This window comes from Neovison vison, chromosome 5 (genome assembly GCF_020171115.1).
Source record: "Neovison vison isolate M4711 chromosome 5, ASM_NN_V1, whole genome shotgun sequence".
Taxonomy (NCBI): domain Eukaryota; kingdom Metazoa; phylum Chordata; class Mammalia; order Carnivora; family Mustelidae; genus Neogale; species Neogale vison.
Genome location: NC_058095.1, coordinates 18,395,687 through 18,677,756, shown reverse-complemented (window position 1 = coordinate 18,677,756; position 282,070 = coordinate 18,395,687). Strand labels below are relative to the sequence as shown.

Here is a 282,070-nt window from a genome sequence, read left to right as displayed (position 1 = left end):
AGGGAGAGTCCCAGAAGCAGGACCAGGCCTTGCCCAGTCACAATGAGCAGTGACAGGGCTGGGACTCCCCCTGACCCTACCTCCCCCTCCCCCAACACCACAAACTCCCCACGATGAGTCAGGAGGAGGTGTGGGCCTTGCCCCTATTCTTCCCTCCTCCCGTGTCTGTGGCAGCTGGTATTGGTCTGCTGCCTCCAAGGCGGCCCACGAGGCCAGGGGCAGGCCAAGTCCTGCTTCCAAGGCCTGAGGGGAGATGGTGTTGAAGGCACCCAGAGCGAACCCTTACAACATTAATGATATTCTAACAAATCGGTCCCTTGCATTTGGATTTCCTTCCAGATCCACTGAGTGGTATCTTGTAGTACCTCAGGTGCCCCGGCTACTATCCTTCACATGCCTTCCCCATTCTGAACCCCCTCCCATCACCTTCTCCCTGGCTCCTGGCTGGCAGACTCCTCCAGCCCTCCCCACTCCCCACTGGCTCTCCTCTGCCTTGGCTTCTCTTCCTTCTCCTCCACCGCTTTCCGTAAGGCTGGCCTCCTTTCCCACCATCAAGCAACTACCTCCCTGTCTTGTTCCTGCCTCTCCATTCCTCACTCTTCTTTCCTTTCCTTACCTACCTCCTGTCCCGGCTACCACTCAATGTCCAGGTCTCCTTTCTCCCTGAGTCACAAGAGTCAGCCTTGGAAGAGTCCAGGGGCTCACAGCAACCGAGCCCCAAACCCCGCCTCTCCCACAAGAGGCACCAGGCACAGGGACAGCCTCACTTTCCGCTGTGGCTCCTGCCGAACACAGGGAGCAGAGCCCAGCCCACTCTGCCCCAGTCTCAGCCCTCCTCACACAGAACAGTGGTTCTTGGAACAAGAAGTCATTCACACACAGGGCTGGGCTTACCCTCCGCACCTGAGACAAAGACCAGGTCCAGAGAAAAGGAACTTACCTTAGGTCACGCACAGAACAACTCAGGGGTAGTCAGATCATCAGGCCCAAGCCTTGGGTCCCCCAGGCCAGTACCCTGTCCACTCTACCACAGTGTCTTAGCCCTCCCCGGTCCTGGGACCCTGGGCCTCTGCCTCCCATGCCGAGTGTCTGGGTTATCATGTACAGTCTGCTCCACGACCTCCCCATCAGAGGGGCCAAGGAGAACTCTGCCACTTCCTACCCCCGCTGGGCCTGGGCAGCAGCAGCAGACAGCTGGCTGCACCCCGCCAAGTTGGCTCCTTTTTGAGTACAGAATTAAGGGGGGAGGGGAGCGTACAGCCACAGGGCACCAACAAGGAAGGTGGGAGGCTACATGCTGGCTGTGTGTATCCTGATCTCTTCTTCCCGAAGAGGTGCCTGCCTCTCCCTCCCCCTGCCCCTCCTCGACACCTCTCCCTGGCTTGCCTTGCGGCCCAGCACCCTTGCTGTTCATCCCACCCACCCCACCCCGGCCCCATCTCGCTCAGGGCCCAGTGGCAGGCCCCTCCACGGCCTGGCTGCCAGCCGCGGGGAGGGTCCACTTGACTTCAAAGTGCGGGATGGGGTCCAACCCTGCCAGGGAAACCGGGGAAACCTCTGCTTAAGGTCAACGATTTCCAACAGCCTGGGACAGTGGGAGGCCACAAGGGATGCTGGTGCATCCTTGGGCAAACACGCGCACAGAGGAAGGAAGCCCACTTCACATGTGCGTGGGGCAGTGAGAAGTGCGCCTGATCCCTGCTCTGCTGTCACTGGCTGCGGGACCAGGGACATGAGTCCCTCTGGAGCCTCAGCTCCGTGCCCACACAATTGGCAGAACCCCCTCTCCAGAGGTTCCCCGAATGGGGATACTGACTGCATGCATCAGATGAGACCAAAGTTGGGTGGCGGGGGTGGGGGGGGGTCGTCAGAGGGTGAACTGCTGGGCCGGCCTGACCGTGAGAACTGAGCCCAGAAGCTGTGCTGTATGAGAACACTGTGGACGGTCTAGGGCAGCGAAGGGTGGTCTGAGTGCCTGCTACAGTCCCGGTTATTATGCCTTCCACAGTGCCAGTGCCAGTACCTCTTCCCTGTACGGAAGAGGTCGAGTGTGGCTGCCCGAGGCCCTACGCTCTGCTCTGTGACCCACCCCACCCAATGTTGAGGCCCTCTGTCTAAGCCTCCCCGTCATGGCTGACCCACAATGCACCAGCTGCTCCCTGCCTCTTCCCGCCTCCCTGCCTCGCCCCCCTCCCCCCACCTTCTTCTTCTCCGGCAGCTCCTTATATTTCTTGGACAGAATCTTGGTCAGGTCCAGGTTGCTCATCTCAGGGTGGAGCTTCGCGTACTTGGCCCGCTTCTCCATGAAGAAGCGGAAATAAGGGGTCAGGGGCTTCTTTGGGAAGTCCGGGTGTTTCTGGAAGGAGGGTCAAGGACACAGTGAAGGTCAGACAGGATCCCTTCTCTGGCCCATTCCTCTCCTGCAGGTCACGCTCCGCCTCCTGGAAACTCACCTTGAGTTTTTTGCCTTTGTAAGGATTTTTAACGTGTTCCTGAGCATCAAGGATCAATTCTGTCAACGTTCGGAACTTCCTCACCTGGAGGCAGAAGGGCGGTGAGTGCAAGGGGAAGTTCAGAAAGGGAAACACCACCCCAGAGTGTACCCCCCCTTTGCCAGTGGGTCTCCTCTAATTTCCACTAGACTGAATTTATCGAAGGGGGAGGGGCAGAGGGCAAAAGCCACAGCTCAGCCCCTGACACCGAGACGCTGGTCCATGCCTCCGGCAGAGGACCAGGCAGTCCGTACACACCAAAGGACAGCAACAAGGTGACCATCTGACCTCGATGTGTTGTCCATGCCAGCACCTCATTCATTCCCCAGAACAGCTCAGGCGACAGAAGCTCCAAGACGGTAAGTATTCAAGGCCACACAGCTAGAAAGTGGCAGAACTGAGAACTCTAGGCCAGTGCTGTCAACCGTGCCGCCTCCCAAATGCACAAGGGCGACCACATGAGCACCTCGCCTGGTCTCTTTCCTTCCTGTTTATAGACTTCTGTTTCCTCTCCCCCACCAGGAAGGTTGAGGTAGGGGTTCACACAGATGTGTCAGGAAAGCGGTGGGGGGGGGTGTCAGTTACCTCATTAGAAATCTCCACCCATTTGAGCTTGCACATGTCTCCAGAAAAGTCTTTAAAGGCTACTTTTTCCCAGTCCATATGTGACTCGGTGGTTTTGAACTTGGAGCTATCATTGGATGGAAGGTTGTTCTTCATGCATTCCAGCAAAGTCAGCATGTCTTCCTGAGACCAGCGGTCTGGGGAGGGGTGAGAAAGGCAATCACGCCCAGCTCATGCTTTCCCCTCAACTGTTCCCCAATCCTTAAGTGCTCAACCCTTCTTTCCCAGAGCATCCCAAATCCCTGTTTACCTCCAATCTGAAGGTAAAGACAAGACATGACCTACTCATAAAGGAAAACTGTGACCATATGGATTAAAACAGGAGGTCCAGTCCAGACAGTATCATACCTAGAAAGCCAGACCTGAAGTCAAGTCTGGCTTCCTTCAAAACTATGATCGCACGCCAGGTTGCCACATGCTACCGTTTATTGTAGAGGAGAGAAAAGAATGAAGTTACAGCGATTTGGGGCTTGGTGGGCAAACAGCTAACTTACTAGAAGAGGGGAGAGAAGCAGGGAGGCACAACACATCTAAATGTGATGCCAAGTTTAAGTTCTAGGGGGATCCCACAGATGTGCAAGGACTGAGGATGGAGTGTGGGCACTGAAGAGAACCCATGCAGACATTCCTCTCCAGCACAGCTGGAAGCTAACATTAGAGACATGAATAATTTGGGGCAAGTAAGGAAAATGGAATGGAAATGAAAAAACCATACAGGGCTGGCAGGTGGGCAAGGCTCTCAGGGCCCTGGTTCCAGGGAGAAGAGAACCCCCAGAATTCTGGGCTGTCTTCTGGGTCCAACTCCCCATGGAGGCAAAAAAAAAAAGGCGGGGGGTGGGGGTGGGGGGGTTCTGAACCAGCTATTTCCAGCCATTGAAAACACACCTCTAGTAGGCCTCTCTGGAAGGTAAGCTGAGAGAACAGATAGCCAAGGGCTAGGAGTCAAAAGGGCTCTTCATTTGCATTCGCATCTGGTAACCTGGGTCAGGGTTTCCACTGGGTGGGTCACATGGGACAATAATCCTCTCTCCTCTCAGTGTCCCACGGTCAGGGCCAGTTGATCGGCTTCGTCCTACCCCCTGCCCCCAAGCACAGGGAGTCCCCACTGGAGGAGTAGGGTCTAGTTACGGACATCCTATGGCTGGGAGCCTCAGACCACCAAAATATCCTCTCCCTCCACCTGCCTCACCAAAAACCTTGTCCTCTGAATAACAATAAAACACCTGGAAAGCCTTTCTCCCCCTTCCCCCACATTCCTCATCCTTCCTCCCATTCCAGGACACAGGGTGAGAAAAGGGCACACTCTGGCCTGCACAGGCCGCCTTCTCCCTCTCTAAGCAGAAGAACGGAGTGTGAAAAATACAGTTTATAGCCTCGATGCCAAATAATTTGGGTTTGGCCAAACTTGACTCCTGAAACTGAATATACCTCCCTCATTTCAATTCAGAGAATGCAGACTGTCTAACCCCTTTCCAAGGGGAGTGGGCCCTGCAGACAACCATGTGGGAGAAGAGGACGTAAATTAAAGAGCTCCTACCTTGGCCTTTGGGGGCGGCCATTTCCAGGTCTGTGGGGCAGTCAGCTTCTCCGTTCATTCTTTAGCCGTCCAGCCACCTCCTCCAGCCACCTCGTTGGGTCGTGCTGGCCGGGCAACCCGCGGTCAAAACCACCTCACCCTTTAGGAGAGACACCAGTCCCCACTCAGGCGGGGATGCGAGGTGAGAGACTTTCTATTCCTCCCTCCCCCAAAGGGGAGGGGGGGCACAAGTCCACACTCTCGCGGAGACCCTGCCAAGACCCTAGCAGACCTAATGGGTCGGTGGGTGTACGCCCCCCACCCCGCGCGCCCCTGCAGTCTGGCTCCACCGCGTGCGCCCTCCCCTGCCCACGCGAGAGACTGCTCCCAGCTCCCGCGTGCAGCTAGCGCCCGCCCTCCGCCCTCCTTCCCCCACCCCGGCCAAAAAAAAAAAAAAAAAAAATCTCCTCCTCCTCTCTGCGCCCGCCCCGGGGAGGCCCCAGGCTGGAGGGCGGGGGAGGAGGAAGGGCGGGTAAAGGGCGCGCGCGGCCGAGGAAGCGGACACGCGCCGCAGTCTCCTCCTCCCGCCTCCCCCCGGCCGGTTCCCCCCGCCTCCGCAACCCGGCGGGGACCCGGACGCAGCGCAGCCGCCGCCGGGCCCGGAGCGCAGCGGCCGCACCGCCCCCGGGGACCGGATCCGGATTCCCGTCTTCCCCCCTTGCCGGGCTCCCGACGCCGTCCCCGCCCGCCCAGGCAGGCGAGCAGCCGGAGAGAAGCGGCCCAGCCTGCCCCCCGCCCCCGAGCCACCCACCCCGGCCAGAGGCGCCACCACCGCCCAGCCACCCCGACGCGCACGGAGGAGCCCGGCGCAGAGGCGCGACCACGGCGGGAACCGCCGCCTCCTCCCCCGAGCTTGCGGCCCAGCCCCGCCGGCGCCCCCGCCCCGGCCTCCGGGGAGCCGAGCCAAGGAGAGGGCGGGAGGACGGGAGGACGGCGGCCGGGAGGCGGGGGCACAGCGCTCACCGGCCCCGCCGCCCCCTCCGGCGGCCGGCGAGAACTGCGCCTGCCGGCTCGGAGAAGCGCGGGCTCCTCTGCCCGCGGCCAGGGCTCGGCTCGGGCCTCGCTTCCTGCCCTCCCCTCCCCCGGTTCTCGGCGTCCTCTCCAGTGCCCTGATAACTCTTTCGTCCAGCCCCCTGCCTGGAGGGCGCCCCGGGTGCCCCCCGGTGTCTACGGCACCCGCGGTTCGCTCCCCGCCGCCCGGCCCCGGCCCCGACCCCGGCGCGCGTCCTCAGCCGCCTCGGTTACCCGGCGCAGCGCGGCCTCCGGGCTTCCCGCTCCGGCGGCTCCCTCCCCGGCTCTGAGCGGCGGCGCCCTCCCCCGCTCGGCCGGGCACAGCCGCAGCTCCCTCCCGCGGCGGCAGCGGCTCCTCCTCCGGGCGCGGCGGCGGCGGCGGCGCTGGGGCGGCGGCTGCTGCTGTGGCGGCGGCGGCTGTGGCTGCTGCTGCCTGCTGCTCCTCGCGGCGAAAAGCACAAAGCACAGCGCCCTCCGCCTGCAGGCAGCCCGCCCGCCGCCCGCCCGCCGGCCCCGGCCTCAGCTCGCACACCCCCCGCCGCCGCCGCAGCCTCCGCCGCCGGAGCGGGGAGGAGGAGGGAGAAGGGAGGAGGAGGAGCGGGAGGGGGGGCGGGAGAAGCGGGGCAGCGAGCGCGTCCTTCCCCGTAGAGCGCACACCGACCCCCGGGGAGCGAGCGCCAGCCCGCCCGCCTCGCCGGCTCCGCTCCCTCCCACAGCCTGCCCGGGCGGGCTCCGCGGGGGGCAGCTGGGAGGAGGGGCGGGAGCTGGGGGGACCCGGGCGGCCGAGGCGGAGGGAAGGAAGGAGGGGAGGGGGGTGGTGGTGGTAGTGGTGGTGTTGGTGGCGGCGGCAGCGGCTGCTGCTGCTGCTGCTGCTGCCGCCGCCGCCGGGGAAAGGGGGGGGCCGGGGCTGGGAGACACGCAGCCGCCCGGATGGCGGCGGGGCTCGGAGCCCAGGCGGGCGGGCGGGCGCCGAGAGCGACCTCGCCAGACCCGCGAGGGAACTAGCAAGCTCGGCCCGCGCTGGAGGGAGGGCGCGAGGCGCGGCCGCAGAGAGGGTGCCCGGAGGGCCCCCCGGCGGCCGGGGAGGCTGAGGGGTGCCGCAGCCCTGCTTCGGAGCTCTCCCCCAAGTCCTCCCAGCTCAGATTCGGACTTCCACAGCAGTCCTCACTCGCTCTCCTCTCCCGCCTCCTGGAGCGGGCGCTCCGCGCCCACCCTCTTCCCCGGAGCGTGGCCACCGGCTTGGGGCGCACTCACGCCCATCGCGGCGCCAAGCTTCGGCGCCTACCTCGCGGTCCCCTGCTGCCGAACAGCACACACACGAAACTTAAAAAAAAAAAAAAAAAAATTTTTTTTTTACCCGTACAAAATGCCCTCCCTGCAAATTTAGGGAAAAAAAAAAATCAATCCCCTTTGCTCCTTACACCCCGGAAACAGCAAGGGGGCGATGGGCTTCGGCAGAGGAGCCGCGCTGGGAGCCGGTTCAATCCAGCCCGGCATGGCTCCCCAGGCCTGCCCGGGCGCATGGAGATCGGCGGCGATGCCACTCGCGCAACCCCTCTCCCCCGAAATCCGCGGAACCCGGGCTCACTTACCGAGCGTGTGAATGGGAGCGCAGGCCAGGAGCACCTAGGGGTGCGGCGGGCCGAAGAGCGGAGCCGCAGCTCCGCCGCAGCCGACGCCGGGGCCGCGAGTCGCCAGACAAAGCCCGAGATGGCGAAGCGGAGCGACGGCTAATGGCGAGCCCCACGCGCCGCGCTCCGCCCGCCCCGCTCCGCCCGCCCGCCCGCCCGCCTCGGCGCAGCGCAGCGCCGCTCCGAGCGCTCGCCCGTCAGAGCCGCCTCGGCGCCGCCGCCTCCCGGGCCACCCCGGCCTCGCCTGGCCCCTCCGCCTCCTCCGGGCCACTCAGCCTCACCCCCTTCCCTCCCACCAGCGATGGGGGCTGCACGAAAATAAAAAAAGAAAAAGAAAAAAAATGCTTTTCTTTCTTTTTTTGGGGGGGTGTGGGGGGGGCAGGGCGGGCGTGTTGAGACTTTTGGGGTTTTTTGCCCCCAGCTCGCACTCACCTGCGGAGCCGCCGGGAGGGCTGGGGGTGGGGGCGCGCGGGGCTGGAGCCGGCGAGCGCGGGTTGAAAGCTAGCCAAGCTCTGCAGCGCCCGACCCGGGCGTATACGCCGCCGCCAGTCCCCGCAGAGAAATCGTCCTCCTACCCCCGCCTCCATCGCTCTGCGTTTCTCTTCCAATCAGCCGGTCGCTTGGCGGCTCCTCCATTCTCCGGCCAAGCCCGCTGCCTAGAGCGAGCTCCACTCCTCCATCTGCTAGCCCGGCTCCTTGCTCCCCTGCCGGGGCCGGCGAAGCGACGTGGGGCCGGAGGGGGATTTGCGAGGGAACCTGCCTGCTTCCCGCTCCCATTGCTCCCTCCCCGCTGCCTCCTGCCTCCTGCTTCTCTCCTGCGTCTTTCCAACTCTCCCCTGTCGCCACTGGTGTGTGTCTGAGTGTGTGCGCGGGGTTTTTTTTTTTTTTTTTTTTTTTTTTTTTTTATTGCTCTTTGCTTTTGCAACCCTGAAGCCAAGGCGAGGGGGTGGGGGGATAAAGGGGGGTGTTACAAAAAAAAAAAAAAGGCAAGAAAGAAGCTCTTAGATTTGCAACACATTGAAAAACCCGGGGAGCACCCCGCCTCGCCGGATCTCGGCTCCCCGCGAGGGCCTTCCGGGTTTTAGAGCGAGCCTCTCGTCGTTCTCAAAGCCCCTCACCTCCGCCGGGTTTAGGATCCGAGGTGTCCGAGCAAAAAGTTCTCCCCCTGGGCCGCAGCAAGGGGTGTCAGGGTGGGAATTAGGGGGATTTCTCTAGAAGCAGCAGCCTTCCCCACCCCCACCCTGGTTTCGGTAGTTCGGCCGGGGCTGGGTTGGAGAGCCTGATGCCGGTGGGTCTGCGCGAAGGGGCTTCTGGGGCGAAGTGGGAGCCGGGAGACCGCGCTTCGCGCATCTCCCCCTCGGTCTCTGCCTCCTGTCCCCAGCCAGCTCCCCCTTTAATTTTTTTCTCCCCTCTCCTTTAATCTAATTTCTTCCAACTCCACCTTTGTTGTTACCGGCGTCACGCCCGGACCAGCCAATCCCCGCCATGCAATCAGCTTGTCAAAAAGGCTTGGCCAGCCCTGGGAAAGCAGGCCGCGGGCGCTGCTCCCCCCGCCCCCCGCTTCTCCCCCCTGCGGCGGCGGGGAGCCGCGAGGGGAGCCTGGCACCCGGTCTCGCCGCCCGAGCTGCCGCGGGGCAGCCTTCGCGTAGGCCTCCGGCACTCCACCGTCCTGCGGGCCGGGGATCGAAAAGGCCTGCGCGGGGACCACCATCCACTCTTCCACTGCCGTCGGCCGTGGTCGTCCGCCTCTGCCTCCGCTCCTCGGAGGAAGGGCTGTCAGGAACGCAGGGAGCCAGGAGACCGAAGAGCGGCGGCTTCCCACAGGCTCGCCCGCAGTCAGGGCCGTCGATCCTCGGGTAGCCCCACTGGTCCAGGCTCCGGGGGCTCCCCGGCGGCCAGTCTCCCACGCCGACGCTGCTGACTGCCCACGTCGCGGCCAGCTGGGTCACCAGCCCCTCTGGACTCTCCCCTGGCACGCAGCCTTTTCCATCCTCACTCAGCGGCCTCCCTGCCGCTGTAATTCCTCCTGTCTCCTGGGAGGAATGAGATTCCTTTCCCAGGGCTTCCACAGCCCACATCTGCCACGTTTTACAAACAGAGAGGAAACCCCTGTTAAGATCTGGTGTGACCGGATTTTTGAGTGGGCAGGGCGCCTAGGAGAGGCCGATTTACCTTGTTGCTAATGAACCTGGAGCTAATGGCCCCTCATCTGTGGGACCTGTGCAATGCCCCATCCTTAATTTTATTTCATCCTTTGGTATGATTTTTGTTAAAGACCCCCGTTCACTGTACAAGTTAAGTCTCCACAAATCCAGGTCTGCCTTTGGAACACACCCAGGGCGTTTTGTGTAGGCTCAATTCCTTCTCAGATTGTACTTGGAGAAGGCAGGAACTGCCTTTCTTGTTTTGACTGGTAAAGAGTAAAAGGTTTGGAGTCGAAAGTCACAGCTCCCACCTGAGCTTCCCCACCTTAAACAGTGCGTGTTTGATCAAGTCTTTTAACCTCATCTGATCCTGTTTCCTTGTCTGTAAAAGGAGAATAGCAATCCTGCGTTCTCTGTTTTCCTTCTCAGGGTTGGAGGGTCAACTGAAAGGACAGATACGTAAACTGTAGAATTCTCCACAATGTCACTTGCCACAATTGAGAATCTTAGATCCCAAGAAAGGCCCAAGTCTTCCACATAGAGATCTGGAGTCCAGGTGTCCTGGCTCCTGGCCCTAAGCTTCTTGGCTGGGCCAAGGGGCCTTTCGGTAAAGTGTTCTGGAATGAAACAGGATGAACATGAATCATAAAAATGATTATTATTGATTTTTCATTCCTTGGGCTGCAAAAATCATGGCTGGCACTCTTCCCACTTGGAAACCAACTGCCTTGTTTTACATCTATTGCGTCTCTGGTGAGGTCAGGAGTCTAGGACTTGGGCTATGGGCCAGAGCATGAGGGAATCTGCCGTTGGTCCTTTTTCTTTGCCCCCTCTCCCAATTTACCCTCCCTCCCTTATAGTTTTCTGCCCTGTACCTTGAAGCAGAGCCTAGGCATTCCACAAGCCCAGCCCAGGCTGGTAACAAGGCATAATCCTAGCTACGCCCGCTCCACTTGGCCCCAGCCCTTCCCCAGGTTGCCAATATCCCAGCACCGGCTTGCATCAAACCCCTAGTGTGCCTGGAATGCGTTAACCAAAGTGTGGTGCTTGAATTCCTGGGGAACATGGAGTGATTTTATTTATTTATTTATTTATTTATTTATTTGGTGATACGCAGATGAACTTTTTTTTAAAGATTTTATTTATTTATTTGACAGAGATTACAAGTAGGCAGAGAAGCAGGCAGAGAGGGGAAGGGAAGCAGGCCCCCTGCTGAGCAGAGAGCCCGATGTGGGACTCCATCCCAGGACCCTGAGATCATGACCTGAGCCAAAGGCAGCGGCTTAACCCACTGAGCCACCCAGGCACCCCACAGATGAACATTATTTTCAAATTAATGTATTTTAATATATATTGGAAATGTTTTGTTTTTTAATGTTTATTCAAGATGATGACATAAAGACTTCCCTTTTTTTTTTTCTAAGCTGCTGTCCCTGATTACTTTTTTCTTTTTCTCTTTAAGATTTTATTTATTTGCCAGAAGCAAGAGAGAGGGGGTGGGGCTCCTACACTAGCAAGGGGGCGGGGCATAAGGAGGGGGAGAAGCAGACTCCCCACTGAGCAGGGACCCTGACCAAGGGCTTGATCGGAGGACCTCAGGACCCAGGGATCATGACCTGAGCCAAAGGCAGATGCTTAACCAACTGACCCACCCAGGTGCCCCTGTTTTTCTTTTCTTTCTTTCTTTCTTTTTTTTTTTTTAAGTCTTTGGGTGTTCCTTTTATTTATTCTTTTTAAAGATTTTATTTATTTATTTGACAGACACAGCTAGAGAGGGAACACAAGTAGGGTGAGGGGGAGTGGAAGAGGGAGAAGCTGGCCTTCTGCTCAGCAAGAAGCCGGATGTGGGCTCGTCGTGACCTGAGGGAAGGCAGCAGCCTAATGACTGAGCCACCCAGATGCTCCTGTTTTTTTCTTTTTTTATGGATAAAAAAATTAAAATTGATAATTTTTTCCTTTTTTTTTTTTTACAGATAACAAAGTACCCACATTTTAAGTTTACTGTTTGCTTTTTATACATGTGTACGTATACATAATGTAACTGCCACCCAGATCAAGGTATGGAGTGTTTCTACTATCTAGGAAGCTTCCTTAGAGTCAGTATTCCCCTCCAGATGTTACCAGTTCTGAGCTCCATTGCCGTAGAGTCTGTTTCTGGAGTTCATATATGAAGAATCATACCTATGTAACTCCTTTACATGCAACCTGTTTCACTCAATGTTATGTCTGAGATTAATTTGTGATGTTGAATGTAGCCATGGTTCCTTAGTTTTCGTTGCTATGCAGTATTCCATCGTAGGAATACATCACGCTTTATCCTTTCTGCCTTCAGTTGTCATTTGGGTTGTATCTAGTTTTTTTTTTTTTTTTTTAAGATTTTATTTATTTATTTGACAGAGAGAGATCACAAGTAGGCAGAGAGGCAGGCAGAGAGAGAGAGGAGGAAGCAGGCTCCCTGCTGAGCAGAGAGCCCGATACGGGACTCGATCCCAGGACCCCGAGATCATGACCTGAGCCGAAGGCAGCGGCTTAACCCACTGAGCCACCCAGGCGCCCTGTATCTAGTTTTTGATTATTAAGAATAAAGTTGGTTCCGAGCACCTGGGTGGCTCAGTGGGTTAAGCATCTGCCTTCAGCTCAGGTCATGATCTCCGGATCCTGGGATCTAGCCCTGCATTGGGCTCTCTGCTCAGCAGGGAGCCTGCTTCACCCTGCCTCTCTGCCTACTTGTGATCTCTCTCTGTCAAATAAATAAATTAAATCTTAAAAAAAAAAAAAAGAACAAAGCAGCTTCAAACATTCTTGTGCATATCTTTTTGTGGATATATGGATTCATTCCTCCTGGGTATATTTCCAGGAGTGGAATTCCTGTATCATAGAATATAAATATATTGGACATATAATATTGCCAAACAGCGTTGTCAATGTTTTTGGATTTTAGCCATTCTAATAGATGCGTAGTGCTATCTCATTATTTTAATTTGCAATTCCTTAATGGCATATGATATCAAATATCTTCATATGCTTAGTTGTCCTCTGCAGATCTTTTTTGGTGATATCTCTTTTCAGATCTTTTGCCTATTTTTTCATCAGGTTGTTCATTTTCTTCTTGTCGACTTTTAAGTCTTCTTTGTGTATTTTCAATAATAGTCTGGTATCAGACATATCTTTTGCAAGTATTTTCTCCCAGTCTGTGGCTTGTCTTCTCATTCTCTCGACACTGTCTTTTGTAGAGCAGAACTTTTTTCTTATTTTAATAAAATCCAGTTTATCGATTTTGTCTTTCATGCCTTTGGTGTTGTGTCTAAAAAGTGATCACCACATCCAAGGTCATCTAGGTTTTCTCCCATGTTATCTTGGTTTTATAGGTTTGTAATTTTTTTTAACATTTTATTTATTCGACAGACAGAAATCACAAGTAGGCAGAGAGGCAGGCAGGGGTGGGAGGAGCTGAGGTGCGGAGGCAAGCTCCCTGCCGGGCAGAGAGCCCAATGTGGGGCTTGATCCCAGGACCCTGGGATCATGACCTGAGCAGAAGGCAGAGGCTTTAACCCACTGAACCACCCAGGTGCCCCTATAGGTTTGTAATTTATATTTAAGGCTATGATCCATTTTGCGTTAATTTTTTTGGTGACAGATATAAGGTCTGCTTAGATTAAATTTTTTTGCATGTGGATGTCTAGCATCATTTGTTGAAAAGACTACTTTCCTCTGTTGTATTGCTTTTGCTCCTTTGTCAGACGGTTGACTATATTTATGTGGGTCTATTTTTGAGCTCTCTATTATGTTCCATTGATCTGTCTATTCTTTTTTTTTTTTTAAAGATTTTATTTATTTATTTGACAGAGAGAGATCACAAGCAGGCAGAGAAGCAGGCAGAGAGAGAGAGGAGGAAGCAGGCTCCCTGCTGAGCAGAGAGCCAGATGCGGGGCTCGATCCCAGGACTCTGAGTTCATGACCTGAGCCAAAGGCAGCGGCTTAACCCACTGAGCCACCCAGGCGCCCCTGATCTGTTTATTCTTTGGCCAATACCACACTGTCTTGATTACTGTAGCTTTATGGTACGTCTTGAAGTCGAGTAGTATCAGTTCTCCAATTGTGTTCTTCTCCTTCAATATTGTATTGGCTATTCCAGGTCATTTTCGTCTCCATGTGAACCTTAGAAGAAGTTTGTCAATAGCCACAAAATAACTCGATGGAAGTTTTTTGTTTTTTTTTTTTTAAAGATTTTATTTATTTATTTGACAGAGAGAGATCACAAGTAGACAGAGAGGCAGGCAGAGAGAGAGAGGGAAGCAGGCTCCCTGCTGAGCAGAGAGCCCGATGCGGGACTCGATCCCAGGACCCCGAGATCATGACCTGAGCCGAAGGCAGCGGCTTAACCTACTGAGCCACCCAGGCGCCCCAACTCGATGGAAGTTTGGTTGGGACTGCTTTGAAACTATAGATCAAAATGGCAAGAATGACATCTTTTTTTTTTTTAAAGATTTTATTTATTCATTCATGAGAGACAGAGAGAGAGCGGCAGAGGGAGAAGCAGGCTCCCCACCAAGCAGGGAGCCCCATGTAGGACTTGATTCCAAGACCCAGGGATCATGACCTGAGCCGAAGGCAGATGCCCAAACATCTGAGCCACCCAGGCGCCTGGCAAGATTGCCATCTTAACTATATTGAGCTTTCTGGGGTGACTGCGTCACTCTGTGAGTTAAATATTTGACTTGAGCTCAAGCTGTGATGTTGGGGTCCTGGGATTGGACTCTGTGTTGTGTTCCTCAGTCAGTGGGGAGTCTGCTTGTCTGTCCCTCTTCTTCTGCCCCTTCCCTGACTCATGCTTGGTCTCTCTGCTTCTCTCTCAAATAAATAAATAAATAAAATATCTTTTTTAAAACCCCAAAACAATATTGAGGTTTCCTATCCATGGACATGGAAATCTCTCCATTTAGGTAGTTCTTTGATATCTTTTCTCAGAGTTTTGTAGTTTTCCTCATATAGTTCTTTTTTTTTTTTTTTAAAGATTTTATTTATTTATTTGAGAGAGAGACAGTGAGAGAGAGCACGAGCGAGGAGAAGGTCAGAGAGCGAAGCAGACTCCCCATGGAGCTGGGAGCCTGATGTGGGACTCGATCCCAGGACTCCAGGATCACGCCCTGAGCCGAAGGCAGTCGTCCAACCAACTGCGCCACCCAGGCGTCCCTAGTTCTTTTTTTTTTTAAAAGATTTTATTTATTTATTTGACAGAGAGAAATCACAAGTAGATGGAGAGGCAGGCAGAGAGAGACAGAGGGAAGCAGGCTCCCTGCTGAGCAGAGAGCCCGATGTGGGACTCGATCCCAGGACCCTGAGACCATGACCTGAGCCGAAGGCAGGGGCTTAACCCACTGAGCCACCCAGGCGCCCCCTCATATAGTTCTTATACATATTTTGTTAGATTTATATTTCAATATTTCACTTTGAGTGTTAATATAAATGATAATACATTTTTAATTTCTTTTTTTAAAGATTTTATTTATTTGACAGAAATAGATGCAGCAAGAGTGGGGAACACAAGCAGGGAGAGTAGGAGAGGGAGAAGCAGGCTTTTCACCCAGCAGGGAGCCCAATGCGGGGCTCAATCCCAGGATCCTGGGATCATGACCTGAACTGAAGGCAGATGCTTAACGACTGAGCCACCCAGGTACCCACATTTTCCATTTCTAATTCCTCTTGTTTATTGCTGGTAGGAAAGTGACTTTTGTACATATTTTTTAAAGGTTTTATTTATTTGACAGAGATCGCAAGTAGGCAGAGAGGCAGGCAGAGAGAGAAGAAGGGAAGCAGGCTCCCCACTGAGCAGAGAGCCCAATGAGGGGCTCCATCCCAGGACCCTGGGATCATGACCTGAGCTGAAGGCAGAGGCTTTAACCCACCTAGCCACCCAGGTGCCCCTGACTTTTGTATATTAACCTTGTACTACAACCTTGTTAGAATCATTTATTAGTTACAGGAAGTTTTTTATTGTTGTTATTGTTAATTCTTTCAGATTTTCTATATGGATGATCATGTCATCTGTAAATAAAGATGTTTATTTCTTCCTTCCCAATTTGTGTACCTTTTCCTTTGTTTCTCTTCTCTTACTATTTTAGCTAGGATTTCCAGTATGACGTTGAAAAGCAGTGGCAGGGGGCACCTGGGTGGCTCAGTGGGTTAAAGCCTCTGCCTTTGGCTCAGGTCGTGATCTCAGGGTCCTGGAATCAAGCCCCATATTGGGCTCTCTGCTCCGCAGGGAATCTGCTTCTTCCGCTCTCTCTGCCTGCTTCTCTGCCTACTTGTAATCTCTGTCTGTCAAATAAATAAATAAAATCTTTAAAAAAAAAAAAAAGAAAAGAAAAGCAGTGGCAGGGCACCTGGGTGGCCCAGTCGGTTGAGCATCTGACTCTTGGTTCCAGCTCAGGTCGTGATCTCAGGGTCCTGAGACGGAGCCCTGTGTGAAGGAAAAGAAAAGAAAGGAAGGAAGGAAGGGGGTGGGAGGGAGGAAGGAAGGAAACAGGGAAGAAAGAAGGAAAGAAAGAAAAACAGTGACAAGAGGGTACATCCTGCCTTATTCGGGATCTTGGTGAGAAAGTGAGTTTCTCATCATTTTTTTTTTCTCATCATTTTTTAAAAAGATTTTATTTGTTTGTTTATTTATTTATTTAAAGAGAGTGTGTGTATGGGGGCGGGGCGGGCAGAGGGAGAAGGGCAGAAAGAATCCCAAACAGGCTCCCCACTGAGCACGGAGCCTGGTAACAAGGGCTCAATCTCACAACGCTGAGATCACAACCTGAGCCTAAACCATGAGTTGGTCGCTGAACCAACTGAGCCACCGCATCCCCAAGTTTCTCACCATGAAGTATGACGTTGGCTGTATATTTGTTGTAGACGGTCTTTCTCAAACAGAGGGAATTCTTCTCTATTCCTAATATGCTGAGAGTTTTTATCATGAATGGGTATTAAATTTTGTCAAGTGATCCATCCCATTAATATGATCGTATAACTTTTCTTCTTTGGCTTATTGATGTGATGGATTATAGAAATTCATTTTTTATTGTTGAACCAGCCTTAGATGCCTAAAATAAATCCTATTGGTTGTGGTTCTGTTTATACATTGTGGAATTCAATTAGCTAGTAGTTTGTTGAGGATTTTTGCACTTATATTTATGAGAGATATTGATCTATGGTTTTCTTGTAATTTTTGATTTGGTTATTAGGGTGAGGCTGGCTTCACAGAATGTTTTAGGAAGTATCCCCTCTGTTTCTATCTTCTGGAAGAAATTGTAGAGAACTGGTTTAATTTCTTCCTTAAATATGTGGTAGAACACAAGCCCAGTGAAAACATCTGGGCCTGGTACTTCTCGTTTTGAAAGGTTATTAATTATTGATTCAGTTTTTTTAGTGGAGATAGACTTATTCAGGTTGTCCATTTCTTCTTGTGTAAATTTTGACAGATGGTATCCTTTCAAGGAATTGGTTCATTTCATCCATTTATCAAATTTGTGGAGTTGTTTATAACATTCCTGCATATCCTTTCAATACCTGTGAGATCTGTAGTGATGTACTCTCTTTCACTTCTGATATTAATAATCTGTGTCTTCACTGTTTTTTTTTCTTGTTGTTGTTGTTGTTGTTTTTTAAGTTGGCCTACCTAGAAATATACTGATTTAAAAACAAACAAACAAAAAAACACAGCTTTTGGTTTTGTTGATTTTCTCTATTGATTCCTTGTTTTCAATTTCATTGATTTCAGGTCCGATTTTTATTCTTATTTATTTATTTATTTTGGAGGTGGGAGTCGGGCAGAGGAAGAAAGAGAATCTCAAGCAGACTATCCCCTGAGCCCAAGGTGGGGCTCCACTTCAGGACCTGGAGACCATGACCTGAGCTGAAACCAAGAGTCAATCACTCAACTGACCACCCAGGCACCACTCAGCTCTGATTTTTTTTTTTTTAAGATTTTCATTAATTGGGTGCCTTGGTAGCTCAGTTGTTTAAGCCACTGTCTCCGGCTCAGGTCATGATCCTGGAGTCCCAGGATCAAGTCCGGAATTCGGCTCCCTGCTCAGCAGGGAGTCTGCTTTTCCAGATGATCTCTCTCCTCTCATGCTCTCTCTCTTTCATTCTCAATCTCTCTCTCAATAAATAACCATGGTTCTCTCTCAAATAAATTAAAAAAAATTTTTTTTAATTTATTGATTTATTTGAAAGAGAGAGAATGAGAGAGAGAGAGAGAGAGAGCATGAGAAAGAGAGGGTCAGAAGGAGAAGTAGACTCCCTACTGAGTATGGAGACCTCGATCTGGGGACTCCAGGATCATGACCTGAGCCGAAGGCAGTCGCTTAACCAACTGAGCCACCCAGGCATCCCCTCCTCAGCTCTGATTTTTATAATTTATTTTCTTCTGCTTAATTTGGATACAAATGGCTCTTCTCTTTCTTGTTTCCTAAGGTGGAAGCTTAGATTATGATTTTAGAGCTTTCTTCTTCTTCTTCTTCTTCTTCTTTTTTAACTAGGCTCCATGCCCAGCATGGGGCTTGCACTCACCACCCTGAGGTCAAAAGTCCGATGTTTAACCGATGGAGATACCCAGCTGCTGCAGACATTTCTTCTTTACAAATATTTGAATTTGATACTATAAAATTTTCTCTAAGCAATGCTTTTGCTGCATTCTACAAATTTTGATAAGTTGTATTTTCATTTTGTTCAAAATATTTAAAAATCTCACTTGAGGGTGCCTGGGTGGCTCAGCGGGTTAAAGCCTCTGCCTTCGGCTCAGGTCATGGTCCCGGGGTCCTGGGATCGAGCCCCACATCGGGCTCTCTGCTCAGCGGGAAGCCTGCTTCTCTTCCTCTCTCTCTCTGCCTGCTTGTGATCTCTGTCTGTCAAATAAATAAATAAAATCTTAAAAAAAAAAAAAGTACGCTGTTGGGGCACCTGGTGGCTCTGCCTTCAGCTCAGGTCATGGTCTCAGGGTCCTGGAATCGAGTCCCGCATCGGGCTCTCTGCTCAGCGGGGAGCCTGCTCCCCACACACCCCCCCACCTCTCTGACTACTTGTGATCTCTCTCTCTCTGTGTCAAATAAATAAATAAAATTCTTAAAAAAAAAAAATAAAAGTATGTTGCTTCATCTTGATAAGTTCCCCCCACCCCCAGCTATTTTTCTGTTGATTTCTAGTTCAGTTTCATCATGGTCTGAAGGCAGACACTGCAATGATTTCTATTCTTTTATATTTGCTAAAGTGTAGTTTATGGCCCAGAATATGATACACCTTGGCGAATATTCTACATGAATTTGATAAGAATGTGTTATCTGCTGTTGTTGGATGAATAACGTATGGATGTCAATTACATACAGTTTATTCCTTGTGTTGTTGAGTTCAATTATGTCCTTACCCATGTTCTGCCTGATGGACCTATTTCAGATAGAAGGATGTTAAAGTCTCCAAATATCATACTAGACTCCTTCTCTTTGCAGATTTATTTGTTTTTGCCTCATGTATTTTGATGCTCTGTTGTCAGGCTCGTATTGTTCTGTTTTCTTGTCTTTCTCCATCCTTGACAGCTTTCTTTGTTTCTGAAGTCAGCTCTGTCTGAAGTGCATTTCTCGTAGATAACGTAGAGTTGGATCTTGTTTTTTGATCCACTCTGACAATCTCTGGTGTTCAGTTGGTATATTTAGACCATTCACATTTAAGGTGATCATTGATATACTTGGATTAATATCTACCATATTTTTACCAGTTTCTATCTGTTCCTAATTTGTCTTCCACACTTTTTCTGCCTTTGTGATTTTAACTGAGTATTTTGTATGATTCCATTTTCGCTCCTTTTTTTTTTTTTTAAGATTTTATTTGTTTATTTGACAGACAGAGATCACAAGTAGACAGAGAGGCAGGCAGAGAGAGAGAGAGAGAAGCAGGCTCCCTGCTAAGCAGAAAGCCCGATGCGGGACTCGATCCCAGGACCCTGAGATCATGACCTGAGCCGAAGGCAGCGGCTTAACCCACTGAGCCACCCAGGTGCCCTCCTTTTTTTATCATGTTATTTTCCCCCCACTTTTTTTTAGTGGTTGCTCTGGAGTTTGCAATACCTATTTACAACTAATCCAAGTCTACTTTCAAATAACACTCTACCACTTCATGGGTACTGCAAATACCTTATTTTTCTTAAAAGATTTTATTTATTTACTTGACAGAGAAAGACACAGTGAGAAAGGGAACACAGCAGAGTGAGAAGCTGGCTCCCTGCAAAGCAGGGAGCCTAATGTGGGGCTCAATCCCAGGACCCTGGGATCATGACCTGAGCTGAAGGCAGATGCTTAACTTCTAAGCCACCCAGGCATCCCTGCAAATATGTGGTGTCCCTGCAAATATAACAAAATATTCCCAATTTCTCCCTCCTATCCCTTGTATTATTGCTGCCGTCCATTTCACTTATACATAGACATACGTAAGGGAACTTGACCGTGCTTCTTGCTTTTTTCCTCCCCTTAGGTGGGATAGGATGGCTACAAGGGGCTGGAGTTGGATATTACCCTTCCCGGATAGGTTACGCTCTGATAAAACCCCAATAGGTTAGGCTCTGGTAAAATGGTTTGTCCTGAGGGCAGACCTAGTAAAGAAGAACAAAATGCTCTGCCATATTTCAAAAGGGCTCCTTTTCCTCTCTCTCTGCAGAAGGGGATTTTTCTCTGAGATTCACTGTGAGGACTGGCGGAGTCCTTGGAGATAACTCACTGAGGCTTGGGGTCCCCATATGACTGGGTCCCCTGGAGTTTTTACCTCTCTGATATGTCTACATGAAGTCTCCAGAAATTTGTCGACTATAGTCCAGGTTTTCCTACCTGCTTCCTGTGGAAGTTTCTGGTCAGGTAAATTGTGATTCTCTGCATCTGTCTGTTTGTATTTCCAATTTGGGCAGGGACAGTTTGCCCTGTAACCTCACTTCTCTGACAGATCTAAGAATTGTTGATCTTTCAGTTTGTTTAGCTTGTTATTTGCTGTTAGGGTAGAGTGAAGATTTCCAGGCTTCTTATATGCTGGGTCAGAAATCAGAAGTCTATATCATTTTTTTGTTGTTGTTCCTTTTGTTTTGTTTCTGTTTTTTTCCCTTTTACTATACTACTTAATTTAATGTATTATTTTTCTTGTTTTTAAAAACTGTGGTAAAATAAAAGCGCCTGGGTGGCTCAGTTGTTAAGCCTCAGCCTTCGGCTCAGGTCATGATCTCAAGGTTCTGGGATCAAGTCCCAAGTCCGGCAGCCTGCTCAGCAGAGCTTCTCCATCAGCTCATGCTCTCTCTCTCTCATACTCTCTATCGTAAATAAATAAATAAAATCTTTGAAAAATTGTAGTAAAATACATTTAACATAAAATTTACCATCTTTAGGGCGCCTGGGTGGCTCAGTGGGTTGAGCTGCTGCCTTCGGCTCAGGTCATGATCTCAGGGTCCTGGGATCGAGTCCCGCATCGGGCTCTCTGCTCAGCAGGGAGCCTGCTTCCTCCTCTCTCTTTCTGTCTGCCTCTCTGCCTACTTGTGATCTCTCTCTGTCAAATAAATGAATAAAATCTTTAAAAAAAAATTTACCATCTTTAGTATTTTTAAGTCTACAGTGCAATGGTATGGACGAAGTACCTTCATAACATTGTCAACCATCATTCACCAACCATCTCCAGAATTCTTTTTATCTTGTAAAACTGAAACTATCCGCATTAAACAATAACTTCCCATACCCGCTACCCAGCCCCTAGCAATCACTGTTCCATTTTCTGTCTTTACGATTTTTGACTACTTTAAGTAACTCCTAGAAGTGGAATCATGCATCGTCTTTTTGTGCGCAGTTGGTTTCACTTAGTGTAATGCCCTTAAGGTTCATTCATATTGTAGCATGTGTTGCAATTTCCTTTCTTTTTAAAGCTAAATAATATTCTATTCTAGGTATAGACGACATTTTGCTTATCCATTTGTTCATCAAATGGATAAGTTTTAGATAAGCTTCCAAGTTTTAGCTATTATGAATGATGCTGCAATGAACATAGGTACATAAATATCCCTTTGAGACCCTCCTTTCAATTCTTTGGGGTATATACCCAGAAGTGGAATTGCTGGATTATATGATAATCCTGTTTTTAATTTTTTTTGAAGCACCAAACTGTTTTCCACAGGAGCAATACCCTATTTTCCATTCTTACCAACAGTGCACAGGGGGTTCAATTTCTCTACATCCTTGCCAACACTTGTCACTTTGTTTCATCTTCCTTTCTTCCTTTTTTTCTTCCTCCTTCCCTTCTGCCTCCCTCCTTCCTTCCTTCCTTCTTTCCTTCCTTCCTTCTGCCATCCTAATGGGTATGAGGTGGTATCTCATTGTAGTTTTGATGTGTATTTCCCTAATGAATAGTGATGTTGATCATGTTTTCACATGTTTATTGGCCATTTGTAGATCTTTTCTGGAGAAATGTCTATTCAAGTTCTTTACTTATTTTTGCATGGGGTTGTTTTGTTGTTATTGTTGTCTCTATTTCTTTTTGAATGAGCTTTGGCAGTGCATTTTTTCAAAGAATTTGTTAATTTCATCTGAGTTGTGAAAGTTATGAATATTTATGTTTGTAGTATTTTTTGCTATTTTTTTGATGTCTTAGGGTCTGTAGTGATGTCCTCTAATTTCTATTATTTAAAATTTACAGTTCTCCTTTTTTCTTGGTCAGTATGGCTAGAAGTTTATCAGTTTTATTGATTTTTTTCCCCAAAAGAACTGATTTTGGTTTCACTGATTTTCTCTATTGTTTGTTCTCAATTTCATTGATTTCTGGTCAATCTTGATTATTTTTCTCTTTCTGCTTATCTTGGTTCTAATTTGCTCTTCTTTTCTAGTTTTTTGTTTTTGTTTTAAGTAAACTTTGTGCCTAACATGGGGCTCGAACTCACAACCCTGAGGTCAAGAGTCACATGCTCTACTGACTGAGCCAGCGGGACACCCTTCTCCAGTTTTTAAAGGTAGAAGCTTAAATTACTGAGTTGAATCTTTCTTATCTTCTGACTTAAGCATTTAGTACCATTTCCCTCTAGACACTGCTTAATTGCATCCCACAAATTTTTATCTGTTTTCATCTGCATTCACTTTAAAATATTTTCTAATTTCCCTTAAGACTTTATCTTTGACCCATGGGTTATTTACAAGTGACTTGCTGGGTTTTCAAATATTTAGAGGCTTGTTGTTGTTGTTTTCCCCAGGTATCTTTCTGTTATTGATTTCTAATTTAATTCTGTTATGGGCATTAATCATACTTCCTATGATTTCAGTTCTTTTACATTTGTTAAGGTTTTTTTTTTAAAAAGTGGGGTTGAATGGGTGAGCAGCATTTAAAACTGCTTAGATTTTGAGGGAGTGTGTATGTATTGGGGAGTTGGAATGGGGCAGAAGGACAGCTCTTAGAGGAAATGTGGGGGAGGGGTGGAGAGAGTGGGTCCCTGCATCTGTTGAGGTGGGGGCAGGAAATGCAAGGGAAGGAAGGCCATTTGGATTGATTTCTGCAGCCTTCACACTTCCCTAATGCCTTCCTGGCTCAAGATGGCCAGTGGGGTTCTGGCAAGCCCCGAGGACAGACCAACTGCTGTGGGGACAGGAAGTTGCTGTGCATAGGAGTGGACAGCCGGGACTGCTCTCCTTGGGGCTGAGGTGGCTCTCTGGCCCTTGGGCGGCTGCCCTGGGCAGCCCAGGAGGGGTCAGCTGGGGATAGGCAGCAAGTAAATATAGATGCAGGGAAGGAAGCCAGACAGGCCAGCGTGGCACTGACCTCTTGCTGGAAGGCTTAGAAAGGTGGGGAGGGGTTCTGTTTTGGCAGCCTCCCCTTCAGGGGAGAGTGACTCCTGGCTCAGCAGCCCCCTAGAATGGCTGGAAGCAGCTGGTCCTCCATGGGGACATGAGTGAGGGCTCGTCGAGAGAGACACCGTTCCTGTGTAACTGAAGGCAAACCGCATTCCCTCCCTGGGAGTCCCCCTCAGAGGTGTTGCCCAGCGTGGTGAGGTGAGGAGTGTAGGCCAAGGCTCTGCCTGGCCCAAAGGGACGTGGGGCCCACAGGACAGGGGTCTTGCTTGTCCTGAAGAAGGATGTCCAGAGGGTCAGTGTGCCTTCCCTCAGCTCTCCCACGCTCTCACTGGCGGCTGGCCCTCTCCACCACAGGACTTCCGGCCACCAGTTCTGTCCTGGCCCCAGCACCGTTGCCAACCCCTCTGGCCTGGCTCTCCCTGCCCCCACCCAAGGTTATAACCCTGGCACCAGCTCCCCACCAAGCATGCCCTGCCCACTTGGTCCAACCAAGAGAAGACCCCTTGGCCCCCTGAGTCTGGGAGGGAAAGGCCAGCAAGGCAGTCACTCCACCACAGACGCATTTATTGGCAAAACCTATAACCAAGCATCAAGGGGAAGGGTACTAGCTGAGTGGGTGACTTTCTTTCCGCTTTCCTTAGGGGTGTTCAAGGAGCAGGAAGGAGGGGGCGGGGCCATCCCAGTGAGCGTCACCACACCAGCAGCTAAAGTCTATGCGCTTCCTCTGAGGCCTGATATCAGGCTATGCTAAGCATATGCACTTTACTGTCTCATTTAATCTTTATGACAATCCTACAAGGTAGGTACCATTATCATCCCCATTTTCCTGATGAGGAATCCGAGGCACAGCACAGAGAAGTGGTGAGAGGCGGCTGTCAGCCTTCAGGGCTGTCCCCCGCCCCTCAAAAGCCTCCCAGCAGCGGCCCCCAGCTCCTGACTCTCCGTTTCAACCATTTCTCACCACTTCCAGCTCTTTTTATATTTTTGTTTTGTAAAAAAAATAGATTATGCCCATATTCTGCAGAGCCCACTGGCCCTTCCCCCAGTTGATCAAATCTGGGTTCTCCCCTCACGATTCAGCTGGAGTAAGATTGTGGACACTGAGTCTCAAACTAGAGGCCTGGGTGTTTGGGGGAAACCAGAGTACAATGAGGGTTCTTAGAAAATACAATCAATAAATTACAAACCTCCCTCCCTTCCCCCCATTTCCTCCCACCCCCCATCCAAATCTAGAACAGATTTGTGCATTGCCCCCCCACTCCCTCCCACCCCACTGCAGGGTCTCGTCTCAGTTGCCTCTGTGTCTGTGGGGGTCCGGGGCCATCCATAAATGTTTGTGGAATGAATGGATGTGTGAATGAGTGTGAGAATGGGAGGAGGGAGTGAACCTTTGGAGTCCTGAGTCTCAGACCTGATTGTATCCTTACCGCCACCTTGCCCTCACCAGGACACCTCCCTCTGCCCCAGAGAAGAGGGTCCCCAGGATGGGGCTGGGAACAGAGTAGGAGAGGTGGGGAGTCAGCTGGGGCATCTCTAAGCATGGGAAGGTAGGTGACTGAGGTACAACACAGGGCTCTGGCCTCAGAGTCAGGAGACCTGGTTCAAATCCCAGCTATATGACTCAGGAGCTGCATGACCTTGGGCCAGCCTAGAGAAGAATGATAACTACTACGTGCTAGTCCTTTCAGAGCTGACAAGAACCCTTTTCCACATTTGTCTTTGGTCCTCAGTAACCATCCTGTAACGTAGGTATTATTCTAAATATACCCATTTTACAGAAGAAGAAGCAGAGGCTGGAGAAGTCAAGGGACTTGCCCAAGGTCGCACAGCATGCAGGAACTTGAACCCCACCCCCTCTACCCTCTACCTTGCTACTGCCCCTGTCTGTGCTATGAAGAGGCTGGTTCAGATCTAAGCCCTCCAGCTTAGGAGCCCCACATGGCAATGTGGCAGCAGGAGAGACCTCACAGCAAAATCCCTAGTGTGGACCCTACTGACCATCTCTAGACATAGAAGCTGGTTTACCCCTCATGGAAGGGTTTCTAGACACCCCTCCCATCCCCCACCCACAATCCTGGGGCTCCAGTAGCTACCCCAGGAGGGATACGAGTGTCCATGAGATACCCATGAACTTCTGCTTTTCCTGGGAGTGTGGCAAAGTGGGAGGGTGGAGGGAGCTTGGAAGCCCATGTCTTCCCTTCACACGGGCATGGTCACCTCGTTGTACTCATCCCGACCTTCCTCTTCATCAAAGGTCGGCTTGGCATCATCAGCATCCAGCTGGAGGGGAGAGTAGGAAGGACTGAGGGTGAGCTTCCGGGAGCGGCTGGGGCAGAGGAGCCCTCCCCCAGTGCCGAGGGCACTTCTAGAGCACGGAGAGGGACTGGCTCTCTCTGGACCGTGGACAAGTCATGTCCTACCCTCTCAGCCCCTAGCTTTGGTCTGGATGAGTTTTTTCCAAGGGGTGAGGGACCCCTGGGGATGGGGTGCCCCAGCAGGGGAGGGCCTACAGAGGGCCTTCATCAGGGCAGCCCCATGGCGACTGTCATGTTGTGGGAGAATTCTATCGTAGGAGCAACTCTGTCCAAAATGACTGGGAGGAACCTAGGACAAGGGTTCTAGGGTAGGACAGCTCACGTGGAGCACACCCACTCCCTGCCCCCCCAGCTCTAGGGTCCTGGCCTCCAGCCTCTGCCCTCTATTCACCCTCCCCCACCGTCCCAGGCCCGCAGGGTAGGGGCGGGGAGCAGCCACGCACACATTGGAGTTCCAGCTTCCTGAAGATGAGCGGCAGCAGGAGGCGGCGCAGAGGCACGGTGAGGATGAGTACGAAGGGCAAGGCCAGCGAGGTGGCAGGGAAGGTTTTCACCGTCCACAGCCCTGCCAGGCAGATGATCTGGATGACCGTGAACAGGTGCATGCGCCAGGTCTTCACCTGCAGGGGGAGGCGGTGGTTACTGCCTGCCCCGCCCTGGCGCCCAGCAACCCCCACCCCACTCTGGGCTGGGGAGCCACGAGGGCCCTGTACCCGCTTGACGTAGGGCACATCCGGGTGGTACTTGGACGGCTTCAACAGGAGCAAGACGCGGTCGAAGAGCTGGATGCCGCTGAGGGATGTGACCCCCATGTAGAGGAAGATGCCAAACAGCACAGCCAGGGGGATGCGGGACAGGATGGGCCCCATGAGGATGGACACACCTGCCAGGAGAACCAGGCACTCCTAGCCCCGGGGGGCCCCAGAGGGCCCACAGCATTGGGGGCTGGAGAATGAAGCCATGGGGACCATATGAAGCCCTTTCTGTGGATTCTCTTAAGAGGGAGTACCCAATTTTACAGATGAGGAAACAGAGAGGGGAAGCAATTTGCCTAAGGCCACACAGCTACAAGTGGCAGATCAGGGAGTCATACTCCTGCCTGCAGGACATCAAAGCCTATTCCTTTGGCCTCGGGGGTTCACAGAGGCCAGAGAAGCCCAAGTTTTCCATCACTCCAGCAGAGAATGCCTCCATTGTCTGCCACCTACCCAAACCCTAACCCTCCTCCAGCTAATACTAACTTCGCCTCCTTTAAGAAACTACCCTACGACTCCATCAGTAACGGTGGCGCTGCCCACACTGACCCCAGGTGTACTCTCACCTGCTCCAGAACTTAGATAAACCCCAGTGATCTTCTGTCTTCTCTCCCACCCCAAATGATGCTCCGAGCCCTGACTTGCCATCAGTCATAGAGCAGCCAAGCTAGAGAGAGGGCTGCAGAAGGCTCTGGATCCTAAGAGGCAGAGGCTGGGGGCTGGAAGCAAGGCCAAGGGTGGCAGAGAGTGTGGCCAGCCCTTACTCACCCACGAGTACAGCGACCAGGAGCCCACTGATCCGCTGCTCCTTGACCTCCTGAATCTGGGCTGCAGCCCCTGGGGCGCTGGCCTTGCCCATGACCGTGAGTGCGTTGGCGTGGGTAACAGAACGAACAGTGGTGGCACTGAGCCAGGGCATCCCAAAGAGGGCAGCCACGCCGCCCATGCCTATGACCAGCAGCAGGTCCAGGTGGAAGCCAGAGCCCTTGATCATCTTGCGCTCTGGTTTGCTGATAATCAGCCTGGGGAGTGTGGGAGGTCAGGGGTAAGCAGCATTCTCCCCCATCGCCACCCTCTTTGCCCCTTCTCTCCTTCTCCATGCTTGGGTCCCTCTGTGCCTTAGTTTATCCTGTTGTGCTCCTCTCCCTTGAGTTCCTTGCTCCCCTCCCTCCCACCCCCTCTTGATAATCCAGACTGAGTGGAAGGATCTCAAGACAGCCCCTAGAACGTCCACAGGCAGATTTACATTGAAGCTGATGAGGCTGATCTGGGAAAGGTCCATTCTGAAGTATGCCACTTCCTTTTGTAGTTCTCATTTTGTTTTCTTTTTCTTAAAAAGTCCTCCCCAAATGATACCATGTCAGGTCCCACAGAACCTGCCCCTGTCCCTATCCATCCATCACTCCTCTTCATCGGGGGTGGGGGGTGGCGCTGGGATTGACTAAGACTAGCTCTCAGTCCTTGCTGTCACACCTGCCTGGAGCCTGTCCCTTTCCCTGCCTCAGACACCACCCCCCAGGCCCAGCCCTGCCCCTGGCTCTTACGTGGTGATCTGGGACTCAAGGAAGATGAGGATGAAGACCAGCAGGGCCGGCAGGGCGGAGGCAAACATCATCCAGATGGGGAAAGACGCATACAAGCCCAATGGGTGGATGACCCAGCCCCGGGCTGAGGGGTTGGATACGGAGAGGCCTTCAGGCACGCTGAGTTTCTGTGGGAGGGGGATGCTGGTGAGAACACCAGGCAGGGGAATAGAGGAAAGGAGGCAAGGGGAGCCAGCATCCTGGGCACTTGGGAACTTATACTGGGTACTTGATTTGTACCCAGTCACTGCTCTAAGGTCTTTATATACATCTTCTCATTCCCCACTTTATAGATGAGGAAACAGGATCAGAGAGGTTGTGTAGTTTGCCTTGCATCACACAGCTCTTTGGTGGCAGACCTGAGATACATACTCAGATCGGCCTGGCTGCAGAACAGATTCTTTCCTATTGTCCTGGGTTAAGGAGTAAAAAGGCAATCTGACCCCGACCTTTGCTTCAATCAGAGGGGTCCTATAGGGCTGTGGGACGAACCTGGGGCTCTCGGGGGAGGCTGGGATGAGTAGAGGGTGTTCTAGCTGGCTTCAGGTTTGGGAAAGTTGTTCTTGGGAGGGGGCATACTGGGAGAATAAGCTGACAATAGTAAGACGTGTCACCTGGGTGTAAGTGTCCTCAATGAAGAAATCCACAATGACCATGATCAGAATGGAGATGGGGACTCCGAAGTCCCCAATGATCCGTCGCAGCTGAGGGAAGGTGGAAAAATCCAGTCAGTGCTCAGTTGTTTCCCCACCTCCTGCCTCCCTCTTGCCCCCACTCCTGCCCCTTCTTCATGCAGGGTCTTTGCTCTACCCAGGGGATCCATCGACATCTAACGTCCTGTCCTGCACCTCAATGTACCGGCCTTCTTTCTTCTTTCCCTGGCTCAGCCCCACCGTTGGCCCCACAGCTTCTCCCGCCCTCTCTAAGAACTATCCCTGGCTCCCCGCTGGGTTCCCAGCCTCGACAGGCTGAGAAAGGGAGATGGGCTTGCCTGAAGAGTGAAAGCCTAAATGAGGTGGGGGCCAGGGGGCCAGGAAGGCTTGGAATAGGGAATGGAAATCTAGGGTAAGAAGGAGAGTTAATAACATTGAGGAACTTGGAGGAGTGCTTTGGACTGGGACAGGGCAGCGTAGGGAAGAGTGGGGCCAGGGGGTGGGTACTGACCACGCCAGGGAAGTAGGAGCTGTTCTTGAACTTGCGCAGCATCATGGCGAGAAAGAAGGTGCCAGCCATGAGTACAAGGGAGAGGAGGGCTGTGTTGGGCAGGGGAGCCTGAGGTTTGGGCACCATTGTCACATTGTGGTCATAATGCTTCTGCAGCGGGTGGTCCTGGAAGATCTGGAGCAGAAAACCAAGGCATCCTATTTTCCTCATCCATCTATCCATCATCCATCTATCAATCTGCCCATCATCTATCCATCTATCTGTCCATCTGCCCATCATCTGTCTATCCATCCATCCATCCTGCATCCATCCATCCACTTCTCTTCTTCCTCAACTGACAGGGTAACAGAGGGACAATGGGATTCTACAGTTTGGTTTTCAGGAGTGAAGACCAGTCTCAGCTTGGGTGGGGCAGGTCATGGCGGCAATGAGTGTAGGTGTGCATGGGAGCACGGGGGGTCTCGGAGATATAAAGCTGGTGGGCAGGAAAGAAGTGCCAAGGAGGCTCCTAAAAAGGGCTTCAGAGACTTGGAAACAGAAAGCCCCACCAAGCAACAGAATCAGAGGCAGATACGCAGTGTCTATCCTGTCTCCGTAGATAATGCAGATGTACAGGTAACACAGTCGAAGGTGCGGGAGCTGAGGAGACAGGCTGCTCCACCCGCAGTCCCCGTGGTTCTTGACGGTGAGCGCCAGAAGGGACGTGGGGGACAGCAGAGCGCCTGGGACCCCTGCTGCCCCTCCAATAACGCAGTTTCCCCCATCCAGGCTCACGTACACACTGGCCCGTTTGTCACTCTGGGCGTGGTTACGAGCCGCACATGCGCACACGGGGAGCCCCCTCAGGCGCAGGCGCTCTGCGGTCACCACAGGACTACAGGCCCGGAGGCAGCAGGTGTCAACGTGACTGTGGTCACAGCCAGGCACGATGAAGGCACAGCGACACACAGGCCACAAGGACACGTGGACAATTTCACACATGGCCACATAGTTTGTGCCCAGAGTCGCACACGCACACACACATGTGTGTCCACACTGCCACTTCCCCCACCTTGATCAGCTTGACGAAGGTCTCGTAGATGAAGATGAGGGAGATCAGGAAGGAGAAGATCTCTTGGGTGTAGCGGGAGATGAAGCGGACCAGGAAACTGCCCTCGAAGGCCACTATGAGCACCACGAACAGGACAAGCCAGAAGCCGATCCACACGCGGCCCACGATGTACTCCAGGTTGTTGTTCGTGCAGAACTGCAAAGGGGTCAGGAAGGACTGGGTCAGGCAGGTGGGCCCAGGCACCCCGTGGTCAGGCAGGCGGGGGGCCAGGCAGCTACAGGGTCCGGGGGGGGGGCAGAGCAGAGCTACCGAGAAAAAGGCTTCTTCAAACACAAGCAGGGGTCCTGAGAAGCCAACCACAAGCAGGGGTTGAGCCCCGAGCAGGGAGAACAGAATGCCTTGCACCGCCGTGGAGATGAGCAGCTCGGACACCCCCATCATGTTCTGGGTCTTTTCTCCTGTGGGTAGAAGTTACAGTGTGGTCAAGGTCAAGAGGTCGTTTCTAGGGTCCAGTAGAGCATTTCACAGGCAGGCTGTAGTAGGGGTCCAGATTGTCTGATTGGGTCAAGAGGCAGGGCCAACACAGAGGCCAAAGGGTGAGAGGTGAAGGTTAGGAGATCATGCAGAGGCACTGACCCAGGAGGCCACCGAAAGTGATGGCAGGTGACAAGGCAGCAAAGTAGATGAAGATGACAGCGGCCAGGACCTGGGGGCTGAACGCGTCTGTGATGTCACTCAGGTAGTAGGGGTAGCGGCGCCGGATGTCACGCACCAGGCCCCCAAAAAGCAGGCCTGTCCTCTGCAGAGGGTCATCTGGCCCACCAGGGGCCCCTGGAGCCCCATACAAATCTGTAGTCAAGGACAGGGCCATGGTCACAGGGGGTCATGGTAGGAGGCATTGGGGGGAGAGGAATCGTGGGGAGAATCTTCTGATGGGAACAGGTGACCAAGGGGACAGGGAGGCATGAGGACAGAGAGAGGGGACACCAGGGTATTGGATGGGAGGAGGGGAGGCAGGGGATTGCAGGATTGCACTGGGGACCCTGAGGGTATGTGGGGGTCGCAGGGCAGGTACCTAGGCCCTTGTAGAAGCGGGGCTCGGGCTTGGCGGGGCTTTGTGAGTAGCGTCTCCGCAGCAGCTCCTTCTGCACCGGCACCAGACTGAGCAGTGCCTGCTCAGAGGGAGCCTCGCAGGGAGGCAGCACCAGGCTGCAGTCCAGGAAGCCCTCCAGGTTGCGGACCAGCTCCGCCTTGCTCTGGGCCATGTAGGCATCCACGCGGAAGACCTGGGGGCCGGAGAGAGGGTCAGGACTGCGGGGACTCGCTAGATGAAAGGACCCAAGAGTCTACATCCATGGCCTCCAGGAACCAGAACCCTCTCTCCCAGCTCCTTCTTGTCCTGCCCACCCTGCTCCCCCTTCCTTTCCCACCACAAAAAGGTTTGGGGGAGCCAGACAGGGCCTTGCGTGGGGAAAGGAGAATCCACTAAAGCAAATGGGGTAGCTTAGCACAGACCAGCCGGAACTACAGTAAGCCGGGGCCAGGCCAGACCTAACTGGGTGGAACCAGGTCTGGTCGTGCAGGGCTGGGCCAGACCACTTGCCCCTGGCCAGACAGGGTAGAAGCAGCAGGGAGAGACCGACTAGCAAAACTCAAGTACCCAGGCCCGTCCAGTGAGTGACCTCAGCTGCCCCCCAGCCCTCGGGCTCCCCCAGCCCTCCCCAAGCCTGCCTTACCCTCTCGGACATGAGGGTGGCCGCAGCCCGACCAAGTTGGGTATAATCAGTATTGGGGGCCTCAGGTCCCAGCAACACGAAGAGGAAGCGCACAGGCACCGGGAGCTGCACAGCCTCCAGCTCTGTGGCCACCTCCAGTCGCACGAAGCCCAGCACCGGCCGCTCCAGGAATTCCGCTCTGCCTGCCGGGGAGGGGGCGATGGGAGGTGGTCAGGTCAGGGAGGCCTGAGAGGGGCAGCGGCTGGGTCCATACTTCGGAAGAGGGAGACTGAGCAGGGATAGGAAGCATCGCCTCGGGGGTGTGGGGGCATCGGGGGTGCAGACCCTAGCTGCTTACCTACGAGCACCAGGGTGGCCTCTGAATCTGGGGGAATCTTCTCCAGAATTCCAGATGGTGAATGCCCTTCTGTGCCCTCCTGTCCCTGTTGGGTGGAGGGTGGTGAGGGGAGCCCTCTGGCCACATTGATCATCCAGCCCCCTCCTCCCCTAAACAGTCTCATTTCTAACCCTGTTCAGGTGGGTCTCCCCACAGCCTCACCTGTTGGCAGAAGAGCTGTGTCTCTAAAGAGGGGTGCTGCGGGAGCAGAGGCTCGGAGGGGTCCCCAGAACGCGTCAGAACCGCGGGCTTCACACCGCCCAGGGCCTCCAGGTCTCCGGCGTGACTGTGGGACGCACAGGGGACATGGGCTGAGTAAGCTATTTGGGCTGGGTTGTTAGTAACACCTAGACCGAGATGGAGACCGGTGGTCGGAGGAATTAAGCAACGCTTCCCAGTGACCAGAGGAGAGGGACCCTGGGGCCAAAGGACAGTCAGCCTCCTTTGGGAGGATATTGTGGATGCAAGCGGCCGGTCTCCGTCTGGAATGACCAGGTGGGGCCAGGATGGAGGGAGGGAGGGGCCGTGAGAGCCTGCCCTCCTGAGGACCAGTAGCCCCCACATCTGAACACAGAGATACGGCTGCCCCTCAAGAAGTCAGAGGTAGGAGCTGTCATGGAAGAAATGGGGGCCCTGGTCTGGTGGGGGGAGGGGCCCCCTGGGCTGCCAGGGAGCGCTCCGGGCCGGCGGGCCGGGGAAGTAGGCCGTTGGGCTGCGGAGTCTGCGTCCTGGCGGGCAGGGGCACCTGTGTTGGAGCAGCAGGACCCGGAGCAGCTGGTCTCGGGCCTCAGGCCGGATCTGCTCCTCGTAGATAAACCCATCCAGCAGCTGGTTGGCCACTCCTGCCAGGGAGGTCTCCGGCAGATCCAGGAGGACGGTACCTGCAAGGGATGGAGGGGTGAGCCGGATGGCCGGACGGTGGCCCTCCGGCCCGCCACCACGCCGCACACACATGCAGGTCTCGGGGAGGGGCCCCGCGGGGCTTACCCTTGGCAAAGGCTTTCTGCAGCTCCAGGAGGCTCCAGAAAGTGAGGTAGGACAGGTGCGGGCGGCCCCAGACCCCGTCCTCCCCGAGGTTCTCCTCCAGCCGCACCCAGTGTGCCGCCTCCATCCACCGCAACTCCTGGTTCTTCTCATCCATCACCAGTTCCTGAAGCTCCACGTACGCCTGCGGCCCCACAAATCTGAATCAGTGCCCGGGGCCCGGGACAGCACCCTGGGGAGACTGGCAGTCCAGGGCATGGTGGTCGCTCAGCAGGCTCTGAGAGGTGTTTGGAGGACGCCCAATGTCCTGAAGCACTCAGGGCAGACCCTGAGCTCAGAATGGATGGGTGTGAGCAGCAGCCTGGATGCGTTGAGTGAGATAAGAAGCGTGTGTGTGTGTGTGTGTGTGTGTGTGTGTGTGTGTGGTGGCGGGGTGGGAGTGGGGGGTATAACCCTCCACTCCAGCCCTATTCCCCAACTCCCTGACCAAGCCTTTATCCCATTTCAGAGGCATTTGGAGAACCTCTGGACCAAAAGGGTGCTAGAGGAGACCCTTGGGAGGAAAACAAAAAAGGAAGCCTTTGGGGTCATCGGGTAGGTCTCCTGTCTCCAAGACTGTTGAGTGCGCTCAGCATGCCCTTGGGTTTCCTTGGGGCCAGCTGGTCGCTCCCAGGGGCCTGGCTGAGGGCAGATGCAGTTTCCTAACCAGCTAGACAGTCTGATGTCCAGCAGGGGTCCAGCGGGCCTGGGCACAGGGGCACTTATTCAATTCTGTGCTTCCCCAAGGAGCACCTTCCGGCCCAGCCTGGGAGCACAGACCTTTGGCAGTCCCTTTATCTCTGCCCAGGGAGCTCCCTGCTCAGTGAGAGAGGGACCTATGTCTCCCCGCACCCCCGTTCCAGCAGGCGTGCTCTCCTCCTTTCTATTTCCCGCAATGCTCACTCCTTCTCTGCCTGTGTGTGGGGCTCCCCCCTGCTGAAGCTGTGCCCATCCGTCTTCACCTCCCTTCTCCTAGTGGAAGGGTCAGTGTCCCAGCAATCAGGTGATGCTGGGTGTCCTCACCTCGTGGGTGCCTGCGTGCGATGTGGCGTCTGGGTCTGTGGCTGTTTCGTAATCTGTGGCTGTTGGCTCAGCGAGGTCAGCTGAAAACCGGAGGTGGGTTAGTGCTGCCCTTCTCCCGGATAATCCCACCCTTAGGGTCCTCCTGCACTCCCCACAGTGAGCCCCTGAGAGAATCACGCCTCCCTTACTCCCTCCTGCAGCTGCTGGCTAGGACCCAGTGCCCGCCCCCCCACCCCACCCCACGCCCCCACTGCTGCTCAAGGGTCTCTGGCGCCCTGTGCCCATTCTTGGCCCAGCCTGGCTCTTTCACGCCTCATCCGAGCCTTGTGGAAGACCGCTGGGAGTCATCTTCAGTGGTGACAGAGAGGGTCACCTCCAAAGTGGAGAGTTCCGAATGGCAATTCCCGGGATTCTCCTAGGATCTCCTTCCTCTCTGCCACTTTCTGGAATCAGCTTCCCTTCCTTCTTCCCCCCCTGCCTCAGCAATCCCACCAGCCTGGCACTTCTCCCTGTCTCTGGGAACCCCAGGTGGGGTCTGCTTTATAATGTCCCCCACTCCACACCCCACTCGGCCCTCATTTCCCAGAGGGGCCTCTTATCTTCAATACCAATGGCCAGCACTTAAGGCCTATTGACAGTAAACAGGTCCCCACCTGGGGCTCCCCAACTGAGACCTTGGCAGGGCCAGGAAGGTTTCCTGTTGTCTCTCTGCCCTGGGGGTCCCTGTGGCCCCTGACTCCTCAGGACCTCTAGACCCCCCAAACAGAATGATGTTCCCAGAACAGGCCTGGTGCCTGGCCTAGAAGTTGGCATGGGATGGACACAGATGGCGTGTGGGCTCATGCCCTTGTCCCCGAGGGGCCTGGCTGTCCTGTCCCAAACGGAGGGCCTGGCCATGGGTGACTAGTCCTGCCCCCCCACCCCCCAGTCCCCTCCTGTGATCATTTCAAACAAAACTCTGTTTATCCTTCAATCAGCCAGGATTGTGGGGAGAACTGGCCCTGGGGCTGGTGGCGGAGGGGAGGGGGTGTGGAGAAGGGAGAGGGCAAGTTCCTTAACTGTCTCTGTTCAGGTCTCAGCAGCTCATCCCAGCAAGAGAGAGAGTTGGGGCTCACCTATTGGCTCCTCCACTTGAACCACAGGGACATCTGGGTCTTCATACTCCTCCTGTTCTAGAACGTCCTCCAGCCCCTCTTCATGATCCTCCTATAGGAAGTGGCCGTCAGGGCTGGGCTGGGAAGGGCTCCTTAAGCCACCGTGAAGGTAGGAGTCTGGGGAGTCCCAGAGGCCCCAGATTGGAGCCCCGCAGACACCAGGAAAGACCTACCTGCCAGTCCCCCATGGCGTTGTCTTACTTGTCCACTTATTCACAGCGATCCAAGCCCCCAGCATAACCCGCACTGCGGGTCCCTGCAGGGGGGAGCACAGGCTGAGTGAGGCGCAGGCATCCTCCCCCAGAGGAGGCTACATTAGAGTCAAGGGGGACCCCAGGTGTTGAGAGGCAGCAGTGGGGTCAGGGGCAGGAAGCTGGGGGGGAGGAGCTAGATTTGTAGGTGTGAGGACAGGTGTACAGGACGAGCTGGGAGAGCTGGGGCAGGAAGAGGTAGCTTGGCTGGCATCAATCAAAGGCAGTTTGAGAGAATGGGCTGTCCTTCAAATTCAACTCCCTCTTCCATCCACCAGTCCTCATCCTGTATTCTTTTCCTGTCCATTCCCTAGATTTAGCCAACTCCAGGGGCATCATGACCTGTTCCTTCTTCAAGGAAATTCGTTCCCCTGGGAATCTTCACAACGTACCCTCTTCTCCCAGAAACAGTTACTTTCTGCTAGGCATGGGGCTGTAGTATCCTTGGGAGCGGCTCACAGGTATTGAATGAAGTGTCACTGTTTCTCTCCTTCACCCCCTCATGAGCTTCCTTTCTCTTGTTTGCTCCCCATCTGTCTCATTGGCCTTACCAAGCCCTTCCTGCCCCAGGGCCTTTGCATACACAGTTGTTACATCCTCAGTGCCCCTCTGCCCCTCATCCCTTCCCATATCTCAGCTCTTCAGATTCCCTTCCCACCACCCTATCATTCACTAGCCCACTCTGTCATTTTCTGGTTTCTTGAGTCATTTGTGTATCTGCTGTTCAAGGATGCCGCTAGAAGGGATGCCATCTGAGTGCTAAGATCCGTGTCTCGGTCCCCACTGAATCCCTTACTCCTAGCAGAATGGGTGTCGCAGAGTAGGTGCTCAGTAAGTACATGCTGGGTGAAGGGAAGTGTGGCTGTCCCTTGCAGGCTTGGTTCTCTGGGACTGAGGAATCAGCATGACTGGGACCCAGCCAAGAGGAGACCAGACCCTGTGTCTCAGATTTGCTCAGTGTGCTTCTGGCAGAGAGGAAGGTATGCTCACCCCCAGGAAGGTGAGGCCCAGCCCGAGGGGAGCACAGAAGTTCCCTGGGGACTGGATGTGGAGGGGCTCTCTTCACTCTTACCCAGCAACAGGGATTGGGGTCGGGTGACGAACATGCTCGCCCTGTGCCCACATGGCACTGAGCAGTGGGAGCTGAGATGAACAAGACACTATCCCTTCTCGCGAGAAGCCCCCACCTAGACTGGGGAGGCAGCTGGGAAGGCAGGAGAGGCCAAGGGCTTCGGGAGACAATACGTGCCTCAGACCAACGAGAAATGAGCCGAAGGAGTTGGGTGCCAAGGACCATGTGGCAGGTTCAAAGGTAGGGCGGACTGCTGGGGTTGGGGGTCGGGTGTCTCTGAGCGGGGGGACCCCGGGGCTGGGCCGAGAAGCTCTGGTGGGATCTGAAGGACTGGCAGGTAGGGAAGTGCGGCCCAGGTATGGGCAAGAGCCGGCAGAGGGAGGCGTGAGCCAGGCGGGGCTGGCTGCTGCGTGAGGGAACAGGGCCAGGAGGACATACAGAGAGAATGGTCCAGAGACATTTCTTTCTGAGGGCTGAGGGGGTGGGTGTTGCCGTCCCAAGAGATAGAGAGAAGGAGAGGGCATGGCAGAGCCCCACTGAACTGACAAGGGCAGGGGTTCCTGTCTTGGTAGGGGACGTGATGACCAGGGGACAGTCCCAAGGACCGAGGACAGGGCCGTCCTGCATGGGCCTTTGCCCATGAAGACCCTAGTCAGGCACCCTTCTCTCTCCCTCTTTTGCCCCCCTCTTTCCTCTTCTCCCACTTCTATTTTCTTTCCTCCTTCTCTGACCTTGCCCTCTGCTCTGCCGGGGCCTCAAATCCTGAGCAGTCTCAAGCCTTAGGTGCTAAAGGGCTGGGCTGGGACTTTCCATTTCCTATCTGAGAGATGGACTGGGCAGAGGGGCCCTCCAGCCGGAGAACGCTGCCTGTCCACCACTGTCTGGTTGAATAGCCTCTGATGGCCCCCAGCTTCTCTCTAGGCCTCAGTCATCCTGTCTGTACAATGGGAGGGCCTTCCTGCCAGGGTTCTAAGACCTCAGTGAGAGACAGAAGAAAGGAGACTGGAGGTGCCTGGAGCTCAGCTGGGGCCTTAAAGAGTACCCCCCGTGACCCAGATTGCAGCCCCCACCGGGCCCGGCCCCCCACCGCCCAGTGCTCCGGCACTGATAAGAGCTTGGAATGGGATCGCCGCCCCGAGTCTGGAAGCTCTTCAAGCACCTGGCCATCCAGCCAGCCAGGGCTAGGCCAGATAAGGCTGAGCAGGGCATCTGGAGCCCTGGAGGTGGAGCACAGCTGGCAGAGGCGGGGCGGGGGGGCTACCAGATGATGGGGAGGGCTCCCTGGTGGCAGAGCACCGCCTTTGTGCGATCACCGCCCCCACCACACAGAGCCTTATCTCTTAGAACCCTCGAGACACTGTGCAAAATGGATAATGTCACTAGCCCCGTTTTACAGATGAGAAAGCTGAGGTTCGGAGAGCTTAACTTGGCAGGTAGGTGTCAGAGGCAGGACGAAAGAGGCCAGCCTGCCTGACTCCCACTACCTCTCTTGCCATCGCGCTGATTTGCCTCCCAGAAGAGAAGACAGCTCTAAGCTGGTCAAGTGCTAGTGGGTTGAAAGCATGGGCTCTCCAGTCGGCCTGCCTGGGTTCGGATCCCAGACCCGTGACTTACTGTGTGACCGCGGGCAAGTGACTCAACCTCCCTGTGTCTCGGTTTTCTCATCTGCGAAGTGGGGTAACAGGAATGAACCCTACCTTATGGGGCTGTTGTAGCGCTAAGTTAGTCGATATAGAGGCCTTAGAACACTGACTGACACAGAAGGAGCTCTGGGTCATGTTGGTCATCATTATCACTGTGGCGGGGGACCAAGGTCAGACTTGCTATCTTCCTCTCTCTCTGATCTTGTTGCTTTGTTCCCATGGAATTAGCCTAAGTGCTTTGAAATCCTTGGGTGATGGGGGACTCCTCCTTTCTCTTCAAACACCCCCTAGGCTGGGGACAGGGCCGGGTCTGCCCCGATGAGTCCCTGAAAGTGTCCCAAATGGGAAAGAGGGTCAGTGAACAACTGTCCTCACAGAGGGGGATAGGATGCCCTGTGGGTCTCCATGCATGGCTGGGGGCAAGACTTGGGTCTGTGGGATCCAAGGGGCTCGTAAATAGGAGCCTGACTGGGACCCACACCTGGAGGGGGATCCGACTTGCCCCCTCCAACACCAGTCACACAGACCTCTGCTGCCACGTGCCCGTGTCTTTCTCCCAACGCTGCACCCTCGCGCTCCCCAGCTGGAGGTGCCAACGGGCCCATGCCCTTAGGGGTAACAACACACATCCTACCGTTCTCACCCCACCCACCAGCACCCCCTTGGAGGTCTGGTGCCTTGGTCCCCTGGGCACGGATTCTGGCTGGGCACTGCAGAAACCCTCAAGACAAGTGCCGCAGGACCACGCCCTCACCCCCCAAGCCCTGCTCACCTGCTCACGAGCCTCGGGGTCCCTCGGCGAGCTCCTGCAGCTACAGGTGTCCTCTGCCACCAGCTGAGCTCACACCCGCTCTGACAGCACCCAAGTCCTGGCTCCCAAACCCCGGGGGCAGCTCCCAAACCCCTGACTCATGCCCCCGCCTCCTAATCTGCCCGCCCCACCGTCCCGGGGAGCCCCTTCCCACCTCCCGCCCTGCTCCTTCTGGGTGCCCAGTAAACAGACTTATCTCTCACACACATCTGGACAGCTGTGCGTCTGGCCCACCCCACCCCAGCCGGCCAGCCCCCAAGGCCTCCTGCTGCCCTCCTGGCTCCCAGGGATTCTCCCCGGTCTTCCTTCGCCGACTAAGGTGTGATGGCTGGGTTCTCGAGCTCTCCGCCTCCCGGCAGGTCTGCTCCAGCTCCTGGGGGTTCCTGTCCTGCCTCTGTCCGTCCTCACTCTGGCCAGGCTCCTCTGCTCTGGCCCTGAGAGACACAGGTGCCTTCCCTCTTCTCTCTCGGTGTCTTCCCCGAACTCACTCTTGCTGTACATCTCACCCACGGGGACCTGCTCAGTGCATACAGGCTCCGGGCAGCCCCGTCCCCTTCTTGCCCCAAACTAGGGCTCCCTAGCCACCTTCTCCCCAAGACCCTGGATGGCTCCAAAGAGCCGGTCCCAGGGTGCTAAGACGCTGCCACGCAGTCAACCTGAAACAATGTCAGGTCAACAAAAACAACCTTCCCCACACAGAGCTCAGAGCTCACAAAGCAGCAATGTTTGGGCACACTGGCTTCTCTGTTGGCAGCCCGGCCCAGGCCCCCAGGCCAGAGCAGCCCGCATTCTCGGCCCCCGCCGTGCCCCTGCCCACACCCCCCAGCAGGGCAGCTTCTGCTCCTGGGGGCGCTAGGCCAGTCACCTGTCCCTGGGCTCCGGTTGCTAGAGAAGCAGAGACTGAAAGGTGAGTTCAGATGGGCAAGAATGAAGAAAGGCTTGAAAGCAGACAGAGGAGGGGGTTTATGGATACGGCTCCAGGCACTGAGAGTAAAAACCATCTCAGGCCATCAAAACCCACTGGCTGTGGGACCCTGGGCAAGTGCCTGACCTCTCTGGGCTTTAGTGTCCTTACTATAAAGTGAGAGCCCCCGGTTCTGTGGCTTCCAGCTTGGGGAAGCCCCATTTCCAACTCAGACAGACAGGGTCAGATCGATGGCATATCCAGCAATTTCCCCACCATTTCCTGGGTCTCAACCACAAATTTACACTGTGCCGAGCCTGACAGAGAGGGAAAGAGGCCACCGATTCCTCCTGTGTCCAGACACTGGGCTGAGGGCTTCACCTACTCCTTGCTGTGTCCGCAGTTCCCACAAAAGGCAGCTGGAGGGATAGAGGATTCCAGCGCTTTCCCAGTGAAGAGAGGAACCGATGGCCTGACACAGGCTGTATGCAGACCCTGGGCCCAGCCCTTCAGACGCGCTACCCCTCTGCACTCTCTGAGCCCCTCTGAGGAAGGTTCTGCTCCTTGTTGTTCTCTGACAGTTGAGGAAGCCAGGGCAGGGAGGTAGGCTACCAGCCCCAGGCCTCTTGGCTGGGGGAACGGGAGCTGGGCCTTAGGCCCATTCCCTGCCTGATGCTAAACCCTGTGCTCCCTCCTGCTGCCCTTGGCCGTCATGTTAGTCGCTAACAGAGGTCCCAGCTGAAGGCAGCTGGGAGATGCCTCCTCCTGCTCCAGGACTGGAGCTCACACTGGGCTGGGAGGATCTTTCTCAAGCCCTGGCGAGCCTGGGTTGTAACTGCGGTAGCAGCAGATGCTAAATGAAGCCCCTGCCCTCACATCGCAACCCAGAGGCCCCGGGCACCTTGCCCTTCCGCTGGACCCAGGAGTGAGAGACAGCAGGAGGCAGAAGGCAGCACGGGAGCCCCCCTCCCTGGCTCAGAAAGGACAGGCAGCTGTGGGGTGGTGGTGGGCACATCTGGCTTAGGAGGACGGTTAGCCCAGCTGTTGGGCTATTCTGCAGATACCATCCCCTGACAGCTCACCAGACACCCAAGCAGCAACAGAGCAGATTGGCTTCTGATTCTTTCTACTCATACCACCTGTTCTGGGTCATTCTTACTGCCCTGAGTGAATGCTGATGTTTCCCCAAATCTGCCCAATGTCGCACTTTGATTGTTTATGCTTTTCCAGGAAGAAAGGATGGCTCCCATCACTCACTATAGTCCAACTTGGACTTCAGTTCATCTGAAGGCTCCACGAACCTAGCACTGGGTGAGGCGCTGGGCAAATAAGAGAGGGGCTGACCTTCCTTTAGCCATGACCCTGGGCTGGACAGAGATGGTCAGAAAGCCTGGCAAGTGGGGGAGTGAAGTAGGGCCCCGGGGTGCCTAGAGTGTGTATCCTGACTCCTTCTTCCCATGGACTACTTCTTGCCACCTCTTCCTGTCCCCCCACCCCCTCCCATTTCCTAGTTCTAAGGGAAGAGCCTACCTCCCCCAGGTTCACGGGTGTCATTGTCCAAGTCTGTGCCCATGGAAGGTTGGGAGCTAAGGTCAAGTGTCTGCAGGAACAAGGGAAGCTAAGGGTGGACCCCCGGACTGAGTCTGAGGAGCCCCACGCCACTGAGCAGTGACTTGGTGCTCTCCCTGTATGATGTTATTGCAGACCACACAGCCCAGACCACGGACTGGGACAGGTTGCCCCAGAGGGAGAACTTCTGGGCAGGGAGTTCAGTTCTCCTGAAGGGATGAGACTTTCTCATTTTCCATCATCCTGGGATGTAGTCAGTCCTCAGTGAAAGGCGAGGACTTGATGGTGGGCCTTCGAAAGGAGATTGCCTTCTCTCTCCAGGCCTGAGGGTGGAGAGGCTGAGATTCCATGTGAGGAAGTGGGGCGGGGAGGGGGGCGGTTTCCATGGCAATTCCGTGAGCTTTCCCTTGCAATGGACTTGGCAATGAGGTTGGGAGCAGCTTGGGCCAATGACCACTGAAGGCAGACATGGCTCATAATCTCACAGCTGCTCTTGGGTACACATTGGGTGAGTTTGGCAGCTCCCCGCAAGCCCCCAGCAAAACCTCGCTGGACAGTTCCCAGGTAGGCACAGGAGGGAAAATCTGGGCCCACGATCATGACAACAAGGGCCATGGTTTGCAGTGGCCGCTGAGGGGAGGGGATGTCCAGATGACAAGGCATAACCCACTGAAGGGAGCCAGGAGGTGGCCAGATGGGAGAGGGTCTGGCCAGGTGACCTGGAGGGGCCCATGGGTATTTCCTGGTTAAGATATGACTTCCTCGGGGCACCTGGGTGGCTCAGTGGGTTAAAACCTCTGCCTTTGGCTCAGGTCATGATCTTGGGGTCCTGGGATCGAGCCCCGCATCGGGCTCTCTGCTCAGTGGGGAGCCTGCTTCCTCCTCTCTCTCTGCCTGTCTCTCTGCCTACTTGTGATCTCTGTCAATCAAATAAATAAATAAAATCTTAAAAAAAAAAAAAGATATGACTTCTTCTGCCCTCATGGACTGGGGACTCAAACAGTGAGAAAATGTCCCATGACTGGGACGTCTGGATTCCGTACAACTCCTGGGGCAGGAGGCTTTGTGACCTAGATGGATATGTGACTTTGAGCTGGACATATCCCCTCTCTACTCTTAGGTTTCTTCTCTGGGCTATCATGAAGACCAGACAACATGAAAATGGGAACTAGCTTGACAATGTCACCTGCTCCAGACACATGTAAAGTACCCTAGGAGCTATGGGTACTGAATCACAGCACCTGCCCTCAAGGAGTTTATGTCCAGCGTGGAGAGCAGCACATAATCGCAGAGTGCAATGTCAGGGGTATGAACAAAGGAAGGGCAGGCCTGAGGGACAAGCAATTTGGGAATTGTAGATGTCCCCAGGGAGTCTTCTGAGCTGAGTCTTAGAAAAGTGCATCAGAAGAGGGAGCAGGGCTTCCCACCTGGAAGAACCAGAGATGTAAGGTACAGCGTGAGCCAGCCAGGGGTTAATGGAAATGGGGCAGTAATCCCTGCACATTATGAACAGGACCAGTCATCATTAGGGCAAATGAGGGGAGTGGGGGGGAGGAGAACAGGGGAGGCGGGACATGGGAGTGGAGTTGGAAAGATGCTTAAGGATGAACCAGCCCAGCCTTTCTCCCTGGGAATCCTGTATCTCACCCACTTCTCAGCCACCCCCAGGAGCCTCCCAACTTCACCTGGGCCCCCTAGGAGCCCTCCGACACTCAGAGTGACCTTTTATGTCTATTATTTATTTATTTATATTTTAAAAAGGTTTGTTTATCTATCTGAGAGAGAGCGAGAGTGTAGGGAGGAGGGGCAGAGAGAGAGGGAGAGAGAATCTCAAGCAGATTCTGTGCTAAGCACAGAGCTGATGCAGGGCTCCATCCCACAATGCTGAGAGGGGGACCTGAGCTGGAACCAAGGGTCGGATGCTTTGACTGCACCACTCAGTCACCCTGCAGAGTGATCGTTTAGAAACAGGTCAAAAGACCTCACTCCCCTGTGTAAAATCCTTCATGACTCCCCGCCATGTGGGGTGACACCCACTCCCCACAGCAGGTGACACCCATTCCCCATGCCCTTTGCCCATCCCCCTGTTCCTCCTCCATTAAGGCACTGCATCATTCTTTTCCCTTATAAGATTTTATTTATTTATTTGACAGAGAGAGAGAGAGAACACAAGCAGGGGGAGGGGCAGGCAGAAGCAGAGAGAGAAGCAGACTCCCTACTGAGCAGAGAGCCCAATGCAGGGCTCCACCCCAGGACCCTGGGATCATGACCTGGGCCAAAGGCAGATGCTTAACCGACTGAGCCACCCAGGCCCCCTAAGCACCTGCATCATTCCTGCCTGTCTCTCCTCTCCCTGCCTGGATACTCTCCCTAGTCCCTCCCTGGCTGCTCCTTCTCATCAGGCCTCAGATCAATGTCACCCCTGAAAAAAACCTTCTCCAACCAACCATTTAGAGATAACCCCCACCTCTTCATCACTGTGTCAAGGAAAATCAGGGTGGACTGTGTGTGAGAGAAAACCCAAAATCTCAGTGGTTTAAACCAAACAGAAGTTTATTTCTCTGTGAAGTAAAATCTGGAGGTAGGAGGTCCCTGGTGGCCTGGTGCTCTGCAGTGTCAGAAACTTCACCCGGGTACCTTCTATTTTGTGGCATCTTTGGCAAGTGGCTTTCTCTTCGTGGTCCAATATGGCGGCTTGAGCTTCAGCCATCACTTCTGCATTCCAAGCAATAGGAAGGAGGAAAAGGTCAAGGAAGAGCTGCCATTTCCTGGAGGCTGTTTCTGCTTACATCCCATTAGTCAGGACTTAGTCACATGGCTATAGTCAGTTTCAAGGGAGCCTGGGAAATGTAGTCTTTATTTTGGGAAGTCTTGTGTCCAGAGTTCTAGTACACGGGAAGAAAAGGAGAATGAAATTAGAGGACGCCCTGTCATCTCTGCCAGAATCATATCACCTGCTAAATCATCTTCTTTTTCCTACCAGCTGATAGTTTCCTGCTTAATTATATCTTTCCAGTAGAACAGAAATTCCACAATGGCAAGTTTTTTTGCTAGACTTGTCCATCAATGTATCTCCAGAGCCTAGCACAGTGTCTGGCACAGGTAGGCTCTGAATTTTTACTGAATGAATGAATGACTCCCCACAATAACTATTTAATCATAAGTATTCTCATTCCCATCTTACAGATGGGGAAAATGAGGCTCAGAGAGATCAAGTAACTTGCCCGAGGTGACACAGCAGGTGACAGGGCCAAAATGTGAACCTTGCTCTCTGCGGCCACAGCGTTGTCGTTTCAACTCTTTCTACCTATCCTGTGGCTCCTCTGATCACTCAGCTCCGTGCTGGATCAAGGTAGAAGCCAAGAAGCAATCACGTAGAGTCTATTAGTGCTGTGTCCCTGGGAAATTCTACCGTGAGTTCTCACCACCGCCTGCCTTTAGCTTCTAATGGGACCAACACAAGAGCTGGTTGTTTGGACAGGTTTCTGTAACTCTTCTGCAAATCCCTGGGTGAGAGGACTTTACATAGAAGCCATGAGTTAGTTCTTCCTGGAACCCAGTGCTAGTAAGAGATAGGTTTCTTTGTTTCCCTTTGTTTCAGTGGAAGGAGAACTACCAACCCATCTTATAAGATCTTCCTACCCTCCCCACCCCCTAGGCTGTTAGGAAATTTGGAATTTAAATTACGGGCCTAGAGGCAAACCCACCCTCAGGAGAAATGCTGGAGTGGGTAGACCGTGTGTGACTTGGAATGAGGAGGCCACAACTTGGGTCTCCGCTGATGTTCGGTGAGCAAGACATTCACACTTCCCTGAACCTTAGGCCTGAGGTTGTAAACATATCATCCTTCCCTCCTAGGGCCCTTGGGAGGATTAAATGAGTTAGTACAGGGATGCCTGGGTAGCTCAGTTGGTTGGGTAACTGCCTTCGGCTCTGGTTTTGATCTCCGGGTTTTGGGATCAAGTCCTGCATCAGGCTCCCTGCTCAGTGGGGAACCTGCTTCTCCCTTTTCCATTCTCCCTGCTTGTGCTCTCTCTCTCTCTCTGTCAAATAAATAAATGAAAAAAAAAATTTTTTAATGAGCTAATACATAGGAAAGCTCTCTAGAAATGCCTCAGTGATGCCTAGATGGTTGGCCCTTATCGCATGCAGTGACAGGGCACCCTGCTCACCAAGGCTCAGCTGCAACTGCTCAGTCCCCAGGAATTCTATGATAAAATCTCAGAGTGGCCAGGGAAGGCTTCAAGGAGGAGGCTTCTTTCCAGACAAGTGGGACCGTCTGGTGCAGAACCTTGACAATGCTCTTTCCCCTGTAGCACTAGCCCCTTCCATTTCCCAACCCAGCACGTCCTGGTCCAAATCATCCTTTTTGGTTCTTTCTCATCCAACACTGACCCCGTGGTCTAGCCTCTGTCCCCAAGGGTAGCACAGCCCACGGACAGCACGCAAATCCCCTGAGACTAAAGGGCTTTGGAATGAGGAAGAGTTTAGACTTGGGACAAACTTTTTCCCATTAGCCAGCAACCTCTGACCCTCTGCTTCCTCAGCCATACAGAAACACTTGGTTACAGGGGCGCCTGAGTGGCTCAGTCGTTAAGCATCTGCCTTTGGCTCAGGTCATGGTCTTTGGGTGCTGGGATGGAGCCCCGCATCAGCTCCCTGCTCAGCGGGGAGCCTGCTTCCCCTCTCCCACTCCCCCTGCTCCGTTCCCTCTCCCGCTGTGTCTCTCTCTCTGTCAATTAAATAAATAAAATCTTAAAAAGAAAAAGAAAAAGAAAAAAAGACTTGATTGCAGGGCATAAAGACCCCCTTCAAAAAGGTGAGCTGTCTTACAGGCTGTTCTTTGTTCATCCTCCCAATATTTGAATGAAATGGGCCACAGAGAGGTCAAATAGCTTCCCAGAGGTCACCCTGCTCATAAGCGTGGAAGTGGAATGGGATTCCCACGCAGGCAGCCAGGGATGGTGACAAGAAGGGAAAACCCTCAAGGAAATGGCTCTTCTCAGTCAGTGAGAGTTCCGGGGCTGCCGAGTGGAGCCGGCAGGTGGGCTGGACAGATGGGCCAGCCCCTTCATTACCCCTTTCTTTGGGCTGAACCCACATTGGGGCCTGAATTCTGCCACCCCCCACCTAGGGCCTAGACAGTGGTGGGGGTGGGGGGAGGACAGGATGCAGGCCTGTTTGTTGGGGGAGCTCCACACCTGGGGGACCTTGGGGGTAGGGCAGAGAACCCACCGGTGAGTGGGCTGGAGAGAGGCCCCACACCTGGACACCCCATGTGTGGCAGCCACGCATGTACGGAGGAAGCGAGGAGAGCAGTCCCCTCTTCCTCCCTGCGGGGCTAGGGGGCTAAGGCACACAGGGACCCACGCACAGGCTCCAGGGGCCGCCTGAGCCTGGCCTCCCTCCCTCCTCCCAGCAGCTCCTGGCAACCTCAGGATAAAGTCCAAATTCTTCCTTCTGACTCGGTTTCTGTTGACCTCCTGGCCTGGCCTCCTGTGAACTTGCTCTTGATCCCAGGTCCTGCCGGACTAGTCCTGGTCTCTGCACTCTCCCTTCCTCTGGTTAAGTGTTTAAAATTGAGCTCCGGTCCCTCTGGCCACCTCCCCTTTGGTTGACTTGCCACTGTGCTCCCCTTTGTGGCTGCTCCTCTCTGTGTCTCTTGAGGGGACCTCCACAGTGCTCTTCCTCCACTTCCCGAGGGCCCCCAGTGACTCAGGCCGGCACCCAGTAGGAGCTCGGAACTAGGTGGGGTGGAGGCCGCCTACGCCTTATCCGGGCTATTGAGGATCATTAATCTCCACTGGGAAGCTGCCTGCCCTCCCCTCTCCTTTCCAGGCCTACTCGGAAGTGTGGAGGAGCCTCCTTCGCTGCGGGGCTGGGGGCGGGGTGTGGGGTGTGGGGTGGGGGTGGGGAGAGTAGGGGGTCAGCCCCAGGCTGATATATCCCTCTGGATTCAGAGGATACTTGATGCCAGGAGTCAAGGTAAGCAGGGTGCCACGTGCAGATGGCCAAAAATTGTGCGAGGAACCCCAGCATTAAGGAGGGGACTCCCCCAGTCACCTTCTCCGCGCCCTTTATTTTAAAGGAAAGTGCTGATAGAATGCATAAGGCTGCAGCTGTGACTCCACAAGAGACCACAGTAAGCGAGGGACGCAGCTCCACACCTGCTGGGCCGGGGCTTGGGGAGCGGGGGTTGGGGTGGGGGTGGGGGAGAGAGGCAAGAGCGGGGAGCGGGGAGAAGGCGCAGGAATTCGCTCCTATTCAGCCGCCTGTCTGGGAAGGCAGCCGCTGGCACGCCGGAGCAGGAGGAGGACTGAGGGCCCTCCTCTTCCATCTTCCCTGTCTTGCCCCGACTTGTCTCTTATATGCGTCCCCTGGGGTCTCTCTGTGTGGCTGCCCCACGTCTGGGCAGGTAGTGCTCCCTGTCTGGGCCTCCCCTTCCAGCAGGGAGAGGGGGGTTTCTCTCACAATCTCTCCTGGAGGAGACGGATGGCTCCTCCCGCCAAGGGCCAGGCCTGACGTAAGGGACAGCTCCTCCCTCCTCCAACAGTTCCATCCCTTCTCTGTTCCTCCTATCTGCTCAGCCAGATGTTTGGTGCCTCTGGCTGACAGCTGATGATGGCAGGGTCGGTCCCAGGGCTGGGACTATGGGTGTGTCCCCTCGTGTGTGTGTGTGTGTGTGTGTGTGTGTGTGTTTTGCAGGGGAGTTGTGGTTAAGCCAATGGCTTTGGAGTCAAACCAACTGCATCTGGGCTCTTACTAGCTATGTGCCCTTGAGTGAGTTCCCAGATATTATTAAAGTCTCAGATCCTTCATCCATAACATTCAGCCTCCCAGAGAGGTTATGAGGTAGTATGAGATTTTGTACCGGAAGCCCTGTAGAAAACTCCAGGCTCACAGTTGTGTTTGATAATTAGTAGCTATTGCTACATTTAGGAGAAAACCCCAAGTCAGCACGGGGGTCTCTTGAGGGAGGCCTCCAGATGCTGGGCCCTGGGGGCGTGATATTTCCAGCAGGTGGGGGTAGATGCCCAAAGCCCAGGCTGCTGGGGCAGGAGAAGTACAAGGTCTCTGGGTTCAAAAACCCCAGACCCTAGCTTCTCCTCCTTTGGCAACTCTCTACATCAGGGGACCTTGAGCTGCACCCCAATCCCAACAGGATGACTGAGCTCTGGGGAGAGTTTGTGGGGGAAACTTCAGAAACCTCTATTCTTCCATGTGCCTCTGTGTCCCTGGGTGGGGAGGCCACCATGCTCCAACAGACTCATTTCAATAGCGGCTCCTCCCACAGCCTGGAGGAGGGCAGGGAGCCCCCAAGTCCAAGCTCACCAACACCCACCCCGCTTCCTTATTTCTTTTTGAATATGCATTGGAACAACCAATCAGGACCCAGAGCCTCAGTCCTGCCCCATCCCTGGTTAATTTCAACTTGGGCCTGACCCAGGGTGCAGAAGGGGCCCTGGGTGGGGTAGGGTAGGGTCGGGTGGGGTTGGGTGGGGAGTAGGGAGCAGTGTCTGCAGGGCCCAGACCCCTATCTCAGGAGCCAGTGCTGTCAGCTGGGAGACTTCGGAGGGGACATTAATTCATCTTGCCTTGGAGAAAAAATACTGGGTCTGATAGGGGCGGGAAGGGGAGGATGGGGGAAGTGTTTCCAGTCCGTGCCTCAGTTTGTCTTCCGGAGAGCTGGAAGACAGGAGGTTTGCTAAGCCTCGACTCTGACAAGGCCGAGACTTAGTTCATTTATTCACACAAGGAGTAGGTCCGTAACATTTATTTTGCCCTATAATGTGTCAGGCACCATACTAGGTATTTGGAGATATAAAAGCTTTAAACCCATGCTGTGGGGCCTGGGGCCTCAAGTCTGGGAGAGTAAACCCCACAGTCCTGGGGCTGTGCAGGGAAGGGCAGCAGCCAAGAACCCGTGGGAGCCTCCTAGGCAACAAGTCATACCTCATTTGGGCCTATAAACCTCAGGATGAGCAGGAATTCCTGTGCCACCCCCCCAACTGTGATGTAGCAGAGAGGTATACAGATGAGCTCAAAGCCTTTAGGTGTTGCATAGGACCCACTTGGTGGGTCCTACCATCCCTTCTCAATCTCAAATGCTAGGATGGCCAGCGCCCTCCTCCATTGGCTCCTCTGCCCAGCAGCCCCGGAAACCCTGCACGATCCCACCACAGGAATGTCCTCTTACATCCAGGACTCGGCTGTTGGAGGTCCTCGCTCAGACCACATGTGGCCCAACACCCAGGTTGCTCTCTCTAAGCTCCCTCTCCTCATTTTGTACTTTAAAGGCAGAGTCTAGATCCCTGGAAAAAACCCATTACTTGGGGCGCCTGGGTGGTTCAGTGGGTTAAGCCTCTGCCTTCAGCTCTGGTCATGATCTCAGGGTCCTGGGATCGAGCTCCACATTGGTCTCTGCTCAGCAGAGAGCCTGCTTCCCCCTCTCTCTCTGCCTGCTTCTCTGCCTACTTGTGATCTCTGTCTGTCAAATAAATAAATAAAATTTTTAAAAAAGAAGAAAGAAAGTAAGAAAATACCCATTACAAAGAAGCCTCAGTTGGCCTGGTAACCAGACATATTACGTTTGGAAATAACTTTATTTGTGTATGTTTTGCTGATTGTTCAAGGTGTGTAAAGTGTCCCCCCCACATCAGCCTTGTTTTCATTATGGTGCCCCACTGTGTAGAGTCATGATGGCCCAAGTGACTTAGCTCATATTCCAGCTCTAGCATTTTCCAGCTGTGCGACCTTGGGCAATTTACTTCACTTCTCTGGGCTTTAGTCCGCTCAGATGCCAGAATGAAAGCAGGTGATGTCTAGAACCTTCTTCCTGGGGTTGTGAGGATCCATGAAATACAGCATATAATGCATATCAGACAGTGCCTGGTACATAGTAAATGCACTAGTCAGCGTTTCCTAGTTTAATTGTCATTGCCAAAAGGCAATTCATGCTTCTGTTTAGAGAAAGAAAATGTTGAGAGAAATTTAATTTGTCAAATTCCTGATTTGGGTGAATTTGTTGTGTGAGTATTAGAGAGATGTTGATTGCTTAAAGCACTAGCAATTCCTCAGTAGATTCAGAAGGTTAATAAATGGGACATGAAACCAAGTTTACTACTAATGAGGATTTCTCTCCACTAGTGAAGGCCCTTGGACTTTAATGAATTTCATAAATAACCTCTTCCACCCCCAGCTCCTGTAAACCTATCTGTAGTAACACTGCCTGCCCTCCAGGGGGCTCAGGCTGTTCCTTGGGACTCCCTACCCCTCCTGAGCACACTGTCACACTATGACCACTTCTGGTCTTCCTCAATGTCACCCCTCCCCCCCACACCGTCTTGTCTACAGCCCTAAATGAACTTAAGCCTATCCCATTAAAATAACGGATCTTCTGTTGACCCTACAACGATTGCCTTGTTGCACTCCCGTTCACAGCTCAACTCCTCTTCCTCACCTCTCGTTCCCTCCTCTGCCCAAAACTGTCCAGTGTCTTCCCATCTCCCCTTTCCACTAATAACCAACTAGTTGCTAAATCTAAAGGACATTGCCCAGCTCCCCAGCTGGATTTCTCTGTAGCATTTGACAGGTGCAGCCTTTCCCTTCTTGGAAATGTCTGCTTTTAGTTCCCTATCTCTTTCATGGTTTCTTCTCTATCTTCTAGGCTGACTCATCTTCCTCCTATCACCTCCCCACATGTCAGTGCTCCCCAAAGTTTGTCTTTCCTGAGCTATCTTTTCCTTACACTCTGCACACTTTTGTAACTTGGTGCTCTTCCAAGTTGCCCTATCTCAGCCGATGACATCCCCATCCACCCATTGCTTAAGCCAGAAACCCAGGAGTAATTGCAAAACTTGACCTTATCTGGCCAGTCATCAAGGAGCTATCCATTGGCTTCCCTATAACTGATGACCTTTCTACAACCCAAATCAGAGCCTGTCATTTCTTGCTAATGTTCAAATCTCATAGCTCTAACTTGTAGTTTCCTTCTTCCTCTCCATTCCCTCCACTTATGCGGTAAACTACATGAAGGTCGTGGATGATTATCACAGGGCATGGCACACATTAGATGCTCAATAAATGTTTGTTGAATATGCCTGCCGATGCCGAAAGGTATAGGGAAGAAGATGCGAAAATACATACCACGCAGTTCCCAGTAGTCCAACCTAGAACAATTTGAGGAAAAAAGTAAAGTAGTATTGGATTATAACCCAAAGTATAAAATAAATATCTATGAGTCTATATTGATATATTTAAATGATTGAGTAAATTAATAAAAGGAGGGGAAGAGATAAATCTCCCAAGCAGAAGAATTCTAGATACTATATATTGATATTCGGGGCGCCTAGGTGGCGCAGTGATTTAAAGCCTCTGCCTTCAGCTTGGGTCGTGATCCCAGGGTCCTGGGATCAAGCCCTGCATCTGGCTCTCTGCTCAGCAGGGAGCCTGCTTCCTCCTCTCTCTCTGCCTACTTGTGATTTCCATCTGTCAAATAAATAAATAAAATCTTAATATATATATATATAGATAGATAGATAGATACTCCATTCTTCAGGTGTAGGCAGTGCATAGTGACTCCCTTCAAAAAGACCACAGTTTGGGAAGTGTGTGTGGGGGCGTGGGGGAGGCACATAACTTTACAGGGGAGTAACCTGACAGATGCTACCTCAGCTGTGAGGTAGGTCAACATCACCAGCCATTAATTATGTTGATAGTATGTATACTTGATGGTATGAATATGGGACTCCATGATCTTCCTTCCTAAAACTTATAACCTCTAATCTTGAGAGAAGCATTAGACCTATTCCAACCTAGCAGCAGCATGATGGGTTCGTTCTACATGTCAATTTGACTAGTCTCTAGTACTCCATCATTCTGTCGAACCCTAATCTGGGTGTTGCTGTGAAGGTGTTTTGTATATGGGATTAACACCTATAATCTGTTGACTTTAAGTAAAGCATAATATGGCTGGTCCTCTCCAATCAGTTGGAAGGCCTTTAGAACAGAAGTAAAGGCTCCATGATGGAAAAGAACTTCTGCGTGGGGACTGCAGTGTCAGCCCCTGCCCTACAGACTTTGGACTTGCCTAACCAGCCCCCGAACTGAGTAAGTGAATTTCTTCACGATAAAGCAGTAAATCAAATGTACCAAATATAAATATTTATATGTATTATGTATAAATATCTATATGTATTTATTAATACATAAACATCTATCTATAAATATCTAAAATATATTTATAAATATATAAACAGGGGCACCTGGATGGCTCAGTGTGTTAAAGCCTCTGCTTTTGGCTCAGGTCATGTGTCACAGAGTCCTGGGATCGAGCCCTGCATCAGGCTCTCTGCTCAGCGGGGAGCCTGCTTCCTCCTCTCTCTTTGACTGCTTGTGATCTCTGTCTGTCAAATAATAAATAAAATCTTTAAAAAAAATAAATATAGAGAAAAGATAAATATATATAGATAAATATAGAGAAAAGATTCTGTCTCCTCACAGAAAGAGGAGACATGCTTATATATCTCTATCTGTACATCTCTGTCTGTCATACTGGTTCCCATGGGTTAAAAGAAGAAACTAAAATGGAAATTATAAAATGTTTTGAACTGAGTGAAAAAGTATTTGTGGGATATGGCTAAAGCAATACTCAGAAATTATGGCCTTGGGCACCTGGGTGGCTCAGTGGGTTAAAGCCTCTGCCTTCGGCTCAGGTCATGATCTCAGGGTCCTGGGATCGAGCCCCACATCAGGCTTTCTGCTCAGCAGGGAGCCTGCTTCCCTCTCTCTGCCTGCCTCTCTGCCTACTTGTGATTTCTCTCTCTGTCAAATAAATAAATAAAATCTTTTAAAAAGGGCGCCTGGGTGGCTCAGTGGGTTAAGCCGCTGCCTTCGGCTCAGATCATGATCCCAGAGTCCTGGGATCGAGTCCCGCATCGGGCTCTCTGCTCAGCAGGGAGCCTGCTTCCTCCTCTCTCTCTCTGCCTGCCTCTCTGCCTGCTTGTGATTTCTTTCTCTGTCAAATAAATAAATAAAATCTTTTTTAAAAAATCTTAAAAAAAATTATGGCCTTAAATGTACATGTTGGAAAATAAGTTTATAATAAACAACTTAAGTACAGTTTCTATAATTTACCAGAACAAGATGAGTCCCTTAAAAGTAGAAAAAAATAACTAAGAGTAAAAATACATAAAACCCAAAATAAAATATCATAGACAAAATCAGTAACAACAAAGTTCGTTCTTTTAAAAGATCAATAGGGGGGCACCTGGGTGGCTCAGTGGGTTAAAGCCTCTGCCTTCGGTTCAGGTCATGGTCCCAGGGTCCTGGAATCGAGACCCACATCTGGCTCTCTGCTCAGCAGGGAGCCTGTTTCCCCTTTTCTCTCTGCTTGCCTCTCTGCCTACTTGTGATCTCTGTCTGTCAAATGAATAAATAAAATCTTTTTAAAAAAATAAATAAATAGGGCTCCTGGGTGGCTCAGTGGGTTAAAGCCTCTGCCTTCAGCTCGGGTCATGGTCCCAGGGTCCTGGGATCGAGCCCCACATCGGGCTCTCTGCTCGGCAGGGAGCCTGCTTCCTCCTCTCTCTCTGCCTGCCTCCCTGCTTACTTGTGATCTCTGCCTCTCAAATAAATAAATAAAATATTTAAAAATAAATAAATAAATAAATAAAAGATCAATAGAGGGGCACTAGTGTGACTCATTCGTTGGGCATCTGCCTTCAGCTAGGGTCAGGGTCCCAGGGTCTGGGGGAAGCCTGCTTCTCCCTCTCCCTCTCCCCCTGCTTGTATTCCCTCTCTCGCTGTCTCTCTGTCAAATAAATAAAATCTTTAAAAATAAATAAATAAAATAGAAGATCAATAAGATTTATAAATTTCCAGTGCAATTTATCATGAAAACAAAGATCTCACATTGCAAATATCAGAAATGAAAAGGTGATGGGGTGCCTGGCTGGCTCTTTTAGAAGAGCATTCAACTCTTGATCTTGGGGTTGTAAGTTCAAGCTCCATGTTGGGTGTAGACATTACTCAAAATAAATAAATTAATAAATTTTTAAAAAGATTTTATTCATTCATTTGACAGAGATCACAAGTAGGCAGAGAGGCAGGCAGAGAGAGAGGAAGGGAAGCAGGCTCCCTGCTGAGCAGAGAGCCAGACTGGGGAGGGGTGGGGTGCACCTCTATCCCAGGACCCTGAGATCATGACCTGAGCCGAAGGCAGAGGCTTCCCACTGAGCCATCCAGGCACCCCAATAAATAAATTAAAAAAAAAAAAGAAATGAGGGCACCTGGGTGGCTCAGTGGGTTAAAGCCTCTGCCTTCAGCTCAGGTCATAATCTCAGGGTCCTGGGATTGAGCCCCGCATCCGGCTTTCTGCTCAGCATGGAGCCTGCTTCCTCCTCTCTCTGCCTGCCTCTCTGCCTACTTGTGATCTCTGTCTGTCAAATAAATAAAATCTTTAAAAAAAAAAAGAAAAGAAAAGAAATGAGGGGCACTTGGGTGACTCAGTGGGTTGAAGCCTCTGCCTTCCGCCCGGGTCATGATCTCAGGGTCCTGGGATCTAGCCCCACATCGGGCTCTCTGCTCAGCTTGCTTCCCTTCCTCTCTCTCTCTGCCTGCCTCTCTGCCTACTTGTGATTTTCTGTCTGTCAAATGAATAAAAAAAATCTTAAAAAATAAATAAATAAAATAAAAAAAGAAATGAAAAGGTAAACTTCACTACCAAATTTAAGGACATTAAAAACAAGAGGATATTATGAATAAATTTATGCCAAAATTTTTAAATTTTCAATAAAACGAACAAAGTCTTAGAAAATTATGACTTACGGGGTGCCTGGGTGGCTCAGTGGGTTAAGCCGCTGCCTTCGGCTCAGGTCATGATCTCAGGGTCCTGGGATCGAGTCCCGCATCGGGCTCTCTGCTCAGCAGGGAGCCTGCTTCCTCCTCTCTCTCTCTGCCTGCCTCTCTGCCTACTTGTAATCTCTCTCTGTCAAGTGAATAAATAAATAAAATCTTTAAAAAAAAAAGAAAAAGAAAATTATGACTTAAAGAAAAGAAAATTGGGGCATCTGGGTGGCTCAGTGGGTTGAGCTTCTGACTTTGGCTCGGGTCATAATCTCAGGGTCCTGGGATCGAGCTGAGTGTCTGGCTCTCTGCTTGGCGGGGAGCCTGCTTTCCCCCCACCCCCTGCCTACTTGTGATTTTTGTCAAATAAATAAATGGAATCTTTAAAAAAAAATAAAAAGAAAAATAAAAGAAAATTATGACTTCAACCAACTCAAGAATAAAAAAGGGAATTCTATCTCATCCTGATGGAGTTAGAAGGATTAGGCTTCCTGTCTTGCTGTAAATAACTAGAAAACTAGAAAAGATATATGAGGCAACAGTTTTAGAGACTGATGATATGCAGAGCAGGGCCGAGATCTCTAAAAGAAGGGGGAAAAACAAATAAGCCCTATGATTGTCCCTGTTTCTGCCTGGGGGCACGGTCGAGACCACAGTGCTGGGACGTTGTCCTAAAGTTGAGATGAGAGATCAGAGCTTGGGGAAGCTGTAACAGCTGGAATTTGCAGAATGGAATGCTAAAGAAAAAGGAGCTATCCATGGAAAGAGCTCCAGAAATATGCATCAGATTATCCTAGAGACTGCTGTTGAATACTAAGCCATGAATATGAGGGTAAAATTCCTTACATCTGAGACAGTGAGTGGCCAACTGTAAGCTAAGACTTCAGAGATTACAGAAGACCAGGATATAGTTAAGTTCTGGCCACCCAGAGTGGAGAATCCTTGTTAAAACACTCAAAACACTCAGTAGAAACTCCAGAAAGGTAGCAAACACTTTTGTAGTAGGGGCATTTTAACCTTAGAGTAAAGGCAAATTTAGACCTTCCCTAACATCTTAAAAATACGCTTCAAAAGAATTAAGTTTATCATGAATAAGTTAATTAATTGCCTATTAGAACCAAGTCCAGCATTTTGGAAAACAACAAAATCCAGCACCTTGAGAAACGCATTAAGTCATGGTCTGAGAGAAAATGTTTGCAACATAGGGATCTGACAAAAGGCTTGTATATAGACTATGTAAAGAGCTCCTGCAACTCAATAATGAAAAAGGCAAACAACTCAGTAAAAAACATTGGCAAAAGACTTGAACAGACATATCATACATGCATAGAAATAAATGGCTAATAAGCTCATGAAAAAAACTCAACATCATTAGTCATCAGAGAAATGCAAATTAAGTCCACAATGAGATATCACTACATACTCACTTAAATGGCTAAAACATGAAGAGATCAACAGCACCAAGTGTTGGAAAGGAGGTGGAGTATTGGAAATATTACACTTTTTTTTTAAAGATTTTATTTATTTATTTGACAGAGATCGCAAGTAGGCAGAGAGGCAGGCAGAGAGAGAGGGGAGCAGGCTCCCTGCTGAGCAGAGAGCCAGACACGGGGCTCGATCCCAGGACCCTGGATCATGACCTGAGCTGAAAGGAGGCTTTAACCGACTGAGCCACTCAGGCGCCCTGGAAATCTTACACTTTTTTACATTGTACAAACTGTACAACCACTCTGGAAAACAGTTTGGCAGTTTCTTTAAAAGTTAATCATATATTTATCTTATGATTCATTTATTCACTCCTAGTTATTTATCCAAGAAGATACGAAATACATGTTCACAAGAACCTTGAATGAGAACATTCATCGAAGATTCGTTCATAACAACTGGAAAACTGAAACAGTTCAAACGTCTATCAACAGGAGAATGACTAGACAAACTGGTATACTTCTCATCAATAAAAATAAACAACTACTTACCCATGCTTCGACATCAGTGAATAGCAAAAGCATCACACTGAATGAAAACAACCAAAGTCAAAGAGTATTTATTTATTGTATGATTCCATTGATAAAAGGTTCTAGAATAGGCAGAATTAATCTATGGTTCTAGAAATCAGTAGTTGCTTCGGTGGTAGTGGGGATTAACTGGGATAAAGCACAGGAGAATGTTCTTGGGGTTATGGAAATGTTCTGGGTTCTTTTTTTTTTTTTTTAATAAGATGGGGATGTTACTTTTTTTTTTTTTAAGATGTATTTATTTATTTATTTATTTGACAGAGATCACAAGTAGGCAGAGAAGCAGGCAGGGAATCAGGCTTCCCGCCCAGCAGAGAGCCCAACATGGGGCTTGATCCCAGGACCCTGGGATCATGACCCAAGTTGAAGACCGAGGCTTTAACCCACTGAGCCATCCAGGCGCCCCGGAAATGTTCTGGGTTCTTAACTGGTATGTGAGATACTTGACTGTGTCTACCTATTAAATTAGTGAATGGCGTGTTCAAAATCGAAACATGTTGCTATCTATAAATTACACCTCAATAAAGGAGAACCATGGTGGGGTACCACCGCCCACTTACCAGACTGGCTAAAATGAAAAAGAATATAAATACTAAATCTTGGCAACTATATGAAGCAAGTGGACCTCTCACACATTGATGATGGGGATGTAAAAAATGGTACAACCACTTCGGAAATTTCTTATAAAGTTAAGCACATACTTCCCCTATGACCTAGCAATTCCATTCCTAGGTTATACCCAAGAGAAACAAAAAATTTAATTACAAGTATTGAAAATTTATACAATACTATTTGTAGTAGTGTTAGCCAAAATAGTAAAAAAGAATAAAAATAATCCCAATGTCCCAATCCCAAGTGAGCAGACAAATAAATTGTGTTACAGCCTTATAGTGGAATAATACACATCACCCACTGTATTTATCCACTGATCTCCACCAGCAATAATGAGGGCTGAATTAATGATACTTGCAACAACATGAATGAATTTCCAAAATGTTACACTAAGTGAGAGAAGCTAGACACAAAATCTTGTCTCCTATATGATTCCACTTAAATGAAATTCTAAAAAAAAAAAAAACAAACACTAGTCTACAGTGACAGAAAGTAGATAAATGGCTGCCTGAGGTGAGGTGTGATGCAGAGAATTGACAGGGAAAAGGCACAAAGAAATCTTTTTGGTTAAAAATAAAAAAACTTGGGGCACCTGGGTGGCTCAGTGGGTTAAGCCGCTGCCTTCGGCTCAGGTCATGATCTCAGGGTCCTGGGATCGAGTCCCACGTCGGGCTCTCTGCTCAGCAGGGAGCCTGCTTCCTCCTCTCTCTGCCTGCCTCTCTGCCTACTTGTGATCTCTCTCTGTCAAATAAATAAAAATAAAAATCTTAAAAAAAATAAATAAAATTAAAAAAAAATAAAATAAAAAAACTTTCTGGTGATGGAAATATTCTGTATTTTTGCTGTGGGTGTATATATCTGACTTGTAAAATTAACATGGGCACATTTATTGTGTGTAAATTATTCTTCGGTAATGTTGATTTTTAAAAATGGAGACACCAAGTGACAAAGTCAAAATAAAACACTCAAGAGAATAGACAGAGTACCCAAATAATCCACAACAATTAAAGAAATTGGATCAGCAGTCAAAGACAGTTCCATGACCAGACAGTTTCATCACCAAATTCAGCCACATATTCAAGAAGCAAATATTTCCGAAGATTCACAAATTATCCCACAAAGCATAAAGAATAAGAGGGTATGTCTTAACTCATTTAACAGCATAATCTTAATACCTAAACCTGGCATGGATAGCACAAAGAAGGAAAATAACAGGTCAATCTTACACATTAACATAAATTTTTATGGAATATATATTATATATATATGTAATATATAAAATATATATATAAAAGATAATACACCGTGACCAAATTGACTTATACTATAAATGGAATTTATAACATTAGAAAAATCAGTTAATGTAAACTGCCACATGAATATGAAAGTGTAAAAAGCATATAGTCATCTCAGAAACAAAACGAATTTGATAAAATTTGCCATCCATTAATGATTAACACTTTGAGCAAACTAAGAATAAAAGGGAACTTCTGTAACCTGATAAGGAATATCTATAAAAAAACCTATAACAGGGATGCCTGGGTGGCTCTGTTGGTTGAGCCTTCTGCTTAGGTCATGATCCTGGAGTCGTGGGATCGAGTCCCACATAGGGCTTCCTGTTCGGCGGGGAGTCTGCTTTTCCCACCCACCTCTCTCCTTCATGCTTTCTCTCTCTCTCTCAAATAAATAAGTAAAATCTTAAAAAAAAAAAAACTATAGCAAACATTACTCTTTTTTTTTTTTTTTTTTAAAGATTATTTATTTATTTATTTGAGAGAGAGAGACAGTGAGACAGAGCATGAGCGAGGAGAAGGTCAGAGAGCAAAGCAGACTTCGCGAAGCAGACTTCCCATGGAGCTGGGAGCCCGATGTGGGACTCAATCCCGGGACTCCAGGATCACGCCCTGAGCCGAAGGCAGTCGTCCAACCAACTGCGCCACCCAGGCGTCCCGCAAACATTACTCTTAATAACAAAATCTTTCCTTCTGAGGTCGGAAACAGGGCAAGGATGCTTGTTACTTGGTGAGGAAAAAACAAACCTGTTTTTGCAAATGACCTACTTGTGTCTAGACAATCCAAAAGAAGCTACAGGTCAATTATTTCAGCTTATAGAATTTTTAAGTAAATTAGCAGCATCAGCTTAAAAATGAATTGCACAAAGACAACTCAATTAAAAAATTGTCAAAGGACTTGAATAGTGAAGATCTACAAATGGCCAATAAACATATGAAAAAATATTCAACATCATTAGTCATTAGGAAAATGCAAATCAGAACCACTATGAGATACCACTTCATACCTGCTAGGATGACTATTATAAAAAATGGAAAGTAGCAAGTGCGAGTGGAGAAATTGGAACCCTCATATATGACTGGTGGGGATATAAAATGGTTCAGCCACTGTGGAAATGGTTTGGCTGTTCCTCAAAAAGTTAAACATAGAATAACCATATGACACTGCAATGCAAGAGAATTGAAAATAGGGACTCACAAGAGATCCCAGATGGCCGTTTTGGTCTTTCTGTCCATTGCAGTAATTATGTCCACCTTGACTCTGGTGGTTAAGGGCCATCACTTGGCCTCTGTTCTGGGCTCCTGTTGTACCTGTTGACTCTCGGAAGCCCACTTCCACAGCAGTTTCCACTACCACCAACTTTCGCCTGGATAGCAGAGCCACTACTGAGCTACACATGGTGCCAGTGCCCTCCAATAACTAGCCCATTTCTTATCATTCTACTGAAGGAAGTATCTCTGAACCTTCATGAGGAGCACAGGAGGCTGGAGGGTTCTCTGGTCACATACAATAAGAATTTCATTCTGGTGTGCCCACCTCTCTGCGCCTTTGAACCCCTCCCCCAGTACTCTGCCAAAGAAGTTCCAGCATCTCCTACTCATTTGCTGTAGTGCATAGATTTCCTAAACTTTGAAGATCTATGCCAGTAGCATATTGCAACTGGCTTTGGATGTCTTTGGCAAGCCTTTAAAATGCTGAAGTCTCAGTCACGGTAGCATATCCCAGATCAATAAACTCTCCATTATCCAGACTTATTTATATTCCACCCCCTGGCCCCAGTCCAGCACTCTCAAGGTCCATTCCCAAGCATGTTCTCTCAATTTCTGCTGCTACAGGTTAGCCAGATCCTATAGTCTTCCCATTGCTGGGACAGTACTTCCCCACATGGTTCCACACTTCTCCACTTGGTTCCCTACTTCCCCACTTGGTTCATGGTGATGCTTGACCACAGTTATTGGTTTAGAATCACAGAGGGGGTCAGGGTCCAATCTTGAAGAGGGCATGTATCATCTTGCGAGGCATTTACCTCAGGGGAGAACTTTGCATGGTATCCAAGCAAGAAGAGACTGCTCTCTTCCACAAACAAGAAGAGGCCATTTCTGTTGGCCCCAAGGGTTCAGGAAAGCCTGGGGCTTCCTAGACAGATGATCCCATACCAGGTCTGAGGGTCCTACTCTTTCTCTACTAGGGTCATGTCTTGCTGCATCTTTAAACATATCATTCTGCTGTTCTCACATTCAAAGATTATGGGATTGATTCTCAGCACAGTCTGACCAGCACAAGCTGCAGATGAGAGCTCCCTTAAATGCTGCCATAAAGGCTTTCTGGCTCTTACACTGTACCCTGAGTTGATAGTTGGCTGAAGTGAGTCTCTCATTGTTGTCTTTTAGCACTTTGATGGCATTTAACAAATGCATTAACTGGTCAATCCCACAATCCTTGTAATCATCATTTCCCTCTTATATCTCAAATACTAGTAGCGCATCCCTACATTCACCATGGTGGCAGTGATGTGTGGTACTCTAGAGGATGTCAGGGCTCTGCTTACCTCAGCAATAGAATCCTTATTGCCATCTGGAAGGTGAGTGGTCCAATTCCAGAATCCTGTTCTGGAGATCTGCTTCCTAGGACCACCTCAGACACCAGCTCTATTTTGGGGGGTTGCCCTAGAAGTAGAACCTAAGTCAAGGATTCAAAAGCACGTATTTGAGAAACAATGCTAAGAACCACCAGGACACAGGTGGGAAAGTAACACCGGGAAGGAGAGGAGGTCAATAAAGGGTATACTGTCAAGCAAGATAAGCATGTGAACCACAAGAGCTTAAAATCCTGTTGGGAAGCTCAAGGAACCAGTAATCATTGAGCCTCAGGACCTTCCCACGTGAAGGCTGAGAGAGGTGAGGTATTTATTCACTGATCCCCATCCAGTATTCCCTGAAGTTTGCTCTGGATGGGAGACCATCCCCCAGGACTTTCAACATGCCCAGTGTTAGTAAGGCAGGCTTCAGTGGCCAGAGAAAATCCCTCAGGGAAAGAACTGCAGTTTTTCTGGCAGTTGGAGTTTCTTCCAGTGTACCCAAGGGCCTGGGGAATGGGGAAGGAGAAGGGGAGAAGGAGAAGGGGAATGGAGAACACTGACTACACCAAGGGAAGAATCCTTTTAAGAGATGCAACAATGGTTCCACTCAGCTGGAGATTAAGGCTTGCTTGGAGCTCAAGGCACAGAAGGAGGTTACCTTCTGGGGTGACTATCCTAAATACCAAGGGTTATTGAGTTGCCGCTACACAATGATGGTAGGGAGGACTATGTCTAGAACTCATGTGATTCTCTAGCATGGCTCTTTCTTCTTCCAAGTCCAATACCGAAAGTTAAAGAGAAAACAAACAAACATAGGAATTCAATTCTGAGGACTTAGATTCATGAAGAAGGAAGGTTTGGTCACTTGATCTGGTAAAAACAGTAATAGCAAACTGAGGTTTTGGCTAAGGGCAAAGTGAAAATGAAATGAGTAATGAGGGAAGAGAAGAGTTATAAAGATCAACTTATGACAAGTTACGGAAATAAGGATTGTAGAAGCTACTGGTATTTTCTTTTCCTTTTAAGATTTATTTGAGAGGAGAACCTGGGTGGCTCAGTCGGTTAAGCATCTGCCTTTGGCTCAGGTTATGATCTCACGGTCCTGGGATCAAGACCCCCCATCAGGCTCCCTGCTCAGCGGGGGGTCTGCCAGTCTCCCTCTCCCTCTGGTTGCTCTCTGTCTCTCTCAAATAATCTTTTTTTAATAGGAGACACTAGAGAGAGATGGAACGTATAAAGAAGGCAGAAGAAACTATCTCCCCATTTTTCTGGTTTTGTTCAAAGTTGCTCTCTCTCTCTTTTTTTTTTTAAGATTTTATTTATTTATTTGACACACAGAGAGATCACAAGTAGGCAGAGAGGCAGGCAGAGAAAGAGGAAGGGAAGCAGACTCCCCACTGAGCAGAGAGCCCAATGCGGGGCTCGATCCCAGGACCCTGGGATCATGACCTGAGCTGAAGGCAGAGGCTTTAACCCACTGAGCCACCCAGGCGCCCCTCAAAGTTGCTCTCTTGTTGGAAGTAGGCTCCAGTCTTTGGCTTCTTCCTGCATGCCAAGAATCAGCTTTGTAGATGGCTCCTTTGAGGACTAAGCAGCAGACCACTGATGACACTGCCTGAGTAGAGTCCTACCTGTGGGTTTCTTGGGTGTAGTAAGCCCACCTCTTCTCTTTTGTTCCCTCAGCCCTTGTTGCTTCATCTAGTTACTAGTTCTATGGTGTCTCAGCGTTCTCTTTCTCTTTTTGCTTTTAGTCTTCTAACTCCTGTATAACTGATTCCCTGTATTAAATCTCCTCTATCTGAAATACATGATACAGTTTCTATTTTTCTTACTAGGCTCCAGCTGATACACAAAGTTACCCTCAATGGTAGAATAGATAAACTGTAGTATTGACATGCATTGGAATAGTATACAAGGAAAAAATAATATGGAAAGAATAGAAAGAATAAAAAGAGAGCAATTTCTTTTAATAAAGAAACATTAAACTATATTTTTATTGATGGACACATAGGTGATAACACTATTAAGAAAAGCAAGGAAATGATTATCACAAAGGTAAGGGTCATGGTTATCTCTTGGGAGTATGGATGAAGACAAGATCTGGGAGAAGTACATGGGAAATCCTGAGTTCTTGACAACTTTCTACTTCTTGATCTTTAAGATGATGACACAGATGTTTGTTATGTAAATTTAAACTTTAAATTTTAAATCTTTAAACTGAACCTATGTATTTTATGTGCTTTTACGTGCATATAACATATCCTGCACTTAAAAAACAAAAGACCATCATGATTGGCGTTGGCTCTGTATCTGGAGGCAGGAAGATGATAAGAGGGGCTTCTAGAAGTGAAGTAAGAAGGGAAAGGCAAAGGGGGAATGGAAAAGACCAAGTCTAAGGTCCCAGAAGCCAAAAATTGAGGCTGAGGTTGAGTGGGCATGAGATTTGTGCCGGAAGCCAGGACTTTTTGCCCTACCCCCAGGGAATCAGACCACGGTTGTGAACTTGTACAGGCCTTTTATCTCTTCCTCTTCTGATCGTGCCAACAGAGGTTCCCTGCCTGCTGATCATATTCAGATGTTGGTGCACATCTGAATCAATGTGGAGACATAAGAAAATATGCTAGGAAAGTGGAGTAAATCTAGCATATGGGTAGAGTTGGTGATTAGGTATCAGCTGAGCCCTAGGATGGACATTCCTAAAGCCAGGTGGGGAAACTGGGTGGACCCCCTCTTAAACAACACAGAAAGATTTCTGTAGGAGCTGGGGATTTCAGTGTATGAAAGAGAACAGGTTGAGTAGAGGAATGGAGCAGGTGAGACCAGGGAAGAGAGAGCAACCGGGGACAAGAAAGCCAAACCATGCATCCATCTCCTTCACCTCCCCCTAAAAGATGCAATCAGCTTTGGGGGCCCTCCTAGCCTTGCAGAGATTCAATGCAGCAATGCTGGCAGCCATGGGGTTACACCTCAAGCCAGCTGCCCTGGGGTGATGTGAGGGGGTAGGACTCTGAGAGAAAGCAGTGCCTTGGCACCACTATGGGTATGAGCCCTACTGCTGGGAACCGCCACAGCACCCAGGCCCGTAGCTGCCAGTCTGGTCTCCTTGTCCTGAGTGGTTCCAGGCCCTGGGCTCCTACAGCTTGTTCTGGATTCCCATCCCCCACCCCAGGAGCAGTTGAATCCATCCGTTGGTGCTGACAAGTCAAACACCAGATATGCAGTCTCTCCGACTACCCCTTGGCCTCCTAGGTTAGCGCACAGGGGCTACCTGCGCTCTCTGGACATAGACCTGGCCCCGGCCTCGCTGAGATACACATACAGAACAGTTGGAGAGGCAGGGCTGGGATGAAGGTGAGGACCTCCTTTCTCCGGCCGCAGGAGGAAATCTGAGACACCACGGATCACAGGTCAGAAACAAGAGAGTTTCGTCGTCGGAACTCAGAGACGTGAGGCGAGGGGTCCCCCGCCCTAAGTGTGGGAGTGGAGAACAGGCCAGATGCCCCCTCTTTCTTCTTCCAATCACTGCCTCTTCCGGGGACCCCTTCCGCCCTCCCTCGGGCCCCAGCCCCCACCCCCAAATTCTGCATCCTCTGCGGATTGGTGCCCGACCTGCCAGGGGCGGGGCCCGAGGGCCCTGACGTCACCGGCTGAGGGGGGCGGGCAGTTAAGGGAGGGGGTGACGGGCCCCGGCTCAGCACCTCGGAGAGCTCCCTCCCCGGCCTTGTTTTGCTCTGGAATCGCCGCCGGGGGAGGGTGCCAGGGGGCCGGGCAGCTGGAGCAGCGGCAGGGGGATGGCCGTGCAGGGATCGAGGGGCCCCGGCGGGCAGAGGGCCCAGCTGTGATCCGGCGGGGGAGGGGGCCGGGGCGCCAGGCGGGGTGGGGGGGGCAGCTGGTGGCGGCAGCAGTGGCCGCACATCTGGATGGAAGCGAGCTTTGTCCAGACCACCATGGCTCTGGGGCTGTCCTCCAAGAAAGCGTCTTCCCGCAATGTGGCCGTGGAACGTAGGAACCTGATCACCGTGTGCAGGTGGGCGCCGCTGGCGGGGGGTGGTCAGGGAGAGGCGTCGGGGCGGGCTGCGGAGATAGGGACTGAGCCTGCCGGCGGGCGTCCACACGGCAGCCGCGGATAAAAGGGAGGAAGCACAGAGTTAAGATAAGCGCGTCCACTGCCCCTCAGGCCCAGACCAGGAGGGGCTTTGGAGGTCTGGTCCCTACCCTTCTAGGCCAAGTCAAGGCCTATGCCCAGCCCGCGGCCTGGGGGGTGAGGGGGTTTAATTGGCACTGCAGCTTCCTGTGAAAACCAGGAAGTGACATTGTGTGTGAGGGGGAGGGGTGGGATGGCTGGTTCCCTAGTTGGGGGCGGGGGCCGGGTGGGCAGGGAAGCACTGAGGAGTAGCAGCGTGAGCGCCCTCGCCCTCCAAGCGTACCCTGACTCCCATCCGTGTCAGACTGGCCTCTCTGGGGTGGGGCTTCCTGAGAGATTTTCCCATGCTCCAATCCGGGAGCAGAGATCAGTGCCCTCCTCCATCTCTGGGCAGCTGCAGCCTGTGGCAGGGTCAACTGGGGATGTGGGCAAAGCCCCCGAATCCAGGGAGTGAGTGAGGAGCATTGGGCCTGCTATGGGAAGGACTGAGGGTCTGACTGCAGAAGCCTGAGTCTCCTGGGTTCAAGGGAGGAGACTGGGAGGGCAAGGCCATTGGTCCCTGAGGGTGGGGCTGTCGCAGTGTTGGGAAAGATTCATCTGCTTTTTTGGGGGCCCAGAAGTGAACCTTCACACCTCAGCCCTGCAGTGACTCACCCTCACTGCCCTGCCCTTAGCCACCAGTGGCCAGCTGCTCAGCCCCTGTCCCTCAGCTTCACCTGCCCTCCTCTCTCCCTCTAGGACCACTCCCCCCACCCCCATCCCCCTACCAGCTGCCTTCCACCCCCTGACATGCCACCTCTGAGGGCAGGGTGCTCCAAGTGCAGGGCTCAGCTGTCCTGCTTTGCCACCCCACCTGCCTACACACAGGCCTGGGCCCTGCTGCTTCCCCCAGGAATCAGCGCTCACCTGATGCCCTGGCTCCTGCCTCCCATAGCTCCTTCCCAGGTTCCTGAGCACACGCCCAGCCATCCTGCCTCTATCTCACACCATTATATCCTAGTCCCTAGAACAGTGCTATGCACATCAGACCTCTATAAAAACGCCTGGAATTAATAGAAGGAATGAGTGCAGCAATGGCCCACCCAGACCAAAGTAGAGGCCAACGCTTCCATCCTCACCTCTCAAACCCTGCCAGTGTGGCATAAAACAAAGCTTTCTGCCTTTGGGGCCAGAGGATCCTAAGGTCAAGCTCTTACTTCATCCATTATTAGCTGTGCAACCATGGGGAAGTTTCCTAACCACTCTGGGCCTTGGGTGCCTCATCTTCCCCACAGTAGAAGTAACAGCCATGCTGGAATAGTAACGGCACAATTCCGGTAGGAGCCTAGCCCAGTGCCTGGCATATGGAAATAGCCCGGCCCCGATGATGTCCTTTCTGTCCCTGAGAAGAAGATTCTTCTTTCTCTTGCCTGCCTTCCCCAGTGTTGGGGAAGTGGGGATCTCCCTTTGGCATACCTAAGAGCACCAGAGGTTCTGGTGGATTGGAAGTGGGCTTAGAGCTGCCGTGGGAGGGATAGTTTAGGAGGTGATTGGGGGCATGGTAAAGGCTCAGAAACCCCTTGGGCCTCTGCCACCTCATCACCATCATGTGGTTCGCCTCCAGCTCCCAGAACATTTCCCTTTAGCAGGCCAAGGGCTCCCCTGGGCCCTGGCCTCCCTGTCTCCATGGTAACCTGCAGCAGCCGCTGCACCTCCTAACAGGGAACACACCATGGGGCTCCCGGGGGCGATGGCCAGTTCTACAGCACCCCTGATGAGGGATGGCAGATGGCTGCCGTGCTGAAACCAGCCCCAGGCCCCCACTGAGGGCTGACCCAGATGACCAGGAAATACCATGATAGGGGGGTGGTGTGTGCTACACAATGAGGCCCAGCTAATGTCCCAAACACAGCCTCCTTCTGGCTGGGCCAACCTTCCCATGAATGGCCCTGCTCCTCGACACCCCTGCCCAATGGGCTATACACACGCTCCTTCTCCCAGTCCTTCCTGGGGTCTGGGGCAGGTACTATTATTCCCGTTTGGGTCTCGGAGAGGTTAAATGACTTGTCCAAGGCCGCAAGGGTATCACAAGGGAACAGGATCTGAACCCAGCAGTCTGCCTCCCCCCTACTACAACCCCACACTTGATCTGGCTCTGATTTCAGGCCGGACCAGCTCTAAGCCCAAAGAGAAGGGAGGGAGGTCCACTGCCTCAAGTCTGCCATTGGCCTGAGAGCCTTAGAGGCCAGTGCTAAGGGCTGGAGCCTGCAGAGTGGAAGGCAGAGGAGGCAGGGGCTTCTCCCAGACCTCGGTGATTGTGACAGCCAGCAGGAGGCCCCAGGATGTAGCAGAAGGAGCAAGGGCTTTGGGGTCAGACATCCATACTTGACTCCTCACAAGCCCTGTGACTCTGAGCAGATCAGTCAACCTCTTGAACCCTCAGTCACCTTATCTGTAACATGGGGAGGAAGCTAAGAGGACCTACCCCAGAGCTGTTGTAAGGCTGGGTGAGGAGTACATGCTGTGCTTGGCACGTCATAGGGCTTGATAAGTTTCCGGGGGAAAGGGCAGTTCCAAGTAGCCCCCGTATCCCTGGGTACCCCACTTCAGCTCTGCCGCCCACAATAGGGCAATAATGGGAGGTTGGGAGCCTCGTCCTCATTCCAGCCCCACCCACTGCAGGGATGGCAGGTGGAGATCGCAGAGGGAGGGACTGCAGAGGTAGCTGAGGCTCCAAGCAGGACTGCAGAGAGGGATAAGGGGTGCTGGTCTCCATTGCCTTCCTTTGTTCCCCTCCTCTCTGAGAAGCCAGGTGTCTGGGCCCCTATAACCCCTCCCAGAGATTTGCTGCCAATGCCCCCTCCCACCCAGTGTGTGTGTCAGACCTACACCCTGCACACACACATGCACACACACACACACACCCCGCCCCAGCCCAGCTCTGCACTGCCTGGTTCTGGGCAGCTGGTGTGTGGGCGACCAAGCTGGGAAGGAGAAGGGGGAAGGGGGGCATCCGTGTGCTAAGAGCCCACCTGGCCACCCCTGCAGGCCCACGCTCCATGTGCTCAGCTTCAACTCACATGCCCTGGCCCAAGTGACCCCCCCCTCCGCAGGGAGGGACGGAAATTTGTTCCAGCAATAGCAGAAAATAGCTCCGGGCAGGGGTACAAGCCCACTTTCTAACTCCTAGCTGACCCCCAACACACACCCATCAAAAACACAACCCCAAAGCAAGGGCAGGAAAGAAGGGGCTCTGGGACAGTCCCCTGACTCCAAGGGCCTCCTCTGCCTACCTACTATTCTTTCCTCTCTTGTACCTTATTCCTGAAGCTTCCTTTCTCTGGCTGTCAGCTCTCCTGTCACCTGTTTGTCCATCAGTCTCCCGCCTGCCACTCTATCACTCCCATGTCATAGCACCTCTGTGGTCACTGTGTACCTCCCCTGCCTCTCGCCTCCCTTCCCTGTGCCTCCCCACATGACCTCCCTCTTCATGACCTCTCCTCTGCCCTTCTCTCCCTCTCTCCGCCTAACACCCCTCCTCTAAAAATCCATTAGTCTGTCTTCTCACTGGACACGCCGCTGTCCCCTTTCCCGACCTCCTGCCAGGTTCTCTGTGAAAACGCTGCTGGAGAAATACACAGCGGAGCCCATCGATGACTCATCCGAGGAGTTTGTGAATTTTGCAGCCATCTTAGAGCAGATCCTCAGCCACCGCTTCAAAGGTGGGCCCAGCTCCCTGTCTCCCGTTGTCCAGCCCTCCCATCTCTCAGGCTTTAGCTTCCAGCCACCCACTCTGATCTTTCCTGTGGTTTTCCCATCCTGGCCCCAGTTCTGGCTGAGCCATGCACACTGCTGGGAAGAGGGGAGGGGGTCTTCTGGCCACATAGGTGGGTGCACACAAGCCCCATCAGTGGGCATGTTGGTACATGCTAGCGTGCCTTCTGTGTACAGGTATGTGGGCGCATGTGTTTGGGATAGGAGCTTTGTGCAGGTGGGGCTGTTAATACTTAGCATGTGTGTACCCCATTACACGAACCCTCTACAAACTCCCTGGTTTTGCTGAGCCCCCTCCCTGCCCTGGCTCAGCCTGTGCCCCAGCAGGTCCGGTGAGCTGGTTCAGCTCAGACGGGCAACGGGGCTTCTGGGACTATATCCGGCTGGCCTGCAGCAAAGTGCCCAACAATTGCGTAAGCAGCATCGAGAACATGGAGAACATCAGCACAGCCCGAGCCAAGGTGAGGGGCCTTGATGGGCGGGGCCGGGCCAGCTGTTGCTTGCAGGGGATACAGGTGGGAACTGCCTGCTCCTTGTTCCTCAACTCTGCCTACAGTCACTGGGTGGAAGAGCCACAGGAGATCTAGACCCAATGGCGCACTCCTGGGTCCCTTCAGGGCAACAAGTAAAGTTGAATGTGCTTTCCAGGGCCGGGCGTGGATCCGGGTAGCACTGATGGAGAAACGAATGTCAGAATATATCACCACAGCTCTGCGGGACACCCGGACCACCAGGTCAGACCCTCTCCATCAGCTCAGACCACAGGTCCCAGTGTGCGAGCTCACGGCCTAAACATACTTGATCCTTAAGTTTCTGGAGCAAACTTCAGTCCCTGAACTACAACTCCCAGCATGCCCTGCTAGCCTCCCTCTCCCAGACTATCCTCTGGCTGAGGAGCTTGCAGTCCCAGACAGCCTTTAGCATCACCACCATTTCTTCCAAGTCACATTCATTCTTCTCTAACACTCCACAGTACTGATCTCATGCACAGCTCTAACCTCGGCATGCCTCTGAACAAGCCTCCACTATGCATCATTTTAAATATATATTTTTTAAAATTTATTTGACAGAGATCACAAATAGGCAGAGAGGCAGGCAGAGAGAGAGAGGAGGAAGCAGGCTCCCTGCTGAGCAGAGAGCCCAATGCGGGACTCGATCCCAGGACCCTGAGATCATGACCTGAGCCGAAGGCAGCGGCTTAACCCACTGAGCCACCCAGGCGCCCACTATGCATCATTTTATCTGTTGGCCTCGTTCCATGACCTGTGACACAGAGCCCTGCCTACTTCCCAAACAGTGGCAGCAGTCTGTACTTGCCACCCGTGGACTAAAGTCCTGGTGTGCAGAGCCCGAGTCCCTGCACTGTGGGTTTGCAGAGAGATTGGGTCTCAGGGGCAGGGGTCACAGGCAAGATGGGTGCCGACAGAGTACAGTCGGCAGTATGTGTCTCCCCGGCCCGCCCCGCAACCCAGCGGTCACATACAACCTGATGGTTTTATTCCGTTCTATCTCTAGTCTGACCTCACATTTCAGAGTTCACATCAACATGTTTTTGAGCACCTTCTGTATGTCAAGCACTAACGATGAGAACTTGTTTCCTGACTATATGGATCTGAATGGTCCCATAATTGGTGGGTAAGGGGGTAGTTCAAAGGATCGAGGAGAGTATTCTCGGGGAACACACGTTCTAGTACACAGGAGACACAGTGGGCGCCACTCTGAGGGAGAGCCAAGATCCACACTGAAGGGTGAGCAGGAGAAGACATACCTCCTTCCTCTAGGAAAGGTTTGTAGTGAGCCAACAGAAGTCCTGAGGGCTGGGGCCTCCCTGGGCGGATGAGGCTGCGGCACCGTCAGTCCCTCGGTACCCAGCCTCCCCCCAACCCCCAACCCTCTACCCCGCAGACGTTTCTATGACTCTGGAGCCATCATGCTGCGGGAGGAAGCCACCGTCCTCACCGGGATGCTGATCGGACTGAGCGCCATAGACTTCAGGTGGGGTCTCGGGGGCGGGGGCGGAGGGAGTTGAACCGAGGATGTCCACACTCCCATCCCGTCAAGCCCGCCCCCCACCCTGTGGTTCTCCCGCCCCCAGCTTCTGTCTCAAGGGCGAAGTGCTGGACGGGAAGACCCCCGTGGTGATCGATTACACACCCTACCTAAAGTTCACCCAGAGGTGAGCCGCGCGTGGGTGCGGGGCTGGGGGAGGGCGGGCAGGGGCAGGCAGGGCGGGCCGTGCCCACTGCGCCTTCCGCCCAAGCTACGACTACCTGACGGACGAGGAGGAGCGGCACAGCGCCGAGAGCAGTACGAGCGAGGACAACTCGCCCGAGCACCCGTACCTGCCGCTCGTCACCGACGAGGACAGCTGGTACAGCAAATGGCACAAGATGGAACAGAAGTTCCGCATCGTCTACGCGCAGAAGGTGCGTGCCGCGCGCCGGGGAAGCAGGGGCGGGCGGCGTCCGCGGGGACACCCGCGTCCAGCCGCCGGCGCTGAACCCGCATCCCGCAGGGTTACCTGGAGGAGCTGGTGCGCCTGCGCGAGTCGCAACTGAAGGACCTGGAGGCGGAGAACCGGCGGCTGCAGCTGCAGCTGGAGGAGGCGGCGGCGCAGAACCAGCGCGAGAAGCGGGAGCTGGAAGGCGTGATCCTGGAGCTGCAGGAGCAGCTGTGAGCGCCGCCGCCGCCCAACCCCTGTCCTCCCCGCCCGCTCCCCACCCTCGCCGCGTCCCGGCCACCCCGACCACCTCGCCCCCGCTTTCTTGATAACAGCAGCCAGCGCCACCCACCGCCAGCATCAAATCCCTGATTTGATCAAACCCTCTCCTCCACCCCAAGACCCCCTCCCCGGTGAACTAAATTGCCCTCAAAATAAGATCCAGCGACCCGACCCCCAAAAAACCGGCTCCCCACTTCCTCCATCAGCTAGCATGGCTACAGAACGTTACTCAGAAAGACCTCATTTGTTACTCAGAAACTGTGGACATACTGGCTTTCCCTCTTCAGCACCCCTTCAGCCCCTCTTTCCCCACTTCTGTGCCCTCTCCTAGTCAGGCCTGACCCCTCTTCCCCATCCCAGGACAGGTCTGATCCCCGGTGACCACGTTCCCCTGGCCCAGGGTTCCAAAGACCTCACCACGCCCCTGGTCAACCAATGGCCATCCCTGGGAACGCTCAGTGGGGCAGAGGGCAGCAACAACCCCAAGTTGTACCGGAGGTAAGCCTCAGCGGGGCTCAGCTTGGGCCTCAGTGCAGGTCCTTACTGGGGAAGTGGGGCTGGTAGGGGGGCTGGGGGGCGGGCTGCAGGCCTCTGCCTGCACATCAGCCCTCTGCTCTGCTCCAGACACAGTTTCATGAGCACGGAGCCACTGTCAGCTGAAGCCAGCCTGAGCTCGGACTCCCAGCGCCTGGGAGAGGGCAAACGGGACGAGGAGCCCTGGGGTCCCATCGGTGAGCCCCCCAATCCAGCACCCAAAATTATTTCAAGAAGGGCTGAGGCCAGGCCATGGGGCCTGCGGTGACCCTGGCTGAGTCCCTCCTTCACTGAGCCCTTCCAGGGAGCTTAGCATCGCATTTAAGAGCTTGCTTTGGGGTGTCGGGCAGACCCTGCTGCAAACCCCAGGCAGCACCTCTTCCAGTTGTTCGAGCTCGGTCCCTGGTCCAGCACTTCACCTTGCCAAGCCCTGCTCATCAGTAACACGGGGCTGCTGGTTAATCCCCAGTGTAGCATTGTTGGGGGCTCCGTGGCTCACAGGTTCTTGGGGAATTATTTGCCTAACTAATTTGTTCTTATCTCATGTGCTCTGTGAACCGCTTGCCTGACCCTTGTTTCCCCCTTTTCTTTGGCTGCCAGGAAGCTCAGAGCCAAATTAGTGGCTCCCTTCAAGCGAATGTCCGGGACTTCAACGCATGCATTTTGTGTTGCCCTCCCCTGGCTTCACCTTGGTTCCCTACCCTAGTTTTCCTGGGGCCTGGACTCCTGCCTTTTCTTTCCCAACACCACACTGTTCTGGATGACTTTAGATCTTCTTTGAGACAAGGCAGGCTGTGGACGTGGAACCCCGCCACACTGTGTTTGTGATTGTCTGTGTGTCTGTCTCCCCCACCAGACTGTGAGCTCCGTGAGGGCAGGGACCGTGTCTCGTCCGTTCTCTGTATCCCCAGTGCTTGGAACGGAACAAGTGCTCACCGCGTGTTTAATAAACAGACAGAGAGGATGAACCTCAGGGGGAGACAGAGACATAAACTGACGATTACAATACAGTGTCCCGGCACTGGGCATGGCATGGCCAGCTGCTTACCCCGGTTTACTTGAAAATACCAAATGCTCCAGAAATGAGGAAAATCTCCAGGGGGAGTTGGAGGGGTGCTGACCTGAGGGCTACCCTTCCCTCACCTTCGCCTGCACCCCCCTTCCCCAGCTCACACACAGGCAGACCGGTTGGCTCGGCCTCACCCGCCCTCTCTCCTCAGGGAAGGACCCCACGCCCTCCATGCTGGGCCTCTGCGGCTCCCTGGCCTCCATCCCCAGCTGCAAGTCCCTGGCGAGCTTCAAATCCAACGAGTGCCTGGTGAGCGACAGTCCAGAGGGCAGCCCGGCACTGAGCCCCAGCTGAGGAGCGGCGTGGGCAGTGCTGGCCCCCCTGCCAGGGGTACAGGCACAGAGTCCCCCAATCCAGGCCACTCTTCCAGAGAACTTTGGCCACCCAGCCATGGGTCTCTTGCCAAAGGCACCCTTTGCTTCTTGCCTGTTTTAACTTTCTGCCTAAGGGAGCAGGAGCTGCAAAGGGAAGCTGCCTGGGCCGGGACGCAGGGGCACCACAGGCTACGGGGTGCACGGGGAAACCTTGTACCATTCTTCTGGGGACCCTGGCACCTGACTGGCTTCCTACCGGACTCTTCTTCGCTCATCCCCACCGCCCTCCTCAGGAGCTGATGGCCCAGCCTCAGCACCCCACCCCCCTGCCTCTCCAGTCCGACCCTGTGTATGCCCCAGAGTCACTCCATCCTCGGCCCCAGGGCAGGGGCTCTGAGGGGATCCGGCAAATAAAAACCAGAAGACTGAGGGCAACTTTGTCTGTGGGGGGCCGGGACTGGGAGCTGTCCTAAGGTGGCACAATTCAGTAGAGCCCGTGCTGGGTCCGTAACCGGGGTGATGGTAGACCAGACACCACGGGAGTGCACCCCACGGGAGCAAACCGGTCAGAACGATTGAGGAAGTTGGGGTACTTTTGTCCTGTCCAGGGAAAGACCACGATGTGTGTCGGTGCCCCATTCAACCTGAAGCTCTTAGTAACTTGATTAGCCCCCAGCAGGGAAGACACTGAACAGCCCGAGGGCGGGACAGAGGCGGCCAGCCCTGGCAGGATCCTTTCTCTGAGACTTTCCTCATCCTGAGGGATTCAGCTTTGGCCCCAAGTTTCACCCCTAGTGAAGCATCCGCCCTCTGTTGTCACTTGGAGGGTATCCGCGGGGAGAGGTCTTGCCACCCTCCCGCGTGGTTCTAACACTACCCGTCACCCCCTCAACTCTGGGTCCTCACCCTGACCCAGCTCTAAGTTGGCAGGGTGTCCTCTCTATGGACACCTGGGCCTTCAGAGCCAACCCCCAGGTCCCTTCCAGGCCTCCTCTGTGCAAGCCACTCACCAAGTCCTTCTCCCCACCCCTCCCCACCCCGCAGTCACAGGCGCTAGTGAGAGGTTCATCGTCTTTAGATTCAAGGAATTCACAAGGACAGGGGCAGACTACACCAGGCCCAGGGTTTGGTGGCTCCCAGGAGCAGACCCAGCTACAGCAAACACACAGGGAAACGGTGGCAAGGGAGGGGACAGATAGCAGATTTGGTCTTAAACTTGGGGTAGGGGTGGTGGTGGTGGAAAAGTGATTATCCTTGGGGCTTGGGAACGAGAAACAGCAGGAATAAAGCTGTTTTTGGGAAGGGGCGTGGGCAGGCCTCGTGGGGCAAGCCCCTACCCCTAGGACTTGTAGTTGAGGGGGATGGGAAATGAGGCCCCTCCCCTCAGTGCTGAGGACAAGGCACTTGGCTCAGTCTCCTTCGGCAACCCCAGTCACGGAAGAGATGGGGTCCTTGTCCCCTGGCTCCTTCTAAGAGCCCAGAGGCTGTTCTCTGTTGAGTCTCTGGAAGAAGCCTTTGCCAAACTCGTAGGTGCTGATCATGATGGCACAGGAGGGAGCAGCCTTGATGATCCTTGGGAGAAAGCCTGCAATGGGAGTGGGGGTTAGGGTCAGAGGTCAGGACCCCAGGGGGCCCCAATCCTTCCTGAGCTTGGACACATACACACACACACTCACCTGCAAAGAGGCCCCTAGTGCCCGACTCAGCCCGGATCCTCCGCAGCAACAGCCACGTGGAGTCGGCACGTGGGGGCGTCACTGCAAACATGAGGCACAGCCAGGTCAGGACCCCGGCTGGGTCCCCACCCACACGGCCCCGCACCAGCCAGAACCTTCACCTCTCACAGCCTCCACTGCTCCCAGCGCGACCTGGCGCTGAGTCTTCACCACGTCAAAGGGTAGAGTCAGGATGGCCGCCACCTGGTGGGGTGGGGAGAGGGCTGGTCTCCGGTCCCAGGACCCCCTCCCTCGTGTCCAGCCGAGCTCTGCCAGCCTTAGCTAGGGCTTCACTAGGCAGGGTGAGCTTGCTCCTCAAGAGGGAGCTACCCGAGCCCGTCTCCCTGGAGCACCTCCCACAACTCTCGGGCCTCCCAAGGCCACACGCTCTGGCCTTGTCTGGGCCCAATCAACTCACCGTCCCTGAGATGCCGCCAGCCACAAAGCTGATGCCCACAGACGGCTGGTCTTTTGGTCTGAGCCCACTCAACCAGTTCTTCACCAACTCATAGTTGAACCAGTACAGGGCTTGGGGATGTTGGGGAACACTCATTAGAGTCAGGAAGGGCAGCAAGGTGGCCTCAAACCTCCCATTTTTCACCCCCGCACAATGCAACAAGCCCTTCCTCTGGAGAATGAGGTCTGTGGCGGGCCAGTTTCTGTGACAGATCCTCCGTGAGAATTTTCTCCTGGAAACCTCGGTGACTACCCCACCCGCTGAACCCATTTCACAGATGAGATATTCAAGGTCCAGAAAAGCAACTTCAAAGTCACCACACTGTAGACCACCTGTATGTCATCCAGAGGCTCCCTTACCCCACCCCCCGCACCCGACTCCTACCTGAAAAGGGCACATCCCGAAGGGCAGTGGGGCCCCAGCCTAGCCACAGTGAGCGCCAGCCACCCTGGGCCATGGCAGCTCGGACACAGGATCCCAGCTCCCGGTAGGACACGTGCTGAGCCTGCAGCTTTGTCCGCACCAGCTCCAAGGGGCTGATCACAGTCACGGTGCCCACTGTGGGGGAATAGTAGGGAGGGGTCAGCTCACAGTGCCCAATAGACACCGCCTCTCCCGGGATCTAGGGGCCCAAGAGATCCCTCCACCCCTAAGCTGCCAGACACTAGAGCTGGAAGCCCGCACCGGGCTCCGGCAGAGCTGGGGGTCAGAGAGAGATCAAGGGCCCCGGGCTGTGCTCACAGCGGGCTAGTGCGCCAGCCACCATGGGGGCGTAGAGATCAGAAGTCAGGGCTCGACCACAAAGGAAGGTCTTGAGTTGGTCATACACGGTGAAGTAGATGGCAGTGGCCGGCACAGTCATAACCCTGGGAGCGTGAACAGACGTTAGCCGAGACTCCCAAAGGCTCCCAACCTCCCAGGCGCCCCCACCCCAGCCACCATGACAGGAGAGTAAAGGATCAGAGCAGGAGAGCAGGGAAAAGCAATGGGCGGGACTGGGAGACTCACAAGGTGGCTGGGAGGCCGCTCCACAGGGTCCTGGTGCCCTCGTGTCTCACGATCTTCACAAAGGCGTCCTGGCCACACAGACACCAGCCCACAAGGAGGGAGGAGGAATGCGAATGAGCCCTGTGATGGGGCCCACCTGGACTGGGCCCCAGCCTGCTGCCCTCACCTCCGCCCGCAGCCCTGGGTCCTGCTGGGAGGCAAGAGCCCCTCAGGCCAGCACACGTGCAATCGCCCATTTAGCTCCCAACGGACTCCCGCTCACCCTTCAAACCGCAGAGAGGTACCACCTCCACCGGAGAGCCCTTCCCAAGCCGCCCCGGCTACTGCTACTTGCTTTTCACCACCCACTCCTCCTTGGGTCTCCCACCCGACCGATGTGAATCCCTCCAGAGCACCCAGATTCAAGGCGGGGGCCCAGCCGCTCCTCACCACGGTGCCAGTGAAGCGGGTGGGGTCCTGAAACCAGGTGGCACAGCGGGCGCCGTTCGGGCACAGATAGAGGGGCTCCAAGACCCCGTTGCAGTACAGGAGGCACTTCCCTGTGGATCGGAGAGAGGAGGGCACTGGGGAAGGGAAGAGGGTATTAGGAGGACACTGCCCTGGGACCCCGCAGGGATGGGGGTGAGTCCCATCCCTTGGAGGCCAGCACAGGCCATGGTCCCCAGGTGGACATTCTTGTTCAGGACACAGGGCTCGCTGGTAGGACCTGGATGTGCGTGGTAGGGCTGTGGGCACTCAGGTCCCCTGGGGAGACTGGACCACTCTATCCCCTGGACTTTCACAAGCTCCCTGTGGTTTGGGGAACTCACATTTCACGTAGGGGAGGCTCCAGAGTCTGGAGGGAGGCATCAGCTCTAAAACACAAGACAGTCCCTTAAGTCAGAAGGGCCCCCCCCCCGACCTGTCCCGGGGACCCCATCTCTGGGAGATCTTGGTTTTGCCCAGGCCCCTTCTGGGCTCCAGGTCTAGGCACTCACCACTGGCCATCGAGGGGCGCTGAGACTGCAGGCGAACTTTCACCACGTCCAGGGGCGTCACTGGAGAAGGAGGGCAGGTCTGAAGGCTCCTTTCAGGACCCCACCCTTGACCCCTACCCCAGGACCAAGTCGCCTCCAATCTCTGGCCTGTCCCAGTCCCCAGCTGTCCCCTCCCCACCTCCCCAGATCTTACTGAAAAGGGAGGTGACCACAGCCCCAGTGCCCGAGGCCACCATTTGCTGGAGGGGGCTAATGCCCCCAGGGTCCTGGTCAGCCATCTTGTAGCTTCAGTTCTGAAAAACAAACAAGTCCATTGGAACCGCCACTCACAAAACAAAAACCAGTGGGGAGGGGAGACATGAGGCAGAGGCACTTTGGGATCTGACCCAGCCCTTTACCTGAATTCACCCACTAAATATGAACTCAGACAGTCCTCACAATTACCTCTATTTTTATTTTTGAAGACTTTATTTATTTGAGAGAAAGAGACAGCACCAGCGGGGAGGAAAGTGAGAACCAGGATCAGGGAGCCCAATCGGGGCAGGATCCCAGGACCCTAGAATCATGACCTGAGCAGAAGGCAGAAGTTTAACAGACTTAGCCACCCAGATCCCCTCACAATTACATTTTAAAGCAATTTAGACAGCTCTACTTTGCCAGTGGAGAAACAGATTCAGAGAGGTGAAACGACCTGAACAAGGTCACTCTGGGAGTAGACAGGAAGGCAACTTGGGTAGTTACTCATTGGTTAAGAAACAACAACGGTCCACTGTCATTCCCCCTTGTGAGTAACACGGAATTACTGTGCCCCCTCACTGGGGAAGGCGCCCCGTCTGGCCCTGAGAACCCAAAGATCGATCAAACGCCTGAGCCCCTCCTAAGCCCCCCCTCCCGAGGCGGGCACTTCTGTGCCCCGTCACCGGGAGTGGAAGGTGGGGCCGAGCGATGGGGGAAACGTGTAAACAAATCTGATGGCCGCGAAAAGACCGTCCGCTCTCGGAACTGAAGGCTGGGTTCCCGGCCCTCCCTCCCGTACCCTCCCGAGGCCGGAAGGGCCAGTCCCTCAGGCCTGGATGGGAAGGGCAATCTCTCTCTGCTCTCCCCAAGACAGAGGCCGGAGGTTCGACCAAGAGAGCGGGAAGAAGGTGTGCGAAGACAGGATCTCCCCTTGCTCCTCGGAGCAACCCCGGCCCCGCGCGCAGCGGACGCCGGATGGCACGACCAGTTCTGCCTGACGTCTCGAGAGTCCGGGACCCCAGCGCAACCCCGGCTCAGGTTCTCCGGGATCTCCGGAGGCCCATCTCCGCCCCTGCCCCACTGCCAGGCCCTCAAACCCGGTCCAGCTCCGCCCACCTGACTCCAGGCCAGTGCTCGCGCTGCACGGCGCCCGGGGCCCAGCGGGCCCATGGCGGCTCCGCGGCCGGTGTGCGGTCCGCGCGCGCTCGCTCCGCACCAAGGCCGTGGCTGAAAGCACCCAAGCCCGCCCCGCCCCCCGGACCGCGCCGCGAGGCTCCGCCCTCCATCGGCCGACCAGCTACTTGCCCGGAGTTCCATCGGCCCCGCCCACCAGCCGCAGCTCCCCGACCCGCCGCGCCCCCCTCCCAGTTCTGCCGCTGCGCCGCGGGTACCCGGCTGGGCCAGCGCTCCAAGCAAGGTCGTGGGTCTCCACTTTACGCGTGACCGGCGGTAGTACCGCAGTTAACTGTGTATTCTCACAAACTTCATCCCACCAGTGCCCTGGCCGAGCGTTGCCCCGGGAGTCCCGGCGCTCCCCTTATCTTGCCGGGCCAGCGTGGGTAACGCGCTCTCCGCCTCTTCCTCGGCGTCCTCATCTGCGAGAAGGCAGGGATTTGAATCAGTTCTTCCAAGGCCACGGGGATATCAAATAGTGATGACAAATAGTTACCCGCCAGGCTCCTTGCTGAGGCTTTACAACATAATGGCGACCTACCAAACAGGAATTAGCATTATCCCCATTTTACACGTGATCCACTGAGGCGCATCCAAAACCAATCGACAGGCCGCTGGGTCCCGTGCGCCCGTGGGCGCTGGGATTAGACGAGCTGCGACTCGGGCCATCCAGGCTGGGGCAGGGAGAAGGTTGGCCCTGGCGCCAGGAAGCCAGGAAGCCCGGGGTCAGCCGGACTCAACTTAGTCCCACCACCGCGTGACCTTGGGCAAGTGACACCACCACTCTGGTCCTCGGGTTCCTCCTTCGCACAGTGAGAGGACTGAGTACGGAAGAAGGGGTCTGACATTTTTTCCGTTGGTTATTCTCACAACATTACTTCTAAGCCCCCAAACTTTTAGAAATTTATTATTTGGTTCATTTTTACAGAAAATGAAACTGAGGCTCGAAGTTTTAGTGCCTGGAGTTCGAACCTTCCAGGTGTAAGGGTCTGCCCCTCCCAGAGGAACTTGCTTGTAGACCCTGAATGTAAGGGTGGGGCAGACTGCGTGGAGACATCCAATCAGTAAGCCGTATGTATATCCACTGGGAAGGTTGAAATTCAATTGGCCACCTGTGTAGGGGCGGGGCTCAACCACCCCCATAAAGGTTGCTCTGCCAGGCTGCAAAGGGGGGCTCCTGCAGGAGAGCCGCGGGCTCCTGCAGGAGAGCCGGGGGGCTCCTGCAGGAGAGCCGGGGCTCCTGCAGGAGGGCTGGGGGGCTGCTGCAGGAGAGCAGCGGCTGCTACAGGAGAGCGGTGAAGTCGGCGGAGAGCGGTGAAGTCGGCGGAGAGCGGTGAAGTCGGCGGAGAGCGGTGAAGTCGGCGGAGAGCGGTGAAGTCGGCGGAGAGCGGTGAAGTCGGCGGAGAGCGGAGAAGTCGGCGGAGAGCGGTGAAGTGGAGCGGAGAGCGGTGGAAGTCGCAGAAGAGCAGGGGAGTCAACGGTGTATAGAAGAGCTGTAACAGCTCTTGTAAGAGCTATAACCGCGTTTGGCGGTCCAGCCCCCACCCTCCGGCGGCGGCCCCGAGCGCCGCCGCCTGCACCCTCCGGCGGCGGCCCCGAGCGCCGCCGCCTGCAGCCTCCGGCGGCGGCCCCGAGCGCCGCCGCCTGCAGCCTCCGGCGGCGGCCCCGAGCGCCGCCGCCTGCACCCTCCGGCGGCGGCCCCGAGCGCCGCCGCCTGCACCCTCCGGCGGCGGCCCCGAGCGCCGCCGCCTGCACCCTCCGGCGGCGGCCCCGAGCGCCGCCGCCTGCAGCCTCCGGCGGCGGCCCCGAGCGCCGCCGCCTGCAGCCTCCGGCGGCGGCCCCGAGCGCCGCCGCCTGCACCCTCCGGCGGCGGCCCGGAGCGCCGCCGCCTGCACCCTCCGGCGGCGGCCCCGAGCGCCGCCGCCTGCAGCCTCCGGCGGCGGCCCCGAGCGCCGCCGCCTGCAGCCTCCGGCGGCGGCCCCGAGCGCCGCCGCCTGCAGCCTCCGGCGGCGAGCACCGCCGCCTGCAGCTTCCAGCCTCCAGCCCCGAGCCATCGCCTGCAGCCTCCGGCGGCGGCCCCGAGCGCCGCCGCCTGCGCCCTCCGGCGGCGGCCCCGAGCGCCGCCGCCTGCAGCCTCCGGCGGCGGCCCCGAGCGCCGCCGCCTGCGCCCTCCGGCGGCGGCCCCGAGCGCCGCCGCCTGCGCCCTCCGGCGGCGGCCCCGAGCGCCGCCGCCTGCGCCCTCCGGCGGCGGCCCCGAGCGCCGCCGCCTGCAGCCTCCGGCGGCGGCCCCGAGCGCCGCCGCCTGCGCCCTCCGGCGGCGGCCCCGAGCGCCGCCGCCTGCGCCCTCCGGCGGCGGCCCCGAGCGCCGCCGCCTGCGCCCTCCGGCGGCGGCCCCGAGCGCCGCCGCCTGCGCCCTCCGGCGGCGGCCCCGAGCGCCGCCGCCTGCAGCCTCCGGCGGCGGCCCCGAGCGCCGCCGCCTGCAGCCTCCGGCGGCGGCCCCGAGCGCCGCCGCCTGCAGCTTCCAGCCTCCGGCCCCGAGCGCCGCCGCCTGCACCCTCCGGCGGCGGCCCCGAGCGCCGCCGCCTGCAGCCTCCGGCGGCGGCCCCGAGCGCCGCCGCCTGCACCCTCCGGCGGCGGCCCCGAGCGCCGCCGCCTGCACCCTCCGGCGGCGGCCCCGAGCACCGTCGCCTGCAGCTTCCAGCCTCCGGCCCCGAGCACCGTCGCCTGCAGCTTCCAGCCTCCGGCCCCGAGCGCCGTCGCCTGCAGCTTCCAGCCTCCGGCCTCGAGCGCCGCCGCCTGCAGCTTCCAGCCTCCGGCGGCGGCCCCGAGCACCGCCGCCTGCAGCTTCTAGCCTCCGGCGGCGGCCCCGAGCCATCGCCTGCAGCCTGCAGCCTCCGGCGGCCCAGCAGTCCAGTCGTCTGTGGTCCAGTTGTCAGCGGTCCCTCGACGCCTGCGGTCCTGAGACATCTGCGGTCCAGTTGTCAGCGGTCCCTCGACGCCTGCGGTCCTGAGACATCTGCGGTCCAGTTGTCAGCGGTCCCTCGACGCCTGCGGTCCTGAGACATCTGCGGTCCAGTTGTCAGCGGTCCCTCGACGCCTGCGGTCCTGAGACGTCTGCGGTCCAGTTGTCAGCGTTCCCTCGACGCCTGCGGTCCTGAGACGTCTGCGGTCCAGTTGTCAGCGGTCCCTCGACGCCTGCGGTCCTGAGACATCTGCGGTCCAGTTGTCAGCGGTCCCTCGATGTCTGCGGTCCAGTTGTCAGCGGTCCCTCGATGTCTGCGGTCCAGTTGTCAGCGGTCCCTCGACGCCTGCGGTCCTGAGACATCTGCGGTCCAGTTGTCAGCGGTCCCTCGACGCCTGCGGTCCTGAGACATCTGCGGTCCAGTTGTCAGCGGTCCCTCGACGCCTGCGGTGCCAGCGGCCCTGCCCCGCACTCCAGGACCCTCAGCAGTGACACAGTGAGAAACGACCTAGATGTCAGCAACCTCATTGGGAGTAGGCTCGCCGGGGTCAAAGTTGTCATCTTTTATAAAAGAAAGCCCTGACCGGTCAGTGCGATTCATGATGCTTGGCGCGAAATAAAGCTTTGCTTGACCTTCGCTTTGTATCAGTCTCGTTCCTTTGATCACGGACCCTAACATTTGGGGGCTCGTCCGGGATCAAACGACGAGAACTGAGCCAGCATCAGAATTTTTAGGGAAAGCCTCTGGAGGTATTGGGTTTCGAAGTATTGGGTTTCGAAGTATTGGGTTTCGAGGTATTGGGTTTCGAGGTATTGGGTTTCGAGGTATTGGGTTTCGAGGTATTGGGTTTCGAGGTATTGGGTTTCGAGGTATTGGGTTTCGAGGCATTGGGTTTCGAAGTATTGGGTTCCGAGGTATTGGGATCCTTTCCGTCTGTCTGGTTGGAGCTCCAGGGTATAGCCCACCGGGGAGAAGCTGGACGCAGCCATGCTCCCCAGGGCTGGAGTGGATGCGGGGACGCCCCATCCCTCTGCTGATAGATCGACAGGGGGTTCTAGTCCCCCTGGGCGGTCGGGGGGGTTCGAGTCCCCCTGCGTGGTCGGGGGTTCGAGTCCCCCTGGGCGGTCGGGGGGTTCGAGTCCCCCTGCGCCGTCGTGGGGGTTCAAGTCCCCCTGGGCGGTCGGGGGTTCGAGTCCCCTGCCTTCCCTTTGACAGTTGAGGGGTTCAAGTCCCCTTAGACGGTTGGGGATAAAGATAGCCCCCACCAGTGGCAAGCTCTGGGTAAATTAAAAGTGCATAGAAATCAATGCACTCCATAAATTTGGTCAGGAGGACAAAGAGAAAAATCCGATTAGGAAATCCATTGAGCTATACAAAAACAAAAACAACACACCAAAGCTTATGGAATGCCATTAAAACAGTACTTAAAGGGAAATTATAGCAGTAAGCACCTGTTTTAAAGGATGAAGTTAAACTTCTACCTCATACAATATACAAAATTTTAAAAGGATCAGAAACCTATATTGTACTCTATAAGGCAACTGATATATGCTATAATATTGATGACCCTTGAAAACATTAGGCCAAATTTAAGAAGTCAGTGATAAAAGACTACATGTATGATCCTGTTTATATGTGAAATGTCCAGAAAACTCAGATCTATAGGAAAAGAAAGTAAATTAATAATTACTTAAGATAGGTTGCCAAGAGATGGGAGTGACCAATGTTTGAATGGGGTTTCATTTAGGATGGTGAAAATGTCCAGAACTTGATTGGACACAATTCATACTTTTAAAGTATACATTTCAATAAACCATTTAAAGGTTATAGGAACTCTAAAGGAACAACAAATAGAAAGGTAAATAACAAGATAATAGGGGAATATGAAAAAGCTCATGGAGCTCAGGAAAGGAAGTCCCCCCCCCCCCCTTCCAGCAGCAGGCTCTGGACGAGGGCCACTGGGGTTGTGGTTATTTGTTTGTTTTTGTCTTTTTGTTGTCTATTGTGTTTTGTTATGGTTGAAGGAATGTGGCAAGCAGAGAGTAAGGGGACGCTAGCTTTCATCTCTCTGTTCCTCATAATAGATGTGGGGCTTCTCCCTCACTCATTTTGTGTGTTAAGGGCTATAACGAGCTACCTAGAGTTAGTCGAATGCCGGGTTAAGGTGTCCAATGCTGATGCTCATTAGAGCCGGGCATGGAAAATAAGTGCCTAGTGGGCCACTTTTGGTAAGCAGAACTGGTACTGTGGGATGAACCAACCTCGAGACAGAGACTTTAAGGAATATTCCCAAGCAGCTGCCGAAACTTCTTTTGTTTCGGGGAATTCCTTGCCTTCTCTGGCCCGACGTGGACTGCCTGGCCCCTCCCCCTTGCTGGCAGGGAAAGCATGGCATCTGAAGTGGAATGGGCCCAGGTGGAACATGAGGTCTGTTGGCGAAGGGATGGCTGGGCTGATGGTTAACTGTCTGTTTCAAGGGTTTAATGAGTAATTGTTAAAGTGGCTTCCGAAGTCTTTGATAACCTGAAACTGTGAAGGGTTGCTTGAATGACAAATGGAGTTAAATTTGTTGGACATCTAGATCCTAACCAAATGGGATGAAATGCTAGGGCGCTGTTTGCTGGTACTGGGTTTGTACTTTTGAAATCTGCTGGTGAACACATTCTGTGCTTAACTGATTGATAAATTTGCCATCTAAAGAATTCTGTTGTAACAACTCACCATTGGTTTATATTTAGTCTTAAGTAGAGGTTAAGGTATTTCTAAGAGTACAAAATTCTGTTAAGTGTAATTAAGACTGATGGAAATGAGAAAAGCAACTCTGTATGTAAAAAGTAGGAGATATGTAAAAGAGAGATAAACAGCCCTAAGGCCACTGTCAGAGCTAAATCCATTCGTAAAAGAATGGAAGGGGAGACTGATCACCTCCCATTAGCCAGGGATACCAAAAGGGGAGGATGTCCAACCTGTTTGAATCTGGAAAATGCCTGACTGTGTGAATGTATCTCTATGGCTCCACTGCTTCCACTATGGAGTCTGAATGGACTGCACCCTAAATCTTGCAGGGCTTCATATGGCATAACGGTCATCTACTCCATGGAGTAGCCCAGTCCAGGGTTTATACAGACAGACCTTAAATAAGACGCTCCTAAGTTCCCACGAGGGACACGAGCAGGACAGCATCCAGGGACAGCCCTGCTCCAATGGCAGAGCAGATCACAGCTGTTCTCTCTGGGCTCCTCCACCCAGAATCTGAGAGATGGAACAGGGGAAATTCTGTGCAATGAATTTGGACTCTGCTTAGCACCTCTGTGTTGGCTCTCAGCCCTAGAAAAACGAGAGCCTGAGGGTCCACTTTGAGTCTAGGAAGCCATCTTCCAAGAGGAAGAAAACTCTCTGAAACTCCGTGAGCTGCTCGTCCCTCTTCTCTGATGTCTGGACTCAATGGGTCACACAAGGGCCTATGGGAGGAGCTCGGGAGTCAAGGCTTCAAATCTTGGCCATCGGAGGCTGCCAGGGACCTGACCCGATTGATACACATGCAGCTGCTGGCACGTTTCTGAATATGCTGGCTCTCTGCAGCCTCTGCATCTTTGAACAACATGTCCATCTGTCTGAAACATCATTCTGTTCCAAGCACTTAGAAACCCTCCACTACCTCCTCCTTTGTACAGAATGGGTATGACCACAAGGCATCAGTAGCCCAAGAAGGCCAGGGGCCAATGTAACTATGAACGAGAGAGATATGGTAGCTAACCAAGCCTGGACAAATTAAGGTGACAGTAGGGTATGAGAAAGTTCAGCTTCCTCCAGCAAGGGGAGGATGGTTCCATGTTATATAGGGTGTCACGTACACTCATCTGAGAATATCGGGTAAGAACCTTATGATTGTCTACGGCCATACCACCCTGAACGCGCCCGATCTCGTCTGATCTCGGAAGCTAAGCAGGGTCGGGCCTGGTTAGTACTTGGATGGAAGACTGCCAGGGAATACCGGTTGCTTTTGCTTTGATCTCCAAGAGGGAATTTCTTGGGACGGTGGGCTACTGCAGGCTGTGGATGCTACCTTCACGGAGATGGCACAACCTCTCTACGAACTGGCTAAGGGAGGACTCACTATGGTAGAGTGTGGACAGCTGAGGCAGAAGGAGCATTTCGGGAATTACAAAGAGCCTTACTGTGTGCCCCAGCATTGGTCATCCCAGATGTTACCAAGCCCTTCCACTTGTATGTGAAGGCAGGGCTGACTAAAGAAGTTTTGACTCAGACTCTAGGGTATGGTGAAGGCCAGTGGTCTATCTTAGCAAGAAACTAGATCCAGTAGCAGCTGGGTTCCCCCTTTGCTTCTGCATAATTGCTGCCATGGCCCTCCTAGTCAAGGATGCATGCAAATTGACTCTGGGTCAAAATCTCATATTGACCACCACCCACGTTATCAAGGGCCTTCTCCGGACTCCACCAGACCGATGGATGACGAACGCCCAAGTAACGGGGTAGCAGGCCCTTCTCCTCAATGGACCAAAAGTGGCCTTCCGACCCCCAGCAGTGCTAAATCCAGCCACACTGCTGCCAGAAGAGCTAGCTGACCATCCACATGATTGTGGGGAGGTCTTAACCCAAGTCACAGGAATAAGGCCGGATCTCAGAGACATTCCCCTCCCAGATGCCGAGATGACTCTGTTCACAGATGGGAGCAGCTACATAGTCAATGGAAAGAGGTATGCAGGGGCCGCGGTGGTTTCTCCTGAGCAGAGACTCTGGACAGCAGCCCTGCCACATGGAACTTCGGCACAGAGAGCAGAACTAATTGCACTCACGAAGGCACTGCAGATGGCCAAAGGAAAAACCACCAACATCTATACGGACAGCAGGTATGCCTTTGCTACACTGCAGGCATTACAGTCTGTCTTAAAAAGAAGGGATCCAAACTGCCTATACTGGAACAGAGACGGTGGAACCACATCCTTACCAACCCGGGGACTTGGTTTGGATACGTCGCTATCAAGTGGGGAATTTGGAGCCTCGTTGGAAGGGACCATTTACTGTTATCCTAACCACCCCCACAGCAGTAAAAGTGGAAGGCATCAGGGCCTGGGTTCATGCGGGTCATGTCAAACGAGCTGAGAGTAAGGATGCCCTCCAGAAATGGGAAATGCAGCCAAAAGACCCTGCTGACCATAGACTAAGACTAAAGAAACTGTGAGTGTATTGTTGCTATACTAAAGAAAATTGGGGCGATAAAATGTTAGTCTTATATGTTCAATATAAGGTAGAACCATCTGAAAAGTCAAGGATTTGACTAATCTCCAAAGAAAAGGGGGGAATGTAAGGGTCTGCCCCTCCCAGAGGAACTTGCTTGTAGACCCTGAATGTAAGGGTGGGGCAGACTGCGTGGAGACATCCAATCAGTAAGCCGTATGTATATCCACTGGGAAGGTTGAAATTCAATTGGCCACCTGTGTAGGGGCGGGGCTCAACCACCCCCATAAAGGTTGCTCTGCCAGGCTGCAAAGGGGGGCTCCTGCAGGAGAGCCGCGGGCTCCTGCAGGAGAGCCGGGGGGCTCCTGCAGGAGAGCCGGGGCTCCTGCAGGAGGGCTGGGGGGCTGCTGCAGGAGAGCAGCGGCTGCTACAGGAGAGCGGTGAAGTCGGCGGAGAGCGGTGAAGTCGGCGGAGAGCGGTGAAGTCGGCGGAGAGCGGTGAAGTCGGCGGAGAGCGGTGAAGTCGGCGGAGAGCGGTGAAGTCGGCGGAGAGCGGAGAAGTCGGCGGAGAGCGGTGAAGTGGAGCGGAGAGCGGTGGAAGTCGCAGAAGAGCAGGGGAGTCAACGGTGTATAGAAGAGCTGTAACAGCTCTTGTAAGAGCTATAACCGCGTTTGGCGGTCCAGCCTCCACCCTCCGGCGGCGGCCCCGAGCGCCGCCGCCTGCACCCTCCGGCGGCGGCCCCGAGCGCCGCCGCCTGCAGCCTCCGGCGGCGGCCCCGAGCGCCGCCGCCTGCAGCCTCCGGCGGCGGCCCCGAGCGCCGCCGCCTGCACCCTCCGGCGGCGGCCCCGAGCGCCGCCGCCTGCACCCTCCGGCGGCGGCCCCGAGCGCCGCCGCCTGCACCCTCCGGCGGCGGCCCCGAGCGCCGCCGCCTGCAGCCTCCGGCGGCGGCCCCGAGCGCCGCCGCCTGCAGCCTCCGGCGGCGGCCCCGAGCGCCGCCGCCTGCACCCTCCGGCGGCGGCCCGGAGCGCCGCCGCCTGCACCCTCCGGCGGCGGCCCCGAGCGCCGCCGCCTGCAGCCTCCGGCGGCGGCCCCGAGCGCCGCCGCCTGCAGCCTCCGGCGGCGGCCCCGAGCGCCGCCGCCTGCAGCCTCCGGCGGCGAGCACCGCCGCCTGCAGCTTCCAGCCTCCAGCCCCGAGCCATCGCCTGCAGCCTCCGGCGGCGGCCCCGAGCGCCGCCGCCTGCGCCCTCCGGCGGCGGCCCCGAGCGCCGCCGCCTGCAGCCTCCGGCGGCGGCCCCGAGCGCCGCCGCCTGCGCCCTCCGGCGGCGGCCCCGAGCGCCGCCGCCTGCGCCCTCCGGCGGCGGCCCCGAGCGCCGCCGCCTGCGCCCTCCGGCGGCGGCCCCGAGCGCCGCCGCCTGCAGCCTCCGGCGGCGGCCCCGAGCGCCGCCGCCTGCGCCCTCCGGCGGCGGCCCCGAGCGCCGCCGCCTGCGCCCTCCGGCGGCGGCCCCGAGCGCCGCCGCCTGCGCCCTCCGGCGGCGGCCCCGAGCGCCGCCGCCTGCGCCCTCCGGCGGCGGCCCCGAGCGCCGCCGCCTGCAGCCTCCGGCGGCGGCCCCGAGCGCCGCCGCCTGCAGCCTCCGGCGGCGGCCCCGAGCGCCGCCGCCTGCAGCTTCCAGCCTCCGGCCCCGAGCGCCGCCGCCTGCACCCTCCGGCGGCGGCCCCGAGCGCCGCCGCCTGCAGCCTCCGGCGGCGGCCCCGAGCGCCGCCGCCTGCACCCTCCGGCGGCGGCCCCGAGCGCCGCCGCCTGCACCCTCCGGCGGCGGCCCCGAGCACCGTCGCCTGCAGCTTCCAGCCTCCGGCCCCGAGCACCGTCGCCTGCAGCTTCCAGCCTCCGGCCCCGAGCGCCGTCGCCTGCAGCTTCCAGCCTCCGGCCTCGAGCGCCGCCGCCTGCAGCTTCCAGCCTCCGGCGGCGGCCCCGAGCACCGCCGCCTGCAGCTTCTAGCCTCCGGCGGCGGCCCCGAGCCATCGCCTGCAGCCTGCAGCCTCCGGCGGCCCAGCAGTCCAGTCGTCTGTGGTCCAGTTGTCAGCGGTCCCTCGACGCCTGCGGTCCTGAGACATCTGCGGTCCAGTTGTCAGCGGTCCCTCGACGCCTGCGGTCCTGAGACATCTGCGGTCCAGTTGTCAGCGGTCCCTCGACGCCTGCGGTCCTGAGACATCTGCGGTCCAGTTGTCAGCGGTCCCTCGACGCCTGCGGTCCTGAGACGTCTGCGGTCCAGTTGTCAGCGTTCCCTCGACGCCTGCGGTCCTGAGACGTCTGCGGTCCAGTTGTCAGCGGTCCCTCGACGCCTGCGGTCCTGAGACATCTGCGGTCCAGTTGTCAGCGGTCCCTCGATGTCTGCGGTCCAGTTGTCAGCGGTCCCTCGATGTCTGCGGTCCAGTTGTCAGCGGTCCCTCGACGCCTGCGGTCCTGAGACATCTGCGGTCCAGTTGTCAGCGGTCCCTCGACGCCTGCGGTCCTGAGACATCTGCGGTCCAGTTGTCAGCGGTCCCTCGACGCCTGCGGTGCCAGCGGCCCTGCCCCGCACTCCAGGACCCTCAGCAGTGACACAGTGAGAAACGACCTAGATGTCAGCAACCTCATTGGGAGTAGGCTCGCCGGGGTCAAAGTTGTCATCTTTTATAAAAGAAAGCCCTGACCGGTCAGTGCGATTCATGATGCTTGGCGCGAAATAAAGCTTTGCTTGACCTTCGCTTTGTATCAGTCTCGTTCCTTTGATCACGGACCCTAACACCAGGTACTTTACCCTGCACCAGGCTGCCTCCCTGGGCGACAGGTGGGCTTAAATCCTGCGCTGGCGTCTCTGATCGCGCTTCTCAGGGAGCCAAATCTGTCTCCCATGCAAGCCCCGCACCAGAAGCCCGCCACGTGCCTCGCCTTTAAAACTTTTGTGCGGTCCTCATTATTTGTCCGAACACAGAAAAACGAACACGGGGTGCGAGCCTACACCTTTAAGAAGGGCAGAGCGTGACTTTGACGTCACCAGGTTCTCGGGCTTAAGCCGCCCAGCCATTCAGCGCCCGCGAGGTTTGCACATGGATTCTAAGGGGCCAACCATCAGCTTTCCCTGAAACTGGCTTTCCGGCTCTGAGAGGCTTGGCCGCCCAAGTTCGGGGGCGGGAGAGTGCAAACAGTAACGGGTGAAGGGGCTGCTGGTCGAAAGGGCAGGACAGAAGGTGCCCTTTGCATTCCCTTTCCCCCATCCAGTGGAGGTCTGAAATTACACAAAATCATTTTATCAACTGTATGTTAAGGCCATAACCCAGTTCTATTTCGGTCTTTCACAGCCTCAAAGTTATGGCTTACCTGAACAGTTCCCAGCCCACAGCCACTCTCCCCATTTTACAGAGGAGGAAACTAAGGGTCACGGGCATAGTGACTCCTAGTGTGTAACGGAACCAAGACTTCTCCTGCGCAATCTCCGTTTTATCAATGAGAAAATGGAGGCCTAAGAGATCAATCACACCAAGGTCACTGAAATGAAAGAGCCAGAATTCAAACCCAGAATTGCCTGAGTCCGGAGGAGCTGCCACCCACCCCATGCTCAGCCTGGGTTCTCTGCTCGCCTGTGAGGTTTTTATCGAGCCGAGCCGCAGGCTTCAAGAACTCCAAGAATACAGCCCATAGGGCGACAGCCCTTGTCTGCCTCAAGGTCAGAGCCGCTGGAAGGCAGGGACCTGGCTGTTTCCTGCAGGAGCTGAGCGACCTTTAGCAAATGTCTTACCTCCTCGGAGCTCGAGTTTCCCCCTTTATAAAATGAGCTGATGGGGATAATAATGCACCCACCTAACAGGAATTATTTGAGAATTCAATTAGTTAGTAGCTGTAATGTGTTTGGACCCTTGTCTATCATGTGGCAAACACTCAATGACTATTATTATTATTGCTGTCATCATTATTATTGATTCCCCCCCAACACCAGCACCAGCACCAACACCAACACCAACACCAACACTTGAACTGTATCACAGAAAGTTCTGGAAAGGCCCTTTAGAGAACCAGGTTCTGGTCCTACCTCTGACTCCAAAACAGGCACAGAGAGTAATCATTCCCTTCACCCCTTCCTGCCCTGTAAAGTAGTGTTCAGGAACCAGGTCTGGTGATCTCTGAGCCTTAGTTTCCCCCCCCTCTCCACAGCAGAATAAGGGGCTTGCATTCCATTTCTGGTTTTCTTCTTGTGATAGGATGCTTTTGAGATTTGTTGCTACACCTCAGTTTCCTTATCTGCAAATAATCCCGCCCAATTTACAAACTCCTAACTAAACTCTGGTCTGTGAAAGCCCTGTCAAGAGTCAACAAATGAGGGGCATCTGGGTGGCTCAGTAGGTTAAAGCCTCTGCCTTCAGCTCAGGTCATGATTCCAGAGTTCTTCGATCAAGTCCCGCATTGGGCTCTCTGCTCCGTGGGGAGCTTGCTTCCCCCTCTCTCTCTGCCTGCCTCTCTGCCTACTTGTGATCTCTGTCTGTCAAATAAATAAATAAAATCTTGAAAAAAAAAAAAAGAGTTGACAAATGGTTCTGTGGCCCCATCAGGACCCCAGAGATGATCAGATCACAGTCCCTGCTTCTGCCACAGAGGAATGCCTTGAGGCATCCCTGGTTCAACCAAAGCCCATCATGGCAGCCATCTGGGCAGGTAGGAGAGGTGATCTTTGGGCAATGAGGCACCGCTGGAGCCGGGGCTGTCTCTCCCAAGGATGGTCATGGTGGCTGCAGGCGGGAGCAGGAGCCTTGAGATGCCCAAGCCTGGACACCTGAGGAGGAAACAGCCACTGTCTTGGCTCACTTGGCCATGGTTCATCCTGTGGCCATCACTGGCCTCCTCATCAGATGGAAAAACAGAAACGCCTTTCAATCGTAAAAGGGGAGAAAACAGTACCAGCCCCAGGAGCTGTTGTGGGGATGGATGGACAAGTCCTTGCCTGACACTGAAGGAGGGACAGAAACGGAAGGTAATTTATTGTGAGACTGAATTCTTCCCCAGCAACCCAGCGGCAGGACAGTGTCCTCCCCAACCCCACTCCCAGCTTGCACTCCCGGGGCCTAGAAAGACATGTGTGGGGTTCAAGTAGGGCTTAGGTTCCTCTCGTGGACCCAGCCTGCACCTGTGAGTTCACGGCCAGCGCTGTTCCCACCTGGAGCTGCCTTCCTGGAGGCCGGCCCCACAGCAGCAGGCCCACTGAGCTGCAGAGGAGAAATCCAAACTCCTGGCCTAGAGCTAAATGCCAAGTCAGATTTTTTTTTTTAAGATATTTATTTATTTATTTGTCAGGGAGAGAGAGAGCACACAAGGAGGCAGAGTGGCAGGCAGAGGGGTAGATAGAGGTGGAGAGAGAAGCAGGCTCCCTGCCGAGCAAGGGAGCAAGGAGTCCAATAGAGGACTTATCCCAGGACCCTGGGATCATGACCTCAGCAGAAGGCAGTGGCTTAACCGACTGAGCCACCCTGGCCTCCCTCAAGTCAGATTTTTGATGGGACCTTGAGGGCCAGGAGGCATGGGTGAGTTACAGAAAACTTTATTGAGTCAACTGGAGAAAACATAATAATGCCTGTACAGTAAATTTTACGTCATCACGGCTAACTTTTTTTTTTTTTTAATTAATTTATTTGACAGATAGAGATCACAAGTAGGCAGAGAGGCAGGCAGAGAGAGAGAGGAGGAAGCAGGCTCCCTGCCGAGCAGAGAGCCCGATGCAGGACTCAATCCCAGGACCCTGAGATCATGACCTGAGCCGAAGGCAGTGGCTTAACCCACTGAGCCACCCAGGCGCCCACAGTTAACTTTCTTGAGTGTGATAACCAGATTGTGGTTTTGTCAGAAAATGTCCTTGTTCTTAGGAAATGCACACTAAGGTGTTTAGGGCTGAGTGGCTGCAACTTAGTCTCAAACGGCTGGGCAAAATAGAGAGAGATACAGCCAATGTAGCAAAATGTGAACAATGCGTGAATCAAGGTGAAGGGTATATGGGTGCTCATTGTACCATTCTTGCAATTTGTCTGAAGTTTTTAGTTTTCAAAACAAAAAGTTGGAAAAAAAAAAGTTGAGGGGAAAGAAATTTTTCCCTCTGAAATACTTAAAGAACCAGAAAGCAACAAAGATGTCTTTTTTTTTTGAAGGTTAAAAAGATACCCATAATAGCTAGGATCAAACCACTCGGGGACATCTCTACTCACCAACCCTCCCCCCACCACCCCACCTCCCCACCCCAAGCCTGAGAGGGTGGGTTGAAGAGTTTCTTTTTTTTTTTCCCCTCAAAGATTTTATTTATTTATTTGACAGAGATCACAAGTAGGCAGAGAGGCAGGTGGGGAGGGGTGGGGGGGAAAGCAGGTCCCCGCTGAGCAGAGAGCCCCATGCGGGACTCGATCCCATCACGACCCTGCCGAAGGCAGAGGCCCAACCACTGAGCCACCCAGGCTGGGGAATTTCTGAACACCGAAGGCTTCATTGAGGGAACCCTGGATGTGGTCTGAGGAGGCGGCCCCCAGAAAGGAAGGGTCCTGACTAAGACCTTCCAGAATTGTCTCCCTCCACTCCCACCCCCAGCCTGACTCCCAGAGCTCTGCGCAGGGCTCATTCCTGCTCTGCTTGGGCAATGTAGGTTCGTCTACTTCCGTGGAAGGCAGATTTGGCTGTAACTATGAAAATTCCACATGCCCAAACCCTGTGAGCCAGCCAGGCCACTTCTAAGAATTCCTCTGTGCCGGGCTTCCGCAGGTGTGAAATGACACCCCAACTCTGCAGTCCTTGTAGCCTTGTTTGTAACGGCGGAATGCCATCCAGAGGGACCTGAGTGACAGTACGTCTACACGACAATCACCACCCAGTCTGGAAAGAGATGCAGAGTTCCACATTATGATATAAAACAGTCTCAAAGACAGAGTTAAATCAAAAAGCCGGGAGCTGGTGCCAGCTCGTTGTTTTCGACCAGAGCGCTATCGCCCCCTAGAGGACGTCTTGTAAATGTAGGAGGCCAGTCTGTAGTTGTCACAAGGCTGGGGCCCCTGGCGTTTGACAGATGGCAGGCCAGGGATGCTAAATGTCCTTTAAAGTATAGGACACCCTGACAAAACAAAAAATAGTCTCGCACGCCACTCAGTTTTCCTTTGTCTTTCTAGCCAGCCACATACATTAGAAACACGTTCATAATTATCTGACCCGGAGGCTAGCTCTCTATCCCACCCACAGCTTTTTTTAAAAAAAATTGTGGGTTTTTTTTTTTTTTAGGATTTTATTTTATTTTATTTATTTATTTTTTTTAAAGAGATAGCTTTTTTAAAAAATTTTATTTATTTATTTGTCAGAGAGAGAGGGAGAGAGAGCGAGCACAGGCGGACAGAATGGCAGGCAGAGGGAGAAGCAGGCTCCCTGCCAAGCAAGGAGCCCGATGTGGGACTCGATCCCTGGACGCTGGGATCATGACCTGAGCTGAAGGCAGCTGCTTAACCAACTGAGCCACCCAGGCGTCCCTAGGATTTTATTTATTTATTTGACAGAGAGAGAGAGAGAGAGAGATCACAAGTAGGCAGAGAGTCAGGCAGAGAGAGGGGAAGAGAAGCAGGCTCCCCACCAAGCAGAGAGCCCAATGTGGGGCTCGATCCCAGGAGCCCGGGATCATGACCCGAGCTGAAGGCAGAGGCTTTAACCCACTGAGCCACCCAGGTGCCCCTAAAAAAATTGTTTTAAAATAATTGAATTTCTCAGAAATAAAACTACCATGCAATCCTACAGAAGATTTGACTTTGTCTCCGTTCGAACTTCATCAAAGATAATTCACCGTTTTGGAAAATCTTTTCTCAGTGGCCTCCTGGCCCATGTGAGCTGAATTGCTAACAGGACACTCCAGCACTGAGCCGAGATGGTGACATTCATGGTTCTCCAGTGTCAGTGAGTCGTGGGCACTTGCAAGCTCCTATTCTCTCATGGGGTCAAGCCTGAGCTTTCACATACAGAAATGCATATTATTTTATTATAAATTCCTTTCTTTTTACTTTTCCTCTATTCCCACTCTGAATTGTCTATAAATGTCTAAAAACACTGCGCATAGGAAAATTATATTATCTTTGAATTTCTTTTCTTAAGATTTGTTAGACTACAACACATATGTGACCAAAAGCAGACTTTGGATCAGATTGAGATCCAACTGAGAACCTCAGAAAGGAACATGAACTCACCAGGCACAGCCCAGTCCCTTTTAGTAACATGGCCTTGGGCGGGGGGGGCGGGGGGGGCTTCTGCTTCTCAGAGGCACCAGTGCTATCTGGAGAATGTTGGCCACAGGACCAGCGAGGCCCCGTCAGAGCTGAGTGCCAGTCACTGGGGTCCAAAAGGAGGAGGAGCTGGTCCAGCGGGGCTTGGACCAAAGGGCTGGCTGGCGTGAATCTCCACCCCCCCTTTTTTTTTAATTTACTGAGTCTTTCTCTCTCTCTTTTTTTCTTTTTAGCAATTTTTGAGTGTTTTGTGCCAAATAGTGCTGTAGGCATTAGGAGACAGGGAATGAGTCACATAAGGTCCCTGCTGCAAGAGACACAAACAAATGAGTACATAAGACAGTGGCAGACAGGAAGAACATCCCTGCAAGCAAGACAACAGGTCACGTGACAGAGGGGGCCTGAACTTGGCCCAGAGACCACCTGGGAGAACTAGGGGGTCGGGAGCACCCATTGGGAGGAGCTGAGGGAGGCTGGAGCGGGTTGGGACGAAAGGAAGTGCCCAGGTGGGGGCCAGGGATGTCCTAGTGACTTCCAGGGGAAGAATATTGTGATGGGCACAAACACAGGCTCCAGGTCCAACTGGATTCAAATTGTGGCTTCACCCCTTCCCAGCTCCATGGCCTTAAATATTTGCTGAACCTCTATGGGTCTGTCTTCCTTCACTGTAAGGCAGGGATCAAACTGTAGCTACTTGGGGCAGTTACGTTAAAGATTAAAGGGGAACCTCGTACAAAACCTGGCACAATGGAAACTTTTGAGAAAACATTAGCAGGACCCAGTTCTTAATGTTTTTTAAAGATTTTATCTATTTATTTGAGGGGCACCTGGGTGGCTCAGTGGGTTCAGCCTCTGCCTTTGGCTCAGGTCATGATCTCAGGGTCCTGGGATTGAGTCCCGCATTGGGCTCTTTGCTCAGCGGGGAGCCTGCTTCTTCCTCTCTCTCTCTCTGCCTGCCTCTCTGCCTACTTGTGATCTCTCTGTGTGTCAAATAAATAAATTAAAAATCTTAAAAAAGCAAGATTTTATCTATTCATTTGAGAGAGAGAGAGAGAGAGCGATCAAGCAAGTGCACAGCCAGAGGGAGGGGTGAAGGGAGACGGACAAGCTGACTCCTCTAACCCAGGACCTGAGATCAAGACCTAAACTGAAGGCAGATGCTTAACCAACTCAGCCACCAGGCGCCCCAGGACCCACCTCTTTAAAACGCTGAAATCAAGTACACCACCAACCATCCTGGCATTAATGATTAAGTCAAAGTCCCCGGAAGCGCGCATGCGTACAGATTTCTCTGCTCACTAGTTGGAGGACTTTGTCTCCTTTCCGAGCATCTGTTTCTTCTTCTTTATGGTAGAATAACATTCCTGGTCCTGCTTCCCTCTTGGGACTCCTGAGTGGTGAAGACACATGAGAGGTGTAAAAGGGACTTTTGACCTGGAAAGGGTGATGGGGGGAAGCAGTTCCCTCCACCCCTCCCACCTTCCCTGCCACTGCCTCCTCTGCTCCCCCTCAGCTCCTGAAGGAGGTGACTGTGACTTCACCTCTCTGAGCTGTCTGGGGAGAGCCATTTTCTCACCTAGGCCCCCTGGCCTGGCACTTCAGGGATAGATCATCAGATGAACAAGAGGAACCCCTTTGATGTCCTAAAAAGGCTTCCTCCCAGTTCTAATGTGCTAGTTTACAAGGCCTCTTGGCATCCATCATTCCGTTTGAACCTCGCATACCTGTGGAAAGGGCACACGGAGGTTACTGTGTACCCATTTTACAGATGAGGAAACTGAATCTTGGAGGAGTCAAGTGACCTGTCCCAGCACCTTGAAGTGGGTATTTCTTTTTTGGTTTTTTATTTTATTTTATTTATTTTTTTGTCAGAGAGAGAGAGAGGAGTGAGAGCGAGCACAGGCAGACAGAGTGGCAGGCAGAGGCAGAGGGGGAAGCAGGCTCCCTGCCGAGCAAGGAGCCCGATGTGGGACTTGATCCCAGGACACTGGGATCATGAACTGAGCCGAAGGCAGTTGCTTAACCAACTGAGCCACCCAGGTGTCCTGAAGTGGGTATTTCTTGGCCGCTGTGGGGTCTGCCTGGAGAAGGGACAGGGGCACTCAGTAGGCTGGAAGGGCTCGGAAGGCCGACCGAACTGAGCTGGTGTCAGCTTCTAGTGGAGCCTGGTGCTTTGGGCAAAAGCTCTGGGATCTGCATGACTTGGACTCAGCCCTGACTCGCCTGCTTTGGAGCCGAGCAGTCCTGGACAAGACCTCATAACTACCACTACCCTGCAGGGTGGTTACAAGAACTCAGTGAGCTGGCACAGGGTAGGCATCCAAAATACTGTCCTAATTCTTCTTGTCTCCATTCTGCTCCCAGGTCTCTAAGCTCATTATCCTCCCAGCTCTAATGGTCGATGAGTCAACAACCCAAGCTGTCCTTCCCTTTCCACCACCCAGCCTGTCCACTTACCGCCCTTGACAAGAGCGGGACTCCAACTCCTGAACTCCATCAGCTGTGCACCAGCCACTCGGCATGGCTGTCCCTGGGGGGGGTGTCTCAAGTTCAGAAGAAGGCACAGGGTGGGAAGGGTACTCCACATACCTACAGCGAGGCAGGACACTGGCCAGACCACAGACACGGCCCAGCTCTTCTCAAACCTCCCAGCTCAGGGACCCCTGCCTCCCAGGGCTGGAGCAGGGTGTCCTTACCTGTGGGCCCAGGACCTGCCCCCTAGAGGAGCTTGGGAAGGGTTTGGAGGACCTGAGCCCCTGTCTTGGTTTGGCTGGCTTCCTATTTTTCCCCCCTCCAGCAAGGCCAGATTTTTGTATCATGGATTTTGTAAATTAAAATAGGAAAATGAATTCCTTGGTCCTGAATAAATGCAGTTTGGTTGTAAAAATTCTTTTTTAAAACATCTTATGTATATATGTATTTGAGAGAAAGGGAGAGCATGAAGGATGGTATATGTGGAAGGAACCCAAGGGAGTGGGAGAGCAGACTCCCTGCTGAGCCGGAGGGAGCCCAGTGAGGGGCTCGATCCTGGGATGTCCAGATCACGATCTGAGCTGAAGACAGACGCTTAACCAACTGAGCCACCCAGGTGCCCCAAACTTCTTTCAAACATAGGTGTGATGGAGAAGGAAGCGAGGGTTTATTAAAGAACGGCTGCGCGCGCACGTTTGTGTGTGTGTGTGTGTGTGTGTGTGTGACTTTCCACAGGGCCGTCAGCACATTCGGTCCTCCTGAACTCCCCACTCCCCAGGTGGTGATTACAGTCTCTCTATCACATTTAGGGTCCAAGAAATAAGCCCAAGTCACCCAGCAGGTCGGAGGCAGAGCTGGAATTGAAGGTCAGCAGGCAATGACAAGGTCCCGAGGCTGCTCAGTTCCCAGCCCATTGTCCAGGTTTCCAGGAAAGACCTGGCTCCTATACCCTCCTACCTGCCACCTGCCGGTCCCAAAGGCTGCTCTGGCTTCCTGGAGATTTGCTGGCATCAGTCCTTGCCCTCACCCGGAAGTTCATCTCCAGATCATCCTACCAGTCTCAGAATGGGAGAAGCTGTTACTTTAACCCAGGAATGTGCCCCCTTCTCCTGCAGGAGGCAGAACGCCTGGATGGGAGGAGTGAATCAGCACGGGGATCAGGACCCGGTGCGGTGCGTGTGGCCCCAGGGGGACAGAGCTCTGGCAGGACCAGCTGGGATTGGGGGCAGCCCCAGCGAGGATCCGGAGGTTTCTGGGAGGAGATTGTGAGGTGGGCTTGAGGGGCAGGGGGACAGTCTCCCAACCTATAGTTGGGGGCTGCATTGGGAGGGCCCGAGGGCAAGAATTACCACCATGAGGCAGCTCCGTGGGTGGGACTCTGTGCCCAGCGCCCTAAAGGCATTCATTCCCTCCGTGGGGGGAACTGCCTCAAACTCAAAGTCCATAATGTACAGACAGACCGGGCTGCTGCGGCATCGGGTCACGCAGCCCAGCTCGTAAGAGGAAGAGGAACTGGAGAATGGTTTCCTCCCTGAGAACCAGGTTCCTCATTCCATAGAGGGAGGCTGGAGCAAGGTGAGGGGTTCTCAGACCTCAGCACTTTGGGGCTGCAAAAGCTCGCCAGGCCCTGGGCGCAGCCAAAGAATCCGCTTTCTCCACCCGCCTTCCCCTCCCCCATTCATCTGTCTCCTCCCCTCCTCCTCCCTCCAGAGCGCAGGCACCGCACAGCTGGTTTTTAGGGTACTACCCAGCCTCCCTCTCTCCAGCACTAGGGGGTCGCCGCTGCTCACTGTAGACTCAGAATTTCCCCTCAGACAGGGAGCAGGGCAGCGCTCACTCACTGCTTAGGTGAGTACACCCAGCCCAGAGGCAAAGCGAGAATTCCCAAACCCACACTGATGTAGAAATGCAAGTTTCACAGAAGTTTAGAAATGTTAAGTTTCACAGAAGAAAACTTACAGGATTTGACAGTGGATCTCTGGGGTAGGAAAACAGAGAGGGCGAGAGGGCGGCTTTGTGTTATAATTTGAATAGCATTTACTTGTTACTTTCGGTTAAAAATAATGATTGATATGGAGCTCCTGACTGGCTAAGTCCGTGGAGCATGCGCCTCTGGACCTCAGGGTTGTGAGTTTGAGCCCCACATGGGGCACAGAGATTACTTGGGGGAGAAAAAAAAAATCAGTAATTGATTAAAACACAACAACAACAAGGAAAGTGGCGTGACCACCAGCACTGGGCAAATTCGCAGCCTATGGTGGGACAGGAACCGAGGTCTCTCCTGATTTCATCCAGTACTTCTGTTGCCAAATATCCTCCCACAGCCTCTGGCCAGGTCACTGGCCCAGTCCCAGATCCCTTCCCCCACACCACCCAGACAGCCTGGAGGACCTAGCAGAGCCCTGCAGGCTCACCAGTCAGGTGCCCGATGATGAGGGCAGGCGCTAACAATTGCTCACCCAAGGTGACTCAGGCAGGAAGGGGAAGGAGTAGGTGTGAGCCAGGAGAGGCTGTTTCTATGCCCTCACTCTTTAGGGCTGCCAGATTTAGCAAATAAAAATGCAAGGTGCTCAGCTAAATGTGAATTTCAGATACATAATGAAGGCTTTTTGTGTGTAAGTATGTCTCACATAATGCACGAGACATACTTACACTAAAAAAAATTCATCTCCAGTCTGAAATTCAAATTTAACTGGACATTCCATGTTTTGTCTGGCAACTCAGGATCTTGGGAGGAAAGGCCCCAGCCCTGGGGTCCCTGTGACTCTTCCAGAATAGTAACTCTGAATGAAGAAAACCCTGAGGGACAATTGGAGGAATCAAGGAGAGGCTAGGAAAAGTGGGAGGAAGGAGATAGAAGGAACCTGCCGAACCTTTGCCCAGACCACCACCTCGGAAAGTAGCCTTGGGGCTAACCTGGAGGAACCCCTTGGCCAGGGAGACACATCCAGAGGCCTCTCCATGCCAGGTTTCTCAGTGAAACCTCCTGTTATTACTTCTGGTGCCACTGAGGTCATGCAGCTGGGGGTGTAAGAGGAATAGAAACAGACCACATTGGGGCACCCGGGTGGCTCAGTTAGTTAAGTGTCTGCCTTTTGCTCCGGTCATGATCTCGGGGTTCTGGGATGGAGCCTTGAGTCTGACTCTCTGCTCAGTGGCGGGGGAGGGGGGCTGCTTCTCCTCCCTCTACCCCTTCTCCCCAGCTTGTTCTCTGTCTCTCTGTCTCGCAAATAAATAAATAAAATCTTTCTTAAAAAAAGAAACAGACCCTATTTCTTTATGTTATAAATATATGTTCTAGCAGAACATATTTATATATTTTAAAAAATTTATTTATTTATCTTTTTTATTAAGATTTTGTTTATTTATTTGACAGCCAGAGATCAAAAGTAGGCAGAGAGGCAGACAGAGAGAGAGGGGGAAGCAGGCTCCCCGCTGAGCAGAGAGCCCCACGTGGGGCTCGATTCCAGGACCCTGGAATCATGACCTGAGCCAAAGGCAGAGGCTTTAACCCACTGACCCACCCAGATGCCCCTATTTATAATTTCTTAAGCAAGAGGTGGGGGAAAGGCAGAAACCATAAAGGAAAAGATTGATTACTAGATTTCAGATGGCACAACAACGACACAACATCTGACCTCAAAAGAAACCGTAAGCAATGCCGAAAGACAAAATGACCCATGGGGAGAAAATATTTGCAATATAGATAATATCCAGAATATACAAAGAGTTCCCACAGTTGAACAAGAAAAAGACAAACACTAAAGAAAAATAATCAAGAATAACGTAATGGTTAGTTTTATCTGTCAACTTGGTGGATGTTTTTGGGTGAGATTAACATTTAAATGGAGAATTTTGGCCAAAGCAAATTGCCCTCCATAATGTGGCGGGGCCTCATCCAGTCCATGGAAGACCTGAATAGAACACAAAAAACCTGGCCTTTCCAAACAAGGAGACATTCTCCAGTGACTGCCTTTGGACTTCCTCTACACCTTTGGCTCTTCTGAGTCTCCAGCCTGCTGGCCCACACTTCAGCTGTTGGACTTGTCAGCTTCCATAATCACATGAGTCAATTACTTTCAGTAAATGTCTTCCTACGTACACAGCAATTGGTTCTGTCTCTCTGGAGAACCCCAATACAAACAGGCAATTCACAGAAGAAACACATACGCAGAATAAGCATTTGAAAAAATGCTCAGCTTCCCTAGAATCAAGGAAATACGCATAAAACAACCACAGACTATCTTTTGTCATTAGATTGGCAAAATTTCTTTTGTTATTTATTTACTTGTTTACTTACTTACTTAAAGTTTATTTAATTAAATAATCTCTACACCCAATGTGGGGCTCAAACTCACCACCCTAAAATCAAGAGCTGCACGCATTCTTCTGACTGAGCCAGCCAGGTGGCCCTGGTAAGACATCTTTTGAACTGGTGTATTCAGGATGCCTGAGTGGCTCAGTCGTTTAGGCATCCAGCTGCTGATTTTGGCTCATGATCTCAGGGTGATGAGATGGAATCCCACATTAGGCTCCGCCCTTAGTGAGGAGTCTGCTTGATATTCTCTCTCCCTCTCCCTCTGCCCTTCCCCCTGCTTGAGCACTCTTGCTGTCTCTTTTAAATAAATAAATATCTTTAAAAAATAAACTGGCTTATTCAATGTTGATGAGTGTATGGGAAATAAGTTCCTCCAAATACTGTGGCTGGGAGTGTAAACTGGAAAAATTTTAAAGCAGTTTGGCATTAGCATTTCAAAATACTTTTACTTTTATTTATTTATTTGACACAGAGAGAGACAGAGACAGAGAGAGAGAGAGAGAGGGAGAGAGATCAGAAGTAGGCAGAGAGGCAGGCAGAGAGAAAGGGGGAAGCAGGCTCCAAGCAAAGAGCCCGATGCCGGGCTTGATCCCAGGACCCCGAGACCATGACCTGAACCGAAGGCAGAGGCTTAACCCACTGAGCCTCCTAGGTGCCCCTTGGCATTAGTGTTTCAAATGTGCATACTCTCTACCCAACAATATTACTTTTAGGGGTTTAACCCCTATATGTGCACTCAGAGACATGTTCACACGCACTTATTGCATAATTATTTGTAACTGCAAAGAAAATGGAAACACACAAAAATGTTAAATGAGACTGGTTAAGTAAACTATGTAACATCTATAGCATAGAATACTTGGCAAATGTCAAACTAATAAATAAATGTAAAGACATCCCATGTTCATGGATGGGGAGATTTAAACCGTTATGCTGGCAACACACCCCAAATTGACCTGTAAATTCAGTGCATTCCCTACCAAAATTTCAGCTGTCACCTTTGGAGAAACTGATCCTAAAATTCATATAGAAATTTGAGGGACCCAAAATAGCCAAAACAATTTTGAAAAAAGAAATCGAAGGACCCCTCTTCTTCCAGTTTCAAAACTTTCTACAAAACTATAGTAATCAAGACAATGTCATACTGGCATAAGGACAGACATATGGATCAATGGAATAGAACTGAGAGTCCAGAAATAAACCCTCACATTTACAGTCAATTGATTTCATCAAAACTTAAAAACACAAGGCCTGGCCAAAGGGGGCTGGGAGGGCTCAGGGAATGGGGCAAATGGGGATGGGGGTGGACCCTTTGATGTCATATTTTTTTGTGACTCTTAAGTTTGCTTCTTTTTAGTCCTATTTTAAAAAGTGATGCAAACTCCTTAAAAGCAAAAAGCAGAGGGAGAGAGATTCCTAAACTGGAGAGTTTGAGGACACTGGAGTGTTTCTTGAGGAATGTGAGAGATGTTCTGTAGTCCTCGGGGAACTGTACCCTCTCCACTAAAGTGGAATTTCACTGTATTCATTTGACAAGGAAATAAATTTTGCTTAATAAATACATTTAATATTCCTTTGCCATAGTAATCAGAGTAACTGCATATGATTCAGATTTTTCTAAAGCTTGGGCTCACACCTAGACTATTACCTTGTCCCTTGAGAGTGAAGCCTACAAGGCCTATGGTTTCATCCAGGACTGTTTGCCCCTACCCTATGTACCCAGGATGTTGCACTTCTAGGTTCTTCAGTCTGCCTTTTGCATTTTTTTCCCGTTAAATACTTTTAATCCTTGCTAAACTCTAAGTGACTGCTTCTAGAAACTTCAATGCACACATCCCCTGATCTTTCTTTAACCTATTGTTGCTTGGAAATCAGATAACATTAATTAAAAATAGCTGAAGTACCTGAGGCCCCTGGCTGGCTCAGTTGGTTGAGCACACAGCTCTTTTTTTTTTTTTTTTAAGATTTTATTTTATTTATTTGAGAGAGAGAGACAGTGAGAGAGAGCACGAGCGAGAAGGTCAGAGAGCGAAGCAGACTCCCCTATGGAGCTGGGAGCCTGATGTGGGACTCGATCCCGGGACTCCAGGATCACGCCCTGAGCTGAAGTCAGTCGTCCAACCAACTGCGCCACCCAGGCGTCCCGAGCACACAGCTCTTGATCTTAGGGTCGTGAGTTCGAGCCCCATGTTGGGTGCAGAGTTCTATATATATATATATTTACATATGAAATAAGAGAAAAGAAGCTGTGTGAAGGAAACATTGAGCTCTCACAGAGACAGGACAACTCATATTTTGTCGTGGGGGCGCTCTTTGTATATGTGCTGCCGAAGCGAGCACGGGGGGCGCTCTTTGTGTTGTGGGATATAGCAGCCTCCCTAGCCTGTGCCCACTGGAGGCGGGTAGCGCCTCGCCCTAGTTGGACAACCCAGGCTATCTCTGCTCACTGCCGAATGTCCCTGGTGGACAAATCACTCCTTTAAGGATACTTTCCGTGATACTTGTCTTAGTCACTCCAGTTTTATCTCCCGCATTTATTTTATTTATTATTTGGTTCTGTGTAGTTGTGATGAATAGACTTATTTACTAATTACCCTAACATTTCATGATAAGTATGAGTGCACGTGCTCTGGTAAAGGAGGCATAGGCTGGACCCCCTTGTGTCAGGATACACAGGAGGGAAACTGCACAAATGTCCCCCAGCAGGAGCCTCACGCATTGTCCATGCCCTCCCTAGCCCAACGCTGAGCACCGCTGCCAAACACAGAGTGCCTTCACCCCTGAATTAGGCTGTTTGTCTCCTCCCCCAGGTTTCCCCTCAGCTCCAGCTCTTTGTTGAGCCGGCAATACTCTCCAGCCGCTCAGTATAACCAAACACTGCCTGTCCTCCCAGGGCTGGCACCAGGCTTTCTCTGGGGCTCTCCTCCCTCCTGGTGCATCTATCATTTTGGCCAGAGCAGGGCCCTTTGGCACCAAGCAGCCTGGCTCTTGTTCCTGGCCAATCCGGTCTGTGCCCCACGTTTCTCTCCTTACCGGTCATGTCTATTCCTGGAAGGCAGGGCTGACTCAAAGGTGGAAGCCACTTCCACTATACACCTACTCCCCAGCACAGCCTTGTGTCAGGCACCCAACAGCTCCTTAAGCCCACTATGTTGAACATGGCATTTAATCCCTGCCCAAGGCTGCTCTTCCCATCTGGTTTCCGAATACTCTTCCCAACACCCCCTGTCCGGGCATTTCTCCAACCCTTCTCCACCTGCCAGTTAATATCCTCCCAGATTCTGCTCAAAAAGGTGACCTTAAGGGGCGCCTGGGTGGCTCAGTCGGTTGAGCATCTGCCTTTGGCTCAGGTCATGATCTCGGGGTCCTGGGATCAAGCCCCGAGTGGGGCTCCCTGCTCAGCGGGGAGTCTGTTTCTCCCTCTGCCTCTCCCCTCCTGCCGCTCATGCTCCTTCTCAAATAAATATATAAAATCTTGAAGAAAAAAGGTGCCCTTAAGGTGGAATTAAATATTTTCCTCCCTGCCCAGAGCCAACCTATCACTTCTGACCTACACACACACACACGTCCGTAACACCTGGCACACGACCTTGCACCTTAAATTAGATTTAATGTGAGCTTGTCTCATCTCTCCACCCACTCACACCCCGCTATGAGCACCCTGAGGAACGCGCCCGAGTGCTATCCTTGCCCTCACAACCCTCCTTCAATCCGTACGGGGTCTGGCTGCCCAGCCTGTATTCTGAGTTTGTTGAACGAGTAGAAACAGGATGCACGAATGTCCCTAATCCAGAAGCAGAATTCCCGTGAACGCCCTGGAAGGGGCAGCTGCCTTGTCCGTCACGGTCCTTGGAGGCGATGCCCCATCTCGGGCAAACTCTATCCCGCGCCCGCAGCCGGGCTGAGCCGGGCCAGGACGTCACATGATTCTCCAATCACATGATCCCGTAAAAAAAAGAGGGGGGAGGGTGGGAAGGGAGACGAAGGGAGGGAGGAAAGAGAATTGAGTAAGAAAAAAAGCACGGCTTTCCAGGCTGGCCCCGCCTCTACGTCGACCAGTAGCCAGTAGGAGCGCCACAGCCCGGACACCTGGCCAATGGAAACGGAGGTGGGCGGGCCATCGCGCTGCCAGGCCCTAGTCCGTGAGCTTCCCCGGCCGCGGCTGCCCAGCGAGCGCGGACCCGGTCGCAGGTAAGGAGGGCGACCGCGCAGACCTCTCGCTTCTTCCAGGGGTCCGGCCGGGCGGACTTGAGGGCTTGAGGTTCTTCCGGAGTTCCAGCCGGGAGGCAAGAGAAGGCTGGCTTAGGGAAGCTCCTTTGGGGGTGTCCGATGGCACTGGAGGCAGTTTTACGGGGTGGAGTGGGGGGGAGTAAGCAGTGATTGCAGTGACCCCCAATAGAAGGCGGCTGTCTCCCTATCCGGCGTCCCCGGAAGCTGCAACCCCTTCCGCCAAAGCAGGGACCTCTCCATTCTTGAGCCGGCTTCGCGCCGGCCCAGGTGCTGCTGCGGGTGGTGGTGGTGGGTGGTCCCCGGGATGTCTGGGAGCGAGAGAGGCGCCCGCCCTGCTCCTGGAGCTCAGACGGCTGCGAGTGCGCTGGAAACCCTGCCCTCCTCCAAGGCAGCAGGGGCTTGGGAGTAGTGACCGAACGCCTGGGTTGTGTCTGGCTCTCCCTTACTTCTTCTCGTGGTGGGTGGGACCAGCCAACTTCCGCCTCTCCCTGCCACTTTTCCTGCTCACTCGCAGTTGAGTTCGTTCACCTTTTGGGAATCTCTCTCCTGACACTCGGAGTTGGGGGCTGCCACCTAGTGGGAGATGGCAGAGCTGGGGGCTTGAGGCTTCTGTCCCTCTCTCTACTGTGGCATTGTGGGGCGAGAGTGAGAGAGGCCGCCGCTCAGAACCCCACTGAGAGGAATTGGGTCCCTTCTTCCTTGGTCCCAAGTGGATGTGCGTCTGTACTTAGTTATTTACTAGAAGCACACGCTATACTCCCTAGCCTTAGGACACCAATGATATGACACCAATGATAGGAAAGTATGCATAAATGTTACTAGGGTGCCCTGTGGACCCAGATTTGTGCAGATAGGCACCCCTTCTGGGCCAACCCAGGACAGTGGGACAGCCTCTGGAGGGTTGAGGTTTGACTCCCAAGTAGCAGGTGGGACCAGCCTTGCCTGGGAGCTGTGGGTGTAAAGGGGAGGGTGAAAGGGGCCAAGGTCCAGTACCAGTCAGTCGGGGGCCTCCTCGTAATGGTCTGAGCTGAGAATGGGGCACTGAAGAGAGCCAGGTGAGGGAGAGAAGGATGCTAATGACTGGGTGGGTGTAAGTCCTCACCACACCTAGTGTCAGTGTCCACACAGAGACTCATGGAGGAACTGAGCCCCAGAGACAGCAATTTCTGAGGCTCTCACCATCAGTGGTGGTGATTTGAGGACTAGCACCCAAGTGCAGTATCCCGGCAGCCCCCGAGCTTCTCGTTTCTGTCCTCCCTTGTCTACCTGCTCAGAAAATGGTTCTGTATCCCACCTCTGCTTGGACCCCAGGCCTCTACTCTCCCCCCGGGTCTGGGGTCCGTTTCCGGGCACAGTCCATGGTGCCACTTTGTCACATGAACCCAGGTCCAGTATGCTTTGCAGCCCTCAAAGCCTGTCATCTCCATGACTGGATATATGACATGCGATGTTCCTTCTCTGAGCCTCAGTTTCCTCCTTTGAAAAGTAAATGTATTACGACTACTTTGGATGATTGTTGCAAGGAAGGAAGAAAATAGGATTGTAATTGGGCCAGGAGAAGCTCCACAAACATTACCAGGCAGGGTAACATCTCCTGGGCCCTTCCCATTGAACTAGTGAGTCTGTGTGAGTTGGGGAAGAGTCATTTAAGAAGTGAAAGACTACTCCCCACAGAGCTTCATAATCGGTTCCTTCTGCTGGTGTGGCGGGGTGGGCTTATATCGTCCTCTCCCCGTACTGCTGAGTTTTGGCTTCCAGGTAGGGGGAGAGGCAGAGTTTGGGCAGGGGTTGGGGTGGTATGTCTGGGGAATCTGAAAGGGTCTGGTGGTATTGGGGGGCCCTGAGAACACAGGTGTCTCAAAGGCTGTCCCAGCCTGTGCACCCCTTCCCTGGGTGGTTTGGGGACGGTTGGGGGGCAGGTGTGGCTCGCCTCTGGGGACGGCAGCCCAGATTCCACTGGCTACCACACTTCCCTTTTCACAACTTTCTCAACCCCATGATTTCCCATGTCATCATGTGACACCCCTTCCCCCCAACAGGCCTTGGCAGGTGTGAACACAGCATCAGCTGGGGAGGGAAGTGCAACCCTGTGTTTTCTTCAAGGGGGACTCCCCCTTTGCTCCCCACCGCAGTCCTGCCATGGCTCCTGAGGCCTCACCCACTCCATGGAGGTGACCCATATCCCTACAGACCAGACCCACAAGACCCGCAAATTCTCCTTTCACACACCTGTGTCTTTACACACTCACCCGCAGAGACTGAGGCATGTGGCCACATTTTGAGGACGCAGACTGACACCCATCCTTGTGTCCATGCTCATCACTGTCCACACGTGGGTGCACAAGTCAACACACACACAGGAAACTGAATCTCGGGCCCCACATCTCTCTTCCTGCCTGGATCAGGAGGCTCGGGTGGTATCTGGCCTGCACCTGGGGGAGTGACTGGCCCCCGAATCCAGGGTTGCATGGGCTTCAGCTCGTTGCCAGATGCCTCTTGGTATTTTGCAGGCAGACCATGTGGACCGTGGTGAGCTGGGTGGCCTTAGTGGCAGGGCTGGTGGCTGGAACACAGTGCCCAGATGGTCAGTTCTGCCCTGGGGCCTGCTGCCTGGACCCAGGAGGAGCGAGCTACAGTTGCTGCCATCCTGTTCCGGTGAGCGCCCTGCGGCCCAGGCAAGAGCTGGCTGGGATCTCCCGAAGGGGCATCTTGGCGCGGCCAGAGGAAGAGGCCGGGCTTGGGTCCTTCATTCTGTCATCTCTCACTTTCCAGGGCCAGTGGCCCACAGTGCTGAGCAGGCAGCTGGGGCGCCCCTGCCGGGTAGATGCCCACTGCTCTCCTGGCTACTCCTGCCTCCTCACCGTCTCTGGGACCTCCAGCTGCTGCCCGTTCCCAGAGGTGAGGGTGCCATGGGCTCAACGGAGGGGCTCAGGTCTGTGTTTGGACTCTCCCCCGACTCACCCCGGGTAAAAGCTGAGCCAGCGTGGGTGTCTCTGTGTCCCACAGGCCGTGTCCTGCGCTGATGGCCACCACTGCTGCCCTCGGGGCTACCACTGCAGCGCCGACGGGCGGTCCTGCTTCCAGAGATCAGGTGTGGTAGGGGTGGAGGTGGAGGGCAGGCAGATGGGCCGCTGGTGGAGGCTGGTCAGCCCAGGAATCCAGCCAGCTGGGTGACCTGGTTCCTGCCCTTGTGCCCTCATTCCTGTGGCATCTGTACTAAGCAACCCCTTTGCTCGGGACGGAGGAAGAGCGCGAGGCCAGGAAGGAGCAGGAGAGAGAATGCCAGACTCCAGGCCCCAGGCCAAGCTTTGGGAGGGTGGAGAGAGGCCAAGCTGGGCTGGTTTAAGGGCAGCCGAGTCGGGCCTCGGGCCATACTGCTGAGGCAAGGACTGGCTGGTGGGGAGAGTGGGTTAGGGGTGCCTGGGAGAGCGCTGAGCCCTAGTGTGGGACCACCAGCCCCCTTCAGCTGGGCCTGCAGGCCGGGGTGTCAGCAGGTAATGGGGATGATGGCCTTCGCTAACTGGGTTGACGGGATCCTGGGTCGTCCTATCCATAGATACCAACCCCTTGGGTGCCATCCAGTGCCCTGACAGCCGGTTCGAATGCCCCAACTCCTCCACGTGCTGCACTATGCGAGATGGCTCCTGGGGCTGCTGCCCCATGCCCCAGGTACCGGTCTGGGAAGATAGGGGGTGGGGGGAGCAGTCGGGGTAGAGCAGCGGGCTGGAGGGGGCAAAGACAGAGTTGGAAGCTTCTCTCGGCAGGCTTCTTGCTGCGAAGACAAGGTGCACTGCTGTCCCCATGGGACATCCTGCGACCTGGCTCATGCCCGCTGCCTCACGGCCACAGGCTCCCACCCCCTAGCAAAGAAGATCCCCGCACAGAGGAGTAATGGGGCAGGTAAGGAAGTGGGAGAGCATCTAGGGTGCAGGTTGGAAAGGAGGTAAGGCCTCTCGCAGCTCCCAGCCTGGGGAAGAGTTCCTCACCGCCCACCTCTCTCCCCTTGCAGTGATCTTATGCCCAGATGGGCAGTCCCAGTGTCCTGATGGTTCTACCTGCTGCCAGCTGCCCAGTGGGAAGTATGGCTGCTGCCCGATGCCTAATGTGAGTGAGGGGCTGTGTGCCCACAGCCACCTGGTGGGTCCCCTACTTCCAAAGGACTCCCCCCTGGGGTGGGGCGGGCTGGCAGGCGGGTTAGAGCCTGGCTGCTGAGGACTCATGCCGCCCCCTACTGGGGGATTGGGGCAGCGTCCACTGTCACTGGGCTGCTCCCTGAGCCCTGGAGGAGATTGGACCGCCCTCCTACCCCGCAGGCCATCTGTTGCTCGGACCACCTGCACTGTTGCCCCCAGGACACTGTGTGCGACCTAGTCCAGAGTAAGTGCCTCTCCAAGGAGAACGCTACGGACCTCCTCACCAAGCTGCCCGCAAATGCAGGTACCAGACACCAGGCTGCTGACCCCATCACAGCGGCTCCGTGTGCAGGAACTCTCCACCGAATTGTTCCAGGAACACAGGCAGGGGTGGGGGGTGGAGGGCCGCATGGAGGGGACAGGGCATGTACAACCCCTTTTCCTCCACACTCGTCATTGCCTTCGTGTCACTGCTTGGGGTGGGTGGTCTCAGTATACTGTCCATCCTTAGCGTTCGTTCTGGCTGTGGAGCCGGCCAAGGGTGGGGTTTCTCAGGGCCCCCCCGCGCCACTGCTGACCTGTCCCCTGTGGCTTTCTCACAGTGCAGGAGGTGAAATGTGACATGGAGGTGAGCTGCCCAGATGGCTACACCTGCTGCCGCCTGCAGTCGGGGGCCTGGGGCTGCTGCCCTTTCGCCCAGGTACGCAGGAGTGCTGGGTGGGCTGGGCTGAGCAGGAAGCGGCAGCCAGCAAGGCCCCTGTGCCCACTGTCCCCTGTCCACCCACCCTAGGCTGTGTGCTGTGAAGACCACGTACACTGCTGCCCAGCTGGGTTTAAATGTGACACAGCGAAGGGCACCTGTGAACAGAAGGCTCGCCAGATGCCCTGGGTGGTGCGGACCCCAGCCCGCCTTCGCCTGCCAATCCCCCAGGCGGTGGAGAACGATGTCCCCTGTGATAACATCACCAGCTGTCCCTCCTCCAGTACCTGCTGTCGACTGGCATCTGGGGAGTGGGGCTGCTGTCCTGCCCCAGAGGTGTGTGGGAGGGGGGAGAGTATGGAGCGGGTGGCGGAGAGGGGAAACAACGGTGTCTTGGCCTGGGCAGGTGGTCAGACTCCTGTTGCTTTGCTCTTCAGTCCTCTGCCTGGTCTGCAGCTGGCCCACTGGCTCGGTCAGGTTCATTCCCAGCTGGAGGAGCTGTGAGCAGGAGAGGGCGTCGGGGTAGGCAAGGGCTCAGCTTCTGTCCCACAAAGCAGCTTCCCAGGCCATCGTATGCTGCCCCCCGCCCCCCCAGGCTGTCTGCTGCTCAGACCACAAGCATTGCTGCCCCCATGGCTACACGTGCTTGGCCGAGGGCCATTGTCAGAAGGGAAGCAAGACGGTGACTGGATTGGAGAAGATGCCTGCCCGCCAGGCCTCCCTGTCTCACCGCAGAGACATGGGCTGTGACCAGCACACCAGCTGCCCCGTGGGGCAGACCTGCTGCCCCAGCCTGAGTGGGGGCTGGGCCTGCTGCCAGTTGCCTCACGTGAGTGCCCACCTGCCTGCCCTGGACAGGGGAACCGAGTCCTCCGTGGGGGCTGGGAGGTGGGTGGGGGTGGAGAGACGTGAAGGCCACCCTGTCCCTCGCAGGCTGTGTGCTGTGAGGACCGCCAGCACTGCTGCCCAGCTGGGTACACGTGCAACGTGAAGGCCCGATCCTGCGAGAAGGAGGCGGACTCGGCCCACCTGGCTGCCCGCCTGGCCCATGGCTCTCGCGTGGCTGTGGGAAACGTGGAGTGTGGGGCAGGGCACTTTTGCCACGATAACCAGACCTGCTGTAGAGACAGCCGAGGGGGCTGGGCCTGTTGTCCCTATCGCCAGGTGAGTGCCACCCCCCCTCCCCCGGCCGGGGACTGGCTATCTGTGGAAGCCAGGGTCGTTTGTGGGAGCTAGGTCTCACTATATCCGACTCTGACTCCCTGCCCTCCCCCTGGCTGTCAGGGTGTCTGCTGTGCAGATCAGCGTCACTGCTGCCCCGCAGGCTTCCGTTGTGGGGCCAAGGGCACCAAGTGTCTGCGAAGGGAGAGCCTGCGCTGGGACATGCCACTGAGGGACCCAGCCCCGAGACAGCTGTTGTGAGGCAACACTAAGGACTGAAGACAGTCTGCAGCCCTCGGGACCCTGCTCAGAGGGCCCCCACTGCTCAGGCCTCCCCAGCACCTCTCCCCCACCAAATTCTCCTGGAGTCCCCCATAATGATGCCCCACCCCCATCATGGGAGGCGGGGCCTCAATCTAAGGCCTTCCCTGTCTCAAGGGGGGCTATGGCGAAAGCCGTGTAACAAGCTGCCATCCCCTCCCCCAATTTCCGTGGACCCTGTGGCCAGGTGCTCTTCCCTATCCACAGGCGTGCGTGTGTGTATGTGCTGCAGTAAAGTCTGTTCACTTTCTTAACTGTGTCTGATTTGACCACCCTGCCCGCCCCCCTCTGAGCAAGAGCCCCCAGCCCCACAGAAAGATACACACGCAGTTCATCTCACCAGTTTTATATTTGCTGTTACCCACAGCAATCCCATCACATCCCCTAATCCCCAGAGCCGCCCCAGCCACCAGCCCTGTGACATCCTAGCCCAAAGGTGGGCTAGTCAGCAGGCAGCACCCCCTCCCCTCCCGGAGGGTCCCCAGAGAAGGCCCCTTCCCAGCCCTCACACGAGCAGCTGAGGCCCGGTCGCCCCTCCTGCTTTCCCACAATAGATCTTTCTATGTACAGCCACGTTTATACAGGCACTGCTTCCCCACCCCCCAGCCCTCCTTCCCCAGCAACTCCCAATGGGGGTCTGGACCCCTCCCACCTCCCTCTCGGAGGCCAACATGGGTCCCTCCCGAGACATTACCCAGCACATACCACTGGACAGCTCCGCAGCCCCCTGGGCCCCTCTCCAGGCAGGGGAAGGGGTGGTCTGGGGGGCTAAGAGCGAGGGCCCCCGCCGCTCCCCTGGGCGCGGGCCCGGGTGGAGGGGGTGGAGGCCGACGTGGGGGAGGCGGTGCCAGGCCGGGCGGGGGCGCTACTTGACGTTGAACACCATGAGCGGCCGCTCCTCCCGCCGCTGCCACGGGCTCTTCTTGTCGCCCGCCTCGTCGCCCACCTCCGCCCCCAGCTCGTCCTCCGGGCTGGTGAGCGAGTCGCGCCGCAGCTCGCTCGCGCTGCTGCGGGAACTGTCCCCGCGGCTGCGGCCCCGACCTCGGGGTACAGTGGCCGCCCGGCCCTCGGGCGCCGCCACTTCGTCCAGCAGCGGCGTCAGCGAGTTGTCCTCGGGTGAGCAGAGGCCCGTGCGGCTCTCGCTGCTGCTCGGCTCCGTGTCCTCGCTGAGCGCCAGGCGCGGGGGCGCGGGCGGCGGGGGCGGGGGCGGCGCGGCCGGGGGCGCGCGCTCCCGCTCCTCACGCAGGGGCCGCCGGCGCGCGGGCCGCGCCTCGTGCACGTCGACGCCCGAGTCCAGGCTGGCGTCGGTGCTGCGGCCGCCCCCGCCCGCCTGCAGGTCGATGTAGGAGTGGCGCACCTGCGAGTTGGAGCGCCCGTCCAGGGACACGAACCAGGCGCGCGGGTGAGGCTTCACGCCCAGTTCGAGCAGCTTCTTCTCGGTCAGCGCCTGCAGCTCCCCGTTGAGCTGCGCCATGGTGGACTCGTTGAACAGCACCGGAATGGTGACCGAGCCGCTGACCGGCGCCGATCGCCCGCCCCCCCAGGCCTCGCCGCCGCCGCCGCCGCTGCCACCACCACCACCGCCGCCGCCGCCCTCGCCGCCCGCGCCCGAGTGGCCCTGCAGCAGCGGGCGCTGGGGGTCGGCCGGGGGGAAAGGGCGCGCGGGGCCGGAGCCGGTGCCCTCCGGCGGGGCTGGCTCGTCGCCCGCCCCCGCGGCGCCAGCCTCGCCGCTGAGGCGCACGTAGTGCGCGGGGATCACCAGGGTGGGCATCACGTTGCGGTAGACACTGTCCTTGAGATGGTCGATGGAGCCGCAGAAGATGAGCTGCCCCGCCTGGCTGAGCGACGGCGGCCGCGCCAGCTGGTCCACCGACTGCGACAGCAGGAAGTCGGGGGGCTTGCTTTCGGCCGCCCCCTTGTGGCCCAGGTAGTGCTCGAAGGGCGGCGGCGGCGAGGGCGGCTCCTGCAGGAAGGCCGGGGTCGCCGAGGCTCCCCGCCGGTACTCCTCCAGGCCTGGCTCCAACCCGCCGGGACCCTCGACGGAGCGGGCGCCCTTGAGCCCCGCGCCCTCGCCCCCGCGGGAGCCCCCAGGCTCGGCTGCCGGACGGCTGGCAGAGCGCGGCTTGGCGCGGAAGAAGTCGTCCCGGGAGGCGGCCAAGTCTCGGGAGCTGGAGAAGGCTGAGTGCAGGGGGCCTGGGGGCGGGGCCTCAGGGTCCCCCGACGGGGTGGGCTCCAGGGGTCCCCCACATATGAGATGGAGCTGGGACATCGAGGTGGCCTGGTCTCGTTTGTTACCGTCGGAGGGCCCGGACAGCTGCAGCTTGCGATGCTGTTGCCTCGGCTTCAGGCATCGCCTCCTGGAAGGTGTTTGGGGTGGGGGGAGCGACCCAGGACTTCAGGAAAGGGTAGGGAGGCCTGAGCAGCTTCCTAACTCCGCAGTGGCAAGATGAGGGATGGACAGTGTTGGAGGGATGAGAAGAATGGCTGGGACCCAGGGAGAAATGTTGGGGCAGCTGGATAGGGCTTGGGAGAGGTTTGTGGAAAGAGCCTTGAGTGTCTGTGGGAGGGCCAGCCCCCCTGAAGGGAGCTGCACTCCTTCACATGCAGGAGGTGCAGTGAGAGCCTGGGAGGAGCATGTCCAGCCAGGGGTCCCCTGGAGGGGCCTGGCTTGTAGTCCTGCCTCCTCTCCCCCTATTTCGGCCCCCAGTCTCTCGGGTGCCTTGAAAACTGGAATTGTACTTTATGCCTCTTTGGGCCTAGCACCCAGCCCCACCCCAGGCAGAAGGTAGGCCTCAGCGTGCAGGGGATGAGCAGAGGCTAGGGGTGGGGGTGGGGGTGAGGGAGCGCAGGGGCGAGGCACTCACCGGCAGTAGTAGATGAGCAGACACAACAGAATGAGCACCAGCAGGGCCAGGGCTGCCAGGATGGTGAGCAGGAAGATGGTGTGATAGGTGCCAATGTCCTGGATGCCTGATGTGATGGTGACCAGTCCTGTGCCAGGCAAGGGGTTAGCTCTCTGTGACTGCCCTTCCTTCAGGAGTCCACACTCCCAGCCTCCCTTTCCCCCACAGCTCCTGGTCCCAGCCATCCCCCTGTCTCTCACCAGCGGTGGGGGAAGCCATGGCAGCTGCCCAGTACCCCAGCTGAGGGGAGACGAAGGTCCAGTAGAGCTGCCGGCCTTCCTTCCGGATCACACCAGTGCCGTTGCGTACCCACAGCCCTGGAAGAGGCAGGAGTTTCATAAAACCCAATGTCCCCCTCCGCCAATCTAAGTCTCACTTGCTTTCCCCAAACTCCAGCAGCCACAGCCCCTTGAGGCACTCACCACTCTTGGGGTCAAACCTCCAGGCTGGAATGCTGGTTCCAGCGGTCAGGGCGCGAGGCTCGGAGGGCACAGGCAGGGACAGGTGAATGGGGCCCGAGAGCGGCACTTCTGTTCCATTGCCCGTCAGCAGATGCACACTCACAGCAGCCAGTGGCATCAGCTCTAGCCAGGAACCATTGCCTGGGGGAAAGGAGACACAGGGGCTGAGAGCTAAATCCTGGGGGTGGGATGGGGGGAAACGTCCCTTCCGTGCTGGACACCCAGCCTACCTGAACTGGAGGCCTCAGTGCCCAGGAAGGTAGGAAAAGCGCGCATTTCCTGCTGGGTGCTGGCAGGTGTGAGGGAGGCCCAGAGCTGGCTGTAGGTGGAGCTGACAGGCAGGCGGGCAGCCCGGCGCTGGAACTGCACCCAGGGCTGGGAGCGGGCACCTGGACGGAGAAGGGGGCTGCTGTGGCTTGCCCAGGGACCAGAGCAGAAAGCAAGTATTTGAGGAGAACGGGGTCACTGGGTCAGGCCACTTGGGAAGGTCAGGGAGCTTGGTGACTCGGGGAGAGAACTGCATTCATAGAATGTTAACATGGAAAAAGGACTTGGACCTGAAATCTAGTCCTGGCTATGTGACCCTGAGCAAGTTACTTGCTTTCTCTGAAACACCATTTCCTCAACAATCTATAAAATGGAGGTTCGGGTCCTCAAACAATGACTGTTGCCAGCTGTGTGGCGGGCACTGTGTTAGGTGCTGGAGATACAAAGATGAATAAGACATAGTCCTCAGTTCCCTGCTTTCAAGTTCAGTCTTGTGCAGGGCTGTCCCTTCTGGGACATCAGAACTTCCTGCTGTGTTGCATGGAAATGTTCTCTCTCTGTGCTGCCTATTTAAGTACCCACTAGACACCCATGGCTATTAAGCACTTGAAAGGTGGCGAGTGCGACTCAGACACTGGATTTATTTTTAATTTTTCAAAATTTAATGAATTTGGGTGCCTAGGTGGCTCAGTCATTAAGCGTCTGCCTTCGGCTCAGGTCATGATCCCAGGGTCCTGGGATCAAGCCCCATGTCAGGTTCCTTGTTCAGCAGGGAACCTGCTTCTCCCTCCCTCACTCCTCCTGCTCGTCTCTCTCTCGCTCTGTCAAATAAATAAAATCTTTAAAAAACTAATGTTACTTTTAATTTATTTAAATAGCCACATGTTGCTAGTGGCTCCTGTATTACACAGCTTAGGTTTTGTGTGTGAGTGTGTGTGTCTGTCTGTCTGTCTTGGAGTGGAGGGGGCGTATAAACAGAATTCTAATACAATATGGTCGTAGCTAACATGTATTAAGCTTTGAGATACGCTGGACACCATCTAAGTCTTTCTGTGTTAATCCCTGTAATTAGTACAAAGGCCCTGAAGTAGGTGCTTTCATTATCGACCTTGTTGTATATACGAAGAAATGGAGGCCAGAGTTGAGCGACTTGCCCAAGGTCACAGTCCTGGAGCCCGACGGAAACCCAGGAAGTGTGCTGGCCCATCTTCTCAGCACCTTTCCATCCTAACTTGTTATTAAAATGGTGGGGTGCCAAGTGCACTTGGCCCACCCAGCTGGGGAAGGCCCAATGGAGTCTTTTTTTTAAAGATTATTTACTTATTTGACAGAGCGAGAGATCACAAGGAGGCAGAGAGGCTGTCAGAGAGAGGAAGGGTCGCAGGCTCCCCACCGAGCAGAGAGCCCCATGCAGGGCTCGATCCCAAGACCCTGGGATCACGACCTAAGCCACCTTGGGATCACGACCTAAGCCAAAGGCAGAGGCTTTAACCCACTGAGCCACCCAGGTGGTACCCAATGGAGTCTTGCAGGATGAGAATGAGTAAGACTCCCACAGGAAGGTGCAAAGGGACCTCCAAGAGAACGGAGGAGAGAAAGGCCCAAAGGCACAGGGCAGTGGGCTGGTCCACGGACACGGGTGACTGAGTGGCAGACCCCACAGGGTGTGGTCAGCTTTGTGAAGGACTCGAAGCTCTACTCTGAAAGCCATGGGAGCCATGGGACGGTCGTAAGCCAGGGGCCACAAAAGGATTATTTGGCCTTTTATTTTATTATTTATTTACTATTACTTTTGAAAGTAGGCTCCATGCCCCAAAGTGGCGCTTGAACTCACGAGATCAAGAGTTGCACACTCTACTGACTGAGCCAGCCCCGCACCCCTCACTTGGCATTGTAGAAACCTCCAAGGACAGTTTAGAAGCCTCTGGTTCAGGACCAGGGAGATGAAGACAGGCAAACGAGCACCTTGGAGACAAGGACTCAAGCTAAGAATATAAATTGGGGAGGCAGGTTCTCTCTCTCCCAAGCCCACCATGACTCCCTAGTACTAGCCAGATCAACCAGCCTGCACCAGGCACCCCTCCTGCAGAGCCAGTCAGGCGCCCCCCTGCACTCTGGCTGTCCCCTTCTCCCCCTGCATCTTGATTCCTCTCCAGTGCAGGTGTCTGTGCCCCCCTTTAATTCTTCAGCCCACAAGGTCCCGTAGCTTCCTTCCCCAAATTCTCTTGCCCTGCTACACTCACAGGTCAGGCTTGTCTCCGTGCTGAAGCCCGCTGCCCTCTACTCCACTGTTCCGCCTGCCTTATAATTAGTTCCGGGTTGGTAGCGACGTGTTTGTCTGTCGTCCTACTTGTCCATGAACTCCACAAGACAGGGAGTGGGTCTGTTCTTCCTTCCCATTGTTCCCCAGCACCAGACACAATGCCTGGCGCAGTTAAGGATTGGTTTGGTGAGACCGGAGCCGTGAGCATATACTGTGGTGTTGGTCTAGGCCTTGCCCTTGAGAATTGCTCAGTTCCTATGGAATGACCCTCCCGTGGTCTTCTAACATTGCCAGGCACCCAGTAGGTGCACAAGTAGTATGTGTAGATCCACTGATGAAACAGGCGGCAGGGAACAGGAATGCTAATGGTAGGAGTAGAGGGAGAATAGAAACCACGAGAAGCCCCAATAACAAAAACATTTATTGACCACCTTCCGTGCTGTTTTTTCATACTTGATATTTAATCCTTACTTCAATTTGATGATATAGCTCCAATTGATGATATTATAGATAATATCCATATCTTACAGATGAACAAACTAAGGCTCAGAGAGGTTAGGTGACTTGCTCAAGGGCACCCAGTACTCATATGTAGAAGAGTGGAGCTCTCTATACCCAGGTCAGAGGGAAGGAAGAGGGGTGGGCATGATTTGGGGGGTTAAAGAGGAGCCTTACCAGGAGAGCCCAAAAGGATGTGCACCAGGTCCTCATACAGGATGAGGGTGGCCGGCCGCTCCGGGAGCAGGTAGAGGCTGACTGAAGCATACACTGTGGGAGGGGTGGCCCATCAGCTCCAGAAAAAGGCCTCCCACCCCCCCAACCCCAGGGCCGGGCACTCCCTCCATCTGAATCCCAGTGACTTCATCCTCCTTCAGCCCTCTCTGCGTACCCCAGTCCGGGCAGCAGCTGCTGGAGAGCCTGCCCCCTCCACCCCCAAGGGCTATTTTGGGAAGGGGCTGATGGGGTCAGCTGCTGCCCGCCCCCCCTCCGCCTGCCCCTGCACTCACAGGGCAGCTTGTCAACACGCCAGGGCACAGAGTTGGTGAGGAAGCCAGGGCGGGCAGCAGTGACCAGCACCCAGGTGCCCAAGCGGTAACTGAGGGGCAGTATGGCCACGCCCTCCGAGTCCGTGGTGCCAGCGGCCAGCAGCATCCGGTTCCCAAACACATCCACGGAGGCCCGGGCCAAGGGCACCAGCTCCCCGCTCACATATACCTGCACCTTGATCAGGATCTCTGTGGACAAGATGGGGTGAGGAGAGTGAGGAGGGACGGGGGTGGGAAAGAGAACTGGGGGGAGTCCCGAGATCGGAGGAGGAGGAGGCTGTGGGTTGGGAGCGGCTTTGGGGCCCAGGCTAGACAAGACTCTGGAAGAGTCAGCACGGCTAGCGCCCTCTTTTAAACCCCACATCAGCCTGTGAGACAGGTGGTTCCACTACCATATTTCAAGTCTCACTCACGCACTTTCCCACATTTTTACATTTTTGAACTCAGAATATGCTTCTCACTGAGGATATCATCATCAGGATTGGCAGTATTTTTTTTTTCTTTTCTTCCTGGCACATGAAATAATGGTGCGTCTTACAGTCAATGATGCATTAGACCCCATAAAATATGTTCTGAAGCCCATTTTGCAGATAAAGCAGCTGAGGCTCAGAGTTTAGATATTCGCCCTGCCGCTGTCCGTGGGTGGCAGGGGAGGGGGGGATGGGATCCAGACCTGGCAGTCTGCCTCTAGACCCAAATTATTATTATTTTTTAAAGATTTTATTTATTTGGCAGATAGAGAGAGAGAGAGCGCTTGCATAAGCAGTGGAAACCACAGGCAGAGAGAGAAGGGGAAGCAGGCTCCCCACCGAGCAGGGAGCCCGATACGGGGCTCAATCCCAGGACCCCAGGATCATGACCTGAGCCGAAGGCAAATGCCCAAACGACTGAGCCACCCAGGTGCTCCTAGACCCAAATTCTTAACCACTGGACCCCATAGGGCTGGTGTCAGGGAGGGGAGAGAGAAGAGAGAAGAGGGCTGAGAAACGAGGAATAAGCGGAGGACCAAGGGTCTACGGATGGAGAGGAGAGAGGTCAGAATTCATCCAATGAGAAGGGTTGCAAGGGGGGCTGGGTCAGAGCTTTGGTTTTGAAGAAAAAGCTGAGAAGGGGACACTAGGAAGCTGGTCTTTCCCCTTATTCATCCTTTTCCCAGAATCCTTTGCTCAAGCCTGATTCCTTTCAGATTTAGGGACTCACCCCAACCCCTAAGCCCTCCCCCTCACAGGGACTGCCTGCCCCCTCCCAGCTGGTCAGCTACAAGTCAGTCACCATGGCAACGCCCTCATTCCTCCCAGGAGATGGGCAGAGAGCTGGGGCCCCGGCAAGGGGAAGGAGATCTGGGGGGGCCGACCCAGGCCCAAGGGAAACTGGTGTGGAGAGGCCTGGGAAGGGAAGTCCAGCTGTCTCTGCTCCCAGCCCCAGGAGAGCTTGGCCAGGATGGGTGTGCAGGTGTCCTGAGCTCAGATGGGGTGACCAGGCAGGGATCAGGCCTAGAATTGTTCTCACGGGTTTCCCCAGGCAGCCTCTCTGATCCACAGCATCATCTACTTCTTCCCACTCAGCATGGCCCCTCCCTCAAGAACCTGGCTCACCCCTACCTTGCTGCTCATGATGGGAGTAGGTGTCCATGCCTAGAAAGGTACAGAGGCCTCAGTGCAGGGCCCGGAGGCAGGTGGAGACACAAACCTGGGGGAGTCCAGGTACAGAAAGAAGAGCCTGGGGCAGCAGGGCATCGGGTGGTCACTGCGTGGGGTGGGGGGCCTCATGTGTGAGCCTGACACTCAATGGAGACAGGTGTTTCATCTCAAGCTTCCAGCCCTGAGGCCAGCGCCACGCCTGGCCCTGGCATCCCATCCAGCTGTTCGCCTGAACCCACCTCCCTCACCCCTCCCAGGCCAAAGCCCAACTTGGCAGGGTGGGTGCACACACTTGATTCTTTCCTACTCTCTGGTTTTCCCAGGAGCTGGCAATCTTCCTGCCCCTCCTCCCCCACTACCCAGGAGGAATTCTGAGAAGCTAGAGAGGCCTGGCTACTCCCCACCCCTACCCCAGCAAGGAGCAGCTGGATGGAGCAGCTGGAAAGAGGGGACCCAGGAGTCTGGAATACGGTCATTTGAAGGAATGCTTGGGGTTCAAGGGCCAGAGCCTCAAAAGAGGGGAGGGTGCCTAAGGAACAACACGGGGTGGGCAGGTAGGCCCGAAGGACATGTCAGTGGGAAGGGGTAGGCAGGTGCCCCTCAGATTCTTGTCCCCTTCCCCTCGACCTGGGCTCTCAGCCAGGGGCCTGGGAGAGCCCTGTCTCCTGGCTCCATTTCAGCTAATTCTCTGGACCCTCTCCCCTGGAGAACAGGACTTGAAGGAAAAGCTTTTTGAGAAACCAGGGCCCCTTTCTACCCATCAAAGCCTCCTCTCCTCCTGCAGAGAGCAGGGAAGACTAGGGCCGGAGGTGAGCCTTCCCCATTTCTCAAGCCTGACATTCCACACTGTATCCGCCTCTCCAGGCTTCAGCTCTGCCTCATTCCAGGAGGAAATCCGACCCCCTCCCTTCATCCGGACCCCACTTCCCTCAACCAGACACCCCCCACCCTGGTTTTCCTGTCAGCTCCTTGGTGGAGAGGAGTGGAGAGCACGGTTTCAGGCAGGGATGGGGCCCAGAGGCGACAGAGGGAGCGGTAGCTGGGGTGGTGGGCGCAGGGCTGGAGTGGGCGGAGGCCCCCGCGAGAACCCAGGAGTCAGAGTCTAGCTCTCCCACCCTCTCCCGCTGCAGGAGCCTCCCCCGCCCCCACCTCACACACCCACCTGGGCCCGTGAGGCGCCCGGAGGCTCTGCTTCACGGCTACCCAAAGGTTAGATGAGGAGGGGGTGACCGGGGATGGGCTGGGGATAGGAGCAGCCGGAGGTCTGCTGGACGGGGACCCAGGCACCTGCCCTCCCAGCCGGCACAGCCCACAGCCAGCTAGGCAGCTCAGCATGGCTCCACCACCACAGCCCTGCCATGCGCTTTGGCTGGGAATCACCACGTACCCCTTTTTCCAGAACCCCCCAAACTGCAGCCCCTCCCCCCTCAAGGGCCGACAGCGTTTCTTCGGTACACCCCCAATTCTGAACCCGGGGGGCCGGCCGGGGGCTGTCAAGCTCCAGGGCTAAGAACCTCATTCGAGCAGTCAATCCGCCCACCGCCTCACCCACTCCCCCTCCCCCCTTCCAGCCCAGCTCAAGGCGCCCAGCCCCCGTCCGGGTCCAAGGTGGCAGCCGGTGCTGGCGCCCCCACCCAGCCCGGGTCGGGAGCGAGGAACCCGCAGGGGGCTGCGGAGCGGGCGCCCGCCCCAGCCCGCCCCTGGGCGGGTGTCTTCGGTAGACAATGGCTCAGGCAGCAGCGCCTCGCGGACCCGGAGAGAGAAAAACAAGGCGAGAGGGGGCGGCGGCGCGGAGCCCGGGGACCCCCGCTCTCCCCATTGTGTCTCCCCAAGACCTCCGCCCCGGCAGTCGCCCTCTCCCTCCCTCCTCTCCCCCGTAAGCGCCGACCCGAAGTCGCCGGGCTCCCCCCACCCAAACCCAGGGAACAGAGTACCCCCAATTCACGAGCGCCGCGAAGAGGGGGCTGGCGGGCGGGGGCCCGATCGAGGGGGCGCAGGCCCGCGATCGCTGCCCCTCCTGGCCGAGACTCACCCTGCGGGCTGGGGGGCTCCGGCGGCGACTTGCCGGGAGCCCGGGAGGCGCCGCCGAGCAGCAGCCCCAGCAGCGGCAGCAGCCGCGCGAGGACGCTGGGGCCACTCGGCGGCGGCATCGCGGGGCTCGGCCGGGCCCTAGCGGCCCATGGCTCCCGCCCGGCCCCGCTCGGCCGGCCCCGCTCAGCCCCAGCTCTGCGCCGCGCCGCGCCGCTCGGGCTCCCGCTCTGGCTGCGGCGGCAGCTCGGCGCGATTGTCTCCGCCCGGAGCCTCCGCCAGCGCCCCCTGCAGGCGGCGCCCCACCCCGCGGACCTCCGGGCACCGCCCCCTCACCGCCTCGCTCCGCGCACCGCGCGCCGTCCCTGCCCGCCCTCCGCCTACCCTGCAGACCCCACCCCGCGCTCGCGGACCCGAGCTGCAAGGGAGTGCGACGGCCCTGGTCTACTCACCCGGGTTCTTGGAGGTCCGGAGCCCTCGAAATTTGGTGGAAAATTTGGGAAGGAGGAGAGGCTACTGCTTACAAAACATTCAAAGAGGTAGTACGGTCGGTCAGGAGCGTCTCCAAACAGTGTAGGAACTGCCCTGTTCTATCCGCACAAACACCTACGCAGTGGGAATCGCTCAGTCCCAGACTAGCTTCTGCCTCTTGAGCCGTGAGCAAGTTACTTCGCCTTCTGGTCCTCGCCTTCCTTTCAAGTGAGAACTGTAATAATCTCTACCTCGTGGGGCTGTTGTAACAACGGTTAAATGTGATGATGATATAAAGGATTTGTCATATGCCTGACAGGAGCAGGGGCGCAATCAATGGTGTTCCTGTCCACCCAGGTTGACATGGAGGCTCACCTCTGCTCAGGTAATGAAATCATTCATTGTTGGACGGTTTGGGAATTTCTTCTAGAATTTCTTCTAGAGATGCAAGCGCCCTTTTCCTTTCCCGGAGAATCACCCGTCGGTCCCACTGGTTATGGTTCATGAGCGACAGTCTTTTCCTTCTTCCTCCACCACTGAACCCCCCATTTTGAACCCCACATTTGAAGCCTGACCTAGGCCCAGCCAAGCTCACTTTCTTTCCAGTTTCTGGTTGTCATCCTCATTCAGCTTCTGGGCTGCCAAATCCTCATCTAATTTGATATCATGCTCTTGCTTTTCCCTGGCTTTCACCTGCTTCTCACGATGTGGTGCCCAAAGGGAACTGGATACCTAGAGCAAGGATCTTGTCCCCCAGAAGACAGCAGGCCCTTCTCTTGGTTGGGTCCCCTGGTTGGCTCTTCTGACTTAAGGGGACCTTGTTGTAAATTTGTGATACCAGATTCTTTTTCTCTTCCTCTCCCTTTTTCCTTCCCTCCTTTCCTTTGTACTTTCCTTCCCTCCTCCCTCCCTCTCTTTCTTGTCTTTCCCTCTCCCCTTCCCTCCCTCTTTCTCTCTTTCTTTCTCATAAATTTCCATCTAACCAGATTTTCCCAGCCCTCTTCTTATGTAACCAAATTTTCACAATCTCAGCACAGGATTTAGCACTCATCCCTGGTGAATTTCATCTTGTTGGTTTCAACCCAACTTCACAATCTGTCCAGGCTGCCTTGAATCGGCTGCAGTCACCCATTGTGTTGGAGTTCCCTCACAGCCAGCAGCCATCTGTAGGGTGGGAGAGCGGCTTCCCTGCCTCCATGGAGGGGACTCAGGACAGTGCTAGGCAGCTCAGGGCTGGGACAGAGATTTGGAACAACCTCATAGGCATCTACTTCAGCTTTATCAAAATTGCTCAGTTTTAAATGCAGCTCATGTTTCTGTCTTGTCTATAAGGGCAAATGCCAAATGCTTTGCCGGATCAAGGTCGACTGTCTGGCATTATCCAGTCGCGATGGTGGGGTGGAGAGGGAGTCTGGCTGGTGTGTAAGGATCACAGCAGCTTAATCTTTTCCTAGGAAAAGTCACCCAACTAAAAACCTGTTCTGGAACTTGCCATGCATGGATATAAAATTGTTTTCTTTGCAAAATTTACCTTTTATCCCTTTGGGTAAAATCAAATACCAGCCGCGCTTGTGAGGTAAGTCTGCTCCTCAGTGGCCTCCCCCAACACCTGGCATCTAGTCCCAAGTCCTACGAATGGCCAAAAGGTGCTGCCCTCCTGCCCCCACCCCTGACCTCATCTGGACCGTGCTGGCCTCCGGTCCACGGCTCTCCTTGCTTTCACGTCAACACCTCAAGCCTGCTCTCACCTCAGCGCCTTCTCAGCTGTTTCTCTTTCCATCCAGATCACGCTCTTATTCCTGAGCAGCCACTAGGCTCATTCATTCCTCTCTCTGCTCCCCTCATCAGAGATGCCTTCCCTGATGGCTCTACCTAAGATGGCAGCTCTCTTCCACATAGTTCCACCAGAATCTCCTTCCCTTGGTTCTGACTCCCAGTACTGACCACCACTGACCGCACATGTACCTGCTCATTTATTCTTTACCCCTGGTTGAATGTGAGTCTCACAAGGGGCCAGAACTTGGCTCTCTTCACTGCTCCATCTCAGCACTGGGAGAGTCCCGGGCACATGGGAGGGGCTCAATCAATATTTACTGAACCCATCAATCAACACATTTCTCAGGACTCCAGGTGGACGCCCTCCCCCTTCCCAACTATCCTGGGACTCCAGTCTTGGCGGGCAGAGGAGGGAGAGTTGCATTCTGCTCCTAGCACCCCTGCCTGGGGCCCTCTTTCCTAACTGAACAGCTTCTCCTTGATGGGGAGGAAGGGGAGCTGGACAGCAGAGCCTGCTCTCCTCTCCCTGGTGTGCTTCTCTCCCTGGACAGCAAAGCCTTTTCTCCTCTCCCTTCTTCAGGCTGAGGGCTTAGTCAGCTTCCCTCTGCCCCCTCCTCACTCTGAAGCTGGCTTTAAAGGCGTTTTGTTTGTTTGTTTCAATGGGAGTGAGGAGTGCAGTAACCTATTCCCAAACCCCAGGTCCACTTGAGAATTATCTCTCCAAAATCATGAAAAAAATAAATTACTGTTTAAAGCTGTCCACCAGAAAAATAAATAAATATAAATAAAGCTGTCCACCAGGGACCAGCCTGCCTTCTCTGATGCTCCCAGCCTCCATATGCACCCAGCTACCCTCGGATACCCCATCCCCCTCCAGTCTTTCTTGGAGGCTCTGCCACCTTTTCTCCTCTGTTTTGCCTCCACTCTTTGCTCCCAGAAACTCCCAAAGACAGTAATGGACAACTTTTGTCTGTAACGGGCAACTCTCTGCTCACACTTCTGCCAGCCCCAACCCCTCTCTCCAAGCATCACCTGTCCCCGGTCCCCTTCTCTTCACTGACCCGAGAAGAGACAGCATGCTGGGGATTGGAGCTCTTTATTTGGCAGCAGGGAAAGGAGTGGTCAGCAGACACAGCTCCCAGCCTTCCTCATAGGACAGGGCATGGGCCACCCCCTCACTCGTCCTCCTCATCTTCTTCTAGTGGCGGCCGGTTGCGCTTGAAGAAGCCAACCTGGGGGTGCACAGGGGCCGGGGACAGGATGTAAAGATCATCAGTGGGCCCCCCGAGCAGCAGTTGAAGAAGCAGGCTAGAAAGCAGCCAGTCACAAGGTCCTCTCCCCGGACCAGCACACTTAGATCCCCCTATGTGCACAAATGGAGGCCTTCCTCATTCTGAGATAACACATGTCACAAGTTACTTGTTTTTAATTTTTTCCCCCTGAATTTTTTAAAAAGATTACTTTTTTGAGAGACAGAGAAAGTATGAGCAGGGAGGAAGGGCAGAGGGAGAGGGAGAAGCAGACTCCTTGCTGAACAGGGAGCCCCATGCAGGGGTCAGTCCTAGAACCCCAAGATCATGACCTGAGCTGAAGGCAGACGCTTAACCGACTGAGCCACCCAGGCGCCCTTCCCCTGAATTTTTCTTAAATATTGGCCGCTAGGTCTCTATGTGACTCAAGCTCACAGTGACATGTATTTGATGACTGTAAGTCTAATGCATGATTTTCCCTAAAAGCACCACGACTTCCCAGGGCTTGAGCACTTAAGCGAGTTTGAGAACAGCCCTCCTGGCACAGAGGAGGGAGTGACCCCACAGGGCCTCCCCAGAGGGTCTGCATCAGACTCAGAGGAGGAGTCTGGAGGTGAGCCTGTCCTCCTCAGCAGCCAAGGAATTCCTGAAGGCAGGGTTTGCTTCCTGGGTCTCTTCCTCTCAGCGGGAAACAGGCTGCAAGGCCCTAGGGATTTTAGGTGCCCCTCTCCCAGGGGTCTGTGGCTTGGGAGAGGTTCTCTGAAGAACGGCACTTACTAGTGGGGATGCGGACAGACCCTGGGTCACCATCTCTCTCCCTCCCTGTGAGGTCGGGCAGGGTCAAGCCTGTGCCCACCCAGGGACCCCAAAGTCCCTTCATGCCTCACCTTCCACATGGCCAGGACCAGGAGAGTGAGCAACACCAGGCCGCCGAGCACCCCTACCAGTACCCACCAGATGGGAATGTCCCGCTCCAGGGCGCGAAGCAGCTGCGTCTGCACCTGAGGGCAAACCCACGTTTTCTCAGTCACCCTGACACCTGCCTCTCCCAAAGACTCAGACTTGTGGGCTGAGGACCCCCAACCAAGCCACCCACCTGTGCCACCCCTCAGACCCAGGGATGCCCCGCCCCCATCCTGTGGGGCACGGACGCTTGGGAAGACAGTGGGTCCTGCAGGCTTGTACTCACCAGAGCTTCCCCACTGGGCAGGCTGAGGGCGGGCACAGCATAGGGAAGGGAGGAGACATTGAACCAAGCTTGCGACTGCAGCACGAACTGATCCAGGGGCCTCTGAACGGGGTGCGGTGAAAGCCATTTACATGGGCCTGCTGGTCGCAGGAGTCCTGGTCCAGGCCTAATCCCATCCCCTCAAAAGTAAGCCCTGCGCTCACTCCCTCTTTACCCCTTGAGGCCCCATCTGGTCCAGAGCAGGCATGGTCCCTGCCCCCATAAAGCCCCGCCCAGCAGACCCCCATAAAGCCCCGCCCCTGGCATTCTCTCTGCCCCCCCCCGCCCCGCCCCCACCTGTTGGAGGCTGGACAGCTGCAGGAAGGCCAGCACCCTGACCATGGCCCGCTGGCCTCGCGCCATCTCCGGCAGCTCACACTGCACCACCGTATGCGGCCCCGAGTCGCAGCTCTAAGGGGATGTGTCATCAGTTCCCAGCCCTTCGGACCCCTCAGCCCTCACCACCCCAAGGACCCAATCGTAGAAAGGGGCAGGGAGGACAGGAAGCTCCGGCCACCCTCCTAGGAAGGGCTTCAGAATCAAGCTTCTGCCGTTATCTCTAAACGGGGCTGCTCACAGGGTTGCAGAGATGCAGGGAAAGGGCGGGAAGAAGGGGGTCATCATACAGCATTCAACACCCAGAATTTTTGTAACTCTGCTTTGGCATGTCTTCATTTTCTTTAACGTACTGGGAACCTTTAAAGATTCAAGGACCTACAGCCGGCCCCAGACACAAGCCCCACCCTTCATATTCACCTGCAGTCCACCCAAGGCCTGCATCACACCGTGGGCCCCTCGCCCTGCCTCCCAGAGCCTCTGCCCTTGTGCCCCAGGGAGGCCCCGGCTGGAGACCACGGAGCCTGCTCACCAGGAGAACTGGATCCTGAGGCCTGGCGGGCTGGTCGGACCCTGGCAGGGACGCCTGTCTGCGCTCCCGCTTGTGACGCCCAGGGGAGGTAGGGGAAGGGCTGGGGGTAGGCTGTCTCCAGTTCAGCTGGGGAGGCAAGCAGTTGGTCTGAGCTCCACTCATCCCGCCCCCCCAACTCCCAGAGGGGCTCTGTTTGATGGGCTGGGGCCCCACCCACAAGTCTTTCTTTCACCCAGGCTCTCACCTTGTAGGGGTTAGGTGTGGGCTGGGGGGAGCACTGAAGCCCCCCCTGGGGCTGTATGTCCAGGATGTAGAGCAGGTCAGAAGGCTGGGACTGGCCAGGGAGGCAGAGGCTGAGCCGGAGGCCACTCGCAGCGCCAGGGCCGTTGTTGTGGAGCTGGTGGGTGGTGATGGTCCGATGTCAGGTGGCTCAGCGCCCACCACGGCGTGGCTCCTGGGCCCCGCCCACCCCAGCCTGGGTCCCGGAAGGCCCTTCATACCTCGTAGGTGTGCTCCACTTTGGGGCCCCAGATGTTGGAGCTGTTCTCCTTGCTGTCCTCTTCGGCTATTACCACCAGGGAGGCTGGAAAGGAGTTCCTGCGGGCCCCGAATCCCTCCAGGTGAGCTTGATCAGCTGAGTCACCTGTAGGGGTTCCCCCAAGGCCCTGTGAAGCAAGGGTTCTGCCCACCATCTCCCTGGTCTGTCCCTGATCTCACCCTCGAAGCTCCACGTGGGCCTCTGCCCGGACCGGGACATCCAGCAGCACAGCCTCGCTATTCGGATTCTGGCTGTTCTTGCTGGAGGAAAAGGGATAAGGAGAAGCAGGTCAGGGACACAGCCCAGCGGACATCACAACTCTCTGGGGCAGGGCCAGAATTTCAGGCATTTGGGGAGGCGCTAACCGCACAGTCAGCACGCCACACTAAAGTTAGACCTTCAAAAGAGCTTCTAGGGCTCCAAGACTCAGAAACAAGTCTCTGGGGGAAGAAAGGGAATGGGGAAGTCTACAGAGCAGACGTTCCAAAAGATCCTTCTGAAAGGAGGGCCTCTGAGAGTGTCTGCATCAGGATCAACCAGGGGAAGGGTGGTGGGCAGGAATGTTCCCCAGCCCAGTACCTTCTGATCTGCAGCCAGAATGACACATGCTCGCCGGCCTCTTCCAGGTTCTCCACACTCACCAACATTGTGATTCCTATCTGAGAGACGGGGAGGGCCAAAGTCACAGCCCAGATGCCCACTCTGGGCAGCCTTGTCGCATTATCTCAGAAACCCACTGAGAGAGGGAAAGCCACTAGGCCAAGAACACAGAGAGTGTGAGGACCAGGATTCCCACCCAGAGCTATAGGACTCCAACCCCAGCCCCTAAAACTCGGCTGTGTCTGAGCCCTGGTGGCGAGGACCCAGCACCCATGCCTTGGGGCCTCACCCGGGCATTCCTCTTCATGGGGTTGCCCAGCTCACACAACACCATCTTGGTCTCATTCTCCTTCTTCTGGTTACAGATGAGTCTCTCAAAGCCCTTCAGGGAGGGAGTTTCAAGAAAGAAGATGGTTGGGGTATCTTATGTATATGTAAGCGCTCTCAGAAAGTCCGGAGGGGGCTTGTGTGCCGGGGTGGAGAGGTGGAGAGTTCCTGCTAACACCTAGTTCCTGTGCCATTTTCCTTTTGGGTTTTAGAAGAGCCCTCGGATTTTATGTTATTAGCAAATGCTCCTTTTCCCAATTAGAATTACAATCATGCCTAAGAGAAGTGGGGCCTCTCAGCTGCGAAAGGAGAGGCAAGGCTCTTGCACCCCGCAGGTCCCTGGGAATGCCCCCGAGGTGGGGCCTCACCTTGATGTCGCTGATGGCCCGCATGTAGTGGGCACCTGTGGGCAGGTGGACGGCCAGCTGGGCTTCGTAGGCCCCCTCGCCCTCATTGGCTGCAACCATCTGCAGCTCCAGCACGTTATTGGCTCCAATGAGGAGTGGGGACCCCATCCTACGGGGAGAAAGGAGTAAAGTGGAGGAGGCCTGGCCGCGGGCCCAGGGTCTGGGTGGGGTGAGGGGGGTGGCCCCAGGTGGTGAAGGGGCATCATGGGGCCCACGGCCTCCTCACACGCTGGCGGAGAGCTGGAGCTGGGGCACACACACGTCATCTTCCCCACAATCCAGGATGATGCGGGTCTAGAAGAGGCATGGTGAGGGGTGCAGGTGAGTTGGGGACATGTGAAGTTTGGGGGTCACAGCAGGGCCAAGGGAATTAGAAGGTCCGAGGATGAAAAGGATTTTGGAGCTGACACCATGGCTTCAGGATCTTCATTAGCATTTTGGACAATGTCAGGACAGTGACATCGGGGTTTACGGGTTTGTTGGAGTTGACAGGTGACATAAACCACACGGGGCTTGGAACAGGGTTTAAGGAATTTTGAGACTTGGGGGTTTTCATTAAGGTTTAGAGAAGACATTGGAGATGAGTAGTCACATCAAGGTTTTGGGGATCCTGTTAGGAATTGGACACTAACCCTAACCCTGATTTTCTGGTAGAGGTCCCGCCCTTCCATTGCCCATTTCCCCCCAGACCTGCTCCTGGACATGGGTGTCTCCATGAAGCACGACAGCAGGGGCTACTCCATCCTTCCTGGGCTGCAAGGATACATTGAAGCTCAGCACGATGGGGCTCAGCTTGTCCCGGAAATCGGCCTCGTCCTAGGGAGGGGACAAGAGTCAGAGCAGGCACCCTGCCAGACATGTCCCATTAACCACTCCCTTACCCCCAGCCCCAGGCCCACAACCCAGGGCTGGAGGAACAGGCTTGCACACCCAACCCTTCCCATCCCCCGCCCGGGTGTACTCGGAGGAAGGCCATGGTGGTGTGACAGATGGGGCTCTGTCTCCCGCCCAGGTCCAGACGCAGCATGGTGTCCACCAGTAGAGAATTCAGCAGAAGCACCCGCCGGCCCTGGCGGGGCTTCTGCCGGTCCAGCTGCAGCTCGGCGTTTATGGCTGGCAAGGCAGAGGGGAGGGTCAGGGTCTCCCAGGCCAGCCTCCAGCGGAGCCCAGGACACCCCTCCCTTCTGTTCCCATGACGACACTCACGCAGCTGCTGAGGAATGTTGTGCCCAGTAGCTCCTACACACATCTGTATGTTAAAGCTGCAAAGATAGGATTTGAGCTCAGGAGCTAGGGCCCCTTAAGGTTCCAGACCTCACCGACCCATCCATGCCCTCTGCCTCCTACCAGGTAACGTGCTTCTGGGTCTGGGGCAGGACACAATTCTTCACAGCAGGATTCAGTGAATCTTGTACCAACAGCTGGACACTGGCCATCACCACTGGCTGAGCTCTGGCAGAAAGGGGAGAGGCTTGCTATTGTGGACCCTCCTGGCCCAGGAGCCTTTGATGGTGTGGACCCTCCTCCACGGTCCCCCTGGGGCCAGTGCTCACCTGTACACAGCCACCTTGTTGGCCCCGTAAGCTCCCACCAGTAGGTCTACAGATGGTGGAGGGATCAGAATCACCAGTTAGAGTAGGCTCGGGGTCCTCAGGGGTTCCCACACCATTTCCCCCAGTAGGGTTTTGACCTACCCCTCACCCCCAGCTTCCCAGCCTCCCAGACGGGTCAGAAAACTCAGTGAGGCCTAGGCCCCTGACTGTGTCTTTCAGCATCTCCGGCTAATACCCAAGAGCCCTTCTGGGCTACTGGAGGCATTCCAGGGGCACCTGGGAATCCATTGTCATCGATGTCTGTGGCACCTCGAAGGGAGAAGCCGAAGCCAGAGCCTGCTGGGAAGGGGCTGTCCAGGATCTGGGAGGGGCGTGAGCTCAGCCCCTCACTCCCACCCAGGAACACCAGCACTTGGCCCCGACCACTGGGACCTCCGTAGGGGGCGGCCACTGCAACATCTGGAAGGAGCAACAGAAGGGCAATGGCTGTTTGCTACCATTTTCTGTTTTGTTATCCAGGTGGCCCCAAGCTCCCTCTCCCACAGACTCCAGGAGACCAGCAGAGGGATGCAAAATTCAGTGTCAAGGAGGCAGCTGCCCTTCCCTCCAGGAGTTTACAACTCAGAACAAAAGAGACCCACCAAGTAGGATGATTATAAAAACAGTAGCAGCCCTTGGTATCCACTGAGGAAAATATATTGACATGATTTCATTTAATCCTGAAAATTAGGCACTATTATTCCCATTTTAGATGAAAAGAAACTGAGTCCCAGAAGATTAAATAACCAAGACCTATTAAGTAGTGGCCCCTTTTCCCCTAAGGAACTTCATCCATTTCTTTCCCTCCCTCCCTTCCTTCCTTTCTTCCTTCCAAATTATTTGTTTAGAGAAAGAGAGGATGCTCGTGTGCGCTAGTAGGAGGGGTAGAGGGAGAGAAAGAATCCCAAGCAGGCTCCACGCCCAGCACAGAGCGCAACTCGGGGCTCTATCCTGTGACCCTGAGGTCATGACTTGAGCCAAAATCAAGAGTCAGATGCTTAACCAACTGAGCCAACGAAGGCTCCCCCTTCACCCCATTTCAATTCCACCATGCGCACTCAGAGCCACACTAGGGGCTTGTTATCACTAATAACTTTTAAGATCACTCTTGAAAATGTATTTGTTAATCATCATAATCTTATTAATTTGTAAGAATTCTTTACATGTGACAGGAATAAGAACTTTTATGTATATGTTGTAACTGTCTTTCCTTGTCTTCCGACTTTGTTTTCTATGGACCTTTTTTCCTTTAAAAAAAAATCTATTGATTTTTCTGATTGAGTTACAAAGAATTCATCCAAATAAGACCACCCTGACCAGTCTCATCCCCAGGTTCTGGGCCTCCCCTCTCTCCTGATCATTAGCATTTTTTTTTTTTAAAGATTTTTTTTATTTACTTGACAGGCAGAGATCACAAGTAGGCACAGAGGCAGGCAGAGAGAGAGGGGGAAGTAGGCTCCCCGCTGAGCAGGCAGCCCGATGTGGGACTCCATCCCAGGACCCTGGGATCATGACCTGAGCCGAAGTCAGAGGCTTAACCCGCTGAGCCACCCAGGTGCCGTAGCATCTTTTTTTTTTTTTTAAATATTTTATTTATGGGGGCGCCTGGGTGGCTCAGTGGGTTAAAGCCTCTGACTTCGGTTCAGGTCATGATCCCAGGGTCCTGGGATGGAGCCCCACATGGGGTTGCCTGCTCAGCGGGGAGCCTACTTCCCCCTCTCTCTCTGCCTGCCTCTGTGCCTACTTGTGATCTCTCTCTCTCTGTCAAATAAATAAATAAGTCTTTTTAAAAAAAATTTTATTTATGTATTTGACAGAGAGAGACAGCAAGAGAGGGAACACAAGCAGGGGGAGTGGGAGAGGGAGAAGCAGGCTTCCTGCCAAGCAGGCAGCCCAACGCAGGGCTCGATCCCAGGATTCTGGTATCATGACCTGAGCTGAAGGCAGACACTTAATTACTGAGCCACCCAGGTGCCCCTGACCTTTAACATCTTCATCTCTTCCTTATTTCTGACCATTCAACCACCCCGGTCATATCCTCCGCCACCTTACCCCATTGCCAGTCCTCAGCAAGTCTGGCCAGACCTCGGCAGATGGGGCCCCAGGGATTCCTCGCCGACCATGGAAACTAGGGATCAAGATGCTGCCCAGCTGTCCTGAGGGGGTCTGCTCAGCCCCCTCTCCCACTCTGCTCACACCTATTTCAAACTTTCTTCAAGCTCCCAGTCCCCTACCTCCTTCACAGAGACAAGCAGTCCCACTGTTGTGGTGTAAATGCAAACCCACTTTCCCCAACTCCTGTGCCCTGTCACTAGGCTAAACAACCCCAGCCCAGCCTCGCCCACCGAGCATCACGGGGACCCTCCTGCTCACTTCCCTCACCACCTTGTTTCCCCACCAGATCATGTCCTCCACATTCAACCTACTTCATCTGCTTTGAAATAGAATAACCTTCTCTTGAGCCTCCTCTCCTTTCAGGAATCATTTCTTTCTTTCTTCCTTCCTTCCTTCCCTCCCCCTCTCCCTTACCCCCTCCCCTCCCCCCCATTCCTCCTCCTCCCCCTCCTCCTCTTCCTCCTCCTTCTTTTTGTCCTTTCACAAACTGAGAGCTGTCTACACTGGCTACCTCCAGTTCTTCACTTCCATTCCTGACTCTACCCCATGGCATTCCGACTTCTGTGCCTACCCAGTCCTGAAACCGCTTCCTCTCATTGTCACCAATGACTTTCTTCTTGCTAAAGCCCACAGAGACTTCTCCAACTCCATAATGATGTCTTTTAGAAGCATCGGGAGCCGCTGACCCCCTTCCTCCTGCTCAGAGCACTCTCTTCCTTCAGTTCAGGGCCAAGAGATCTCCTGGTTTCTCTCCTACTTCTCTGGACACTCCTGTCTCCTTTCTAGACTCACTTCCTCTAGGAGTCCCCTAAGCGCTCTTGCTCCCCAGGGCTTTGTCCGATGCCTTTTTTTACTTCACAGGTGCTGGGGACCTCATTCACCCTCCTGAAGCCTCTGTCTCTCACTTGGAACTCTCTGGTGCCAGTGGGGAAGGCACATGTGGTTTTTCTCTGGAAGTCTGCCTAATGCTCCCAAGTCCTTCGAGGTCAAACATGCCCAGGGCTGACCTGCTGACCTCCACCCCCCTGCCCTCCCCTTCCCAGTCCCGCTACTTGGCCTGAGTTCCAGGCAGTGAAGGCACCACACCCCCTCAACTCCTGGCTCTCTCTTTGCTCCACATCCAGTCACCCATCAAGTCTTAATAGTCCAGGTACTAAATACCTGTGAAATCAACCCATCTCTAACTCCACCGCCAAAATCCACAGCCAGGTGGTCACCTTCTCTTGCCTGGATGGATGCAAACAAATCCTAAGTGGTCCCTTTCAACTCTTCTCCCCAAAAGCCCGGTTCCCGGCTCTGGCAGCCCTCTGGTCAAACCCATGATCTTTGTTATGATTGTTAACCATTTCGCAGCAAGTGGGGCTCCTCTCTTCCCTTACCATTGTAGCCATCCCGGTCGAGGTCACCCAGGGGTGCGATGGCTGAGCCAAATCGCCCGTAGAGCTGAGTGCCGGTCAACAGGAGGCTGGGGGTGCCCAGCACGTGATGACCTCGAGGCTGCAGGAACAAGTACACGCGCCCCACCTCGGCCAGTTTGTGGTCAGCGCGGCTCTCCATGTACAGTGGTGCGCCCACCAGCAGGTCGTGCCTCCTGCAGGCCAGACGGGCAGCGTAGTGGGGTGGGTTAGGGGGATGATGCAGGCCTGAGCCAAATCTTGCCCATTCCATTCTCGCCCTCCCTCTCCCCTCCTTGGTTGTCATGTGGGAGTAGGCAAGGAAAGGAGGAGACCGAAAGCAGTCAACCCCTCTGATGACTGGGTATCCAAAACGGGTAGGGATGGGGCGCCCCTCACCCGTCTCCATTTACATCAGTGACGGCCACCGAGTGTCCAAAATACGAAGCCATCTGCAGGAAGAGGAGGCATACTTAATTCCTGCCCCTAGACCGGCACCCTCTCTTACACATTGCCCCTCCCATCCCTGGAATATTCTAGGGTTCTATCTAATTCCCCAGCTTCGGCCACCCCCATCGTGGCGGGCCTCCACCTGCTCTCCATGCAGCTTGTGCAGCGTCTGGTGGTACGAGTTCAAAATTTCCACCTGCACAGAGAATGCAAGGAGCGCCTCATTCTTGCTCCCCAGGAGAGCCTCCCATTGAGAAAAGGCAGGAGGTTTAGAGGGCTTGTGAGGCTGAGGAGTAGGGTCGGGGGTTTTGGGATGCCCTGTGGCGGGACAGGGGGCACTCACCGCTCCCAGGGTCCAGCTCCAGGTGGGGGCACCGAGGACATACTCTGGGGAGAGCCGGACCCCAGTGAATGAAGTCCTTTGAACCTACCCACCCCACCTCCCACCCGCCATTCTGCAACCCAGGGGAGACTTCGGTGCGGGGCTTGTAAGTGCTCCTCCCCGGGGTTGGGGTTCCCAACCTTTGCCCCTAAATGGATTTCTTGCCTGTGGTGTTGAGATCCCCGTCGAACTCTCCCACGGCCACCGAGTACCCTGAAGACACAGCACGAATTACTCTTTCTGAGAGGGCGAAGCAGGGAGAGGGCCAAGGGCCAGGAAGAAAGGGTCTCAGGGACCACCCAGGCCAAACCCTGCGTTGTATTGATGGGAAAACTGAGGCCAAGCCCCGCCCTAGGCCACGCTGCGAATCCAGGGTGGGAAAGGTAAGCAGGGGTATATGGGACTTGCGCCGTGGCGAGGAAGCTGTGGGCGCAGAGGGTGAAGACGCCTTAGGTGCGGGGTTGGCCAGCCGAGTTGGCCTGAGGGCGCTCCCGCAGGGGCAGGACCCAGCCTGCGGAGTGCGCGGTGATGCTTAGAGGGCGCGGGGAGGCCTAGAAGGGAGGGGCCGGGATTACCCCGGTAGCCGTCCTCGTACTCCGGCTCGTAGGAGTCCAAGGAGAAGCTCTGAGAGGCCACGTGCCACAAGAGGGTGCCTGGGCGGTAACTCGAGACGATAGTGGCAATGGGAGCCCGCGCCAGCAGACCTAGGGCGCGAGAGACAGCGGGTGTGGGGACCCAGACTCCTGGAGTCTCCCCAGGCCCAGAGAAAGGAGGGAGGTGTACAGATGGTCAGGTACCTAAGAAAAAATAGCCGCCAGGGGCCCCAAGCACCAGCTCTCCAGCCTGAAAGGGAAGCCCAGGAAGTGAGAAGGAACCCTGCTTGGGAGCCGCCCCCACGCCGCTCGGGCTCCCTTCTCGCCTGAGTAACCACGGAGCTGAAGCCCGCTTCGCAGCAGCGCCGGTCGTCTATTGGGGGACGGAAGGAGGAGGAGTTAGCGAAGGGGCGGATCCGGGAGTGTGCGCGGGCGTCGGGGCCGGGGCGGGGCCGGGGTGGGGCGTAGGAGTTGGGGGCGGAGCTTAGGGGGCCGTGAGTGGGCGGAGGCCAAATGGAGAGCAGAACTCACTAAAACCGTTTTTCTGGTAAACCTGGCTCATGGTGTTAGCCCGGCAGGGCGAGTACTCCGCGCGGGCGCCGTTCTGGAGCTGAGCCAGGAAGCAGCCACCTACGGGCGTCTTCTCAGCCTCTTCGGTCTTTTCTAGGGCGTTCCAGTGCTGCCAGGGGGCGCAGGCCTGGAGCAGGGCCACAGGAGAGTGGGGAACCAGCGGGAGTCGGGTCCCCTCCTCCCCCGTACGTGTCCCTGCCCCCGACTGCTCTCGGTGCCCCGTGCCGCAGCGCCCACCACAATGTTGTCCTTCCAGCTGACCACCGACGCCCCCAGTCCTTGCCGGGACTTGAAGGTTTGGAAGGTGTAGGAGCCTACTTGTCGGGTCTCATCATCTGGAGGGCACAATCAGGGTGCGGCGCTTAAGCACGGCTGTCCACGCCCCCTGTAGCCCCTCCTTTTCCCTCCTTGCGCTGGACTCACTGAGGTCGAAGGGCAGCAAGGTGCACTGGCTGCCCTCGGCCTTCCAGGGGCACAGGAACACGCCGCCTGTCTCCTCCTGGCTGGGGCCTAGGATCCGTGGGGCGCCCACCACGATGGCCACTCTGCGTAGGAAAGCTGGGTGAGCGCGGGGCGAATCCCGAGGTACCACATGCCCTGGCGCCTGCGCTGAGAGCACTACATCTTCCCTCAACCGGGCATCACAGACCATGGAGGTCAGCCTGTTGATGTTATGGCCAGGGAAACTGTCTCCCAGCAGGGAAATCACGTGCGTAAAGTAATTTAGTAAGTTAAGGGTAAAGCTGGTACTATAACTGTTTAGTTTGGTTTGAATATGAAGAGTTTGTCTTCCTTGCTGAAAAAGATCTCCTAAGATCTGCACACCACCCACACTTCACATCCCACACCCTTGTGCCCTTGTTTACATGCTCCCTGGATTTTTTTTTTTTAAGATTTTATTTATTTATTTGACAGAGATCACAAGTAGGCAGAGAGGCAAGCAGAGAGAGAGAGAGAGAGAGAGAGAGAGGAGGAAGCAGGCTCCCCGCTGAGCAGAGAGCCCAATGCGGGACTCAATCCCAGGACCCTGAGATCATGACCTGAGCTGAAGGCAGAGGCTTTAACCCGCTGAGCCACCCAGGCACCCCTGCTTCCTAGTATTTAAGACTGTTACCAGATACCTTCCTGAGAGCTAGGTTTAATGGTGATTAGGGAAGCTACTGAGCCCTTCTAAAGTGGGGTACTGATATAACTGAGGATCTTAGTAGATGTAAGTTCAAGTCCTAGTTCTACGATATGTAAATTGGGGACAATAATGCCATGTTTTATTTTCGTTGTTTTTTGTTTGTTTTTGAGCTCACAGGATGTTTAAGTAATGCCTATGAGGTCAATATCTGCAGAAAAAAAGGGAACGGAATGCCTGTGTGGCTCAGTCAGTTGTGTCTGCCTTCGGCTCAGGTCAGGATCCCAGGGTCCTGGGATCGAGTTCCATATCCAGCTGCTTATTCAGCAGGGAGCCTGCTTTTCCCTCTGCCTGCTGCTCCCCCTGCTTGTGTGCTCTCTCTCTCTCTCCCTCTCTCTGACAAATAAATAAAATCGTAAAAAAAAAAAAAAATCTTAAAAAAAAAAGAAAGAAAGGGAAAGGAACAGGAGTGGGTAGGGAAAGGAGTATGATGCAGATTCAGGCCCCATGACAGGTGTGGCTCAACATCTTAGGAGCTCTGGAACTAGAAAGACCTTTCAGAACCATCCCAAGTTGAGGTGAGAACATCAGACCCTTCCACATCTCTCCTCCCTCCACACTCCTCATTGATCAGCCACTGGTTGTAGGCCACCTTGGAAAGGGAACTTTGGGGGAGGTGACTCTTCAGCAGAGGAAATCCCCCAAGAAGCAGGTACTTGAAGACTGTCTGCCATCCCCAGGGGTGGGCATCCCTGCGGCTACCACAATAAGTCATCATGCAGAGTAGTTACTCTAAAGAGAAGGAACCAGGACTCTATTCTTGGAAGTCTGATTTTGCAGCTGACTAATTCTGGCCGTGAATGCTCCATTGTTTCTTTTCAAATATTTGTAATTTTGATGGGAATGAGGGACATGGAGTAGAAAAGCAAGATGGGAGTGGGGCAAGTCATTTTAAGATAAGTGCTTCTCTCTGTATTTTGAGGAGACCAAGGTGGCATAGGTCATACAACTGAGCCTTGAGGGAAAAATAAGCCATCAACTTTTATCTTCCCTTTGTTCTGCCTGTAGCGTTGGTGCCCACCTCTGCATGTGTGCCCCTCCCTGACACTCTAACCTGAGCTAGTTCCTGCCAGTATTCCTAAAAAGAGCTCACTCTGAAATAGAGCCTAAAAGTCTCTTTGCTCAACCTCTAGGTAACAAATGGGGAGCTTGAGGCTCCCAGAAGTGGTGATGGTCTCTCCCAACACCCAGACTTCAACCCAGGCTCACCTCCCATGGTTGTCCTTGTAGAAGTCCAGTGAAAACCCAAAGTGGCTGCCATTGGGGCCTGTGTACAAGGTGAGTTGCCTTGGGTCCAGGTTCAAGGCCCAGGCTGGAGGGATGGCCCCAGGTCCCAAGAGCAGCTGCACCCACTCCAGAAGCCAGAGGGCATAAAGTGGATACACAGCTCTGGCCATCTTCCTTCTCCCACAACCTCCTTGGCAGGAATGGACTAGCTCCTTCCTCTTCCTTTTGGTCTCCACCGCAGGAAGGCTTTTCTTATCAAACTGGAACCCATTTGCTGAGCAGTAGGCAGAGGAAGGGGCTACAGGCCCTGGAACCATATGATTTCTTGGATTGCCAGGAAGGGGGTGAGGCCACCCTGGGGGTGGATGCTAATGGCTGAAAGGCATGACTCGTCCCTTTTCCTGAGAGTAGTTTATCACCGATTCCTGTTGGTTCTGCTTCTTAACTATGTCTCTTGAATCCTCACATTTCCACCACCACCATGCTAGTGGAAGCCACCATTTCTTTCTGCTTGGGGTGGCATGACCGTGAACTGGTCCATACACCTCCACTCCAGCTGCTTTACAGCTCTTTGTCCCGCCTCACAGCTGCCTGCAGTGCTGTGGCCCACTGTGACGTGGTCAGCGGTGGAGGAAGGAGGAAGCTGTTGTCCCTTGATAAGACTTGAGGCTGCTGTATCCTTTTGGATAAGGCACTTACCCACTTCCTCCTTCCAGGGTCTTGGTCAGCCGTATAGGTACAGTAAGCTGCTTTACTCTCCCTCCATCTCAGGCCAGATCTTAGTGCCGCCACCACAGTGCAGCCGGTGCTGGCGAAGGGGAAAGGAGATGCGGTTAGAGCGCAGTCCAGGCTATTCTGGCTCACAGGCTCTGGGACCAGACGCCAGCTGTTTAGCTGAAGGCAGACCCTCCACGGTTTCTTGGGAGACAGAGCTCTTGTCCAGTCAAGACTTGATTCTTGTGGGGTCATTGCCGAGGGGAATCCTCCCTCGATTTCCCCAGGCTGGCACTCTGCAGTTGACACATGTGGGCACAGCCTGATCACGCTGTTTAGTCACGGTCCATTCATGGACTTGCTTGTGTCCGTGACTCACTCCCTCGAGAGTAAGGTTCTTTTCTGCGGCCGCAGGGCCTGGCCGGGAGTCCTGCACCTAGTAGGCATTGCTGACAGACGGACTGAAGGGGAGTGCACACTGAGGGTAGGCGATACAAACGTCGAGTCACACAGTGGAAAGAGAATGAACGGTTCTGAGCAGAAAGGCAAGGTAATTTTCTCTGGATTACAGAAGAGGAGTGCCGAATCTTACTGGCACTGCAGGTCTTCCCCCAGAAAGCAGGTTCTCAGGAGGGAAATTCAAGAGATCTGCTCCCGGTCAAGGAAGACTGCTGCATCCTCCTTTTGCTATTTTGTAACCAAACTTAACCACCATCTTTATCCCGCCCAAGGATCCTTCCCCCCACCCCCCTAAGATTTTATTTGAGAGAGCGAGCATGAGCGAGGAGAGGCAAAAGGAGAAGCAGACTCCTGGTTGAGCAGGGAGCCCAACATGGGGCTCGATCCCGGGAGCCGGGGATCATGACCTAAGCTGAAGGCACACGCCTAACCGATTGAGCCACCCAGGTGCCCCCTGCCCAGCTATCCTGTGCCATCCTGGAATCCTTTCAGCTCCTCTGTTCCCCTCATAATTCACCGCCTCAGCACCCAGCTCAAAATCCTATCCCTTACTCGATTCGTAACTGGATGTGGTAGGGAGGTGCCCAAGTTAATTCAAACCTTTTGTGCCTGGCTGGCTGGTAGGACAGTGGTACCATCAGCTGAAGTTGGAAATAGGCAAAGGCTCTGATTTGGGAAGGGAGAGAAGTTTGGTATTTGAGAATTTGGTTTCTAACAGGTGTCCCTTCCGAGCCAGGGCTGGGTTGATCTCCCTTCTGAGACAGTAGCCGTGGAGTGTTGATCTGTGCTCCCACTTTCCCATCCCATCAACCCTGAGTCCTAGAATTCCTCAATGAATTCAAAGTTTTGTTAAGGCTTCATTAAGTTGGTAATTATTGAATTTCTGGAGCCCCTGGTGGCTCAGTTGAATAAGCATCTGCCTTCAGCTCAGGTCATGATCCCAGGGCCTTGGGTTCAAGCCCTGCCACTGAGCTCCCTGCTCAGCAGGAGGCCTGCTTCTTCCTCTTCCTCTGCTGCTCTCCCTGCTTGTGCTTGCTCCCTCCCTCCTTGTCAAATAAATAAAATCTTAAAAAAAAAATTATTGCATTTCTATGTGCCTGGCACTGAGCTAGGTGATGTGGATACATAAAAATCCTTTATCATCTTTGATGCTTCCTTGCTAAACCCTTGCATAGTCCGCAGTTAATATTCTTTGTTCATATTTAAAAAGATAGTCAAAATGTTTACTATGTGTTTGGCTTTATGTAAAAAACACTCTAAAGGACTTAGAAAGAACAAAAGAATAAATAAAATTTAAAAAATTTAAATAAATAAAAAAAGAATAAAAGAAGTGTAAGAATCAGTTCTTTTCCTCTCTGAGCTTACAATTCTACTGGGAAGCAGGAAATATAAAATGAATCACACCCACATTCTTGAAAGCCAGTAAGTTCACATGGAATGGGGAGTCAGATCCTGGTGAGTCCAGCCAGGAAAATGCTGCAGTAATTCTGATAAAGGGGACAAGAGCTGATAAAAGGGAGGTGAAGGTATTTCTGGCAAATAATGGAAATGGTTGACAAGGCCCAATTTAGTATCAAGGGTGCAGGAGAGGGAGTACGTCCGTGTTCCTGCTCAGGTGGCTGAGGCAGGGAGCTGAAAGAATCTTACTAGAATTACAGTCACACACACATCTCCCCCTACCAGCATTCTCTGTAGGCCAGTCTGCCCCTTTCACCGCTCCCTGCCTGCTCAGAAAGTCACTTTTATTTCCTAACATGCCTTCTTTCTGGGCAGGGATTTTGGTATTTTAGGAAAATAGGCAGATCTCAGCGTCCAACCCAAGGTTCAAATTGAACAGCTTCTCTCCGGTCAAGGGGAGCTGTATGAGAGAACAGGAAAGAAATACAGACACTGTACTACTCCTTCCTGAAAGGCTGAAGGAGAGAGGAAAGCTTCTCACTATAAATCTATGGTTAGCTTTTGATGCTTAAGTTTTTCTGCTTTTTGTGATTTTTTTTTTAAACATCAGAGTAGATAGAGGCTCTTATCTGCTCCAACAATTACAGCACATTTCCTTTTATCAGCTAGCTTTCAAGCACTGCAGTGTACTACTAAAAGGTTAAGGAGAACAGAAGGCTGGTAGTGTATACAAACTCCACTTGGAAGGCAAAGGCCCGGCAGGGGACTTGTAATCCCATCATCCTGAAGTTTATCCCAAATTCCAAAAATCCAAGCCAGAAATCCCAAACCCATTTAGTGAGCACCTACATGCCCTACGTTCTACCGCACATAGATTATAGACCTAAACTGAGGAAAAAAGGAGACACGGAAGAGAATTCTTGTGGGAGAGTGGAAAGGAGGTGCACATTCCAAGACACCCACCTAAGACCGAAAGAAAATTAACCGCGGTTATTTCCTTCTATAGCAGTTTTCCCCCTTTACTCGGGCAGCCTGTCGGGAGCAGCTAAATCCCGAACATCATAAGCAACTCATTCACAAGGATCGATTTCCTGATCGTTTCACAAAACGTTACTGGTGACCCGTAACGCCTTCCCTTCCCAACTTGAGCGGATGGGACAACAATCACCACAGACTCTGCCACGTTTCCACAAATCATTGGTTTATTAGAAAGTTCCTTTCCCTAATTTTACAGCATATATATCTCTATCATATGTGATAAAGTTAAATACAATCTGTAATGCTTGTAAGTAAGGATAGGTTATTTTTTCTTTTTTTTTTAAATTTTAAAATCACTGTTCTCAAAGTTACAGAAAACTGCCCCCTGGAAGGGAGAGAGGCAGCCAGAGTATGGCTCCATCTACAAGCTAATGGGAAGCAGCACGAAAGTGTTAATACTGTAGTATTTAAATATTTACATGGGCTGAAAGCAAAGAAAAATTAGTCCCTTCACTTCGAACAGGTGATTTCATCTTTCCAGTGCTAGTTATCAAGAGTGAGGCTTCTGATCGGATGAGGAGCCTGAATAGGCAGGAGGCTCAGTCATGAGCCTTGTTTGCCCAGCACTTGCTTCTCATAAACTCAAAAACTTTTTTCTTTTGGGAATCTGAGAAGAAAGGCAGAACACAGAGCCTCGGGCCAAGTAAGCAGGGTTTGCTTCTTCCTGTCCAGTGACCACCCAACTAATTCTAGCCACAGGAATACGGAGGGAACTGCTAACTGCGTCGAAGATGAGACCTGCAATATAAACGGGTCGGTGTGTTAAGTCTGAGAGCCCAGGTGAAAGGCAAGAGGAGGAAGAGGAACTGAGGTGGTACTTCCTCTGGTAGGTGTCATGGAAGGAAAAAAAAAATCTTCACTGCTTCAGCTAGGCTGGGCAGAAGGCATGGAAACTGTGAAGCAAAAGAATCTGCAGTATCTATAAATGTGCTCGCCTCCCCACATGAGAAGGAAGAAACTGTCCCAACTCTATTGTCCTTAAGTCTACTTCTACTTCAGTTTCTAGCCAACCCAAAAGGCACATTAAAAAAAAAAAAAAATTGTCAGAGGGGGCTAAGTACTAGGAAGGCAAACAGACTGCCTGGAGCAAGGCACCCAGGAAACCCAGGAAACCGCCCCCTGGACAATCACTCTGAATCTCACTGCTTCCGGATAATAAAGCCCTCAAAACTGCAAAGCACGAGGGAGATGTCCTAACTGAGGATCCCTCTGACACCCCCAGCTGGCTGCTGCCCATTAGTTCAAAAATCCCAGTGCTGGGGGCACCACTTACTGCAAATTAAACGTTTCGTCCCAGCAAAAGATGTTAAACAATGTTCTTTTTGTTTTAACATTTTTATAGTTCATAACTTCAAAAAATACATGAGCTTGATAAAATATACATGCTTAGTCATTTTTGCATCTAGCAGAAAACAGATACTTTATTTTTTGTTTTCATTTTATAACCTTTAAAGTTTCTTAATTCAACTAGGGCAAACATATTTACACAAAGCCACCAGAACAAGGATCACTTAAAGAGCTGGATGTAAAAAATATTATTGCAGTATACTACAAATATGGAACCTTTTTTAATATGAGCTACAAAAAGCAGCATTTACGTTTATAGAGTTCAGTGCAATTTTTTACATTAAAAAAAAAATCCTATAAATTAAGAAGGAAACATCAACATGACAGAAGAAAATACACCCTTCAGACACATGAGCTCCTCTCTGGGGAAGCACACGGGCGACTTTGTTTCGCACAGCTTCTATTCATGATAGGATCTTCTTTTTCTGGGATATGCAGGTATCTCTTCTGGGATGAGGGACATGAGGACAACAGGGCCAAAAGTGTGGCTCTCTGTGTGGGAAGTGGATTGAATAACAGCCTGAGTAGCATCTGGTTCCAGGTCAGACTCCCTTTCCACCTCACCCGGGATAGCACAAGGTCACCAAGGGATGGTCAAAGACACTGAGTGGGCAGGACCAGATGGACAAACTGCCGGCCAGAGAGGAAGAGAATGTTTAAAAATTTATAGAAGGGAAGAGCAGAGGATAAAAAGTAGAGGGAAGAGTATCCAAACTTGACAGTTTGGAGATGTTGCCGCAGAGGGGTTAGGAGCACTTACTGGTGTTCCCTAGCTTGGAAACACAGGAGAGGAAGGGACAAACAGAAAGGGGGAAGGGGGGAAAAATCCCTGATAGTAAAACCCAAAGCAAACCTCAAATCTAAAACCACCCCTGCAAGCCAAAACTTGATTCTTTGGCTGTCAGATACTGCCCATCCCAGCTGGTACTTGCTGGTATTAATGGCTCAACACCCCCGAGGGAAGATACGTGGGTCACCTTCCCTGGCCCTACCTGGGCTCCCATCCCACAACTCATGTGCCATGGCTAGGTGGGTGCTGCAGGTCCTGACCTGAGAAGATGGGGTGAAGTAGTGGGTGAAGGTGGAGGGCGGTGGCAGCTGCTGCAGCAGGCCGTGGAGCAAGCAGGGTAGGGTAGAGGGCGGCATGCGGGACAGGATGGAAGGTGAAGGGCCCAGGATGAATGGCTGAGGCGGGAATGATATGGATGGGATGGCTAGCGAGAAAGGTGGCAGGGTGACCAGGGATGATTGAGTGAGTGAGGTGGGACAAGGAAATGGGGGTTAGGTGGGGCTGGGGAATATGATGTACTTGGGCAAGTGGCTGGGGGTGCGGGTGGGGGTGGATTCCAATGGCGGCAGCAGCTGCCGCCGCGTGATGCTGCAGGATGGCATGCTGGACAGTCGTGATGGAGGTGGCAGAGGCTGTGGCTGGCTGCTGGATGTGGATGGGCTGCAGGGCCGGAGTGGCTGGGGCCAGGGCAGCCGAGGCGGGGAAGGCCTTCACTTGCTTAGCCAGAAGCTGCTGCTGGATGTGCTGCTGTGCGGCCTGCTGGAGTTTGCTGTACTTCTCCATCTCCTCGGGGGTGAAAGTGATGGGCTGGCTCTCCAGCGGGGCCAGGGAAGCATCCTCAGCCCCATCAGCCGACTCAATACTAGGATCCCCACTGGGAGGTGCGTAACTGGGGAAGTGCTCAAGGTCTGGCGCTATAGGCAGCAAGCTGGATTCCACAGGGCCTGGCTGACTGCCACTATCCAAGGACTCTAGAGTGTCCCCGTCGCTGGGGTCAGGGAGGTAGTTATGGGAGATGGTGGGGTCCCCGGAATAGCAGTCCGAGTGCACTGGGGTGCCTAGTGGAGCCACAGGGTGATCAGCAGTAGCTTCCTCAGACTTTGGCTCTTCTGGAGGTGGGTCTGATAAGGGGCCAGCTGTTTCCTCTGAAGGGAACTGATGTCCAAATGGGGCATCGCTACCCCCTGGAGGCCCTTCTTCTGTCTCTGACTGTTCTTGCTCTTCCCCTCTTTCTAAGCCCGACTCTTCACATTTCTTGGTGTTGGGCTTTCGGGTAGCTGGGAGCTTCCCTATCAGTGGAAGGACAGGCTTATTGCCAAGAGACGGGGGGAGCTTGGGCCCAAAGTAACCTTGAGGGGGGTCCTTGAGTTTGAGCCCGGCTTTATTAGGGGTGGCCAGCACCTCCTCGCTCACACTGGGTTTCCTCTCTACTTTTCTTGACTGGATCTTCTCCAGCAGCAGCTTGGCAGTGACAGAGTTCTTGTCTTCGGGGCTACAGTCACCTTCTAACCCCCTTCCTGCACCAACACTGCTGTTCTGGGATGGTGGGCCTGTCCCTTTGCCATCGTCTCCTCTGCCATCTTCTTTCTTCCCGGGACCTTCTCCCCGGCCTGATCGGAAATAGTGGGGAGACTGGGAGCGGTAGATTTTAGAGCGGATGAAGTCTCGACGACCAGAACGTCTTTCCTCGGGGCTTTCGTGACCCCATGACCCCTTCCTGGAACCAGATCTCTGGGAAGGGCTCCTGGTGCTGCGGCTGCGGTCTCGGCTGTAGCTTCGGCTCCGCTGCCAGCTGTGGGCCGTGGTGCTGCGGCTTCTCCGCTTGCTCCGGCTGCGGCTACAGCTGCTGCTGCGGCTGCGGCCCCGGGACCGCGAGCGCTCCCTGGTGTGACTCCGAGAGCGGCTCCGGGACGGGCTGCAACTGAGGCTATAGTCATCATCGGAAGAGGAGTATTTGTGCCGTTTGGACCGGTGCTTGGAGCTGGCATAGTCGGAGTCGTCAGAGTCATGGGAGCGCTTGGAGTGCCTTCGAGATCGGTCACTATAGTCGCTGTAGCTGTCATCAGAGTAGCTGCGCTGTCTACTGTAGCAGCTCTGGTCTGAAGAAGCATCTGAGCTACTTGAGTAAGAACGCCGGGAAGAACGGTGTGAGGAATGGTGTCGGCCCGACCGGGAGCGGCTACGGGAATGCTCACTGCCTGAGTCTTCCTCCTCTTCCTCCTCCTCGCTGTACTGGGATGGAGACTTTTGGTGTAGCCGGTGCGATGAAGCGTCATCACTGTCCTCATCTCCACTACTGGGGCGACTCCGGTGGCCAGACCGGCTGCTCCGTTTGGCGCTAGCTCTTCGCTGGCAGGATGCAGTCAGAGGCTCACCTCTGTGTTTCCGGCCACCGTGATCCTGGGAGTCGCCACCACCCCCACCTTCATCCTTCTTGCCACTGCCCCCCTCTTCAGCCGGGAGGGGCCTCCGCTGGGAAGCGTCTTGAGCTCGCCGCCGTCGTCTGGGCGGTGCAGGGCTACCACTCCCAGGGGGTTCTGGTTTGGGTCCCCGTTCAGAATCTGCCGGAGCTGATGACTTATTCTTCTTTCGTTTTCGTTTCTTGCGCTTCTTAGACTTTTCCCCAGACTCTGTCTTAGAGCTTTTCTCTTCTGGGTCAGGCTTGTGTTTCCGTTTGTGTTTGCTTGACTTTTTGTGCTTCTTTTTCTTTTTGTGTCGGTGGGATTTCCCAGACCGTTCTTTCTTGCTAGGAAGGCTCCTCCCTGTGTCCTCTGTCTCTGACCCATGGCTTCCCCCAGGTTCCTGCTTATTCAAACTGCTACAGCCAGACCCTGAAGCAGGTGCATCCATTCTGCCTCCCGAGGAATGTTCTACATTCTCTCCCCCCTCCTTGGTTTTATTTGGCTCACCAGCATCAAGGCCTTGGAGATGGTCCTTTGAGGAGCCTCCTGCATCCTTTGGTTTTTCTGTCCCTTTAGCTCTGGCATCTTTGTTCCTTGAAAGTTTAAAGTCAAAGTATAAAGGGTTACAACTGTATGAAATGGAGGGTTCTGCCTTGGTAAAAATTAAGAGTTCTGATGGCCACTGGAGGGCAGTGCTTTCATCTTTGCTCAAAACCGGAAAGAAGGGACCAGTAGGATGTTTGGGTCCCTCCTGACTTTCTTTCCCTGCTGCGATGATCTGACAGGTTTCTTTAGAAGGGTTCGACTCGCATATTTGGTTCTCTGAACCCTTCTGACTTGGACTCTCTACATTCTTCTCACTTACATCCCCTCCTGAGGCCTTCTTTGTCTCAGCTTTGCTTCCAGGCTCTGAGGGCTCTGTGACGCTGGTTGCCGTCTGTTGCTCGGGGACTTCATCAACTGTCTTCTCTGCTCCTTGGCTTGCTGCCACCTTGATACAGCCCTTAGGCTTGGGAGAACTGCTTTTTTTGCTCTCTAGGGAATTCTTTGGGTGTATACTATTATCACCTTCCATTTGTTCACTGGCTCTCATAAAGAGTAGGAAGGGGAAATTTGGTTTTACTTTGCAGTGTGCTGGGGGAATGTAGTGGTAATACTCTGGCTCTGCAGCCCCAGCTCCTTCTTCTCGCTTCATTCTTTTTAACTTAGATAACGTTGAGGCAAGGGACCCTCCATCCTGAGGGTCTTCATCTTCTTTTTTACCATCAAGATTACTGTTACCGTCAGAGTCTCCCATCTTCTGCAGTCCTTGGTCAGAACCCTTCTCATCAGCTTTTGTTCCATCTTCAGAAGTCCCTTCCTCTGCATGGTCCTTGAAAACTGATGCTATTGATTCGAGTTTGACAGGAGCCTTCTTGGCAAAGGAAAATGACACTCCCAATTTTTGTAGTGGAGTCCCTAAATTATTCTTAATGCCAAAGCTGATGCCTTGGGAGGCTAACCCAGGGGCCTGTGCCAGTCCAGTGGTATTAGTGATTTGTACTGCAGTGAAAGGGCCTCCTTTATCTGTGGAGAATTCAGATCCCAGGCCACAAGTGGCAGCAGCACTTGTGCCACTGTTTGTAGCTGATTCATCTTTATCATCCTCTCCACCTTCTTCATCTACAGCCACCGTGGTTGGTCTGAACATGGGACCACTTCCAGGTGCACTACACAATGGTTTAGAAAAATGAAAAAAAAAAAAAAAAGTTTAGAGGTACATTTCATACTTCTTATAGAACACTTATCTCTGGGGCACCTGGGTGGCTCAGTGGGTTAAGCCTCTGCCTTTGGCTCAGGTTAAGATCCCAGACCTCTGGGATCGAGTCCCACATCGGGCTCTCTGCTCAGCAGGGAGTCTGCTTCCCTCTCTCTGCCTGCCTCTCTGCCTGCCTCTCTGCCTATTTGTGATCTCTGTCAAATAAATAAATGAAATCTTAAAAAAAAAAAAACACAAAACATAAAAACAACCCACTTATTTCTTACGTTCCACCATTTGTAATAGGTACGCCTCAAAGACACTAAGTGGTGGTTGTTTCCTAGCCCTGTGCTAAAAAGAGGACTTGCTCTGTGAGTTTAGGCAAAGTCTCATTCTCTTTTTCTACTAACTAGGTATATTCCCAGCACCAGTCACTATTATTTCTTCTAATCAGTCTAAAATTTAAAAAAGTGAAGCTGTATCACACAGCTCAAATACTCTGTTGTCACCACCTAGTAATGGTGACCTGCCCTGTATCTGTTTTTTAAGTTTGTTTGTTTGTTTTTACATTTTTAAAAAAGATTTTATTTATTTATTTGACAGACAGAGATCACAAGTAGGCAGAGCAGCAGTCAGAGAGAGAGGGGGAAGCAGGCTCCCTGCTGAGCAGAGAGCCCGATGTGGGGCTCAATCCCAGGACCCTGAGATCATGATCTGAGCCGAAGGCAGAGGCTTAACCCACTGAGCCACCCAGGTACCCCTGTTTGTTTATTTTTAAGTAATCTCTATACCTAACATAGGGCTTGAACTCATGACCCTGAGGATCAAGTATTGTGTGCTCTTCCAACTCAGCTAGCCAGGCACTCTTGTTCTTCTTCCTTACTGAAACATCCTACCCTTCAGTGTGCCATCAAACATATGGCTGAACATCTACTCACAAAGGTTGTATTTCACTCAGTTAAAAACCCCCTAATTTCCTCTGTATTTTTAAAAATGTGGATATGGGGGGCCTGGGTGGCTCAGTGGGTTAAAGCCTTGGTCTTCGGCTCAGGTCATGATCTCAGGGTCCTGGGATTGAGCCCTGCATAGGGCTCTCTGCACAGCAGGGAGTCTGCCTCCCTCCCCCCTCTGTTAGATAAATAAATAAAATCTTTAAAAAAATGAAAAATAAAAAAATAAAAATACGGATACTTTGAGTTTAACATAGTCAGAAACCCCCACCATGCTACTCCATGGTGGTCCATGGTTAGTTTATCTGTTTCAGAAACTAAGAGTCTGTGTCTATTTCTCGGGTACCACACTAAAGCGTTCACTTTGGTTTTGTTGTAATTTCTGGGCATTCTGTACAAGGATCATGATGCTATAAACGCTTTCCCAGCTTTGAAAACAGGAACACGGAGGAGCCTCAAAGCCAGTGTTTTAAACTCAAGCCGTGCCTGAAATTTTTACAGTGTGTGAACTATTCATCTGAGGTATTTTTAAGCCAAATTCAAGAAGTGAGGAGAATTACATATCTGTTTGGATGAAGTCTTTTTATTTGATCCCTAGCTACTCGCTATCCTAAACTCAGAGACTAAATATATTTGGATAATGTGGTATCCCTTGCTATCTAGACTATGGCTAATGGAAGATAGGATCCCAAACATTTAAATAGCAAGAGACACTTACACTGTGTCATAAAACCTACCCCACGGCAAAGAGACCCTCAAGTTGAATAAAAACAGATCTTATTTTGTTCTTTTGCTTAGTCTTTGCCATGTTAACTTCTTAAACAACACTTACTATGGGGTCATGAATTAATTCTGGGACAATGAAATACCTGGTGATGGGTCAAAACCTTCTTTTACTTTCTCAAGAGATTACTTGGTCATCTTTAAACTGCTTACTTATAAAACTGAGAACTACAAGTCACCTCTGAAGAAAAACATATATTAAAATATGCCCCAAATTAGAAAGTGACCTGGTATATACTTTTTATAGAGGTACACTTGCCCTCGCAATATGCCCAAGAGGAATGCGTTATGATATTAAAAAGCTGCCAAAGAAGGAATGAGAACCAGTTTATAGACAGCTTAACTCAACATTAGAGCTCACTGGTGAATTCTGTATCAAAACTCTGTTTCAAAACTATGTGTTCTCTCCTCCAAAATGCTAGAGAAGTAAATAAGTTAAAAAAACAAACAAACAAAAAAAAGGGATCTTGAGACAAAAATGAATTTAGTAACTTAGTAAGTGCAGGAACTTGGCTGTGAACTTTTGAAGGACACAATCATAGTTTCTCTTTCCCCTACAGCCAGTTCCTTCCTTTGGTCCTGGGCAGCCATTAAAAACAAATATGGGGGCTAAGTCTTTCTGATTGAGGCACATACCTCATGAATCCTCAGATGCTCAAAGACTGGGTCCCCCAAGGCTAGTTGCTTAGAAATTCAGCCTTAGGTGGAGTAAATTCCACCAAAGACTAAATACCAGCCCCCAAATTGATAATCATCAAGAATCATGAAGGAAGATTAAAAAGAAAACTCAAGAATGCAGGAAGCTGCAGAGAAATAAACTGATAGAATTCCCTAGGTTTCAGTGATTAGCACAGACTGTACAGTACTTAAAAGGAAGTTGACTTGAGTCTCTGCCCCATACTGTTTAGTTATAAAAAAGAATACTGGGATATATGTCCTTTTCTATAAAACATAGGTTGGAGAATGGGAACAATAATATTTGTATAATTTATTGATTCACTGAACATCCTCTACAAGGCACTTCTGATGTAAAGATAATCACTCTCCAAAACGACTGCAACAAGTAAACTGTTATTATCATCTCCCATCTTATAGATAGGGACACCGAGGCATAAAGCTTAGATAGCTAAAGTCACACAGACAGGATCCGGCCTCAGAAGTGTATATTCATTAAAAAAAAAAAAAAAAAAGTGTATATTCATAAAATCAGTATATTATACTGTAATAATAGATAGGCTTTCAGTATGAAAGATTTACTAATAAGGATTATAATTCTTAATTCTTAAGGATTAAAACTATCTGTAGAACCCTCTGAGAGAAAATATCCTCACCATTCAGCTTGTTTCCTTTGTTCTGCCAATTCATGGAGCCGCCGAAGGGCTTTTTCCTGTTTCTTCTCATCTTTACGGGATCTTGAAGAGACATTTCGAGCAAACTCTCTCTGCTTAAGATCTTTTAATCTCTGGGGTAACAAAAAAAAAAAAGAAATAGAGGGTGGGTGATTTAGAATAATTTGGGGGTCCTGAAAACAAGGCCTTTAGGATATTTACCTCAATCAGTGGTTACAGTGCTAGCGTAGAATACACTGTTATATTCTGATAGTAATTGAAAACACAATGGCTGATTACTTTGGATAAGACACTTGGAATACCTGCATTTCTAATTAGGACAGCATACCATTTGCTTTATGGGGCAAAATTAAATGATTTCGGAAGCAACAAGCAAATTTTAGAACACTAGGAGGAAAGAAAAGGGACTATTTAATCACCTGCTCCTCCAGGATGCAAAACTAGACAAACAGAACATGAGATAAACTGTAATAACACAAGCCAAAGAGAACAGAAAGGGGTTAGGCTAGTACAGAAAATTACCCAGGTGTAAGATCTTAAAAAGCAATGTACAGCTTACATGGGGAGCTGATTTGCATCAAAATAGCAAATAGAAAGCATATTTTTATTTCACCATAAAAAGGTGCTGTTATTTCTTTTCAGCATGAACAGTTTTCCTTTGACTATGAAACCAACCATCTTCCAATGCTCGCATGTTCAGAGCTCAGCAGTCTGACCACTTGCATCTGGTCAGTCTGCTGAAATGAGAGAGTAATGTGTATTGCTCTTTCATTCCGTCATGGCCCTGAGAGGAACATCCAGGGGATGAGGAGGGAAAATAGAGATAAGTCAGAGAATTTATTGCTTAAAATCCTGATAAAGAATGGTTTTTCATTCTCAGAAACTTCTATATAATTTTCCTTAAAAACAGAACAAAACAAAACAACAACAACCAAAAAAAGAACAGTGCTATGACACACTGGTGACAAAGTCCAGACATATCTGCAATGAAGACAGAACTAAAATTATTTCCAACGCACTAGATAATATAGAAAAGAAACCAAAACAAAACACATACATTAGCCTATGCTTTTATAATAGCATTAGGAAAAGGAATTTGACCCAATATAAAGTGGACATTGCTTTGTGGAAGGGCATGATGTTCAACAGACAAAGGATTTTTTCTTATCTAATATTTATGAAATGTGTTTTGAAATCTTTTGAATTGGGAGGGGGAAAAGGGTGAAAAGACACACACAAAAAAAGATATACAGCTAAAGACACTAGTAGAAAAACTCACTCTTGTGATCTGGGCTCCCAAATTAGAAGGATTTGCTTTCAATACATCAGCTGAAAATGTCACATCACAAAGAAAAAAAAGTAAAAATAAAACAAGAGTGAAAGAGAAAAAAAAAATAAAGCAAGCATTACTACACAGGCTCTCTTAGTGAATCTGCAAACTATTATACTGAACAATCAGGGACAAAGCCATCAACTCTAAAAGGGTCGGGGAGAAGGGAAGCACCTGTACAACACATATATGTGTACATACACACAGACTGACACAGTAATAATCTCTCCTAGGTAAACAGACCTATCTGAATTCAGGAAAAACAGTTAAGAAAACCTCAGGAAAGACCACTGCTACCTAAAAACAGTCAATCTTATTTTCATTTACCTTTATTTTGGGAATGTTCAAGTAACCAACAGCCGGCAAACTATGTTACTGAAACTGGCTATCCAGAATTAAGACTTCTTAAAAACCTCTTTAAGATGGCGAATCAATTATTTTGAATAAGTATGAATTTCAATTTCCTCCTTTCAAGGGGAATGAGGCAGAAAGAGCCTGTCAGGACTATTATATGATTATTTTAGGCTACAAACCTAGTTTTTCTCTGCGCCAAACATTTACCAAGTTTTCTAGCCGAAATTTAAATAGAACATGTTTTTCTCATATCTGCCATCTTCTCTCTAGCCACCCCCCCGGCCTGCAAAATCTCCCTGAGCCTCATTGTTTCCTTTCTTCTTACAAATATTTCATTACTTTTAGTTAGGAGTTATTTCCCAAACTAAAGGACATTGTTTATTATTATTATTATTATTATTATTATTATTTTGGTAGGTAGCAAACCAAGGTTTATTGAGTTATTACAAAGTGACAGTACAAAGTTCCTGAGAAGGGAGGGGACCCGAGAGGGTTACCCCTAAAGGACACTGTGTAAAAGAATGAGCATTTTATCAAAGCCTGGAGTTTCCAGGCTGAGTCAGACAGAGGTTAGGTTTTCCAGTCATTCAGCAACCACTTGATGCAACCTTGAAGTTGAAGGGATAAAACTATGTCCACATCTTCCTGAAGATGCCCTATCTCAAATTCCTACCACAACATAATTGTAGGGAGGGAAGAAAATGCGGTATCAGTAAAACAAATCCGAGTTATAGCCCCATTCTAGGCAAAGATATACACCTATATGGGGTGTAGCAAACATTCCTAAATCACCTTTGCAAACTTTATTATTATCTTTTTAAAAAGATTTAAGTAATCTCTACACCCAGTGCAGGATTCAAATTCACAACCACAAGATCAAGAGCCACATGCTCTACCAACTGCCAGCCAGGTGCCCCTACCTTTACAAACTTTAAAGTCTGGTGTCTCAATGTAAAACTAGGAACTCCAGAATTCTAAAAGCCAAACCTTAAACATGGGGCTTGGCAACTCCCCCAAACTCAAATGTGTATTGAGGTCTCCCAGATGAGGGCATTTTGATGATAAAAATGGATTCCTAATTCCAAGTCTTTCCTTCCTTCCTTAGTTTAGGTCAAACTAAATTCCCCTCACAAAGTCTCTACTCGTACCTTATAAAATTTTCTTCTTTCTAAACTGTCTTAGTACTCATCTAGCAACCAACATACTTGGCACTAACTATACTGTGTGTAGTTTCAGAGTCAGAAAGACTTGTGTTCAAATTCATTCATCACCAGCCATGTGATTTCATCTCTCTGAGGCTCCAGTTCCCCCATTAGAAAAACAGAGCCATTCTGGCAACAGATTTATGAGGTTAAGTGTCAAAATAAAAAGCACGCTGCATGTCTAAAGTGTTTAATACTGTCTCTTCCTTTTTATCTGGGGCAGAGACTATAGCTGATTTTTTTACATTTTATTTATTTATTTTTTTATTAAAGGTTTTTTTTTTTGTTTTTTTTTTTTTTTAATTTGACAGAGAGAGAGAGACAGAGAGACAGAGATCACAAGCAGGCAGAAGCAGAGAGAGAAGCAGGCTCCCCGCTGAGCAAGGAGCCCGATGCGGGGGCTCGATCCCAGGACCCCGAGATCATGACCTGAGCCGAAGGCAGCGGCTTAACCCACTGAGCCACCCAGGCGCCCCTACATTTTATTTTTAAAGTAATCTCTACACCCAACGTGGGGTTCGAACTCACAACCCCGAGATCAAGAGTCCCATGCTCTACCAATAGAGCTGAGCCCCCACTTTTTTAAATTGAAAAAAAAAAAAATTTTTTTTTGGGGGGGAAGATTTTATTTATTTATTTGACAGAGATCACAAGTAGGCAGAGAGGCAGGCAGAGAGAGAAGAGGAAGCAGGCTCTCTGCAGAGCAGAGAGCCCGACGCGGGGCTCGATCCCAGGACTCTGGGATCATGACCTGAGCCGAAGGCAGAGGCTTTAACCCACTAAGCAACCCAGGTGCCCCTAAATTTAAAAATTTTTAAAAAGATTTTATTTGTTTGAAAGACAGAGATCACAAGTAGACAAGAGACAGGCAGAGAGGGTGGAACGCAGGCTTTAACCCACTGAGCCACCCAGGCGCCCCTTAAATTTAAATTTTTTTTAAAGATTTTATTTATTTATTTGACAGACAGAGATCACAAGTAGGCAGAGAGAGAGAGAGAGAGAGAGGAGGAAGCAGGCTCCCCGCTGAGCAGAGAGCCCGATGCGGGGCTTGATTCCAGGACCCTGGGATCATGACCTGAGCCGAAGGCAGAGGCTTTAATCCACTGAGCCACCCAGGCGCCCCTAAATTTAAATTTTTTAAAGTAATCTCTACACTCAACATGAGGCTCAGATAGCTGACATTTATAATCAACCCTAAAGTGTATAGAACAGTAGTAAGTCTACAGAAAGTGGTAAATGCCTGGTGAATAATTTGGCTTAAACACTGGACCCTTAATTTTTTCCCCCAAATAACTTTTTGACCATTTGTAGAAAAGTTTGACATGAAAAAAAAATTTTTTTTTTTTTTTAAAAGAGAGGGAGAAAACAGAGAGAGGGGCAGAAATATTTTCTTTTCTTTTTTTCTAAGAGAGGGAGGGAGAATCTTAAGGAGGTACCACATCCACCGCATAGCTGGAGGTGGGGCGTGATCTGAAAACCCTGAGATCATGACCTGAGCTGAAATCAAGAGTCAGATGCTTAACCAACTGAACCACCCAGGCACCCCTGATAATTTTCATGACTCTACTAGGGACAATGTCAAGTTAATATAACATATATCGTTTACCTAGCTATTACTCTCATCCAATAAATAAGTCTCATTCTTTAGAGAATCAAAAAACCTAAAATGTTAAGCCCCTCACTTCTGGACAAAATTAGCCCAGGGGTGCTTAGCTGGCTCAGTTGGTAGAGCAAGCCACTCTTGATCTGGGGGTCATGGGGTCATGCACCCATGATGGGTGCAGAGATTACTTTATTATTATTATTTTTATTAGAGAGAGAAATAGAGAGGGGTAGAGGGAGAGAAAAATCTTAAGCTGGCTAGCACGCTATGCGTGGAGCCTGACTCGGGCTCAATTTCACAACCCTGAGATCAAGACCTGAGCCAAAATCAAGAGTCAGATGCTTAACTGACTGAGCCACCCAGGTGCCCCTAGAGATTTCTTAAAATAAATAAATAAATAAATAAGAATTAGGCCAAATGGAGGGGGGAGGATATGAATCAAAGTTCTCAATTCCTATATAAAAAGTAATTTTGGGGGCGCCTGGGTGGCTCAGTCAGTTAAGCCTCTGCTTTTGGCTCAGGTCATGATCTCGGGGTTCTGGGATCGAGTCCCGCATCGGGCTCTGTGCTCAGCAGGGAGCCTGCTTCCCCCCACCTGCCTGTCTCTCTGCCTAATTGTGATCTCTCTCTGTCAAATAAATAAATAAAATCTTAAAAAAAAAAGTAATTTTTGTAAAGATAAAAAGTCGCTAATTCAGAATTGGATTTTCCAAAGTTGGCTAGTGTATTCCAAAAGCCTGGCTCATTTGCAACTGAATGTTCATATGAAATTCTCTCTGGGTCCTATACTTTTACTTTCTTCTTGAATTCTAAAGAGGAACACAACTTCAGGTAACATCTTCAAGGTAAGAATAGAGGGGAACAGCGAATACCTGCCTGTCAGAGACAGAGTTCACATAAGGAGACCAAATATTATCCATGTGCCATCAATCCAAAATGTTTTGAAAGCTGAGCAAATTTCACTCCATGCATAGAAAAAAATTCAAGTTAGAATCCAAACTGGGACACAGACTGATCTGAGGGGACATAATTAATCACCAAAGCTAACTTCAACTATGTCCTCATCTCTGAAAATTATAAAGTACGGTTTCTGAAGTGTTGCTAATTAACATTGCTTCTTCACTGAACTATACTAGTAAAAATTTAAGCCATGTAATACATTTTTAGCTGGACAATATTTCATTCAAAGAAAAGGGAGACTGAATACCATTCAAAATGAAAGAATTTGAAGATCCTGCTCTGAAAAACCAATAGCATGTTTCAAAAAAAGTATACATTTGCAGCACAGAACAAAATGGCCACTTCTCACTGATTCTCAATACATGCTAGCCAGGGTTTTCATTAAATTTCCCAAAAGACCAACATGGGGGAGACACACCTTAAATAATCTAGCTCTTGAAATACCCATCAATGTAACCATGGCTCTTTGAGCTAAAGACCACTTCAATGTAAATGACATTCCAGTTCTTAAACACCGCCTACATAGCACTGTGCTGGCAGCAAAATGTCCACTACAGACAAACTCCGGCTCCAATGCCCAACTCTGAACAAATTAAACCAGAGAAATGAGAATCTGGTAAATCTTACCAGGTTTTTAATGTGGGTGATAAATTTGCTTACATTATCAACAATGTGCAGTGTAATAGCAAGGGGTGATACTGTTTGACCCAGGAATGAATGACACAGATACATCTGCACATAATTTCCCCCAGCAACAAAATATGGGTCTGAATTAATAAAATATTTTTTGCATCTTTTGTTGCTATTTTTTTCTAACAAAAATTGATGCTGTAAGTTTTTTTTTTTTAAATATCTGGGTATAATCTACTAGAAATAAATCTATTGTCTTTCTCAAGTATTTTATTTATTTTTTTAAAAAAGATCGTATTGTTTTATTTGACAGAGAGAGAGAGCACAAGCAGGCAGAGCAGCAGGGAGAGGGAAAAGCAGGCTCTCCACTGAGCAGGAAGCCTGATATGGGGCTCAATCCCAAGACCTTGAGATCCTGACCTGAGCTGAAGGCAGCCACTTAACCGATTGAGCCGCCTAGGCACCCCTCTCAAGTATTTTAAATCTATTACCTCAATTTAAAGAAAAACAGGCTACTGTTTTCAGATTAAGGGAATTTCAGACATCAGAAAACAGAGAGTATTTCCTATTGCCACTAAAAATCCCAGGTTCTAATATTTACTCAACTCTAAAGAGAAAACCTGATTTTTTCTTGTTAGGGTCAAAAGATTATCCAGTTTCTTCCTCTTACCAAACAACCCCACTCTCCCAGAACAGGGACCCAAGCTTAGTCTTCCTTTGTACTAACCCTGCAATCACATACTGTTGTCCATGGCACAAAAGAAATAATCAATAAACATTTACCAAACTGGTTTCAGTTTTAAAATGAGTTGTTGAGAAAGGGAATACAAATACTTTATGTATTATTTGTTGGTTATGAACAGAAACAGGAAAGAGCAAAGAAATTGTTCCCACCTCAATCTCTTTTCCTGGCTAAGTATAATCCAGTTGTTTTTTGTTGTTGTTGTTGTTGTTTAAAGTAATCTCTACTGAGATCAAGAGTCATACGCTCCACCCACTGAGCCCAATTCAGCTTTTTCTGAACCTCAACCACTCCCTTTCCCCTATGTCATCAATCCTGCATACCCCAAATCCATGCCCTCTTTTCCCCAGTTTCCTCCCTCTTTCTCATGATACAACATCAATCTCTTCTCCCTTCCCAAAGGGGAGTAATCATGCTAGCTATTACTTGTCCAGGTTTCCTGAATGCAAAGTCTTTGGTGTTTGATACTTCTGAATGAGACCATCCAGAACATCACTATGTGGTGAGGAAAGAAAAAGACCAGGAAAGAACACAGAAAGCCCAAGTATAAACTACTCAGGGAAGGAAGACTGTAGCTGAATAATTAAGGAAATCCAAGTTACTGGACATTAGATGTAAATTCTTTCTTTTAGCACATGTTCATCAGTAAGCTATGACAATAAATGTTAAGTAACAGAGAAAACCGAATGTTTGGTAACAGAGAAAACTAAACATTAATGCTGATCGTAGATACTGAAAACATCAGAGGAAAGCAGAGTAGCACACATTCTTTCTTGCTGGCTAAGAGTAGTCCTAGTTAGTCAGTTATGAAATACTTACCATTTATGCCCAATTATTTTGCAACACAATCACTATTAATATAATCTGGTGAATAACAAATTAATATGTCATAAAGCTATTATTAAATATTCATTTCAATATGTTCAGGAATTTAGCAAAATGCCTTAAAACATGGTATATTTCTGCAGAAGCAGGGTGCTTCCTTTACCGTTTTTTCACACACCTATGTATATGTACATACAGTCACCATCACCACCACCAAATTTTAAACTGCACGAAGTTTAAAAAATAATTTTTATTTATTTATTTATTTATTTGACAGAGATCACAAGTAGGCAGAGAGGCAGGCAGAGAGAGAGGAGGAAGCAGGCTCCCTGCTGAGCAGAGAGCCTGATGCGGGACTTGATCCCAGGACCCTGAGATCATGACCTGAGCCGAAGGCAGCGGCTTAACCCACTGAGCCACCCAGGCGCCCCTAAAAATAATTTTGAGATACAATTCACACAGCATAAAATTCACCCATTTAAAACTCTGAGAAACCATTAACACTATCTAATTCTAGAACATGTCCATTACTCCCAAAGGAAGCTCCATGCTCATTAGCAGTCACTCACCATTACCCCTTTCTACCCAGTTCCTGGAAACCTAATATATGCTCTCTACAGACATGCTTATTCTAAACTCTTTATATAAATAAAATCATACAACATGGGGGGGTTGTGACTGGTTTCTTTGATTCAGCATAACACTTTCGAGGTTCGTGCCTGCTACATGTATCAGTAAGTCATTCTTTCTTACTGCTGAATAATATTCTATTGTACAGATGTACCACATTTTGTTCATCCATTCATCAACTGTTACGTATATGGGCTGTTTCCACTTTTTGGATACTATAACAATCTAATACACATTTAAAAAAATGAAGATTTTATTTATTTTTTGACAGAGAGACAGCGAGAGCGGGGACACAAGCAGATGGAATGAGAGGGGGAGAAAGCAAGCTTTCTGCTGAGTGGGGAGCCCAATGCTGAGCTCAATCCCAGGACCCTGGGAGAACAACTCTGCCACCCAGGCGCCCCTCTTACGCACATTTATTTGTGCACATGTATTTTCATTTCTTATGCATGTATATTTTCATTTCTCTTGAGTATATGCTGGTCATATGGTAAACTCTATATTTAACACATTTTGACAAACTGCCGAACTGTCTCCCAGAGGGGCTAGACCATTTTACAACTCCACTAGCAATGTAGGAGTGTTCCAGTTTTTTCATATCCTCTCCAACATATGTTACTGTGTCTTTTAATTCTGGCTATCCTAATGGGTGTGAAATGGTATGCCATTGTGGTTTTGCGGATAATGAGTTTTAAATATTACTATATATGGGGTGTCTGGGTGGCTCAGTAGGTTGGATGTCCAACTCTTGATTTTGGCTCAGGTCATGATCTCAAGGTCATGGGACTAAGCCCCATGTCAGACTCTGTGCTCAGTGTGGAGTCTCCTTGAGGTTCTCTCTCTTACTCTCCTTCTGCCCCCACCCCCCACCCCATGCGCATGGTCTCTCAAGTAGATAAAAAAAAAAACTTTAAAAAATGTATCTATATATAGATATATATTATATATATACATATACATCTACATATCCTTCCAGATCATAACTGGAGGCAAAGGTATGCTTTCACTGTAGAATTTAAAGGAGCATAATTCCTAAGAACAGCTTAGGCTTATAGCAAACAGAACAGCAGCATCTCAGTTCAGAGCTCTTTTCAGCACTGTCACTCACAGACGATATTATCATTGTTTCTTAGGCTGCTTTACCTTTTCAGACTACAATAGAACATACAGCCCTCATGCAAGAATCTCCACCACACTGCACAACTGATAAATATAAACGTACAGGGGCAGAAAACAGGCTGAAAAGTATAGAACATAAATAGGGTAGAATCATTTTTATTCATACTGGGAAAGTGTGCCAAGATAAAGAATGGAGTTAGAGGGGTGCCTGGGTGGCTCAGTGGGTTAAAGCCTCTGCCTTCGGCTCAGGTCATGATCTCAGGGTCCTGGGATGGAGCCCCACATAGTGCTCTCTGCTCAGCAGGGAGCCTGCTTCCCCCCCTCTCTCTGCCTGCCTCTGCCTACTTATGATCTCTCTATGTCAAATAAATAAGTAGAATCTTAAAAAAAAAAAAGAACGGAGTTAGAAATTCCTAAGAAAATATAAGGTTTACCAGCAAACTAAGTTCCCAAAGGGTCTGTTTAGGGTCATCCCTGTCTGCTCACAAAAGCAGACAGTTTCCCTAAAGAGAAACAGTTTTCCAAGGTTAACTAGATTGTGATAGCTGGATGTAAGAAGTCTACCACCAAGAAAAGCTGTGGTAGTGAGCATGTAAGATTCAACAAGTGAAAAGGCTCAGAACATGCCCAGGTTTTGGAAGACTAGCCAAATGATGTCAATTCTCTTACACTAAGCAAAATAGTCCTGAAGAAAAATAACACACACAGTGGTACAAACTTTCATCTCCCTGCTACAGGTTAATAAAATAAAACTATAATATGCTCAGATTCTTAGATGCATTCCTCTTTTCACACTTGCTTTGCTTCTGTAAGCATAATCTCTTCAGAAGTGACATATGCTATTTAAGTCAACATTTATGAAGCGTTAGGATTCATAATACTTCATGGTTTTCCTAATCTATTTCATGACTTTACAATTATCAATTTATGGTTTTCTAAGGATAAACATTTCATAAACACATGAAATACAGGTATGTGTAGAATATCTTCATTGGTATCTAGTCTTGATGGTTTCACTTCTTAAGTTATTTTAAAAATAAGCTCGATGCCCAATGTGAAGCTCAAATTCACAACCCCAAGATCAAGAGTCGTATGCTCCACCACTGATCTAGCCAGGGGCCCCTGTGGTTTCACTTCTTTTAGAAGGATTCATTTTCTTTTTAATTTTAGCCCCAGAATTATTTTTCAATTTTACTTTTTTTAAAATTGCCTTTTAAAAATTTACTTTCATGTATCCCTTGCCCTGAATATCAAAGTAGCACCAAAAAAAGAGAACTCAGTCTGAATTTCCTCAAATCTACAGTGGTTTGCCAGAGGTCCAATTGGTTTTGATATGCTTACTGTCCTGATGCCCTATGTACCAAGCATACAAAGGATCAAATGCAGTAAAGATCTTGAGAGGCAAAATGCAACCAATAAACAGTGAATCTTCAAGTGGAAAGTGACTCCAAACTTGAATGAAGGCCATGTGAAGTCCAAAAATGATTATTCCTTCCATCACCAAGGAATTTCTCAGACCTTATTTCAATTGAGAACCTATTTCATTTTTGAATAATGAGGAAAACTCTAAAATCTCTGTTCCTTAGTAATACATATTACTTGATATTGTCACAGTCAACTAGAAGTAAGCAATGCTGTCAAAAAGTAATTGTAACAGTTTAGACAAAGTTAACTAAATTATGCAGTAGTAGATTCCATTTTGTAGAGAAGTCACTGATGGCTGCTACAGGCTTACTCTGTTTTAGTTCAGCTATTTAAAGCTCATAAAACAGCTACTTATACAGTTGAAACAGACACAGTACTAAATGAGATTTCAGTGTTTTCAAAAAAACGTAAAAGAAGTCTCATACTGAACCGATTTTAGCAGAAAGAAGAGGCAGGCTGAAAGGATTCTCTCCTCTGACCAAGACACTGGTTTTTTTATACAAGCAAAAAGAATTTCTCAAAGCTGCTTTACTGTACCAGATTTTGATAATTGGATCAGACTACCTCAGGTAGTTCTCAAACTGCAAAGTTGGCCCCTTAAAGAGGAAGAAGGAGGCAGCTTTTCAAAGTGCTACTTCCCCAGTGTCAATTAGAATGCTGTGGGTAGAAGCCTGTGTGGAGAGAAAAGGAAGGTACGGGCCTGGGTCACAAACCCAAATGTCTAGAGGGATGTGACAGTTAATATAATGAGTCATACAACTTGACATAAGAGCAAAGATTATGTGGAACCACAGATAACAGAACGTTAGCATGTGCCTGTCTGAAGAGATAACAACTATTCAGCTTTAACCAATTGTTGTATTAAAACGTAGGCCCAGTGTTCTTAGATTATTTCAATTTTTCAAGGTAAGTTTGAATTATGTAAAATCTCATCTTAAAAGCTGGGAACCAACCAAAATTAAAGGGAAAAAATCTAATACTTCAAAGGCCAGACAAGATACATCTATGGCACAATTGTGATCTCTGGCTTATGTACTGGAAGCCGGTGAGGAGGACCCTTAGTGCCACAAATAAAAGAGAGTAAGACTGGGAGAATCCTGACTAGGTAACAAGGTACCAAAGAAAGCAAAACAAAAATAACAACAAAAAACAGTGTTAGAAATAAGGCACTATTACTGTGTTGCTACAAATGCCACTTTCAAGAAAGAGAATGTTCTTTACAGTTTGAAATTTAGGCCCTATGAAAACTCAAGAAAATGGTTTCCATGGTCATATCCACTAGGAGACATGTTTTTAGATATACAAAATAATGAAAGAGGCGAGGAGGTAGAGAAAGAAAAATGTTTAGTTTCAGAGTAATTTTGACTGTACCATAATTAAGCCAAGAGGGACAGAAGATAGATACTAATATTCATTAAGCACCAAGGCATATCAGGACTGAGTTATATAAAAAGGAATCACAAACTGGGCTATCTCTAGAGGAATGGAAGGGCCTTCCCTTTAAAATGTATTGAAATTATTACCTTAAAATGAGGGTTAAACAGCTGACAAGAGCCAAAATGTCTCATGAGCTTTTTCATCTTTGCAGATCCAGCTGGGTCTTAAAATTTGTGGGTTAATGACTTTCTTCATAAAAATCTTAGAAAATTTGAGAAAAACTAGAGTAGTGAGCAGCATATAACCACCCCCCTCCTCCCAAATCACCACAAATGAGGGTGACCGTGTAGCCTTCTTCTGAGAGATTATTTGTGCTTCATGAAGATAAGGGTATGTTCAGGAGCCTGTCTATACTAGTAGTTTACCACTAACATGATAGATGATTTCTCTGGAAATTTTTAATGGTGAAAATCTGGCGGAAGATACAAACTAGGTATTACTCATATAGGGTTGAATGTACTTACCCATTATCTCAGATTCATAATAATCCTGTGTGCCTTCCTGGAAGACAAGACAGGGCGTCTTTATGATTTTAGAGCATGAATGCGGAAAATGGTAGGTCCATTTGTATGGTAAGTTCATGTCCATCAAAGAGGAATGAAAAAGAGGATGCACCTCCTCTTAGGGATTATTTGGCTGTGTTGTACCAAGGGGATTAAAGGCTCCTTAGAAATTCTAAGTACAGGGAAGAGTAGAACTATAAAAAATATAGTACTGTGCATTTTCTGCTTTATATATCTATAGCACTGTTTCAAGATTCTACTATTTGCACTAAGAAAGCAGTATAAAGAAAGATGAAAAAGCTTTCAACCAAATAAAGAACACTCCAAGAGCAAACAGAATAATAAACTCATACTATTGCTGTTCTTTTTTTAATACCTAGGAAGGGGCTTTTGATCATGGTGAAGAAATAAGCTCACATACATTCATTAATCATACCAGCTAAAGACTTCTTCCTAGACCAAAGATCACAGACATATTTCTATATTCATGGAAAGATAATCCATGAGTTCCCTATAAGATATCCTCACTTTTGTGTTTTCATCATTTTGATGATAATCTAAAAAAACCACCACCAACAAAAACAAACAAACCCAGAGTAATAAATATTCGGGATCATCTAGATGAGTATTTTATAAAAGTTTAGAATACAACTGGGGACTTAAAATGATAGTTATCTGTTTGTACCAAGCAAAGGCCAAATGACAGCACAATACCATATGTATTTGATAGTTTTTCAGTAATCCTAACAGAACAGGGTTTCTCAACCTCAGCATTTATTGATATTCTGGGCAAGGTAATTCTTTGTTGCAAGGAACTTTCTAGTGTGTTGTAGGATGTTCAGAAGCACCCCTGGCCTCTACCTACTACATGCCTGTAGCACCACCCTCCTAACTGTGGTAATCAAAAATGTCTCCAGGCAGTGTTAAGTGTTCCTTGGAGGACAACATCTCCCCATGTGGAAAAACACTATAAAAGAGAAAAGCAGAGAGAGAAGTGGGTCATCCCAAAGTGCAGAGGAGAATAACATGCCGAATTCAAAAGAACCAGAGGTGCCACAATTACAACTACTCTCAAAAGTTGAAAGCAACATCACTAAAACACGGTCGTCCACCACATTAATGTTGTCAATATGAATTTCACTAGTTCTGTACTTCTGCTCAGATTTAACTTATAAATCTGCTGCTTTGATAGAATTTTTTCCCTTTAAAGAGCAATATAAACACTGTTCAAGTCTGAATGACAATCTTCCTGATTTATTTTTTCCTAACAGAAACTTTCCTCAAGAGACTTCTCTTTAACTGCAAATGTAGCCTTTTAAAATTCCTTTTGGTGCCTAAAGTTTCTTCTGGAGTCTTCTAATTTGTCCCAGACAATTTTTTTTTTTAAATTTTAAGTAATGTCTACATCCAGTATGGGGCTGGAACTCATGGCCATTACGTCGAATCACATACTTGACCAACTGAGCCAGACAGGATCCTATCACAGTTAATTCTTTTTTTAACAGATTTTATTTATTTATTTGACAGACAGAAAGATCACAAGTAGGCAGAGAGGCAGGCTCCCCGCTGAGCAGAGAGCCCGATGTGGGGCTTGATCCCAGAACCCTGAGATCATGGCCTGAGCCGAAGGCAGAGGCTTAACCTGCTAAGCCACCCAGATGTCCCCATCACATGATCGAAGAAATTCTCAAGAGCCCGAAAAGGCATTTATGTGTTTAGATGTTAAATGTCCTTCTTAATTCCATAAAAAATAACCCCCCAAATTTGAATTATATATACACTGAAAAGGTTGAGAAGTTACTGGATAAGCAGTATTTGCTGTTATAACTCTTTCTTTCTTGACACATGATTCTTTGAAAAAATAAGATAACTGCCAAAATAATTTGGCCATATATATCGTAATTTTTAATTCTTCAAATTAAGCAGAACTGACAGTATAACAATGTCCAAAGGTGTATAAAAAGTTCAAAGATGTGTTGAATACAACTCTACTAGTAGAAGAATCTTAAATTGGTTAGGTGTGGTTAAATGTGGAAGACTATTGCAAAAAGTATAAGAGTTTACAAACTATCCTTGTGCTGGTAAAACTTAATCAAAACTTGTCCTTTACCTGTGCACTGAAACCTTATGGTTGGTTGAAAGACAAAGCAAAGGTCAAAAAAAAACATTGGTTCAAAAGATCCACTTACGAGAGCATTCCAGCAATGCTCATAAATTTTACAAGTTTAACAAATACAACTACCAAACATCCAAAGACTTAGCAAGTTCTACTAAAATCATCCCAAATCAAATGGCTCAAAATTCTTTAATAAGCCAGAACTGTACTATAAGAAATTAAAGATTTGTAAAAAAAAAAAAAAAAAGAAGAAATTAAAGATTTGTTTCTTCCTTCCAAAATCCCCCCTGGGAAATTACTGCTACCTTCTTTATGTGTGTAACTAGTTAGGTACAATTTTATTTTCTAAACCAATGAAAGAAAAAAAAAGAAAGAAAGAAAAGAAAAGACTGCAAAGAAAGTATAAACCACTTTTTAGCAAGCTCTTCATCATGCAGCATCAGAGGGCTTTTTTTTGTTGTTGTTCAAGTTAAGATAGCATCTAATTCTGTTTTTCTTTTCAAGATTTATCTATCTTCCAAGGCATACCAAATAACAAAACTGACTACCAACAGGAAACAGTAGCCAATAAAGCATGAATATATATAGAGAGAGGATGAAGTGACCAGAGTCTGGGATAATTGTTCAAAGATTAATACGTTCGGAAAGAGGGAGAAAGGGAAACAAAGCTCCTAGTGATGCTCAGTTGAACTACCAAATTAAACACAAATACAGACACCATTCAAAGCCAAAAAATTTATGAAGATTTATAAAGCTCACAATTCTTCACTCTACATAAATTCTCAGAAGGTCTGTCGGGGCTTCTGTCACTGAAAAAAAAATCAGGTAAGCCAGATGGACCTCAGATAAAGACTAGAGATATAAGAAACCATAGTCACAAAGTTTTTTGGGTTCATTTATAAAATTCAATAGTTGTAACAACAAAGTTTTTTTCTTTTTTGTTAGCAAGCATTTCCTCACCTGCTTGTGTGCATGATCATAGGAGTTGATATGGTTGTCAAATTCCTGATGTTTCTGATACTGCTTATCACAGAGTTCACAGTAGAAGTTGGCTCTGAGGTCTTCCAATGCTTTGGCAATTGCCTTCTCTTTGTCAACATAATCCTATAAAAACCACAAAACACAAACAAAAAATTAAGTTGGTAGAATTTAAATGAATGTTATAAAGAGGCAGTCTTACCTAAAAGAGAAAAGGGGGCTTATTTAGCGGTACCAATAAAAGGTGGAACAAAGTGGCAATGTGGCAGGGTGATTTGTGTGCGGTTGTACTGATATTTCTTTTTTTGTAGACATTGTATTTTATCTAGTAAACTTATACTATTAATTAATCCATATGCTTATCATGTATGGGATGCCATTAATGATAAAGGATTTCAGGAAACTTACTGTATTATCTAAATTAATAGCTGTCTTTAGGGACATCTGGGTGGCTCAGTCCATTAAGCATCTGCCTTCAGATCAGGTCATGATCTCAGGGTCCGGAGATCAAGCCCTGCATCTTGCTCCCTATTTGCTTCTCCCTCTCTTCTGCCCCTTCCTCTACTCATGTTCTCTTTCTCACCTCCCCTTCTCTCTCAAATAAATAAACTCTTAAAAAAATTAGTTGTCTTCAATTAGTCTTTTAAAGATATATTTAAGAGAGCATGCATGTACACACACACACACACACACACACACACAAGCAAGGGGAGGGGCAGAGGGAGAGAAGCAGACTTCCTGCTGAGTGAGGAGCCCAAAGACTCAGGGCTGGATCCCAGGACCCTGAGATCATGACCAGAGCAGAAACCAAGAATGAGATGCTTAAGCAACTGAGTCACCCAGATGCCCCCAAAAAGAATTTAATTTTTACTTTGCTTTTTGGCATTATGGTGTCATCCCTTACTTCTACTCCTGGCAAACAAACAAACAAACAAACCAGAAATAAACATCACAATTTTTTTTGAAAGTAGGATCCATGCCCAGTACCAGTAACATCCAATGCTGGGCTTGAACTCACAACCCTGAAATCAACAACTGAGCTGAGATCACAGTCAGACATTTAACTGACTGAACCACCCAGGTACCCTAAAAAACACAATTTTTATTGCATTGTAGAAACCACAGAAGTAAGTATAATCCCCAAAAGAAGCACTACAAAACAAAACAGAGCAACTTATCATCTGAAACGGAAATCAGGGCTGTGATGCACAAGGGCTTTTCTTAGGACATGTGGGTGACACTGGAGTCTGGTGTTTCAGCAAGATAGGGGTGCTAGATTAGAGAAGCCTCATTAATAAATAAAAGAACCTATAACTGGGCTGGAGAGTAGCCAAGGACCTCTGCATTTTGGCAGAGGAAATAAAAAGCACTCTCAGAAGGCATCCTCCAGTTTAACATCCTCCCTTTAACATTTTCCTAGATTGAGATCAACAAAACAGGGGTTACAATCAAAGATTACTAGACACACAGAAGAGAAAATAAATCTATCCACAGGGACCCTGGGTGGCTCAGATGGTTAAGCATCTGCCTTTGGCTCAGGTCATGATCCTAGGGTCCTGGGATCGAGTACTGCATCAGGCTACCTGCTCCTCGGGGAGCCTGGTTCTCCTGCTTCTGTCTCTCTGTCTCTCATGAATAAATAAATAAATTCTTTAAAAAGAAAGAAAGAGGGGCGCCTGGGTGGCTCAGTGGGTTAAGCCGCTGCCTTCGGCTCAGGTCATGATCTCAGGGTCCTGGGATCGAGTCCCACATCGGGCTCTCTGCTCAGCAGGGAGCCTGCTTCCTCCTCCTTCTCTCTCTGCCTGCCTCTCCATCTACTTGTGATCTCTCTCTGTCAAATAAATAAATAAAATCTTTAAAAAAAAAAAAAGAAAGAAAGAAAGAAAGAAATTTAATCTGTCCATAAGTGAAAGTCATTGGAAACAAGCAAAATATTTAGACACCCCAAATCTCAGATATTGGAATAGTCTGTTACATAATACAACGCAATGATAAAATGTTTAAAATATAAAATGGAATTAAAACAATGAGCAAACATTAAACATATTTTAAAAACTAGGCAAACTACAGGGGCACCTGGCTGGGTCATTTGGTAAGAGCACATGACTCTCATAGCTTGGGCTTGTGAATTCAAGCCCTGTGTTGGGTGTACAGATTGCTTAATTTCTTAAAATATAATCCTTAAACAAAAAACTAGGGGTGCCTGGGTGGCTCAGTTGGTAGAGCGCATGACTCGATCTCAGGATCACGAATTGAAGCCCTATGTCGGGTGTGGAGCCCGCTTAAAAACAAAACAAAACAGAAAACAACAACAAAAACCTAGGCAGACTATAGAAAGACCAAAATGAGACTTTTATAATTGAGAAAGCTAACTGTAAAAAATAAACAAAAAAATTCGGGGCGCCTGGGTGGCTCAGTGAGTTAGGCCGCTGCCTTCGGCTCAGGTCATGATCTCAGCGTCCTGGGATCGAGTCCCGCATCGGGCTCTCTGCTAGGCAGGGAGCCTGCTTCCCTCTCTCTCTCTCTGCCTGCCTCTCCATCTACTTGTGATTTCTCTCTGTCAAATAAATAAAATCTTAAAAAAAAAAAATAAAATAAAATTCATCAGCTACTTAGAGGATGGATTAAAAAAAGCAAACCAGATACAGCTCAAAAAAGAAATTGGGGGTGGGAGGGTGGGGTGGAATGCACAGGGAGGTGCCTGGATGGCTCAGTTGGTTAAGCATCTGTCCAACTTTTTGATCTCGGCTCAGGTCTTGATCTCAGGGTCATGAGTTCAAGCCCCGCACTAGGGTCTGTGCTGGGCTTACTTAATAAAAATAAATAAATAAATAAATAAAATTTAAAAAACACAGTAGGGAGGTGAAAATGTTCTGGAATTAGATGGTAGCAATGGTTGCACAAACTTACAAAATATATTAAAAACCAATGAATACTTTAAAAAGGTGAGTGTTGTTTTTTTTTTAAAAGATTTTATTTATTTATTTGACAGACAGAGATCACAAGTAGGCAGAGAGGCAGGCAGAGAGAGAGGAGGAAGCAGACTCCCCGCTGAGCAGAGAGCCCGATGCAGGGCTCGATTCCAGAACCCTGGGATCATGACCTGAGCCGAAGGCAGAGGCTTTTAACCCACTGAGTCACCCAGGCGCCCCAAAAAGGTGAGTTTTATAGTAAGGAAATTATATATCAATTTTAAAAAGATGTAGTAAACAAAAAGAGGTAAAGACTAAAATTATTAGAATGTGGCACAGAGACAAGCAAACAGATAATGTGAAAAAGAGGTCTGAGGTCTAGGAGTCATGAAGAATATAATAAGAATATTAACACGTATATAACTGGAATCCCAGAAAAAGAGGACAGCATAGATGAGAAAAATATCTGAAGATAGGAAGGATTTTTTCAAATTAGTAAGACAACTCCAGATACAGGAGGCACAAAGTACACCACACAGGCTACATAAACAATATGCACCTAGACACGCTGAGTGAGACTACAAAGGGAAAAAAGACCATCAAATCATAAAATATCCAGGAAAAAAAAAAGATCACCCGTAATCAGTTTGACAACAGTTTCAAAAGCAACAGAAGGTAAGACAGTGTGCTTCAGCAGGCTGAGAGAAAATATATGACATTTGTTTAACAAATGACCTATTTTTCACAAAAAAGAGTTTTACCACCAACAGATTCATTAAAAAGAACCTTTCTAAAGCAGTATTTCTGAAATCACAGACTGTGACTCACCAATGGATCACAGCATTAATTTAGTAGATTGAAACAGGCATGAAAAGGGGGAAAAATAGCAAAATACACAGTGTATTTCACATAAGGCTAAATACTATCTTGTAAAACTTTTGTTTCAGTTTTAAGTGGTGGCAATAGTAAACATTATTTCTTACTGTGGGCCTGAAAGTCCCGGATTCCTGAAGCATATGCTTTAGGGAAGAAGGAAAATTATGCCAGTAAAAAGATCTGAAATCTGAAAGTAAATGTTAAGCAATAAAAAATTTATATACAACAACAAAAACACCTAGTTTGCAGGACTAAAAAAGGATAAAAGCCAAATGCTAGCTATAATGGCCAAGTATAACAGAAGAGGGGCATTCAAAGTTCAAGTGTTCTAGAGTCTTTCTACTAATCAAGATATAGTTAACTTTGGACTTTGTTAAATTAAGCATATTTACATTAAAATTCCAAGGGTAATTATTAGAAGGCTAGAAATAGTAAAGGGGGTAAAAGTAAGAAAACTTCAATTTTATCAAGGGAAACAGGTCAGAAAAATCAGGAAAACAGAAGTTAAAAAGACAGATTGATAAGTAATCACAAGAAACGTAAATGTAGGGGTGCATGGGTGGCTCAGTGGGTTAAAGCCTCTGCCTTCGGCTCAGGTCATGATCTCAGGGTCCTGGGATCGAGCCCCACATCGGGCTCTCTGCTCAGCGGGGAGCCTGCTTCCCCCTGCCTCTCTGCCTACTTGTGTTCTCTCTCTCTCTCTATCTCTCTGTCAAATAAATAAATAAATAAAATCTTAAAAAAGAAAAAAAAAGAAAGGAACGTAAATGTACTAAGAAGCTTCCAGAAAAACAGAATCCAACTATAGGCTGATTACAAGCGATACCCCTAAAACACAAGGACTTAGAAAGTTGGAAGTTAAGGGATAGAAAAAGATACGCCAGGCAAATCCTAACCAAAATAAAGCTGGGGCAACTATATCAATACTCAACCTTTTAACTTGGAAAACATTTTTTTTTCCTTTAAGTAATCTCTACACGCAATGTGGGGCTCAGACTCATGATCCAGAGATCAAGAATCGCATGCTCTGCTCACTGAGCCAGCCATGTGCCCCATCTTTTTTAGACTTTATGGCAAAAAGCATTACTTGAGACTGCAGCCAGTTAGAAGCTATTCTCCAAATAAGCTACATAGTTAATCTGAAAAGCCAACATAGATATATTGCTTATCCGTTGGTCTTTATGAGGTTTTGGCTAAAAACTACAAGACTGACCCAAAAAGGTGGTCCAATTTGCCTTACCCGTTCCATTTAAAAACTAAACATCAAATGACATTTCAAAACAAAGTGAGTACAGCTGAATTTTGAACAACGTGGTTTTGAACTGCACAGGTCCACTTATATGATTTTTTCCCAATACAAAGTTTGGGAGATTTGCAATAATTTAAAAAAACAGATAGGGCGCCTGGGTGGCTCAGTGGGTTAAGCCGCTGCCTTCGGCTCGGGTCATGATCTCAGGGTTTTGGGATCGAGTCTCTGCTTAGCAGGGAGCCTGCTTCCTCCTCTCTCTCTCTGCCTGCCTCTCTGCCTATTTGTGATCTCTCTCTGTCAAATAAATAAAAATAAAAATCTTTAAAAAAAAAACAACAACAACAGATAAACCACATAGACTAGGAAAAAAAAAGAACATTTGTTAATGAATAAAATACATGTAGATACTAGTTTATCATTTACTACCATAAAAGACATACAAATCTACTATAAAAAGTTAAAATTTAGGGGTGCCTGGATAGCTCAGTCAGTTAAGCCATCTGAATCTTGATCTCAGGGTCGTGAGTTGAAGCCCTGCGTTGGCTCCACACTGGGCTTGGAGCCTACTTGAAAAGAAAGAGTTATAATTTATCAAAACGTAGGTGCACACTTACAGACCTTCCATGGCACCACTAGCAGAGAAGAAACGTAAACAAACGTAAAGACAATGTATTAAGTCATAACTGCATACAATTAAATGTAGTACATGCTGTAATACTATGATTTCATAGCCATCTCTTGTTGCAACTGGGGCGAGCTCAAGTGTTACAAGTATCCACTTACAGCTGTGTGTGATGCTAATCATCTCTGCATGAGCAGTTTGGCTCTCTGGCAAGCTGGGTATTGCAGTAAAAAGTGGTATCTCCCAGATCTTGTATATTTTTCATTATGTTTAGTGCAATATTGTAAACCTTGGATTACACCACAGGACCCATACAAAGTGCCACTAGTGATGATGAAAGTGCTCACAAGCAGAGAAAAGTCATGATATTCTAAGGAAAATTTAAACTGCTTGATACAGACCACAGATTCACATCCTCAACAGTGGCAGCTTGCCATGTCAAGATTAATGAATCTCAAAATGTAAGTGTAAGGATCATTGTAAAAATAAAATAAAAGGAAATCCATGAAGCTGTCACTATAGCTATATTAGCAGGTATGAAATGGTTTTTATTTTTATTAATTAATTAATTAATTAATTAAGAGTTAGCTGGAGTAGGAGAGGATTTTTTTTTTTTTTTTAATGTCAGGAGCGAGCCTGTGTGCGGGAGCAAGCATACACACACATAAGCAGGAGGAGTGGCAATCAGAGGTAGAGGCAGGTTCCCAGCTGAGCAAGGAACCTGCTATGGAATTTGATCTCAGGACCCTGAAGTCATGACCTGAGCCGATGGCAGATGCTTAACTGGTTGAGCCACCCAGGAGTCCAGCAGAGACAGAATCTTAAACAGGCTCCATGCCTAGCGCAGAGATGGATGTGGGGCTCAATCTCTGAGCCAAAACCAAGAACGGGACGCTTAACCATCTGAGATACCCAGGTGCTCCATTCTGTGCAAAACCTTTTAATCTCACATTGAAAATGCAGTTTTTGGGGTGGGTGGGTGGCTCAGTAGAAGCGTCTGCCATTGGGCTCAGGTCATGATCAGACTCCCTGGTTGGCGGGAAGCCTGCTTCTTTCTCTACCACACCCCCTGCTTGTATCCCTTCTCTCTCGTGGTCTCTCTCTGTGTCAAATAAGTAAAATCTTAAAAAAAAAAAAAAAAGGAAGAAAGAAAGAAAAGAAAAGAAAAGAAAAGAAAATGCAGTTTTTGTGTGGGTTTAGGATTGCTGTAAGAAAGGAATACGTACAGACTTAACAGTCTGTTTAAAAAAAGCCAAAGGGGGAAAAAAAAAAAGCCAAAGGGATTATATGACAACTTAAAGCAAAAGGTGAAGGATCTAGGGGCGCCTGGGTGGCTCAGTGGGTTAAAGCCTCTGCCTTCGACTCAGGTCAAGATCCCAGGGTCCTGGGATCGAGCCCCACATCAGGCTGTCTGCTCCACGGGAAGCCTGCTTTCTCTTTCTCTCTCTGCCTACTTGTGATCTCTGTCAAATAAATAAATAAAATCTTAAAAAAAAAAAAAAGTGAAGGATCTAAAGCTGCAGAATTAAAAGCCAGCAGAAGATGATTTGGTAATTTTTAGAGGTCTGGCTAAAAAATGTCAAGATAACAGGAAAAGTGGCTTCTGCCAACCAAAAGGAGCAGATAGTGCCTAGACACCATCAAGAAAAACACTGAAGAGGACGGTTATCTGCCTGAACAAGTTTTGTTTTTGTTTTTGTTTTGTTTTGTTTTAAAGATTTTATTTATTTGACAGAGATCACAACTAGGCAGAGAGGCAGGCAGAGAGAGAGGAGGAAGCAGGCTCCCCGCCGAGCAGAGAGCCCGACGTGGGGCTCGATCCCAAGACCCTGAGATCATGACCTGAGCCGAAGGCAGAGGCTTAACCCTCTGAGCCACCCAGGCACCCCTGTTTTTTGTTTTTTTTTAAGATTTTTATTTATTTGACAGAGAGAAAGAGATCACAAGTAGGCAGAGAGGCAGGAAAAGGGGGGGGGAGTGGGCTCCCTGCTGAGCAGAGAGCCCCGATGCTGGCTTGATCCCAGGACCCTGAGATCATGACCTGAGCCAAAGGCAGAGGCCCAATCCACTGAGCCACTCAGGCGCCCCCTGAACAAGTTTTTTTTTTTTTTTTTTTTTTTTTTTTTTAAAAGTACCCTATTCTGGGGAGGGGGAAATGTCAAAAGGACATTTATTAGAAAGGAAGAGAAGCAACAAACACCAGGATTAAGGTAGGAAGGGATAAACTAACACTACAGTTTTATGCAAACGCAGTTGGGTTTATGATTAGGATTGCCGTTATCTATAAACCTAACCCCCAAGCCTTGAAGGGAAAAGATAAGCATTAGCTGACAGTCTTTCCACTGTACAAAAAGAAGGCCGGGACAAAAAGAATGCTTTTTCTTGATTGGTACCATTGATGACTTCAGGGGAAATCAGGAAGTACCTTGCAAGTAATGGACTGCTTTTCAAAGTTCTTTTGATATTTACTTGACAATGCCTTTGGCCACCTAGAACTGGATGAGTTCAACAGCAAAGGCACTGAAATGATCTATTTGTCCCCAAATACAATGTCTCTAATTCAGCCTCTGGATCAGGGGGTCATTATACACAGTACACTATAGAAAGGACTGTCAACACTATGGAGGAGACCTCAAAAGGAGAACCTCAAAAACGAGGATTATTCCACTGAAGATGCCACTGTTGTTACAGAAAAAAACATGGAAGCCATAAAAGTCCCAAAGAGTAAATTCCTGCTGGAGAAAATGGTGTCAAGTTGTGCATGACTTCACAGAACTTAAAACACAGCCAATCAAGAAAATCACAAAAGAGATTATAGATACGGAGGGGGAAAAAAAAAAAGATAGTGGTGGGGAAGGGTTTCAAGATATGAATTTTAAAGAAATTCAAGAGGGGCGCCTGTGTGGCTCAGTGGGTTAAGCCTCTGCCTTTGGCTCAGGTCATGATCTCAGGTTCCTGGGATAGAGCCCGGCATCAGGCTCTCTGCTTAGCAGGGAGCCTGCTTCCCCCACCCTCTCTGCCTGCCTCTCTGCCTACTTGTGATCTCTCTCTCTCTCTCTCTCTCTTTCTCTCTGTCAAATAAATAAATAAAATCTTTAAAAAAAAAAAAAAGAAAGAAAGAAATTCAAGAGATGACAGACACCACACCAGAGGAATTAATGGATGATGAGTGCTTCTAAAACCAGTGCCAGATAATACGGAAGGAAATGTAGAAGAAGCAGTGCCAGAAAACAAACTGATGTTACACTATCTGGAAGAAGGGTTGGGATAATTCAAGACTGCTTCTGACTTCTTTTACCATATGGACCCATCTATGATATGGGCATTGAAATTAAAGCAAAGGACAGAAGATGATGTATAGAGACTTTTTTTTTTAAGATTTTTTATTTATTTATATGAGAGAGAGAAAGCATGAGCACAAAGAGGGAGGAGCCAACTCCCTGACAAGCAGGGAGGTCAACCCCGGGCCAGACCCCAGGAACTTGAGATCACAACACCAGGACCCCAAGGTGCCCTAGAAACATTTTCTTAAAAAATGAAAAAGCAAGAAGTCAGACAGAAATAATGACATTCTTTCTTTCCTTTTTTTTTTTTTTTTAAAGATTTTATTTATTTACTTGACAGACAGAGATCACAAGTAGGCAGAGAGACAGGCAGGGGGCGGGGGGGCAGGGAGCAGGCTCCCTGCTGAGCAGAGAGCCCAATGCGGGGCTTGATCCCAGGACCCTGGGATCATGACCTGAGCTGAAGGCAGAGGCTTTAACCCACTGAGCCACCCAGGTGCCCCAATGACGTTGTTTCTGTAAAGTTACACTAAGTAACTTCTATTTCCCCTTCTACATCTTCCACCCCTTATAAGCAAAACCAATCTCTCCTCTTCCTTCTCAATGTGAAGACAGTAAGGATGAAGACCTTTATGATAATCCACTTCCACTTAATGAACAGTATATAATCATTATGCCATATAGTTAATAAACTTATCTCTTGTGTGTGTATGTCTTTGTGTGAAAACGTAGTAACTATATGAAAAGACTTGCATGAGACGTTTTTGTGTCATCATCATTGTCTAAGCATTCATTATGAAGGACATCATGTATAAGACTAGTATGGCAAGTGGGTGGACTATCCTTACATAGGAATAAGGTAAGTGACATCTGATAGGAAATTAATAATGTAATGTATTGGTTTATCTGCGATGGAACTAGAGGGTATTATGCTTAGCGAAATAAGTCAATCAGAGAAAGACAATTATCATATGATCTCCCTGATAAGAGGAAGTTAGGAGGCAATGTGGGGGGTCTGGTGGGTAAGAAAGGAATAAATGAAACAAGATGGGATCGGGAGGGAGACAAACCATAAGAGACTCTTAATCTCACAAAACAAACTGAAGATTGGCAGGGGGAAGGGGGTAGGGAGAAGGTGGTTAGGTTATGGACATTGGGGAAGGTATGTGCTATGGTGAGTGCTGTGAAGTGTAAACCTGGCAATTCACAGACCTGTACCCCTGGGGCTAATAACACATTATATGTTAATTAAAAAAAAATTTTTAATAATGTATTGGCTTTCTTACTATCTTACTTTCAAAGAACTATATTATGGTAGGGTATGGCTTTCTCCCTTGCAACTGGAGAAGCCGAGTATAACCTCAGATAAAAATATATGTATTAAATATAACAATGTTTCTACTACTTTATTATGAATATGACTGCTGTATGTCATAAGAACTTTATAACCATTCATTAGTGTATAGGCTAGACTACTGTGAAACAACTGTATTGATTAACTAGGCTAAAATGAAGCAATCATACCACTGCTTCTTCATTATCAATGCATTAACTGTTATACTTATAAACTGTTTCCCATATTATCTTTTCATTTTTGATGGCTAGTATTAGTAATAAGTATAACATCTACAGTGTTTTGTATCATATAAGACAATACTGATGTAGGTACTGACAGATGGTTCATCTTATGAACAGAGGACAGGGGACGCCTGGGTGGCTCAGTAAGTTAAGCCTCTGCCTTTGGCTCAGGTCATGATCCCAGAGTCCCGGAACTAAGTCCTATTAGCAGGGAGGCTGTTTATCTCTTTGCCTGATGCTCCCCCTGCTTGCGCTCTCTCTCTGTCAAATAAATAGATAAAATCTTTTTAAAAATAAAATAAATAATAAAAAATTTTAAATAAATTATTAAAAAAATAAGAGGACATAACAGTATCAGTAAATACAGTACAGTACTGTAAATATATCTTCTCTTACTTTAATATTTGCTTTTTGCTAGCATACTTTATCAGAAGAAACTATGTAACACATATACAAATATATGTTAAGCAACTGTTTCTGTTATTGGTAAGGCTTTTGGTCAACAGTGGGCTCTTACTAGATAGTTATATGCATTTTTGACCACCTGGGAACCCCTGCGTTGTTCAAGGGTCAACTGTATATACATTTGCTGTAAGGGACTACAGAGGAATGAGAAGAGGAAAGAAATGATAAATGACGACTTGTGAGCCATTTACAGCAGGGGTACATAAATCAGTCTCACTGTTAGTAGATATTTCCAGTTAATGGGTCTGAAGATAAGTCTCATTTCCAAGGCTTTTTTTCTATTCAGTTTTGTATCTTCAAAACTAAGGGTAGATCTACCCTTTCAGGGTAGTTCTACCATCTACCATTTCTCACATAAGCTATTTAAACAGTAAACAAGAAAAGGTTGCTGTATTTTGTGGAATGCCAGGATGATCCAGTTTGGATAAATTTATTAAAACTAAAAAGTGAATATACAGTACATTATAACTCTTTTTTTTTTTTTAAGATTTTTATTTATTTAGGGGCACCTGGGTGGCTCAGTGGGTTAAGCCGCTGCCTTTGGCTCAGGTCATGATCTCAGGATCCTGGGATCGAGTCCCGCATCGGGCTCTCTGCTCAGCAGGGAGCCTGCTTCCTCCTCTCTCTCTCTGCCTGCCTCTCTGCCTACTTGTAATCTCTCTCTGTCAAATAAATAAATAAAATCTTTAAAAAAAAAAAAGATTTTTATTTATTTATTTTGAGAGAGAGAGAGAGAGACAAAGTGAGAGAGAGCATGAGAGGGGAGGTCAGAGGGTGAAGCAGACTCCCCATGGAGCTGGAAGCCCAATGTGGGACCTGATCCCAACCAACTGAGCCACCCAGGTGTCCCATAACTTTTGCCATATTCAGTCATTCACCTAATTTTTAAAAAGATTTTATTTATTTATTTTAGAGCTAGGGCGAGCACAAGCAGGAGGAGGATCAGAGGAAGGGGACAAGCAGACTGCTCTGAGTGCAGAACCCTGAGATCATGACCTGAGCCAAAAATCAAGAGTGAGACACGTAGGAGCCATTCAGGTGTCTCTCATTCACGGTAATTTTTGCTAAGCACCCTGGGCAGTTCCATTTTTGTCTGGCTATTAAGTAACTTGTGGATATTCTTCCTTATCAGTGCTGGTTTTCTCAAGCTAGATAGAAGTCAGAAAACTCACTTTCTCAACTTCCCTTAAAACCAGGGTTCAGACATGTGATCTTCCCATCAAATGTATCTGCATAAGACTTCGATTTAAAAGTGAGCAGTATATTGGGGTGCTGGGTGGCTCAGAGGGTTAAGCCTCTGCCATCAGCTCAGGTCATGGTCTCAGGGTCCTGGGATCAAGTCCAGCATCAGGCTCTCTACTCAGCGGGGAGCCTGCTCCCTCCCCCACACCCCACCGCCTGCCTCTCTGTCTACTTGTGATCTGTCAAATAAATAAAATCTTAAAAACAAACAAACAAACTTCTCTTATCTTAAAAAAAAATAAAAAGAACTGAGGTTCAAAGAAGCAGAGCTACTAGCATGTCAGATCACAAGATACATCCTATATCCCCTCACAAAACAGAAATGATAGTATATTAACTGCTACAGGACAGGGTAGGTAGAGACGGCAAATGGGAATTAGAGCTCTGCCTATTACTGCATCTGTAATTAAAGTAACAAGAATTTTATTCAAAACTGAAAATCAGGGGCGCCTGGGTGGCTCAGTGGGTTAAAGCCTCTGCCTTCAGCTCAGGTCATGATCTCAGGGTCCGGGGATCGAGTCCCGCATCGGGCTCTCTGCTCAGCAGGGAGCCTGATTCCTCCTCTCTCTCTCTGCCTGCCTCTCGGCCTACTTGTGATCTCTGTCTGTCAAATAAATAAATAAAATCTTTAAAAAAAAAAAACCTGAAAATCAAGTAATATAAATACTATACAACTATATTTAATTGTATGCTACATACTAAGTATATTTACTAATATTAGGTGGTAGAAGAAATGAAAGGGAGTAAGATGACAAAAGCAGGTTAACCTGCCATTTCTAAAGTAAATAATGGACACTAAAAGACAAAGAGAACAACGGGTTATTTTATTAAGTTAAAGGGAACTACAACAAAAATACAGTCCCTCTATATCTATCTCTATCCCTATATTAAAAAAAAAAAAACACCTCATATAAAATAAACCAAACCTATCTGTCACATAAAACATAAAAAATTGGGGCACTGGCTGGTTTGGTCAAGTAAGCATGTGACTTTTGATCATGGGGATGTGAATTTGAGGTTACTTAAAAATATATGTAATTAAATCATTAAAAAATTTTTTCATATTGTAATGCAAAGCTAAACCCAACTCCATGAAAATTATAAGATGCACGTCCAAAACAAAGTAATTCAGAAGGATTGAACATAAAAAACAAAGATGGGGCACCTGAGTGGCTCAGCTGGATACCCAACCGAGTCTTTTTTTTTTTTATTTGAGGGGGGAAGAGAGAGAGAGAGAGAACAAGCAGCAGGGGAGGGAGAAGCAGACTTCTCACTGAGCAGGGAGCCCAATGTGGGACTTGATCCCAGGACCCTTGGATCATGACCTGAGCCAAAGGCAGATGCTTAAACAACTGAACCTCCGAGGCACCCCTCAACTGACTCTTAAGTTAGATTCAGGTCATGATCTCAGCATCACTGGATGAAGCCCCAAGATGTGTCCAGCTTTAAACACAGCAGGGAGTCTGCTGGAGATTCTTTCTCTCCCCACCCACCCCACCCCCTGCCATTCTCTCTCTTTCTCAAATAAATAAATAGATCTTAAAAAACAAAAAACAAAAAACACAGGGGCACGTGTGTCACTCAGTTGGTTGAGCATCTGCCTTTGGCTCTGGTCATAATCCCAGGGTCCTGGTATCAAGTTCTGGGTCCGACTCCCTGCTTAAGCGGGGAGTCTGCTTCTCCCTCTGTCCCCAACCCCACTTGTGCTCGCTCTTTATCTTTGTCTCCCTTTCTCACAAAAATAAATAAATAAAAACCTTAAAGAAAAATTAAAACAAAACAACAACACACCCCAAACCCAAAAATATACAAGACAATACACACAAAATGAAAGCAGAATCAAGTCTTACTTTCAAATGAGGTACAGATTACACGATAAAGCTTTAAAGAAGATAAAGAAAAGCACTTAATAATGTCAATGAGGGCAACTCATGGTATCTAAAAATTTTAATATCTACCATAATCTAGCAGCAACATTCATGATGCATAAATCAGAGATTTATTAAAATAAGGAGACTTGATAAATCATCTCCTATTTAATGACAGATCAAAGAGATAAAAATTAACTAAGACACTGAACACCTCAGTAATATATATATATATTTTTTATTTATTTATTTTAAAGATTTTATTTATTTATTTGACAGAGAGAGATCACAAGTAGGCAGAGAGTCAGTCGGAGAGAGAGGGGCAAGCAGGCTCCCTGCTGAACAGAGTCTGATGTGGGGATCGATCCCAGGACCCTGATATCATGACCTCAACCAAAGGCAGAGGCTTAACCCACTGAGCCACCCAGGTGCCCCATGAACATCTTAGTAATATATTAAGGTATGTGGCCTAAAAATAGGAAACACACCTTTTAAAGTACTCGTAGAATGTTCATCAAAAAAGGCTGTATTAGGCTATAGAGAAAACCATAATAAACTGCAAAAAGAGATAATTTAAGTAACATATATAAACACAGTAAAATAAAACTAGGAATTAACATTTTTTAAAAGATTTTATTTATTTATTTGACCGAGAGAAATCACAAGTAAGCAGAGAGGCAGGCAGAGAGAGGAGGAAGCAGGCTCCCTGTGGAGCAGAGAGCCTGATGTAGGGCTCGATCCCAGGACCCTGGGATCATGACCTGAGCCGAAGGCAGAGGCTTTAACCCACTGAGCCACTCAGGCGCCCCAAGGAATTAACATTTTTAAAGGCTTTTCTATAAATCCGAAACCTTAGAATTTCTAGGGGAAAAATGATAATGACATTATTTATCAATATATACAGGTCAGGAAAAATATATAGGTGTAACTACTTAAAGTAACAGAATAATAAGAACAAAGGCCAAACTCTGGATAAACTCTCATACACGTATACCAGGAAATATGTTTCCATTTACATAAAGTTCAAAATCATGTAAAATTGGGGCACCTGGATGGCTCAGTTGGTTAAGCAACTGTCTGCCTTCCTCTCAGGTCATGATCCAAGGGTCCTTGAAGGGAGTCCCACATTGAGCTCTCTGCTTGGTAGGAAGTCTGTTTTTAACCTCTGCCCCTTACCCTGCTCATGCTCTCTCTCAAGTGCACTCTCTAATAAATAAATAAAATCTTAACAAAAAATAAAAATAAAATAGTCAAAACCATGTAAAATTAAACAATACATGTTTAGGGATACAAAACACATTGTAAAACCATTTTTAAATCTAAGGGACAATCTAAAACCATTTAAAATCTGGGTGGCTCCAGTCAGGCATCTGACTGGTGATTTCAGCTCAGGTCATATTCTCAGGATTCTGGGATTGAGCCCCACTTCAGACTCGGTGCTCAGTACAGAGTTCCCTCGGGATTCTCTCTCTCCCTCTGCCCCCTTGAGGTCTCTATAATAAATAAAATCTTGGGGAAAAGGAGGGCTGTCAATAAAAGAGGAGATAATATTTCTTGAGTCACTCTATGAAACCAGTATTACTCTTATATAAACATTTCACAAAAAAAAAACCCTACAAACTAGTACCTCTTATGAATTCAGATAAAAAAATCCTCAAAAAAAAAAAAAATCCTCAACAAAATGCTAGCAAACTGAACTCAGCAGCATATTAAAGGGGTCATACACCATGACCAAGTAAGACTATCTAAGGAATGCAAAGTTGATTCAATACATAAAATAAATTGATATAATATGCCGTATTAAATAAAGGGGGGAATCCCTATTTGTTCAACAGATAAAAAAAGTAACAAAAGCATTCAACAAAATCTAACACCTTTTCATGACTGGAAAAAAAAAAAAATCAACAAACGTACAAATTGAAGGAACTTCCTCAATCTAATATGGGCATCAGTGAAAAAGCCCTAGCTAACATCATCCTTAAAGGTTAAAGACCAAAACCCTGCCCTATACAAAGATCAGAAAAAAGATGTCTGCTCTTGCCACTTCTACTTGACAATATACTGGGAGTTCTAGGTAGGGCAATTAGATACAGGGGAAAAACAGGCATCTAGATTGGAAAGAAACAAATAAAATTATCTTTATTCATAGATGATATGACATGTAATAAATCCTAAAGAATTCACATAAAAAACTGTAAGAGCTAATAAATAAGTTTAGGGGCGCCTGGGTGGCTCAGTGGGTTAAGCCTCTGCCTTCGGCTCAGGTCATGGTCTCAGGGTCCTGGGATCGAGCCCCACATCGGGCTCTCTGCTCAGCAGGGAGCCTGCTTCCCCCTCTCTCTCTCTGCCTGCCTCTCTGCCTACTTGTGATCTCTGTCAAATAAATAAATAAAATCCTTAAAAAAAGGAAGATCTAAAGAGGGATGCCTGGGTGGCTCAGATGGTTAAGCCGCTGCCCTCAGCTCAGGTCATGATCCCGGGGTCCTGAGATCAAGTACTGCACTGGGCTCCTTGCTCAGGAGGGAGCCTACTTCTCCCTCTGACTGTCGCTCCCTTTGCTGTCCTTTCTCTCCCTCTTATTCTGAGAAGTAAATGAATAAAATCTACAAAAAAAGATCTGAAGAAATGGAAAAACATCCTGTATTCATGGATTGAAAGATTTAACATTGTTAAAATGACAACACTCCCAAAACTGACCTACAGATTCAACATAATCCTTATCAGAATCACAGCTGATTTCTTTGTAGAAATTGATCAACTGATTCTAAGAATTGGGAGAGATCAAGACTAGCCAAAACAATCCTAGAAAGTAATAAGGTAGGAAGGCTCACACTTCCCAATAGCAAAACTTACTACAAAGCAACAATAAGCAAGATAGTGATTTTCTTTCTTTCTTTCTTTCTTTTTTTTTTTTTGAGATTTGCTTATTTGAGAGAGAGAGAGAGAGAGAGAATCCAAAGCAGATTCCCTGCCAAGCAGGGAAGAGAGACAGATGCAGGGCTCAATCTCAGGACCCTAAGCTGAAACTAACAGTTGGATGCTTAAACTGCTACACCACCCAGGTGCCCAAGACCATGATTTTCAACAAGATTCTAAGATCGTGTGGTGAAGAACAATCTTTTCAAAAAATGGCACTTGGACAACTGGGTAGCCATACACAGAAGAATGAACTGAAACACCTACCAAACATGACATACAAAATTAAACTTTAAAAATCTATTTCAAAAAATAGATCAAAAACTTAAATAAAAGAGCTAAAACTTGAACTTCTTAGAAGGAAAAACAGGTATAAATTTTCATGGCCATGGATTGGGCAATGGGTTCTTAAATATGACACCAAAAACACAAACAACGAAAGAAAAAGATAATGGACTTCATCAATTTTTAAAATTTGTGCATGAAAGGACATTTTCAAATGAAAAGACAATCACAAAATGGGAGAAAATATTTGCAAATCATGTATCTGACAAGGGTCTCATTTCCAGAATTAACAGAGAGTTCCTATAACAATAAAAGAACAGCCCAATTTAAAAACAGGCAAAAGATCTGAATAGATATTTCTCCAAAATAATAATAAATGGCCAGTAAATGCAAGAAAAGATACTCAACATCATTAGTCAGGAAATTGCAAATAAAAATCATGATCAGATACTATTTCATACCCACTAGGATGGCTATAAAAAAATGTAAGTGAGGATGTAGAGAAATAAACTCTCAAACACTGCTTGTGGGAATGTAAAATGGTACAACCACTTTGGAACAGTCTGGCACTTCCTCAAAGAGTTAAACATAGGAGTTACCATATGCCCAGCAATTCTATTCCTATGTAGATATCCAAGAGAACCAGAAAATATATTTACACAAAAACTTGTACAAGACGGTCACAGCAGCACTATTTATAGTAGCCAAAGAGTAGAAAAAACCCAAATGTCCATTAATTGGTGAATAATTAAACAGACTATAATATATTCTTCAATGTAATATTTAGCCATAAAAAGGAAATGAAGTACTTACACATGCTATTAACATGAATGACCCTTGAAAACATGCTTAGTGGGGCGCCTGGGTGGCTCAGTGGGTTAAGCCGCTGCCTTCAGCTCAGGTCATGATCTCGGGGTCCTGGGATTGAGTCCCCCATCGGGCTCTCTGCTCAGCAGGGAGCCTGCTTCCTCCTCTCTCTCTCTCTGCCTGACTCTCTGCCTACTTGTGATCTCTGTCTGTCAAATAAATAAATAAAATCTTAAAAAAAAAATTTAAAAGAAAACATGCTTAGTAAAGAAGTCAGATATGAAAAGCCACATAATGAATGATTCAACTTATATGAAATGTACAGAACAGGCAAACCTAGAGACAAAACGTGGCTTTCAGGAAGAGAAGGTGGGGTGAGGAATGACTGCTGAAGAGTGTGGGGTTTCTTTCTGGAGTTGATAATGTTCTGGAATTAGTACTGATGGTTGTACAACATTGTGAATATGCTAGGGTCTTTAAATTGTGTATTATAAAATGGTAAATGGTAAATTTTATCTCAGCCAAAAAAAATATATCTGAAAAAGGGAAGGGAATGACAAAACACAAAAATGTAGTGCTTACCCCTGAATGAGGAAGAAATGGAATGCAATCACAGAAATCACTGATTAAGTTCTTTTTCTTAAAGTGAGAAGACACACAAGTGTCTGTAGTTATTCTTTCTTTATTAAAGATTTTATTTATTTATTGACAGAGGGGGAGAGAGAGACAGAGAAAGAGGGAACACAAGCAAGGGGAGAGGGAGAAGCAGGATTCCTGCTGAGCAGGGAGCCCACCCTAGGTGGGGCTTGATTGTAGGACCCTGGGATCACAACCTGAGCCGAAGGCAGATACCCAATGACTGGGCTACCCAGGCACCCCGGTAGTTATTCTTTATATCTTCACATTTTTAAAAAAGATTTTATTTATTTGAGAGCCAGAGAGAAAGAGAGCATGTGCAAGCGGGAAGGGGAATGGGGAGGAACAGAAGGAGAGGAACAAGCCGACTCTGCGCTGAGTGTGGATTCCAATGCAGGGCTTGATCTCAGGATCACGACCTGAGCCAAAATCAAGATATGGATGCTTAACGACTGAGCCACCCAGGCATCCCTTATCTTACACATATTTTTAAAATATCTTATTGGTATTTAATAAAATACTTAAGGTGTCAAAAATGGGACTGTATTTCTTCCCCGTTAAAATTTAAACCTATTTAAATTTAGAGCCACACAGCTCTACAACCAGCAAATAGAATGGAAGGTGACATAAATGAGGCAGTGAATGTAGAGACTACTCTTTAAGAAGTTTAGTTCTAAAGACATGTAAAAAGAGAAGACAGTAGACACAGAGAGTGGGAGTCAACAGAGGTTTTTTGTTTGTTTGTTTTTTCCTTCAGTTAGTGGTTCTCTCCCCCACAAATGTGTGATGTTTACTGGTTAAAGGAAAATAATGAATAATGAGAGAGGCTGCCAACGTTACACCTTTTTTTTTTTTAAAAAAGATTTTATTTATTTATTTGACAGGAAGAGAGAGAGAGTCCAAGCAGTAGGAGAGGGAAAAGCAGGCTCCCCGCTGATCAGGGAGCCTGATGTGGGGCTTGATCCACGGACCCTGGGATCATGACATGAAATGAAGGCAGACCTTAACTGATTGAGCCACCCAGATGCCCCAAAGGTTACACCTTTACAAAGATGTAAAGTTCTTTTATAAGACAGAGAGAGGTCTAAGATCCAGAATTCATAGGTAGGAATTATCCTTTAACGGACAGTGAAAAGGGGAGAAAAATTTAAGGACAGGAATATCTGGGTCCAAGTTTGACAGTGGATATTACAGGCATAAATGCACTCTGACCTGACGGTCCACATTTTGTTAAATTTTCTATTAGGAGTAAGAAAAGATGGAGGAAAGATGAGGGCCCAAGAACCAATGCTTAAGAATGAGAGCTGAGGAGACTAAGCAGGAAATGACATATGGAAGATTACTTGGCAGTTCTGAGCCCAGTGAATCAGAACCACTCTCATACTGCACTACAAGTGCAGTAGAAATCCAAGTATTTGTATTGACTGGAGACAGGCTTTGGTTAAATAAGTAGTTATAAAGGGGTGCCTGGATGGCTCAGTGGGTTAAGCCTCTGCCTCTGGCTCAGGTCATGATCCCAGGGCCCTGGGATTGAGCCCCACATCGGGCTCTCTGCTCAGCAGGGACCCTGCTTCCCCCACTCTCTCTGCCTGCCTCTGCCTATTTGTGATCTCTCTGTCAAATAAATAAATAAAAATATTTTTTTAAAGAAGAAGTAGCCATGACACAAGAATCAGGAAGAAAAAAGAGTTGGGGTCAAAATGTTGAGGGAAGTAAAAATCTGTGGTGCTTGACAGGTACAAATTAAGGAGGGGCTAAATTACTAAAGCCAAAGTTCCAAGGTCATGGGAAGGTGAAGAACAAATACAGTGAAATAAATGAGTGACAAGCAGGAAGGGGAAAGAGTTTCACAAATAGTAAAGATCTAACAAGATTTCTGTGCATCTGATCAATAAAAGGGAGATAAGTAATTCTTGCTTAACCCAATATGAAGAGTTCAAATGAGAAATAATTTCTTGGGCTGGGGGACAAAAAGAGCCTTAAAATAGAATGCATAATATTAAGAGGCTGTGAATTACTTGGCTATTTAATTTATTTATTTATTTATTCATTTTTAAAAGATTTATTTATTGGACAGAGAGAGAGGATCACAAGTAGGCAGAGAGGCAGGCAGAGAGAGAGAGAGAGGGAAGCAGGCTCCCTGCTGAGCAGAGAGCCTGATGTGGGACTCAATCCCAGGACCCTGAGATCATGACCTGAGCCGAAGGCAGCGGCTTAACCCACTGAGCCACCCAGGTGCCCCAGCTATTTCATTTATTATTCACTTGATAGTGTAACTTTTATTTGAAAACAATAAAATGTACTCTTCAGAGTATTTTTTCTTTAAGATTTCATTTATTTACTTGAGAGAGACAGACCACAAGCAGGTTGAGGGTCAGAGGGAGAGGGAGAAGCAGACCCCCCACTGGGCAGGGAGCCCAACATGGGGATCAATCCCCAGACTCTGGGATTATGACCTGAGCCAAAGGCAGATGCTTAACCGACTGAGCCACCCAGGTGTCCCACTTTAGAATATTTCTGACAGTATAACCAAATAAATCTGGTTTTTCCCCTTATTTCAAAGAATATGTTTGTTCAATTCATATTTATTGAGCAATTATGTGCCAGGCATTATGCTGTAGTATTATTACCAGCAGACAAATAGACAGTCTCTCTTCTCAATGCCATTTCTGCCCAAACAGCAGTCAGACTATAAACAAGTGAAGAAACAAAAATTTATAATTATAAATGATAAAAGACAGTGTTGCAAGAGAATAAGGCAGAGTGGAGGACTTATTTAAACTAGGTGATGACAGAAGGTTTCAAAGCTAAGTTCTAAAGGATAAAAAAGAACTATGTGAAAGATGATGAAACATAGTATTATAATCATTCAGGGCCTAAGGACAGTGTTTAGACAGAAAAAGAAGGTCTAGGTCTGAACATGAAGAACTCCAACATCTGAAGTTTAGGCCAAAAAGAAGGGACCAATGAAGGAACCTATACAGAAGCAGCAAGGAAGACAGGAACAACCTAGAGAAGTATGAAATCTTCAAAAGCAAGAGAAAAGAAAATGTTTTAAAGAAAAAAGAATGGTCAATTGTATTCAACGATGCCAAGAAACAGAATATGGAATAAGTTTTGAAAGAGCTACTGGATTTAGCAAACAGAGGTATTTTGTGGCCTTAAATAAAGTGGTTCAGTGAAAAGTGCTAAAAAGCCAGCCTAACGGGTTATAACAGTGCATAAAGAAAAGGGCAAGGAGAAAAGAACAGGAAAAGAAAAAAGGAACAGAAGGAAGAGGAAGATTTCACATAATAATTCTGAACAAAGTGAAATTAAAAGGGGCACCTATCTTGGACTCCTGGGATCAAGCCCAGAGTCAGGCTCCTCAGCAGGGAGTTGGCTTGTCCCTCACCCTCCACCTCTCTCCCTCGCTTGTGTTCTCTCTTATTCTCTCTCAAATAAATAAAATCTTTAAAACACACACACCTTAATATATAGTTGAACTCAACAAGACAGGGCAATCCCCAGATGCCTGAAGGTGAGCCTTCAGGACCCTAACGACAGAAAGCTAGTAAGCACTCCCTGTGAAAAGTTCAGAGTCAGGAAGAGTTGTCTCCATGGAGTCCCTGGCTGGCTCAGTTGGTAGAGCTTGCAACTTCTGATCTCAGGGTTGTGCGCTCCAGCCCCATGTTGGGTGTAGAGTTTACTCCTCCCACCCCACCCCCCCAAAAAAGAGTTGTCTCCACCCTTGAAACAGAAACTAGAAAAACTGATCTACCTCATTACCTTCTGTCCATGAAGACACCAAGAAACTCACCATGTATCAGTGTGTAAATGGAAAGAGTTATGTATAAGATGTTGGAACTTCAGACCCGTCACTGGTGGACGTAAAGGATTTACACTTTCCACTCACACCAGGAATCCTTAGTTTAGGTATTAACATTTTAAAAAGCCAGTCCATTAGCAGTTAAAGACCCTATATCTTAGTAAGGGCACATATGAAACTATCTCATAAGCACTCCCTCCAAAATCGAGGTTGCAAGAAATTTCCACAGAATGATGAGATGACAATCAAAACTGCAAGCCACCCAAGGAGACAAACCACCGTGAAAAAGTCAGGAGATGCAACAAACTATAAAAACACATATCATGTACTACAGTTAATAGAAGATTTGAAAGAAATTACAAAATAAAAACATTAAAGTGTTTAAAAAGAAAAAAGGCACAAACAGCACCCCAAATACAAAACCTAGACATTACTAAAAAACCAAAAACAAATTAGAAATAGAATAAAAGAGGTGTTTCAAGAATTTAGGAAGTCACTGAGGCTGTTTTTTAAAAAGTCAGACATCTGGGGCACCTCGGTGGCTCAATCAGTAACTGGGTCTTAAGCATTCAACTCTTGGGTTTCAGCTCAGGTCATGAACTTAAAGGTTTGGGATAGAGCCCCACGTCCTCTGCACTCAGTGGAGAGTCTGCTTCAAGATTCTCGCTTTCTGAGCCCCCTCCCCAAACAAATATATCTTTTTAAGATTTTATTTATTTATTTGGCAGAGAGAGAAAGAGCACAAACAGGAGGAGAAGCTGACAGAAGCAGTCTCCCCACTGAGCAACCCTGGGATCATGACCTGAGCCGAAGCCAGACATCTAAAAAACTGAGCCACCCAGGCATCTCTCAAATAAATAAATCGTTAAAAAAAAGCTAGACATGTAATAAAACATATTTACAAACATTAATTATGGAGCATAAGTGGTTGGTATATGGGTATTAACTATATAGTTCTTTCCATTTTTCTGTATGCTCAGTTTTCATAATAAAACATCAAAGAAAGTACCGCTGAAATGAAAAACAAGTACTTATCTAAGTTAAACACAGCTAGAAGAACCTTCTATACTATCTTTTATAAGCTCTATGTTTTTTCCTTTTACACAGATTATTTATGGTATGATTATTGTTATTGTATGGTATGGCATGGTATATATGGTCAAATACATAAGAGTCTGCCTTCTAATTCCTAGGTGTTTCATAAATTTTTTGCTATTACAAATGCTGAAATTTTTGTAATGTCCATTTTCTCTTTGTTGATATACAGATATCTAATTTTAGTTTATGATTTTGAAACTAGCATCCAGCTAAACTTACTAATTTATATAATTTATCTGTAAATTCTTCCAGACATCTGTGTACGTAATCACACCTGCAAACAAAAACAGTTGTCTCTTCATCTCTTATATATTTGTTTGTTTGTTTCTGCCTATCTATCTTACTGTGTTGCTTAGGACCTCCAGCACAACACTTAATAGAAACAATGAGAGCAGTCATCCTTGCTATTTCCACATCCCAAAAGGAGAGTCCTCAACCTTAAATATGGTATCTTGTATATGGTTTTTGTAGGCTTTCTATCAGAAGATTCTTTATCAATATAGACAAGAATTTCATCATGCATGAATGCAGAACTTTATATAATGCTTTTTTGGCATTTATTGAGATAGTCAAATAGAATTTTTCCCTTTTTTTTTTTTTTAAAGATTTTATTCATTTATTTGAGAGGAGAGTGAGAGAGAGCATGAGGGGGGAGAAGGTCAGAGGGAGAAGCAGACTCCCCATGGAGCCAGGAGCCCGATGCAGGACTCGATCCCAGAACTCTGGGATCATGACCTGAGCCGAAGGCAGTCACCCAACCAACTGAGCCACCCACGTACCCATAGGTTTTTTCCTTTAATCTCTTAATGTGGTTCACTATATGCATTTGTAACATTAAATCAATCTTGCATTCTTTGCATAACATGGTCATGATATATCCTGAATTGGTTCTGGTATTTGCTAGTGGTTTAAGATTTGCATCTGTGTTTTAAACCAGAGTGTCATTAAGTATCCTTCTTGTCAGTATTTAGAATCAAGGTGGTACTATCTCTCATGAAATAAGCTGGGAGTTTTTCTTTTCAATTCTCTGGAAGATTAGACATTGCTGGTTAAGACTGAACTTATTGGCACGCCTGGGTGGCTCAGTGGGTTAAGCCTCTGCCTTCAGCTCAAGTCATAATCTCAGGGTCCTGGGATCAAGGCCTGCATTGGGCTCCCTGCTCAAGGGGAGCCTGCTTCCTCCTCTGTCTGCCTCTCTGCCTACTTGTGATCTCTTTCTCTCTGTGTCAAATAAATAAATACTTAAAAAAAAAAAAAAAAAGACTGGGGGCGCCTGGGTGGCTCAGTGGGTTAAAGCCTCTGCCTTCGGCTCAGGTCATGGTCCCAGGGTCCTGGGATCGAGCCCCGCATCGGGCTCTCTGCTCAGCGGGGAGCCTGCTTCCTCCTCTCTCTCTGCCTGCCTCTCTGCCTGCTTGTGATCTCGGTCTATCAGGTAAATAAAATCTTTAAAAAAAAAAAAAAAAAAGACTGAAGTTATTTATTTTATGAATTTTGACAGAACTCACTAGTGAAGTTATTTGGGATTTATGGAAAGACTTTTTACCATAGATTCAATTTATATAATAGGTACAGAATTCATGAAGTTTTCTTTTCTCTTTTTTTCTTTTTTAAGTATACTCTAGCAAGTTCTATTTCTTAGGAATTTGTCCATTTAAACCTAATTTTTGCATTTGGCGGCATGAGGTTAATCGTAAGATTTTTATTTTTTAGTGCTGCCTACTGTACCTACAATGTTATCTTCTCACTACTGACACTAGTTTTCTAAGTTCTTTTCTTCCTTAATATCACCAGAAGTACCTAACTTTTGGCTTTGTTTTTTGTTTCATTTCTGTTAACCTTAATTATCTTTTTATTACTTCTTTTCTTTTGCATTCTTTGATTTACTTTGCTGTTCTTTTCCTAACTTCCTGAGAGAAATGTTTACTTCATATTCTGCTTTCTCTAAATAGCATTCAAGGCTATATATTTGCTAACACATATGATACTGCTTTAGGTTATCCTACAAGTTTTGATACGTAGTATTTGTATCTTTCAGTCCAAAATATTTTCCAATTAGCATTGTGATTTCTTCTTTCACTTACTGGAAACAAATAATTTTCTCATAACTTGCAGGGGATTTTTCTATCTTTAATTTAAAAAACTGACTGCTGGGGGCCCTGGGTGGTTGAGTCGTTAAACGTCTGCCTTCAGCTCAAGTCATGATCCCAGGGTCCTGGGATTGAGCCCCGCATCTGGCTCCCTGCTCAGCCAGAAGCCTATTTCTCCCTCTCTCATTTCCTGTGCTTGTGTTCCCTCTCTCAAGGTCTCTCTGTCAAATAAATAAATAAAATCTTTAAAAATAAATAAATTTTTAAAAACTGCTTTGTGGCTTGATTTCAGTTCTTTGAGATTTGCTGATACTTTATGACGTGGGTTATTATGGCAGAAAATTTTGTTTAAATTAATGTTCCATATATTTTCAAGATTTCTGATTTTCAGGCACCTGGGTGGCTCAATTGGTTAAGTAAGCAACTGCCTCTGGCTCAGGTCATGATCCTGGCGCCCCAGAACTGAGTCCCACATTGGGCTCCCAGCTCAGGGGGGAGTCTGCTTCTCCCTCTGACCCTCTCCCCTCTTGTGCTCTTTCTCACTCTTTCTCAAATAAATAAATAAAATCTTAAAAAAAAAAAAAAGTTTTCTGATTTTCAAAGTGATTGGATTCACGATTCTATATAACCAGCAGGTGAAATCTGTTAATGTGTTAGTCAAATCTTCCAAAAGTCTTTGCTGAATGTCTCTTCCATTTTTTTTTTTTTAGATTTTATTTATTTATTTGACAGAGAGAGATCACAAGTAGAAAGAGAGGCAGGCAGAGAGAGGCAAGCATGCTCCCTGCTGAGCAGAGAGCCCGATGCGGGACTCGATCCCAGGACCCTGAGATCATGACCTGAGCCAAAGGCATCGGCTTAACCCACTGAGCCACCCAGGCGCCCTGTCTCTTCCATTTTTTAAATCAATTATTGAAAGACATATATTAAAATCTCCCACTATTGTGATAGATGTAACATTTCTCTATATAGTTCTGTCAGTTTTTATATTAGTTTTTTTTTTTTACAGTAGAACAGATTTTTAAAAATAAATCCCTCTTCCATCTTCCCACTCCAAGGTTCATGATGAAAATCAGTTTCTACATGATAATCTTAACTAAGCCTATTTGATACCTTCAAATTTACCTATTTTATAGTAGAGACTGGGCATAATACATCTTGAAAGGCATGTTCCTGGTCAGTCTATTTGAAAGCTATCTTATAACATGGTCTAAAACTGCAATTTAAACTAATCCCTTAAAAAGGAAAATAGTGATGTTCTCTCTCTCTCTCTTTATTTTTTTTTAAAAAGAGAGAGAGCAAGGAGGAAAGGGAGAGGAAGAAAATTTTGAGGAAGCTCCATACCCAAGAGAGCCCAAAATAGGGTTCAATCATATGATCTGAGCCAAAATCAAGAGTTGGCTGCTTAACTGAGTCACCGAGGTGACCCTCAGTTTGTTACTCTTAAAATACCCCACCCACTGAAAACAAAAGTCCTGTCAATAGGTTCAAGTTCCCAAAGGACTCTTAAATAGCAATTTTTATTGCTACTACTCCTTACTATGTACAGGCACTGTGTTTCCAAAGACGAATGCGATCATTCCAACAGACTTATGAAGCATTAGCTCTCCAGTTTTTACAACAGCAATACAGGAAACTAACAGAAACCTGAGGCCTACTAATAATCATCACTGAAGGTTAAACAAATCCTGTCATAAATAGAGATTCCTTTCACCAAAATGAGTATCACTTTCAGTGTGAGCACCCAACACCAAAGAATGGCTTCATTCAGTACCTTGTACTTCTGTCTTAATTCTTCTGTGTCTTCTTTCTCTACTTCTAGGACACGGCGCCGTTCGGTAGCATCTTCAGCATAATCGAGCTTAACAAAAATAAATATAATTAGTCATAATTCCTAAAGTACCCCAACTAGCTATTAAAAAATTATTTACACAACTACAGTATTACATGAAATTAAAAACTTTGTATTATACTCAGCTACCTCTTACTTCATTCTCACCCCACAGAGAAAAATGTGTGCAAAATAGCTAATTAATCCTATCTTGGTGGTGGTTCCGAACAGGCACATTTTTTTTTAATGATAACAGACTTTACTTCAATGTTCAATGCCAAGAATTAGGAGTAAATAAAGAAAATATTTTAGGCAATGAAAAGAAGGTATCACAGCTGACAGCTGTACACAGGTGCAAGGCTTCTACCACAGCAAATATTTTCAGAGTTGAACAACAATTCCTAATGAAATAAGCACCAGAATCTGGGTTTTAAGTCTGATCTTGCCTTGTGGCATAACCCTGGGCAAAACATTCAACTTCCTTAGGGGCATTGTCTGTCACCTACCTGCCTCAAAGCCAGCACTAAATGAGAATGTAAAATATATTTTTTAATTTCCTAAGAAAAATATTAAAACTATATTCTATCTGATAAGTGTATTTTTGTACTGGCATCTGAATTTGAATTAATACCAATTTTAAATACACCATTTAAAAAAAAATTAGCTAACAAGATCAATTTACCTCCATTTCCATGCGACCCATGCCCATGACATCATACTTGACAACAATCGGAATGGGATCTGTTCTCCCTGTAACAGGAACACATAATCAAGGTAAGAGGCAAAGCTAAGCCAACAGTTCACTTTATACATTGGGTTTGGGTGGTTAGAGATCTTGCCTTGGAGTGCAGAGACCAGAAAGCTACAGTGAACCAAACACAAGCCATTCTCACAGCTTACAACCAAACCTACCTCTCCCAGTTTAAGCCCAACTAACCACCTTAGCTAACATTCCAGTTGGGGAAAATTCCAGATTACTATGACAAAATTAAATAAGCAATGCAAAGCACTTCTAAGCAATGGCACCAGGAGATTTAAAATAAAAAACTTTAGAAACTGCTTTTTAAAATGATCCCCAAATAACTTTCCATCAAGAATCACTATTACTGTCCACGGACACCCTCCCATACACACTTTTAAAACCAGTAATAAATCTCAACTGATATGGTTAAATTTTAAAAAATGCATGGTTTCAAACATGATACAAGAAAACTCTGTAATTGCAATTCAGCATGTCTAATATATTTTTGTTTTCAAAATTAACTGGGGCTGTGACAACATTTAAATTAAAAGCAATGGTTAGTTGCCCTTAGGAACAAAAACTCATTTTACTTTTAAAACTGGTGCTCTGAGGTCTCATTTTCCAGAGCAGATTTAACACTGGCTACGGCAATCGGTAAGCTGTGAAAAGGACTAGTTGCGAAGAAAATTGACTTTAAACTAATCAATCTATGCTGGAGATTTTTAAAAATGTATATTTAATCCACTCATAACCAGCCAAACAAAGCAAAATGGGGCAGACAAGCACTTTACTACCACAGCTGTTTTACATCACAACTTGCGCTGTTTATTGTGATGTAAGCCCACTGAAAAGAGGACTGACTTACCTTATCCGTTGTACACCTTTAGTGAAAAAACACAATGTTTACTTCCCTCATCATTTCACTCAGGCTGGTGTAAACAATTGGTTTTTTTTAAGGGTTTTTTTTGTGTTTTTGTTGTTGTTGTTATACACACATATGTATTATACCTTTGGGCTAAAAAGTTGAGTTTTGTCAGGCTAAATCTTAGGTATTACCAAAACCAATTAAAAATAAATAAATGCCATATTCATGACTAGGCTTGGTCCTGGAGAAAAAAGAAAAAACTGTTTTCAAAGTGATTGGCAACCACTTATATCCAGTTGCTCCATATGTATTTAATTTTTGTCTTTAAAACATAATGAAAAACAAATTCGGAAGTTTACTTATCACCAATATCCCATTACAGTTTTCAAACAATAAATAAGGAGATAATTAAGAATAATTATCACAGTGGAAGTTTAAGTTAATAAAGATCTTTTCATGCCAGGAAAAAAAAAAAGGAAAAAAGTTCTAAAATACAGCCTTCTTTTAGAAACTATCAAAGACTGCCAGTTAAACAAAATGAAAATGCATACTACCTTATGCCCAATGGTATAATAAATAAGCAGTGACTGCAATCTTTAGCAAAAGGACCAAATTAAAGACAGGTTATAAAAATGACTTCCTAGGTGTAGTATCACTTTCATAACGTCTCAATCAGGGATTTACTGGTAAAATACACAAATGTTCCAATGAAAGAATTGAAAAGAAATGTCAAAGGAATTTACTTTTTTTGGCTTTGGTTTCTTTTTGGTCTGTCAGAATTTGTTTTGCAAGAATCAACGTTTTGGTATAAATTCATTACCTCTGTAAACCCCTGTTCATAAACTCTGCATTAGTACTTTTGCCTTCTAAGGCAGTCAAAGTTTGTTTTAATTTATTTATAAATTGCAGTAGCAAGTGCTAGTGCCCATTACATTGTGGGAAAATCAAGTTTTTGACAGTATTAGAATTTAATGTTTTAACTGATTTTTTTGGCAGTTCTAACACAAACAGATACATCCCTTCTTAACAGTACCCTTTAATGAACAAGGATCAGACAAGTTGCATAAGGAAAGGAAAGGAAAATGAAAAAGACCAAGCAGAAGGATGAAGGCTACAACAGAGAAAGTAAGCCTAACATATTGGTGCACTGATGACAAAAGGAGTAATTCAGTCTGAAAATAAAAAATTACCACTGCTAAGTTTACCATCACCACAACAAGTCCAGGATCATAATGCTGTAAAAAAGAAACACCATTTGTTAGGCAGAAACCATTAGGGTAGGAAACAGGCCTTCTAGCAGGCAGATGGGAAGGGGTAAAGTAACAACTGGTTTGTCCCTCCCCCAATTTCAGCTGAAGAAGAGGAAGGACACTTAGTGCTAGAGCAGTTGTTTTCACACTGGTTGGCCCAGGATGTGGGATTTTTGCACTGCTACTTGAGAACATGTACAACCTCCTCTTTAACAATTCGGTGGGGGGGGGGGGCTTGAAAGCAAGAGAACTAGCTCTAGCTTCCAATTTCTAATTTAACTATTCATTCTGGTAAATCAGTATTCAGGGCCCCAAATGGGACTTCTCCTTAAAGAAATAACATCAAAGACAGATCAACTGGACAGTGATCATTTCCTTCAGTAAAAGAACTCTAAGAGGATTTGTGGATTGGGAAGGGAGTCATCAAGACATTTTTTTAAAAATATATAAGTAAAAGGTCTGGAAAATAACCTTTAACACTAAGTGCTTAGAAAACTCATGTATATTTGAGTTCTGCTGTGAACTCAAACTGTTATGAATGAATAAAACCCCTGAAGTAGCTTTCCTTTGTTTCCTTTTAATGAAGTCTTCCAGGGCTTGCCAACATCTTTCTTTCTGCATACAACAAAGCCAAGTTTTGAAGGAGACCAGGAACTCCAGAGAAAAGTGGCATCAAAATGGCTGTCCCACTTATAATTAGTCCACTCAGAGGTAACTCATCACAGAAAATAAAGAGTCTGGCTTTAAAAATAATCTGAAGGTACTATAATAACATTTTGGTGACAGAGGGGGAACTATACTTATTGTGGTAAGCACCGAGTACTGTACAGAACGCTGAATCATGTTGTTCCCCTAAAAGTATTATTATAACACTGTATGCTAATCATACTTCAATTTTAAAAATATATATATTATATTATATATAAAACATATAGGGGTGCCTGGCTGGCTTAGTTGGTGGAGCACACAACTCTTGATCTCTGGGTTGTGCATTCAAGTCCAACCCTGGGCACAGAGCTTACTTATAAAATATATATATGACGACAACAACAACAACAACAAAACCCAAACAAAAAACAATCTGAAGATGACATTATTGTCTGGGCCAAACAGTAATTTCTTTCCATTATTAAAGAGGTTCCAGACAAAGAAAAAAATCCTAGTGGGAAAAGACAGAGAATATGTAATACAGAAAGAGACTGCAGCTTAAAAACAAAAACCTCTCAAGTTACTCATTTGTGATTAATGATAAATCCTATCATAAAGAATACCACTGTGGAAAACCTGAATAACAATTTACAGTGATGACTTTTCAAAAAGTAGATAGGAACCAAATGTTTGCTAGTATGATATTCTCTAGAAAACTCAACTTTCTTTGAAAAATAAATTGAACTGGGGTGCCTGGCTGGCTCAGCTGGTAGAACATGTGACTCCTGATCTCAAGGTTATAAGTTTGAGCCCCATGCTGGGTACAGAAGTTATTTTAAAATAAAATCTTTTAAAAAATAAAAATTAAGGGACGCCTGGGTGGCTCAGTTGGTTAAGCCGCTGCCTTCGGCTCAGGTCACGATCTCAGGGTCCTGGGATCGAGTCCCCCATCGGGCTCCTTGCTCGGCAGGGAAATTGCTTCTCTCTCTGCGTCTGCCTGCCTCTCTGCTTGCTTGTGTGTTCTCTCTCTCTGGCAAATAAATAAAAATCTTTAAAAAAATTAAAATTAAGGGGCGCCTGGGTGGCTCAGTGGGTTAAGCCGCTGCCTTCGGCTCAGGTCATGATCTCGGGGTCCTGGGATTGAGTCCCGCATCGGGCTCTCTGCTCAGCAGGGAGCCTGCTTCCTCCTCTCTCTCTCTGCCTGCCTCTCTGCCTACTTGTGATCTCTCTCTGTCAAATAAATAAATAAAATCTTTTTTAAAAAATTAAAATTAAAAAAATAAATAAAGGGGTGCCTATTAAAATAAATGAATGAATGAATGAATGAATAAATTAAATAAATAAAGGGGTGCCTGGATGGCTCAGCAGGCTAAGCACCAGCCTCTTGATCCCAATTCAGGTCCTGACCTCAGGGTCATGAGTTCAAGTTGGCATCCATGCTGGGTGTGCAGCCTACTTAAAAAAGTTAAAAATTAGGGACACCTGGATGGTTCAGTTAGTTAAGCTTCTGGCTCATGATCCTAGGGTCCTGGGATCGAGCCCCATGTCCAGCTCTCTGCTCAGTGGGAAGCCTGCTTCTCCCTTTCCTTCTGTCTGCTGCTTTGCCTGCTTGTGCTGTCTCTATCAAATAAATAAATAAAATCTTTTAAAAAAATTAAAAATTTAAAAAAATTTTAAAGGGCCACCTGGGTGGCTTAGTGGGTTGGGTGGGTCATGAGCCCCACATTAGGCTCCCTGCCCAGTGGGAAGTCTGCTTCTCTGTCCCTCTCCCTGCTTGTACTCTCTCGCTCGCTCTCCCTTTCCAAAAATTAAATTAAATTAAAATTTAAAAATACACAAAAGCCAATTAAAAATAAAATAATAAAATAAAATAAATTGAACTAAATCCAGGTTCCCTAATTGTTTCCTTTAAAGGAGGAAAATAAAATCCATTAAATTAAGAACATTTTGTTGTTTATTTCACTCCAAAAGACACAACTTCCAAAAGAACAGTACACACTTTCCTTAGAAGAAACTGTCCTCCTCAGCCAAAGATTAATAAATACTATGACTGTGATCTAGACAACTGGAGCAGGGGAGGAAAAAAAAAGAAAACACACCAGATCTAGAATAGGCCAATACTGATGTATTCATGTGATGGAAAAAAAAAAACAGAACAAAACACTGGTGTTCTTATTTTCTAAATCAAAACCTTAAATATATATACAAATACTGAATCATTATGTACTATACCTGAAACTAATACTCTGTATAATTATGACTCAGCAAAAAAATTATAGTAAATTTTTTATTGCAGTAATTTAAATATTTATTTTATTTGAGAGAGAGAGAGTAAATGCGCATGAGCGGGAAAGGGGGTGGGTGTGGGGACAGGCAGGAGAAGAGGGATAAGAAGGCTCCCCACTTAGCAGGGAGCCCGACACTGGGCTCCATTGGAGGACCCCTGGTTCATAACCTGAGCTAAAGGCAGATGTTTAACCAACTGAGCCACCCAGGTGACCACCCCCCCGCCAAAATATTTTTCTAAAGAGAAGGAAAAAACTTCACATGTTTCATTAACCAACCCAAATTGTACTTGGTATATTTTAAAAGGTAGTTTTACTTCTACTTATACGACGAAAGTACTAACATGTTTGTATATAAATATGCATCTCTTGGGGCACCTGGGTGGCTCAGTGGGCTAAAGCCTCTGCCTTCGGCTCAGGTCATGATCCCAGGGTCCTGGGATCGAGCCCTGCATCGGGCTCTCTGCTCGGCGGAGAGCCTGCTGCCTCCTCTCTCTCCCCCTGCCTCTCTGCCTACTTGTGATCTCTGTCAAATAAATAAATAAAATCTTAAAAAAAAAATGTGCATCTCTTGCGAATATGTGAAGCTACTACTATGACTTATCATAACTGAAGAGAAAATAAGGCCAAATATAAAAATTCACTGACTACAGCCACCTTGTTTCTGAGAAAATCCCCATGAATCAGTTTTGATTTGAAAATAGAGATGGACTAATCTAAGAAACTGGCCCAAAGAATTGGACTGAAGAGAATACTTTTTTGAGAAACACTATTTTTAGAGACAAACTCTAGGAACAGAACAACTGAGAAGGAAATATTTTTAAAAAACCATAATTTGGTAATCAGCAACACTTCAAAATCATATGATTTCCCCACAGAAGCAGATTAGAAATGAAGCTTCCAAAATAATTAAAAGACTGGTTGGACAGTCAATAGATATATAAGAACACCTCGATTTCTTTCTGCTGTCTTTCCCCTTACTAAGATTGAGTCAAGAAATATTCATTACAAATATTTACTGAACTGCTACTACATTGTTGGAAGGCACTGGGCATATGGCAGTGATCAACACAAAGTTCTAAACCCCATTAATTACCAATAATTAGACAAAATAATCTTACCTACTTAAATTTCTAGCATGGGGGTGGGGGCAGAACATTTATAGAGCCAATGCATATACCTGAGAATACTTAAAAATATCTGATGTTCTCTTACGGTGTCGAAAATAGTTTTAAAAGACTGATCATAATAAAGCAGAAATAATTATAAAAGCCATCAAAGTCACAATATCCACTTCCAAAAGTGGCCACTGAACTAATTAAGTCCAAGAGCCTGTCCTGGCATCTTTAAATATGTTTCTTACTTTTAGCAACTCAAATACATGTACGAAATATTCTCTGATTTGCAAAACTATTCAAAATAGGACTCTTAGTAGCCTACATTAATGCATCAAATATAATTTCATTTATTGAAACAGTGATTACACACAACTCGCAGAAACAGAGTGAAAAATGGTACATCTATTTCCAAGCCAAAGTGTCACTTTGGAAAATTTCTCCTGAAAATAAGTCTTCAGTACCGTGAAAACAATGACTACTTTCAGCATCATTTAAGTATTTTTTCTTAGTAACTATAATATGATAAATGCTACCTCCCTAAAACACTAACTAGAAACATCAAGAACATTAACTATTCCCAATAGAGTTTCTAAGGTTTTTTTTTGTTTGTTTAAGATTTTATTCCCTTATTTGAGAGAGAATGAGAGAGAGAGAAATCAGGAGCAGGGGGAAAGGGAGAAGCAGGCTCCCCTTTGAGTAGGGGGCCAGACACGTGGCTTGATCCCAGGACGCTGCTCATGATCTGAGCCGAAGCCATATGGTTAACTGACTAAGCCACTCAGGCACCACCACTGCCCTCACGCCCTGAGATCCTACGGTTTCCAAAAAAAAAAAAAAAAAAAAAAAAAAAAGACTTCCTACTCAATAGAATTCAAATTCTCCAGTACAGAACTAACTACATTCTTGCGATAGCCAGTTTAGTGATCTATACAACAACCTATATAATTTGATTTTCAAATACAGATGTTTTCTAAGGGCACAGAAATTTGACTATGACCTAAAGAATTCCCATCCTCCATCTTACCAGGGTATCAGATCTGGCTTCCTAAGATAAAAAATAGTTCAATTTTAATCACATAGCCTAATATTACTGAACAAGGACAGAGAAAAGGCAAAAAAGCATTACCAATGAATATGTTATGGAATCAGAATGTTAAATCTGAAAAGGATTCAGGGAATTCAAGGGATGATGTGAGATACTCAAGCCCTTAGAAGAGAATAATAAAGGGAGTGCATGAGGTGCTTTCAATTAAAAAAAAAAAAAAATCACCTAAAGAAATATACTTTTACTCCAAGTAATATTGTTTTAGCTAAAATTATACCAACTCACTGAAGGCTATACTAACCATAATGTAAAGATCAATTTATTTTTTAAATGGGAAAACCAATTTAATAAATACAATTTCAGGGGAGCACCTGGGTGCTTCAGTCAGTTTAGCATCGGACTCCTGATTTTGGCTCAGGCTGTGATCTCAGGGTCGTGAGATCAAGCACCACATCAGGCTCCATGTTAGGCAGGAGCCTGCTTGGGGTTCTCTCTCCATCTGCCCCTTCCCCTCCCCTGCCGAGCAGGTACACATATTCTCTCCCTCTGAAAACAAAACCAAACCAAACCATGCATACATACAATTTCAGGTTAAAATAACAAAACAAAAACAAAAACAAACAAACAAACAAAAAAAACAAACATGGGGCTCAACGGGTACGAGAAAAAGAATATTAGGTCCTTAGTTTTAAAAAATGTTGGGGGGCGCCTGGGTGGCTCAGTGAATTAAAGCCTCTGCCTTCGGCTCAGGTCATGATCCCAGGGTTCTGGGATTGAGCCCCACATCGGGCTCTCTGCTCAGCAGGGAGCCTGCTTCCTCCTCCCTCTCTCTCTGCCTGCCTCTCTGCCTACTTGTGATCTCTGTCAAATAAAATAAATAAAATCTTTAAAAAATTAAAAATTAAAAAAATGTTGGGTATCACTTCTGTGCACTGAGTTTCACTTATGCTTGTATCCCGAGTAATTGACACAATATCTGGGATATAGTCATGTTCAATTAAAAAGCATTTGTTGGGGACGCCTGGGTGGCTCAGTTGGTTGGACGACTGCCTTCAGCTCAGGTCATGATCCTGGAGTCCCGGGATCGAGTCCCACATCGGGCTCCCAGCTCCATGGGGAGTCTGCTTTGCTCTCTGACCTTCTCCTCGCTCATGCTCTCTCTCACTGTCTCTCTCTCTCAAATAAATAAATAAAATCTTTAAAAAAAAAAAAAAGCATTTGTTTACTCAAAAGAACGAACATGTTCATAGCAGGTCTAGAACTTATTCAGGTTTATGTATTTGGTCATCATAGTGCCCTCTGCCATGAAACTGTGATAATTTAAGTGTCTTGTACATCAAGTAATTATTTCATCAAATAGAACATAGGACTATATTACCTAGGCCTTCATATCTCAAAAAACATGTACGTTATCATAAAAAATATTTGAATTTTGCATTACTTAGAAACTTGTTCAATTGGTTTTATCTACTGTCATTCATTAGCAATCAAGAAGAAGGCATTAGGGGCACCTGGGTGCCTCAGTGGGTTAAAACCTCTGCCTTCGGCTCAGGTCATGATCTCAGGGTCCTGGGATCGATGGAGCCCCACGTCGGGCTCTCTGCTCTGCAGGGAGCCTGCTTCCTCCTCTCACTCTCTCTGCCTGACTCTCTGCCTACTTGTGATCTCTGTCTGTCAAATAAATAAATAAAATCTTTTAAAAAAAGAAAGCATTACATGTTTAAGGAGTTAGACTTAAGGCTTGCTTCAATATTTTTTAAGCTTGCTTGCTTATTTATTTATTCTTTCCTTCATTTATGTAATCTCTACACCCAACACGGGGCTCAAATTCATTCACTCGTTCATTTATTCATTCACTCCTTTATTCATTCCTTCATGTAATCTCTACACCCAACACGCGGCTCAAATTCACAACCCTGAGATCAATATTCTGACTGCACCAGTCAGGCACTCTGGCTCAGTTCAATTCTTAGCAAGTGGAAAATATCTGAGTAGACAGTATCTGGAGGAGTTATGTAGACAGTAGCCAGTCCTATGGCATACAACAATCCAACACCTTCTTAGAGCTGTATTCTCTTACTATTGGTTGAGTTTCCCATAACTACACATTGAGAATTTTTTTTACTATTCCAGGATCCCTCAAAAAATCCAAAAAAGACTTTCCAGCTTCATTTAAACTGTTCCTCCTTTACTTTCAACATTAACCCTCTCCCCAGTTCTACTTTAAATATTTGTTTTCCTGTATTTTTCTAGGAACTCCCTAAAAACGCTGGGTTACAAAATCTCAGTTCTCCAATAAGAAACTATTTCTAAACCACGGTGTCACCTTTGACAGCCAGAGCCTGCGTCTCAGCAGGCTCCCCTGCAAAATGGATATTATCCTCACTTTTAGGTTTGGTATGCAGATTGAGAGGTAACAAATAGAAGATGCTTTGGAAACCATAACTCACTACGTAGAATGTTGAACTCTAAACCAATTATCTCCTTAAGGCTCCAGAAATTTTTTAAAAATAAAAAAAAATTTTTTAAAGGAAAGAAAATTTTAAAAAATCAATTTGTTTTTTCATTTCCAAATTTTTAAAGAAGATTCTATTTACTTTTTTTTTTTGATGAAAAGAGACACAGTGAGAGAAGGAACAGAAGCTGAGGAGTGGGAAAGGGTGAAGCAGGCATCCGCTGAGAAGAGAGCCCTACTCAGGGTTTGATCCCAGGACTCTGGGATGACAACCTGAGCCAAAGGCAGACCCCTAACGACTGAGCCATCCAGGTGCCCCTCCAAATTTGGTATTTTTAAAATAAAATGAATGATACTCTAAAATAGAAGCTGTGACCAATTATAATGTTTTACATGCAGTTTGGTGATAATGAAACAACTCTATCTGCAGATGGCAGAAAGTTATTATCCAGGATCAATAACCAAAGAATCATCTAAAAATGTTTCCCATATACCATTCCATTAACAAAATGAGACTGAGTATGAAAAGTGATGTTACATAAATATTAAATCCAAGTCAAAAGAATGAACCTAAATAAGCATAATTTTAGGGGTATCTAGGTGGCTCAGTGAGTTGAGTGTCTGCTTTCAGCCCAGGTCATGATCCCAAAGTCCTGGATCGAGCCCTGAGCCAGGCCCCCTACTCAGTGAGGAAGCTGCTTCTCTCTCTCCCTCTGCCCTTTTCCCCTGCTCATGCTCTCATGTGCTCTCAAATAAATAAAAATTTAAAAAAACAAAACTAAATTTTAGCAAAACCTTCTCCGAATTAAATATATAGTTCAAATCACCTAAGAAAAGATATTTAATTAAAATAAAATCGAAAAAATTAAACATTGTCAAGATGTTTACTATTTGACTATTATTGTCACCTGGAAGAAAACAGCAGCTATGTATGTGTACTGGAGAGCAAGATTCTAATCCACTGTGTATCAAATTAGTAATACATGAAGTCCACATGGAATATACGAATAAATTCAGAATGTCAAGTAAATTGAAACTGAAAAATCCCTGATTTCCTTAGTAGTCTCTGCTAAGAGTCCAGAGATCCTAGGTCATCCCTAGAATTTCTCTTTTTTCTTTCTATTTTTTTTTTAACAATTGTAAAAATCTATGATTCCATACAGTTTTGAAAGTAATTTTGTCTCTTCTTAGTTCCTATTTATCAAATACTGGTTCAGTAATGAATTTTTATATTTTTAATTATTTCTACCTGATTGGACGATTTTACTTACAAGGAATCATGATCACTATATACTCTATATTGCTCATTTTAAAAGTTTCTTGGAGGGGCACCTGAGTGGCGCAGCCCATTAGGGGTCAGACTCTTGGTTTCTGGTAGATCATGATCTCAGCGTCTTGATATCAAGCCCCCAGTCAGGTTCCATTCTTAGCACCAAGTCGGCTTGAGACTCTCTCTCTCTTCTACCCCTAACCTCTCCTGCTGTCTGTCTAAAATAAATAAATCTTAAAAAAAAAAAAAACTTTCTTGGACACTTTCCTGCCCAAGTTAGAAACCCAGTTTCTACATAAACCAGTTTCATTTCAATAACGCAATTAAAAAAAAAATCATGTGAATTAACCGAGTGCAAGAAATCCATAATACAGTAGAGGAAACGATATAAATCAGGCTAAGGATAAGACTATTAAGAAAAATAAACAGCATTACACTAATTCAGACCCAAAATCACTAATACATTTTAGATGAGTAAAAGAACCAACTGTCTAACCTACTTGCTATAGTGAAGGTAATTTTCTGAGAAGACTATTTTATTTCACATGGCCCAGAGCAAAATTCTTTGGGGGAGCTTGTTCACAATGTAATCTTCTGGGGCACCTGGGTGACTCAGTTGGTTAAGTATCTGATTCTTGATCTTAACTAAGATCTTGATTTCACAGTTTTATGTTCAAGCCCTGTGTTGGTTCCACGCTGGGTGTGAGGCCTACTTAAAAAAATAAATACAAAATAAAAAAACAAAAAATAAAATGTAATTTTCTGAACCCTACTCCAGACCCACTGAGTTGTGCTGGTTGGGAACCTACATTTTTAACAAGCACCCAAGTGATTCTGCCGCTCATTAGAGTTTGAAACCATTAAGTTCAATGGAAAAAGTACTGGAGTAGAGGTCAAAAGACTTGTGCATTTACAAACACAGCTCTTAGCCTTAGCAGCTGACCATGGATAAAGTTTCCCAACCTACTAAGTGGCATTATCTCCCACCTTACATACTGAGGAAAAAAATGAGATTGAATACAGGTATAAAACTTATATACCATCATGATCAATTCCCTAGACCTCCAAATCTTTAAAATATGGTATACTGAGGGTATAGCAAGGAAACACTGCTTACTAGTTACAGAGCTCAAATTCAAACCCATGTCAAATTTCAAAAGCAATCATAAACTGGTAACCTAAAGTGAGTCAAATTTAGGTCTTCCATATGTTTTGTTTATCCCAAATTATTTTAAACTTTGAGCCAATATTTATCAAACAGGGAATTCACCCCCACCCACAAAAAAGAAAGATAGATCTAGACTTCTGGTTCCTTTTAAAAAATTCAGAAGTTCTGGGGTGCCTGGATGGGTCAGTCAATTGAGCTTCTGACTCCTGATTTTTTTTTTTAAGATTTTATTTATTTATTTGATAGAGAGAGATCACAAGTAGGCAAAAAGGCAGGCAGAGAGGGAGAGAGGAGGAAGCAGGCTCGCCGCTGAGCGGAGAGCCCGATGCGGGGCTCAATCCCAGGACCCTGAGATCATGACCTGAGCTGAAGGCAGAGGCCTTAACCCACTGAGCCACCCAGGCGCCCCTGACTCCTGATTTTGGCTTGGGTTGTGATCTCTGCAATTGAGCCTCATGTGGGGGCTCTGCCGTCTGTGGGGAGTCTGCTTGAGATCCTCTTTCTCCCCTGCCCAACATGTATGCGCACTCTCTCAATCGCTATAACAAATAAACCTTTTTTTAAAAAGGCACCTGGGTGGCTCAGAAGGTTAAGTGCCTGACTTCAGCTCAGGTTATAATCCCAGGGTCCCAGGATCAAGCCCGACATTGGGTTCCCTGCTGTGCATGGGGCCTGCTTTTCCCTCTTCCTCTGCAGTGTTCTCACTCTCTCTCAAATAAATAAAATCTTTAAGAAACCTTAAAGTGCCAGCAGAGACAAATATAAAGTATGAGAAATAAAAAGGGATCAGGTGCCTGGGTGACTCAGTTGTTAAGCAGCTGCCTTTGGCTCAGGTCATGATCCCAGGGTGCTGGGATGGAGTCCACAGTAGTAGGTTCCCAGCTCAGCGGAGAGCCTACTTCTCTCCCTCTGCCTGCTCCTTCCCCTACTTGTGCTCTCTCTCTGTGTCAAATAAATAAATAAAATCTTTTTTAAAAAGGGGGGGGGGAGAAATTAGAATATAAGACAGAAGTTACAGTATTTCCCCCTGCTGGACACCAATTACCAAGCATCCCTAAAAACATGGCCAAAGTTCTTACCACTTGATCTAGCCTTAAGTTTCTACTGACTATACACAAATTTATGTTAATCATGAATAATATATATAACCACTTTAAAAGCCTTAAAAAAAAAAATCACATTCACAGCTATCTTCAATTTTTTTGGCCAGAATAACTATCGTTATTTCAATTCTATAATACTTGCATTTCTCACCACCATCATTATCTTTGCAGAGGAGAGAAAGATAAACGAATGCAAACTTTAGGTACACTACAACACAAACTTTAGGTACACTACACAAACTTTAGGTACACTACAACATATTGATTAAAAGCATAGTTTTGGTACAAGTATTCTATCACTTATTTGCTATAAGGTCTTGGGCAAAAGCACTGCTCATAATGTCAATTTCCTCATCTAAAAAACAGGAATAATATCTACGTGAAAAAAGACTTAAATCAGATAATCCATTCGCAAGCACTCACTGAACACTTAATAAATGCTAGTGGCTATTATAAAGGATTAACACTAAAGCCAGCGAACAAGAGCTTGCCAGTCAGACATATGCATGAAGTAACTATACTCTATGCTTCTTGGTTCATTTATCATCCTTCATATCTTCATATCTTTGTCTTCTTTTCCATTTCCATTGCCACCACTCTATTCTAAGTCCTCATCAACTCATACCCAGACAACTTTCTAAACAGTCTTCCACTCATCTTCAGACATACTTCGATCATACTAGCATTTAACTTCTACCACAGATGTGCTGGCTGGTGTACTGGAAAGAACAAGAGATCATAAATCAGAGAATTTGGGGCGAGGTTTCAGCACTATGACAAAGACATTCTGAAACCATAAACCTAACATTTCTCCATCTGTAAAATGAATTTTATTTTATTATTATTTTTTAAATTATTTATTTATTTGACAGAGATCACAAGTGGGCAGAGAGGCAGGCAGAGAATGGCGGTGGGGAAGCAGGCAGCCGGATGCAGGGCTAAATCCCAGGGCTGGAGCCAAAGGCAGAGGCTTAACCCACTGAGCCACCCAGGCGCCCCCTAGTGTTTGAGTCCTGGTATAAATCTGACTTTATTTCTCCTGGATGGCTACCCAGTTGTCCCAGCATCATACAACGGCCCATCTAATCATCGGTTTCCGATGCCACTTGTATCATATAAAAAAGTCCTTGTATATATTTAGATCTATTTCTAGATATTTTGTTTTCTTAAGATTTTTTTTAACGATTTTAATTTATTTATTTGACACAGCAAGGAAGGGAACACAAGCAGGGGGAGTGGGAAGCAGCAGGCTCCCCACTGAGCAGACAGCCCAATGGAGGGCTCAATGTAGGGCTCGATTCCAGGACCCTGAGATCACGACCTGAGCCGAAGGCTGAGGCTTAACCCACTGAGTCACCCAGGTGTCCCTGTAAAATGAATTTTAGAAAAAATTATCTTTAACATCTTTTTGCTATGAAAGTCTCTCCTCTGATCAAAAACTGCCTTCAGCTTACAAAATAAAGCATTAACCTGGAGCAGTATTAAAGCCTTCTGCATTCAGTGTGGGTAGTTAAAAGCAGTTTTGAAATGTAGAAGAAAAAAAAAAAAAGGTTTGCATTCTGATACCCTTGTTTACTGGCCGCTTATTCTTGGGCAGCTTACTAGGCTTCTCTAAGACTCAGTTTCTTCTCCAAAATGAGAATAACAGCAATTATCTCTCAGACTTGCTGTAAGAACTAAATATTTGTTAAGTGCTTAGCATACAGTCAACAGTCAGTAAGTATCTGATTTGTGCCTATTCAAACCAATTTCCCATAACTGCCTTCTACTTATGGTTTCCAAGCTGCTCTTGGAGACCTAGAACTCTGCTTCAACCAAAAAAACTGTGTCATCCACCAACTCCCACCCCACCTTTCATATATTAAGGTTCAACCTAAAAAAAAAATATTTGGAGAGTTTCTTCTAAAAATAGTATGAAAGGTATACGGGGGGATGAGGTAACTGGTGATGGGCACTAAGGAAGGCACGTGATATAACGAGCAATGGTGTTACATGCAACAGATGAATAACTGAACTCTACCTCTGAAACTAATGATACACTTACTACAAGTTAATTAGCTACATTTAAATAAAATAAAGAAAAGAAAAATAAATAAAAACAGTATGAAAGTTCTATGGGCATTCCCTACTCCAGCCAGCCATGGAGTAATCACCTTGTATACATCAGTATCTCCTATCTTTGGTAATATTCATTCCTCCCTCCTCAAGACTTCATTGTGTCATTCCTCATTCTGAGGACTTAACCATTTACTGTAAGAATCCTCCCCCTTGTTTGAAGTGGCGGAGGGGTGGGAGGTTGGGGTACCAGGTGGTGGGTATTATAGAGGGCACAGCTTTCATGGAGCACTGGGTGTGGTGAAAAAATAATGAATACTGTTTTTCTGAAAATAAATAAACTGGGGAAAAAAAAAAAGAATCCTCCCCCTTAACTCCTAAAATGAATAGCAAACTCGATGAGTAAGAGCAGTATCTTATAATACTATGTATACTCTTTATAACGGTCTCTTGAATGAAGTAAATATTCAATAAATGTGCAAATAACTCCATGTAATTCTTCACCAATGTCTCCTTCAAAGTAATCTACCGTGATAACATCCAATCTGCTTCTGTAACTAGTTCACTCTCTTAGTTAAAAAAGCGGGCTGTGGGGGGTGGCGCTGGCTGGCTCAGTCAGAAGAACACACGACTCTTGGTCTCAGGGTTGTGAGTTTAAGCCCAGGTTAGGTGTAGAGATTACTTAACAAAATCTTTTAAAAAGATATATAAATATAATAAAAGTTTACCTAGATTCACTTAAAAAAAAAGGGGGTACTAGAATGATAAAATAGCTTTCTGTATTTAACTGTTCCAAATTTTCATTTAAAAAACTTACCACTTCTTTTCTAGTTATTTTGCCACAAACTTAACACATATTTAATGTCTTCTGATGTATCTTTTAAATGTGATGATCTCTATACATAGAAACAAGTAGTCCTATACATCTACCCTCCCCCAACTACTCTTATTTCCAGTTACCAGCTTTTTCTGAGAAAAGGTATACATATAGGAACGTTGATTTCAAAGTCATGCTTATACTTGAATGGCAGAGACTCAGTACCTATATGACCTTTCCAAAACTGTTTCTTCATTTATGAAATGATTATACTAATAATATTTCATTAAGTGGAACATACAAAACATTTAGATTCTAAATCAATGTTTGGCGCATAATATGTACCAAGCATAATTTCCTTTTCCCAAAGGAAAATAAATTTCAAAGGGAAACTAATATAAAATGACAACAACTTAGATTTTACAAAGACTCTATCCACAAAATTTATCTATGTCATTATACTATTAAAGCTTATGGACGCCTGGCTGGCTCAGTCAGCAGAGCATACAACTCCAGATCTTGAGGTTGTGAGTTTGAGCCCTACACGGAGTACAAAGACTGCTTAAAAATAAAATTTAAAAAAAAAAAAAAAAAAAAGGAAAACTTATTTTTCTCATCCAAAGAATGATTTTTCTTAGAAAGTGAAGATCAACAATCTAGTTTAACAAAAAAGTCTATTTTTTTTCTTTTTCTTTTTTTGTTTTTTAAGGGAGGGACTGGGAGGGTGGAGAATCTTGAGCAGGCTCCATGCCCAGCACAGAGCCCAATGCTGCGTTTGATCTCACAGACCTGAGCTGAAATCAAGAGTCAGTGCTTAACTAAATGATCCACTCAGGCACCCCAAGTCTAAAATGTAATACTATGTATTTCTATTCTGTGCTATTGAATCCAAGTCTAGTTTTCCTTCAGTCATAAAATGTAGTAAGAACACTGTTATTACTAATACAGACCCTACCCACCTATATTCACCATTTATTTGTTAACTGAAAATAGAACAAGGATGGGGGGGGGGACATATACATGAAAACAAAGAAACAACACACCCTACTTTACTACTCTGCTCTAATTTTGCCTACTCTTTTTCAAAACAATTTTCTCTATATACAGATTTTTAAAGTAAGCTCCATACCCAGAGTATAGCCCAACATGGAGCTTGAACTCACGACCCTGAGATCAAGACCTGAGCTGAGATCAAGGGTTAGATACTTATAACTGAGCTACCTAGGTGCCCCAATGTTTGTATTTCTAAATAGCAATGTAAGTAGGGGTGCCTGGGTGGCTTAGTCAGTTAAGCATCTGCCTTCAGCTTGGGTCATGATCCCAGGGTCCTGGGATGGAGTCCCACGTGGGGCTCTCTGCTTAGTGGGGAGTCTGCTTCTCCTCTCCCTCTGTCTGCTTCTCAGCCTGCTTGTGCTCTCTCATTCTCTGTCAAATAAATTTTTAAAAATCTTAAAATAAATGAACAGCAATGTAAGTGTATCAGTTTTAAAAGGATACAATAAAAAACAACTCAGTTTCCCTCAGAGTGTGCATTTACAAGGATTTTTCTCTGCACAGTCAAGAAAATACAAACATAAATATATAGGTATACCTCATAGGATGTACCTGTTGAAGGTTTCATACTGGAATGCTTCAGTTCATGGCTCTCAACACGATATATTCAGCCAAAGATTTTATATAGTAAAATATTTACATTTCATTCTCAAAAATCTAATTTGGCATTTTTAAGAAAAAGGTATGTGAGTAATCTAGAACTACATTCCACATACACCAGAATTTTGGAAAGCTTAAGTGTCAACAAAAGGGACAGACATGTTACTATACAACCATATTAATTACTTGGCAATAAAGAAGAAATGTTTAAGCCCTTTATATCCTAGCAATTAAAAATTTTTTATATTTATATATTTTTTGGTATTTATTTTTTAATAATATTTTTATATATTTATTTGTCAAAGAGAGCACAAGCAGGAGGAACAGCAGACAGAGGGAGAAGCAGGCAGGATTCAATCTCAGGACTCTGGGATCATGACCTGAGCCAAAGGCAGATGCTTAACCAACTGAGTTGCTTAACCGAATGAGCTACCCAGGTACCCCCCTGGCAACTTTTTCTTTAATTCACAAATAGCTATATTTTGAAAACTGCCTGGGGGGTTGGGAGTTAACAAATAACTCATTTTATTTATTTATTTATTTATTTATTTTTTTAAAAAGATTTTATTTATTTATTTGACAGACAGAGATCACAAGTAGGCAGAGAGGCAGGCGGGGGGGGGGGGGAAGCAGGCTCCTTGCCAGGCAGAGAGCCCGATATGGGGCTCGATCCCAGGACCCTGGGATCATGACCTGAGCCGAAGGCAGAGGCTTTAACCCACTAAGCCACCCAGGCGCCCCCAAATAACTCATTTTAAATAATGGTGAACAGGTACCTAAATAAGGTCTTCACACAGGTAGGTGGTCTGATTCTGGGGAACAAAATACTGATTTTAAGCTGGAGATATATATAAATGTGTGTGTGTGTATCTATGTATGTAATTACCACAAATGGTAGTTTAATATATACCACACATTGTTCTGTACATTGTTTTCTACTTAATGTACCTTGGAAATTGTTCTACATATACCAAATACACACTAAGCTACTTCCATCCCTTTAAAGCAGCATGTTTTCCCTTTATACAATTTTAGTATTCTATTTCTTCAAATCCAAAATGCCATTAACCACACACAATATTTTATATGCCTGAAAGAAATTTAACAGCTGCCAATTATAACTATAATGCCATTAATAAGATGCAATTAATTTTACCTTTATTAAAATATGAAAAAAAAGTCTTGGAATCAAGGATATGTGGTGGACTGTTTCCAATCTTTCATGGTCACAAAACAACATAACATAATAACCTTGATGAAACATTATTTTGTGCATTTCAAAGAGTAAGTGAAGAACAGAAAATCAGGATTGCTGACCTCAAGAATACATGCATTTTATTTTAAAAGATTTATATATTTGAGGGGGTGAGGAGTAGAGGGAGACAGAGAACCCCAAGCAGACTTCCCGCTGAGGGTGGAGCCCAACACAGGGGATCTCATGACCCAAGATCACAACCCGAGCTGAAATCAAGAGCCAGACATCCAACTGACTGAGCCACCCTGGTGCCTCAGGATACATGCGTTTTAATCTTTAAGTAATTCAGATTGTTCTCTGCAGTGGTTTACCAATTTATTCTTACTATGATGTAAATCCCTGTTTTCCCAAATTATGACCAGGGAAATTTTTTTTAACCTTTCCAATGCAAAAGTGAAAAATTGTATCTTGTGGTTATTAAAATGCGTATTTCTTTTATGAAAAGAACAGAGTATTTTCATACACTTAAAGATCATTTGCGAGGCACCTAGGTGGCTCAGTTGTTGAAGTGTGCCTTCGGCCTGGGTCATGATCCCAGGGTTCTAGGATCGAGCCCCACCTTGGGCTCACTGCTCTGTGGGGAGATTGCTTCTCCCTCTCCCACTCCCCCTGCTTGTGTTCCCTCTTTTGATGTGTCTCTCTTTGTCAAATGAATAAATAAAATCTTTTTTTTTTTTAAAAGATCATTTGCATTACTCTTCTACAAACAACATTCATATCAGCTCTTTAGGCTGTAAGTCTTTCATGCAAGGAAATTTCATGAAGGAAATGTGTCCTTTGTCTATAATGAGATATTGCAAATATTTTCCCCATTTGTTGTTTGTTTTCTCTTTTGTTTTATTTACAATAAAATATAGTAAAATGTATCCTTTTTTAATGGCTTCTGGGTTTGGGGTTAAACTTAGAAAAGAAGAGGTCTAGGGGTACCTGGGTGGCTCAGTGGGTTAGAGCCTCTGCCTTCGGCTCAGGTCATGATCCCAGGGTCCTGGGATCGAGCCCCACATCGGGCTCTCTGCTCAGCAGGGAGCCTGCTTCTTCCTCTCTCTCTGCTTGCCTCTCTGCCTACTTGTGATGTCTGTCTGTCAAATAAATAAACAAAATCTTAAAAAAAAAAAAAAGAAAGAAAGAAGGAAAGAAAAGAAGAGGTCTACATCCATACCACCTTGAACATGTCCAATCTCATCTAAACTTAAAAATGTTCTCATTCTAAGACAACTGTCATATGAGCTCTCTGACATGAGGAATTTGAGAGGTAGGGCAGAGGGTTATGGGGGTAGGGAGGGAAAAAATGAAACAAGATGGGATCAGGAGGGAGACAAACCATAAGAGACTCAATCTCAGAAAACAAACTGAAGGTTGTTGGAGGGTGGGGAGGGGAGGGATAGAGTGGTTGGGTTATGGGCAATGGGTAAGGTATGTGCTATGGTGAGTGCTGTGAATTGTTTAAGACTTATGATTCACAAACCAGTACCCCTGAGGCAAATAATACCTTATATGTTAATTTTTAAAAAGTCCTTATTCCAACATTATTAAGCAAGCTCTATGCCCAACGTGGGGCTTGAACTCATGACCTTAAGATCAAGAGTCGCATGTGCTACCAACTGAGCCAACCAGGTGCTCCTTCAACATCATTTTTATTTGTTTTTTCAAGATTTTATTTATTTTATTTGTCAGAGAGACAGACAGAGAGAGATAGAGAGACAGCACAAGCAGGGAGAGTGGCAGGCAGAGCGAGAAGCAGACTCCCCACTGAGCAAGGAGCCTGATGCAGGACTCGACACCAGGACCTTAGGATCATGACCCAAGCCAAAGGCAGCCACTAAACCAAATAAGCCACCCAGGCATGGCTCCAACATTATTTTTAAAATAATAATTACTGGGGTGCCTATGTGGCTCAGTCGGTTAAATGTCTGTCTTCTGCTTGCATCATGATCCCAGGGTCCTAGGATGGAGTCCCACATCGGGCTCCCAGCTCAGCGGGGAGTGTTTCTCCCTCTCCCTCTGCCCCTCCCTCTCTACTTGTGCTTTCTCTCAAATAAAATCTTTAAAAGTAAATAAAGTAAAATAAAATAATTATTCCAGTGCACACCCTAACAATCTTTTTTTTTTTTTAACATTTAAATATTTTATCCATCTTGAATATATGTCAGGGTAAGGCAGCACAGTGAAGATCCAACTTTTTTTTTCTGGGTGGCTCACCAGTTTTCCCAATGCCACTGTTAAGTGATTGGGGCTCTTCTTAGATTGTGCAAATCAGGCTCAGAAGTGGCAATAACTAATGATCTCAGAATTAGTGAAAGAGACACCAAAATAAGGGGTTCAGAGAGCCTAAAATGCACAGGGCACTAAAAATACAGATCCGGGAGTCAATTATCTAGCACATACTGAGGACATTATAGCTACTATACTGTAAATTCTGGGAAATACAGACTAGCAAGACAGTGCTTCTCTACTTTTTTTTTTTTTTAAAGATTTTATTTATTTATCTGATAAAGTGAGTATGGGCAGGGGGAGCAGCAGAGGGAGAGTGAGAAGCAGGCTCCCTGCTGAACAGGGGGCCCCATGTGGGGCTAAATTCCAGGACCCTGGGATCATGACCTGAGCCGAAGGCAGACACTTAACCAACTAAGCCTCCCAGGTGCCCCTCTATTTTTTTAAAAATTATATTTAGGTTTCTGATTAAGACCTAAAGATGGGGGGCACCTGGCTGGCTCAGTCAGTGAGTGTACGACTCTTGATCTCAGGTTGTGAGTTCAAGCCCCACAACAGGTGTACAGATTACTTCAAGTCGGTAAGAAAAAGGACCTACAGATGGATTATCTCCAATTCAATTCAAACATCTAAATCTATACAGCAAGGGTGTTAACAGCAATCAGCATCTACATAGCATTTTATAGTTTTTATAAAGTGAGTTCATAATTTATATTAATTTACTTCACCCCGTAACTGAATAAATGAGCGAAGATTTTATTGGATTGAAATTTACTGGACTTAAAAAATAGCTCCATGATGGTAATTTTCCCCTTTACTTAAAATAAAAGGCAGAGCCAAACTCAAACCTAGATCTTGTATTTCGAAATGCTGCTCACACTGCCTTCACATCCTACACCAAGTACTTTTACACAAAACTAGACAAGATTCCCTACACTCAATGAACTTGGAGTGATTTGTCAATTACATATTCAGACTGATCACATACTTAATTCTAAGCATGAAAAGAGTATATAAAAGTATAAAACTCAAGAAACCTTCAAAATCTACAATAGTTTAAAAGAGCAAGACTTGGGGAACAGGAACAATTTCTTACCTACTCTGTCCCTGGCTTATGCTATTTATAGCCAGTATAGCTAGAATGCATTATTATCTCAGTAATTATGTGTTGGTTGTCTATTACTGATTGAACCTTCTAGACAGGGTGAGCTATGAAACAGTATCAGACCGCATCCATTTTTCCCAGGGGCTGAACTTTTGCTTGTGATTTAAAAACAAAAAACAAAAAAACACCAAATCATCAAAAAGCACCTAGACAATGTAACAAAGGGAGTTTAGGTACCCCACGTCTGAGCTACACCTACTGATTACACATTTCACAGCAAAATAAAAGATTTGAGCTGCATTCCATTCCATTTTTTTAAAAAGACTTTTATTTATTTGACACACAGAGAGAGAGAGAGATCACAAGTAGGCAGAGATACCATTTATCTTGCATCATGCTAACTTTTTTTTTTAACGGCCTCAAGAAAATCTTTTTGTGATAGATTTTCTTTGAGAAAATTAATCTTGCTTCCTCCTGGCCTTAAGATTTTTTTTAAAGATTTTATTTATTTATTTGACAGAAATCTCAAGTAGGTAGAGAGGCAGGCAGAGAGAGAAGCAGGCTCCCCGCTGAGCAGAGAGCCTGATTCGGGGCTCGATCCCAGGACCCTGAGATCATGACCTGAGCTGAAGGCAGATGCTTAACCCACTGAGCCACCCAGGCACCCCTCCATTCCATTTTAAACCTTCCAGAAGGTTATAAAACAATTTCAAGAAACAAATCTAGTCCAACTGCCACAAAATACAACTATCATTCATTCATTGTTGCTTTATTCCAAATTAAATACATCCTCTGCCTCTACAATAAGCAATTGTCCATAAGAAATTTTTTCTCTGTGTTGTTCCCTTCAGACACCTTGTCAACGTATCTTTTCTGCAAGTCTTTTTTTTAAATACTAGCAATCACTTATCTGCCACACACAATAAAAGTTCTTTTTTTTAAACTTCTGAAATATCTTGGGGTGCCTGCGTGGCTCAGTGGGTTGAAGCCTCTGCCTTCGGCTCAGGTCATGATCCCAGAGTCCTGGGATTGAGCCCCGCAATGGGCTCTTCGCTCAGTGGGGAGCCTGCTTCCCTCCCCCTCTCTCTGCCTGCCTCTTTGCCTACTTGTGATCTCTCTGTCAAATAAATAAATAAAATCTTTAAAAAAAATAAACAAACTTCTGAAATAGCTTAATACTAAGAGAGAGAAAAAGTGGTAAGAATAAAGGAAATTTGAGTACAAAAATAAACCCAATTTATAAAGTACAAAGCTCTACCCTGCCACAGATAATCTCATTCCAGAGTCAGCATACCCTATTCCCCAATCTATCCAGTGACAAGATGTTTGCACCATAACCTCCAAGGATGACATTCTTTGTAAAAACCTTGGATGAATAATAATTTTTTTTGAAGATTTATTTATTTGAGAGAGAGAGAAAAGGAGAGGGGTGGAGGGGCAGGGGAAGAGGGAGAAGCAGACTCCCCGCTGAGCTGGGAACCAGACTAGGGTTCCATCCTAGGACCATGATATCATGACCCAAGCCAAGGGCAGACACTTAGCCAACTGAGTGAGCCACCCAGGCACCCCTGGTAGAAATAATTTTTAAATGTTAACAAAATATCCTGAAGAGATCAGGTTTAAATTTTAGTGGATGGCTATTTTTTAAAAAAATTTTATTTATCTGACAGAGAGAGAGATCAGAAGTAGAGAGGCAGGCAGAGAGAGAGGGAGAAACAGGCTCCCCGCTGAGCAGAGAGCCCAATGGGGGGCTTAATCCCAGGACCCTGAGATCATGACCTGAGCTGAAGGCAGAGGCTTAACCCACTGAGCCACCCAGGCGCCCTGTGGATGGCTATGTTAAAGATGTTAGAGCCCTAAAATCAAATAAAAAGGAGAACTGACAATTTACAAAGCGATGAGTCCAGAAATTACATGTTATAAAATACTAAAAAGGCATTATCATTTTCACTAGATCGACTAGTAACCATTTTCTTCAGTGGTTACCTGTAGTAAAGGTTTGGTACAATGAAAAAAAATCTGTCATGTTACATGCCATAAATGTGGCCACATTCTAGGTTAGATCATGTGGTTATTACAGAGAAAACTATGCAAGAGAAGTATGCACACTGCTGAATCTGACACTAAAAAAATAAAGATCCATTTACAAGATCATTAAACTCAGCCTTTAACACTGGTAATACAGTAAGATTCCATTCTTCTCCAGGGTAAAGATACAGTACCAGCCATTCAAAACAGATGGGCTTTGCACAGTAACTGTGAATTTAGTGAACATTACTGATGGTAGTGTTAAAATGTTTAAGTCACGTTTAGGATGAGGGGTGCCTGGGTGGCAAAGTCATGATCTCAGGAGCCTGGGATCCAGCCTGCATTGGGCTCCCTGCTAGGCAGGGAGTCTGCTTCTCCCTCTCCCTGCTCTTATGCTCTTGCTCACTCAAGTGCTCTCTCTCTCCCTCTCAAATAAATAAAATCTTTTAAAAACATAAAAATAATAAAATGGTTAAGATGGAAAAAGAAGGTTAAGATGGTAATTTTACCACAATTAAAAAGAAAAAAAGATACGGGCTTCAAATTCCCTTTTAATTTAGATGAATAAGGTACTTAAGATTCATTAAATGTTTACTGTATGCCTACAACGATGAAGATGGGACTCAAAATATAAATAAAAACTCTTTTCAAGGAGCTCAAAGCTCAAAACACAACCAAAATTCTACAGTTTGGGGGTTTTTTTGTTTTGTTTTTAGTACTCATTTACTTGATAGAGAGAGCCAGAGAGCACAAACACAGGAAATGGCAGAGGGAGAAGGAGAAGCAGGCTCTCCACTGAGCAGGGAGCCTCATGCAGGCTGATCTCAGGATCCTGGGACCATGACACAAGCGAAGGTAGACATTCAACCGACTAAACCACCCAGGCGCCCCTACAGTATCCTTAAGGTAAAAATTAAATTTTTCTATCACTGAAAAACAAGTGAGTATTCAATTACCTTCCTTTTCTTAAATTCACTTTCTCTTCCTCTTTCTTTTCCTCTGCTAGGTGTTAAGTCTCTAATGCTTACAAATGAAAAATTCTGGGATTCAAACAAATTTGCTCTTAACTGTATTTTTTGTACCAACTCATTATGAAGTCATTTTGTAATGAGTTCTTGTGCCACTGAGAAAACAAGTTTAATGGTAATCAAATCTTTCTATCTCCCCCCCAAAACAGATTACTGCTTAGTAATAAATACTAATTTTAAAAGAACTACTAGGATTATAATTTAAAAAGCAAAGGTTTTAGTGGGCACCTGGGTAGCTCAGTCAGCTGCCTGTCCAACTCTTGGTTTCAGCTCAGGTCATGATCTCAGGGTTGTGAAATCGAGCCCCTCATCAGGCTCCACACTCAGTACTGAGTCTGCTTGGCCCTCTCCCTCTGCTCCTCCCTCCCACCCCCAACTCTCCCTCAAAAAAATAAAATCTTAAAAAAAAAGCAAAGGTTTTAAAGACTAGAACATTCCACTTTATGCCCTATCCTGTGCCCTTAACACACACAACTGAGTTGATTAGACTTCCCAAAATGTAAAAATCTATTTCCAAAACTCAAAGAATTAGTCAATAAAAGTACACCTCTCCCCAAAGATCCCTTTATACAATGAGACCCTTCCCCATGACCAGAAGTAGTAGTGCAATGATTCCCATCATTTCTGAAGTAGTGTTCATATCCGTGAAGAATAAAGAGTAGCTCATGAACACGAAGGAGCTAAAAAGTGAACGGAGTTGGTTTCCAACTAACAAGTACTCAAAACCAGAATGTTAGTATTTTGTTTTTATCCAAATGATCACTACAGTTAAAAGAAAAACAAATGCAATGGAAATTTTAAGTCATATTTTTCAGAGCCTGATCTGAACCTGAGAAATTGACCTCTGCTCAGAGAGTCTTAAGAAACAAACTTCTGCTTCCATTTTTTGTTTCATGTGGGTTAATTCTTCTCTCTACTACTATGTGGCTTCTGACTGCAGAGAAAAAGAACCATGGGCAATCACCAGCTTCAGGGAGAATTTGGAAAGGCAAAAATTAAATTCTGCTGTTGAAGGGCTCCTTTTATAATACTGAGGCCACAATACAACATCGCTAAATGACACAAAGAAAGCACACTCTGAGATAGTGTGTTTCTTTTACTCCACCCACCCATCACCCATCGCCCCCACCAAAAAAATTTAAAACCAGTCCAGCCATACATACACAATGTTTGACCTGAAAGTATTCATGACACAGCAGTTTACTCTTGCAAACTACTAGCATAATAGTAACTTAAAATACAGTTATAGGAAACATATAGACTGTTCTAGGGGAGAAAAGGCAGGGGGGAAAAGCCCAAACACTTAAGGGAAAAAAAAAAAAAAAAAAGACAATCAATATATTCAAGCATAAGATCAAATCAAAAACATTTTTTTTTCTTTCTTTCTTTTTGTACATTTAAAAAACTTACCCTGAAGAGATTTTCCCAATCCCTGGCCCAGCTTCCACCCATGTTTCTGGAGTAAGCGATGTCCAATATTATCCTGACAGACAGAACAGAGAGACAAACCAAAAATATTCCAATAATATATTCTTCCCTTCCTAGTGACATTTAAACAGGTGATGAGCAAGAAATAATTCTACATATTGCATGCAAAAAGATGCTAATAATAGGGTAAATGTGCCCAATAAAAGGGGCATTAATGTAAAAAGAAATGCTGGCCAATATTTTATATGGGAAGAACATAGGGGTAAGGGTCCTTTCTGATGGTGTGCTGGGCAACTTTTGTACATAACATTTCAAAAAGGAGAAAAAAGGGAAGGGAAAGGGGGAAGAATACATTTATGAAGTTTAAAACTAACATTAAAAAGCATAAAATCAAGGTACTTATACAATCATATCCACCACCTAGACAGCACCACTTTAAGATTTTTTTTTTAAAGAAAATCTACACTGTGTTTAGTTATTTTGTTTATGTGTCAGGCTTTCATGATACAAAGTAAGTTGTAAGTGTAAGACTGCCCCACCACTAGAAATGAAAACACAATCAGAGCAAAATCCAGGCTAGACTTGATTGGTTTTTTTAATATATATATATATATATATAAAATATATAAATATTTAACTAGCATGCAGCCAATATTAAACTGAAAAAACAGTGAGGTTAGTAAAACAAGAAATTAAATTGATTAAACAGAAAAATAAAATGAGCTCAAGCACAGACTGAGTGATGCATTTCAACATGTAATCTAACAAAAATGCTAAAATGTTAGAATGAAACAGGCCTAGCAATAAGTTAACAGTAAAGAACCATTAGTGCATGTAGGGGGAAAAAAATCAATATACATAATGTCTCATCTTCCTAGGAGCACATCAGAAAAGGTATTTTAATGTAAATTGTATGAAAAGATACCAGAAACAACAATTAATGTCAGCTTCTGTGTAAGGGTTCAAGATCTTAGAAACCTCTGCATATCTTTGTCCCGTTTGCTTTTTACAAATATTATAAAGTATGGAGACGAAACTAATATAACCATTAACTATGTCAGCTAAAATGCTCCTAAACTCATGGGAACATTTTCAAATAACAAACACAAAGGGTTCTCTATGCATTAAAATGGAATTTATAGTACTAATCTGGTATCACCATTTAAAAATAATCTATTTCCTAAAAAAAAAAAAAAACAACCCAACAACAAAAAATATACACACACAAAAAGAAAATAATCTATTTCCTGAATCCATCTAAAAAGTTAAAGCTACAAATTACTGATTTAAAATCAAACATCTCGGGGCGCCTGGGTGGCTCAGTGGGTTAAGCCGCTGCCTTCGGCTCAGGTCATGATCTCAGGGTCCTGGGATCGAGTCCCGCATCGGGCTCTCTGCTCAGCAGGGAGCCTGCTTCCCTCCTCACTCTCTGCCTGCCTCTCTGCCTACTTGTGATTGCTCTCTGCCAAATAAATAAATAAAATATTAAAAAAAAAAGAGTTGTCCAAACAGCGCTAATCAAAGTGTGATCTGTGAATAGGTATTTGTCCTTAAATAAAGGACATAAACCTTGTAATGTGCAAAAGCCTTCACCTGTACAACCCTGGGGAACACTGCTTCTCTGAGGTAGGCTGGAATGACCTCTCATCTCTTCCTTGGGTTGGAATCATAAGGTCAAAGTCTCCCAGGAATAGATGGACCAGGTCAGCTTTAACACATTGCCTGGACATCTCAGAGAGGTATGGAATCAGAGACTAATCTGCTTTTCATAGTCCTTGGAATTTTTAAAAAAGATTTTATTTATTTGACAAAGAGCACACATAGGGGGAGTAACAGGCGGAGGGAGAAGGAGAAGCAGGTTCCCCTCTGAGCAGAGAGCCCGCCGTGGGGCTTGATCCCAGACACTCAAGTGACTGAGCCACCCACGTGCCCACATAGTCCTTGGAATTTAATCCTACTAACAAAACATAGCATGGTATCGATAAGGCAGGAGATGCTCAAATACATGTCCAAAACGTTCTCCTCTGCCTGCAGTCCAGGTATGCCCTTCACAAGCAAGAAGATTGAATGGGAAAAATAATTAAAGTCTTAATACAAGTAGTGTTAGCAGAAAATGAAGAGGTCTTTATTATCCTACCATAAATATAAACTTACCTGTACATAAAATCCTTACTTTATATCATAACTCCAACAAGTAAGTAACTATGGAAAGGACAAGGATAGCAGAATGACTCTAAGATTATGTAGTTGACTAAATTATTGTTTAATCTTTTAATCAGCTAATTTTATATATAAAATTTTACAACTATACTTGGCACAGAGATTTAGGATATTAAACCATGCTGACAAAAATTGCTGCCCCCTTTTTTTATTTAAGAAAACACAATCTTTGGCTAAGTGGAGATGAGACATTATGCTGACTGTGTTATATTATGAATGCACTAAAATAAACAGACAGATGAAGCAGTATGCTATTTCCAAAAGCAGTGCAAGTGGAGTGAAAGCATTTCCATACGAACCTGGCTTTAAAAACTGGGCTGTCAAAAGAACAGTTAAATGTAACACAAAGTAAGAAACTGTCCAATCACTAATGGTCGTTTTTTTTTTTTTTGTCTTGTTTTCAATTCACTGCTTGCAATTAATGTATTTATTAAAGAAGAGTGAAAGCATAAGTAAATTCACGAGTCAAGACCAGCTGAAAGATTCAAGAGCAGCGTGTTGTGACTGACAACAGTGAAAGGAAAAGCAAATGTTAAAGGGAGAGGAAGAAAAAAGAAAACTTTAGGGATTATACACATTAGCACCACTTTTACAAAACCACTCAAGATGGCTGTCACCTCAAAAAAAAAAAAAAGCTATTGATACAAATGATAGTGGCATTTCTCAAACTTTAGGTGAAAACTGTTCTTTAATTAAATTTATATTCCTAATTATTAACAAGGAACAGAATGTTAGGGTCTATATTAAAATTACCATGCCACTCTATGTCCTTATGGTTACAACAAAAGGCAACAGAAACAATGGACATACCTCTCCCAGAACCTCTTCCCCTTACCAACCTCCTAGATTAAGTGAATGACTAATACAGAAAATCTGGACCTTTCCTATCATTCCAGACTACCTGCTTTTGGAGGAAAAAAGGCAGCTCTGTATCTCTGCAGAAAGGGCTAGTATTCAGTATGGTCCCTTTTCCTACCAAAAAAAGAAAAGAAGTTTTATAAACACTTGTCAAAAATCCAATAGGCTTAGGGATAATGGATAACACAAAGAAGACACACCAAAATACCTCATAACAAAGTAGAACAAAGCAGACTTGCCTATCTCTGAAATGATCAAAATGTTCACTGAACATTCACAGTGAAAGAACAAGGAACTCACTCATAAGCCTGTGAAAATAGTAATTAATCTCCTATCTCTACCTGGAGTTGTGATTTTGCTAATTATTCCCATGGATGTTATTTATGACAATAAATTGGAGTAAGTGATTTAAAGCTCAAACCGGTAACCTAGACATAACAAGGGCAATGAGCACTAAATTTACCTCTAAGTAGCAGCATTTTACTATTTCAGTCACTTCAGTAGTGACTAAAAAATCTTTCAAAAATAAAAAAAACTTTAAAAAAACCACTGTGTTTGATTTTAAAATAAAATACATAATTTGAGGTTTAACTGTAATGTCATAGAACCAAAAATAAGTAACAGAATTCTTTTTCTTTTGTAACACTGTCTGGTTTGTAACTGACAAATGGGCATGACAATAACAGGCTGTTTTAAATTAGATGCACATGGAAGAACTGCAGGACAATTCCACCTACCTACCCACCTACCTACCTATTTAAGTAAACTCTGCCCCCAACATGGGGCTCAAGCTTATGACCCCAAGATCAAGAGTTGCATGTTCTATGAACTGAGCCAGCCAGGCACATAAAGGCAAATACTCATCCTAAATTAACTGATAAAGCAACTGACCTTTGCCCAAGGGAGGCAAGCAAAAAACTGGGTTCCACTTAATTCACAGAGTTACCACAAGCTATCTGTTCCTCTCTGTGCTCAAGACCAAAATGGTGGCAGTGTGGCATTTTCTTTGGTTAGGCATGAATTTCTTAATTCTGGTCAAACCATGAAACTGAACTGAAAACCCAAACTTTTTATACCTTCTATCTCAGTTGGCCTTTTTTCTTTTCTATTTCTAAAGTTAAATCTGTAACTAAAATGCTATGTTATTACTCTTTGTTCCCTTCTATGATATGTGTAAGAAAGGAGAATATAATTCTTAAATGGGAACATCTCTGAAAGCAAGAAATGTCAGTTATTATAAACTATCAACATGCTGAAACACAATACCAGAAAAAACAAAAACAAACAAAAAAACCTCATTATTGTTTCAGCCATTCCTCAACACTTGTATTTATTATCAAGCAGAAAATTTTCCCAAGAAATTTTTTCTGCTCCATAAACTATATTCCATCATAATAACAATGACCATTTTGGCAACAGCACCATCAATCTGTAAAATGGGACCCTGCCAAAACACAGATAAAAATTTATTTTATTTCAAGAGTCTGATTCCAGTTTTTATAGCAGGAAACAGAATATCATGTCTCAAGAGAAAACTATACTACAATTATGTCAGTAACTGGATGAGTTTATTAACTCCACACTCAATTTTCTTTTAGTTGACAGCCACATTCAATTTACACCATTTAGACCATTTTCAAGTGACAAAAATGGGAAGTCTCTTGAGTGGATTGTAAGCTTTGCTGATTGTGTATTAAAAGACTCTATAAGCAAAAACCAAATGCTACTAGGTGAACCCATGCAAACAACAAGTTGTAAAAATTCCCGAAACAAAAAAATCTATAGCTCACTACAGATGACACAATGAAGACTAGAGAGAAAAGCCATATAGTAATGCTACACCATTCAGCTCCAAGAAGCACATTATTTATAGTGCAGTCCACATATGGTCACTGCTAAATGTCAAATCAGCAGTCTTATAGTTACAGTTTGGAACTAGTGGAGTCCACAGATCTAAACAGATATGCAACATAACAAAACTCAATTATACATGTACTTCTAAATCCCTATATGAGCAAAGTAAACATCAGCAACTGGAGTTTGAAAACTTACATTAATTTTTTTAAACGGCTCAGTCAACCTAAGAACTATAAAGACAGGATTTTTATCAGGTAAAACAAAGACCAACTAATGGCTGATGATAGTTTTACTTCCAACAGCAACTGTGACAATTTTACTATGATGCAGGTATTTTGCCTTCGGTATAGCTTATAATCATGCCCCCATCTCATTTCTCATTGTCGATGACAAAGGTAATAAAAACCATTTTATCCTAAATCACACCAACCAGTTCTTGGAACTATGTGGAATTCTAGACTGAGCTATGGCTTTAGATAAGTTTTGTTTTCTAAGTAGTTTATCTTTCTTAAGAATGTAGAGCATATAATTATAATGGGTGGGACTTAAAAAAAATCATTAAGCAATAACTTAAAATTCAAATCCTAAGAAGTTTTTTGTAATAAAGGTAAAACATTAATACTTTCCATTTTCTCTAATCAAGTTGTCTGGAAATTCTTTCATAATTTTCTTAGAACAAAGTTTTATTCCTGACCAAAAATTTCACTGAAAGATATCTGGTTGGTTGAAATAAAGTAGGGGAAATAAAACTTTTTAACAAAAATTATGAAATACTTTATAAATGCTGGATTTTGAGGTGTTTCCCACACTTCCTGATTGAAAGGAAATACCTGTATCATCTAACAAATCTGGACTTCAGAAGTTTACTAAAAAGCATAATGCATTATTGAGTCTTGGTATTGCATTCCCCATCTTGCCAGTTTGCAACAAATTTACCCTATTACCAATGGAAAAGACCTTAATCCTATACTCACAATAACCCTTCACACAGGCATATTTCTTGGCACAAACCTGTGCAGAGACTTCCACGGTTACCAGCTGCTGCAGATTACCTTTGTTTTAAAAAAAAAAAAATGACTAGACCTTTAGCTCCTGCAATGATCTGTAGACTCCCAAAGCTGCATATTTCCAGCCACTTTTGAGTTGCATGCTGTAGCAAAACAGTCAGCACCTCTCAACAGATATTGCTGCAGAGAAAGATTTTAATTCAGCAGAGACTCTATATGTGAGAAGCAATGCCATTTCCCCCTAAGAACAAGAGAGTTCAATATAGCCAACCAGCCATATAACTAAAACATACTTATTTAGTGGGTATACCTTACGTGATAGGGCACTTTCTTTTGGGTGGGGGGTGGGAGGAGAAGAGAGGAATTGATACCACACTACCAACTTTCATGCCAATTGTTTTAGCAAAAGTTTCTTTAAAACCTTTCATTAATCAATTTGTTCCCCAGTGATTTGGTAAAAGAAGTAAAATCCCTCCTGTTGTGTGTCCCCACTTCTATCTAACACAATGTAGACTAGGAAGCACCTCCTCCCACTACCTAAACTACCACATCAATAATATTTATTTATTTGTTTCAGGAGTAAATTTTCATTAGAAATATAATTTATTAATATACAGCTCTGAACATACACTTATTCATTTTTAAAAAATTAAATATCCAGTTGAGTACTATACCATTCATTATTTTAAGTGAAGATAATACTGCTCAATAAATAGAGCACATATCAATTCCACTCCTACTCTTTGAGATTACTCAACAATGATTACTCAGTCAGACTGTCTTCTGATAGCATTCTTCCTATGACATGTGCTGGAAAAAATCCTGGACAGTGTGAGAGGAAAAATAGCATTAGGCTCACACACCAAAGGAAGGAATTTTCCAAAACTTTAAAATGCAGCCCTAAATTGCTTTAGAAATGTTTATTAAAGTTTTTAAAAAATCTTTATTGAGTATAGTAATAATGAATACTAAGGTGCAAATTTAGTCTAATTAAATTTCCTACTACTTAGACTACCCACAGAATGCAGCTTATTTAAGAATATTAACCATGTACCTTGTAGATATGGTACTTGGGTCTTGCTTCTGATAGCTATCTGTTCTTAAACTATGACCCAAAGAAACATTTAAATAAAATGGAAAAATTAAATTATTTTTCAAGTACAAAATACTAATCTAGCTAGCTTACAGACTTCATTGTAAAATTCTACCTTGTGATAATTCCCTAGGTGATACAGAACAAGGCACACACTTCAGTGATTTTTAACTAAGCAATGTGGACTTGGCATTATATCCTCAAATCAAAACACAAGACTGGGCTTTCAGCACACTATCAGATATGAATTCTCCCTCTGCAGCATTATCACATGCGTCATCAATTACTGCCATGCCTAAGTCTAGCATCATGCCAGCACATTAAGACAGAAGGTACTATATGCAGTGTTCACTGGACCAGAAGAACAGAAATAAGAAGGGGAGGTGGGGGAGAAAGAAACCCTAGAGAAGAAATTAAAAAAAGGCAGACCGTGCAATACAAACCAGATCATGGCTGCTTAGCTAATATGGGCCAACTGCTGTGGAAGAAAAATGTCGAACACCCCAAGTTGTGTAAATTTCTGTAAACATCTAAACACACACACAAACACACACACAACACCAACCTAATCAGGAACATAAATATATGTTGATCCTTTACTATGTTACAGATTGAAAATAAAAGCTAAAGTTAAAATATCTGTGCTCTCTAAACTGCCTTATCTTCCTGAGGAAGGAGGAGAAGCTAATGTTTCTTAAAAGGGGAGGGGATATGTCTTGACTGCTATAAAGATTAAGATTTCCTCTTTGGTCATTTTTGCTCAATAACTCACTGAAACCCTTATTAAAATATGTACACTAACCACAAATATTAAATACTGACAATACTGACAAGTTTAGACTTTTTTAACAATGAACTGTGTAATTTAAAAATAAGTCTTTTCAAAATGAAAATGATGTTTCAAAATTGGGATTTTTAAAAAAAATTAAGTCAGGAAAATAAATCCCTTGTTCTATTACTTTATATCAGTATCTAAAACTAAGCCATGTAAAGAGATAGAATCAGCTTTCCACAAAAACCAGACATCTACATAAGCTACCAAATTTGTCATTTTTCACAAGTGTCTGGTTAACTGTATTAGTCAACTATTCCTAATGGAACATTTCACACGTGATTGTGTTGCCCAAGAAATGTGAAGCTTTTCAAGGATCAAAATACATTTTACTCCTTTATTCAATTTACAAAAATACTAAACTTTAACTTGCTATCTTTAACAGAGTATCACTATGGGCCAAAATGATATTTTTTCATCAAATGCTAAGTTGTTTCTAGATTTTTCAGACCAATTTCCCAAAACATTAAATATTAGATTATACCCCAAACTCTATTTGATTATTGTAGGGCATGCAAAAAAACAAAAACAACAACAAAAAAAACACTCTAAACTGTACTGTAAATTAATAAATTTAAATTCATTCACATCAAGTGTCACACGAACACTACCTAACTAACTATGACCCAAAATTAAGCACTGATCATCTTACCGATTCTATAGGCTTGTCAAGTGATGCCTGTTCAATTTCCAAATGTCCTTCTTCATATTGATCAAAGTGATTACCCTGAAAGAACAAGACTACAGTTATTTTTCAAAAGTAATAAATGCTGAAATTATTAATAATCTAATCAAACTAGCTGTTATTTTAAATTTTCATTCTTTTTCCGCAAGCAAAACTGTGTCGAAAATTCAGACTTTTCTAAATCTACAAAAATAATTTATTAGAGGAGTCTAGGCCTAGTAATATGAATTCTTCCTATACAGCAAACACTGAAATTGCTAATTAAAATACTATTAAAAAGCATCTGGATTATTAACTTCTTCTCAGACTGACTATATTACGAAGACTGTAGGATCTTAGAAACAAAGATCCATGTTTAACTTTTCATAAACAATCCTGTACTAAAGAAAATAAGTAACAGAAGAATAAAAACAAAACTTATAATACTGTCTAACCTTGGTAACATTGCTTTTAACTAAAACTGCTAAAAAATTCAACTTTAAGTGCTAACTCCCAAATTTCAAGGAATTTGAACACACAATCTCTTGACACGTTATTCTAAACACAGCTATTCCTCAAATGATCTGCCGAGAGAGATAAACATGTCTGTGTAATGCCATATTTGACCATAATCAAGCAAGGAGTCACTGCAATTAGAATAAGTCAAAACAGTTCAGCTGCGGATAGGTGCAGACAACTAGGAAGTTCTCGCTAATTATGGTTTTCTCTCATCTCCCTGCTTCATTAGAAAAGAAGAGCTCATAATTTGGCATTAAATCAGAATACCAATTTTCTGATTCCCTTTTTGTTACAGAAGCAGGCATGATGGTTTGTTGAGTCCTGAATTGACCTAAATGAAAAGACTAAAGAGCCTACATTAATTGAGTGTGTGGAGTGGTAGGGCACAATTTTTCAAGGTAAAATTTTGGTTGAATAAAACTTAATGATAGAGATATAAAACATATAATCTGCCACACTGTATCATAAACACTAGGTTACTTGTTTCTCTCATCAGACTGTAAAGTCCTTAAGAACAAAACTAAATCTTATTTATCTCTTATAACCCTAAAAATGTGGTGGCTAAACAGCACAGAACAATTAGGTGCTAAAATTGTGTGGTACTGATAAAAAAAAATCCTGGAATTAGACAGTGGTGGTGATAATGGTCATACAACAGCTAATGTACTTAATGCCACTGAACTGTACACTTTAAAGTACTTAAAATGGTACTTTTATATTGTATTTTACTACAATAAAAATGATAAAAATAAAATTTTGCAGAAGAGTCTATCCAAAAGAAAAGAGTAACAGGAACGGGTTTTCCAAAGAAAAAAAGCAAATCCTAAAAACTGAAGAACTGACATTCCAAGAAGGAGGAAAAGCAATCATCAACAAATACTAAAAATGAAAAAAATAGCTATAAATCCTAAAAGGATTTATCTCCAGTGTTTTGTCTGACAATCTCTTTAAAATTAACACTTGCCTCTTCTTTTAACTTCTAAAACAACATTTAAAAGATTAAAAACAGTTACTACAAGGCATTAATTGCAAGGTGCTTCAAAATTCCCAAATAGTAAATATCCAAATACTCAGATTAACTCAAAAACCTCACATTGCATAACAATGTCCCAGTAAATCTAGTAACTCTTTCACTCCACAGCTCTATAGGATTTAAAGATAAAATCTCATCCGACCAACAATAACTGGATACTATTTTCCAAGTTACTTTAGAGTAACTTAGGACAACCATGCTTTAAATCAAAAGAGAACTGCCCCCAAATTTATCACTATCCAAGATGATATAATAAAAGCACAAACATCTGCAGATATTATGAGAGAACTACCAAGCAACTCCATAAAAAAGAATATGGACATCTAAAGCCATTCTAGTTCATCCTTACTGCACAAGAGATCACTCAAATTTTTCCAAACAGATAATGAATCATTAGCAAAATCCTTTCATCTGTAGACTTAAAATCATTTTTTTTTAATATTTTATTTATTTATTTGATAGAGAGAGATCACAAGTAGGCAGAGAGGCAGGCAGAGAGAGAGGGAAGAAGCAGGCTCCCTGCTGAGCAGAGAGCCTGATGTGGGGCTCGATCGAAGGACCCTGAGATCACGACCGGAGCTGAAGGCAGAGGCTTTAACCCACTGAGCCACCCAGGTGCCCCGACTTAAAATCATTTTAAAGATTTTATTTATTTTTTAATTAATCTCTATACCCAATGTGGGGCTCAAATTTACAACCCTGAGATCAGGAGTTGTGTGCTGTACTAAATGAACCAGCCAGGTGCCCCAGATTTAGTCATTTAGAAAATCCTTCTGTAGATTACGAACATGTTTCAAGTAAGATACTTAAATTTCTAAACACAGCCAGCTAAGTTTTTTTTTTTTTTAGATTTTTTTTTATTTATTTGACAGAGAGAAATCACAAGTAGGCAGAGAGGCAGGCAGAGAGAGAGAGGGGAGGAAGCAGGCTCCCCGCGGAGCAGAGAGCCCAATGCGGGCCTCGATCCCAGGACCCTGGGATCATGACCCGAGCCGAAGGCAGAGGCTTTAACCCACTGAGCCACCCAGGCGCCCCCCAGCTAAACATATGCCATAGGCACCTTTGGAACTCTTGGGTGCCTGGGTGGCTCACGTCATGATGTGGTGGGTCCAGGGATGGAGCCCCACGTCTGGCTCCCTGCTCAGCATGGAGTCTGCTTCTCCCTCTGCTCCTCCCCCCACTTCTACTCTCTCTCTCAAATAAAAAAAATCATTATAAATAAATAAATAAATAAAACTAAAAAACCTGCACAGGCAACTCTAGAATACTGATACTAAAGATTAACTCTGAGAACTGAGTGCCTAAGAGACAAGAGATGCGAGGGAGGCCTTGTTTTTAAATCCATGTTTTTTCCTTCTGAATTTTATACTTAATACCCGAAGACTCAAATACTCTAATGGAAATCACAACCATTCTGTGTTTATCTTTGAATGCTTAGTCAGCACCATTTGAAATAAATTTCTAATGACATTATTTTAAAATTTTAAAGTCATGTTGATTCAAAAATATATAATTTCCACTTTTTGAAATATAAAAAGAAAATAAAATCATGATTTCTTTGGACATTCGAAACTTTTCCTAAAAAGCAAATACATCAGACATAAAGGCCACAAGCTCAGTTAATTTTTGTTGCCAGTATTCTCAATAACTGACACCAGAGTTGTTGCTCTTTTGCTGCTGAGAGGCTGACTATTCAAAAACAAACCAAAAAAAAGGCATCTAGGAATCATCCATAATATAATCCCAACTTTAATAAATTTCAATTATGGCATGGTACAGTAGGTTAATCATCCAACTCTTGGTTTCAGCTCAGGTGGTGATCTCCAGTAGTGAGACAGAGCCACGTGTAGTCTGCTTAAGACTCTTCCTCTCCCTCTATCCCTCCTCCCGGGCAATGGGGGACTGAGGTGGGGGGCCTCTCACATTCTCTCTCAAATAAATCTTATTAAAAAAAAAAAAAAAGCAACAGCAGGAGATGTCCAATAGGGGAAGAGTTTAATAATATTTTATTAACACAACAATAAGGGAGTTACAATAAAAACTTTAAAACTATATAGAAACAGGTTAAGTTACACAGAAGGGGAAAAAACAAAAAAGGCAGTTAACTAATTACAACTGTGTAAGATTCTTTATATGGACAAAAACTGAGTGGCATACTGAAAATGTGACAGGAGCTGATTTGAAGAAATACATCTAACGAACACCTGAAGTTTAATTTTTTTAAAATTTAAATACGATTTTAGGGGCACCTAGGGCTCAGTCAGTTAAGCATCTGCCTCCGGCTCTGGTCATGATCAGGATCCTGGGATTGAGCCCTACACTGGGTTCCCTGCTCAGCAGGGTGTCTGCTTCTCCTTCTCTCTCCCTCTGTCCCTCCCGCACCACCTCCTCAATCTCTCTTTCAAGTAATTATTTTAAAAATATGATTTTAGTGGGCGCCTGGGTGGCTCAGCGGGTTAAGCCACTGCCTTTGGCTCAGGTCATGATCTCAGGGTCCTGGGATCGAGTCCCGCATCAGGCTCTCTGCGCAGCAGGGAGCCTGCTTCCCTCTCTCTTTCTCTCTGCCTGCCTCTCTGTCTACTTGTGATCTCTGTCAAATAAACAAATAAAATCTTTTTAAAAAAAAGATTAAAAAAAATGATTTTAGTGATAGAAGATAACTTTAAACAGCCTGAAAAGCAATATTCCACAACTCACCATAAATGAATTAGTGAATTGAGATTACTTCTTAACGTAAGTATCTGCTTCATTTGCCATAATAAACCAGCCAATTAGTTGCAACATTTGAGAAGTATAAAAACTGCTTGTATTTTTTACTGTCTTAGAACTTACCCTTTTAAATATTAGGACTACAATACCAAGTCACAAACAATAAAAAGCACCTACCAACCAAAAAATTCTTTCCACACAAGAGAAATTATCATTACAAGCTTCATCTTCGTAATTTAAACTGTTTATCACCAATTCTAAGTCCTATAGATATTGCTAATTTGCTGTATGACTTCAAACAATGTTACGTTTCGCATCCACTGTGTACTCATTTACAAAATGAAGAACTTTAACTGGACACTCTTTTATGTCATTTCTTGGTCTAAAATTTCACAATTGCAAATTTAAGCTGAATTAAATTTAGCCTCTAGAAAATGGTTAATTAAGTCATTTAAAATTTGTTAATACAAAAACATATGCCATTAATTCCTACAAAAGAAAAATATTAACAACAATGGCAATAATCCTTGGTGGAAAAGCATAAAACATTTTTCACCTACCACCAAAATAATGTAGTCTTATTCTATGACATGTAAACCAAGTAAAAGCAAACAAAGGACCTTGGTTTGGTGATGACTTTTTAGATTCAACACCAAAGGCATGAGTTATAAACAAAATAATAAACTGAACTTTATTGGGCGCCTGGGTGGCTCAGTGGGTTAAAGCCTCTGCCTTCAGCTCAGGTCATGATCCCAGGGTCCTGGGCTCTCTGCTTGGTGGAGAGCCTGCTTTCCACCCCCACCCCCGGCCCCGCCTGCCTCTCTGCCTACTTGTGATCTGTCAAATAAATAAATAAAATCTTTTTATAAATAAATAAATAAATAAAATAATTGAACTTTTGTTAAGATTTTAACCTTCTACTCTGGAAAAGACACTGTGAAGAAAATGAGAACACAAATCACCAACTGGGAAAAAACAGTTCCAAAAGTTACATCTGATAAAAAACTTATCCAAAATATACAAAGAAATTAATAAAATTAAATAAGAAACAAAGAACCCAATTTAAAACTGGGCAAAGGATCTGAAATGATACCTCACCAAAGAAAAAATACAGATGGCAAATCAGCATAAGAAAAGATGATCAACATCATAATCATTAAGAAATTGCAAATTAAAATGAAATACCACTACATATAAAACAGAATGGCTAAAATCCCAGACACCGGGGTGCCTCGGTGGCTCAAGTCAGCTAAGCGTCTGCGTTTGGCTTAGGTCATGACCCCAGGATCCTGGGATCAAGCCCCACACTGGGATCCCGGCTCAGATGGGAGTCTGCTTCTCCCTCTCCCTCTGCTCCTGCTCTCCTCTCTCAAATAAATAAATAAAATCTTAAAAAAAAAAATCAGTGGTTGCCTGGAACTTCAGGGAATAAGAATGGATGAATAGGCTTAGTGCAGGACATTTTTAGGGTGGTAAAACTGTTCTGTATAATACTCTAATGGTGGATACATGTCATACATCTGTCAAAACCAACAGAACTACACCAACAGTATCAAACATACCACTCTGGTATGAGATACTGATGGTGGGGACACTGTATGAAGGGAGAACAGATATATGGGAACTCTACTTTCAGCTCCATTTTGCTGAGAATCTAACAGTGCTCTAAAAAATAAATTCTATATGTTAAAAAAAAAAAGTAATTGGGAAAAAAAAAAAGTAAACAACAAAAGAGAGGCTCAGGTCATGATCTCAGGGTCCTGGGATCGAGTCCCGCATCAGGCTCTCTGCTCAGCGGGGAGCCTGCCTCCCTCTCTCTCTCTCTCTGCCTGCCTCTCCGTCTACTTGTGATTTCTCTCTGTCAAATAAATAAATAAAATCTTTAAAAAAATAAAAAGAAAAATAAAACACACACACATATACATAACACCCTACGGACTTTCTTTCAACTGCCTCTCTCAACAAAAGCTTCCACTTGTGGCAGGTCTAATTATAAATGAACAGAACCTGGCTGACCTGTATGTCATTAAAATACACAGTAGCCCTAATTCCTTATAGGTCAAGGATTCTGCTTCCAAGCACAGGACAAATGTAGAAACCTCTCTTACAAATTTAGCTGTGAAGATCATTTAAATATAAATAGAGACATGGACTGTCCTAAATTTATTCATATAAGTGGAATCTTTTATTTGCTAACCAGTGCTGATTTTGGACTTTACACAATCCTGCACCTGTACCCTTTCCAGTAGTTAAATATGGTAATTAATAGGGAAAATTAAAACTAGAGAAGAGGATAAATTATTGGGACAATTCTTTAAAGATCACAACCAAAAGACCATAATCTCAAATAGTCAAACACCATATTCAAGACCCTGAAGAGGTGATATTCTCCTCTATCTTCCTACGACTATTAAAGTTTAACAAGATTTCCCCCCAAAATTAATGAAAAAAAGTTACTCATAGTCAAAGTCATTGGATTCAAGCTCTATGATGAACTGTCAAATCAATTATTTAATACAAGGATTATAGAGACTCAACTTTTAAATCCTTTCTGATTTTTCCCATTTAAACTATGTATGAGCCAAATTTAAAATAATTTTATCATTGGTAGTATATTGTACCACTCATGCTAGCCCCATCTTTTAGCACCTGGCTCTGGCTATTAAGTTGCATATTACGGACATTCCCCTCTCTCTTCTTCAAATCTCCCCAACCAAAATTTATCTTTTGTACTATATTTACCATTATTCCCTTAGAGATTGTCTAATGTCACTAAGGGGATATATTAATCACTGCCCTACCTTACAACTCAAGTAACAGACTTGTTTATAATTTGGACTTTCTAAATTCAAAACATGTAATGATGCTGATTTTACCTGCCATAGACAAAATATGATATGTTTAGGGGCACCTGGGTGGCTCAGTGGGTTAAAGCCTCTGCCTTCGGCTCAGGTCATGATCCCAGAGTCCTGGGATGGAGCCCCACATCGGGCTCTCTGCTCAGCGGGGAGCCTGCTTCCCTTCCTCTCTCTCTCTGCCTCTCTCTCTGCCTACTTGTGATCTCTGTCTGTCAAATAAATAAATACAAATCTTCAAAAAAAAATGATATGTTTAGCAGCTAGAGCTATATAGGATAGCATCATATTCCATCTGTGAACAAAACCAGTTCTCCTGTCACCAAATAAATGACTTTATCTCTGTTCCCCTCTCCCTTACTCATCTCAAATAAACTAATTTTAGTATAATCCTAAATAATTCAGAAAGGAAATGTCTCAGGAGCAAAAAACCCTATCCAAAAAGAAATGAACATTCTAGGGGATCACTGCATCATTTTATTAGTATACTTAAAATTTATTTCCAGGGCACCTGGGTGGCTCAGAGGTTAAAGCCTCTGCCTTCAGCTCAGGTCATGGTCCCAGGGTCCTGGGATTGAGCCCCGCATCGGGCTCTCTGCTTGGCAGGGAGCCTGCTTCCTCCTCTCTCTCTGCCTGCCTGTCTTCCTACTTGTGATCTCTGTCTGTCAAATAAATAAATAAATTTTTTAAAAAAGATTTTATTTATTTGTCAGGGAGAGAAAGGGAGAGAGAGCGAGCACAGGCAGACAGAATGGCAGGCAGAGGCAGAGGGAGAAGCAGGCTCCCTGCCGAGCAAGGAGCCTGATGTGGCACTCGATCCCAGGACGCTGAGATCATGACTTGAGCGAAGGCAGCAGCTTAACCAACTGAGCCACCCAGGCGTCCCATAAAAAAACCTTAAAAAAAAAAAAAAAAAGTTATTTCCACTTAGAAAGTGGACAGAAACATCAATGTGGTCAACTCCTCAAAAACCCCAATTCTTCACTATTTTCGTAATCATACAGTCTGATTTACAATGACTTTCAGTATACTATTATAAAAACCAAAGAGCTCTGAAGTGAGAGATACCTGAAATTAAATCGCTACCATTTGCTAGCTGTATAACCTTGGGCAAACAAATTATCAAAACTGCCTAGGCCTAGGCCTATGTCTTCAGCTGTTAAATCCAGATTATTACACTATAGCATTACTACATAGCCTGGGTGGCTCAGAGGGTTAAGCACATACTTTTACTCAGGTCATGATCCCAGGGTTCTGGGATCAAGTCCCACAATGGCTCCCTGTTGAGCAGGGAGCCTGCTTCTTCCTCTCCCTCTGCCCTTCCCTCCCACTTGTGCTCTCTCTCTCAAAAAACATAAAAAATATTTTTCAAAAAAATAAAGAGGTACAAAATAATAAATTATTATTTTAAAGCACTGTTGAAACCAGTCAATACCCAGATGAAAAATTCATTTACTGAATTTACTTCTATGCAAATTACCAGGAAAGATAACTGGCTCAATTTGCAATCTCAGCAAATCATAAAGAACTTGAAAAACATTACACTGGGTCAAGGGTATGAGCTATCACATACTGGGCTAAAAATACATGCACACCTGTTTGCAATATCAAATTTTCTGGATAATTTGACTAGAAAAAGAACTAACTGGTTTCCAATAAAAGCCCTACATTGAAAAATTAGCAACTTTAAAAACCCCATAGGAAAAATAAACCTGGGGCACCTGGGTGGTTCAGTGGGTTAAAGCCTTGGCCTTCGGCTCAGGTCATGGTCCCAGGGTCCTGGGATGCAGCCCTGCATCGGGCTCTCTGCTCAGCAGGGAGCCAGCTTCCTCCTCTCTATCTGCCTGCCTCTCTGCCTACTTGTGATCTCTGTCTGTCAAATAAATAAAAATCTTAAAAAAAAAAGAAAAAGAAAAATAAACCTTTTTCAGAAATGCATGAAAATACAGCATACAATTCTTGAGGCATTCAGAAAGACAGGAAGACAACAGTTTAATTCATCTGGGGGTGCCTGAGTGGCTCAGTCAGTTAAGCTTCCAACTCCTGATTTCAGGGTTGTGAGATCGAACCCCACACTGGGCTCTGTGCTCAGTGCGGAATCTGCTTGGGATTCTCTCTCACCTTTTCCCTTTGCACCCCCCCACAATTGCTCTTTCTCTAAATAAATAAAATCTCAAAAAAAAAAAAAAAGAAAAAGAAAAAAGAATCTGAAACCCATAGTAACGTTATTTCTTTTACCACTCTCTGGTTATGATAGATCTCTATTCAGAGGTCTGACAAAACTTCTGCACTAGTTCACAGGTAAAGAAGTATATGTGTAATGTTTCACACAAAAGGAAACACAACTAAAAGACGATTGCTTTAATTATATTTAATACATAATAATGTAAAATTATAACTAGCCATTAATACAGACTCCCAAATCTGAAATATCCCTCAACTGGCTTTATAGGTTACCACAAAAAGTAATAGCCCAACCTAGATAATCCACAGTACAGCAGGAAGCTGAGTCCCCAAGTACATATATATTCTTCCCAGGCTCTACTAAGCCTCTCCTTACATACCTGACTTTCCTTAACTGTGAATTCAAATATCTGAGCAACTTCTAGGTGCCAGACCCTGGCTCAATGCTAAAAAAATGAATAAAACAAAGACTTGGCATCCAAGGAGTTCTAAGTCCAATGTGAGGAGATAAACTATAAGGAAGTATACAGTAAGAGAGGTAAAAACACAGTAGTTAAGAGCTAACACTGGTCCAAAATACCTGAAAGCTACCTCTTCAACTGGCTAGCTATGTGGATCTGGGTAAGTTTTTCATTGTAAAATGGGGATAACAGAACCTGCCTTACTGGGAGATTACATGAAATAATGGTGCACACAACAAAGTAATAAGCCCTCTATACTGTACTATTGCCAGTAAAAGTGCTATTACTGAAATATGACCAAAGTGCTATGGGAGCACAGAAAATCAACTAATTCAACTTAGGAAGATGTCAGAGGTGACACCAAAACTTTTATATTGAAGACTATAAAAGTACAGTAGCAGGAATTCAAGACAGCTAAGAGCATATGCAAAACCAAGAATAAAAAAAAGAGCCTAGCAAGGCAACAGGGTGGCTCAATCAGTTAAGTGTTCACTTTTGGCTCAGGTCATGATCTCAGTCAGGGTCCTGGGATCAAGCCCCACTCTGCTTCCCTGCTCAGTGGTGAGTCTTCTCCCTCTGTCCCTCCCCTTGCTCATTTTCTCTCTCAAGTAAGTAAAATCTTGTAAAAATTTTTAATTAACCAAAAAAAAAAAGAAAGAAAAGAGCCTGGCATGTCCAGGTTAACAAAAAACTGAAGGATGGCAGGACAATGAAGTGAAAAGAAAAGAGATACACCTTTTACAATGGCACCAGATGCTCCAGTTTGGTTTTTTGGGGGGTGGGGGTGGGGCACCTGGATGGCTCAGTTGTTAAGCGGCTGCCTTTGGCTCTGGTCATGATTCCAGCGTCCTGGGATCGAGATTCACATCGGGCTCCCTGCTCAGTGGAGAGCCTGCTTCTCCCCCTCCCTCTGCTGCTAACCCTGCTTGTGTGCATGCACGCGCTTTCTCTCTCACTGTCTGTCAAATAAACAAACAAACAAACAAATGAAATCTTTAAAAATATAATAAAGTTATTAAAAAGAAAAAAAGATTTTATTTTTAGGGGCACCTGGATGGCTCAGTTGGTTAAGTGTCTGCCTTCAGCTCAGATCATAATCCCTAGGTCTTGGGATGGAGCCCTGCATCAGGCTTCCCGCTCAGTGGAGAGCCTGCTTCTCCCTCTCCCACTCCCCCTCTCAGAGTTTCTCTGTCAAATAGATAAATAAAATCTTTAAAAAAAAAAAAAAGCTACTTGGATTAGATAAATATCTCCAAAATATCCTGGCACAGGGCCCATACCAACGAACAGAGGCTGATAATATCATCACTAGTTATCACAGCAGTCAACTTCTGATGCTCCAACAGTCAAGGGCGAGTTTATAGTACCCAAATTTGACAACATTCAGTAGAAATACCATCTCCTCTCCCATCTACCTTTTTACTGACACAAATGAAAATGGACTGATTTTATCTTATTTCTTATCCTTTATGATGCCATGCTAATACATGGGCACTCAATAAATGTTTGGGAAATGGAACTGTCTGGTAAACCTATGCACAGTGAAAAGGCCAGCAAGAAGTCATAACTAAGTAAGTTTATAACACCAAGAGGTTACCAGAAAACAAAAACGATAAACATACCAACCATTTCCTACCAGACAGGTAACTGGTAGAAAATGCTGCCATGTATTAAAGGGAAACAGTGCTTTGCACACTGTAGATAAAACTAACACTCATCTCCTCAAAAAGAGACCAATCTATACACCACAGCAAAAAGAACACTACCAAAAAAATACAAGATAAATTAAAAAATAAATCAGAAGATAAAGTTCAAACCCCTTCTCTGAATTAGGCAAAATAATTTATCTGGGCCTCAGTTTCACCATCTCTAAAATAGAGTTCCTATCTAATCTATCTACCTCACTGAGCTACTGGAAGAAATTAGACAAGAATGTATCTAAGCACACTTACTAAACCATAACAGTGTACAACTACACAATATTACCATTCTTATATCCAGGTTAGATGATTTTACAACACCCTGATGTTTTAGTTCCCTAACTTCCTTTCTTATATCTTGTCCTCCATTCTACTTTAGCCGTTTCACTATCATGTCATTACCAATAATCTCAACTCTTCCATAATCTCTATTTCAAGCACTATGCTCTACCAACGGTAACAGCTCATTCCCTCTAGTACCTCCAACTCCAATAATTCTTTTGTTTTTAACTGAAGTGTAATTAACAATGTTATATTAGGGGCGCCTGGGTGGCTCAGGTCATGATCTCAGGGTAGTTGGATGGAGCCCTGCATCAGGCTCTCTGCTCAGCAGGGAGCTTGCTTCCCCCTTTCTCTCTGCCTGCTGCTCTGCCTGCTTGTCATCACTCTCAGTCAAATAAATAAATAAAATCTTTGGGGGGAAAATGTTATATTAGTTTTAGGTGTACAATACAATGATTCAACAAGTCTACACATTACTCAGTGCTCATTACAGTAAGTAAACTCTTAATCCTTTTTATACTTTTCCTCATCCCCCACCCACCTCCCATCACTCCAACAATTCTTAAACCCCACTGCAAACTACAATCCATTGATCCAACTTTTTCCTCCACCCCAAAAGTCCTTACTTATCTCCCCACTCACCAAGCTTACAATCACAGTCCGTTATTATAATCCCTCTCTTGCCCCCACTCACATTAACTCCTGGTTGATGAGCACTGGTTATCACAGCTTTAACTGTACATACAGCACATCTAACAACTATATCTGAATTAATCTTCCAATAAGAACAACCGTGTTGATGTCTATACCCTGTTTAAACACCTTAAATATAACTAGGACAAAGGCACCTGGGTGGCTCAGTTGTTTAAGCTTCTGCCTTTGGCTCAGGTCATGATCCCAAGGTCCTGGGATAAGCCCCAGATCCTCAGTGAGCAGTCTGCTTCTCCCTCTTCCTCTGCCCCTCCCCTTACTTGTGCTGGTGCTCTGTCAAATAAATAAAATCTTAAAAAAAAATTTTTTTTAATTAAAAAATAGCTAGGGGGCTCCTGGGTGGCTCAGTGGGTTAAAGCCTCTGCCTTCAGCTCAGGTCATGATCCCAGGATTCTGGGATCAAGCCCCGCACCGGGCTCTCTGCTCAGCAGGGAGCCTGCTTCCTCCTCCCTCTCTGCCTGCCTCTCTGCCTACTTGTGATCTCTGTCTGTCAAATAAATAAATAAAAACTTTAAAAAAATAATAAATAAATAAATAAAGCAAGCTAGGAACATTCCTGCTTAGAGCATTAAAATAAAACTTAATTGTTGTAGCCTCAGCTTTCACTTTTTCCCTATGTTCCATGGCTTAATCATTGTTCAAAGAGAAAAACAAAAACAAACAACAATTCTGCCTGTTCCACTTCTATACTTTTACCCTAGCTATTTTCTCCAACTGAATGCCTCCCTATGATCTCAGGGTCCCGGCATTAAGCCCCACATCTGGCTCCCTGCTCAGCAGGGAGTCTGCTTCTCCCTCCGCCTCCCTCCCCTGCTCCTGCTCCAGAGTGTGCATGTTCTTTCTCTCTTTCTCTCTCTCTCATGAATAAATAAAATCTTTAAAAAAAAAAAAAAAGATGTAGTCTTAGCTTTCAAGATCCAGCTTAAATGCTACCTTCTTCATAAAGGCATGCCCAACCATTCCACTTCAAGAGTTCTCTCATTTACTTTGAATTTTTTATTTACTGACTACGCTATTCACCTAACAATCCTGCTGATTTTGAGTAGTAAATACTATTGTTACCTTTGTTACCTCTCAATCTAGGACAAAAAGCTCCTTTTCTTAGCCTCAAGTTTTCTCTATACACACACACTTCTTAGTACAACTACTATTCAAATATTATTTTAACAACCTTTTTAAAAGTAAGTTTAGTGCACCTGGGTGGCTTAGTTGGTTGGGCGACTGCCTTCAGCTCGGGTCATGATCCCTGGGTCCTTAGGATCAAGTCCCCCATTAGGCTCTCAGCTCAGCAGGGAGCCTGCTTCTCCCTCTCCCTCTGACCCTCCCCCTGCTTGTACTCTCCCTCCCTCCCTCCCTCTCTGCATCAAATAAATAAATAAAATATTTAAAAAAATTAAGTTTATATACTAGAAAATATTCTGAAGATAATATATCCCTTGGTATCTCTTATGCAGATACCCTAAGGCAGTTATTAAACCAATTAAATTTTTAACCATTTTTGCTCCTTCTTCTAAGATACCTCATAATTTTACTTATAGCATTACTCAAAGCAATAAGGGAAATTACTGACTACAGCATATAAATCCACAAGCATTAGCTTAAGCTTTTTATATAGTCAAGATCTATATTATCATATTAACTTCTTGATTTTTGATCAGTATTATCTACAAAAGGTTGAAAAAGCAAGCTACTTCTCCCTCATCAACACTAAAAAATATTACTTGAACCATAAGATAAAAGTACTAACTTTTCCAACAATCATTATCTAAAATATCAGTCACAAAATATGAGCGATGATTTTTTTCTTTAAAATTTTTTTTTAAGATTTTATTTTATTTATTTGACAGAGAGAAATCACAAATAGACGGAAAGGCAGGTAGAGAGAGAGAGAGAGAGAGGGAAGCAGGCTCCCTGCTGAGCAGAGAGCCCAATGCGGGACTCGATCCCAGGACTGTGAGATCATGACCTGAGCCAAAGGCAGCGGCCTAACCCACAGAGCCACCCAGGCGCCCTGATTTTTTCTATTATAACTAAATCTGAAAAAAAAAAAAAAGAAAAATAACCAAATCTGAAGGGCTGTTTTGTAATTCAATTCCATAAAACAGAGAGATAAACTGAATTCCTCTTTGAAATCAACTGTCAGAGAAGGATGATAACAAATAATTGAAACCTAATGAGATGAGACCAAATAATATTACAAAGACATCTTCTGCTTGTTTGAATGATGCACAACTCAAGATTTATCTTACCTCGACACTACTAGTAAAAATTAAAATTAAGTTACAGGAAACTACTATTTTGGCCCTAACTTTAATTTCTTACTATCTAGGGCACTTACTAAAATATTATATGCTATTAACCTACATATAATGCCAAAATAACTGTGGCTACTTTTTCTTCCATAAATTCCTATATTATGTATAATATATTAAATGCATCTGTTAAATCACAAAGAAATCATTTAGTATAAGTATGACAATATAGGGGCGCCTGCGTGGCTCAGTGGGTTAAAGCCTCTGCCTTCGGCTCAGGTCATGATCCCAGGGTCCTGGGATCGAGCCCCACATCGGGCTGTCTGCTCCACGGAGAGCCTGCTTCCTCCTCTCTCTCTCTCTGCCTGCCTCTCTGCCTACTTGTGATCTCTGTCTAGCAAATAAATAAATAAAATCTTTAAAAAAAAAAAAAAAGTATGACAATATAGTATATTCTTTCAGCTGCATATATTTAAATTTTTGCATTGATTAATACAATGCATTAAGCACATTCAGATAGATTTCTACAGTTAAATGGACAATTCACTTTTTATAACTGGAAAATCATTACAACATCTTCTGGTATCCACTGCAATATCAAATCAATGACTTCTTTCAGTATCTGTGGTGGTCATTTGTAATTCCTTTGGTAATTAACCATGAGTCAGCTCTCACTTAATGCTAAATGGCGATGCTAATATGAAAAGGGATTTAATGCCAGACATACAAGCAAATGTACCAAACTGTTTCAGGGAAGGAATGTTAATAGAATTCAAGAACTGGATGTCTACTTCAAGCTGGAACCCATTTACATTAATAAAATATTAGAAACTTATTAAGTCACAAGAAAAAAAATGAAATCTCCACATGGGTTTCAAATCCATAATTCAAGATCTCATGAACTCCTAATCCTTTCCAGAAAATGGTAATTTTTTTTTTTAAAGCAAACTCCACCACTCAATGTGGGGCTCAAACTCGTGACGACCCTGAGATCGAGCTGCATGCTGCACTGACTGAGCCAGCCAGATACCCCAGAAAATGGTCATCTTGGCCACAAGAGAACACTGTCCTTTTTTCATTTTATCATATACTTAAAGAGATGGAAATTATATGGAAATATATCTCAGCTATGAAGCAGAAGAATCAGTATAGCTAATTATATATGAGTCTAAAAAAATTTTTAAGTCACAAATTTTAGTTCTGGTTATATAAATTATCATAAAGATCTAAGAAAATGGGAAAAAAGAGTTTCTGTAGTACTCTAATGGGAATTGTGTGATACAGATAGAAAAAAATGGAATGAATACAACAGGGTCACCTATTTTTCTGTAATGCTGATAGCACTAGAACAGCCCTGTAAATAATCAGCCTAATAATGAATCTGTCTAGATATGTTTCTTCTTGGTCTCAATGCCTACTTTGAAAACAAGTAAGCATACTGTCACATGAAGCCCTGTGATCCCAATTCCTGCCAACCCTATTATCCCTCCAATGCAACTTGTGTTTTTCTCTGTGATGTTATTCCTTAACTGTCCCTTTTCCAGTACCCTTTACCTTGAATATTTACCTTAATCCTTCAAATAACCACCAGAGAACTTTCCCTTATGCTAACCTTACACGGTAACTCTTGAACACCTGAAAATATACTAACCAATAATTTTGCATTTGTTAATAATCATGCCAATTTATCATCAGTATTTTGATGGTACAGCCTTGGTTCCAACCCTGTCCACCTATATAATATATATGGGAAAGAGAGTAGTAATGATTTTGCGTAAATTTCAGTATCCCAAGCAAAATGCACACTGATTTCCACAACTAGTGGCATCTCTTCCAGATGATGGGAGACCCTGGAAACAGAGTCTTCCCTGTGTCATCTGTCATCTCCAGCACGTCTGCATTAGAATGCCAACTTTACTGCAAGATACCACAGAAAATATACTAACATGCTTCTGTGATCAAAGTATTTTAAAACTGTAACCTTCTCATTTTATGGTCTCAACTAAGAATTATCTGAAGGTCACATCCTGGTATCATACATGAAATACCAGGACTCTTACATACTACATAAAGTAACACATGACTTATTACTATTTACCATTATGATTACTTACATACAGTATAGAAAACCCTTGGGTAATTTTATTTTTATTATGCACTTTAAGACTTTTTTTCTCTTCTTTTATTACTCATTGATTATCATAACTCTTTTTTATTAGAAATCTAATGCAAAACACATTCAGAACAAGAATGAAAGGCTACTTTAAATCACCAGTTCTCTGCAGGAACACGAATTGAAGAACGTATTTCCTCATAGCATTGAGGAGCATCACCATTAACAGCTGCACAACCACTAAACACTAAGCAGTGTATCTTAACATCTTACAGTTGTACATCTCTGTACAAACAAAACTTTCTTTAGGGAACCTGTAATTCAAAGTACTGAATACATCTATATCTTAAGTTATATATACTACGTATTTTCCATTAGTTTGTGTAACGTTTTAATCAGTGAGCAAATATGCCTTAATCTGGTAAATGTAGGCAGAAGTTGTGTCTCATTCAGAAATTGAGGTCAGATTCTTAAAGCAGTAGTCAGAATTAAAACATTAAAAAATAAATACATGAGTCTAAACCACAAAGATTTCCAAAGATAAAAAAAGATCACTTAATGGGCGCCTGGGTGGCTCAGTGGGTTAAGCCACTGCCTTCGGCTCAGGTCATGATCTCAGGGTCCTGGGATCGAGCCCCACATCGGGCTCTCTGCTCAGCAGGGAGCCTGCTTCCTCCTCTCTCTCTCTGCCTACTTGTAATCTCTCTCTGTCAAATAAATAAATAAAATCAAAAAAAAGATCGCTTAAAAAGACCACACAAGGGATACCTGGGTGGCTCAGTCAGTTAAGCCGCTGCCTTTGACTCAGGTCATGATCCTAGGGTCCTGGGATGGAGTCCTGCATGGGGCTCCTTGCTTGGCGGGGAGCCTGCTTCTCCCTCCACTTGCTCTGCCTGCCACTCCCTCTGCTTGTGTGCGGGCACTCTCTCTCTCTCTCTCTCTCTCTCTCTGTCTGACAAATAAATAAATAAATATTTTTTTTTAAAAAACCCACACAAAACAATGTCTAAACTAAAATAACAGTTAACAATATGTCCTCTATGATAGTGTAACTCATCACTGTCAGAAGTCTCCTTCTAAGTCCTTGGGAGAACAAGAAACCATTCTGGACAAAGGGGAACACAGTAAAAACTAACTGTATAACCTCTCTAAAAGCTCACTTATTCTTCATAATTTCTAAGTTTATCCTCTGTATTTGATGACTCAATTACAGTTATATAAAATATGTAAGTGGCAGTAGAGATAATGGCCATGAGCCTAGGTTCAAGAGTGGTTTTTTTTTTGGGGGGGGGAATTTTTTTTTTTTTTAATTTATTTGACAGACAGAGATCACAAGTAGGCAGAGAGGCAGGCAGAGAGAGAGGAGGAAGCAGACTCCCCGTTGAGCAGAGAGCCCGATGTGGGACTCGATCCCAGGACCCTGAGATCATAACCTGAGCCGAAGGCAGAGGCTTTAACCCTCTGAGCCACCCAGGCGCCCCTAGGTTCAAGAGTCTTAAGAGCCAGGGTGGGACTCTAGGTGCTGCCATCTACCAGCTGTATATACCTGGCCAAGTTATTTAACTCTCTGTGCCTCAGCTGCCTCATTTGAAAATGAGTGTTAAAAGTACCTACCTCATAGAGTTATTGCAAAGACTATGAAAAAATACACATATAGTGTGTAGAATGGTGCCTATTTATTGTTAAAATGAAGTTCGTGAAAATGTTTAAATGTATGTTCTTAATAATGATTACTCTTTATATTCCTAAGTGCTTCAGGTGGCATGCCACCGTTAATTAAGCTCCTCACCATATTACATAAAACACCTTTGAAATTTCAGGTGTTCCCAAATAAGTGAATCCACCTCTGACTCTATACTAAGTTCAAGATACCACAAACTCTCCAAAATTTGCAAGTGATGGTAAATTGGCAAAGAGTGAAATTTTATCATTTTTAGTTATCTTGCCAATTTAAAGCCAAAAAATGACAGTCATCTAGAACTTACTGGAGAAGATACACAGAAAAATTTCTAGTGCTGTAAGAAGATCTTTTTAAAAGCAACAGGATCCATGCACTGTTCGGAACCTACTTTGGATTTGTTTTCAAATGTACTCAATGGTTTCACCTCGTTTATCACTCAAAATCTTAAAAGGAGGCCACATTTAATTTTAATAATCCAACCTTAAAATGTTTTAGATGTACTATATACAGGAGCATGCTCTTACATTTTCTCCCTAATAACTATAAATTGAAGGATATCATTAATGAAAATCAGTATTTTTTCTTATTAAAACATCCCGAAGAAATACTACTTTAAGGTTTTTTTTTTTTTAATTTATTGTAGTTGACTATTTTGAATGGATACTTTTTAGAAATGTTAGTACAGCGGCGCCGGGGTGGCTCAGTGGGTTAAAGCCTCTGCCTTCGCTCAGGTCGTGATCCCAGGGTCCTGGGATGGAGCGCAGCATCGGGCTCTCTGCTCAGCAGGGAGCCTGCTTCCTCCTCTCACTCTCTGCCTGCCTCTCTGCCTACTTGTGATCTCTGTCTGTCAAATAAATAAATAAAATCTTTTTAAAAAAAAGAAAAGAAATGTTAGCACAGGGGCATCTGGGTGGCTTAGTCGGTTAAGCATCTGCCTTTGGCTCAGGTCAGGATCCAGGCATCCTGGGATCGAGCCCCACATCGGGCTCCCCCTTTCCCTGCTTTGCTCTCTTGCTATCTCTGTCACTGTGTGTCTCTATCAAATAAATAAATAAAATTTAATAAAAAGAAACAGAAATGTTAGGGGCGCCTGGGTGGCTCTGCCTTCAGCTCAGGTCATGATCTCAGGGTCCTGGGATCGAGCCCCACCTTGGGTTCCCTGCTCAGCAAAAGTCTGCTTCTCCCTCTCCTACTCCCCTGCTTATGTTCACTCTCTCACTGTGTCTCTGTCAAATAAGTAAATAAATCTTTAAAAAAAAAAAGAAAAGAAAGAAATAGAAATGTTAGTACAATAATTTACAAAAGTTTTAACATCTTTTAGTTGTCTAAAAGGTTTTCATTCCCAGTACCCTATTCTACCCATATTAGGAGATCTGAATTTTAGAAAACCAACATTTTCCTAGCTGCAGGAGTTGGGTTATTCCAACATACAAGCAGGAAAGAAACTTAAAATACACATACTATCTTCATAGAACTACCCATCAGGTTTCAGATAAACCCAGCTAGAACATCAGAAGAGAAAGTCACCTTACTAGAAAAGGCAGAGGCTTTCTCAATTTTTTCAGGTGACAGCATTCACAATCTGCTATTCAGGTGTCAAATTCTTTCAAGGCCCTGCAAATCTGTTTAAGTCGGCTGAAATTCTGTGGTTGACAACCATTTTCCCTCATCACTTAATTGTCCATGTTATTTATTTTCAATTTTATTAGGTCACCTTGAAATTTTCTCCTCTGAAAAGCACTTGAGATTTTAATTAACAGGTCTCTTTAAAAATTACCAATAAAAGCCCACACATCTTGTAGCCTACTCACGTAGGAGCTTTAAAAAAAAAAAAAAAATCTCAGGGATCAAATGGCTATATAAGAACTGCTTCAACTTCCCTGCACCTGCACTATATTCTTAAACACGTTGAGATCCTGTATTGTGCTGCAGTTAGACAGCAGGCGCATGATCACAAGGTTTTCAACAGCCCCTTGATCCCTTACTGCTGCAAAACTTATCACAAGCGTTCCATGCACTAGACTGTTGTTGTTTAACTGCTTTGTCTGTTTATTTACCAACTCCATCATCTCAGGGAACGCAAACCCTTCAAACTGCCTTCTGAAACGTATCTAGAGTATCCCATGGAGGAAGATCTGCAGCGGGATAAAAACTTGAGTTCTGATGTTCATTCTCCTGACCCAAATTGCTGTTGCCAGGATATGCGGTAGTAATGCAGTGGTTTCTTAGGGACTCTGAGGATGTATTTTACCCTAGAAACAGCCAATCTCTACTAAATCCCTTTTAGTCGCCGAGATTTCTGCGATAACAATGCTCAACAGGAAGGTATTTTAAAACAACTGAAAGACGCGTTATTCTAATTTGGCCTTTATTTTTCCCTCGATAATAACCTGTCATCACAAGGACATTTTTCCATACAGCATTTGCAACTAAAGAAAGAAAAAAAGGAGATTCTGGAGCTAGTTCTCACGCGCTAAGGAAGTCCCTTATCATTAACGCTTCTTAAAATCTTTCGAGGGAGGATTTGGAGCTAAGCTTACAGCGACCACAGTCCTGTAACTTACTCTTTTCCAAGCATGATGAACGGCCTAATAACAGCAACATTTACGCCTAGAGAAATCTCAATGTTTGACCAACCAAGGAGGCGGCCGATAACTCAAGGATCCTTTTACCATGGGAAGAAATGGAAAGCACACAATGAAAGGGGTTTATCACACTGAGGATAGACGAAGGACGACCCGAAGAAGAGCCGTGCGAGCAAATCCCAGAAATTCGGAAGCCCTGGTCTCAGCAACACCCGCCCGAAGCCCTCCCAACCCATCCCTCTTTTCCCCCCGGGAGCCCGCCCGGCGCCTTCACAGGCCCGGCGCACCCGAGGGGAGCACCGTCCCCAGTCTGCGGCCCAACCAGGCTTCCGAAACCCGCCCGAGCAGGCCGAAGCTGCAAACCCGGCGGCCTGAGCTTAACTGGTAAGAGAATACGAGGTGAGCGGAGATGCGGCCTCGCCTCAAGCTGGGAGGCCCCTGGAGGAATTGGAGGCGGGAGAAGAGCAAGCCAGTTCGTAAGCCGGAGCAGAGCTTGGAAGGAAAAGAACTAGGAGCGGGGAATGAGGACGTCCCGGCTCCGCCAGCGCCTTCCCGGATTCTCGGCGACGCCCGTGTTTACCTGAAAGTCTCGATCCTCGTTGAAGCGGGAGAAGCGGTCCGCCATTTTGCCGCCTTCACTCCTCTCAGGACGACGCTCTCCGGTTCGCTCCTTCCCTCCCGCGACACCCGCCCCCTCGCTCCCCTCCCCAATTCCCCGCCTCCTCCCACGCCCACCCGGCGCGCGCAGGCGAGGGAGGGAGGAAGCAAGAAAGCGCGTCTGGAAGGGAGTCCCGTCGGCGCAAGCGCCTTTCAGCCCTGGAGGCGGAACCTTCCCTTAAATCCCCTCTCCGCTCGCGGCCCAGAGCGACCCCGACGGCAGCGCGTGCGCACTCGCGCCGGAGAGCGCCAAGTGCTTCCGGAGAGAAAGGTTACAAGGGCGCAATACGCTTACGTCGGGATGTTTTCCACCTGCTGGTTTCCCCGACTAGGGTGTATTTTCTTGCCCTCTCATCTCCGTGTGTGTGCAGAAGTCCATTCTCTGCTTTATTCACTGAATAGCAATATAATGCAGTGGTTGAAAGCGCGGGTTTTGGAGCCAGACTACTTCGATTCCCAGTTTGCTCTGAGGATTAAATGGCAAACGAGACAGAAAGACCCCTTTTCTCATGAGGCTTACGTTCCGGCGGGGGGATGTCAGATACATAGTAAAAATAATTATGAGTGTTAGGAAAAATAAAACAGCACAGTTATGAGACCTCTGAAATGACCTTTGGCCTTTGAGGAAAAGCAAGGGGCAAGGCTCCCCACACACACATCCCTGCAGCTTTCAAGCAAAGGGAACTTTAGACTCACACGCCCCTCGACTGCTAAGAGTTTCCATTTTTAGGATATTATTAGAGTATTTTTTCAAGAGACCGAAGTTGATCCAAATCAACTAAAGCTCTCTGGCTTTCAGTTTCCTTTTATAAAATAAGGAAATTGAATGTAATAATCTCTACTGCCACAGACCCATCAATGACTGTGGGTTATGATTCAGACTTTTCCATCCTATGGTTTTCCTGTGGACCCCACCCAGCCCTCCCGCTCCCTCAGCCAAAATATATAAAACAGGTAGGAGGGGGTATGAGGACTTCCCTGCTTTTGAAGAGAGTAGTTGACAGAAATCACAAAATGGAAAATAGCCCTTATGCTACCCTGAGACAGTCAAGTGGAATGTAAATTTTGGGAAGGATGTGTATCTTCTATTCCTTTGTTACCCTCTGCCTCATCAAACCCCAGTCCAAGCAGAATACAATTGTAAGCAGTGGAAAGAACTCTGAGAGGAAGAACACAGACTGTAAACATTGTAAAGAGATTGAGGGTATATGTGGCAGATTGAATCAACATGGATACACATGAGGCATTTACCTCCTCTCCCTCTCTCAGCCCTACTAAGATGACAGTAAAAGGATGAGAAGGGTGAACACCTGGGTGGTTCAGTTCGTTGAGGGCCTGACTTCTGCTCAGGTCATGATCCCTCTGGGGCCTGGGATCAAGCCCCCATCAGGCTCCCTGCCTGGCCAGGAGTCTCCTTCTCTCTCTCTTCTGCATTCCCCCTGCTGGTGCTCTCTGCCTCTATCTCTGGCAAATAAATAAATAAAATATTTTAAAAATAAATAAATAAAAATAAAATCTTAAAAAAAAAAAAAAAAACAACTTGAGGGGGCCTGGGCTGTTGGAGGGGGTCCTGGAATTGAGCCCGGCATTGGGCTCTCTGCTCAGCGGGGAGCCTGCTTCCTCCTCTTTCTGCCTGCCTCTCTGCCTGGTGATCTCTGTCTGTCCAATGGATAAATAAAATCTTAAAAAAAAAAAAAAAAAAGAGGGGCGCCTGGGTGGCTCAGTGGGTTAAGCCGCTGCCTTCGGCTCAGGTCATGATCTCAGGGTCCTGGGATCGAGTCCCGCATCAGGCTCTCTGCGCAGCAGGGAGCCTGCTTCCCTCTCTCTCTCTGCCTGCCTCTCTGTCTACTTGTGATCTCTGTCAAATAAACAAATAAAATCTTAAAAAAAAAAAAAGAAAGAAGGAAGGAAAGGAAAAAAAAAAAAAAAGAAGAACATCTTGGAACCTGGAGAGCACAGATAAATGGAAATGACTTTAGTAGAATAGAGAAAACAACGTCCTAGAGTGGGAAAGCTGGGAAACAAGTTGACTGAGGCTAAGGTGTACCACAAAAATTCAGGAATTGGAATCACTAGGTATCAAGATGAAGAAGTAGATGGAGGTTGAAAACAGGACTTGTTACAAGGCACTTTAGAGAGCAGTAAAACGCTAAACCCCTTTTCCCACCCAGGTAGTAAACTGGAGGGTTCTCCTCTGAAAAGACTAAACAAAGAGACTCTTTTAATGTATCTGGCACAGATAAGGAAATAGATACCATGCTGTAAATGGGAAGGTTTGGTAAAAGCTAACATTCTGGTTGGAGGCAGGCTTCTTCCGGCTCAGTGGGAAAAAACCTACACATACCAAAAATAGGACTGGAGTCTCCCCAACTTACAAAGGTCATGTTCCAGTCCAGATATCCCACAGAAAAGTCCGTCATTCCAGAAGCCCTAACCACACACAGCTTCCACTCAGCTCTTATGTATGAATGTATGCCAAAAATAACCAGACATTGGTAGAAACCTGTGAGACAGAAACACCCCACCCCAAAACAAAGCAAAACAAAATTAAAAAACAGCAAGTGGAATTCAGAGGAACCAGAAATAATGGAAATAATAGAAGAAGCCATCAAAAGAATTATAATCAATATCCACAGAGATAGGAGATTACCTCAGGAAATAAGGACAACAGGAAGCATCGGATGCCAAAAAAGAGAAAAGAATATTCAGAGATTAAGAAGTAACTTTGGGGGGGCGCCAGGATGGCTGTCCTTAGCGTCTGCCTTTGGCTCAGATCATGACCCCAAGGTCCTAGGATCGGGCCCAAGTTCAGGCTGCATGCTCAGCAGGAAGCCTGTTTCTCCCTCTCTCACTCCCCCCAATCGTGTCTCTGACAAATAAATAAATAAAATCTTTAAAAAAGAAAAAACAACTTTTGAAAGTTAAAATGTCTTAAGCAGAAATGAAAAATTCAATAGAAGGGTTAGGAAACAAAATGGCAAGAAATCTCCCAAAAAAACAATAAAAAGACACCCTAGTCCAAGCCACCTTTACTTTCTCCTTAATCACGGCAAGAGCTCCTAAGTGTTCTCCTTCCACCCTGACCCCCTACAGTAGTCAGAGGAACTATGGTGATCCTGTTACAAGGTCAGTTAGATTACATAAGTCCTCTACTGCAACCCTCCAGTGGTTTTGCCTGTCATTCACACTAAAAACCATCATCACCTCACCTCTCAGACCTTATTCCTCTCTGTCCACTGTGTCCCTTCTCTCTGGGCACACTGACCTGCTATACCTTGATCCCAAAGGCCTGCTCCTGTGTCAGCCTGCCCCACTTAGGGGCTATGTATATGTTGTTCTTGCTGCCTCATTCTTTCCCAGATATCCACCCATGTGGCTTGCCCCCTCACCCTCTGGTCTTTCCTTGAATATTAATTTCTCAGTAAGATCTTCCCTGATCACCCTGTTTAAAATCACAGAGTTCAGGGGCACCTGGGTGGCTCAGAGGGTTAAGCTTCTGCCTTTGGCTCAGGTTGTGATCTTGGGTTCCTGGGATTGAGCCCCACATCGAGCCCCACATCAAGCCCCACATAGAGCCCCACGTCAGGCTCTCTGCTCAGCAGGGAGCCTGCTTTCCTCCCCCCTCTGCCTACTTGTGATCTCTGTCTGTCAAATAAATAAATAAAATCTTTTTTAAAACCCCAAAATCACAGAGTTCAGTATTCTGAACTTTCTAGCCTCTTTCCCTAATTTTATTTTTCTCCTTAGTACTTACCACTTTCTAAAATGTAATGTTAATTCCATGAAAGCAGAGATTCTCTCAGGTCTACCCCCTTCTTCTTTTTTTTTAAATTTTTTTAAAGATTTTATTTATTTATTTGACAGACAGAGATCACAAGTAGACAGAGAGGCAGGCAGAGGGAGAGGGGGAAGCAGGCTCCCCGCTGAGCAGGGATCCTGATGCAGGGTCTATCCCGGCACCCTGAGATCATGACCTGAGCCGAAGGCAGAGGCTTAACCCACTGAGCCACCCAGGCGCCCCCCCCTTTTTTTTTTAAGATTGTATTTATTTACTTGACTGAGAGAGACAGTGAGAGAGGGAACACGAGCATGGTGGAGCTGGAGGGGGAGAAGCAGGTTCTCTGCTGAGCAGGGAGCCCAACGTGGCACTAGATCCCAGGACACCAGGATCATGACCTGAACCAAAGGCAGACACTTAACAACTGAGCCACCCAAGCTCCCCTCTATTCCCTTCCGTATCCTTAACCCCTAGAATAATAAATGACACATAAGAGGCACTAAATAAGGATTTTTTGAATAGATGAGAAGAAAAATAAGAAAGAACATATAAGAAAATAGAAGGATCAATCCAGTATCTGAATAGCAGAGTTTCCAAAAAGAACAGGGGGGAGATGAAGAAAGAGCATATTAAAGAAATAGCCTGTAAACTTTTTCTGGTTCATGTTGGGTCCCCCAAAAATGGGTACCCCAATATTGGGTCCGTGATTAAAGGAGCAAGACTGATACAAAGTAAAAGTCAAGCAAAGCTTTATTTCACGCCAAGCATCAAGAATCAAACCGACGGTCAAACAGACGGGTCGGGGCCACCCCTTACAGAGAGGACAACCCCTCCCAGCTTTCCAGACTAATTTTTATAGAGCAAAGGCCGTGTGGTTGGGCCTGGCCACACATAGGTGGCCAATGAAATTGTAACACACAGATAAAGCTGCATAGTCATGCTAGGTGACCAACTGAATTACAAGTTACCCTAGTAGACATTTGAACCAGCCTATCACCTAGTTCAACAGGGGTGGGGCTGCTCTGGCTGAATAGGCCCTTACAGTTCTAAGGGCCTAACTGTCCAACCTGAGAGGGCCCAGCACAATGGATGGAAAAAGAGCTTGCTGCCAGGTACAGCACTGTGAAACTTCAGGACACAGGGATAAAGAGAAGCTCTTACAGATTTTCAAAGAAGAAAAAGAAGTCACATATGAAGGATTGGAAATTGGAATGATCCTTTTCTCCAAAACACCAGAGTAAGGGGTAATGCCCTGAAAATTCTGAGAGGAGGGTTTTGAACCTAGAAATCTATATCCACCCAAATCATTACTCAACCATGAAAAAGGAAAATGACGTTTAGACTTGCAAGCTCTCACAAAAGTCCATTTTCCAAAGAGTCTTTCCTGGAAGCCACCAAAAAAAATGCTTTACAGCAAAATGAAAGAGTAAAACAAGAAAACGGGAGACTTGAGATCCAGAAATCAGACATCCAGCCTGAGAAAGAAGTGAAGACATTTCCCAGGGTGAGTGTGTAGAGTCATTCCAGGGCAACAGCTATGTGGCAGGCCTAAAATCATCCAATCCAGATGAAACTCAGAGGATACAGGAGAAAAGAGGCCCCAGGAAGGTTGTTGCCAAGCCAGAAAGAAACCTGATGGAATACTAGTATGTATTAAAGAGACTTTTATACTTCTCCAAAGTGTTTGCAGGGGAAAAAATCAGTGAAGAATATAAAAAACCAAGGAGCGCCTGGATGGCTCAGTGGGTCAAGCATCTGCCTTCTTCTGCTCAGGTCCTGATCTGAGGGTCCTGATGCCAGGGTCCTGGGGCCCAGCCCCCTGCTCAGAGGGGAGTCTGCTTCTCCCTCTGCACCACCCCCACCCTCTCTCTCTCAATTAAATAAATGAAATCTTTTTTTTTTTTAAAGAATATAGAAAAACAAGTAAAGAAGGGAGGGAGGGAGGGAAGAAGGGGGGAAAGGGAGGGAAAGAAAATTTACCTCAATGGACAAAATTATAAGAGAAAATATTTTTTAAGAGTCTATCTTTGGGGGGATACCTGGGTGGCTCAGGTGGTTAAACATCTGCCTTTGGCTCAGGTCATGATCTCCTGGTCCTGGGATTGAGCCCCACATTGAGCTCCTTGCTCAGGGAGGAGTCTGCTTCTCTCTCTCCCTCTGCCCCTCCCTACTCCCTGTTTGTATTCTCTCGCTTTAATGAATAAATAAAGGCTTTAAAAATATAAAATAAAGATCTTATTTTTTTAAGCAATCTCCACACTCAATGTGGGGCTCAAATTCACAACCCTGAGATCAAGAATCACACACCCCACCACTGAGTTGGCCAGGTGCCCCATAAGGAAAAAATCTGATGATAGTAATGTTACTCGGTAACATAGCTTAACTGTGAAAAATATTTACAGTCACCATAATATAAAACCTGAATATTGATCTAACAAAAAAAATCTTTTTAATGATTTTATTTATTTATTTGAGAGAGAGAGAGAGAGAGAGAAAGCATGAGAGGAGAGAGATCAGTGGGAAAAGCAGACTCCCTGCTGAGCAGGGAGTCTGATGTGGGACTCGATCCCGGGACTCCAGGATCATGACCTGAGCCGAAGGCAGTCGCTTAACCGACTGAGCCACCCAGGCGCCCCACTCACAAAAATGCTTAACAGAAATATATAGTGAGGGTATAGGAAAGGAAAGAGGGATAACAAGAGATCTATCTTCTCACCAAGGGGAACTCAATAGGTAATGTCTCCATTTGGAAAAAAAAAAAAAGAAGAAGAAGAAGAAGAATTAGTATGAGGGGGTGCCTGGGTGGCTCAGTGGGTTAAGCCTCTGCCTTTGGCTCGGGTCATGGTCTCAGGGTCCTGGGATCGAGCCCCGCATCTGCCTCTTGGCTCGGCAGGGAGCCTGCTGCCTCCTCTCTCTGCTCACCTCTCTGCCTACTTGTGATCTCCGTCTGTCAAATAAATAAATAAATAAAATCTTAAAAAAAAAAAAAGAGAGAGAGAGAGACGTATTAGTATGAGCATACTATTTAGAACTAAGAAATATTGGAAATAGACATGATTAAAAATGAAGAAGAAAGGCTAGAGGTGAAAGCAGTGACCTCCAAATAATAAGGATTAGGGGTGAGATGAACTAAGGAAGGGGACTGCCATTTTTCACAAAAAGCCACGTAGAATAGTTTGACTTTTAGTCTGTGGATATCTATTACTTCAATTAAAAGCAGAAATTCAATTTGGTGACTTAAAAAAATATCCACACCAGTCAATTCTCTGTTCTTTCACTTATTGGAGGGATAAGACAACATAGAAAAGACCAAAACAAGTTGGGACTCAGATTGTTCTATGTTTGGCCAAGAAGAAAAGTTCTTAGATATTTTAAAAGTTGATCCCTATGTAGCAGCCTTGGAGGGGGGCAGTTACTATGTGTCATGCCTCCACCATGCGAACAGCTTCACATCCATGATCTCGTCTGATGCACACAGCCACTCCCTGAAGTAGGTACTATGATTAGCTTTTTTTCTCACTTCCCAAATAAAGAAACTGAGGCTTATATGAACTTACCCGAGGCCAGACTCCTAGTAAGAAGTGGAGTCTGGATTCAAACAGGGGCAGCCCGGGTCAAGAGCCCCACCTCTAAACCTCCAATCCCTGACACCAGACTAGACATTTATTCAGTGGGAACTGGCATAGGGAAAGCCCAGCACTGGGAACGTTGAAGCTGATGGCTGAGGAGGGCAGGGCACTGAAGGCAAAGGAGGAAAGAGCTAGGGCAGGCTTAGGAGGCCCTCCTTCCCTCCAGACCTCCACAACCCGAACCTCACCCAAAGTCAGACTCTTGGTAACCAAATGGCTAGAGTGGGATTCATTGATGAGGCCCATAGCCTACAAGGGTGTAGGGTCAGTAAGTATGGATAGAGGGCTGTGTAGGAGAAGGAAAATATCTTTTCTCTATCTTTTTTTTATATTGTTTCTTTTTCTTTTTTTTTTTATTAAGATTTTATTTTATTTGACAGAGAGAGAGAGATCACAAGTAGGCAGAGAGGCAGGCAGAGAGGCAGGCAGAGAGGCAGGCAGAGAGGCAGGCAGAGAGAGAGGAGGAAGCAGGCTCCTTGCTGAGCAGAGAGCCTGATGCGGGGCTCGATCCCAGGACCCTGAGATCATGATCTGAGCCAAAGGCAGAGGCTTAACCCACTGAGCCACCCAGGCGCCCCTCCTCTATCTTTTCAAGTTCTCACTAGGAACCCATGTAATAAAAGGCAGGTTAATGAGACAAAAAGCATACAGATTTATTTAAGGCGAGTTGTAGGTGGCATGGGAGCCTGCAGGAGGAAATGAAGACCCAAAGAAATTGTTAAACCTGGTACACCTGGGTGGCTCAATCAGTTGGGCATCTGCCTTCGGCTCAGGTCATGGTCCCAAGGTTCTGGGACCGAGTTCCATATCGGGCTCTCTTTTCAGTGGGGAGTCTGCTTCTCCCTCTACCTGCTGCTCCCCCTGATTGTGCTCTCTCTCTCTGACAAATAAATAAATATTAAGAAGGAAGAAAGAAATAGTTAAACCTGAGTGGTTTTCTGCTAGGTTTGATGAAGAGTAGAAAGCTGTAGACAGATATGATAGGATAAAGAGTATGAGGTAAATATCGTCAACTGAGAGAAATGTAGCAAGGTCTGTTCATTCAGCTTCTTCCCAGTATCCCTCGGTCTTCAGAAGTAAGGGTGCTTCTTTCCAGCAGGTTCAGAGAGCACTTCTCACGTGGCAGTTTTATGACCCGCTTCAGGGCGTTGGAAAACCCTTTGTCCACCTATCATGTTTTGAATTCCTTTAATTCCTTGAAATATTCAATATGTCCCGGTGCCATATTTGGGGGTAGCACGTCCCAGACGCCATCCGTGGGAGCCTGCATCCTGTGGAAGGCACAAATGTGGGTTACTGGTTTATTTATTTGGATTGGTTTGCATGGTTGGGGGAAGGTGACTTGCTTATCTGTGAAATCAGATTTGTGTTCCTTTCTCATCTGGAGGGACATTTGGGACGGTGAAACCAAGAGCTGTCTCTGTTTGGGCCCTGTGGACCCAGCTGTGTCTCCTGAGGAGTCCTGGGTACAACATGAGGGGGAGCAAGTCCCTGGTGGCTATGTGAGGGACTGTCCCTGGGCCCCTCCTATGGCCCCCTCCCACTGTTCCTTTAGGGAGAGGTAAGAATAACCCATACCTTCATCTCAAATTTGCTCTGATAATCCCACCAGTACTGTCAAAGAGCTGTCACTCTATAGCTTCCACCATTTTGTGGAAGAGGACATGGAGGCTAAGGCAGGTAGAGTCAGTTGGCCCAAGTCATACATGTAATAGGTGAAGAGCTAGAACCAGAACCCCATGGCCTTCCCATGCCTCTCTTAAACTAACAACAAGGGCACCTGGGTGGCTCAGTGGGTTAAGCCTCTGCCTTTGGCTCAGGTCATGATCCCAGGGTTCTAGGATCGAGCCCCACATTGGGCTCTCTGCTCAGTGGGGGGGCCTGCTTCCCCCTCTGCCTGCCTCTCTGCCTACTTGTGATCTCTCTCTGTGTCAAATAAGTAAATAAGATCTTTAAAAAAAAACAACTAATAACAGTAGTACTTACTGCACATTTTAGTATTTACATGCAATTTATGGTATTATTTAATTAATCTCAAAATAATCCAACTAGTTGATAACATCATTATCTTCATTGGGCAGATGAAGAGGAAAGGCTCAGAGAGGTCAAATAATTTGTTCTTTTTTTGTTGTTGTTAAAGATTTTATTATTTGACAGAGAGAGATCACAGTAGACAGAGAGGCAGTCAGAGAGAGAGAGAGAGGGAAGCATGCTCCCTGCTGAGCAGAGAGCCTGATGCGGGACTCGATCCCAGGACCCCGAGATCATGACCTGAGCCGAAGGCAGCGGCTTAACCCACTGAGCCACCCAGGCGCCCCTCAAATAATTTGTTCTTGATCACACAGCTACTAAAATGCAAATGCGATGTGTTCATCCGAGCTCACACGTAGCAAAGACAGGGGCTCAAGTGTGTGAGTTGGGATGGAATTTAGGACAGTGGAAAGAAAGCAGTCTATGGTTATCTGTAATGCCCAAAGGCATTCAAATGCAACTCAAATTAAAAAACAGGCGATGGGGCGCCTGGGTGGCTCAGTGGGTTAAAGCCTCTGCCTTCCGCTCATGTCCTGATCCCAGGGTCCTGGGATTGAGCTCCGCATCGGGCTCCCTGCAGGGAGCCTGCTTACCTTCCTCTCTTTCTGCCTGCCTCTCCGCCTATTTGTGATCGCTCTCTGTCAAATAAATAAATAAAATCTTAAAAAAAAACAGGCGAGCCTGGCTGGCTCAGTTGGAGGAGTACGTGACTCTTGATCTCAGGGTTGTGAGTTCAGGCCCTACAAGAGGTAGAGTTTACTTAATTTGGGGCGCCTGGGTGGCTCAGTGGGTTAAAGCCTCTGCTTTCGGCTCAGGTCGTGATCCCAGGGTCCTAGGATCGAGCCCCGCATCGGGCTCTCTGCTCGGCAGGGAGCCTGCTTCCTCCTTTCTCTCTCTGCCTGCCTCTCTGCCTACTTGTGATCTCTGTCTGTCAAATAAATAAATAAAATATTAAAAAAAAAAAAATTGAAGAGGTGCCTGGGTGGTTCAGTCTGTTAAACATTTGCCTTCAGCTCAGGTCAGAGTCTGGGGATCGAGCCCCACCTTGGGCTGCCTGCTCAGCAGGGAGTCTGCTTCTCCCTCACCCTCTGTGTCCCCCACCCTGTGCGCTCTCTCTCTCTTTAATAAATAAATAAAATACTTAAAATTTTTAAAATGTTAATCTTTAAAAATTTAATTTAAATAATTAAACAAACAAACACCCCTCCCCCCACTCCTGCCAGCCGTAGGACTCCTCTACCCTACACCAGTTCCTGGAGGGCAGTCTTCAGCATATATACTCCTCTACTCATGAAACATTTATTGTGTGCCTAGTCTGAAGCTCTGGGTGCTGGAGATACCGAAGTGACTTGGCAGGAGGGGTCCTGCATTGAGTTCACGTTCTGGCAGTGGGGGGAAGTGGGGAGAGACACAATACACAAGTAAACAAGTGAGATCATTCCAGGTGCAGAGGAGATAGGAACACCCAGTGATGTGATACAGGGAGACGGGATTGAGAGGAGCTGGGGGAAACTACTTTAAATGCAGCCACAGTTCTGCAGAGGTGACATTTGAGCTGCGAGCCGGGTCTGATAAACTGGGGCAGACAGTTCCAGGCAGAGGCAGGGCGGGTAGCAGAAGGCTCTGTACTCAGAAGGTCCCCACCCTTGGGTTAACACACCCCAGGGGGTTAACTGTTACATTTTGACATTCTTCATGTGCTCCACATTTTCATTTTCTACTGGGCCCTGTAGCCAGTCCAAGCAAGAGGGACCACAAGGAGTGGAGGAAGAAGATTTAGAGGTGAAGCGGGGACCCCCCCAACCCCCCGCCACGGGAGCCGGAGCCAACTCCACACACAAGGGAAATCTTTCACAGGCCCCATTGGGGCGCCTGTCTGGCTCAGTTGCTAGAGTGTGTGACTCATGTGACTCTTGATCTCAGGGTTGTGAGTTCAAGCCCCAAGCTGAGTGTAGAGCTTACTTTAAAAATAAATAAATAGGGGCACCTGGGTGGCTCAGTGGGTTAAAGCCTCTGCCTTCGGCTCTGGTCATGGTCCCAGGGTTCTGGGATGGAGCCTCGCATCGGGCTCTCTGCTCCACAGCGAGCCTGCTTCCTCCTCTCTCTCTGCCTACCTCTCTGCCTACTTGTGATCTCCGTCTGTCAAATAAGTAATAAATAAAATCTTGAAAAAAAAAATGACTTCCGGGGGTACCCACCAGCTCAGTCAGTTGAGCAAGTGACTGTTGATCTCAGGGTCGTGAGTTTGAGCCCCACCCCATCAGGCGTAGAGTTTACCTTAAAAAAAAAAAAAAAAAAGACTTCCGGGTTCCCGGTGTGAGTAACTAGGTGAAATATGGAATCATTCACTGAGATTGGGAAAGTTGTGTGGGCAGTGGACAAATTTGGGAGGGTATCAAGAGTTGCACTTTTAAATTTTTCTATTTATTTAAAGCTTTTAATTTTTAAGTCATCTCTGCACTCAACATGGAGCTTGAACCCACAGCCCTGAGATCAAGAGTCACAAACTCCACTGACTGTGCCAGCCAGGCGCCCCAAGAGTTGCACTTTAGACATGCTAAGTCTGAGCTGTCTCTGAGAATTTAAATAGAGATGAAAGAAAGTCAATTATCTATATGGATTTTTTAAAGATTTTATTTATTTGACAGAGAGAGAGACCACAAGTAGGCAGAGAGAGGGGGGAAGCAGGCTCCCCGCCGAGCAGAAAGCCCGATGTGGGGCTCAATCTCAGGAGCCCAAGATCACAACCTGAGCCAAAGGCAGAGGCTTAACCCACTGAGCCACCCAGGTGCCCCATCTATATGGATCTTGACTTTAGAGGAGATTCTAAAAAAGGGGTCAGAATAACATAGACTGCTTGTTAAAAATGCAAACTATGGTGCCCACCCCAGTTCTGCCAAATCAAAATTCCACGCCCCCTTCCAAAACATGATTCTGATGCTCATGAAAATCTGAGGCCAACTGTTCTAAGAATTTCTAGAAGGCAAGGGGCCAAGACATCCTCCTTCCCTCTGCAGATTCTTAAGGCTAAGGGATGAAACCATCACTTAGTGACATTTACTATTTAACCTGAGGAGTATCTGGGCTAGGACATTTAATAAAAATGGCCTGCGACCCCCAGGACCACCCAGACTTTGGGGGAGACAGACATTAGGTAGAATTGTTAACGTGCACAGGTCTGGTGTGGGGATAGAAAGGAGCCTGTAAGAAGCACGGTGTTGGGAGGGCACCTGGCGGGGGCGCAGTTGGTTGGACATCTGACTCTTGGTGTCCTTTTGATCTCAGGGTTGTGAGATCCAGCACCGACCGCATCTACCACCGCATCAAGCCCCGTGTGGGGCTGGGATCTCAGCCCAGAGTCGGATGGAGTCGGCTTAAGACTCTCTCCGCCCCCCTACCCTGCTCTGGCCTATGTATGTGCAGCATGCTCGCGCTCTTTCTCGCAAATAAATAAATCTTTAAAAAAAAAAAAAAAAAAAAAAGGCATAGTGTGGGTTCAGACTTTTCTTGGCACTCATTATCATATACAAAGTTTAAAAGGCGAAAGATTTATTTGATCTGAAGATAAACCAGAGTATATGTACATATCTAAAGTTTAAGATCACTGTAACCGATTCAAAAAAAAATTTTTTTTGAGCTGAGGACAGTTACGAGAGCGATGGAAATGGGGAGCATTTGAAAAGGTGGTACAGTGAGGGCGGAAACTAAGCAGACAGGAAACACTGGACTGGAAACTGGACTTTGGTGGGTATCGCGGTAGCAGGGGACCCAGGGGGAGAGGGGACAGGGAGAGCGTTAGAGGGGAGGTTGTTTATCATATCCTGTTTTGGCCCTTGTGCCGTGTCTAGCTTGGGTCAATCACACGCCCCAGTGCCCAGCTCGGGCCCCAGCGGACCAGGAAGTGAACAAACAGCTCCTAGAGCTGCAATGGGTATGTGTGTGCTGCCACCTACCGACCGACTGAGGTAATACAGGCGCCTTAGAGCCTCCTCCTCTGCCCCAAGGAGATCTCAGATCCTGGGTTTCCAAGCTGGGAGTTTCCCTCTCCACGCAGCCTCCAGTTCTGAGCAGGAGGTCCGTTAGGGCCAACAGGGATTTAATGAAGCAGTTTCGGGGAGGAATCTTAAACTTCACCCCTAAATTCCTGGTCAGAATCAGAAACTACTTCCAGAACCTGAATTTCTGCCATCCCCACCACACCCCACTGATTTGTCAGGATTTGGAGCCTCTGCTCAGGGCTATTCCTGCATTTCCTGAGCTGATCATCTAGTGTGGGGGCCAATAAATCAATCCATACATTTACTTGATAAGTAAACAATGCAAGAGAAGTCCCAAGGTGCTGCCACCGAATGGGAGACGATCAGTTCTAGTTCTGGGGTAGGAAGGTTCAAAAGGGCAAGAAAGAACAGTGGAGGTGGAAAGGCGGAAGTGGAGGCTGTCTTTGGAGAATGGCTCCAGTTTGGGTCAGCAGGGAAGGGAGAATATATACCAAGCAGAGGAAATGAGGAAGATGGTGGGACTTCCATTTCTAGTAAGTTATTCTAGATAGTTATTCAGACCAACCTCCCCACTGAAAGCAACCGCAAATGCTTTATAAAAGATATTAAACATCTCTAAAGATTTTATTTATTTATTTGAGAGAGAGAGACATTGAGAGAGAGCACGAGCGAGGAGAAGGTCAGAGAGCGAAGCAGACTTCCCATGGAGCTGGGAGCCTGATGCGGGACTCGATCCCGGGACTCCAGGATCACGCCCTGAGCCGAAGGCAGTCGTCCAACCAACTGAGCCACCCAGGCGTCCCTAAAAAAAGATATTAAACATCTCCTTAACAACATCAGAAATAGGGGCACATGTGTGGCTCAGTAAGTTAAAGAAAGCCTCTGCCTTCAGCTCAGGTCATGATCCCAGGGTCCTGGGATCGAGGCCCACATCAGGCTCTCTGCTCAGTGGGGAAGCTGCTTCCCCCTCTCTCTCTGCCTGTTTCTCTGCCTACTTGTGATCTCTGTCTGTCAAATAAATAAATAAAATCTTAAAAAATATATCAGAAATATATGACAATGGAGTTATAAATTAGGCCAAAGCCTAAGGGAAAATGGAATCCCAGAAAGGCATTGGAATATGGAACTGAAGTGACCCAGAATGCAGAAAAGAGGGGCAAAAAGACAAAAGAGGTTGAGAGACATGGAGGATACACTGAAACTGTCTAACGTAGCTTAATCAGAGTTCTAGAAGGAAATGACCAGAGAATGTGGCAAGGGCGAGATTTGAAAGATAATGGTTAAGAATTTCCCAATACTGGTGAGGCATCAATCCACAAGTTCTGGAAGCCCAGAGAATCCCAAGCAAAGTAAATAAAATAAAATTCACATGTAGGGATGACTGAGTGGTTGAGTTGGTTAAACATCTGTCTTCAGCTCAGGTCATAATCCCAGGGGCCTGGGTTTGAATCCCCCATCATGCTCCCTACTCAGAAGGGAGCCTGCTTCTCCCTCTGCCCGCTGCTCCCCCTGCTTGTGTGCTCTCTCTCTCTGACAAATTAATTAATTAACTAATTTTAAAAAGAATCCACATGTAGCTAGCTATATTACAATGAAACTTTAGAGTGACATGTCTAGAAAGAAAATCCTTTTTTAGGGGCGTCTGGGTGGCTCAGTGGGTTAAACCTCTGCCTTCGGCTCAGGTCATGATCTCAGGGGCCTGGGATCAAGCCCCGAATTGGGCTCTCTGCTCAGCAGGGAGCCTGCTTCCCCCTCTCTCTCTGCCTGCCTCTCTGCCTACTTGTGATCTCTCTCTGTGTGTCAAATAAATAAATAAAATCTTTAAAAAAAAAAAAAAAAGAAAGAAAATCTTTTTTTAAAAAGATGGTATTGGGGCGCCTGGATGGCTCAGTAGGTTAAAGCCTCTGCCTTCGGCTCAGGTCATGATCTCAGGGTCCTGGGATTGAGCCCCGCATTGGGCTCTCTGCTCAGCAGGGGCCTGCTTCCCCCTCTCTCTCTCTCTGCCTGCCTCTCTGCCTACTTGTAATCTCTGCTTGTCAAATAAATAAATAAAATCTTAAAAAAAAAAAAAGATGGTATTTATTCCTTCAGCTCAGATCATGATCCCAGGGTCCTGGGATGGAGTCCCGCATTGGGCTCCTTGCTTGGCAGGGAGCCTGCTTCTCTCTCTGCCTCTGCCTGCCACTCTGCCTGCTTGTGCACACAGTCTCTCTCTCTCTCTCTCTCTGACAAATAAATAAAATCTTTTTTTTTTTTTAGATTTTATTTATTTATTTGAGAAAGAGAGGGAGAGAGAGCATGAGTGGTGGGGAGGGACAGAGGGAGAAGGAGAAAGAGACTTCCTGCTGAGCAAGGAGACCAATGTGGGGCTTGATCCCAAGACCCTGACATCATAACCTGAGCCAAAGACAGAGACACTTAACCGACTGAACCACCCCGGCGGCCCTAGAAATAAAAGAGCAGTCTTCTCACCAACAGTAATGGAAACTAGAAGACAGTGGAATGATATCTTGAACCTGATGAAAGAAAATAATTTCTGGGGGAGGCTGGGAGGTTCAGTTGGTTAAAAGGTCTGCCTTCAATTCAGATCATGATCCCAGGGTCCTGGGATCAGGCCCCTCTTTGGGATCCCTGCTCAGTGGGGAGTCTGCTTCTCCTTCTACCCCTCTACCCCCACTCATGCTCTCTCTCACTCTGAAATAAATAAGTAAAATCTTAAAAAAGAAAAAAGAAAAGAATTTCTGGGGTACCTGCCTGGCTCCATTGGTAGAGCATGTGACTCTTGATCTCAGGGTCATGAGTTTCAGTCCCACGTTGGCATAGAAATTACTTAAAAAATAACTTCTAGGGCACCTGGGTGGCTCAGTGGGTTAAAGCCTCTGCCTTCGGCTCAGGTCATGATATCAGGGTCCTGGGACTGAGGCCCGCATCGGGCTCTCTGCTTAGCAGGGAGCCTGCTTTGCCCTCTCTCTCTCTCTCTCTCTCTCTGCCTACTCTGTCAAATAAATAAACAAAATCTTAAAAAAAAAAAAAAAAACTTCTAAAAAAATTAAATAACTTCTGACCTAGCGTTCAAGAGCAAATTTTCAAACAAGTAAAAACTAAGAGAGTTTGCCATTAGCAGAGCTTCACTCTGCTAGTTCTGGAAGGAAATTCTAAAGGATGCAACTCAGACAGAAGGAAAGTGATCAGACACAGAAGGTCTGAGCTGCGAGAAGGAATGAACACTTGTGCATGAATGTTCATAATAGTATTACTCATAATAACCAAAAAGTGAAAACAACCCAAATGTCCATAAACTGTTGTATACATAAACAAACTGTGGTCTGTCCGTGCAGTGGAATCAGTCACAAAAAGAATTAAGTATTGGGACATGTTAGGACATGGAGGAACCTTGAAAGCATTGTGTTCAGTGAAAGGAGCCAAACACGAAGGTCCACATGTTGTATGATTCCATTTACAAGAAACGTCCAGAAAAGGCAAATCCATAGACATAAACAGAAGGTAGATTCGTAGTTGCCAGGGGCTTCCAGAAGAAAAGAATGGGGAGTGGCCGCCAAAGAGTACAGGATTTCTTTTTAAAGATATTATTTATTTATTTGACAGAGAGAGGGAGATCACAAGTAGGCAGAGAGGCAGGCAGAGGGAGAGGGGGAAGCAGGCCCCCCTGCCGAGCAGAGAGCCCGATGTGGGCCTGAAGAACTCTCTAGTGTGGGCAATCCAGAGATCCAAGCGTCCTGCCTGGACACCCCATCCAATGCCCTTACTCTGACAGCTTTGCCCACCTCTGGAACCCAACTTAGGGAGGCAAGAAGCCAAGCTCTTCATCCATCCTCCAGTTTTGACAAAATTATCCAATTTCTTAGTTTTTTTAAAGATTTTTTTTTAAAGATTTTATTTATTTATTTGACAGAGAGAAATCACAAGTAGATGGAGAGACAGGCAGAGAGAGAGAGAGGGAAGCAGGCTCCCTGCTGAGCAGAGAGCCCGATATGGGACTCGATCCCAGGACCCTGAGATCATGACCTGAGCCGAAGGCAGCGGCTTAACCCACTGAGCCACCCAGGCGCCTGTTTTTTTAAAGATTTTATTTATTTATTAGTTCAGAGAGAGAGCTCACAAGTAGGAAGAGAGGCAGGCAGAGGGAAAGGGGGAAGCAGGCTCCCTGCTCAAAGTTCCCGAGGGGGCAGCAAGGAGAAAGGCGCGTGCTCCCGGGACAGACGACATCCTCAAGCAGCAGCATGACGGACTGGGCTCTTGGGGCAGAGTTAAACCGAAATTCAGGTTTTTTTTGTTTTTTTTTTTTTTTAAGATTTTATTTATTTATTTGACAGAGAGAAATCACAAGTAGATGGAGAGGCAGGCAGAGAGAGAAGGAAGCAGGCTCCCTGCTGAGCAGAGAGCCCGATGCGGGGCTCGATCCCAGGACCCTGAGACCATGACCTGAGCTGAAGGCAGAGGCTTAACCCACCGAGCCACCCAGGTGCCCCAAGTGATTCCTTTACATAAGGGAATGTTTTCCTGTGCATAAAGTTTACACAAACGGTCCTTTTTACATAAAGTGGAAGAATCCTGGCGTCATTATGGATGCAGGTGGAAGGTAAATAAAGGTACTGGTCAACTTGGGACTTTGATGCACACTGTAGCTGTTAGGGCACAAGCCTATATGTAAATACGGAACGTCATTTGTAGCACAATCCCTAAGGAATAGAAACACAAGCGCAGGAATGACAGTAAGGCCTAGTGTGGCGCTTGGGGGATCCAGTCGAATCCTGTCACGGTAACCCCTGGCTGCCCGAGATTAGGTTATCGGAGGAAGAAGACAGAGGTTAGAAGAACCACAAGCAGGACCTTAAGGGTCGCCTGATTCACTCTACTCCTTCACACAGCACTGCTGTCACTTATCAGGTAGGTGTTGGCTCCTCCTGGAGGCCACGGTGGGCCACAGTCTCTGCCTTCGTGGAACTGTGTGGCCAGGAAGGGAGGCCGGAGGTATGACCCAGACCACACAGCACAGGGACCTGAGGTTCAGACTGAGAAACTCACCATGGATGCCGAGAGCTGGGGAAAGTCCCCAAAGAGTTTCCAGGAGGGGATGACGTGATCATTCCAGCTGTGGAGCAGAATGGATTGGAAGGAGATGGGAGTGGAAGCACAGAACTTCTCCAGGATTCTCGCCTACAGACAGGGAGGCCGGAGTGTGGCGGGCAGATGGGGGAGAGAGTAAACAGAAAGGCCTGGATGTGGGGGTGTGGGAAGGGAGGAGCCCAGGAACCCTGGGGTTCAGGCAGAGGTCCAGGGACTTGCCAGGGTCCTCAGAGAGCTGGTGCCTGAACCAAAGCTGAGAGCGGACCAGGGTCTTTCCACCGCACGGCCGGAGACATGCCCACATCCAAGAAATCCGGGCAGATGAGAACCAGACATTCTGGAACAGGGAGGCCCAGATCCGGCATCCTGAGACTGAATGTGATGGTTAAACACCTACAAGGCCAGGTTCTCCGAGGCCAAGATAAGAACCTGGGCTCAGCACCAGAGCTAGCACATGGAAATGGGGTCGGCAAATAGCAGAGCAGACAGATGGCTGTCAGGAGAGCCACTGACCAGCCGCCCGCTTCACCACTGCCTTATCCGAGGCCTTTTCCCAACCTCCCTGAGTCTTAGCTTCTGCAGTGGACAGATTCTCGGACAGCCACCCCTCCTCATGCTCACACCCTGGTGGGATCCTCTTCCCTCGACTGTGGACACAACCCACGACCTGCTTCTAACTGTAGAATATAGCAAAGCGGAGGAGATGCCACTCACATGATTAATCTCATCGTAGAAGACGGCCTCCGGCTCGTCAACCCAGTCCAGAGACGCTCTTGGCTGGCTTGGTGAAGCAAACGGTCACGTTAGGCGGGACGGTGAGTGTCGTGTGTCAGCTTGGCGAGGCTGTCCGGCACACAGTCATTCCATCACAGGCGTAGCTAGGTGGAGGTAAATTGTAGGTGTGGTTACCATCTACAAGCCGTTGACTTTAAGTAACGATTCTTCGGGGCACCTGGGTGGCTCCGTGGGTTAAGGCCTCTGCCTTCATCTCAGTCATGATCCCAGGGTCCTGGGATCGAGCCCCGCATCGGGCTCTCTGCTCACTGGGGAGCTTGCTTCCTCCTCTCTCTCTGCCTGCCTCTCTGCCTACTTGTGATCTCTGTCTTTCAAATGAATAAATAAAATCTTAAAAAATAATAATAATAATAAATAAAAATAAATTAAAAATAAGTAACAATTCTTCTTGGTAATGTGGGTGGGCTCACCCAATCGATTGAAAATCCTTAAAAATGAAACCAAAGTTTCCCTGAGGAATAAAGAAGAAATTCTGTCTCAAGACAACAGCATCAGTTCCTGTCTGAGAGTTTCCAGTGTGCCAGTCGGCCCGATGGATTTCAGACTTGCCAGCCCCCACAATTATGGAAGCCAATTTCTTGGAATAAATATCTTTAGACACACACACATCCTACTGGTGAAATTTCTCTGGAAGACACTGACTGATACATGGGGAAAGCCCAGGTGGAAAGGAAATGTCTTCAGCCAACAGCCAGCAAGAAGCTGGACCCCGCAATCTTGTGCCCTGGAGGAAATGGGTTTTGCCAACCCATTTCTGGTCGAATTTGGAAATAGTCTCTTCTCCAGTCAGACCTCCAGATAAAAAAACAATTCAGAAGACAACTCGACTGCTGCCTTGTGAGACCTTGACCCAATAAGTCGCATCTGGACCTCTAGCCCATAGAAACTATGAAATAATAAATGCATGTTGTGGGGCGCCTGGGTGGCTCAATGGGGTAAGCCTCTGCCTTTGGCTCAGGTCATGATCTCTGGGTCCTGGGATTGAGCCCCGTGTTGGGCTCTTTGCTCAGTAGGGAGTGTGCTTCTCCTTCTCTCTCTGTTCCTCCCCCTGCTTATGCTCACTCTTTCTCTGTCAAATAAATAAAATATTTTTAAAGATTTTATTTATTTATTTGACAGAGAGAGAGATCACAAGTAGGCAGAGAAGCAGACAGAGAAGAGGGAGGGGAAGCAGGCTCTCCACTGAGCAGAGAGCCCTAAACAGGGCTAGATCCCAGGATCCTGAGACCATGACCTAAGCTGAAGGCAGAGGCTTAACCCCCTGAGCCACCCAGGTGTCCCTAAAATATTTTTTTAAAATGTGTGTTGGGGCGCCTGGGTGGTTCAGTGGGTTAAAGCCTCTGCCCTTGGCTCAGGTCATGATCTCAGGGTCCTGGGATGGAGCCCCGCATTGGGCTCTGCTCAGCAGGGAGCCTGCTTCCTCCTCCCCTCTCCCTGCCTGCTTGTCTACTTGTGATCTCTGTCTGTCAAATAAATAAATACAATATTAAAAATAAATAAATAATTTTAAAATGTCTGTTGTTTCAAGTCATGAAGTTCACAGCAATTTGTTATACAGCAATAGAAAAATGATACTCTTCCCCTTCTGTAAAAGGGGAAAATAATAGTGGTCATCTTATGGGGCCATTCTGGGGCTTCAGAGAGCTAATCCAACAGTATCCTTTCTTCTTTTTTAAGATTTTATTTATTTACTTGACAGAGAGAGATACAGAGAGAGGAAACATAAGCAGAGGGAGTGGGAGAGAGAGAAGCAGTCTTCCTGCTGAGATGCGGGGCTCGATCCCAGGACCCTGACCAGAGCTTAAGGCCCTGACCTGAGCTTAAGGCCGACGCTTACAACTGAGCCCCCCCTCCCCAGGTGCCCCTAATCCAACAGTATGCTTAGCAGAGTGCCTACATTCAGTGCACAACAAATCAATGAATGTTAGCCCTAATTTTTCCAAAATTATTCAGCAGCAGTCAAAGAAGCAGAAACAGAAATAAGAAATGTCCAGATTCCTGAAGCACCCGGACTCACCATATCTCACATGAATGGAAAAAGAGTGTTGATTATTTCAGAGAAGCAGGAGGTAACGTGACAGTTCTGTGCACACACCCTGGTGTCACCCGGGCGCACTCCAGTCCAGCTCTGACATCTGTCAGCTGTGTCCAAGGATAGCCCCTGACACACAGTAGGGCTAGATGAGCCTTAGCTGCAATGTTAATAATGATATCTTTAGGATTTTGGCATGATGATGGTTTTATTATTATTACTATCACCATTACTATATCTGTCTCTAACTCCTAGCCCTAGAAATTAATATAGTACATGTTTATACCAACCAAACAAATAAAGAACGGATGCGAACCCACGCTTCAGAGATTCAGAATTTGCTCATTTTGAATAAACTTCCTACATCCTTGTCAAGAGATTCCGACTGATCTCCTGAAGGGTGTCTGGGGATCGGGAAGGACCGCATCTAGCACAGAACCTGCCCGCACGCAATTCTGTCACCCCTCCCCCAACTTCTGCACCCTTTACTCCTGCCGCCGCCCCAGGCACCCACATCCAGCAGAGGGCGCTGTGGCCTCAAAATGCAGCCCGCAGCCGGTTCCCGCCTCCCTCTCCTAGAGGCCAGAAGCTCGGGAGGGAGGGTACCCGCAAGGGGATGGGCCCGACACCCATCAGACCATTTGTCCTAACTAGTCCCTTTCTCCAAGCACTCAGCAAACTCCCTATCACCCACTGCTGGCTGTTTTTCCTAACCTCGCCCTGCTCTTTGAAGGCTCCAGAACTCTAGACCTCCCTTCTTGGAGCCTCAGAAACTGCATTTCAGCAATGAATCATACCGGCCTTATGCTGTTCTGTTACTGTTTCCAAATTCCATGGCAGCGCAGCTATAAACCTCCGTCTGGCCCTCTGAAGAGCCTTCTGCCAGCCACCCACAGACTTCTCTTCTCCAGTCCCGTTCCAACTTCTCCAGACAAAACTCACTCACCCCACCCAGCTTACTTCTGCTCCCATCTGCTGCAGGGGAAGGACTATTTCTTTCATTCAGTCTTTCAGCTAACAATTGTTTGGGGCCAAGGTTAGCATCACGCAGAGACAAAGACAGCCAACCTTTACTGAGCTCTACTGTTATGTGCCAAATGTTGTCCTAAGCACTTCACACACTCTTCACGATACCCCCATGAGGCTCCTTAGACCCATTTTACAGATGAGACAACTAAGGCACAGAGTGGTTAAGGGACATGTCGTAAGGTCATACAGTTAGTGACTGAGCTAGTATTCAAAGCCAGGCTATCCGGTTCCAACAACTGGGCTTCTTAAACAACATGGCATCTGGACTCTCCATAGAGACATGGGGCTCTATCCTTGATCCTTAGAACCTCACTGTCCAATATGGCCACCACTAACTATGTGACTGCTGAGCACATGACTAATCTAAACTGAGAGGCACTGTAAGTGTAAAATACCCACTGAATTCCAAAGACTTCGTCTGAAAAAAATCTATATAAAATATAGCATTAAAGGGGCGCCCTTCTAGCTCAGTCGGAAGAACGTGCAACTCTTCATCTTGGGGGTGTGAGTTCGGGTCTCATGCTGGGTGTAGAGATTACTCAAAAAAAGCCTTTAAATACATATATATTTATGTGTATATATATATATATATATATATAACACATATATTTACATATACGTATACATATATATAGCAATATACACATATATCATTAATAATTCTTACATTGATTACATGTAGAAGTGATATTTTTGATATATTCAGTTTAAAAATATATCATCAGGGCGCCTGGATGGCTCAGTTGGTTAAGCAACTGCCTTCGGCTCAGGTCACGGTCCTGGAGTCCCGGGATCAAGTCCCGCATCGGGCTCCCAGCTCCATGGGGAGTCTGCTTCTCCCTCTGACCTTCTCGCCTCTCATGCTCTCTCTCACTGTCTCTTTCTCAAATAAATAAATAAAATCTTTAAAATATACATATATCATCAAAATTAATATCACCTTTTTCTTCTTCTTTTTTTTAAAGAGTTTATTTATTTATTTGTCAGAGCGAGAGAGAGTGAGAGAGCGCACAAGCAGGCAGAATGGCAGGCAGAAGCAGAGAGAGAAGCAGGCTCCCTGCCAAGCAAGGAGCCGGATGCGGGACTCGATCCCAGGATACCAGGATCATAACCTGAGCTGAAGGCAGCGGCTTAATTGACTGAGCCACCCAGGTGTCCCTTCTTTTTTTTTTTTTTTTAAAGATTTTATTTACTTATTTGAGAAAGAGAATGGGAGAGACAGAGCTTGATCCGAGAGCCAGGGGTAGAGGGAGAGGGAGAAGCAGACACTCTTCGCTAAGCAGGGAGCCCAATGTGGGGGTCAATCCCAGGACCCCAGGATCATGACCTGAGCCAAAGGCAGACACTCAACCAAGTGAGCCACCCAGGCGCCCCTCTTTTTACTTTTGAACACATGTTTACTACTAGAACATTCAAATGGTGTAGATGCCTCGCCTTCTATTTCTGGAGGACAGTTCTAGGAGCTCTCAGCCCAGTGAGAGACAGACAGGATCTCCAGTAATTCTAAACCAAGCAAAAATATGGTGTGTGTCCTGAGAAGTGAGACCAAGGTGGTACAGGAGCCCAGGGAAGCTTTCCACATGGACTCAGAACTCCAGAGGTCTGCAGGAGTCCACCCTGGAAGAGAAGCAGTGGGGACAGCCAATGCCAAAGCTGCAAAGCAGAGGGAACCCCAAGTGGACTGGGGAGATGGGACAAGGAGTGCTTCTGGGATGGGCAGAGGGAGCCAAGGCTGGTGGGCCCTCAGACTGTGGGGTGGGTGGTGGGGGGCTCTGACTGTGGGACGGAAAGCTCTTGGCAGGACGGAATTCCAGGAACCCAAGGCTGGGGAGGGCCCTAGGGACTGGGGAAGTTGCCAGCTCAGGCTCCAGCAGGGGTGGGGAGGGAGAGAGGGAAAGGGGGCAGGGCAGTGAGTGGCAGATCAGCCCTCCCTCTCCTCCTCCTCCTTGCCACTCCCTGAGGGCCCTGAGGACCAAACTCCTCACACGAGGTTGCTGTGAGAGGATAACTTGTGAGGAGCATTTCCTGCCTCTGGCTCACAACTGCTTCCTGCCCAGAGCTCCCAACACTTGACCCCCATTAAATTCTTTCCTCCCAGGGGAGGTGGGTGGCCAGGAGGGCCTCACCACCTCTGCAGGTCCAGGGATCCAAGCCCCTCAGCAGCCAAAGGAGGGAGGATCCCAGGTGTCCAGAGGCTCAGCCTTCCCCAGCCCTTCTGAGGATTTGGACTCCAGGCCTCATGGTGAAACTTCTGGACAGATTTTGGGGGAGTCACCCCTGCCTCCCTCCCCTGGCGGAGAGGACTCTCCTTTTCTGTCTTCTGGCCTCTCTACTCCTTTGAGCCCCTTAACTCTGGGCGGGAACTCCCAACTCTTCTTCATTTATGGGGCACACATTTTTTCCCCCAAACAGAAGTTAGGGGTTTCTAAAGGGAAGAGGGGGGTGGCGGTTACGTGCAAATTCCACAGGAAATAATCCTAAGTGATTCCTTCTCTAGAACCGCCTGGGGTCTCCATCTGCAGTTTCCTCCCTGGTTGTGTGGTGAGACCAGTTTCCCAGGAAGTGAATTTTGAGAGTCAGAACTTTCTTTCTTACTTCCCAAGCCTAAACCATGCCCTCCCCACACTTGTGGGGGGAGTGTAATATCAATACTTAAAATGGGCAAAGGATCCCCCCAAAAAAACCCAACTCAGCTCAGTAAAAACCTTGGGTTCTGCCTCTAAGTCACACCTGTCTTATTGCTTTCATACATCCTGGAGCCTCCTAGAAGCCCACAGTACCAGCCAGGAATCTTGGATTCCTCCAAAAATGCTGCACTGGGAGCTGAGATGAGCCCTGGGGAGACTTAGTCCCTTGACCTGACCTTGTCCCTGGATCACCAGCTGAGCCACAGTGTGGGACATCTCGCCCCATCGTCCACACACCCTTTAGAGCCGGGGCAGAATTCCCTTAGAGGATGGGATCTCCCCTTCCAGGTATGCTCAGCCCGAGTCCAAGGATAAAGGAAGGCCCTGCGAGAGCGACAGACCTAGAGGGCAGACCCATTCGGATAGCCGGGCAACCCAGAGCCCCCTCTGTGCCTAGGGCTCCCCCTGGTGGCGACGGTAAGAAACTAACGGAGACTTGGACAGAAGCGGACCCTGGAGGAAACTACTAATGGGGACAAAGACTTTCTTCCCCTTCCCTCACTCGTACGTACCCCTACCCCACCCTCCACAGGGACCAGACGCCAAGGAGTGGATTTGTGTGAGCCTAAAAAGGGCCCTGGAGTTCTTTCTCCACTTTCATTTTTCAGGCTGTACCACATTGGCCCTGCCTGGCTGGAGTGGAATCCAGGCTCTAGGTCCCCAGACCTACCCTGAGACACCCTCAGTGAAGGGGGAGCCCACACTGCGGCAGCAAAGGTCAGATCAGCCAGAGGGGACTCCTCCCCGCCCTCAGCACCCCGCGCCCTACACCACCAGCTCACCCTCTTCCCGTCCTAAAACCTTCTCTTCCTTCCATCTCGCCCCTCCGACGGATTCAAAAGCTAAGCCACATTTGGAGAGGAGGTTGCAAGTGGGAAGAGAGGAGGGAAGGGGCAGAGAAGGGGGTCCTCCGGCCTGTGCAAGCTCCGTCCCTCCCCAAGCCGCCCCCGGTTTGGCCCTTCTGGGTGCTCCATGGAAGCGGGCGGACTAACCCAGAGCTGGGGGTGGGGCAGCGAGGAGGGGCGGGGGAAGGGAGGAGGAAGAGGGAGGGGGAGAAGGGAACCCAGGCGTGGAGGCCTGGTTTGGGAGGTGAGGGGCTCGTCCCTCTCAGCCCCGTGGGTTGCAAAGAATTGCTAATTGCAACTAAACGAGGCCTCGGTATGGGGGAAGGGGCAGTCGCTCGGCTGTCAGGGGCTGCCGCCTCTTTGAGTGCCCGGGGAAGGCCAGGCCAGCCTGCTCTTCTCATGTAAAGCAGCTTTTTGTCTGGGGGAGCCAGGGCTGGGGC

General features: G+C 47.6%; 8 protein-coding genes and 1 pseudogene across 21 annotated transcripts in view; 3 read left to right on the top strand and 6 right to left on the bottom strand.

Moving 5' to 3' along the window:
- The window catches only part of UBTF (upstream binding transcription factor), a 15,277-nt gene extending 7,882 nt beyond the window's left edge, over positions 1-7,395 (bottom strand). For 2 of the 4 annotated variants that reach the window (XM_044247786.1, XM_044247789.1), the window contains exons 1-5: positions 7,296-7,395; positions 4,654-4,792; positions 3,078-3,253; positions 2,454-2,537; positions 2,201-2,356 (exon numbers count right to left, since the gene is read on the bottom strand). In XM_044247786.1, the coding sequence (XP_044103721.1) occupies positions 2,201-2,356; positions 2,454-2,537; positions 3,078-3,253; positions 4,654-4,711 (474 nt within the window). In that variant the 5' untranslated portion in view covers positions 4,712-4,792; positions 7,296-7,395. Of the gene's footprint in view, positions 1-2,200; positions 2,357-2,453; positions 2,538-3,077; positions 3,254-4,653; positions 4,960-5,937; positions 5,985-7,295 lie in introns of those variants that run through there. The other 2 variants (XM_044247788.1, XM_044247787.1) reach the window with 2 other exon arrangements.
- Positions 7,396-23,863: 16,468 nt separating this feature from the next.
- On the bottom strand, positions 23,864-34,789 carry SLC4A1 (solute carrier family 4 member 1 (Diego blood group)). The gene is made up of 18 exons (XM_044250387.1): positions 34,716-34,789; positions 34,343-34,422; positions 33,284-33,464; positions 33,042-33,177; positions 32,459-32,582; positions 32,258-32,342; positions 31,921-32,102; positions 31,260-31,470; positions 30,821-31,033; positions 30,494-30,642; positions 30,185-30,379; positions 29,134-29,307; positions 28,584-28,673; positions 27,931-28,097; positions 27,155-27,408; positions 26,345-26,514; positions 26,075-26,251; positions 23,864-25,596 (listed from the first exon to the last, which is right to left on the bottom strand). The coding sequence occupies exons 3-18, from the start codon at positions 33,435-33,437 to the stop codon at positions 25,516-25,518; spliced, it is 2,562 nt and encodes an 853-aa protein (XP_044106322.1). The 5' UTR covers positions 33,438-33,464; positions 34,343-34,422; positions 34,716-34,789; the 3' UTR covers positions 23,864-25,515.
- Positions 34,790-65,953: 31,164 nt separating this feature from the next.
- Positions 65,954-75,054, top strand: RUNDC3A (RUN domain containing 3A). Of its 5 annotated transcripts, none has more exons than XM_044247785.1 (11): positions 65,954-66,116; positions 69,819-69,934; positions 70,299-70,447; positions 70,635-70,720; positions 71,892-71,981; positions 72,082-72,162; positions 72,247-72,412; positions 72,502-72,659; positions 73,069-73,206; positions 73,333-73,439; positions 74,463-75,054. In XM_044247785.1, exons 1-11 carry the CDS (start codon positions 66,010-66,012, stop codon positions 74,603-74,605), a joined length of 1,341 nt encoding a protein of 446 aa, XP_044103720.1. In that variant the 5' UTR covers positions 65,954-66,009; the 3' UTR covers positions 74,606-75,054. The 5 variants fall into 5 exon arrangements, with proteins under 5 accessions (XP_044103720.1, XP_044103717.1, XP_044103716.1 ...); XM_044247782.1 differs by having other exon boundaries at positions 65,967-66,116; positions 70,314-70,447; XM_044247781.1 differs by having other exon boundaries at positions 65,967-66,116; positions 70,311-70,447.
- A 628-nt stretch (positions 75,055-75,682) lies between these two features.
- Positions 75,683-80,699, bottom strand: SLC25A39 (solute carrier family 25 member 39). 4 transcript variants are annotated; one of them, XM_044247778.1, is made up of 12 exons: positions 80,556-80,699; positions 78,976-79,075; positions 78,783-78,842; positions 78,615-78,659; positions 78,235-78,368; positions 77,806-77,873; positions 77,539-77,663; positions 77,182-77,355; positions 76,759-76,868; positions 76,463-76,544; positions 76,302-76,382; positions 75,683-76,210 (listed from the first exon to the last, which is right to left on the bottom strand). In XM_044247778.1, the coding sequence occupies exons 2-12, from the start codon at positions 79,058-79,060 to the stop codon at positions 76,095-76,097; spliced, it is 1,080 nt and encodes a 359-aa protein (XP_044103713.1). In that variant the 5' UTR covers positions 79,061-79,075; positions 80,556-80,699; the 3' UTR covers positions 75,683-76,094. The 4 variants fall into 4 exon arrangements, with proteins under 4 accessions (XP_044103713.1, XP_044103714.1, XP_044103712.1 ...); XM_044247779.1 differs by lacking the exon at positions 80,556-80,699 and adding an exon at positions 80,411-80,433; XM_044247777.1 differs by lacking the exon at positions 80,556-80,699 and adding an exon at positions 80,136-80,239.
- A 6,346-nt stretch (positions 80,700-87,045) lies between these two features.
- On the top strand, positions 87,046-87,164 carry LOC122907907 (annotated as a pseudogene).
- A 20,347-nt stretch (positions 87,165-107,511) lies between these two features.
- GRN (granulin precursor) lies at positions 107,512-114,201 on the top strand. The gene is made up of 13 exons (XM_044247776.1): positions 107,512-107,597; positions 110,147-110,291; positions 110,409-110,534; positions 110,643-110,727; positions 111,193-111,305; positions 111,401-111,536; positions 111,646-111,740; positions 111,950-112,073; positions 112,372-112,469; positions 112,560-112,805; positions 113,065-113,298; positions 113,403-113,633; positions 113,754-114,201. Exons 2-13 carry the CDS (start codon positions 110,154-110,156, stop codon positions 113,889-113,891), a joined length of 1,764 nt encoding a protein of 587 aa, XP_044103711.1. The 5' UTR covers positions 107,512-107,597; positions 110,147-110,153; the 3' UTR covers positions 113,892-114,201.
- Positions 114,202-114,281: 80 nt separating this feature from the next.
- On the bottom strand, positions 114,282-124,681 carry FAM171A2 (family with sequence similarity 171 member A2). Its single transcript, XM_044247774.1, has 8 exons — positions 124,564-124,681; positions 120,853-121,080; positions 120,521-120,613; positions 117,546-117,704; positions 117,277-117,456; positions 117,055-117,171; positions 116,816-116,942; positions 114,282-116,308 (listed from the first exon to the last, which is right to left on the bottom strand). Exons 1-8 carry the CDS (start codon positions 124,679-124,681, stop codon positions 114,817-114,819), a joined length of 2,514 nt encoding a protein of 837 aa, XP_044103709.1. The 3' UTR covers positions 114,282-114,816.
- A 3,205-nt stretch (positions 124,682-127,886) lies between these two features.
- Positions 127,887-141,700, bottom strand: ITGA2B (integrin subunit alpha 2b). The gene is made up of 30 exons (XM_044247773.1): positions 141,513-141,700; positions 139,544-139,665; positions 139,358-139,455; positions 139,082-139,247; positions 138,877-138,923; positions 138,755-138,800; positions 138,533-138,661; positions 138,123-138,170; positions 137,919-137,962; positions 137,718-137,771; positions 137,525-137,577; positions 137,111-137,322; positions 133,854-134,036; positions 133,578-133,623; positions 133,372-133,476; positions 133,231-133,286; positions 132,986-133,137; positions 132,715-132,840; positions 132,251-132,318; positions 131,986-132,133; positions 131,580-131,672; positions 131,270-131,349; positions 130,870-130,950; positions 130,653-130,749; positions 130,397-130,549; positions 130,153-130,278; positions 129,582-129,695; positions 129,246-129,347; positions 128,944-129,057; positions 127,887-128,038 (listed from the first exon to the last, which is right to left on the bottom strand). Exons 1-30 carry the CDS (start codon positions 141,698-141,700, stop codon positions 127,982-127,984), a joined length of 3,108 nt encoding a protein of 1,035 aa, XP_044103708.1. The 3' UTR covers positions 127,887-127,981.
- A 4,832-nt stretch (positions 141,701-146,532) lies between these two features.
- Positions 146,533-255,758, bottom strand: GPATCH8 (G-patch domain containing 8). Of its 4 annotated transcripts, none has more exons than XM_044247771.1 (9): positions 233,965-234,042; positions 227,965-227,982; positions 225,428-225,500; positions 200,714-200,758; positions 198,599-198,666; positions 197,860-197,946; positions 170,335-170,478; positions 154,481-154,611; positions 146,533-151,387 (listed from the first exon to the last, which is right to left on the bottom strand). In XM_044247771.1, exons 5-9 carry the CDS (start codon positions 198,623-198,625, stop codon positions 147,499-147,501), a joined length of 4,278 nt encoding a protein of 1,425 aa, XP_044103706.1. In that variant the 5' UTR covers positions 198,626-198,666; positions 200,714-200,758; positions 225,428-225,500; positions 227,965-227,982; positions 233,965-234,042; the 3' UTR covers positions 146,533-147,498. The 4 variants fall into 4 exon arrangements, with proteins under 4 accessions (XP_044103706.1, XP_044103707.1, XP_044103704.1 ...); XM_044247772.1 differs by lacking the exon at positions 200,714-200,758 and adding an exon at positions 232,924-232,958 and having other exon boundaries at positions 233,965-234,031; XM_044247769.1 differs by lacking the exons at positions 200,714-200,758; positions 227,965-227,982 and adding an exon at positions 255,642-255,758 and having other exon boundaries at positions 233,965-234,039.
- Between the last annotated feature and the right edge of the window lie 26,312 nt (positions 255,759-282,070).

Coding starts and splice junctions, on each gene's coding strand:
- GRN (XM_044247776.1), top strand. CDS start 110,154: ATGTGGACCGTGGTGAGCTGGGTGGCCTTAGTGGCAGGGCTGGTGGCT. Junction 110,535..110,642: donor GCTGCTGCCCGTTCCCAGAG/GTGAGGGTGCCA, acceptor TGTGTCCCACAG/GCCGTGTCCTGCGCTGATGG. Junction 112,470..112,559: donor GCTGCTGCCCTTTCGCCCAG/GTACGCAGGAGT, acceptor CACCCACCCTAG/GCTGTGTGCTGTGAAGACCA.
- SLC25A39 (XM_044247778.1), bottom strand. CDS start 79,060: ATGGCTGACCAGGACCCTGGGGGCATTAGCCCCCTCCAGCAAATGGTG. Junction 78,369..78,614: donor GAGCCTCCCCTACGTGAAAT/GTGAGTTCCCCA, acceptor TCCCTTCCCCAG/TGCCCTCCTCTCTCCGATCC. Junction 77,664..77,805: donor AGCGGCCTCCCAGCCACCTT/GTGAGTCTCCCA, acceptor TCACGCTCCCAG/GGTTATGACTGTGCCGGCCA.
- FAM171A2 (XM_044247774.1), bottom strand. CDS start 124,681: ATGCCGCCGCCGAGTGGCCCCAGCGTCCTCGCGCGGCTGCTGCCGCTG. Junction 117,457..117,545: donor CACTGAGGCCTCCAGTTCAG/GTAGGCTGGGTG, acceptor CCTTTCCCCCAG/GCAATGGTTCCTGGCTAGAG. Junction 117,172..117,276: donor GAGGTTTGACCCCAAGAGTG/GTGAGTGCCTCA, acceptor TGCCTCTTCCAG/GGCTGTGGGTACGCAACGGC.
- ITGA2B (XM_044247773.1), bottom strand. CDS start 141,700: ATGGCCAGAGCTGTGTATCCACTTTATGCCCTCTGGCTTCTGGAGTGG. Junction 132,319..132,714: donor ACACCCATGTCCAGGAGCAG/GTCTGGGGGGAA, acceptor TGCCTCTTCTAG/ACCCGCATCATCCTGGATTG. Junction 129,348..129,581: donor AGCTGTCCAGCCTCCAACAG/GTGGGGGCGGGG, acceptor CACCCCGTTCAG/AGGCCCCTGGATCAGTTCGT.
- GPATCH8 (XM_044247769.1), bottom strand. CDS start 255,686: ATGGCGGACCGCTTCTCCCGCTTCAACGAGGATCGAGACTTTCAG. Junction 198,667..225,427: donor ATTGGGAAAATCTCTTCAGG/GTAAGTTTTTTA, acceptor TTCCTGTTACAG/GGAGAACAGATCCCATTCCG. Junction 154,612..170,334: donor ATGATCATGCACACAAGCAG/GTGAGGAAATGC, acceptor TTGTTACCCCAG/AGATTAAAAGATCTTAAGCA.
- SLC4A1 (XM_044250387.1), bottom strand. CDS start 33,437: ATGGATGAGAAGAACCAGGAGTTGCGGTGGATGGAGGCGGCACACTGG. Junction 32,583..33,041: donor GTCCTGCTGCTCCAACACAG/GTGCCCCTGCCC, acceptor TGCGTCCCACAG/TCACGCCGGAGACCTGGAGG. Junction 26,252..26,344: donor ATGTGCCCTACGTCAAGCGG/GTACAGGGCCCT, acceptor CTCCCCCTGCAG/GTGAAGACCTGGCGCATGCA.
- RUNDC3A (XM_044247785.1), top strand. CDS start 66,010: ATGGAAGCGAGCTTTGTCCAGACCACCATGGCTCTGGGGCTGTCCTCC. Junction 66,117..69,818: donor AACCTGATCACCGTGTGCAG/GTGGGCGCCGCT, acceptor ACCTCCTGCCAG/GTTCTCTGTGAAAACGCTGC. Junction 70,721..71,891: donor CGGGACACCCGGACCACCAG/GTCAGACCCTCT, acceptor TCTACCCCGCAG/ACGTTTCTATGACTCTGGAG.